Raw genomic sequence first — 270,536 nt, 5'->3', positions numbered from 1 at the left:
TTCCCTTGTAACAAACATCAATTTTTTTTTCTCTAGGTTTAAGATGAACGCATCCAATTCTCTAAACCAAGGTTGACCCAAAATTATGTCAACCTCCATGTCATACATTTTTACAACACTAAATTGGGATGTTTACTCATAATGATCTACTGTTATTTGTAAATTATTAATTTCATATTTCTTTCTAAAAAGATCTGTTGTGTCACGTATATTGGCATCTGAAATCGGCAGTTGATTCGACAGATTAATATTTATGTTGTTTTTGTCGTTGCTTATACTAATAGTGATATTGACTTTTTTCCCTTGGATAGTCTCTCTTAATGTAATTAACTTGCGATGCGTAATAAAATATCCTTATAGGAAAATCCTCTTTCTTTCATCATTTTAGAAATAGGCTCCATTCGCTTTTTCCTTCAAAAATGGACTTCTTTAAAATAAGTGTCTTTTTATTTGATAAACTTGAACACCTTTATAAATTCCTTTAACTTTTATTTTCCTCAATTATATATCTTTTCCCACTTTAAAATAAGTTAATATAGCTTCACTATTTAAATAAACTGTACCTTATATTTATTTTAATGCTTTTAAAAAGTACTCTTCCTTTGTTATAACTTGTTATCCTTGTGTTTTTTTATATTTCTAGATTTAACTCTTTATATACTTTAATATATGGATCTTTTCAAGTAACCTTCTATAATAATACCCGTTTTGTGCTTATATATATTTTCAATAATTTTATGACTTGAAATTTTCTTTAAAATACCCTTTTATAATATAAAACTTCTCTTTACATAGCCCCAAGGGTTAGCTCAGTTGGTCAAAATCAGTGCCTCGCCGATCGGGAGGTCACAGGGTCCATTCTCCCCGAAGTCCTTGGGGTTAGGCCTAGCTTGTGGGATGCGGGCTAGATTCCCTTCGGGGTTGATCAACCTAGATTTTTCCGTGGACGTAGCCACCACCCGTTGACCAGGGTGTCTGTGAACCACAACCAAAAAAAAAAAAACTTTTCTTCACATATCTTTTATTTATAATATTTTCTTTTTATTTTTGAAAAGTCACAACCCTAGTGAAACATGGCTATTCACCTCTTTGAGGTATAATATAAAATGTATGTCCACTTATGTGCCTTTGACTTGGTTAATTTTCTTTACGTAAAAAGTAAAACTTACCATTCACATAAAGAGTTTTTGTATTCCTTTTGTTTTTCTTTTACCTTTAAAATACCATGAGCAATTACCATGGGTTGCTAAAACCAAGAGCTTGTAAACCACTTAATGAAGAATCAAGATAATATTATCTACTCTTTCTTCTCTTACGTATAGTTTTAAATATACTTGGAAAGATTCCCTCTTAACTTTATCATGCACTTTTTATCAATAATGTAGAACCTTTTTATATATATGAATGTTTTCCTTCAAAATTTACATCGGACTATATATATATATATATATATATATATATTATTTGTTAAAATTGGCAACCAGGGCAAAACTTCATGTGGGTCATCTTATTCATGGCTAATAATATTTTTATTAGATTCCTCTCGTCGAGAAGTGTAGGATTGATATAAAGATCATCCGATTCCATAAGTATTCCTGGATATATGAATTTATTTTGATTATGAAATTATTATCAAGCCAACCTACAACTCATGTAGGCTTAGAAGCCCAACAGTCGCATCTATTCACCCACCAATGCTGTGTGTAAATATAAGAGGACTTTTCCTCATTTAGACTCACTCATCTCATCACATCTCTCTCTCTCTCTACTGTGCAGATATGAGTCTCTTCTCTACTGTGCTGAAATGGGTCTCTCTCTCTCACACATGTGAAGCCGGAAGCTGTTGAATTTGAAGCTGCAACTGCAGAAGTAAAGATTGACTTGCGTGACCTAGAAGATCTCCTCATCTGAACTGCGCTATAGGTTCATCTAAACCTCCTCTGAAAGCCGCAACTTTTGGTGGTGGAATGAAGTCAATCCGATGAACGGTTTGCAAGATATCGACTGCCCTAGTTTGAAGTCGGAAACTGCTGAAACTGAAGCTGCAACTGCAGAAGTAAAGATTGACTTGCGTGGCCTAGAAGATCTCCTTATCTGAACTGCGCTGTAGGTTCATCTGAACCTCCTCTGGAAGCCGAAACTTTTGGTGGTGGAATGAAGTCAATCCGATAGTCGGTTTGTGAGATATGGTCTGCCCTAGTTTGATAATGAAGCATGTTGCTGATCTAGGGTTTGCTACTGCTGATATGAATCAGATTTATTGTACTATTTCTCTCTGCTGAATTATTGAAGATAAAAGAAGATTTGATCAAAGGGTTTCCCCACACATTGTGGGGTTTGTCCCTGGCTAGCCGCCACATCTTGTGTCTCTTGTCTTGGCTTGTTTTCTGTCGATCGTTTAATGTTCTATCTGCACTTTACTTTATGTACATGTGATTGCTAATCGATGGAATATAATAAGAAAAAGAAGTAAACTGTTATAAGCATAGAACATACCATAACTTAACATGGTATCGGAGCTGAGGGAAGACAAAGCCCGAGCAAGAGCAAGAGCAATCATTGAAGAGAAGATTGGCAAGGCTATCCTAAAAGAACTATGGGGTCCTCAACACTCTTTCCTGCCGAAGACAAGCTCCGTGAGAAAGCTGACTATCACGGATGGAAGATGTCTATCGATCTAACCCTTGAAGATCAACGAGTGCTGGACCATGTAAGAGGCAATATTGTTGAGCCTTCATCAAATGCATTTGCTGCTGCCTGCCAAATGGAAAAAATGGAAAAGGAGAATCAAAACAAAGAAGATCATCCGGGACTCTATCGACAAGCGCTTGGTGGCCTACATCTCTGATCTAGACACCTCCAAGGAAATCTACGACAGACTGGTGAGTTTATTTAAAGTTAATGATGCAAATCAAGTTTTGTTTCTTAGAAATAAGTTGAGGGAAATGAAGAAGGGTAAAGATGAAAGTATGCAAGCATACTTCTTAAGAATCACCGAGATCAAGAACGATCTCCTATCTATTGGGGAAACCATTACTGACAGAGAAATGGCACTCACAACTCTCGGAGGATTACCATCTGAATGGTATGTGTTCAGGACTACTCTTCTGAACAATAATGTAATTCCTAGTTTCGAGGAATTAATGGCTAGATGCATTCAAGAACAAACAAGGGTAGAAGAGCAGGAAATGCCCTTGCCTAAAGGTCCTCCTGCTGCTTTTTCTTCTCATGCTAAGAAAAGAAATAATTCTGGGTCTAAATCGAAAAGAAAGGCTGGATTTAAGGGTGGAAGAAAAGGACGATGTTTCATTTGCAATAAAGCAGGTCACTATGCAAGGGAGTGCCCTGATAGAAAGGACTCACACCGGGACAATGATCAAAATCCCTCTGATGGCAAATCAAAGGAATGACAAATTCAACAGCAAAGGTAAGAGGAGAGCTGGGGATCGAGGAAGAGGACAACCATTCAAGAAGGCTAGAAAGTCCAGGATGTATTAAATGCACCTGACCTCAAAAAGAACCTAGTGTCCATCTCGGCAATGGAAGACAAAGGCTACAAGGTAACCTTAAGCAATGGCAAGGTATATATATGGAATTGCCTTTACTCTTGGGTTTAGTGTTGATTCATCATATCAGGTCGATGGAAGTCCGCTAGGTGTCATGTCTTGTGACACAACTCTTCAGTCCGAACTTTGGCATCAGAGGTTTGCCCACCTTCATTACAAAGCTCTATTTGGTGTAAAACAAATGGTGACAAGGATGCCCGAATTCCAAGTAGAGAAAGAAGGTGTATGTCCGGGATGTGTCGAAGGAAAGCTCAAAAGGGGACCGTTCCCCTCAAGCCAAAGCAAGACCTCCGATGTATTACAGTTGGTTCACTCAGGCATATCTGAGGCTGGCATTAAGAGGGAGACTACTACACCACATACTCTTGAGCAGAATGGTGTGGCAGGAAGGAAGAACCGCACAATTATGGAAGCTGTCCGGGCCATGCTACATGATCAAAGTCTTCCTAAGTTTCTATGGGCTGAAGCTACAAACACCGTCGTATATGTACAAAATTGATGCCCTCATCAAGCATTGGGTTCCTAAACTCCTGAAGAAATGTTCACCACCGGTCAAAGGGAAGTCGTGATTAGTCATGATGTCACCTTTGACAAAGATATGGCTCTCAGCAAGGTGGACAATCTGCTGACTTTGAGTAGCTCTCAAGAAGCCGACACCAGGGAACCGAAAGAAAAGGATGATGAATCAATGCCTGATGTAGAAGAACCCATGGATCCGATTGATCCTCATTCACATGAGCCTTCCTCTTCTAGGAAGAGGCCTTCATGGCTTAGGGGGATACTTGATGATGCTGAAGGACATGCTGCACCCTGAGGAACCTTCCATCAAAGTACGAAACTTAATAGGTATCAGGGATACCTGACCATCATGAGCACGATCATAAAAATGAACCTTCATCTTTCTCAGATGTCATCAAGCATTAACTATGGAAGGATGCTATGACCGAAGAATATGAGTCTATCATAAAGAATGATGTTTGGGAAGTAGTTCCCAGACCCCAGGACAAGACTGTTGTTACTTCCAAATGGCTTTACAAGATAAAGCATGCAGCAAATGGAAGTATGGAAAAGTATAAGGTTCATTTTGTTGCTCATGGTTTATCCCAGAAGGGAGGTATAGACTATGATATTTGCACCTATTGCCAGATATACGACCATCCGCTTGATCATAGCCCTTGTGGCTTCACAAGGATGGAACCTACATCAGATGGATGTTAAGATCGCGTTCTTGCATGGTTCTATCAAAGAAGAGGTCTATGTGGAGCAACCTGAAGGATTTGAGATTCATGATTGAAAATCTCATGTATGCAGGTTGAAGAAGGCTCGTTATGGGCTGAAGCAAGCACCCCAAGCATGGTATGAGAGGATCGATAGCTACTTGATGAAGCTGGGATTCACTAGGAGTGAAGCTGATCCTAACCTTTACTTTAAGATTGAAGATGACAAGCCTCTCATACTGGTGTTGTATGTGGATGACCTCTTTCTAACAGGTGCAAACCCTCTCATTCACAAATGTAAGAGGGAGATGGCTTCTGAATTTGAAATGAAGGACCAAGGACTTGAAGTGTGGCAGAAGCCAAGGGAAATTTTCCTATCTCAAGGAAAATATGTGGTAAATATATTGGAAAGATTCGGTATGATGGACTGCAAGCCTGTGACTACCTTGAGGATCTTAACTTTTAGAAGTTATATGGTAGTGATGTCGGACCAGACTTGGGAAATGCCTTTGAGTTTCAAAAACTCATTCGTATTGATGTTCTTGGTGAACCTCCGTCCGAACATATGTTTTGCAGTTAGCATTGTGAGCTCATATTTGGTTGAGCCTCACTGGATTGATGCCGAGAATCTTCTGAGATGTCTTTAGGACACAATCTCTCATGGATTAAGATACACTGTCGGAGATGTGAGACTACTTGGATATAATGATGTTGATTGGGCAGGCAGTGTGGTGGACCGTAAGAGCACTTCCGGATACTGTTTCACCTTGGGATCTTCTTCGATATCCTGGATGAGCAGGAAGCAGAAGTCGGTAGCTTTGAGCATCGCCGAAGCAGGATATATTGTTGCTAGCATAACCTCGTGTGAGGCAGTCTGGTTGCGAAGGCTCTTCAGTGAGCTGTTTGGATTTACATTGGATACCACTGTGATTCTCTGTAACAACCAGAGGTGGGATTCGATTATTGAGGAATCCCGTATTCGTCAATTGCTCCAGCAGATAGACATCATCTGGGATATGGTAAGTCGATGAGCAAGGAAGCTCCATCACATTAAGATGATGTACAGGTTGATACACCTTGTCAAAGCCCCGAGGAAAGATCTAATCTGTGATTTTCCCAAACGACTTGGAGTCGGCAAGAAACCCTTGTACAAGGGTCTTGCATGTTGCATACATTGAGCTCTGGGAGCTCTGAGGGCTTGCGGTTCCTACTGGAGCAACATATGACCACAGGGTGACTCACCCTCCCCTGGTGGTGTACACTGGAACAAGATGATTCGCTCTCTTGTGGGACAAGATGATTCGCTCTCTTGTGGAACAGGATGATTCGCTCTCCTGTGTAGCAGGATGATTAGTTCTCCTGTGAGGCCTGGATTGATGTGTTCTCCATGGCAACCTGGATTGATGTGTTCTCCACGGCGATTATAGCAGGATTGATGTGTTCTCTTGTGAGGCCTGGATTGATGTGTTCTCCATGGCAATTGTAGCAGGATTGATGTGTTCTCCTGTGAGGCCTGGATTGATGTGTTCTCCATGGCAATTGTAGCAGGATTGATGTGTTCTCCTGTGAGGACAGTATTGATTAGTTTTCCTGTTGAGGCATCCTACCCATGCAGTCTGGGACTCATGGGAAGTACCTCTCATTTGATCAATGAGCAGGGAAATGAAGTTAGGGACCATAGTAGTACCGATGGACGCATCGTTGTAACTAACGTACTTCCTATGCTAGGATGACCTCCACTGATATGGGATCAATGATACTGGTCTGGGACCAGTGGTAGGAGTTGTACCATACTATGACGCTGACTTCGGGTCGGTTGAGATTGGTCTGGGATCAGTGGTACATAATCTGAGACTGACTTTGAGTCAGTGGAGGATGATATTGGTCTGGGACCATTGGAGTTGTACTCACTATGACGCTGACTTTGGGTTGGTTGAGACTGGTCTGGGACCAATACTCTGAGACTAACTTTGAGTCAGTATGATACATCCTCGATCATTTCTTCTTCTTCATAATTCGGACAAAAGCAGAGTAGAACAGAACAATGCAAGAGCAGAGCAAAACAGAACAAAACAGTACAGATCAGTGCAGGGCAGAACAAGACAAAGCAGAACAGGCAAAATAGAGCAGAGCAGGGCAAGGGTCAGGCTGTACAAGGCAGTGCATTTGATGGATGAATAGTAACGACCGATAGACAGATTGCAGATGAAGTTCTCCATGGTTGAGAGGGAGTGTTAAAATTGGCAACCAGGGCAAAACTTCATGTGGGTCATCTTATTCATGGCTAATAATATTTTTATTAGATTCCTCTCGTCGAGAGGTGTAGGATTGATATAAAGATCATCCGATTCCGATAAGTATTCATGGAGATATGAATTTATTTTGATTATGGAATTATTATCAAGCCGACTTATAACTCATGTAGGCTCAGAAGCCCAACAGTCGCATCTATTCACCCACCAACGTTGTGTATAAATATAAGAGGACTTTTCCTCATTTAGACTCACTCATCTCATCACATCTCTCTCTCTACTGCGCAGATATGAGTCTCTTCTCTACTACGCTGAAATGGGTCTCTCTCTCTCACACATGTGAAGCCGAAGCTGTTGAATTTGAAGCTGCAACTGCAGAAGTAAAGATTGACTTGCGTGGCCTAGAAGATCTCCTCATCTGAACTGCGCTATAGGTTCATCTGAAACTCCTCTGAAAGCCACAACTTTTGGTGGTGGAATGAAGTCAATCCGATGAACGGTTTGCAAGATATCGACTGCCCTAGTTTGAAGCCGGAAACTGCTGAAACTGAAGCTGCAACTGCAGAAGTAAAGATTGACTTGCGTGGCCTAGAAGATCTCCTCATCTGAACTGCGCTGTAGGTTCATCTGAACCTCCTCTAGAAGCCGAAACTTTTGGTGGTGGAATGAAGTCAATCCGACGGTTGGTTTGTGAGATATGGTCTGCCCTAGTTTGATAATGAAGCATGTTGCTGATCTAGGGTTTGCTACTGCTGATATGAATCAGATTTATTGTACTATTTCTCTCTGCTGAATTATTAAAGATAAAAGAAGATTGATCAAAGGGTTTCCCCACACATTGTGGGGTTTGTCCTTGGCTAGCCACCACATCTTGTGTCTCTTGTCTTGGCTTGTTTTCTGTCGATCGTTTAATGTTCTATCTGCACTTTACTTTATGTACATGTGATTGCTAATCGGTGGAATATAATAAGAAAAAGAAGTAAACTGTTATAAGCATAGAACATACCATAACTTAACAATATATTTTTTTTAAATCTTTTTTTTTTCTAATCTTTATATGTACTTCTTTTATTTTCTTTTTTTCTTTGACTATCTTTTTTTTTCTTGGTTTTTTTGTTTGTTTAATGGCCAAAGCCTTGAATGATGAAATTGGCGAAACAGAGAAACTCCAACTTTGTGTAGCAAAACGCTTCAGTTGTGACGAAAACAAAGTTGATGAAGGATTAATGGCCAAAGGCTGGATCAGACTAGTTCTCTTCAGCAGTTGAGCGTCCAGAGGATCGAACAACTCTGATACCAATGTAATGACCAAAAGTCATATACGCAACGAAAATATTTAAAATACTTCGTAGATAATGACATCCATTGTAGGACAGTAATTGTAAATTGTATATTGTATAGGAATTGATATATGATGAGTACAAATGAGAATGAGGATCCTGTATATATAGCCAGTTAAGTTCTCTTTCACGAACAAGCATGTCTCTAAGATATGCCTTTTCATTATTTTTTTTTTGACAAAAACGGTTATATTTTATTTGAAAATCGGCAAAACAGCTGTCGAGGGCTTAAACATTGATACTCTGTAGATCCTTGTTACAGTCGGCAGGGACAAAAGAATTGGTTTTTGAAAAGCCCGCTAAAAGATTTACACTTTAAATGCAGAAAAGAGGATTGAAGAAGGAGTTACAGCAAAATTCCTCCTTAATCCTGCCTTTTGGGCTTCTAAAAACCAAAGACCAAAGGTAAATCCTAACAAACTTCAGTAATGAATAACAACATTTACAAAGCATTTCAATCTATATTACTGTGGCTGCGTTTTTCTTTTCTGCTGTTCCTTTTGTGCTGTTCTGTTTTTTCTGCTGTTCCTTTTTTGCTGCTGTTCCTTTTTTGTTGTTCCTTTTCCGCTGTTCCTTTTCTGCTGTTCCTTTTCTGTTGTTCCGTTTTTTCTGTTGTTCCTTGGATTTCCATTGCTTTTGCTTGGTTTGCAGATAGGAGACCCACCGCGCCAGAATGCTAGATCAACCCGTGAATCACTGCATTTTCTTTTTGAAATTGTGATCCAGAATACCAAGTTTAGTAAACAGGCCTTGAGGTGGCCCTCTTGATCTCCCCAGCACCTACTCACCGCGCCACTTAACAGCAAGCAACTCAAAAGTTTCGAACTCGAAGCTTTGGAGAAGCTGAACCAGTGAAGTACAGCGGGCTAAACATCTCCAAACTTAAGGAATGCTGTAGTCCGATTCAACCTCATTGACTAACAGGGATCTCCTGCTCCGGATAGAGGCTAGGTTGGCTGCCTCATTTGCCTGTGAGTTTAACTTTCTCAGCACATGATAGAAGGAGATTTTGTGAAACTTGGGCAGCACTAGTCTAATTTTTTTGAGGATGGGGGCTAACTGCACCTGAGTTGGGATCTTTTGGGAGTTCACAGCTTGAATAATTAGTCTGGAGTCTCCAAAGACTGAGATGGAGAGGAGATTCCTCTTTAAAGCCAGATTTAGACCTTGCCACAGAGCTAGAGCCTCCACTCTGTTGTTTGTTTCATGCCCCAGACCCCAAGCAAAGCGCAACTTAGTTGAGCCACCTGGGCTTAAGATAACTCCACCGCCACCCGCCTTTCCTGGGTTGCCTTTAGAGGCCCCATCGAAGAAAAGGCAGTGGTCATCCAAAGCAGATCTCCATTTGATGAATTCCTGTTCTTCCAGACGAATTTCCCAGTGAGAAGAGGCTTTAGCAGGAGGAATGGGTCTATTCTGATGATTAGGAACAAGCTCTTTTAACCATTGATCTTCCTCGCTGTCCAGAGTCGTGCCATTTCTTATGGTGGGTTTGGTTTCTAAAGTCTCCCCCAACAGGGCTTTGATCTTAGTGATAATTCTGATCGGGTTGCAACTCTCCTCCCTAAAAATTCTGTTGTTCCTCTCCAGCCACAGTTTCCAGCATGTGAATTTGGGAATCCACATCCAGCTAGTCTTGAGAAGGTTTTTTTTGGAGAGGCAGAAGGGGGATAACTTGGCCCAGTTTCGAAGAAGGTCCTGAATATTTCCTGGAAGCTCCATATTGTCAGGTCCTAACATCAGGACACCCCTCCAAACTTCTTGAGCAAAGGGGCACAATAAGAACAAGTGGTTAGCCGTTTCTTCATCCGAAACACAGAGAGGGCATCTGGAGGGACCTGCCATTCCACGCTTCCTCAAGTTGTCTCCAGTGAGGATACTTTTATGCGCCATAGTCCAGCAAAAGAAGTCAATTTTGGGGAGAGCAGGAAAAGACCAGATAAATTTCCATTGAGTTGGCTCTGGGGGGACGCTAGGGACAACCATCAAACTTTTGTAACCTTCTGCTACTGAGTAAGAGCCTGAAAGAGAACCCCACCCTCTTTTGTCCTTAGAAGAGGCCTTTAAGGGAGATTTTCCTTGGAGCAGATCCATCAATAACTTGGCTTCACCATCCAGCCAATGAGGGACCTCCCCCAAATTCCAACCATCCCATAGACTTTCTACATCATTTGTCCAATTGGAGATGTCCCAAAGAGTTTCCAGATCGCTGGCCTGAAGCCAAACTCTGATATTTTCCAAATCTGCCATCTGATTCAGGGGCTGCTCTCCAAGAATCGAGTCTTCCCATATTTTTATTTTTTTCCCATTACCTGGGATCCAATACAGCTTTTGACTGAAATGTTTCATAGCTGTGAGATAGAGTTTGAAAACTGGGGATCCTTTGGATATTCTAGGAGGCTGGTCCAAACACCTCAAACGCTGCCCATGAAAGTATTTTTTCCACAGATTTCTCTTGCTCCAACTAGGATTCCCAGAGACAATGTTCCAAAGGAGCTTGGAGCCCAGAGCAAGATTTTGGTCGGCCAGATCCCGCATTTGAAGACCTCCTTCCAAGAATGGCTTCTTAATTGTGTCCCAATTTACTAAATGGAGCTTTCTTTCATTATTTTTCCCTCCCTCCCACAAAAATATTCTAAGGAGACCGTCCACTTTACTGATAAAGGTTTTTGGAGCTAGAAGAATGGAATTCTGATAAACCAGTAGACTTATGAGTACAGATTTCATTAAGATTACCTTCCTAGCATTATTCAACCATGAGGCTCCCCAAGCTTGTATTCTGAGTTTTAGCTTGTCTAGCAGGGGCATCCAGTGAGCTACCTTAGGATTTGATTTGAAGATTGGGATCCCAAGATACTTAAATGACTCCCAGGTCAAGGTTCTTTCCATTTCTAAAAGCCTTGCTATGTCTGTCAAATCCTTGGTCGAGCAGTTCCAGCCATAGATCGTGCTTTTTAGATAGTTAATCTTGCTGCCCGAAACCTCCCTATAAATGTCCAGCTCTTTCTTGAAGGTTCTAGCAGAATTTATGCTAGCTCCTCCTAGTAACAAAGTATCATCAGCAAACTGGGCATGATTTATGTCTTTAACATTTTGAGCCATTCTCAGGCCTGGTAGAGTTTGGATCTGTTGACAGTAGTCTAGCTGGAAGCTGAGCAACGAAGCTTGAATGGCGTAAAGAAGTGGGGACAAAGGCAACCTTGTCTTAGCCCCCTCGAGGCCTGGAAGAATTCCATTGAACGACCATTAACCAGAGGCACTATCCAAGGGGAGGCAATGCAGGCTTTCACCCAAGTTATGAGAGCTTTTGAGAAGCCAAATTTCCCCATCACAGAGAACAGGAAATCATGTCTCACCCTGTCAAAGGCATTTGTCAAATCTAGCTTAATCACCATGCCTTTCTCTTTTCGGTGACAGCTTGAATGAATTGCTTCTTGCACCAGCACAATATTGTCAAGAATCTTTCTCCCTTTTATGAATCCTCCTTGGTTTTCAGGGATGATGACCGACAGAATTTTCTTAAGACGGTTGGCTATTATTTTTGTAATCAGCTTATAACTTGTATTACACAGAGAGATGGGCCTGAATCTGCTGAAATCGGTGGCGCCTTTGTCTTTTGGAATCAATGCAAGGAAGGCCGAGTTGGTGCTGCCTCCAATCTTGGTACAGGTCTGAGATTTACAGATCATTCTCAGAAGGTCTTTTTTAATTGTAGGCCAACAAGTCAGATAGAACCTTGCTGTAAACCCGTCAGGGCCCGGGGCTTTATCCGGATCCATGCAATCCAGAGCATTTTTAATCTCATTCATACTGATCGGAGCAGTCAACATGATATTGTCGGAATCTTGGACACAGTGAGGAATAAGATCAATCAGATAGGCTTGAGAATCAATAGGAGGGTCTTCCGGGGCAGAATAAAGATCTTTGAAGAAGGAGTGGGCTGCTCGCTTTATGCCATCAGAATCTTTAACCACAGTGTTTTGATAGTGAATTTCATTTACTATTTTGAAGTGCTTGCGTGCTTCAACTTGCTTATGGAAGTAGCTTGTATTTTTGTCTCCAGCCTGTAACCAAAGATTTCTGGACTTCTGTCTCCAGAACTCTTCTTCATCCCTACTTGCTCTATGGAGATCTTTTTGCAGCTCTACTTCTTTTTGAAGAAGGATTTGCGTTACATCGGAGTTCTCCATTTTTAATTGGTGGCCTGCTAAGCTGTCATGCATCTCCTTTCTTTTGGCGGTGGGCGTTTTCAACCTTTTAGCCCACTCCTTGAGCTCCCTTTTAAGTCTCCTCATTTTTTCTTCCCACACAATGAAAGGGGATCCTTGAACTTGCCGGTTCTAGGCCTCGGTGACCACCTCTTGGAGTCCATCTTGATGAATCCAAAGAGAACTGAATCTAAAGGGAATGGGGCCAAGATTTCCATCCAAGAAGAGCTCAAGTAGAATGGGTTTATGGTCAGAGGTGTAGTTTGGCAGAATTTTAGAGGTGGCCATTAGACCACAAGTCAAGAAGGAGGATTGGACAAGAAATCTGTCCAGACGAGCAGCAATGTGGCCTGGGCCTAACCTTTTGTTTGACCAAGTGAATTTCCCAGATGTGGGCTTGATATCCTCCAAATCCCAATCTAGAATGAGGTCTTCAACCCATTCTCTAGCTGGGTCCCTGACCAGCGAGCCCCCCTTTTTCTCTTCTGCAGCGAGCGTAACATTCAGATCACCTGCAATAATAATATTTTCTGGATTGTGCAAGAAAAGATAGGACTGGAGTGAGTCCCAACAAATTTTTTTCTCAGCGGGTAAAACCGGAGCATAAAGATTGAACATGCTTACTTGGTGGCTAGATTCTTTATGGAGGAGCTTAGTGAGTAGCCAATGGGGGCAACGTTCTTCGTGAATCAAATCATATTTGGAGTTGTCCCAAAAGGAGGCAATCCCTCCAGAGGCGCCTCTGGCATTGACTGTTGGCATTATGGCACATGTTTGGAGCTATGGCACAGGTGTTGTCCTTGATGGCAACTCTCTTTGGTAACAGATCTCAGTTCAGGCTTTCAGAATGAAGGAAAAGACATATATGCAGGTTCATCTAAGCGAAGTCGCATATACACGCGGGTTAGACGTTTCAAAGGCGCCTGTGCGTATACACGCACTTTCATGCAAGGAAAAGCGCGTATATGTTGGAGAACTTACCCTTGGTCCGTGGTAGTTAGTCCTTGGTACTTGAACCTATGATTTTGGACCATGATACCTCGTCAGACGTGTTGATCCCAGCTATTGGGTCCTTGGTATTGGCTTATTATGGTTTTGGACCGTGGTATTGTGGAAGGCCTAAAACTATAAAAGGGAAAGGAGATCATGTGGCAAAGGATCATCTGATTTATTGAATATATGATATTGTGCTAGATCTGGAACACTGGTGATTGGGTTATGGTGCAGATCTAGATCTGAATGAAGGAGGAACCTGAGCGCAAGAAGGATAAGGTCTATTGATGGATCAAAATCTCAAGGCTTGAACATTGATATTTCTGTATGATTTTGATCTATTATATGTGGTGCACTCTTGATCTATAAATCTGATAATCTGGGTTAACTAATGACTGAATGTTTAAAAGAATGAATTATCCTTTATAGATCTGTACGCAGGTTCAGTGAAGTGCAGGTGCATATACATGCTTTTTCTGTGAATGAAAGAAGCGTATACGCAGGTTGGTTGTGGTACAGAAGCGTATACACGCAGGTTGCTGAATAGTGAAGTAGCGTACATATCTTGATTTATGTTCTAGCTGCTTCTGTTTTATTGCTGCAGTGTTCTGGGTTCAGAATTGGTGTTTGATTACAGTTACTGTGTTTTGGGTACAACAGTCAGAGAAGTGTTTATTTGATTCAGTTTTTGATTGGTGAAAAGGAGTTTGGTTGATGCAGAAATTCTTGATGTTTGATTGATGCTATCTGTGGATCCAGTCTGAAAATTAATGAAACGAGGTCCCTGAAAGCAAAGAGAAGGTTGCAGCCTTCTGCAGGTAGAAGCCTGCGTACTAGTATCTCAAGCCTGTACAAGAACTAAGGGGGTTGGAGCTCCCTCCCAGGAAAGCTGGAGAACGAGAGAGAGTTGTAGTTCTCTGCAGGTTGCAACCTGCGTACTAGTAAAGATTGCACCAGTACAAAACATTGTAAAGAGAAGTTTTTAATTAAAAAGAAGATATAGACGAATTGCAGCAGGGGGTTTTCACCCACATTGGGTTTCCTCCTTATATCTTGTGTTCTTATGTGTGACTGTCTTCTTCTCTGTTTCTGGTACTGTTTATTTACTTCTGATTCACAGATTAATAACTGACATTTGAAAGATAAATCTAATTATAAGTCTGCTCTATATACGCAGGTTTCTTTATCTGTAGCTGCGTATATACGTGGTTTTTATTAACTGAAGTAGCGTATATTATCTGGAGTTGAAAAAGGAAATATTTGACTTGATAATACTCATTCACCCCCCCTCTCAGTATTATTTCCAACAATTGGTATCAGAGCAGGTCCTTCAGAAGAAGCTTGATCGCTTGAAGGAAGATTGTTCATCATGAGCAACTATGAGAGGGAAGCATCAATCAGGCCACCAATTTTTGATGGGACCAACTTCTTTTATTGGAAGGTAAGAGTTACTGCCTATCTTCAGTCTCTTGGTACAGAAGTATGGGATATCATAGATACAGGGTATACTTTTCCATCAGCAACTCCTACAGATCCGGTTGAGAAGAAGAAATATGAAACAAATGCAAAGGCGGTTAATACTCTATTAGGATGCCTATCTTAATCAGAATTTGTCAAGGTAATGCAGTTTAAATCCACAAAAGAGATATGGGACAAGATTGTTCTGAGCTATGAAGAAGATGATCAGGGAAGACGAGCAAAACTTCAAACCCTCAGGATTTAGTATGAAAATCTCAGGATGTATAATGATGAAAGTGTGGCTAACTATTTTCTTCGTGTAGATGAGATTGTTAATTGTATGAAAAATTTGGGTGAAGAAATAAAAGAGGCTGTTGTGGTTGAAAAAGTTCTAAGATCTTTGTCCCCTAGGTTTGAATCTAAAGTTTCTGCAATAGAAGAAAAAGAGAATCTACAAAGCCTTAAAATGTCACAGCTGCACGGAATTCTAACTGCTTATGAAATGAGGAAAGGAGGTCCATCAGACAGGAGAGAAGCTGCCTTCAAGGCTTCAGGCAAAGGCGAGTACTACGAGTCAGGACACGTGTCAGAAGAAGAAGAAGAATCAAATTTTGTCAGAAATCTTCAACGGGGTACTGGACGGTTCCGAGGTAAGTTACCTTTCAAATGCTTTGCTTGTGGAAGAGTCGGTCACTATGCTGCCAAATGTCCTCACAAGGATAAGATTGACAAAGGGAAGGAACCTGTTAGATGGAACAAGAAACAGAATGCAAATAAGAAAAGCTATTACACTCATGAAGATAGTGATGGACTTTCAAATAGTGACGAAGATGAACGAGGTAATGAGTATAAACTTTTAATGGCTTTTGAAGATGATGACTACATGGATGCTATAGATGTAGAAGGTTTTTATGAAGAGATGTCTAATCTCAAAATTTGCTTAGAAGAGAAAAATGCGATTATTGATTCTTTGCAATGTCAACTGGCTGAAAGGGAAAAACATCTTGAAAAATTGGAATGTGAAATTGTTGGTCTTAGAAAGGAGATTGAGAAAACGAAAGCTATTAATCTTAAATTTGTTAAAGGATCTGAAACTCTGGATGAGATTATCAATGTGCAGCGTTCTCCACTAATCAAGACAGGTCTGGGATATAATGGAGAAACATCTCAAGCATCCACCTCCAAAAGTTATCTTGATGCAGCAAGGAGGAGCGAGCTAAGGCCTAATAGAATTCATCAGGTAAATTAGGGACAGTTTACCTCAAGAACGAACAAATACTATCAAGAAAATCGGGGGCAAGCTACCTTAAGTACAAATAGAAGCTACAATCAGCCACAGGTAAAATCTTCCCAATTTGCCTCAAGAATGGATGTCAGTAGAAACTACAATCTGTTGGATGATAGATTTGATAATTGCAGGAGTTTCTTCAATGGCCAATGCTTCTCTTGCCATAACTTTGGTCACAAAGCAGCCCAATGTGTTGCCTATAAGACAATCATGACTAGAGAAGCTCAAAAACAAAGGAATATGACTGGGATCACGAAAAGGACTTAAAACAACTTTTTAGCCCTTGAAAATGAAGTTGAATGTTCTATTTGTAATAACTTTGGTCATGAAGATTCTGAATGCAGGAGTAGGTTTTGGAAGACAACTAAGAAGGAACAAACCTCAAGTGCCAGAACATGGAGAATGAAGGAACCACAACCAGAAAGATGTGGGATAGCCTTTTATGCAGAAGGACAGGAAAATCTATGGTATATCGACAGCGGATGTTCGAAGCATATGACAGGTGATAAAGAAAAACTTGAATCATATACTGCATTAGAAAAGGGAAAGAAGGTTTCTTTTGGAAACGATACCCCTGCAGCCATAAAAGGAAAAGGCACTGCTCAGTTGAAAGAAAAGGTCAAGGCTGGAAATGTTTTGTATGTTGATGGCTTGAAGCATAATCTACTGAGTGTTAGTCAGATGTGCGATCAAGGAACCGAGGTAATATTTCGATCAAATGGATGTAGTGTTCGTGATCTTGATACAGGAAAAACAGTGATCAAAGGCAGAAGAACTCCAAATAATCTATACATATTTGAAGAAGGACAACAACAATGCTATTTGAGCAAGGATGATGAACACTGGTTATGGCACCGAAGGTTGTGGCATCTAAGCTTTTCACAAATAAGGAAAGCATGCAAATACCAGGCAGTTCGTGGTCTTCCAGATATCAAAATTCTAGACAACACCATATGCAAATCATGTCAGTTTGGTAAGCAAACCAGAACTAACTTTCCTGAGAAGGAAGGATCAGCTAGCAGGCCTCTTGAGCTAGTCCATACCATTGTTTTACAAACGGCCGAATCAACTCCGACTCGGCCGAGTCGAACCGAGTCAAAGGCCTGGGAGTGACTCGGCCAGCTACCCGGTTCGGTTGACCGAGTCACATATGACTCGGCCGAGTCATCCAATGACTCGGCCGAGTCATATGTGACTCGGTCAACCCGGCCGGGTAGCTGGCCGAGTCACTGTTCGGACGGCTGGGCAGTGTAAAATTTAAATGATAAAAAAATTCATGCATGCAGATCCCTTTGCTATTATTAGTTGCTGGATTTAGGGCTAGGATTGAATTATTCGAAATAATGTCTGGAGCTTCCAAAAATCATTTCCAATACTATCATAATGTAAATAAAAGACTAACAATCATAAGGGCTGTTCTCTTCCCTTCAGCATATAGATATGAAATACATATGAAAATGAAAACTGAAGGCCTACTACATTATAAGCTCTAAGTTTATACTTGTAAAAGAAAACAAGAAACAGAGTTCATACAGCTTGTGATGTAAGGAACAAACAAAGTCAACAGTAATGAGTGAATATCAACAATGAAGCTAGGCAACTATTGTAACAAGAATACCAGGTGAAATGCAGAAAATAAACAGTTTTACAGTGCGTGCCGCAGGAATAATGTGAAGTCAATAGTAATACTAATGTGCAGATATTAACAATAAAGCAAATCTACGAAGCCACTATCAATACATGAATACCAGTTGTGAATAGATGATATGACAACATAACTTGAAATTCATAGTCAGTGCATGAATAACTGTGGATACCCCTCCACACTATGGCAGGATAGAAGCATTTTTTTATATTCCAGGTACTACCCTTCGGAAACATAGAAGAACAAAAAAAATTAAAACATAAGATCATATAATGTTTCACAAATCAAACAACATAAAAGCATTTGTGACAAATAATAGGACCAAGAAAATTACACCTTGATTAGCAAAATCAAACCAACACTCACAAAAAAATTCAATTCATAACCACACAAATATAATGGAATGCCAACTTGTGAAACTGAACTTAGATACTTTACCCTCACAAGTGGAGAAAACCAGTCCAATAGGTCACCTTCTTTCATTTGGGATCCAATTCGGCATAGTGAATCCACAGCTTTATCTCTCACACTCGTTTCTTCTACAGTACAAAGAGTTTCTAAAGGAGGCAGCAAAACATGCGCCACTGTAAATCAACAGGGATAGTCACAAATGACAAATTCTCAATGTAAACTCACACCAATCCCTCAAAAATTCATCTCTAGGCCTGTAAATAAAATATCAATATATATGATTAACAACAATAAATCTATTAAACCCCCAGCGTCAAGGGTAAATGTCCCCTTTAAAGCTTGTAATAGTGTTTGATACCCTCGGTGCCTGCAGCTAGGTTTCTTTTGCCAAATGGGGGCCAGATGGATACAAAGTTGTCTTCCAAGTTCCATCTATATTATAATGCTGTGTGTTTGGAAACATGAATGAAAATCTTTAAAATTATGTCTTTTAATTAAAAAAAAAAATATTTAATGTATTTTTTACAACGACCGAGTCATTGAAATCGAGCCGACCGAGTCATTACCGAGTCGGAGTCCGAGTCGGAGTTGATCCTCGGCCGAGTCCGAGTCCGAGTCCGAGTTGTAAAACATTGGTCCATACAGATGTATGTGGTCCATTTAGGACAATGTCACCTCGAGGAGAAGAATACCTTATATTATTCATTGATGACTTCTCCAGGTTTGTTTGGTTAGGACTTATGAAGCACAAAGACGAAGCATTCGAAAAATTCAAATCCTTCAAAGCCTTGGCTGAAAATGAATCAGATTACAAAATTAAGTGCCTTAGGTCCGACAGAGGTGGGGAGTTTACTTCAAATGAATTTTTCGATTTCTGTGAAGAACATGGAATAAGAAGGGAATTCTCTACAGCTAGGACTCCTCAGTAAAATGGAGTGGTGGAAAGGATGAACACAACAGTGCAACAAATGGCTCCTGCTATGCTTGATGAGTCTGGAACTCCCGCAACCTTCTGGGGTGAAGCTGCATATGCTGCGGTTGTTATTCTCAACAAAACAAATGTCCGAGTGAACAGCACTCAAACTCCTCATGAGCTCCGGTATGGTCAGACTCCTTCGGTAAAGCATTTCAAAATTTTTGGGAGCAAATGCTATATTAAGAATACTGACGAGCAGCTTGGCAAACTTGAACCTAGAGCAGATGAAGGCATTCTCCTTGGTTATTCTCCCCACAGCAAAGCATATAAGTGTTACAATAAAAGATTTGGAAGAATTGTTGACAGCATTGATGTAGTGGTTGATGAAAAAGGATACATCCCTAGGCAAGTAAATCATGAAAATATCGATGAGGATGAAGACTACTCTCCAAATCAGACAGATGATGAAGAAGAACCGCAAGAGGCACCAGAGGGACAAACAAGGATAGAAGAGAAGACTCCATCCAGGTACGTTCAGAAGAATCATCTAGAATCTCAGATTTTGGGGCAGAAAGAAGCAGGTGTACAAACTAGAAGAAAAATTGCAGAAGCCTCAAGCCATTTGGCATTGCTCTCCTCCACTGAACCATAAAATGTAAAATAGGCGTGCAAAGATGAATGCTGGGTCAAGGCAATGGATGAAGAACTTGAGCAGATCGAAAAGAACGACACTTGGGAGTTGGTTCCTAGACCAAAAGATAAGAATGTCATAGGAACAAAATGGATCTTCAAGAACAAGTTAAATGAAAATGGGGAAGTTATTAGAAACAAGGCCATGCTTGTTTGTAAAGGGTATGCTCAATAAGAAGGAATAGATTTTGAAGAAACTTTTGCTCCCGTTGCTAGACTTGAAGCCATCCGAATGTTCCTTGCTTTCTCAAGCTTTCAGAAGTTCAAAGTATTTCAAATGGACGTGAAGTCAGCCTTTCTGAATGGAGACTTAGAAGAAGAAGTATACATCGAGCAACCGGATGGTTTCATCCTTGGGAATGATCCAAATCTTGTATGCAGACTTAAAAAGGCTCTTTATGGGCTTAAACAAGCTCCAAGGGCTTGGTACTATCGTTTGGATAAATACCTTCATCAACAAGGTTTTTCAAAAGGATCAGCAGATAGCAATCTCTATATAAAAATTGAAAATAACAAACTGCTAATACTTGTTGTGTATGTAGATGATATTATCTTTGGAAGCAATGAAGAAGCTATGAGTCAAAGTTTTGCCTTGGTGATGCAGAAAGAATTCGAAATGTCTTTGCTTGGAGAACTGACATATTTTCTTGGATTGCAAATCCAACAAAATGAAGGCGGAATCTTCTTGTCTCAAACCAAGTACCTCAAGCAGATTCTGAAGAAGTATGGCATGGAAGATTCGAAACCAGTATGTACCCCCATGGTTACAGGATGCAGCCTCAATGCAAATGATGAATCAGCAGCAGTGCATCAACCAACCTATAGATCTATGATTGGAAGTCTACTTTATTTGACAGGTACCCGACCAGACATCATGCATGCAGTGGGAATAGTTGGAAGATTTCAGGCAAATCCAAAGGAAACTCATCTTCAGGCAGTCAAGAGAATCTTCAAGTACCTTCAAGGAACTCAAAACAATGGCTTATGGTATCCTAGAGATACAGATCTCACACTTCATGCTTACACAGATGTAGATTGGGCCGGAAGCGTGGATGACAGGAAGAGCACAAGTGGTGGTGCATTCTTTATGGGTTCCAGATTAGTATCTTGGTTCAGCAAGAAATATAGTTCGATTGCTTTATCTACAGCTGAAGCGGAATATGTGGCTGCTGCATCTTGTTGCACTCAACTTCTTTGGATGATGCAAACCTTGCAGGATTTTCAAATCACTTGTACTCCACCTATCTCTATCCTATGTGATAATACGAGTGCAATAAGCATTTCAAAGAATCCTGTCATGCATTCAAAGACCAAGCACATACCTATCAAATATCACTTTCTTCGGGAACAAGTGCTTGAGCAAAAAGTCAAGTTGGAGTATGTTCCTTCTAAGGAACAAGTTGCTGATATACTCACCAAACCACTGCCCAGCGAAACTTTTGAATATCTCAGACAGAAGCTGGGAGTAGTTGATGCTTCATCTTGCTGTTGAAGCTTGTCTGTTTCAGAGAAAAGATGGTGTACGCGAGTTGGATGAGGGGCATCCACGTACATACGCCGATTTATGCAGGTGCAGTCGCGTATATGGAGTTTTGAAGAAAATCAGCAAGGACAGACTTTGGTTGAAGAGATTCTGATATGGGTCTGACAGAGACCATCTGGCACAGGTTCAGGGGGAGCAGATAATCTTCTAATAATTCATTGTTGGCATTACCTTAGAAGATCTTGGTTCAAGTACTCAAGCTGTTGTTGGTTTTAGGTGGAACAGAGGCAGCGGGTGAACAGAAGGAAATCTTGGTTGCTGATCTGAATAGTGATGGACAGATGTTGCTGCCTGTGGCTTTCATAAGTCTTGTTCTAGATAATTCGTCTCTATGTCATGTATCTCTTTTTGTGGTATCTCCTTTATGGTGTCAAGGTCATGTAACGACCTATTTTGGTTTCCCCACTATGCTTGGGATGAACATGTAATGAACTTGGTTGTCATATGTAAATTTCTGATGTATCCCCACTTGGTTGGGTGGATGATCCCCACTTGGTTGGGTGATGGATGTATGTATTGAGTCTTTTGGTGATAGAAAGGTCTTTCATAATGTATATGTCTTGGTTCTTCTCGAAGAACATCTTTTGTAGATCTTGCCTACAGTCAGGGGGAGCATGGTCAGCACAGTAGGGCAGAATGTTCAGCATGTACTCAGGGGGAGCACAACCCTTTGCCCTTGATGACAAAGGGGGAGATTGACTTTGAGGATGTTGGGTTGCCATCAAGTCCAAAGGGGGAGATTGTTGGCATTATGGCACAGGTTTGGAGCTATGGCACAGGTGTTGTCCTTGATGGCAACTCTCTTTGGTAACAGATCTCAGTTCAGGCTTTCAGAATGAAGGAAAAGACATATACGCAGGTTCATCTAGGCGAAGTCGCGTATACACGCGGGTTAGACGTTTCAAAGGCGCGTGTGCGTATACACGCACTTTCATGCAAGGAAAAGCGCGTATATGTTGGAGAACTTACCTTTGGTCTGTGGTAGTTAGTCCTTGGTACTTGAACCTATGATTTTGGACCATGATACCTCGTCAGACGTGTTGATCCCAGGTATTGGGTCCTTGGTATTGGCTTATTATGGTTTTGGACCGTGGTATTGTGGAAGGCCTAAAACTATAAAAGGGGAAGGAGATCATGTGGCAAAGGATCATCTGATTTATTGAATATCTGATATTGTGCTAGATCTGGAATACTGGTGATTGGGTTATGGTGCAGATCTAGATCTGAATGAAGGAGGAACCTGAGCGCAAGAAGGATAAGGTCTATTGATGGATCAAAATTTCAAGGCTTGAACATTGATATTTCTGTATGATTTTGATCTGTTATATGTGGCGCACTCTTGATCTATAAATCTGGTAATCTGGGTTAACTAATGACTGAATGTTTAAAAGAATGAATTATCCTGTATAGATCTGTACGCAGGTTCAATGAAGTGCAGGTGCGTATACACGCTTTTTCTGTGAATGAAAGAAGCGTATACGCAGGTTGGTTGTGGTACAAGAGCGTATACACACAGTTTGCTGAATAGTGAAGTAGCGGACATATCTTGATTTATGTTTTAGCTGCTTCTGTTTTATTACTGCAGTGTTCTGGGTTCAGAATTGGTGTTTGATTACAGTTACTGTGTTCTGGGTACAGCGGTCAGAGAAGTGTTTATTTGATTCAGTTTTTGATTGGTGAAAAGGAGTTTGGTTGATGCAGAAATTCTTGATGTTTGATTGATGCTATCTGTGGATCCAGTCTGAAAATTAATGAAACGAGGTCCCTGAAAGCAAAGAGAAGGTTGCAGCCTTCTGCAGGTAGAAGCCTATGTACTAGTATCTCAAGCTAGTACAAGAACTAAGGAGGTTGGAGCTCCTTCCCAGGAAAGCTGGAGAATGAGGGAGAGTTGTAGCTCTCTGCAGGTTGCAGCTTGCGTACTGGTAAAGACTGCACCAGTACAAAACATTGTAAAGAGAAGTTTCTAATTAAAAGGAAGATAGAGACGAATTGCAACAAGGGGTTTTCACCCACATTGGGTTTCCTCCTTATATCTTGTGTTCTTATGTGTGACTGTCTTCTGCTCTCTTTCTGGTACTGTTTATTTACTTCTGATTCATAGATTAATAACTGACATCTGAAAGATAAATCTAATTATAAGTCTGCTCTATATACGCGGGTTTCTTTATCTGTAGTTGCGTATATATGCGGTTTTTATTAACTGAAGTAGCGTATATTATCTGGAGTTGAAAAAGGAAATATTTGATTTGATAATACTGATTCACCCCCCCCCTCTCAGTATTATTTCCAACATTGACTGCTCTCCCTTGGCCTTTATGCCAGAAATATTTGCTTGCTTGGAGGAGTAGAAGGTCCTCCAGTTTTGTCTCCTGGATGAGAAGGATTTCAGGCGAGTACATCCTCACAATGTCTTTCAGAGCTTCTTCTTTCAATTTGCTGCCTAATCCTCTGCAATTCCAGGAGATGTATTTCATTATTTACTAGCTTGGGAGGTTGTGGCTCCTTTTGGAGCCTTACCATGCTTGCGCCTAGATCTGGTATTCATCATTCCTTTGAGTGTTTTATGAGAACCTTGGAGAACATCCAGATAAGTTTTCTCCTCTCTTTGTTTCTTCTTGGACTTTCGACCCCTGGCTGACTTGATAGGAGTGACTTGCGAGTTGTCTGAATCTGAGACTCCATCTTTTGAATCTCCCTCAGAATCGAAGCCCAGATTGATGTGCTCCTCGTTTTCTTCTTTTTCCCCTTGTTCATCCTCTGATGGAGGAAGAGATGACTTTGCTTCAGCTTCTTTCACTTTCTTCGACGGGTCTTCTGGTTCCTCTTGGATCCCAATGGCATCTGTCTTCTCCCCAGAGGAAGAACCCTCTTTAGGAACTTCTTTGGCTTTTGGTTTGGGCTGGGGCTTCACCAATGGCCCTGAATTTTTCTTCTCAGTTAGTTTTGGGACTGCTTTGCCCTTTTTGATTTCTTTCCATCCTTCTTCGTCAACTTTGTCCCCGGTTGGAGCTTTTGGGCAATTTCTTTGGAAGTGTCCATGTTCGTGATAGGTTCTGCATTTGAACGACAATTGCTCGTAATCCAGTTTTTGATAGTGATGCCATTCTCCGACTGTAAGTTTTACTGCTTCGGGTAGTCCAGCTTCCAGGTCGACTTCCACACAGATTCTTGTGCAGGTATATTGGCCCTTGTTATCTGCTTTGTCAATGAAACGATCGAGACCATTTCCAATCTTCTGCAAGGTGTGACAACTCCAGCAATGAATCAGAAGATTGGGTATCCGGACCCAGACTGGGACCTCTTTAGGGGAATCGATTGAGGGATCGAAGTCGGGGGTCCACTTATTAAGATACAGACCCTGATTTCCCATAAAATACGGACCGTTTCTGAAAACCAAATCTCGATCTTCTTTGGAGGTGAACTCGAAAATGAAATACCCTCTTCCGACAGCATAGCAGATCACATTGTTTTCCAGTTGGGGCCTCCAGTTGCGTTGGATCCAGTCATCTGTTGTTTTTGTTGATGGCCAGCGTCCCATAAATTGTCCTACCAACCCTCTGTCAGCCAGGGCTAGGGCAATTTTTATCGGTTGGTCTTCTGGTAGGGTGATCTCAGGAATTTCCTCCAGTTTTTTGATGAATTTCGCGACTTCTGGAGTCAAGTGTTTCTTCCCTTTCTGCGAAAGCAATCTTCCGAAAGCTTCTTCTGAAGAGATAGGCGGGGTAGGAGAGGCTCCCAACCCCCTGGCGCACTCATGGCGGCGACTACGCTCCTCAGCTATAACAAAACGCTATCGCTGTGCCAGCAGCAGCACAGGCCGAAGAAGGGGAGCAGAGCCCGATTGCGGGGATGCCGGGAGGGGAGGTTGAGAGCCCAGCAATAGGGGCTGCCAGGCAGGAGACCTGCGGAGGGCCGCTGGGGCCGAGGAAGCAGGGGCGCGGGAGCTTCAGATCAGAGCGCGCGCGAAAAAAACCATCCCTTTTCATTATTAACTAACTAACCATTAGTTAATTAATTTATTATTTATTATTATATTTATATTATTATGGTTATGGTTATTATTTATTATCTATTTTTACATAATTTATGTTCATAACAAATAACTAGGTATATAGTCAACGACAAAGATAGCCGATTTCGCAGTGCCTTTTAGCAAGAATTTTTTAGATTGGCAGGAAATTAACCCCGAGCATTAGTTATCAGCCACAGATAGATGGCCAAAATGAAATTGTAAAACGATGGTTGGAAAGTTGTCTATGGAATTATGTGATAGGGAAACAAAACATTTGGATCTGGTGGCTGCATTTGGGAGAATAGTGCTACAATACTACTTATCATATGTCTATTGGTATGACACCATTTTGAGCACTATATGTATGATGTTCCTTCCTTTGTTGAGATGGATTTTGGGGATAGCTGGGATCCAAAAGTGAGGTATTGGTTGTAGGAGAACCAGGTTATCCTCAAATTCCTTTAGGAGAACTTACATGTTGCATAGTATCAGTAGAAGATGTATGCGGATCACGATAGGATCAAGAGTAGGTTCCAGAAGGGAGATTTAGTTTTTTTATGTTTACAACCATATAGACAGTCTGCCTAAAGAGGAACATAGCAGAAAAGTTGAAACCTCGATTTTATGGACCCCACAGAGCTGTACGAAGGGTTGGAGAAGTAGCTTATGAGCTAGAGCTACTTGAGAAGAGCAAGATTCACAATGTATTCCACTTGTCATGCCTCAAGGAGGTGCTAGGGAAGTAGATCACAACTTCAACCAATTTACCTCCATTGGACAAGGAAGGGCAATTGATCCTAATCACCAAAGAAATTTTGGATACTAGGGAGAGGAGATTGAGGAGCCTAATCATCAGGAAGTATCTAGTTTGATGAAGGCCTACCAATAGAAGATGCCAAATGGGAACTAGAACAAGTGTTGCAACGTCCTAGCTTGCAGTTGCTTGAGGATAAACAATTTCGTGATGGGAGAACTGTAATGTCGCTTTCCAAACCATAATAGCAGAGGGGATCGACTTAGTAGCCTACCCAGATTCTCATAGTCTATATCAAGAAAATGGGATCAAATGGTTTAATTGTGCAATGAAAGACAACATTTTAATAATTAAATAGAAGTGGTAAGTTAGTTAATAAAAATAAAGTAGACAACATTTTAATAATTAAATAGAAGTGGTATGTCAGTTAATAAAAATAAAGTGACCCATGGTATTTCCAGCCACCCATGGTATTTTGAGAGGAAAAAATAATTGTAAAAAGAGATGGGAGATATGTGTGGATAATTTGAGAATTGAATTTGGAGCTCTAATAGCTTATTGTGTGAGGGGAAACCCTTGTGGAGATCCCAGTTTTGATGGTGAAACTATCCACCCTAGCTGGTGGTGATTAATATTGGTGGTGAAACATCCATCATAGCTAGTCAAGAGGAAGAACCACTTTAGCTTCTTCATTGGCATTTGTAAGAACCCAATCTCAAGCTAATTTTAAAATAGTAGAACATGAAATTTTACATACATAATTTAAATAATTAATCTAATGAATACCAACCTGTCTGCTTTGCTGACAATCTGTCTACTCTGCTGCAATTCTTGTCTGGCTGCGTTACTAAAACGACCAAAACCTCCCTGCCGAACTGAGTACAACCTAGGTACTCAGTCTCAGAAAGCTTTCAATTGAAGCAATTTGATTCCCTCGTGCCCAAAAACATCAGTATAATCAAGACTCAAGTTTCCTTCATAGCTGTACTACAGTATCCAAAATTGTTCTCAACTCTGCTGCTCCCCTCAAAATGGTTTTTCCCTTCTCCTTTTATTTCCTCATCCACCGCCTTCTTTTCTTCTTCGTGTCAATATTTTGGTTACGTGTAACTTTTATGAAATCGAATCTCATTTGATTTCGTTGATTTTTATTTGAATACGTAGTTTGATTTAATAAGTTTTTTTTTAATGAATTAATTAAATTTATAATTTTAATTAATTTATATTATTATTTTATTAATTTTAAATTGTAAATTTTAATCTGTACTTTTAAAATTAATATTTTCTGTTGTTTTTAAGGACTTATCATATATATGATACTCTGGTAAGGTATTAATTTATTACCTTAATTTATATCTCCTCATGTAGTAACTAGTTTACATATAGTGCGATACATGCGGGTCCATGCATACGTAGCTATCGTATGGAGGTCTCGTATGTATGCTAATACTTGTATTTTATTTATAGGGGGGTCATTACAACATTCATTAGAAAAGAATGCTTGAAGATTGAAGTCTGGAAGATTAGTCCAGTTGCAGTAGTGCGCATTTCTCAAAGGAGGTCGAATTAGCAGCAAATTGCACCAATTGAAGGAGGGACGAATTACTTGGCCAAGAATAGGGCTGAATTGTGGATGCCTAGAAAGGCTGAATTGTGAAGGCTGAATTATCCTAGAGCTGTGGAATATAAGTTTAGAGGGCTGAGTTTCTTCTCCAAGGGTGCAGTCACTCACAAAGACATAAATTTGGAGGAGTGAGACTGAGATGCCTTGCACTGGGTCGATTTATAGTGGGGGAAAGGAGAATGATTTGCCAGAGGTTGACATGCATTCAGGGAGAGTGAGAATCAGGCACAAAGGGTCATTTCCGAAGAAGGCCAAGTTGTTCCAGCCATATCTTAATTTTTGAAGAAGTCAAATTGGAGCCAGCCAAATTTTTCAGAGGATTTGTAGCTAGGGATTGAGCCAAAGAATTCCGAGACAGAGGCCAAATTGTCTCCAGTGGTCAGTTTGCCAGGTTTTTCCAAAAATAAATTGACGTAAATCTTCCTCAGTATTTAATAAAATTGGCTGGGTTTTGTTGTGGCATTTTTCATAATTTTTTGTTGTAATTACTGGTTGTCCAAATTTGTTAGTTTATTAAATTTTTCGGCAAAGTTATTTCTGGAAATTTTCTGAAGAAGTTTGATAAAAAAATTATAAATTAAATTAAAAGGGATATTTCAGCGTTGATGCGATCTCTTTGCGGCTGCAAATGTATAATAACTAAAAGGGCTGTATGACATACTTTGCGGTTAATTTGAGCCTTCAATTTCAGCAGCCAGCTTGGCGTTATTTTTCCTGCTTCTCTAAATGGAATTAACTCAAAGCTATTCAACTGCAGGCATCTCAAAAGTTGCTTTGGATAGATCTGAACATCTCTCACAAAAACTAGGAAAAAGTTGAAACCCTTTGCTTCCTTGGGTTTTCTCTAATCATGCTCTAGAGCCTATTGTGTCCATTGACATATCATCATCAGAGTTATGTATTTTCCATGTTAGAGTTTGCATTTTGCAAGTAATTTATTGATTGTTTAGTCCTCTTCTCAAGCATTGGATCAACATGTTAATATAGCTTAAGATAAATTGCGTTGCAATGTTCATTAATAGCCATAAATATCATCCGTGATGAGCATCTGTTGGCTTTGATCATTTTAGAAGTTTCTTAAGTTTGTTTATTTGTAATTATACTAATTCAAGATAACTTTATCTAATTAGCCTCAGTCAAAGATTTCTCAATTTTTTAATGCTTCTTGTTAATTGACATTTCGTTTTAAACATTGTGAAGGTATCATTCAGGTTATTATTTTTTTTAGAAGTATTTTTTATCTCCTAGATTTAAACATTGCAATATGCATTTCAAGGAATGTAAAATGTTTAAGAATACCATGTGATAAGGTTTTTAAAGGAGATTGACTTCCTCCTTTTGTTTGGTATCTTGTTTGAAATCTTTTCTTATGTAGGAGAATTGGCCTGCTGTCGTCTTGGCCATGGTTGGCGGATTTTCTCTATGCTTGGGAAACATTTTGATGCAATACTCTCTTGCCTTCTGTGGTATTTCATTAACAGAGGTGGTATCTGCAAGTTTGGCGGTGGTTGGTGGTGAGTAATACATTTCCTCTTTTACATATTTTCTTTTTGTATTCCACCTTCCCCCACCCTCTATTTTTTATGGGTACATGAAAATGCATGCCCTTATATTAACCTCAGCCAGCAAGCTATAACAACGAATATTTTATTTCTATACATTTTGCAATTCATATATTGTGTGTGTTTTAAACTGATGTGAAATTCTTACATTTGTTTTTCATTATTTGATTTTTGTTTGAAGACAATGCTTACTTCACAATAGGGTGAATTGTTCCCGTCAACAATGTACTTGAGTTTTGTTTATATCTATCCTTCAAAATATTCTTATAGAAATATGTTTGACATATGGATGCAAAACTTAGTAGCACATTTGATTATATTTTACCATGTTTATTGTTGTAAGATCTGGAGCTTTTCTTTGGTTGCAATATTTACCCATATATGTTTGTATTGATCTATTCTACCTACCTTTGATTTATGTGCCTACAAGCTTTCTACAATTGGTAAATTTGATATACATCTTGGATCCCAAATCATGTCATGTTGAAAATCAAAAGATATTACCTTTTAAAGAACTGTGAAAAGGTGAGATAATTCTTAGTTAGATGATTGCAAAGAAGAAATTAAGCAAGCAATAATATAATATGCAATTCTGACTTTCAGACAACATTATCTTTTGCGTTGTCTCTTTTGTCAAGCGAAAGCAACACGAAAGTGTTTTAATGCCAGGATATGATGAGTGATCATGATTTTTAGAAAGTTTAGGATGCTTTAAGCATTTAACTTTGGCTTGTTGGTCTAAATATCTTGACCTCCAACATGGATATAATCACCGCCATTGTTGGTGGACATGTGAACATCCTACCACTTCATATGTAGTAAATATGAATACTTTTGAGTGCACTTGTGTGCACTTTTCCTTTCATATTGAATTCCTCATGATGCAACCATTGTAAGATTATTATTTTAATAAATTTTAAGCCTTTGATCCCCAGGGTTAAGTCAAAGTCAAAATTTTAGGGAAATTAATTCAAAAATTTAATTTTTGAATTAATTAAAATGCATTTAATTGAAAAATTCGAATTTCCCCAAATAATTAAAAATTTCGACGGACGAGATTAAAAGAAATTTTAATCCTCATCAACAGTCGAGATTGCTTTGACGAAGATCACTCAAATTATTCTTTGGAGGATTTATCTTTAAATAGGAAGTCATTCGTCAGTCAATTCATCCGACCTTTGAGTCGTGTGCTTAACAAGAAGCTCTTGTGTAATCTTTTCGGATAATAAAGAAAGACTTTGGGGTTAATTTTGCCGTTGTTACTCTTCATGGAAATATTGTAAGATGTGTCGTTTTCATGCGTAATTTTTTTTTAGCCATTGATGATAGCTTCTGAAGAGTGATTTGAGTACAGGTATCTTGCTCAGTCGCTGGGGCTTGAATAATAATCTAAATTCTGTACGTGATAACAGGTATTTCTATTTGTCTGAGTTTTATTATTGTTTCTTCTCTCTATTTTGATGGCTGAATTTAGTTTTGCAGGAAAGTCTTGATTCTTTAGATCCTCGGGCATTAGGAGAAGTTTTCAGTTGGACCAGCCAACTCCCGATCTGTGTTTTCTGAGGAGCCTAGCGTAATTTGATCCCGGGCTTATCATAAGATTTTTATTGGTGATGCATGAAGGGTTTTGAGTTAAGCACCTTCTTTAAAATTTAAAAATTAAAATTTTCTTATGTGGGAAATTAATAGATATTTCTTTTGAGAGCCTTAGATCATCAGATTTGGGTGCAGAGTTGGACTCATACTCCTAAGATTTGATAGATATACTATTCTTATACATAGTTCTGTAAATTATTTTTGGTTTTCTGACTTGGGTTTTTCTGGGTTTTAGTTTTATTATTAAATATATCGTTTAGGTGTTTCTTGTTGTCTTGCAGCTATAGATCTGAGGAAGAAATCTGTGTAGAGTCAAGATCTAGGCCCTCGAGGTTAAGATTTGGTTCTCTGGGGTTCATCAACATAATTTTCCAGGGATATTATTCAGACATTTTGCAGTCCAAGGATTTAAATTTTTTTATTTTATTTTTAGATCTGGAAATTTAGTAAGGGTTTCAGGGTTAGATCTGAAGCAAGTGGATTCAACATTTTAATTAAGATTTCCAGAAAATTTTCAAAGGTTTTCTGGGCTGCTGATTGGTTTGCTCGGTTTTTTGGTCCACTGTGCAATTTCGAATTAAAAAAAAAACTTCGCTGCCATCTCTCTTAAACCTGCAAGGGTCCCTCATCTCATTAATCGGCAGCTCTCTTCTCCATCCATTTGCTGCCATCCAACGCTGCAACCCTCCTCTCTGCTGCCCGAGTTTGCATCCTCCTTTGCATGCTTGCAAACTTTCACTGCCTCTTCAAAATCGAAACCCTCCTCTCCATCTATCAGCGTCTATCCCTCACGTGTTTTGCAGTTCTCCCCCTCTGTCTGCAACCCTCCATACCCTGCGGCCCCCCTTATTTCTCCTATTCCCTGGGTCCTTCATCCCCATCTTGTTCTGTCCGTAGCTCCAACTTGCAGCACCTCACCCTCCTCATCGCCATACCTGTGTGTTGCCATCGCTCAATCAACCTGCGAATAATCACTGCACCTCCTCACCCTCTGCGACTCTCCTTCCTCACTACCATTCTCTCCTTTCCGCTGTTGGACCTACATATGCACACAACAAACACTCTCATTCGACTTTCTGTTTTATTTTTTTATTTCGGTTGCATGGTACATGGTTAGGGTTAGCGTATATACATTTTTTTTAGTTTCATTTGAATTTCGACTTAGGTTTGATTTTTTTGGTTTGGTTAATTTCATTCACGATTTTTGTTTGTTGGTTTGGGCTTTTGTTTTTTGATTTATTAATGATTTGATTTTGTTCTTTTTTTTTTACTTTCGATTTTTGATTTTGATTTTATTTATAAAACATTTAAAAACTCTAAAAAATCCTAAAAATTAAAAATCTAAAACATTTAAATTTTTTTAAAACATTTAAAAAGCTAAAAAATTCTAAAAATTTTAAAAAAATCTGCTGTTGGACCTACATATGCACACAACAAACACTCTCATTCGACTTTCTGTTTTATTTTTTTATTTCGGTTGCATGGTACATGGTTAGGGTTAGCGTATATACATTTTTTTTAGTTTCATTTGAATTTCGACTTAGGTTTGATTTTTTTGGTTTGGTTAATTTCATTCACGATTTTTGTTTGTTGGTTTGGGCTTTTGTTTTTTGATTTATTAATGATTTGATTTTGTTCTTTTTTTTTTACTTTCGATTTTTTATTTTGATTTTATTTATAAAACATTTAAAAACTCTAAAAAATCCTAAAAATTAAAAATCTAAAACATTTAAATTTTTTTAAAACATTTAAAAAGCTAAAAAATTCTAAAAATTTTAAAAAAATCTAAAACATTTATAAAACATTTAAAAATCTAAAATTTTTCAAATTCTGGTGACTAAGGAATTAAATTAAAAAAGGATTTGCGCTTTCACATTAAATTTTTTAATGTGGCCTATGGTAAATTAAAATTTCAATTTATTAACTCTTTTGATTTACTTTGTCATATTAAAAGATTTTGATTTCTTCATTTACCATATTTAATTAATCTCCTAAGGAACAATTGAATTGATTACATAAATTTCCTTGGTGTCATTTTGTGGTAATATTTCTCTATTGTCAAGTGCGATTTATGTTTCAAAAAATTATATTGGCGATAGGAGGAAGTTAATTAATTCTAGATTTGTGTCATTAATGAAAATCATTTTAAATCTAGAATGTATTACATGATAGAATCTTAGGCATTCATATTTAATCGTTCATGATTGTCACTATTCGTCGCATTTGTAGATTTCTTTGGTTAACTTGTTTTTACTTAATCTATCGTTAATCGAATACTAAGGCATTGGTCTATAATCATTTCTATCATGTGGATGTGTCTTGTGTTTAATCTAGTAATCTCAGTTAACCATGATTTGTCTTAAATTCATCAGGTTTTCCATCTTCAGGTCTCCTAGAGCCTGTGTTCCACAAGGTTTTCTCATTGATTCACCTTAGGGACTACCCCCTTTGACTTGTCTAGTAGAGAGTCTAAACGGAGTGAGTAAGGATTAGAGTGACATCCCTTACTCTGAGCGTTGTCGTGGTGCCTAGACACTTTGTGCGACGACATTTTTTGGCCTCGTTGCTGGGGACCAATTTATTGGGCCTTGGCTCTATGACATTCATCTTTCATCTTTCTATCATTCATTTTAGCCGACATCGACAACATTTTTTGGTGCCGTTGTCGAGGTTAGAGTTTTTTTGTCCTTGGTCCTCACGACATTTTTCTAATCATCTAATCTTTCATCATTTCTTATTCCATCAACACAACACTTCTTGTTGTCATTTGATCTTTTCATCACCTTATCTTCCGTCATCTCATTAATCGTTTCATTTGCACTTTTAGCACCTGGACATTTCGGTTCGTTTCTTGTTTGGTTGGTGACTCCACTTATTCATCCATTATTTCTCAGACAAGAAGCCTTCCCTTATATCCAACTATTTTTTCCTTTTGGATCTTAGAGCTAGATTCATGGTCATTTGCGACTCCACTTCTTTCATTTCTTACAAGAATTTCTACTAGAAGCTTCTTGTGGATCTCTTGATTTTCTTGAACAAGGGTCTTTGTCTAGCATCCATTTGGTCCCTCCTTATCCCTTTAAGCAAGTCATCATGGATGACTTGTTTGCCCCGTGTCATTTTACTAACTTTCTCCATGATATGCTGGAAGAGGCCATTCATAAATTACCTTTGTTCTCGGGTGGTGATTCAGCCACTGCTAGAAAGCATCTATCCAGGGTTACTCATATAATAATCAAATATTGTCGTTCTTCCCAATATAAACATGAAGATGTCAAGATGTGTCTATTTGCCTTTTCTTTAGAGGGTGATGCTTTGAATTGGTTTCATAATTGTCTTGAAGATTCTTTCGCTTCTTTACAAGACATCATCAATGCTTTTAAAGATAGATATGGAGATCAAGGTGGCTCACCTTGTGCCCCTAGTACTATGCAACAGGATGAAAATAATCTTGTAAAGGATCCAACTGTCAATGAAATATTTCAAGACAATTCTCCATATCAAAATGTGCCATCCACTTGTACCGTTGCAAGACGAATCCATGATAGTGGAAAAACAAGAACAAGTTGTCAAATCAATGTTGACAATGAAAGGAAAATGATAAGCATCTTATAGATGAACTAAAGCAGTTGGTTAAAAACATGCAGTTTAGTCAAACGCAACTGGTAAAAAATATGGAGCTTAATCAAGAAAAAATTATAGTTGATTACGCCAAGGATATGAGAACTTTGTACACTCAACCGGAAAAATGTGATGAGAAGATGGAAATCGTGAAAATTAAACACTTGAATACGTAGCTATCGTAGTAGAAAAGTGTGCTCAAAATATGAAGGCTATGAGGACCGACATGCAGAGTTATCATGAGAAAGAAATGAGTACTATTCAAGTAAATCATAACAATGATGGAGGCCATGGAAGCAGGTCATGACAAAGAAAGGACTACCATGCAAAATTATTTACTTGTCATTAGAGATAAACATCCTAAGGAAATGGAAGCCATGAAATCTAATCATGACAGAGAAATGAGCTCTATGCAAAATTGCTTGATGACCATAAAAGCATATAATGACAAAGTAATAAAAGATATGGAAGATGATCAGATATGTCTTCAGAATAAGTTATTGACCATGGAGGAAAACCATGCGAAGGGAGTCAGTGCTATGAAGGTTGAACACTCTAACCAGATGGATGCCATAACATTACAGATACAAAAATTTTAGCATCGGTCAGAGGATGAAAGAAACAAGGAAACGTCAACAGATCATAAGCCTCCATATTTGCTGCAGCAAGCTCCATCTTATTATGAGACCCAAATAAAATGGAAATTAATAAGAATCAAGTTGATGCTCACATGGTAAATCCACCAGTCATAAAAGATCAAGTTATCACTCATGACACCTGTGAGACTGATCCACCATTCTTGACAGAGCAGATGTAGAATGAGGAAAGACATGTCATGCATATCTTACATACTTCATTTGAGAGTTTTAATGTAGAATGTTCCACATCATCCGTGATACAACCTGCCATAAAGAAAAAGCGCAAGAGAAAGATAATGAGAAAGCAGTTTGATGCATCTGATGGCCCCGAGCAGATTGATTTTCGAATAGGGAAAAATCCTACCGTGTGCAAGATTGGACATGGCACATCTAAGAAACAGCCAACAAATTTCCTTGAAAGCAGGAAAATGCTCAGTAGGCACTACATTGAACACATTTGATTCCATGGGGATGGACGCTACTTATGTTATATTGTGTGTTGTGTGGATGCAGATTCTGGATTCTCACATTCCTCCGATGCAACAATATGTCCCCATGTAGAGCCAGATGTTGACCAGTATGTGTCAACATCCCATAGCAGTACACCCCTTTTTTTCACAAAAGGGATAGCGCCTGATTGATGTGTCCGTGCTGTCCAGCTATCATCATCATCCTGATCATCATGTTATAATGTAAACCCATTTTGCATGTGTATAATGTAAATAATCTCAGCAGATAGGTGTCGTGTATGTAATTGTCTAGGTAAACCTACTTTTCTGGTGATGATTTACATTTCGGGAGGTTTTTTGTCTCACCAATCCATACCGATCCGTTCTCGAATGATTGACAGAGTTTTCCTTCAGTCTTACCCCAAAGCTGAAATGAGTTTCGTCATTGGGATCTTAGGCGAGTTCTAGTGTTCTAGATCCAGTCTATGTAAAAGTGATTTGGGAATAATCCTAACTATTTGGTTAGGTTATTTATTACAAATTGTTTGGTCTGTTGGATTATATTTGTGTTGCAAAAATGGGTAGTCTGTGAGGGTCTTTTACAAATGGGATTTCCTCCTTTAGATGTAAAAAATATGAAAATCATGATGTAAAGTGTCTTGAGAGTTGAAAAAATAATTTATCCCCTCATAGGTTAATTAATTAGATTTTTTGGCCAAAAATTAATTAAAATCCTAAGCCAGAAATTTAATTAATTCTATGTCCTAGGTAATTTTAAATTCTCTAAAGGCAAAATTCGTCGGTCCTTAAAAATTAAATTTTAAGAGGTCTAGGGACTAAGGTAAATTAATTATTTTGATAAATTTTAAGCCTTTGATCCTTGGGGTTAAGTCGAAGTCAAAATTTTGGGGAAATTAATTCAAAAATTTTATTTTTGAATTAATTAAAATGCATTTAATTGAAAAATTCGAATTTCCCCAAATAATTAAAAATTTCGACGGATGAGATTAAAAGATTTTTGTTTGTTTGTTTGTTTGTTTTATTTTATAAATAAGATAAAATATATTACTTGGTAAACTGACAAATTACAAAATTTGGGTTGTGTGGGAAAGAGAACCCAACATAAGACCCAACCGAAATACTAGTGCTAATCATAGGAAAAGCGGGTCTAAATACAAAAGTGGGAATTGCGGAGCCCGCTTTACAACAGTTTCAAAATTGAGAGTATATAAGCCGAGAAAGGAGAAGGAAGCATTATCGTGGCCGACCACATAGATTTTGATTTCCTTTGCAACAGAAAGCCTTTTGCGGAGGAGGAAAAACATACACAAAGGAAGAAGAACAGGGAAGGAACCTGACGACATCACTCCTGGTTGGTGGTGACACGCTCCTCATCCAGTTGAATGGGAGTCTCCTAAGAGCTTCCCTCTTGCTGCGCTCTGGTGATCTGACGACTCGTGGAGGCCCCAACGTCCTCTTTCTTGATGCTCGGGGATCCTTCAGCAGTTGAATGGACCTTTGCTGTCAACTTTTTCTTGATGACAGTATAATTCGTAGCTTGATGAATCTGCAGTGGTGGATGGCTTCTACATACATTACAAACTTCTCAGTGAGTTGGTCAATCTTTGTTTCCAGAACCTTGGTGCGCTCCTCTTGTTCCTGCATAGCAAGCCCCATTATGGTCTTCATTAGCCACCATGTTTTAATAGGACGTGCGTAGAGGTTTTCATGCGCTTGGCTGAAAGCAGGGTCCGGAATCCAGGAAAATTCTGCGTCGACCTCCTCAGTGGTGACCTCTCTACGGAGAACATTTGCTTGGGCTTCTAAATCTGAAATTTGTTGCTGAGTTTCTGGATTAACAACCACCGCGTAGCATAGAGCTGCGCGCCTAGCAGATGTCTCCACACGAGTGGTAGGGATCGGGCCCAGGGAATGTGAGCGGGAGGTTGCGCGACTGCACGCACCTCCCTAACTTGGACCAGGGGTGGAGCGATTCCTCGGGGCCACAATAGAAGAAGAAGGACAAGGAGTAGGGGAACCAGAGAGCAAGGGACCAACTGAGAGGGGAAAAGGCATAGAGATGAATGAGGGGGAGAAGGGGTAGGGGTGAATTTATAGAAGCCAGGAGAAGGAGGGAGGCTTGAATGGGGGAGAGGGGGTGGGAAGGGGAAGCATGCGAAGATCTGATGAGGGGCGGTGGAGGAATGACAAAGCAGAGAGGATGTGACTGAGGCAGCGGTCACACAAGGGATAGAAGAGGTGGCATTGCGGGCTCTAGAATCAGGTGAGCCAAGGATGAGTCTGTACTCAAGTGCCGTCCACCTATCCTTCCAACTGAGCAGAGAATCGTCCTTGAAATGATGAAAGGTACACAAATAGTTATTGTTCGATAGAGTAGTTGTCTTTGTAATTGATTGTTGTGCATTGCTAATAGAGTTCCCCTTCCTCCAAATTCTTCCACGCTCGGGACTTCATGCGTAGGGTACTAGCCGTACCCTCATTCGCCAGTCTGTCCGAGAGTTTATTTCCCTTCCTTCTGATTACTTGAAAGTGGAGGCCTGCCATGCTGTCAATTCCCTGCTTGATCCGATGTATTATTTTGTTTAGGCACCAGTTTTCCGAGATTTTATCCATGTCAATTCCCTGTTGAAGTTTTCTGCCGATTTGGGTGGCTAGCGTGGAGTCTCCTTCAACTATCAAAGGATTGAGGTTTAGGTCACGCGCTGTGGTGATGCCATGTTCCAGGGCATGAAGTTCTGCGACATTGTTTGTGGCTGAACCTATATTGCCCTCATATATCTAGATTATCTCTCCTTTAGAGTTTCTGAAGACTCCACAAAAACCGGTCAAGCCCAGATTCCCTTTGGCTACGCCATCGTAGTTGAGCTTGAAGGTCCCCTGCTGGCGGCTGCCAAGTGTTATTTTTATTTTCATGCTTGGGGAGGGGAGTGACATCGTGGACCTTGAGTTGAAGGAGATCTAGCATTGAGAGAATGCTCACTTCGAGGAAGGTGGAGGGGTTTTGACATTCTGAGTGGGTAGAGAGATCATAGTTTCCCGGAGCACGCTTTTGATCTTCGAGATAATGAATTCCTCCTGGGTGGAGAAGCCACAAAAGATTCTTTCCACAGAGCCTAGCAGATCAAACCAGGAATTAGATTCAATGCACGGTTAACTAGAGGATGTGGGGAAAGCCCGTTCTCCAGTTCGCGATGGTGCTTTGAATAGAAGAGGGGTCCTGATCAAAGCCTTTGAAGACCAAAGAAATCCAATTCCATAAATTGGAAGCGAAAGGGCAGACATTTAATAGATGATTGGGGGTTTCTTCTTCTTGTTGGCAGAGGGGGCATCTCGAAGGGCCAATAAAGCCTTTCCTTCTTAGATTGTCCCACGTTAAAACTTTTCTGTGCATGACTAACCAAAGAAAGATAGAAATTTTCGGCCAGTGCTTCCTGTCCCAGATTGCATTCCACTTCGGATCTGGTTGGAGTTGATCATGCTTTGCAATGTATCTGTAGGCTTCTCTTAATATGAAGTGTCCTGTTGATTTTTTCCCCATCTGAGTTTATCCTCAACAAAGTCAAGGAGGATTTGTCTTTTTTGTAATTCTGAAGAAAGGTCTGACCAGGTTTGGGGGTTCATATGGGGAGTCCATTCCTCTTGTTTCATCCAATTTCTCCATCTATCATTTTCTTCACTTTTTCCCCAGTACTGGTTGACTTTGATCTTCCCTCTGTTTTGCATTTCAGCCTTGATTTGGTGATAGTGATATTGATCAAGTTCAGGCCTTTGCTGCCAGGCATCCTCCTAGAAAAGAGCCTTGTTCCCACTGCCTATTTCCCAGAAGCTATGTCTTTGAATGATGTCCCTATTCTCCCAAGCTTGATTCCAGATGACTGAACCTTTGATGTTTCCATTGAGCCTAATGATTTTCTTTTGCATTAAGGAGTTGCTGTACTTTTCTTTCCAAAGGATTCCCCAAGGGGATTTGGGCTTTGAAAACCATCTCCATAAGTTTTTGGCTCCCAAGGTCTTTCCCAAGAGGTCTATGTCTCTAAGACCAAGGCGACTATCTTTTTTGGGCTTGCAGATTTTTTCCCATGCAACCAGAGCCCATTTCTGTTTGACCTCTGCACCTCTCCATAAGAAGTTCCTTTGAAGGTTTCTGATTTTGTTTGAAATCACTTTTGGGGTTGCCAAAGCCGAGTACAAGTAAAGTGAGATGGCCTGAAGGACAAATTTAACCATGTTAAGACAACCAACCAAATTGAGAGATCTGAAGGTCCAGTTGGCAATTCTTTTTCTCTATTTTGTTAATCAGGTTCTCCCAAGTGGCTCAAGAGAGAGGACTATCTGTTAAGGGAACCCCAAGGTAAGTGGAGGGTTGTGTACTAATGGGAATAGTTAGGTGTCTAGCGATGTACCTACAAATGGGGAGCAGAGTGTTAAAGAAGAACAACTTGGATTTCAGGGGATTGATGGAGGTACCAGAAGCAGCTGAGAAGTCTGTCAGGGTGGACGTGAAAGAGGCAACCTCTTTAATAGTTGGAAGGCCCATGAGAAAGGTATCATCCACAAATTGCCGGTGAGTTGTGGGGCGGGGGGTTGAGGCATGGGGCCAGAGACTAGAGAGCTTATTTTCATGTAGGGTAGCAGAGATAAAGTGACCTAGCCCTTCCGCCATTATAACAAAGAGGAAGGGAGAGATTGGACCCCCTTGCCTGATACCCCTTGAAGGATTGAAGGGTTGCGAAGGTGATCCATTCACGAGGATGGAGAAGAAAGCTCCCGACACCATAGCCATGATCCACTTGATGCTTTCTTTATGGAACCCAAACGCATCCAGGACCTGTCTCATATAGTTCTAGCTAATTTTGTCAAAGGCTTTGGACATGTCTAGCTAAATCATCATACTTTTTTTTTGTGATTTGAGAGAATGAATAAGCTCATGAGAGAGGATGATACTATCCATGATTTGTCTTCCTTCCACATAGCTAGACTGTTGGTGGGAGATGAGGAGAGGGAGGATAACTTTGATTCGATTGGCCAGAACTTTGGAGATTATTTTGTATATGACATTGCAGAGGGCTATGGGCCTAAATTTGTCCAGGGAATCTGCAAAGATTCCCTTGGGTATCAGAGTCAGAAAAGTAGCGTTGAGGGCTTTAAGGACAAACTTCTGAATACGAGATTCCTCAACCAAGTAATGAACTTCCAATTTTATGATAGGCCAACAAGCTTTGTAGAAATCAATGGTGAATCCATCCGGACCTGGAGCTTTGCCATTGGGCATTCCCATGACCACATCTTCCACTTCCTGGAGGAAGACTTTCCTTAGGAGCATTTTGTTATGGTCCTCCGTGAGTGTTTTGGGGATATTCTTGGTGATCTTTTTGATGTCCTGCTCCTGATCATTCCTTGGCGCTTTGAGAAGAGAGTTGAAATAGTGATTGAGCTCTGTTTCCAACTCCTCATGAGAGTGAATGAGATGACCCTCTTGATTCTTCAGAGCCAAAATTCTATTGTTTCTCCTGTGTTGTATAATTGTTTTTTGGAAAAAGGTCGCGTTTCTTTCCCCACATTTCAACCAATTTATTCTAGATTTTTGTTGCCACAACTTTTCTTCCTAAATGGCTCTTTTGTCCCAACTTTGTTGTAGTTGTTGTTCTTCTTGCTTACTATTCTCCGTTAGCCCTGCTTTAATTACATTTTGTTGGAGAAATTTCTGTTTGTGTTCCAAGTTTTTTTTTTATCCGTGATGTTGCCAAATGTATCTCTGTTCCATTTTTTGATTTTCTCTTTGATGTGTTCTACCTTTTGTTGGAAAGTAAACATTTTGTTTCCAGTTTTGATAGGAGAGTAAGTTCATCACTATTTCATTTTTGCCATGAAATCCCGGTGATCCAACCAAAAGGCCTCGAATTTAAAAGGCTTATTTTTCGGACCATTGGAAATTTGAAACTTGAGAGAGATAGGCCATGTGAAAATTCTATCACTGCAGCATCTGATTTACTTTTTCTACTTATTTCATCATAATTTATTCATGAAATTACTTCAACAAACATTAAAATAAATACTATTGTAGATTGCACACCGTAATACATAAAAAACATACGCACACATTGACACAGTTATTTTGGACTAATGTCCCCGGAAAAACCCAATGTGGGAAAACCGGTGCAGCAAGGGAGGATTTTATTATTTAGCAATTTTCTTGTACAACAGGGTTCCAAACTGGGTTAACCACAGATAGACAAACTTCCAACACTTTTCTAAACCCAACGTAGGCCCTATTGACCTCTGCTATAGCTTGAAACCCTTTGCGTCAGCCTACTGAGGCTCTTTGCAACGTCTCTAGGCTTTTGCGTCACTCCTGCAACCTCTGCGTGGATGACGCAGGCCCTTCTGGCTCTGCGCAGTCTCGGCTGCCTCTGCGTGGCTTCCTCTGGCTCTGCGTCTGCCTCTTCTGTGCTGATCTCCCGTCTCTCTGTTCCGTACTTGTTGCCTCTTGACTGCTCTCCGGACCACTGGTTCAATTTCTCAGCAAACCCCTCTCTAGAAATTGAACTGACTGGTCTCCCTTTGTATGTTCTCCAAATGCCCTTCAAGCCTCCTCTTATACTTTTTTTGTTGACATCTCAACGGCCGAGATTAAGTCCCTAATCAACGACTAAGATTAGATCTGGTTTGATCCATGTCTTTTGGAACATTCTAACACAGATTCATATTAATACACATTAGTATTTTATTTTCCCTAAGTTTAGACTTAAGGACTCCATTAAAAATATTAAATATTTTAATATCTCCGAATTTTTTTAGAATCTGCGCAAACCCTTTCTGGGTATTGGAGATCTTATGTGTGCCAACCTCTCCACCAAATTTCATGGCTAGAGCACATTCGATGCTACCCCATATCAACACTCCCTCTTAGCGAGGACTGTGCTCTAGCAATACTCCTCATTGAGTATTACTCTGATCATTCGGCATCGGTACCTGTGTTGATGCTAGGCCTTCCTGCCCAACATCCTCTGCACTGCTGCCTCCTGTACTGCTGCCCATGACTCTGCTACTGCCACTGTTGCATCTGTACGACAACTCCCTCTGCATCCATGCTGCTGTTGGTCCTTTCTCCCAACACTGCATCCGCACTGCAACTTCCTCTGCATCTGTGCTGCTGTTGGTCCTTTCTCCCAACACTGCATCTGCACTGCAACTCCCTCTGCATCTGTGTTGCTGTTGGTCCTTTCTCCCAACACTGCATCTGCACTGCAACTCCCTCTTCATTCGTGCTGCTAACACACTACTTCTGAAAGGGGTTATTTACCATCCCCATCTTTTCCCTGAACTAGTCAAATTTTGACTTTCCAAGGGCCTTGGTGAGGATATCTGCCACTTGTTACCCTGTAGGAGTGTAGCTCAACTGTACAGCTCCTCGTTGGACACAATCTCGGACAAAGTGACACCGGATATCAATATGCTTTGACCTATCATGAAATACTGGATTCTCAGAGAAATTGATGCAACTCTGATTATCACACATGATCTTGGTCGCTTCCATATTTCTTCTGAATAGGTTTACCAGTAGTTTTCTAAGACATATGGCCTCACACGAAGCTGTCCTTGTTGCCATATATTCTTCCTTCGACGAACTCAGAGCCACGGACTTCTGCTTCCTACTACACCAGGAGGTCATTCCTGACCCAATGTTGAAACAATACCCAGAGGTACTTTTCCGATCCATTGAACTTCCTGCCCAATCTGCATCAGTAAATCCACTAAATCTGATATCCTTCCCCTTGTTGTACAGGAGCCCATAATCAACTATTCCCTGTAAATACCTTAGAACGTGCTTGGCTGCTACCTAGTGAGCCCTCTTTGGTTCCACCATGAATTGATTAAGGGTGTTGACAACGTAGCAAATATCTAGCTTGGTATTGACTAAATACATCAGGGACCCTATGAGCTGTCGGTATAGGGTGGGATCGACATCCTTGTCTTCTGATGCATCAATCTTCTTCCAGTTGGTGATCATTGGCGTAGCCATAGGTCTACAATCTCCCATCCCGAACCTTTTCAGGATTTCTGTAGCATACCTTCCTTGCCCAAGGAAGATTTCTCCTTTCTGCTGCCAAACTTCCAACCCTAGGAAATAATGCATTCATCCTAGATCCTTCATATGAAACTTTGTGGCTAGATTCTTCTTGCAGTCTTCAATGAGTTTGGATGATCTTGTCAGGAAGAGATCATCCACATAATGCTAGGATAAGTGGCTCGCTCTCTACAACCAGACAGTAGAGATTTGGATCTACGTCACTCTTGACAAACGCCATCTTCTTCAAGTAGCTATCTATTCGACCATACCACGCTCTTGGTGCCTGCTTCAGCCCATACAAGGCTTTCTTCAGTCTGGATACATGAGACTTCTTCTCATGAGTTCCAAAGTCCTCTAGTTGTTCAATGTACACTCCTTCTATTACCCCGTTCAGAAATGTCGTCTTGACATCCATCTGATGGATCTCCCATCCCATCTGGGCTGCAAGAGATATCACGATCCTAATTGATGTATACCTGGCTACCGGGGCGAAGGTTTCCTCATAGTCAATCCATTCCTTTGAGCATACCCCTTAGCCACAAACCTGGCCTTGTATTTTTCAATACTGTCGTCCGCAGCATATTTGATCTTGTAGATCCATCTTGAACCTACCACAGATCTGTCTTGAGGCCTTGACACCACCTCCCAGACATCGTTTACCATTATGGAGTTATACTCCTCCATCACATCTAGCCAGACCTGATGTTGAGCTGCCTCTTTGAAGATGGCAGGCTCTCCATCCTGAGCTACTAACACCTGATACCTGTCTCGCTGTTTTCGCTCCCTTTTATTGTTCCTTGGCTCTCCGATGAAGTTCTCTGCATCACGCAGAATTTGACGAAGTTCCCTACTGGTTCTTCCTCTGCCAATAGGTGCTTCTGTTCGCTCCTCTTCCTCATCCTGAGAATCTTCCTAATCTGAGGAAGGATTCTTTACTTCTGTTGGTTGAAGAGGCATGACCAACAGATCCTCTTTCGATTGCTCCTTGGAAGGCATTTCGCGAGATCTTCTGAAAGCTCTATCCTCCATGAACTTTACATCTCATCATATTACTACCTTCCTGCTCCCTAGAAGATAGATCCTGTATGCCTTAGCGTTCTCGCTATATCCTGCCAGATACCCCTTTTTTGCAGTCTGATCCAGCTTCTTCCTCTCTTCTTCGGGTATGCAACAATATGCCAAAATCCCAAATATCTTGAAATGACTGACTTCAGGTGTCTTCCCAGTGAAGACTTTTTCTGGAGTAATCTTACCTAATGGCCAATGAGGAGTCCTGTTCTGAATGTAGACAACTGTGTTGCATGCTTCTGCCCACAGGAATTTTGGCATATCCTAATCATACAACATGGCCCTAGCTGCTTCTACAATAGTCCTGCTTTTCCTTTCTGCCACCCCATTGTGCTCCAGATTGTAGGGAGTTGTCCACTCTCTTCTGATGCCCTCCTTAGTGCAATAATCAGTAAAGTCCTTATTGACATATTCTCCACCATTTCCTGAGTGCAAGACTTTTATTTTCTTACCTGTCAGATTCTCCACTAGAGCCTTAAACTCCTTGAATCGACAGAAAACCTCATCCTTGGTTTTCAAAAAATAGATCCAAGTTTTCCTCGAGTGGTCATCAATGAAGATAAGGAAATACTTGGCACCGCTGAGAGCTTTGACTGACATAGTTTCGCAGATATCTGAGTGTATCAATCCTAGTACACTCTTGGCCCTGTGGTTGCTCCTAGGAAATGCCGCCTTGGCATACTTTCCTAGAGCGCATCCCCTACATACATCATCTCGTTCCATACTTAGATCCGGAACTGGAGTACACTTTGCCTTGTTCCCCATGGTGATCTGAAAGTTCATCTTCTTTTCTCGATATTTTGAGAAACACTCCCTGATTCCCGTCATATGCCACGAGGCTCCACTGTCTATATACCATACTTCTGACGATGCAACACTAGTCATGCATGCCACTTCTTCTTCAAACCTAGAAGCCAACATAGAGAACTCGAAATCTCTCTTTCTCTCGTGCAATCTTCTGAAAATCTGCGTGAGTCTCCTGAGGTGGATGCCTCTGCATCGTGGTCTCGACCCATAACTGATTTTCCCTTTCTGTCTCTGATTACTCGCTCTAATACCATGTGAAAATTCTATCATTGCAGCAACTGATTTACTTTTCCTACTTATTTCATCATAAGTTATTCATGAAATTACTTCAACAAACATTAAAATAAATACTGTTGCAGATATCACACCGTAATACAGAAACAAACATATGTACACATTGACACAATTATTTTGGAATAATGTCCCTGAAAAAAACCCAATCTGGGAAAACCGGTGCAGCAAGGGAGGATTTTATTATTCAACAATATTCTTGTACAACAGGGTTCCAAACTGGCTTACCCACAGATAGACAGCCTTTCGGCACTTTTCTAAACCTAGCATAGGCCCTACTGACCTTTGCGTCAGCGTAAAACCCTCTGCGTCAGCATATTGAGGCTCTGCGCAACCTCTCTAGGCTTCTGCGTCACTCCTGCAGCCTCTGCGTGGATGATGCAGGCCCTTCTGGCTCTGCGCAGTCTCAGCTTCCTCTGGCTCTGCGTCTACCTCTTTTGCGTTGATCTTCCCTCTCTCTGTTCTGTACTTGCTGCCTCCTTGCTGCTCTCCAGACCACTGGTTCAATTTCTCAGCTAACCCCGCTCCAGAAATTGAACTGACTGGTCTACCTCAGTATGTTCTCCAAGTGCCCCTCAAGCCTCCTCTTATATTTTTTTTGTTGACATCTCAATTGCCGAGATTAAGCCCCTAATCAACGGTTAAGATTAGATTTGGCTTGATCCATGTTTTTTGGACCATTCTAACTGTTAAAATTGGCAACTAGGGCAAAACTTCATGTAGGTCATCTTATTCATGGCTAATAATATTTTTATTAGATTCCTCTCGTCGAGAGGTGTAGGATTGATATAAATATCATCCAATTCCGATAAGTATTCATGGAGATATGAATTTATTTTGATTATGGAATTATTATCTAGCCGACCTACAACTCATGTAGGCTCAGAAGCCCAACAGTTGCATCTATTCATCCACCAACGTTGTGTATAAATATAAGAGGACTTTTCTTCATTTAGACTCACTCATCTCATCACATCTCTCTCTCTCTACTACGCAGATATGAGTCTCTTCTCTACTGCGCTGAAATGGGTCTTTCTCTGTCACACATGTGAAGCCGGAAGCTGTTGAATTTGAAGCTGCAACTGCAGAAGTAAAGATTGACTTGCGTGGCCTAGAAGATCTCCTCTTTGGAACTGCGCTGTAGGTTCATCTGAACCTCCTCTGGAAGCCGCAACTTTTGGTGGTGGAATGAAGTCAATCCGACGAACGGTTTGCAAGATATCGACTACCCTAGTTTGAAGCCGGAAACTGCTGACACTGAAGCTGCAACTGCAGAAGGAAAGATTGACTTGCGTGGCCTAGAAGATCTCCTCATCTGAACTGCGCTGTAGGTTCATCTGAACCCTCCTCTGGAAGCCGAAACTTTTGGTGGTGGAATGAAGTCAATCCAAAGGTCGGTTTGTGAGATATGGTCTGCCTAGTTTGATAATGAAGCCGCTAATGCTGATGCTGCTGATCTAGGGTTTGCTACTGCTGATATGAATCAGATTTATTGTACTATTTCTCTCTGCTGAATTATTGAAGATAAAAGAAGATTTGATCAAAGGGTTTCCCCACACATTGTGGGGTTTGTCCCTGGCTAGCCGCCACATCTTGTGTCTTTTGTCTTGGCTTGTTTTCTGTCGATCGTTTAATGTTCTATCTGCACTTTACTTTATGTACATGTGATTGCTAATCGGTGGAATATAATAAGAAAAAGAAGTAAACTGTTATAAGCATAGAACATACCATAACTTAACATGGTATCAGAGGTGAGGTGAAGACAAAGCCCGAGCAAGAGCTAGAGCAATGATTGAAGAGAAGATTGGCAAGGCTATCCTAAAAGAACTATGGGGTCCTCAACACTCTTTCCAGCCAAAGACAAGCTCCGTGAGAAAACTGACTATCACGGATGAAAGATGTCTATCGATCTAACCTTTGAAGATCAAGGAGTGCTAGACCATGTAAGAGGCAATATTGTTGAGGCTTCATCAAATGCATCTGCTGCTGCCTGGAACAAATGGAAAAATGGAGAAGTCAAAACAAAGAAGATCATCCGGGACTCTATTGACAAGCGCTTGGTGGCCTACATCTCTGATCTAGACACCTCCAAGGAAATCTACGACAGACTGGTGAGTTTATTTAAAGTTAATGATGCAAATCAAGTTTTGTTTCTTAGAAATAAGCTGAGGGAAATCAAGAAGGGTAAAGATGAAAGTATGCAAGCATACTTCTTAAGAATCACTGAGATCAAGAACGATCTCCTATCTATTGGGGAAACTATTACTGACAGAGAAATGGCACTCACAACTCTTGAAGGATTACCATTTGAATGGTATGTGTTCAGGACTACTCTTCTGAACTATAATGTAATTCCTGGTTTCAAGGAATTAATGGCTAGATGCATTCAAGAAGAAACAAGGGAAGAAGAGCAAGAAATGCCCATGCCTAAAGGTCCTCCTGCTGCTTTTTCTTCTCATGCTAAGAGAAGAAATAATTCTGGGTCTAAATCAAAAGGAAAGGATGGATCTAAGGGTGGAAGAAAAGGACGATGTTTCATCTGCGATTAAGCAAGTCACTATGCAAGGAAGTGCCCTGATAGAAAGTACTCACACTGGGATGATGATCAAAATCCCTCTGATGGCAATCAAAGGAATGAAAAATTCAATAGCAAAGGTAAGAGGAGAGCTGGGAATCAAGGAAGAGGACAACCATTCAAGAAGGCTAGAAATTCCAGGATGTATTAAATGCACCTGACCTCAAAAAGAACCTAGTGTCCATCTCGGGAACGGAAGACAAAGGCTACAAGGTAACCTTCAGCGATGGCAAGGTATGTATATGGAAAAATAATGTTAAAGATGCCTTTACTCTTGGGTTTAGTGTTGATTCATTATATCAGGTCGATGGAAGTCTGCTAGGTGTCATGTCTTATGACACATCTCTTCAGTCCGAACTTTGGCATTAGAGGTTTTCCCCCCTTCATTATAAAGCTATACTCGGTGTAAGACAAATGGTGACAGGGATGCCTGAATTCTGAGTAGAGAAAGGTGTATGTCCAGGATGTGCCGAAGGAAAGCTCAAAAGGGGACCATTCCCCTCAAGCCAAAGCAAGACCTCCGATATATTACAATTGGTTCACTCAGGCATACCTGAGGTTGGCATTAAGAGGGAGACTACTACACCACATACTCCTGAGCAGAATGGTGTGGTGGGAAGGAAGAACTGCACGATGATGGAAGCTGTCTGGGCCATGCTATATGATCAAAGACTTCTGATGTTTCTATGGGCTGAAACTACAATCACCGTCGTATATGTACAAAATTGATGCCCTCATCAAGCATTGGGTTCCAAGACTCCTAAAGAAAAGTTCACCGCAAGGTGAACAATCTTCCGACTTTGAGGAGCTCTCAAGAAGCCAACACCAGGGAATTGAAAGAAAAGGATGATGAATCAATGCTTGATGTAGAAAACCCATGGATCTGATAGATTCTCATCCACATGAGCCTTCCTCTTCTAGGAAGAGGCCTTCATGGCTTAGGGGGATACTTGATGATGCTAAAGGACATGCTGCACCCCGAGGAACCTTCCGTCAAAGTAAGAAACTTAATAGGTATCAAGGATACCCGACCATCATGAGCACAATCATACAAAATGAGCCTTCATCATTCTCAGATGCCGTCAAGCATCAAGTATGGAAGGATGCTATGACCGTAGAATATGAGTCTATTATGGAGAATGATGTCTGGGAAGTAGTTCCCAGACCCTGGACAAGACAATTGTTACTTCAAAATGGCTTTACAAGATAAAGCATGCTGCAGATGGAAGCTCGGAAAAGTATAAGGCTTGTTTTGCTGCTCGAGGTTTCTCCCAAAAGGAAGGTATAGACTATGATGAGATATTTGCACCTATTGCCAGATATACGACCATCCGCTCGATCATAACCCTTGCCGCTTCACAAGGATGGAACCTACATCAGATGGATGTCAAGACTCAAGACTGCGTTCTTGCATGGCTCGATCAAAGAAGAGGTCTACGTGGAGCAACCCGAAAGATTTGAGATTTATGATCGAAAATCTCATGTATGCAGGTTGAAGAAAGCTCTCTATGGGCTGAAGCAAGCACCCCGAGCATGCTATGAGAGGATCGATAGCTACTTGATGAAGCTGGGATTCATTAGGAGTGAAGCCGATTCTAACCTTTACTTTAAGGTTGAAGATGACAAGCCTCTCATACTGGTGTTGTATGTGGATGACCTCTTTCTAACAGGTGCAGACCCTCTCATTCACAAATGTAAGAGGGAGCTGGTCTCTGAATTTGAAATGAAAGACCTAGGACTGATGCACTACTTCCTAGGACTTGAAGTATGGCAGAAGCCAAGGGAAATTTTCCTATCTCAAGGGAAATATGTGGTAAATATATTGGAAAGATTTGGTATGATGGAATGCAAGCCTGTGACTACCTCGAGGATCTTAACTTTTAGAAGTTATATGGTAGTGATGTCGGACCAGATTTGGGAAATGCCTCTGAGTTTCATAAACTCATTCGCATTGATGTTCTTGGTGAACCTCCGTCCGAACATATTTTTTGCAGTTAGCATTGTGAGCTCATATTTGGTTGAGCCTCACTGGATTGATGCCAGGAATCTTCTGAGATGTCTTCAGGACACAATCTCTCATGGATTAAGATACACTGCCGGAGATGTCAGACTACTTGGATATACTGATGTTGATTGGGCAGGCAGTGTGGTGGACCGTAAGAGCACTTTCGGGTGCTGTTTCACCTTGGGATCTGCTTCGATATCCTGGATGAGCAGGAAGCAGAAGTCGGTGGCTTTGAGCACCACCGAAGCAGGATATATTGTTGCTAGCATAACCTCGTGTGAGGTAGTCTGGTTGTGAAAACTCTTCAGTGAGCTGTTTGGATTTACATTGGATACCACTGTGATTCTCTATAACAACCAGAGGTGGGATTCGATTATTGAGGAATCCCGTATTCGTCGATTGCTCCAACAGATAGACATCATCTTGGATATGGTAAGTTGATGAGGAAGGAGGCTCCATCGCATTAAGATGATGTACAGGTTGATACACCTTGTCAAAGCCCCGAGGAAAGATCTAATCTGTGATTTTCCCAAACGACTTGGAGTCGGTAAGAAACCCTTGTACAAGGGTCCTGCATGTTGCATACATTGAGCTTTGGGAGCTTTGAGGGCTTGCGGTTATTACTGGAGCAACATACGACCATAGGGTGACTCACCCTCCCTTGGTGGTGCACACTGGAACAAGATGATTCGCTCTCTTGTGGGACAAGATGATTCGCTCTCTTGTGGAACAGGATGATTCGCTCTCCTATGTAGCAGGATGATTAGTTCTCTTGTGAGGCCTGGATTGATGTGTTCTCCATGGCGATTGTAGCAGGATTGATGTGTTCTCCTGTGAGGCCTGGATTGATGTGTTCTCCATGGCGGCTTGGATTGATGTGTTATCCATGGCAATTGTAGCAGGATTGATGTGTTCTCCTGTGAGGCCTGGATTGATGTGTTCTCCATGGCAATTGTAGCAGGATTGATGTGTTCTGTGAGGACAGGATTGATTAGTTCTCCTGTCGAGGCATCCTACCCATGCAGTCTGGGACTCATGGGAAGTACCTCTCATCTGATCAATGAGCAGGGAAATGAAGTTAGGGACCATAGTAGTACCGATGGACGCATCGTTGTAACTACCGTACTCCCTACGCTAGGATGACCTCCATTGATCTGGGATCAATGATACTGGTCTGGGACCAGTGGTAGGAGTTGTACCATACTATGACGCTGACTGCGGGTCGGTTGAGACTGGTCTGGGATCAGTGGTACATACTCTGAGACTGACTTTGAGTCAGTGGAGGATGATATTGGTCTGGGACCATTGGAGTTGTACTCACTATGACGCTGACTTTGGGTTGGTTGAGACTGGTCTGGGACCAGTGGTACATACTCTGAGACTGACTTTGAGTCAGTATGATACATCCTCGATCATTTCTTCTTCTTCATAATTCAGACAAAAGCAGAGTAGAACATAACAATGCAAGAGCAGAGCAGAACAGAACAAAACAGTACAGCTCAGTGCAGGGCAGAACAAGACAAAGCAGAACAGGCAAAATAGAGCATAGCAGGGCAAGGGTCAGGCTGTACAAGGCAGTGCATTTTATGGATGAATAGTAACGACCGATAGACAGATTGCAGATGAAGTTCTCCATGGTTGAGAGGGAGTGTTAAAATTGCAACCAGGGCAAAACTTCATGTGGGTCATCTTATTCATGGCTAATAATATTTTTATTAGATTCCTCACGTCGAGAGGTGTAGGATTGATATAAATATCATCCAATTCCGATAAGTATTCATGGAGATATGAATTTATTTTGATTATGGAATTATTATCAAGCCGACCTACAACTCATGTAGGCTCAAAAGCCCAACAGTCGCATCTATTCACCCACCAACGTTGTGTATAAATATAAGAGGACTTTTCCTCATTTAGACTCACTCATCTCATCACATCTCTCTCTCTCTCTACTATGCAGATATGGGTCTCTTCTCTACTGCGCTGAAATGGGTCTCTCTCTCTCACACATGTGAAGCCGGAAGCTGTTGAATTTGAAGCTGCAACTGCAGAAGTAAAGATTGACTTGCGTGGCCTAGAAGATCTCCTCTTTGGAACTGCGCTGTAGGTTCATCTGAACCTCCTCTAGAAGCCGCAACTTTTGGTGGTGGAATGAAGTCAATCCGACGAACGGTTTGCAAGATATCGACTACCCTAGTTTGAAGCCGGAAACTGCTGAAACTGAAGCTGCAACTGTAGAAGTAAAGATTAACTTGCGTGGCCTAGAAGATCTCCTCATTTGAACTGCGCTGTAGGTTCATCTGAACCTCCTCTGGAAGCCGAAACTTTTGGTGGTGGAATGAAGTCAATCCGAAGGTCGGTTTGTGAGATATGGTCTGCCCTAGTTTGATAATGAAGCCGCTAATGCTGATGCTGCTGATCTAGGGTTTGCTACTGCTGATATGAATCAGATTTATTGTACTATTTCTCTCTGCTGAATTATTGAAGATAAAAGAAGATTTGATCAAAGGGTTTCCCCACACATTGTGGGGTTTGTCCCTGGCTAGCCGCCACATCTTGTGTCTCTTGTCTTGGCTTGTTTTCTGTCGATTGTTTAATGTTCTATCTGCACTTTACTTTATGCACATGTAATTGCTAATCGGTGGAATATAATAAGAAAAAGAAGTAAACTGTTATAAGCATAGAACATACCATAACTTAACACTAACACAAATGCATATTAATACACATTAATATTTTATCTAAACTTAGGGACTCTATTAAAAATATTAATTATTTTAATATCTCCTGATCTGTTTAGAATATGCCCAAACCCTTTCTGGGTATTGGAGATCTTATGTGCCGCAACCTCTCCACCAAATTTTGTGGCTAGAGCACATCCAATGCTACCCCAAATCAACAGGCCAGTGATCAGAGCCTGCTTGTGGAAAGATTCTCGCCTCCGTTTCCTAGGAGGTAAGATAAGTAGCCTCAGATAGAAGGAAGCGGTCTAAATGGGAGGCTATTTGACCGTCTCCTCCTCTTCTGTTATTCTAGGTGAATAAGCCATTGCTAGTGGGAATGTCAATGAGGTTGAGGTTTTCAATAGTGGCGAGGAAAGGCTCAAAGTCTTTATCTAACTTCCAGATTCATCATTTCCTTTTAGATTAGTTATCATATTAAATCACCAGCTATGATTTTGAGGGTGTGGTGCAGAGGGTCAAGGAGATTGGATAAGGTTTGGAGCATTTTGATACGGTTTGTCACCTTGTGCACGACATAAATATTGGTTATGCAAATGGTCTCGTTGGTGGCTATGATTCTCAGGATTACAGTTATGGAATGGTGAGTGGCTAGAGAGGACATAAGGTCGAATTTAGAGTTTTTCCAAAAAGTCATTATGCCCCCTGCCGTACCTGAAGCCGTATTAATGAAGGAGATGTAAGGCTTGAAGCACGAGTTGAGGAGGGGAGGGTGTGTCGAGCCAAGTTTAGTTTCTTGAATTAGAAGGATTTCGAGGTGATCAGACAGGATTCTGGTTTTTAAGATGCGTTTCTTCCCAGGACTGTTAAGTTCCCTAATATTCCAAGAAATGCAATTCATTGACATGGAGATGGGTATAGAGCAAGAGCCTTTATCTTTCCTTCATTGATTAGCTTGGCACCCAGTTCTTGAAGGAGTTGACTGGTGGTCTTTCGTCCTTGCTTTCTGCTTGAGCCTTTGAGGTTGAGTTCTTCTACTGGAATATTGGCTAATATGCCTTTTGAAGCCGTGCTTTCTTGTACTGGATAGTGAGTTTTGAGTTTTAATTCTTCCTGGAGGAGATAAGCTCCTTTGATTTTTTGTAATTGTTGTTCTGATATGATATTTATTCCTTTTTGTTTCCATTCCTCTGCAATTGTTGCAAGGTCTACCCCTTGCAGAGCTTCCTGTATTGTGTTTTCCTCTAGAGTTTCCTCTGTTTCTACTTGCTACATTTCTGTATCCTCTTGTTTCTGCTCCTCCTTTCTATTGGTGTTACCTGTATCCCTTTCATCGTGTTCGTTGTCTACTAGGTTCATTTCTTCCTCTCTTGCTTCATTTGGTATCAATTCGTTAGGATCCATTTGCTCTTGGGTACTGTTCAGTACATTGAACTGATTCTGGCTTGCTTCTTTAGATAGTTTTTTCTTGGGGATAACTTTTTTCCTGTTATTCTTGTTCCTGGAGATGACTTTGGTAAAACCTTCATTGTCTTTTTGTTTGTTTGCTTGCTTTGGCGTTTGAGGGGTTTTATTCATGGGACAGTCTTGGAAAAGATACCCATGCTCATGACACTTTCTGCATTTAAAGGGTATATGTTCATAGTCTATACTTTGTAGCTAGACTTCATCCCTGAAGATGAATTTGGTTGCTTCTGGCAGAGGACTAGAGATGTCTATGTACATTGTATACGCAGATTCAAGCATAGGAAACATAGTGACCCGTTCTGGTGCCTTCAGACATTTTGATGTACTCCCCAATTGGTCTCCTATTCCTTTTAAGACCGAAGGAGCTCAATAATCAGTTGGTAAGGAGTAGAGGCGTACCCAGATTGGAACCCTAGTGAAATCCTCTTTTTTCGGTGTGAAGTTCTCTCTCCAGAATCTCATGTATAAACCAGCTGAGTTGTAGAAATAGGGTCCTTCAAAAATTTTGTCTCTATCTTCGAGGAGGTCAAAGATGACTGAAAAATCCTTTGGAGCCCAACTGAAGTCTGATCTCTCCTTTGAGTGTCCATTTGCTCTGAATCCACCGGTTCAGGGATTTTTTAGCTGGCCATATTCCAATGGACTTGCTATATCTGCGTGTTCTTGCCTGTATTCTCTATATTCAGCTACCTCAGGGTCCTGGATTTCCAGTTTTGGTATTTTCTTGGCTTTGGGGTTATAGTTATTCTTAGTCTTTTAAGCTTGATCCTGCAGCTGCTCCTGAGATTTTGAAGGATTGACATTAGAGGGAAGGGCGTGTTTGCGGCTTTGCTCTTGTCTGCCCGAGTATCCTTGATTGACCTTTTCTCTATGTCTTCATTCCTTTTTGGCAGCTCGTTTTGCTGTGGATGAGTACTTTCTTCTTTGTCAGAGCTTCCTCCTGGTGGCGTGCAGAAGGCAAAGCTGGAGGAAAACTTTCTGAAGAATGAAGCCCGATCTGGCGGCTGACCGGAGACCATATACTTGAAGGAACAGGCGCCAGGATGCTGTTGCGGATCCACCATGGCTAGCAAGGTCCCGAAGGCCTGAACCGGAGGCACCGAGAGGAGGTCACGGAGTTTGCACAAACCTTAGTCGTGCAGTTTTTCAACAACAATGAAACTGATAATTATTGTTGTAGTTTCGTAGCCTTTACTTTTGCTATTTTTTTTCAAATTAAAAGAAATTTTAATCCTCATCAACGTCGAGATTGCTTTGACGAGGATCTCTTGAACTAGCTTTTGGAGGATTTATATTTAAATAGAAAGTCATTCGTCAGTCAATTCATCTGACCTTTGAGTTATGTGCTTAACAAGAAGCTCTTTTGTAATCTTTTCAGATAATAAAGAAAGACTTTGGGGTCAATTTTCGCCAGTGTTACTTTTCATGGAAATACTGTAAGATGTGTCGTTTTTCATGCGTAATTTTTTTTTAGCCATTGATGATAGCTTCTGAAGAGTGATTTGAGTACAGGTATCTTGCTCAGTCGCTGGGGTTTGAATAATTATCTAAATTCTGAACATAATAGCAGGGATCTCTATTTGTCTGAGTTTTATTATTGTTTTCTCGCTCTATTTTGATGGTTGAATTGAGTTTTGCAGGAAAGTCTTTATTCTTTAAATCTTTGGGCGTTAGGGGAAGTTTTCAGTTGGACTAGCCAACTCCTGATCCATATTTTCTGAAGAGCCCAACTTAATTTGATCTCGGGCTTATCATAAGATTTTTATTGGTGATGCATGAAGGGTTTTGAGCTAAGCACCTTTAAAATTTAAAAAATTATTTTTCTTTATGTGGGAAATTGATAGATCTAGCTTTTGAGAGCTTTAGATCATTAGATTTGGGAGCAGAGTTGGACTTATTCTCCTCATACTTGATAGATCTACTATTCTTGTACATAGATCTGTAAATTATTTTTGGTTTTCTGACTTGGGTTTTTCTGGGTTTTAGTTTTATCATTGTATATATCATTTGGGTGTTTCTTGTTGTCTTGTAGCTACAGATCTGAGGAAGAAATCTGTGTAGAGTCCAGATCTAGGCCCTAGAGGGTAAGATCTGGATCTCTGGGGTTCATCAACATAATTTTCCAAGGATATTATTCAGACATTTTGCAGTCCAAGGGTTTAAATTTAAATTTTTTATTTTTAGATCTGGAAATTTCGTGAAAGTTTCAGGGTTAGATCTGAAGCAAGTGGATTCAACATTCTAATTAAGATTTTCGGAAAATTTTCAAAGTGTTTATGGGCTACCATTTTTGCTGATTGGTTTGCTGCCTGGGTTTTTGGGTCCACTGTGCAATTTCGAATTTAAAAAAAAAACTTCGCTGCCATCTCTCTTAAACCTACAAGGGTCCCTCATCTCATTAATCCGCAACTCTCTTCTCCATCCATTTGTTGCCATCCAATGCTGCAACCCTCCTCTTTGCTGCCTGAGTTTGCATCCTCCTCTGCGTGCTTGCAAAATTTCGCCGCCTCTTCAAAATCGAAACCCTCCTCTCCATCTTTCAGCATCCATCCCTCTCATGCGTTCTGTAGTTCTCCCTCCTGTCTATAGCCCTCCATACTCTGCGGCCCCCCTTATTTCTCCTATTCTCCACGTCCTTCATCCTTATCTCGTTTTGTCCACAGCTCCAACCTGCAGCGCCTGGCCCTCCTCATAGCCATACCTACATGCTGCCATCGCTCAATCAACCTGCAAATAATCACTGCACCTGGTAACCCTCCGCGACTCTCCTTCCTCGCTGCCATTCTCTCCTTTCCGCCCCCAGACCTACAAATGCACACAACAAAGACTCTCATTCCAATTTCTGTTTTATTTTTTATTTCGCTTGCATGGTATATGGTTAGGGTTAGCGTATATACATTTTTTTTAGTTTCATTTGAATTTCAACTTAGGTTTGATTTTTTTGGTTTGGTTAATTTCATTCGATGATTCCATTTTTGTTGGTTTGTTTGGGCTTTTGTTTTTCAATTTTTTTTTTATTTTTTTTTATTTTTTATTTTTTATTTTTTATTTTTTTTTATTAGTGATTTGATTTTGTTCTTTTTTTTTAAACTTTTGATTTTGTTCTTTTTTTTTTAACTTTTGATTTTGGTTTTATTTATAAAACATTTAAAAAATCCTAAAAATTAAAAGTCTAAAATATATATATTTTTTAAATATTTAAAAATCTAAAAAATTCTAAAAATTAAAAAAAAAAATCTAAAATATTTATAAAACATTTAAAAATCTAAAAAATTTAAATTCTGGTGACTAAGGAATTAAAATAAAAAAGGATTTGCGCTTTCATATTAAATTTTTTAATGTGACCTATGGACCATTATAATTTCAATTTATTAACCCTTTTGATTTACTTTGTCATATTAAAAGATTTTGATTTCTTCATTTACCACATTTAATTAATTTCCTAAGGAACAATTGAATTGATTACATAAATTTCCTTGGTGTCTTTTTGTGGTAATATTTCTCTATTGTCAAGTGCGATTTATGTTTAAAAAAATTATATTGGCGATAGGAGGAAGTTAATTAATTTTAGATCCGTGTCATTAATGAAAATCATTTTAAATCTAGAATCTCTTGCATGATAGAATCTTAGGTGTTCATATTTAATCGTTCATGATTGTCACTCTTCGTCGCATTTGTAGATTGCTCTGGATAACTTATTTTTACTTAATCTATGGTTAATCAAATACTAAGGCACTGGTCTATAATCATTTCCATCATGTGGCCTATGTGTCTTGTGTTTAATCTATTCATCTCAGTTAACCAAGATTTGTCCTAAATCATCAAGTTTTCCATCTTCAAGTCTACTAGAGCCTGTGTTCCATAGGATTTTCTCATTCATTCACCTTAGGGACTACCCCCCTTGACTTGTCTAGGAGAGAGTCTAAATGGAGTGAGTAAGGATTAGAATGACAACCCTTACTCTGAGCATTGTCACGGTGCCTAGATACTTTGTGCGGCAACGGTTCCCCAACATGAAGATATAAGGAGCTAAAGGTCATTTGGAAAACACACCAAGTAGATACTCAGTTGCCCAAGAAAATCGATTTTCTCACTGGTCGAAGTTCGACAAGAGAAAATTGATTCAGAGTTAGAGTTGCAGGTGGAGGAGAGACAGAGAGGGTTCAACATTAGTCACGAAGACAAGGACGAAGACAAAGAACAATGGAAGGTACAACGTTGGGCAGATTGACGCTGAGAGAGGCAGCGCTGGCCTGAGTGATGCAGGCCAGTCCAGAGGCCAGAGAAAGTGATGTTGGGCAAGCGAGAGAGACGCAGAGGGTGGAGGAACCTCTCTCTCGGGTCAGATACTTGTTCAGGAATGTCTGTAAATATTTCTCAGAAAGCCTTGTTCTATACTGCTGGGTGTAATTTGTACATGTTGATTTTTGTTGAAGAATAATAAAAACCTCATTTGCTGCATCGATTTTCCCGCATTGGGTTTTTCCATGGACAATTGTCCGAAAATAACTGTGTGATTGTGTGTGTATATGTGCCAGCATTTTACTTACATTTTCTTTCTGCAATGTTTTAATTATGAAGGCTGTAGTATAATATGTTTCGATATTTGCCGTAAGAATACAGTAGATAACTTATTTCTGAAGTAATAAGTAGAAGAAATCATATTAATCACTGCAATAGGATTTCTATTTTAGAATTTTTCACACCTTTAGTGTTGCACTTGTCGTAAAGTCATCACAAAGTTGTCGCATCGAGGGAAATATGTTGTTAACGTGTTTCAGATGATCTATGTTGTTGTGATGATCTATGTTGTTGTGTCATCAAAGTGTTTCAAGTGTGTGATCACAGTCAAGTCATATCATTGTTCACATCAGTCTCTTTTGTCCTACACTTGGCCAATTTTCAAAATTCACAGCAACCTAGCCTCATCCTACATTTCTCAACTGCGCACTACGCAGTTCCAACACTCAAGCTGTATCTTTGTCCCTTGACACTGCGCAATGCGTAGTTCCTACTTCCCAACACTGTGCACTGCATAGTTCTAGTGCTCAAGCCTGGCCTCTGGCTCCTAGAATTGCGCAATCTAGCCCTCCAGCCTGGGCCCAACTGTGCTCTGTGCAATCTCTAAGCTCAAGCTGAAACCCTGAGCTCTTGAACTGCGCCGCTGTGCAATCACCAGGCTGCTTTGCCTCCCATAACTGCGCAGTTGGCTAGAACAATGCAAAATCCCTTCAACCTGGCTCACTGAATCCCAAAACTGCACAATTTCTCTCTCTTGCCCAATTAGTACTACACATTGCAAAGTCTCAAGGCTCAAGTGTCAACCCTGAGCTCTTGAACTACGCAATTGCGCAATCACCTAGCTCCTCTGTCCTTCAGAACTGTGAAATAGGCTGATCCAATGCACATCCCCTTAGCCTCTCACACTAAGCTCCCAGATTGCGCAGTTTTCTTCCTCAGTCCAACCTGAACAGCGCATTGCGCAGTCCCAAGGCTCAAACTTCACCCCTGACTACCTGAGTTGTGCAATTGCGTAGTTACTAAGCCTTCTTCCTAGCCTGTCACCCGGTTCCGGCTCAATCAGTGGATTAATATGTACCATCTTAGACTAGTGGTTTATAGGACTAATGTTGTCTTCTCATGAGTGGATTGCAGATGCAGGTATTCTATCATGGTATGGCAAGATGATGAAGAAGGAGATGGAGAAGAAGGACCCCTTGGTTGACAGATTTCTAGCATTGTCAACAGGTCCATTAGTGATATGCAATCCATCCCTTATAACAAACATCATTTGGGCTCTGGAACCAGCAATGCCCCTCAAATAATGTCAAGGCCAACTTTTGGGGGCATGCTTGGTCCACTTGGGCACATCATTAATAAAGCCAATACCAAGCCATATTGGTTCAATGTTTAGCATATGGGGGTACTCTAGAGTGTCAAATACCATGTGGAACCATCTCATTGTCCAACATTCTGCGCTAGAGGGGGAAATTGCATCAAAAGGTCATATTTGCTCTCTGGACTAAATAAAGTTGCATCTGAAATGTTGTTGCATGGGATGGGAATCATATCCTATGAGGCCTTTGTTGCTGCGAGAACACCACCTGACAAAACCTTCTCAAGGTCAACTGTAATGAACAATCATTATGTACAATAACCATATGTGCATCATAGTGGACCATACCTAATGTAAGAGGCAAAAAAATACTTCACACAAAGCTTACCTGCAAATGCCTAACAATATCAAGTCCTGTAAACAAGTTACCTCCTTATATTAGGGATGGCTAAATCAATAACCCTATTAGGTGTTTCCAACCCTTAAGAGGAAGAGTCATGTCCCAACATACCCTATCAATCCATAGGTGTGTGTGAAAGATGGTGGCTGTGGAGTGGGAATGATTTCATGGAGGTCTATCATCTTGAGTGTATAGATGTAAGGAGGGAGCAATCGTAGAGGCATGAGTTACCTCTTTCTTCGGCCTTCTTTTGCCACCACTTTGGTCTACCTTTTACTTCTTTATGATTTTCTTTGATTTGGGTGCATAGCTCAGGGGCCCAAACTTACTTTTGAGATTTTTAATTACCCATTAAGGATGAGTTAGTTTATCACTCATCAGGGTTGGGACAATACAAGAGTTTTTTTTTTATGGATGAAGCATCATGTGCTTGAAGAACTTGGTGATGGCTAAGAGGTGGATAGAGCACATGATAGGTTTTTTCCCACTCTCTAAATAAATGTCTCAACTATATTTTGCATTTTATCTTTTTCTTCCATTGTGGCTTTCTTATGCTTTTATATTTCTTTTAGTTGCATCAACCTCCATGGCTAAGTATTTTGAGCTCAAACTCAAGGATGAGGATGAAAGGTGCCAATCCCAAGACCAGTGACCACCAGCCCAAATAATGGGCAAAGATGGAAAGTGGTAAGTATGGAATATCTTGGACATGCTACTTTGATCAATGCCTCCCTAGTAGTGCACTTCCTAAAACCCTAAGGCCTCAGAGGAGGTCCCCATTGGATTAGTGTCAAAGACTAACCTCCCACTTGAAGTGAGGGAACAAGAATACAGTAAAGATTGGTCAATTTTCCAATTTTCCCCTTGATCCATATCAGCATGCCTATAACATTAAGTGAAAGTACATGATTGCAAGATGGTTAAAGTACTTTCCAATGGGTGACCCACCTTCCTTCGAGAAGGAAGGAATACTGGATGGGAGAGAGAAATCTGACCAGAGCAAGAAGTGGAGGATATTGGCAATATGTTATGTGCTGATCATATAGGGCTGCTGGCTGGCTGTCTGTTCAAAGAGGAGAAAAGTCCCATGGGTTACCCACTTTTTGTTGAGTAACAAGAACCATGGATGGAATTTGTGTGTTGTGTTTTCCCGAATGTTGCAAATATTGTTACAAGAATAGATTACTGAGGATTCAGAAATAAACATATCAGGAATAACAGTGAAAATATTGGAAAGCATAGACTTATACCTGAAAAACTCAGAAAATGGTAAACTGGAAAAATTATAAAAATTGGGAGAAATCAGAGATTTTTTGCAATTGGTTTTTCCAACGATGAAATTTGTCTCATTGAAAGTTATGGAACCACATAATTATAGCATAATTAATAACGTGTTGGTTTGGTGTTGAGGGTTGACTGACGAACTTTAGTACATTCTTATCTTTGTTTAATAATTTAATTTAGATTTCCCCCAGAACCGTAACATGCAATATATGTGTTGTGTTCTCTTTTCTGTTCAGTTTGTTGAATCCTTATCATGGGTTTACCATTTCATGTGTTTTATCATTTCAGAATCTTTTGTCGAGTCTTCCATTTAAAGTGTATCTGTTTCTTCAAAAGCTTCTAATTGAAATGTGTGTGTGAGAGAGATTAAAGATGTGGCTGTTTTTTGTGCAGGGACAAGTATAAATTATTTCTTAGATGATGGCCTGAACAAAGCACGCATACTTTTTCCTGGCGTTGGTTGTTTCTTGGTTGCGGTCATTTTGGGATCACTTTGCCATGCCTCTAATGTTGCAGATATTGATGCCCAGATGGATATTTATAATGGAAAAATGTAAGTCAGTTAGCTGTTCTATATATAAATGCTATGGGGTTTAGTAATGTATGATATCTCTTCATGTGTATGAAGACTTGTTTTCTCATATTTTGAAATTTATTGTGCAGTAACAGTTTCTATTAATCTTTGGAACCGTGGCTTTTGCTTGATTAACATTTTATTTGACAAGAATTTTCTTTGCAATTCATAAATGCTCATTTTTATTGTCGTCTTTTCTGTGTAAATCTGTTTAGCATAGTTTGGGTTATAGTATCTAAGAACTATTTCATATGAGTCCTGCCAAGGAGTCTAAGGGAATGGCCTTTTATTGGTTCTGCATAATAAGGGATGATAAGATATTCATGAACTTTTACATCTGCAGCTAGTGTTGCATTTTACTTTGTTAGTACTTAAAACAAAACATAGGGATCTAAAAATATTGAACTGATGTTAAGACTTACTGGTTAGTATTACACACATGATTCCATTTAAGATCATGGTCACCCAAGTGAAGGAACCTGACTTTTGTCCAAAATGTTAATGAGTTTATTGTAAGACTTAATCCCTAGTTTCTAGTGGACCTAGTCTGAACATGTAACATATTTATTTGTTTATTTTATTTGTGTACTTTATGTTTTGTAGACCACCTACTCTATTGTAAATATTTCCTAGGTGATTTATCCTATTGTAAATATTTCCTTGGTGACAAGGTTGAAGATGATCATTTGCCCAAAGATGCATTTTATAATTGTAACCTTAGGAGACATGGTCAAAGATGACTTTTCTCTCTATTACCAGCCAAATTGTACATGTATGAGAAAATGCCAAATCCACAATGCACAATTTGACAAGAATCTCTTAGAAAAGTCATCCATTATCACCTCAATAATAAGTCCTCTCACTTTAGGTTAGATCTCCTTCGACTTAGGGAGGGCTTCACTACTAGGATCACATACACTTAAACAAATGAGCACAATGTGATGTCAATGGTAGCGTTAATAAAAAATAATTTTGGAGTTTTTTTTAAGGTTCTTTGACATAGTGATGGAGGGATATGAAGATCAGTGCCAATATACCACTAACTTACTAAGGCTATGGAGTCAAAGAGAATTCACGTTGCAAGATGAGAATCATGTATTTTATGATAGATCCAAGCACATTGAAATCATATATCATTTCATTTGAGACATGGTACAGAGAGGAGCGGTGAGACTCCGCCATATTCAGACTTATGAGAAGATTGCTGGTACACTTACCAAAGCACTGCTGAAGAAGAAATTTCTAGTCTTCAAAGATATGCTTGGATTAAGGGATGTGCCTCTTCTGGGTTTAGGGCCCGACTAATCAAGAACACTAAGATGTGTGCTCTTCCCTCTGATTGAGCTCCCAGGGATGAAGAATTGAGCTAGTGGCTCCTGGGGATGAGGGACCTACGATCAAGAGTATGCCCAGCCATGCATCTTGTTTCCCACCTGTTATCGCACAAAGTGTCTAGGCACCACGACAATGCTCATAGTAAGGGTTGTCACTCTAATCCTTACTCTGTTTAGACTTTCTCCTAGATAAGTCAAGGGGGTTAGTCCCTAAGGTGAATGGATGAGGGTATCCTGTGGAACACGGGTTCTAGGAGATTTTAAGGATGAACAACTTGATGAATTTAGAATAAGTCTCGGTCAATTGAGATAGATAGACACAATCACAAGATAAAAATGACTACAGACTAGTGCCTTTAATTTGAATTAACCAAAGACTAAATAAATGACAAGTCACCTAGAGCAATTTATAATGTGGCAAAGCGATGATCATGAACAATTAAACTTGAAATGCTCAAAACTTTAACATGCAGGATAATCTAGCAAAATTATCTTTCTCCAACAGTCAATATGATTTAAAACATTTATCGCACCTTGACCATATAAAAATCATGAGAACTGCATTTAATCACCAAATAACACCAAGGATGTTTAAATTAGAATTTTAATTATTTCTCAGGAAACTAGATGAATGAAGAAATCAAAATCTTTTAATATGACAAAGTAAATCAAAAGGGTTAATAAATTGAAATTTTAATGGGCCATAGGCCACATTAAAATTTTTAATGTGAAAGCACAAATCCTCTTTCAATTTATTTTATTCTCAATCTCAAAGTCACAAAAAATTTCAATTTTTTTTTAGATTTTTTAATTTTTAAAATTTTTAAAATTTTTAGAATTTTTGAACTTTTATATTTTTGAATCAAAATCAAAATCATAAAAAAAATGAAATGAAATCGAATCAAAATAAAAGTCAAAACAAAATCGAATTTTTTAAAATTTTAGTAAATCCAACTAAAGTTTTGTTTAAATGAAATCGAAAATTTAAAAAGAAAGAACTAAACCTAAACCCTAATGCATATACAAATAACATAAAAGAAATGAGAAACTAACCCAATGTATGTGGAACGTAAATGAAAAATAAAAAAATTCGAATGCGTTAAAGTCTAGACTAACCCTAACCCCTCAGTTAGAACATAAGACAAACCAAACCAAAAAAAAAAATGAAAGCCAATGTGAATGTTTGTGTTTGCGTCTGTGGGACGGATGCTCGACGGGAAGCGTGGAGAGCTAGGTGGAGATGCAGCGGAAAGGAGGAGCCGAGCCAGTCGGAGCAACGAGGGGAGTACGACGCAGGTTGCAAGGGTTGCGGAACAAGGCGATATGGGTATGGAGGGTGCGGACAGGAGTTCAAAAAAAGAAGACGCAAATCAACGATGGGCAACGTATGGAAGAGGTACAACTGTGGGTTTTGGAGGATTTTGAAAGGGTTTACAGATCGAAAGAAGGGCTATGTGGAGGAAAGAGGTGCAGAGAGCGTGGGAATACAGCGAGGGCTTGTAGGATTTAGGCAGTGAGAAGAAATGAGGGTTGAGGGTCGAAGAGATGGAGAGGATGAGGATTTGAGGATAGACAGAGGTAAAAATGCAGGCAGGTAAAAATCACAAGCAGACAAGGGTAAAAGGAAACCCAGAATTTTCAAGATTTAAATTTTCTTTTAAACCCTTAAGCAGACAATAATTATTTTTTTCGAAATTTTCTAGAAAACCCCAAGATGAAGACAGTAAAAACAAATTCGAAATTTTCTGTTTAGAAAACCCCAGGCAACAAAGAAACTGTAGCCCAAAACTTAAGATAAACCCAAAAAAACGAATTTCACACCAATGTATTTTTATGCTTTAGATTTATCAATGAAAACCCTCGTTAAATCGTTTCTAGATTTAAAAAATTTAAAACCCTTGGACTGCAAAAGACTAGATAATATTCCTGCAAAATGATGTTGATGAACCCCAGAGATCCAGATCTTACCCTCTAGGGCCTAGATCTGGACTCTACACAATTTTCTTCTTCAGATCTGTAGTTGCAAGACAACAAGAAACACCCAAACGATATATACAATGATAAAACTAAAACCTAGAAAAACCCAAGTCTAGAAAACCAAAAATAATTTACAGATCTATGTACAAAAATGGTAGATCTATTAGATATGAGGAGTATGAGTCCAACTCCGCTCCCAGATCTTATAATCTAAGGCTCTCAACATCGAGATTCATCAATTTTGCACATATAAAATTAAATTTTAAAATTTTAAAGGAGGTGCTTATAGCTCAAAACCCTTAATGCATCACCAATAAAAAAAATCTTATGATAAGCCCGAGATCAAATAAATATGGGCTCTTCAGAAAACACAGATCGGGAGTTGGCTGGTTCAACTGAAAACTTCCCCGAATGCCCAATGATCTAAAAAATCAAGATTTTCCTGCAAAACTCAATCTAGCCATCAAAATAGAGCGAGAAAATGATAATAAAATTCAGATAAATAGAGATACATGCTATTACATTCAAAATCTAAATTATCACTTAAACCCCAACGACTAAGCAAGATACCTGTACTCAAATCACTCTTCAAAAGCTATCATCAATGGAAAAAAAATTACACATGAAAAACGACACATTTTATAGTATTTCCATGAAGAGTAACACCAACGAATATTAACCCCAAAGTCTTTCTTTATTATTCAAGAAAAAAAGATTACGCAAGAGCTTTTTGCTTAGCATACGACTCAAAGGTCAAATCGATCAACTGACAAATGACTTCCTATTTAAAGATAAATCCTCCAACGGCTAGTTCAAGTGATCCTCGTCAAAGCAATCTCGACCGTTGATGAGGATTAAAATTTCTTTTAATCTCATCCGTCGAAATATTAAATTCTTGAGGAAATTCAAATTTTTCAATTAAATGCATTTTAATTAACTCAAAAATATTTTTTTGAGTTAATTTCAATTTGACTTTGACTTAACCCCAGGGATCAAAAGCTTAAAATTTGTCAAAATAATTAATTTACCTTAGTTCCGGTACCTTTTAAATTTTGATTTTTAAGGACCAACGAATTTTGTCTTTGGAGAATTTAAATTTACCTAGGACCTAGAATTAATTAAATTTTTGGCTTAGGATTTTAATTAATTTTTGGCCAGAAAATTTAATTAATTAACCTATGAGGGGATAAATTATTTTTCCAACCCTCAAGACACTTTACATCATGATTTTCATATTTTTTATATCTCAGGGGGAAAACCCATTTGTAAAAGGTCCTCACAGACTACCCATTTCTACGACACAAATATAATCCAGCAAACCAAGCAATTTGTAATAAAATAACTTAACCAAATAGTTAGGATTATTCCCAAATCACTTTTACATAGACTCGATCTAGAACACTAGGACTCGCCTAAGATCCCAATGACAAAATCCATTCCGGCTTTGAGGTAAGACTGAAGGAAAACTCTGTCGACCATCCGAGAATGGATCGGTGAGACAAAAAAATTCCCGGAATGTAGATCGTCACCAGAAAAGTAGGTTTACCTAGGCAATTACATACACGACACAAATCTGCTGAGATTATTTACATTATACACATGCAGAAAGGGTTTACATAATATCTTGGAAGTGAAACTGATGATGATAGTTGTACGACACGAACACATCGATCAAGCACTATCCCTTTTGCGAAAAAAGGGGTGTACTGCTATGGGTCGTTGACACGTAGTGGTCAACACCACCCATCTAGCCAATGGGTGTTGGCTACTTGAGATCGAATGGTGATCCTTACCAATCATGGTAAGTTGTATCTCGCTCAAGTTCGAAGAAGCTGGTGTACTTGAACATCATAGATGTGGTGTTCTTAAACAACATGGATTTTTAGCCTTTGAGTTGAGCTATTGTGGATTCTTACCCTTTGAGATGAGCTATTGTGGATTCTTAGCTTATTTGCTGAGCTATTATGGTTTCATAGTCTTATTAATTGAGTGGTATTCATTCCGCGTGGTAGCATGAGTCTCCCCGATGGTATTTGTTCCAAGTTGTAGCATGTGACTCCCTGATGCTGGGTGGAAGCATTTGGCTACTTGAGATTGAATGGTGATCCTTACCAATCATGGTAAGTTGTATCTCGCTCAAGTTCGAAGAAGCTGGTGTACTTGAACATCATAGATGTGGTGTTCTTAAACAACATGGATTTTTAGCCTTTGAGTTGAGCTATTGTGGATTCTTACCCTTTGAGATGAGCTATTGTGGATTCTTAGCTTATTTGCTGAGCTATTATGGTTTCATAGTCTTATTAATTGAGTGGTATTCATTCCGCATGGTAGCATGAGTCTCCCCGATGGTATTTGTTCCAAGTTGTAGCATGTGACTCCCTGATGCCCGGTGGAAGCATTTGGATCCCTTATGATTATTTGGACTAGGTTGAAGCTTGAGACTCCCTGGTGAAGGTTTCTTAGCCTTTATTTCGCTGAGCTTGGATTTAAGGTGGTAGCAGTAACTCCCATTCCATGAGTATTCTTCTTTAGATTTGAGAATGTTCAACATAATTCAAGATGATTTGACAGGTACAACAATTTTGGATTTCTGTATTCAAGCTTCTGTGATCCATAATGAAAGACTTTGTTTAGTTTTGGTTTTATTGATGGAAATTCCTCCCTAGTTAAGAGGGAGTGTTGAATTGTTGAGAACTAGGGAGAAATTTCCCGAGAAATCACTTTATGTGGTTAACCCCTTTCACCCTTGAGGCCAATTATTTCTCAAGAGAAAATTATTTTTCATAAGAGAAAAAGTTATTTCAAAAATATTTAATAAAGCACTTAGACATGTGCAAAATAAAATCACTTAAGTTATTTAATTCAAATGGATCACTCTAGGAACTTCCAAAACACTTAATTCAAGGAAGGGATTTTGCCTCAAAGATTTCTATATATTGAAGAGAAGCCTTCATTTGCAACACATCAAGTTCTCTCTCTCTCTCGCATTGGTGATCTAGCTCTCGCATTGGTGATCAAACCCTCACATTGGTAATTTATCTCTGTTATTATCAATAGAAGATGTGTTGCATATTTGTAGATCTCTTATCATCATTGGCAGATCTCTTATTATCAGTAGCATATCTCGTATTATCAATAGTAGATCTATTGCAGATTTGCAGATCTCTTTTCATCATTTGAATCTCTCTTATCATCATTTAAAGCTCACTTATTTTCAGTAGAAAATCTCTTATTATCAGTAGAAGATCTATTGCGGATTTGCAAATATCTTATCATCATTGGCAAATCTCTTATTATTAGTAGCAAATCTCTTATTATTAGTAGAAGATCTATCGCAATTTGCAGATCTCTTATCATCATTGGAAGATCTATTTAGTATTATCTGGCAGACCTATTGTTTGGCAGATCTATTGACAGATCTTAGAACTCTCGTTGAGCTCTTGCACCAGTGGTTTCTTCTCTTGTTATTTGTTGCTGTTAGTGCTCCCAATCTAGAAAAGTATTATTGTAGTTGGTTTTTCTCTCACACCAGAAGTATTTAACTCTTGTATTGATCTCGCCCTAAAGATATTGCTATCGCACTAGAGTTTGATTGCTAGTATATTGCCCTTGCTTCAGTAACATTCTGATCTTGCATTTGGAGAATATTGCTCTGAGTGTTTAGCTCTCGTACTTGTGCACATTGTTCATGCACTTGTGTTTATTGCTCTTGTTTTGGAAGCCTTTGGGGGCTTGTGGTGGTTTTTTGAAGCTGTCATATTAAAAAGGGTTGTTACTACTATTATTTGTAAAAGTGGTTTTGTACTTTGATTATGTATCTCTGTTGAACATTTGAAGAAGATCTAATAAAAGAGCATTTTAAAAAGGGTTTTCCCCCATAATGGGATTTTTCCCTGGTCTTGGACCAAATCCCGTGTCTTGTTGTTCATTGATTGTCTTCTATGGTTTATGATCTCATAAATTAAATTTTAAACCTACAAAATTTAACACTTGGCACTCGCACAACCTGCTAGAAATTCGCATTGCAATGTCGAGAAATTCACATAGCCTTTGGGATCACTTCCTTGCAAGTGGTTTTGTCCCCCTCCTCGTCCTAAAGCTATTCGCACCTCCTTCGACAATTCTTCTGACAACTGGAAGTGGAAAAACTACTCCCGCTGCATGCATTGGGTAACTAGCTATGTGCACTAGCTGAATACGATCTCCCTGCAGATAAATATGGCCCCCCTTTCCTGTCACTTGAACATTGGCAAAAATGTCAAAATCCTCTCCGGAATGCTTCTAAATCTCTGTTGCCTTAGCTTTATAATGATACCGTGGGTTCAAAAAATATCCAGCTGCATGTATAGGGCGATGGAGTTGATTGTTCCATCTTTCATCAATGATTGCCCAATTGGGTCCATACTTAGCCACTTTATCCTTGTATGCCATCTTTATTTGCTCCTTTGCTTGATCCATAGCCTCATAAATGAAGCCCATAGCCAATCTTTCCCCATCCACCAACCACAACACCTTAGCCAGTGGCTCAGCAAGCTTCACAATCTTTGCTATCTTTCTCGAAAATATTTCTTCATTAACTTTCCTTTTCAATTCTTTGCCTTCCAGTTTGTGAGACCATTGGCTTAGATTCCATTCTTCATTGGAAAAAATCTTTTGCAAGTTTCTATGTTGTGAAAGCATAGATTGCAATGTCAAAAAATGAGTAGCAAATCTAGTGATGGCAGGCCTAATAATATCCCTGCCGCTTGTGTGTTTCCTCATCAGGCTCAAAATCCATGAATTATTGTGGATAAATTTTGTTATGATTTTGTCATGATCTACAGTGTTTTTGGCCCAATCTAATTTTCCAATATCCTCAAGCATGAGGTCTATGCAATGTGCAACACATGGGGTCCAAAAGATGGTTCTGTGTTTTTCCTCTAACAGTTTACCAGGAAGAACATGGTTAGAGTGTTAAAATTGGCAACTAGGGCCAAACTCCATGTGGGTCATCTTGTTAATGGCAGCTGATATTTTTCTTGGATCCCTCGCATCGAGAGGTGTAGGATTGATCTAAAGATCATCCGATTCCAATAAATATTCATAGAGATATGAATTTATTTGTGCTATGGGACAATTCATCAAGGTCGACCAACAACCAAATAAACCTCACTTGTGCTCAATGTTTTAGTATAAATAAAGGAGGACTTCAAGTCATTTAGACGCTCATCCTCTTGGTGATCTCTTCCTCTTCGCTTGTCTTTGGGTTTTGGTGGGAGGAGAGACCTAAAGAGGATACACTGCCCTAGAGGATGCCTTATCCTATACGTTGTCATGAAGGAGACCTCTACGCTACCCTAATGAAGATCAAGCTTTAGCCATGGAGAGATCTATATGCTGGACATCTAGACGCAGGCCCTATAGATGCAATCAAGGAGGATCCTTATACACTGTATAAAGGAGGCCTTAAGAAGTACTAGCCGCAGTCACAAAAGAGGCATAGTCGCAGTTGGAAGGAGCCCTACCGCGGGTCCTATTACGCAACAAAAGAAGGTCTAAATACAACCCTATATCCGCAGTTGAAGGAGGATTCTATACGTTGCATAAAGGAGGACTAAACATTGTCAAAAGAGACCTAATCTATCCGCTGTTGAGGAGCCCTAATCCACAATCCTGAAGAGACTTATACGCAGTTAAGGGAGGACCTATATGCTGCCTGAAGAAGCTCCTCCTAAACGCTGTCAAGGAAAGGTCTTAGACATAATTTAGGATGATGCCCTAACCACTGTTATGTGCAACCCTTATTCCGCAGCAAGAAGACCTTATATTCAGCTCTAAGAGACCTGTTACAGTCATCTAAGCAACTGTCATAATGCCACATTGCTATAGGTGACAACGTGGCCTATTTAAGGATTGTTTGAGCAAGTTAATATTATTCTTGAGGGGCAGTAGAATCCGCAATAAAGAGGAACTAGAGGTTTCTGTTTTAGGGTTGTTTGGATCCCTAAGCTACAACCAAGAAGTGCCCTAACCAGTCATCATGACAGCATGAAAGTCTGTGTCATAGAAGTGTGGTGACAGTGTAGTGATGAGGCTGTTCATGAGGACAGTTTATAAGGTTGTCATTACAATGAAGAAAATTGTCCTTGTGTATATTTAGATTGAGTCAATCTTGTTGGACTCAATAATCATAGGCTTAACTTGCTGCTGGGCTAGGCCGTAGGCCATAGCCAGTAGCACAGTTTGATCTAAGGATTGCTCAAGTGGTAGAGCCTCACCTTGAAGACTTGCATTGTTGACTGTAAGAAGGAAGAGCAATAAATGTTGATGACCTATCTCATAAAGCAGTGACATCTAGTGTAGCAACATGATGTGTGCAGCATGATGATTAAGAGTAGCAAGTGTGTACAGCATGATGAGGTACAATTCATCAGTGGAGCAGCATGGTGCAGCTTAGGAACATGGTATGATGTTGTAGCATGGTGCAACACGGTGAGGTGCAACACATGGATGAGATGCAGCACAATGATAGGTGAAGGAGTCAACTTGGAGAATCAGTTGAGGCAACATGTCTTCAACTGATCTCATGTAGAGATGATCGATTCTCTTATCTAGAAAGTCGAAGTGTTGACTTCTGTTGTAAATGTACTATATCTATCTTTCTCTTTCTTTCTCTATTGAACTACTGAAGAATATATAAGATGAATTGTTCAAGGGTTTCCCCACATTGGGGTTTTTCCCTGGCTAGCGCCACATCTTGTGTCCTCTTGTCTTGGCATGTCTTCTGCGATTTATGTTTATGTTCTATCTGCAGTTTACTTTAATGTTGGTGTGATTGCTAATTTGGAAAAGATATTGAGCTAACTATGAAAATTGAAATAAGTTGCTCTAAGCATAGAACATACCTAAACTTAACATGGTATCAGAGTTGAGGTGAAGACAATGCCCAAGCGAGAGTGAAAGAGCAATCACTAAAGACAGTTAAGAAAGGACAAAAGGATCAATGGGTTTCTCATCCCTCTTCAAATTCACCGAGGGTGAAATCGAAGCAGAGAATATTATCAGTATGGTGCAGCAGAATATGGCCTACCTAAAGATCACTTCATTGAGAACACCGGATCTCAGGGTGGAAGGAAAGGCAGATAACTAGTTCGGCCATTATGCGAAGGAGTGTCCAAATGGCAAGGACACATCACTTGATGATGATAACAATCATTCTAGGGACATCTTCAATGGTTAGAGGAATGACAGGTAATGCAGGTCATCAAGGAAATGACCGACTCTTTAGAGAAAGCAAGGAACCCCAGGTATGAAGAATTAAATGTTGTTTCTGATAAGATAAAGAAGCACTATATTGTATTGGCCCTCTCCTTCAGATTCCTTAGGAATTTGACTTATTAATTGTAGTGCCCCAAAGCACTTCAACGGATAGAAGGGTGCTCTCACCAATTTGGTAGATATGGAAACAATCGTGGGATTATACTTGGAGCTGATGCCACCTATCCCGAAAAGGGTGTAGGAAATGTTACCCCTCAATTGAATGAGGGAAACTCGATTCATTTACAGAATCTCTTTTGTGTACCAAGATCGCAAGAAGAACCTGGTGTCCATTTCAGCAATGGAAGTCAAAGGTTATAGGGTGGCATTCATTGATGAAAAGGTACGTGTTTGAAAATGAAATTTTCAAAGATGCTTTTACTCATGGGTTCAGGGTTGGAAATTTGTATCAAGTTGCAGAATGGTCCATTGGGGACCATGTCAGTTGACACATCTCATTTGTAGCACCGGAGGTCTACTTATTATGGGGCCCTACCCGATGTGAGTCAGATGGTGATTGGGATGTCTGAATTCAAGAAGAGCATGAAGGTACATGTCTGAGATGTACCAAAGGAAAATCTTACAAGGTGACCATTCCCCTCATGTAGTAGGTCCACAGGTTTGGAACAACCTGGGGGGTTTGAGATTCATGATCAGGAATCTCATGTATGCAGGTGGAAGAAAGCCCTCTATGGCTTGAAGTAAAACACCCCGGACCTAATATGAGAGGATTGATAGCAGTCTGATGAAGCTGAGATTCACTAAAAGTGAAGCCAATCCAAACCATCGTTTGAAGGTTGTGGATGATTGTTAGGATATTTCGACACATAGGAAATAGTTAAGTATAACTTGGTCTAGTATAGAGTTAGGTAAAGTGTGTTTCTTTACTATGTACATTTTGTAACTTACAATCCGACGGGTCATTCTCTCCTCGGTATTACCGACACTTGATCCGTGGCTTAACACCCGATTGGTCCATGATCTCTATTTAAAGAGAATGGAGGGTCATTTGTAGTGTAACCGTCCATGAGAGAAGCTTATGTAAATTTTCATTATTTTATTAATAAATTGCCTGAAGTGGCCGTGTTGGCTCAGGCCGTGGACTGTTTCCCTCTTTGAGGGTTTTAACCACGTCAAAAATACTGGTGTATTGATCTGTGATCTGTTTGTGAGCGGTGTCCTTTGGTGTTCTGTCTGAGGAACTTACCCTGTAAATTCCTACATGGTATCAGAGCTATTTGAGGGCCGCGTCTGTTGGTGATCCAAATCTGAAGCCGGTAGAACTGCATCCGACTGTCGTTTCCTAGATCTACTGTTTCTGACTACTTTCGGGCCGAGAGGACTACTCTATTGTGTTAGGAGCATCTGTTCCAGTGAGGAACCCCTTTCGTTTCACGCGAAAAGGTTTCTGGTAGCCCTAGCTACGTCATTTTTAAGATGTGGAGGTATACAGTGTTTATTTGCAGTTTACAGTTATTTTCTCTCTGTTTATTTCGGTTTATTTAGCTTTTTTTAATTACCGGATCTATACCTTTCATTTCTGCGTATGCTCTTTGCCCCGCGACTCTGTGCGATCTGGGCAAATCAGAAACAGAAAGGAAGCATTTTTCTCATGCGTATGCTCTTTTCCGCTGTGCCTTGTTGTGATCTCGGAAAATCAGAAACATTGAGGAAAATATTTAGTTTCCGGCTAAAGCTAACTTCGAGCCATAAGGTTCGTTTTTTTTGTATGTCTGTGTTGGGTTTTGTGTTTTTTGTTTTGTAGGGAAAAAGAGCTTTTTCAAAGTAAGCATGCAGCCTAAAGCTTCAGCGACTAAAAAAAAAAAAAGAAAAAAACCCCTTCCTCTTTTCCAAAAATTACTAAACTTTTAGTTTAGCTCACTTGGTCCAAAGCTACTTTATGACAGTAGAGATCTTGAGTTCAAGTCTTCTTTCTGTTGAGCTAATTAGATTAAGTTTGGAAAGGGGGCTGATTTTTTTTATAACATTATCATTCATTTCCGCACATTCTCGCATTTCGTCGGCATCTTCATCAAATTTTCTTCAAAAAGCCATAACTTCTTCATCCGGAAGCCGTTTTCAGAGCTATTTTTTTTTAACCAGCCTAATTTTTCGAGATCTTTCCATTGGAACACTTAGTTTCAGCATCTATAACTTCAGTTTCTATTAAAATGGAAAGTCCATGCCAAGTTATTCTTGACAGCACCAACTACTTCCAATGGTGGTCCTACATTGTGGATTTACTTAGAAGTAAAGGTCTCTACAGAATAGCCTCAGGCCAAGAAACCAAACCGAAAGATGAAGATAAGGCAGCTAAATGGGAAAATAGGCAAGATCAAGCACGAGGGTTGATAGGGATGTCTATTTCTCCAGATCTTAGATTCCATATTGCAGAACTTGATACTCCTGAGGAAGCAATGAAACAGGTCACTAAAGTTTTTGGAATTAAAAATGAACTTAAAGCCCATCAACTCGAAAATGAGTTGCTTACATTGGACCCCAATAATTTTTCTTGCATTGAAGATTTTTTTGTCCAAGTTCAAGACCCTTAGACTTCTCTTGGAAGGTGTTAAGGTTAAGAAAGAAGATAGTAACCTTATCTATTCCATTCTTACTAAGTTGGAACCAGCCTATTCTGTGTTTGTTTCCACCTTCCATTCTACAAAAGAAGCCTTCATTTCTCAAGGACAAGCCTACAAGTCCCCTTCCTTTGATTCCTTTTGTGATTTTTAATAAGAGAACAAGAAAAACTCTTACACCTTGGTCTTCTTAAGCTTGGAAACTCTTCTAAGAAAGCGTTAGCCGCCCAGCAACAACCAAATTCAAAGAATCCTAAGAAGTTGTATCCTAAAAGGGATGGTCCTAAACCAAACAAGGGTCCTAATCAATTTTAGCCTCAAAATGAAAAATCATTTCAACAAAATGATAAGACAAATAAAAACAAAGGGAAGAAAACTGATAGACATTGCAACTTTTGTAATTGAGATGGCCACTTAGAATCCAAATGCTTTAAGAAGATGGAAGCCTTGGAAGCAACAATGAAGAAGCATAACATCCATTTGGAGCACTCTTCAACTTCAACTTCATCTTCAGGAATAGCACTTTCTGCATGTGGTTGTCAAGCATCTCGGTCTGGCTATGCACTAAATGTATCTTCTTCTTCTCATTCTCATGAGTGGCTCATTGATTTTGGAGCTTCTTATCAAATGGCCAAAAACAAAGCCATATTTTCTTCCTTAAATGATTGCAACACCAAAAATATATATGTTGGTGATGATAGATCTCTTAGTGTTGTAGGGACTGAAACTGTTCATATAGACAATGGTCAATTTAATGATGTATTATGTGTTCCAACCTTATCCTGCAACCTTCTATCTGTATATCAGATAACTCATTCAGGTGAAGGTAAAATCGTTGAATTTTCACCTCACGATGTTGTAATTAAGGACCTAAGAGATCCTAGACAGATTTTAGCTACTGGCATTGCTGATGATTCTACAAGGTTGTATAAGTTTCACAAATTTGGGTCATCAAATCTTCCCTCGGTATTTGTTGCTCATAACAATGAAGTGAGCAAACTTTGGCATGAGTGATTTGGTCACTTAAACTATCGCTCCCTTCAGAATCTATGTAAAGAAAATATGGTGACAGGTCTTCCAATGGTATCTTGCAGAGATGGTGTTTGTTCCAGATGTGTACTCGGAAAACATCATCGGGATAGTTTTGAAAAAAGTGCCTCTTGGCACGCCTCATCCCCTTTACAGCTTGTGCATAGTGATTTATGTGGTCCGCTTCCAGTTGTTTCATTCTCTGGCTACAAGTATTTCTTAACTTTCATTGATGATTTCTCCAGACGCACTTGGGTATACTTCTTAAAACTCAAGAGTGAAGTATTTAACATGTTCTTGGCCTTTAAGGCCTTTGTTGAAAAACAATCTGGACATCAAATTCTTAAGCTAAGATCTGATAATGGCGGAGAATATGTGAACAACAAATTCATCAACTTTTGCACTGAGAATGGAATTCAAATGCAACATACTGTTCCATATACTCCACAACAAAATGGTGTAGCTGAAAGGAAGAATCACACCTTAAAGGAAATGGCTAATTGTATGCTTCAATCTAAAGGATTTGGTCTTAATTTTTGGGCAGAAGCAATTGACTGTGCAAATTACATAATAAATCGGACTCCTACTAAGGTTTTAAAGAATATCACTCCAGAAGAAGCATGGAGCTCAATTAAACCAGATGTAAGTCACTTTCGTGTTTTTGGAAGTGAAGCATGGGCCTATATTCCAGATGAGAAACATAAAGCTTTAGAACCTAAGAGTGAAAAATGTATTTTTGTTGGATATTCTGAAGATGTCAAAGGATATAGACTTATTCCACTTAAGTCCAAAAATGTTATCATTAGAAGAGATGTAAAGTTTGCTGAAAATATATCGGCCTACGAGCCTAGTTCGGCAGATGTGCCACCTCTCCCTATCTCTTCTACTTTTGAAAACATTTCTTCTTCAGATGATGAAAGCGAGGATGACAATCCTCCCCCACCTTCTCAGGATCCTCCTTCAGCTCCTCAGCTTCCAAAATGGGTCCGTGCTACTCGGGATGCAGTAGGTGATCTTGCCGATGATCCTACAGATCAACAACGTACACGTTCTCAGTTCGATAGAGCCTCTTCTTTACTGGCTCAAGCTTCAGCAATTATGATCCTGACACCTTTGCAGAAGCTTTAGGCCATCCAGATTGGGACGCAACTATGAATGAAGAATATCGTTCATTATTGGCAAATGATTCATGGGATCTTGTCCCTCTACCAAAGAGACGAAAACTTGTTAGATGCAAATGGGTTTACAGAACCAAGTATGGACCAGATGGGAACGTTGATAAACATAAAGCTCGTCTTGTTGCTAAGGGTTTTTCACAAGTTGAAGGCATTGACTATACCGAAACCTTCTCCCCTGTTGCCAAAATGAACTCTGTCCGCCTTGTTCTTTCCCTTGCTGCGTCTTTCAAATGGGAAGTCCATCAGATGGATGTTAAATCTGCCTTCTTGCATGGGGACTTGCATGAAAAAATCTATATGGAACAACCTATTGGCTTTATACAAACAGACTCCAGCCTTGTATGTCGGCTTAAGAAATCCCTTTATGGTCTCAAGCAAGCTCCTCGGGCTTGGTATGCCAAAATGGATAGCTTTCTTTTAGAATTTGGCTTTTCTAGGTGTCATTCTGACAATACTGTCTACACCAAGAAAGTGGGCAAGTCTCTTATCATTCTTGTTCATTATGTTGATGATCTTATCCTCATTGGTAGTGATCCCAACCTTATAAACCATGTGAAGTCCAGCCTTAAAAAGAAGTTTGAAATGACAGACTTAGGACACTTGCATTATTTTCTTGGTCTTCAAGTCTTGCAATCCAAGGAAGGTATTTCCCTTTCCCAGTCCAAGTATGCCTGTGATCTTCTACGCCTTTTTCACATGGAAGACTGTAAGCCAGCCCCTTCTCCCTTTCAGTCTGGAGTCAAACTTTCAGTCACTTGCACTTCCTCTAAAGTTGATGCTACCTTATACCGTCAACTTGTAGGAAAACTTTTGTTTCTAACCCATATTCGTCCTGACCTTTCCTTTGTCGTTGACCTTGTTGCTTGGTTTATGCAAAACCCACATGAAAGTCATTGGAAAGCAGCTAAAAGAATACTTCGTTATGTTCGAGGTACAGTTCAGTTTGGGATTCATTACAGTGCCGAAGCATCTCCTCTATTGGTTGGTTTCACTGATTCCGATTGGGCTAGTGACCCTGATGATCGGAAGTCTACTGCAGGTTATGTGTTCACTCTTGGTTCAGGACCTATTACATGGGCTTGCAAGAAACAAGATGCCATTTCTCTTTCTTCAGCAGAAGCAGAGTATCGTGGTGCTGTAGAAGCTAGTAAGGAAGCCTTGTGTCTTCGTCAGATCCTGTCAGAGTTTGGCTTTCAACAGCAACATTCGACTACACTTTGGTGTGATAATCAAAGTGCCATTCAACTGTGCAAAGATCCAGTCCAACATCAGCGCAGCAAACACATTGAACTACACATGCACTTCATCAGAAAGCTCATTCACGACCATGTTCTTGAAGTACAATATTGTTCAACAGATGATCAAGTTGCAGACATCTTTACAAAGGCTCTCACAGAGGCGAAGTTTATGGTTGGAGTTCAGGAAGTTGTCACTAAGGGGGGATAGGCTCTAGTGCCTCATTCCTTCTCCTATTGTGTCATATTTGTAAATCCTTCAATCCTATCCCAAGTTGTTCTTAAGGGGGGATGTTAGGATATTCTGACACATAGGAAATAGTTAAGTATAACTTGGTCTAGTATAGAGTTAGGTAAAGTGTGTTTTTTTACTATGTACATTTTGTAACTTACAATTCGACGGTCACGATATGTAGTGATCCGACGGTTCATTCTCTCCTCGGTATTACCGACACTTGATCTGTGTCTTAACACCCGATTGGTCCATGATCTCGATTTAAAGAGCATGGAGGGTCATTTGTAGTGTAACCGTCCATGAGAGAAGCTTATGTAAATTTTCATTCTTTTGTTAATAAATTGACTGAAGTGGCCGCGTTGGCTCAGGCCGTGGACTGTTTCCCTCTTTGAGGGTTTTAACCACGTCAAAAATACTGGTGTATTGATCTGTGATCTGTTTGTGAGCGGTGTCCTTTGGTGTTCTGTCTGAGGAACTTACCCTGTAAATTCCTACAATGATAGACCTCTCATACCGACACCTTCTGAGGATGACCTATTTCTAACAGGTGCAGACCCTCTCATTTGCAAAAGTAAGAGGGAGTTGGATTTCAGATGTGGAAAGGTAAAGCTGCAAGCTCGTGACTACCTCGCGGATCTTAACTTTCAGAAGTTATATGGAAGTGATGCTGGACCAGACTTGGGAAATGCCTCTGAGTTTCATAAATTCATTTGCATTGATGTTCTTGGTGAACTTCCATTCGGATATATGTTTTGCAGTTAGCATGGTGAGCTCATATTTCATTGAGCCTCACTAGATTGGTGCCAGGAATCTTCTGAGATGTTTTCGGGGCACAATCTCTCATGGATTGAGATACATTGCCGGAAATATGAAGCTGCATGATTGTTTGAATGGCTGATTAGGCAGGCAGTGTAGAGGATCTCAAGAGCACTTTTGTGTGTTGATTCTCTTTGGGTTTTGCTTCGATATCATGGATGAGCAGGAAGCAAAAGTCGGTTGCTATAAGCACCACCGAGACCAAATACATAGCTACGAGTATGATCTCGTATGAAGCTACCTGGTTGTGGAAGCTCTTTAGTGAGCTGTTTGTACACATGATGAAAACCACCGTGATCCTCTGTGACAACCAGGGGGGATTCGATTATTGAGGAATCCCATATTTGATTATTGATCCAACATATAGACATCAGATACTACCTTATCTGGGATATGATAGGTCAATGAGCGAGGAGGCTCCATCGCATTGAGACTGATGTATAGGTCGCAGACACTTTGTCAAAGCCCCGGGGAAAGGTCAAATTTGTGATTTTCCCGAACGACTTGGAGTCGTTGAGAGACCTTCGTATAAGGGTCCCGCATGTTGCATGCATTGAGCTTTGGGAGCTCTGGGGGGCTTGGGGTACTTATTGGAGCGACATACGACCATAGGGCGACTCACCCTCCCCTGGTGGTGCACTATTACAGGATGACAGGTTCAACCTTTCCCTGTGATACCTCGTGGCGATTATAGAACAGGATGATTAGTTCTCCTGTCGGCCGTGATGATTAGTTCTCCTGTGGGCTGGGATGATTAGTTCTCCTGTGGCTACTGTGGTACAGGATGATTCGTTCTCCTATGGATAGGATGATTAGTTCTCCTGTCAAGGAATCCTACCCATGCAGTATGGGACTCATGGGAAGTACCTCTCATCTGATCAATGAGCAGGGAAATGGGGTTAGGGACCATAGTAGTACTATCGATGGACGCGTTGTTGTATCTACTGTACTCCCTATGCTAGGATGACCTCCATTGATCTGGGATCAGTATGAGTGATTTGAGTCACTCTCTTGTGATATTAATCTGGGATCAATAAAACTGACTTCTGGTCAGTAAGATGAAACTGACTTTGAGTTAGTAGAGAATGGTATGAAACATTCTTGATCAATTTTTCTTCTTCATGGTTCAGCAGAGTAGAGCAGAAGTGAGTAGAGCTCAACAGAGCAGAGCAAAACTGAGAAGAGCTGAGTGGCAGAGATAGTATAGTCGAACATATGGATCAACGGATGGAGTTCCCTAGTTGAGAGGGAGTGTTAAAATTGGAAACTAGGGACAAACTCCATGTGGGTCATCTTATTAATGGCAGCGAATATTTTTCTTGGATCCCTCTCATCGAGAGGTGTAGGATTGATCTAAAGATCATTCGATTTCGATAAGTATTCATGGAGATATGAATTTATTTGTATTATGGGACAATTCATCAAGGTCGGCCATCAACCAAATAAACCCCACTTGTGCTCAACGTTTTAGTATAAATAAAGGAGGACTTCAAGTCATTTAGACACTCATCCTCTTGGTGATCTCTTCCTCTCCACTTGTCTTTGGGTTTTGGTGGGAGGAGAGACCTAAAGAGGATACGCTGCCCTAGAGGATGCCCTATCCTATACGTTGTCATGAAGGAGATCTCTACGCTACCCTAATGAAGATCAAGCTTCAACCATGGAGAGATCTATACGCTGGACATCTAGATGCAGGCCCTATAGATGCATTCAAGGAGGATCCTTATACACTTTATAAAGGAGGCCTTAATAAACCCTAGCTGCAATCACAAAAGAGGCATAGCTGCAGTTGGAAGGAGCCCTACCGCGGGTCCTATTATGCAGCGAAAGAAGGTCTAAATACAACCCTATATCTACAGTTGAAGGAGGATTCTATACGCTGCACAAAGGAAGACTAAATGTTGTCAAAAGAGACCTAATCTATCTGCTGTTGAGGAGCCCTATTCCGCAATCTTGAAGGAGACTTATATGCAGTCAAGGGAGGACCTATATGTTGCCTAAAGAAGCTCCTCCTAAACGTTGTCAAGGAAAGGTCTTAGACACAATTTAGGATGATGCCCTAGCCACTATTATGTGCAACCCTTATTCCACAGCAAGAAGACTTTATACACAGCTCAAGATAGAACGAGATCTCTGCTCAAGAAAATCAATAGATGAAAGGAGTGGAGTCGCCACTTGAACAATGAATCTGATTCTAAGATCCAGAAAAACAACCAACAAGCAGATATGAGGAAGACTTCTTGTCTGGGAAAAATAAGAAAATGGAGTCGCCACCCAAACAAGAAACAAAACGAAGAGAAGTTGCTGATATGACGAAAGATAAGATCCAAATGATGCCAAAAAAAATGTTGAATCTGCCAGCTCAAATGAGAGATGAGAAAGATGAAAGATGATGATAAATGTCGAATAAACCAAGGACAGAAAAAACTCTATCCCCGGCAACGGCGCCAAAAAATGTTGGCGTTGCCGGGCCAGATGAAAAGATAAGAAATGAGAAGGATGATTGTCGTTGAAACGCCGAGAATAAAATGTCCCCGGCAACGACGCCAAAAAATGTTGTCGCGCAGATTGACACGACAACGCTCAGATCGGGGGCTGTCACTCTGATCCCCGATCCCTCCGTTTAAGCCTGTCTCCCGCGTCTAAGGGGGGTAGACCCTATGAGAAGATGAAGACCAACTGCCAAACAGTTGCGCTGGGAGACACGAAACACGATATGATAAGCACTAGAAGGATTTGATTAATTTAGCAGACCAGTGCCTTAAGAGATTGTTGTTAAAACGATTACCTTTTAGATGATATAGAAACATAAACCATGAACAACGATCATTTGTCATCACAAGATATCAGTTAAACTCACAATGCTCTTAGAATGACCAAAACGATATCCAACAACTGAGAAATTTGAAGAGATGAATGCTTTAACCACCACGAGAATCATAAATCATTAACCAGATACAGCTAATCTTTAAGATGATCATTCATGTGCAGACCTGTCTAAAATAAGCATTTATTCTAAATTTTGAATCTCAGCGTGATATTTCCCGAGAACAACTGGATCTGGCAAACAAGGAAATTTTCCACAAATTTTTTATGCTTTTTCAAATATTATTTTATTATTATTATTATTATTATTATTTTAAAAGTTAAAACAATAAAACTAAAATAAATAAAATTTTAAATTTATTAAGCTAATCTAAATTAGAAAATTAAATCTTTAAACTAAAGTACAAAAATTAAATCGAAAATTTAAAATCTAAAAACCTAAGTCTAAAATATGAACATTTTTTTTTTTATTTTTATGAAATCTAACTTTATATATATATATAAAAAAAAAATAAAAAAAAACTTTAAACGAAATAAAATCTAGAAAATTAACCTACGTCCGTATCCTTAAGCAAAAGAACAAAGAAGAAGAACTAATTAAAGAGGCGTTAAACGTTAAAACTTACCTGATCGCATACGCATAAACTAACCTGAAACCCTACGCGGAACAGAAAGAGGATATGCCAGCAGATTTTGGACGATTCGATAGCAGTCGGCGCGGCGAACGTATGGGAAACAAGGAGCCACAGTTTTTCTTTCCCAGCCGACACTGAAACGCAGAAATTTTATTACCTGTTACCGTGCGTGCGTGAGGATTGGAACTGACAGTTAACACGCTAGCATTTCGAATATCAAATTAGCCTGTCGGCTCCACCCGTGACCTGGTCCGAGGGTGAAGATAGCGGACGGATGATGGAAAGAGTCGTTTGAAAACCGGTTCTCTCACCTGAATAGTTTCACGCCTGAAATTCCTCAAGCTGCTCGATGGTGGATGAAGATTTGCTTAAGAGCCCTACGTTATTGATTGAGGCGTGCAGCTTTCAGCGACCAAGTGATGATTAACTGAATGCTTGAAAATTTTTTTAGTCTTGAAACAATCGCTTGCTATCCAAATTGAATTTGTCTGTATGATGAGATCGACTGGCTTGCATAACAACCAAATTGATGGCGGCAGACGGCAGGATGGCGTGATCTCTTACGCAGATGCAATTCAAGGTTTTATTTCCCAGATCAGTTAAACAAAATTGCAGATTTTGGCCCCTTAACAGCCAGATTCAGCAATAAGCACAGAAATATTTTAAAGAATAAAAACTTCAGGTTTTCACTGTGAAGAACTTCGGAAAATCTCTCATGCAAATTAGAAAAATAAACTGAATGATAGATCCAGGATCAAATCCAACTGGGCTCAGCAAAAAATGCTTGCGAGAGTTGGCTGGTTCAGCCGAGAACTTCCCCTAACGCCCGGCAATCTTCTTCAGTAATAGTTTTCCTGCACAGCTCACTTCAACCATCAGTAAAGAGGGCAAAAATGCTGCTAGATCTCAAAAAGTAATGGAGATACCTGCCATTACTTCAGAAACCGTAACACCACTCAAACCCTAGCAAGTGAACAAGATACCTGTGCTCACAATACTCTACAATAAGCTATTATTAATGGCTGAAAAATAAAATATGCAGAAAATTAAACAATCTCACAGCATTTCTAGAGAGTAACACCAGCTAGATTTAGACCCCAAAGTCTTCTTTTATTAACCAGAAACAATTTACAAGAGAGCTTCTTCAGTACAAGACTCACAGATCCAATGATTTGAAATGACCCCTAGCACCCTATTTAAAGGAAATGATCCCAACGGCTAGTTCGAGTGATCCATGTCGAAATGATCTCGACCGTCGATGAGGATCAAGACATCTTTTAATCTCATTCGTCGAAATTGCTAACTTATTATTAAAAATAATATTTTGCATGCATTCACTCAAAATATTATTATTTTATTATTTAGGGCTTTTGCTTTATTTTATAATTTTTTATTATTTTTTATTTATTTCATTTTTTAATTTTTTAATTATTTAATTATTTTATTTATTTTCTTAAATGGATCATCGAACTAAGCCTTTGGAAACATCACCTAGGACCTAGGACTTAGGACTCATGAGGGGATTTAAAACATTTTCCAACCCTCAAGACACATTACATCATGACTTTTACAATTTACATCTTAAGGGGGAAAACCCCTTTATCATAGACCCTCATAAATCACCCAGTTCTGCGACACAACTATAATCTAGCAGATTAACACACTAGGATTCTCCTAAAATTCGAATGACAAAATCCATCCCGGCTTTGGGGTCAGGCTGAAGGAAAACTCTGCCGATCATGGATCGGTGAGACGAAAAACCTTCCAGGACGTAAATTACCATTAGAAAGTTAGGTCCACCTAGGCAATTTACATACACGACTCATATATGCTAAGATTATTTACAATTCATACATGCAGACTGGGTTTAGAATTAAAAAGATCAAGTTGCTGATGACTGCAGGATGGCACGGACACGCCGATCAGGTGCTACCCCTTTTTGCAAAGAAAAGGGGGGGGGGGGGTACTTGACCGGTAGTGGTCAACACTGAGTAGCAGAGGAGTAGCACTTTACCAAGCTCCATCAGAGAGTGCGTAAGATAGCCCAAGAGCTATGAAGTAGGGAGAAAGAGGGAGTTTTTCAATAGTTTTTGGAAAAGATGGCAACCAGTGGCTTGAGAGATCAGAACAGGTTGAACGGGGCTTCCAACTATTCCATCTGGAAGGCTAGGATGAACTTCCTGCTAGATGAGCATGCCCTTAAGATGTACGATGATAATGTGGTGGCTGAACCTGTAGATGCAGATCTGCTGAAAAAGTACAAAGCTGAGATGGCTAAGGCAAAGACGATGATTCTTGATGGGGTCAAGGATCACGTGGTATGCCACGTTGCCAACAAAGGGACCGCTAAGGAAATGTGGGATGCCTTGGCCACATTATATCAGGGAATTTTTGTGCAGTGGAAGATGTACTTAGAGTAGACGCTGAGATCTGCTCAGATGCAAAAGGGGGAGCGAGTGGATCTGTTCCTTACGAAATTGAAGGAGACCCATGATGAGCTGTCAGCTGCGAGACATACTCCTCAGGACTCGGAGTTAGTGAGACCAAATCTGAATTCCATCTCAGATGATTGGCATATCTTTGTCCAAAGTATCTTGGGTAGTGCAGCATTGCCAAATTGGGATGAGATGTGGGCAACTCTGAAACAAGAAGAGCTGAGGAGAGACCTGCTCCAGGTCAAGCTTGATGGTAGCAGCAGCAGCAGTGGGTCGAAGCCCAAGTTAGAGGAGGAGGATAACGCAACTCTTGCATCGAAGGGACAACTAGGGCAACGAAGACATAAAAAGGATGTCTCCAAGGTGAAGTGCTTCAGATGTGGCGAGATGGGCCACTATGCATCACAGTGTCCTTTGAAGAAAAAGGACAAGGATGAGAAGCATGATCCGAAGGTTGCAGCTGCGAATATCGACAAGGAGGGGTTTGCCATGGGAGTCTAGATACCTCCAAGAGGGAGGTGCGCTGATACAGTGCTATAGTCAGGAGGACTGCAGATGGGTAGGATCCTTGAGGAGATCACCTCTTGGATTGTCACCTTGCTATAGGAGCCCATGATTAGTAGTAGCAAGATGGTGGAGTTTCAGTTGGTGCCATGGAGTGTTTGATTCGACAGATGCATTGGATAGGAGAGCTAGAGACTGAACAACGCGGAGCAGTGAGGCAGCAGTGCGAGAAGGCATAGTGCAGAGCTTCAGCAGCGCAGTAGTTCAGAGGTAGTATGGGACTAGCAACAATCAAGATTTCAACATCGAGGAGTATCCACTAGATACTTATCCAGTTTTGGGTGTTTTCAGTTGCTTCTCTCAGCAGCTGAGTTGCAGTATGAATGCAGTGTTAGCAGCATAGAAGAAGCAACGTTTGAGAGGGAGCTGCAGTACAAATGTAGCATTGGCAGTGGTAGTGTCAAAGGCAGCAATACAATAGCAGCAACAACGCAGTGGTTGGTGGACAGTAGGTCAGACATCAGTACACATAGACGATGCTTCAGAGTCAGAGCAGTATGCAGAGAGGCAACATTGCTAGAGCACATTCCTCGCTAAGAGGGAGTGTTGATTTGGGGTAGCATCGAATGTGCTCTAAGCCTCAAATTCTGCAGGGAGGCTTGGGCACGGGTATTCCAAAGAACCCAGAAAGCGTTTTGGGAAATTCCACCTAGATGTGATTTTATTAAAATAATTAATATTTTTAATGGGGTTCCTAAGTCTAAACTTAGGAAAATTAAAATATTGATGGGTATTAATTTAATCAGGGGTGAAACTTCTAGAAAAGGTCACGGATCAAGCCAAAACAATATGAGCCTTTGGTTATGTTTTAATCTAGGCCATTGGTTGTCCAACAGGAAGATATAAGAAGGGGCTTGAGGGTCATTTGGAAAACACGCAGAGAGACAGAGAAAATTGATTTTTGAAGTGAGAAGTTCTCAGGAGGAAAAATCGATTGAGGAAATCTCTTACAGTTGAGGGGTAGGGATAGCAGAGTCCGGAGAGAGAGATTCTCAGCCGGAGATACATCAGTAGAGAGAGGTAGCAAGTGATCCAGAAGCTTCCACACGGAGGTTGACGCAGGGCCAGAAGGGCCACACGGAACCAATGTAGAGGGGGAGAGAGAAGTCTAAATTCTGTAGAGGAATTCGATTTTCAGAAGTCGGGAGCCGGGGTGTGAGACCGAGAGGCAGAAATCGAATTTCCTGGGTAGCAGATCGATCATCCATAGGAGTGGCACAACACCTAGAGAGCTTGATGCTGGGCTAACGTAGGCACTGTGCAGAGACGGCACAGAGGAAGCCAGAAAAGCCAGGAGGCAGTCAGTTTGGGGCTGGATCAACTAGGATTTCTCAGTGATTGTGTGAGGTAAACCTCACAAATCTTCTGCCAGTATCTCTCTGGAACTGAATAACCCTATGAGGTATTCAATGATGTATTCAAATTTTGCTACTCCTTAATAATATAAAATCCTCAGAGTTGCTGCACTGGTTTTCCCGCATTGGATTTTTCTGGGGACTATTTGTCCAAAAATAACTGTCTTATGTGTTGTATTTTCTTTCTTGCTCAGTATTTTGTTTTCGCATATATATAAATTAAGTGAAGGTCACAAATGTATTTACTTCGAAATTTACTGTAGAAGATAGTAAATAACTTGTATGACTTAATCAAGTAGGAGAAGTAACATCAGTTTGTTGCAGTAGGGATTCCAGTGTAGGAATTTTCACACAACGTACAACAACAAACTTTGACCTTCCAACATCAACTTCAACCCCAACAGCTTCTCCAGCAACTTCGACCCCAATAGTTTCTTTTGCAATTACGATTACTGCGAAAACCCTAGCTTTTGCACATGTGGTGATTTCTTCTTCCTCCTTCGCTTGGGGATCTTCTTCTTCCTTAGTAATTTTGCTTGCAAAGAGACCTAATTTCGACCTTTCGATATGACTATGAATTTCGGTCTAGGTGCAACAAGATGATGCCCTAGATCTCTCACGTGTGAAGAGAAATAGCATAGAAACAGATCCAAAACTTCGTTTTTCTTCTATCTTCTTTTCCTCTATTTCTGTCTTCTTTTGGTCTTCTTCTTTGCATTGATCAGACTTCTTGAGAGCTGGATGGATGTTCTTCAAGTGAGGTCGATGACTTCTTATATATAGGCTTCATAAGGTGGTTGAATAGCCCTTCCTGAGGCTGACTTGCTCTTCCATGTAGGCCGACTTGTTGCAGCTCGTTGACAAGGTCTTGAAGGGTCTTTTATGACTAACAATTTTCTTTTACATAATATAAGATGCCCAAAGGGGTCTTACATGTATGACAATGACTCTTTTGACTTCAAAGGGTGCTTAACCTATAAATAACTTTCTCTTGAGCATGAAACCGATGCCTCAAGAATAAATTTCTTTTCTTTTTAATATCAAATACAATACAATCATGATTACAATAGACATTATGAAGACCAAACCTAGTTACATATTTCAACACCATAAACCCTTGCTGCAAATTTTTGTGCCAAAATGTGATAGATTTGCTCTGCAAAATCACTAATATACTCCTCGAGATCCTCTCTCCGACAAATCTATTGCTTTTTGCTACAAATCTGAGTCAATTCACACTTTTCCACCAACTTGGATTTGGAAATCGAACTCTGCCTCTCTATTATCGCACTGTCTGGTTGATCTACGCAGACATGAAGAAAGTGCTTTAGATCTCGCTCTGAAACTGCACGATCTCTTCTTCTTTCACTTTTGAGCTTCAAATTTGATCAACACCACTCTGGTACCATGTGAAAAATCCACAATTTCAATAAACTGGAAACTGTTTCTAAATGTTGCAATTTATTTCTCTTTTATTATTTAATTCATTACAAATAACGAATAGCTCACTACTGCGATATTCACAATTAAAATAAATGTTGTGGAAATAAATTAGGAACTGAGAAATAATGCGCACACATAAAAGGACACTACAGTTTTGACTATCATCCCCAGAAAAACCTATAAGGGAAAATCGGTGCAGGAGATGAGGGTTGATATTTTATTATCTTCAGCGAATTAGAGAGTACATAGATTTGCTTGTCAAGACACTAGCAAATATTCGAAAAAATTACTCCACCACTCCAACTGCCAGATCGACCTAGAAACTGTCTGTTTCCCTTACAAAATCAAACTCATCCTCCTCCAGTAATTGCACACAAAAAACACTGCTGCAGGAAATACGCACTTGCTGGAAACTGAGATCTGCTGTTCTTGCACTTGCACTAGGAAAATCGCTCTATCCTCCGTATTTGATCCCGACAACTTGAAAAGTGTTAATTTTAGGTATGTTCTATGCTTAGAGCAATAAACTTCAATTTTTCCATATTAGCTCAATATCAATTCCAGATTAGCAATCACATCAGCATGATAGTAAAGTGCAGATAAAACATAAACATAAACATCAAAAGACAAGCCAACACAAGAGGACACAAGATGTGGCACCGGCTAGGGACAAACCCCAATGTGGTAAACCCTTGATCAATTCTTCTTATATTCTTCAATAGTTCAGCAGAGAGAGAGATAGTACAAATACATTTGAAGTCAATACTTGACTTGCCAAAAAAGAATATCAGACATCAGAGAGCTTCACCATGAAGATGACAAATGCAGCAGATGATATGCCTAGAACAGCTCAAGCAATTACTCAACATACTGAAGCTTTCCTTCGATAAGACTCTCCTTCCTTTGCTGCTTCACTGATCATGACAAGGCTGCCCATCTGGCAGTTTGTGCATGCTGAAAGGACTGAAGCATATCTTGGCAAACCTGATCTCTGGTTAGGGCACAAGATCTGAGAGCTACTGCATCCTAAACATACTCCACAGTCCACCTATTTGCTGCGGATAGCCTTCATACTGATCTCCAATGATATGCTGCCTTATAGGGTCTGAACGCAGCACTTAAAGAGGCCTCCAACTGCTGGCTATGGCCTGCGGCCTAGCCCAGCAGTTGACTGTAACTTTTGTCCCTTCACACAGTGACCCAATCAACCTTTAAACAACAGTGTCAAGCACCTCCTTATTGCGGATTCTCCTTCCCTTTAAATCAAGCTTAGGAACAATACTATCATGCCCAAACAACCTTGCTATCACCTACAACAATGTGACAATATCACAGATCCTCCACGCTGTAATATAATTACCCTTGTTGCGGTTTAGATTCACTTTCCTTGCTGCGTCTAAGGGTCCTTTCATACTGTGATAAGGGCTCCTTTAACAACGACTTTCCTCCTCCATTTTACTGCACCCAAGATGACATTCTTTAGGACTGTGACTACGGCAGCATTTGCCCTACTTTGACAGCGGATTATGGCACACCTGAACTGCAACTTAAACTCCTTGTTTGGACTGTGGTTAGGTGTCTTCTTCCTTTAGGACAATGTTTAGGGCACTTTAGGACAGCGGTATAGGGTCTCTTCTAGACTTGCGTTTAGGGCACTTTGACAGCTCTCCTTGCTGCGTTATAAAAGCCTCTTTTAGAACAATTAAGGAGCCTCTCTTCACTGTGATAAGATTCCTCCATGACTGCGGCTAGGGCATGCTTCATTGACAGCGTTTTAGACTTCTCTTTGACAGCATCTAGGGCTTCTTTTGACAGTGTTGAAGTTCCCTTTAGATATCATATAGAAACCCTCTCCTTGCTGCTAGAAGAGCCTCCTCTTGACTGCACAGAGGCTTCTCCTTTTGACTGCGTCTAGGGCTAGGGCATCTCCTCTAGGGCAGCGTATAGATCTTCTCCCAAGGACAATGTATATGCCTTCTCTTCTAGGCCTCTCTTTCCACTAAAACCCAAACGAGTGAAGAGAGAGATCACAAGAGATGAGTGACCAAATGACTTGAAGGCCACCTCTATTTATAGTGCTATGTTGGGTTAAGTTAGGGGTAATTTGATTGCTGGTCGACCTTGACAAATTGTCACATAACACAAATAAATTCATATCTCCATGAATACATGTTGGAATCAGATGATCTTTAGATCAATCCTACACCTCTTGACAAGAGGAATCCAAGAAAAATATCAGCTGCCATAAATAAGTAGACCCACATGTAGTTTGGCCATAGTTTCCAATTTTAACAAAAAGTGATCTGCTACCCAAATCTATGCATTGGAGAAACTCGCACAACCTTCCTGCTGGTGGACTCGACCTTTGCAAATTTCAGTGGATACCTGCCTTAGAAACCTTCCCACCAATCTCTACTGATCCTATCAATGATACTCTGCTGGCTTGAACTCTTCCCTTGCTGAATGTTGTGCATTGGGAAATTCACATTGCCCTGCTCTCTTGCTCCTTTGATGTGTCTTCTCCAAGCCCCATCTACTTGCTCTTATAATTCTCTATCTAGAGCACCAACGACCAAGACCTAATTGTGATCAATGGTTAAGATCACCTTAGACTCCATCAAATTAATTTTGAGAAGTATTTAGAGAAAAAGTTGATTTCCTTAATTAATGCACTTTAATTAACTAATTTTCGTAAGTTAGACTTAATAAATTTCAATTAACCGGTCAATTAATTTAATTAAGGTGTTTGATAGCCATATCTCGTGAAACCATTTCTGGGTATTGGAGATCTCATTTCCTTAGTGTCACTGCTAAAATTGGCAACCAGGGCAAAACTTCATGTGGGTCATCTTATTCATGGCTGATAATATTTTTATTAGATTGCTCTCGTCGAGAGGTGTAGGATTGATATAAAGATCATCCGATTCCGATAAGTATTCATGGAGATATGAATTTATTTTGATTATGGAATTATTATCAAGCCGACCTACAACTCATGTAGGCTCAGAAGCCCAACAATCGCATCTATTCACCCACCAACGTTGTGTATAAATATAAGAGGACTTTTCCTCATTTAGACTCACTCATCTCATCACATCTCTCTCTCTACTGCGCAGATATGAGTTTCTTCTCTACTGCGCTGAAATGGGTCTCTCTCTCTCAAACGGAAGTTGTTGAATTTGAAGCTGCAACTGCAGCAGTAAAGATTGACTTGCATGGCCTAGAAGATCTCCTCTTTGGAACTGCGTTGTAGGTTCATTTGAACCTCCTTTGAAAGCCGCAACTTTTGGTGGTGGAATGAAGTCAATCCGACGAACGGTTTGCAAGATATCGTCTGCCCTAGTTTGATAATGAAGCCGCTAATGCTGATGCTATTGATCTAGGGTTTGCTTCTGTTGATATGAATCAGATTTATTGTACTATTTCTCTCTGCTGAATTATTGAAGATAAAAGAAGATTTGATCAAAGGGTTTCCCCACACATTGTGGGATTTGTCCCTGGCTAGCTGCCACATCTTGTGTCTCTTGTCTTGGCTTGTTTTCTGTCGATCGTTTAATGTTCTATCTGCACTTTACTTTATGTACATGTGATTGCTAATCGGTGGAATATAATAAGAAAAAGAAGTAAACTGTTATAAGCATAGAACATACCATAACTTAACAGTCATAGACACCTTAAAGACTAGAACACGCACTAGCTGAATACGACCTCCTTGCAGTAAATTCGGCCTCTCTTTCCTGTCACTCCAACACTGGAAAATATTTGGAAATCCTCTATAGAATCCTTCTCAGAAATCTTTGTTGAAACCCCGCTGCTCGGTGTCTCCCTTTGTTTCAACTACACCCTTGCTTAATCACTACAACTAGGTAAGTTGAACTGCTCAAATGTCTTACATGTCTTCTGCAAACCCCATCAACTTGCTCTTATAATCTTTTGTTGGGCACCCCATGGCCATGATCTAATCACAATCGATGGCTAAGATCATCTTGACCCCATCAAGTGACTTTTACGAAAGTCCCTAGAGAAAAATCGATTTCCCTCCATTACTCTGATTTAATTAACCAATTTTTCTAAGTTAGAGTTAGGAAATATTTAATTATTGGTTAATTAATCTAATTGAGGCGTTTCTAAGGCATTACTTGCAAACCTTTTATGGGTTTTGAAGATCTTGTGTTCCTTAGCCTCTTAGACACCATAGAGACTAGAACACTTATCTGCTACTACCAAAAACTAACAAAATAAAGGTAAAAACATAAGATGGAAACAATGAAAGAAAAAGAAAAGTTAAAATGAAAAAGATGGCAAGGACATTGATTAGCACGTGGGCAAAACCTAGCATAAGCTTTATGCTCTTCCTTAATCATCACCTAGTTCCGAAGCACTAGATGCTCCATCACATCATAAAGAAACCTTTGCATGTCCTAACCATTATGAGCAAGAAGTTGAGTCGTGATTAAGGGGTAAATCAATGCTACATCATTAAAAGCAAGCTTGGACACCTGAGCTATTCTCTTTACCAAAGCATTGTAAAAAATAAGTCGAAGGCACCCTAAAGGAGTGGAAAAAGTAGGCCGAGGAAAGGGGTAACTCATGCCTGCACTATTGCTCTCTCCATACACCTATACACTCAGGGGATGGACTTCCATTAGCTGGTCCCATGACCATGGAACCCAACCATGAAGCCTTTCTCCTCCATTGCCACCACTATCACAAACACCTATGAATTGAAGGGTTGACTTTGGACATGTCACCTCCCCTTAGGCACTGGAAGCACCTAATAGGGTTGACCATCTGGCCATGTCTAACAAGTTAGGGAACACTTACGAGGCTTGGTCTAGTTAGATATTGAAGAGTGATCCCAGTTTGAAGTTTTATATGTCCTTAACATCTAAGTATAGTCCACTATGATGCATGTATGGTCATTCTCTTTGATGAATGGTAACTTTCACTTGAGTTTGAGATGGTTTTTCCAGGTGGTCCTTCACAGATCAGTACTGGCTTTGAGAGGACACATTCCATGCCTTTATTCAATAATAAATATTTGGATGACTATGTATTTTATGGATGGTATTTAGCATGAAGTTATTGTCATTAATTATGATTCTTAATTCAAATTAATGTAAGTAAGATGCATAATAAAATAGTTGAGCGGACAAATTAATCTCAATTTTTTTTAGAAACTTAACACTCATTTTCTGAAATCAATCTATAAAATTATTGTTAAAACTGGCAATTAGGGCCAAATTCCACCTTGGGACAACTCATATGATAGAGATGATTATTGCATTGGATTCCTCTTTTCAAGAGGTCCAAGATTGATATAAAGATCATCTCATTCGGACAAGCAAAAGTGTGATTTTGAATTTATTCTCTCACATGTACAAATTGATGAGGTCGGCCTCAACTTAATGTAGGTTTAAAAAGCCAAATAGATGTGTCTCTTCACCCACAACAAAGTGTATAAATAGAAGAGACCTCACACCTCATTTGGACATCATTCACTCACATCGTTCTTCTCTCTCTTCATCAGATTGGTTCATACAGTTTGGGCATCTTCTCTCTCTCTCACATGTGCGGCTAGGAGGATTGTTTTTCTGGGCTAAAACAAAACCAAAATTTCAGACTGTTGACCATCGTTGACCACTATTGGTTTGACCGAATTTGAATGCGTTTTTGGAAGCAAAATTTCACTCTCTTGAGGCCACATTTATTGGCACGAAAATCGAGGTGTTTGGGGTCGTTTGACCTGTGTTGACTGCAAGGTTGTTGCACTGTTTTGGGTTGACTTTGACCTTTGATGGAGGCTGAATTGGACTGCCTTTGATCGAGCTTCAAAGGAGGTGTTTTGCTGCTGATTTGAAGAATGTTGACTTTTCGGTTAGGGCTAGAATTTCACTGCAGAATTTGACAGGGCTGATTCGACTTTGTATTGGGCTAGTCTATTTGACTTTTGTATTCTCTCTCTCTGTTGAACTATTGAATAATAATAAGAAGATTTGATCAAAGGGTTTTCCCCACATTGGGTTTTTCCCTGGCATTTGCCACATCTGGTGTCCTCTTGTCTTGGCTTGTCTTCTGCATTTGTTTTTATGTTCTATCTGCAATTATTGTCAATGTCATTGCTACTAGAAATTGTTATTGGGTTGCTAAAGAACATTGAAGTAAATTGTGCTAAGCAAAGAAACATACCATTGTTATCTAAAATTAACAATTATTAAATTATTCAGTATTAAAAATATAATCTCTTTCTCTTCTAAAAATTATCAATTAAAAAAAATACGAAGTTTTCGAAACTAATATATCAACATTTAAAAATCGAAAAAAGAATATATATATATATATATATATATATATATATATATAATTCACAGGCTCTTAACCACAATGAGGTATCACATAGTTTATGGGAAACAAAAAACTTTTATTAAGATTGGAATTGGGATATAGATAATATAGAAAGATGGTTTTTGATCTTCAAGGTCCTCTAAAGAGGCAAGAAGAGTGCTGACACCAATACGATTTTATAGATACTAATCAAGTGGACTACTTAGTATCTTAGTAGCTTTTGATCACCAAAATCCTTGATAGTCCATCTGATATCGTGTTTGTGTTGAATGGTGTTGTTATTGATGTCAACATCTGTTAATGAATGATTTTCATATTTGTTTGGATTTCATTAGTTGGAAGCTCTAATGGAAGGATGGTTTGAAACCCTATTGGCCCTACAATTGTTGAAGTTTTTGAAGATGAATATTAGTGACATTGATCTTAGGACCATCACCATTAGATGCTCCTCGTCGCGCCGATTTGAGTGGTATGCTGAGCGCCACGAGAGGCCTCACGGTTTGAGAAATATCCTAGTTTGAATTTGGAGCCCCTAACATATGGTCAAAAGCCCTAAACAATAGATGATGTGGCAGCGCTTCTTGGTCTAGTCAAATAGTCAAATGATTTGGCCTCTTCTTCAATCATTAAAAAATGGCAAAGGTTATATTTTAAAGGGATTTCACAATTATTTTTTAAGAATCAAAATTCAAAGGGATCTTGGCCACACAACCTAACTCCGAAAACGCTATGGGCTTCATTTTAAATAAAATTCAAATAGATTATAACTCCTTGAACTCCTCCAATGACTCACCTATTAGAGCTCCTTCTATCCAAGAGAAAAGCTATAAAGTGGCATTGTCCTTACATCCCAAAGCATGCACGTGAACAAATTTCTTTGAAGCTTTGAAATTGCTCTATTCAGCCCTGTGAAGATTTGATCAGATCAAACAAGAGGGTTTATTTGAATCTTGGTTTTAGAATTTTTTGGTTTCGTTGTGTTTTATTGCAGAAAGAAAATCTCTGTCCTCACTAGGGCATCATGCTCTGAACGAAAATAATGATAAAGGAGGGTAACTGTTGGGCACAAAACTCCTAGGCCACTCAACCTTCCTCCTAAAGGAAATTCATTAAAGACTAGAAGAAGCATACTAAAGTTTTTTATAGCGACTCTCTTGAATTAGGTCTGTTCGGTCTACATCCCTACCCACTTCTGAAGCATGGTGATGTTTTGAGGCTCTCAAAATGCCAACGAAGGATAATATGCAAGTTATTTCATGTTGAAAATGTGTAACCAAGTTCAATCTTCATAAATATGAAATGTACTTTTGATCAGTGTCGAAAAAGTCTGCAAAAAATCCCGATTTAATCCTAAAAACGCGGTTTTTTGAACTAAATGATTTAATCCCCCGACTTTTTGGCGATTTTTTCACAAAGGAAAAAATCGCAATTTTTTCCTTAAATCGGGAGTCGACCCAAAAAGTCTTCGTCCCTTCCCAGGCCGCGGATAAAGAGGCCGCAAAGGTGAAAAAACTGTAAATTGAAGCTTCCATCCATGCATTTTCAAGTTATTACATTGTATTGTTTGTCATACTTCTTGCGAGCATAGCAGTCTCATTTGTAATCTGTTAGTTTTGAGGTTAAGATATGTTTTTGTTTTCCAAGGAAAAACAAATCTTTATACTTCATATTTCTAGTTAGAAAACAAAGTATACATTGGCTAAGCCTCCAGGCTTTCAGTGATCCAGACTCTAACAGCCATTGCCCCTTCAAAAGATTACAAAAGTACCAAAAGGATAGGCATACAACAGTCTTCCGTAGAAAGAACCCCACACCATCAAAAACATTGTTATAGTTGTTGAATGCTTCCAGGAGAAACAACAAAGAGGAGGCCATGAAGATCAAATAGCAACAACCTGTCCAGAAAAAACAAAACCAGTGCCTCAAAAAAGAACCCATTTTTCAGACAGGAACAAAGTACCTATGAAATCTTGTGATAGCAAAGATCCTTCCTGCAATGAGAGCACGTTTTGAAAGGGAATCTTCTTTAGTGGTGAATTCCTTGTAAATGTGGGGAAAGGTTATGTATCAGAAGTGGATTTTACCTCCAAGAGTTTTTGAATAATAGATGCCAAGGCTAGGTTAATAATCTGACATCTACTGTTTTCTCAGAAAATAAGCAGCTTGGATTCACCAAGCGTTAATTTTCACATCTACTGTGATACTCACTGTTAATTTTCATTAGACCTACCACCTGACACCTTATTACCCAAGCAGATTAAAATCTACTGAATAAATGCATGACTTATTTCTTAATACAATTAGCGGAAACAAAAATTAAAAGGGGAAGAGGATCTCAGTGACTGATTACTTGATGACTCATGATATACATTTATTATATTTTTTGTTGATATTTTGACTCTTGAGAGTTGAGACTTGGATAGGACTCAAAATTCAGGAGTTGATTTACTATTTTGATATGTGATGTAGCATTAGACTTCATATACATATTATATATTAGCTTTCTTTACATGTTTATGTGGAAATGCATTTATTTGATGTTGTGGATACTCTAGATGTCAAATGAATAATTTTGTGTTTTTTTTAATTTTGCCGACTTTTTCAAAAAACTCCAGACTTTGACGAGTTTTTCAACTTTTGGACCCTTGCCGAATTAATCCCGACTTCGACTTTTTCCACATTGCTTTTGATTCTTGTATATTGTAAAATGAAAGAAAATTATTATTATTATTTTTGGCAGTGTTGAAAATATCAGTATCGGCGAGGGTCTAGAAAACATCTTATCGTCAATATTAGCAAAAATATTGGGAAATATCGACAAACATAAAAAATGCATAATATATTCATTTTTTAAAATCAGATTTTTAATCATATAAAGCAATAACAACATGAAATAACCACATTAGCACATAAATATGAAGAAATCATTGATATATATGATATAGTGGATGTAAAATAAAAATGATACATCAAAGGTGATACCAAATCCTACCGATCCTTGATAATTGTCCAATCAAGGACTCAAAAGTGGAAAACCAATACAAAATAACATCACATATATAAAAGTATCTCATCATCATGAGTTATATGTAGCAAAACAAATAAAACTAGCTGCTATCTATCTAAGTTCAGTGCCCTCTCCCTAGCAACTATCTCTCTGTCTTTTTCATCAATTGCATCAAGAAATTTTTGTATAAGCTCTGCACTAGAAACCATATAAAGCCCAACATCATGTCCAGGGAGTCTAGCCAGATGGTATTTCAATTGCGTAACCCCTCCTGCCATATTGGTCCCACATAATTTGCATGATAGATATGCCTGATTTGCCCCACCATCAAGTTCCCCATATTGCCAAAATGGGTCCAAGGCTTTTGGCATATTTGTAGTGAACTAATTTAAACCCAGGGCACCAAAAAAACAAAAAATTGGCATTAAACACACACACACAAAAAAAAAAAGTAATAACCACCTCATTTAAAAAAATATTTTGTTCACTACATTATTTGCAATGTGAATGAAAAATGGCAATAAGAAGGTGCATAAGAAAGTTAAAAAAAATGAAGCTAGTTGTCCAAATATGGAGAAAACCCTTGCATTGACTCATGGGCATGAAAATCATAGCAAATGGAATAAAAGCAAAAAAACAAAATGTTGGTAGGCAAAGAGGGAAGCAAGCATAACCCTAAATCTATGAAAAAAATCATTAACATAGAGGTTTTTAAGAACATACTTGTTAATGGAAGAAATGAAGTTTGTCTTACTGATCTTCAATCTTTGATCCACAAAATTTTCTTAGTTGGTGGTGATAATGGTTGTTTGATCTTCAATCCTTCCTTGAAAACCATCACAAAGCTCTTCCCCTTCTTTCTCCAAGACTAAGAAACCAAAATGCGCAAATAAAACTACCAAAATCGCTTTGCTAGCCGCGACCCAGCATGCCCGACGATATCTGAGGTCATAGCGCGATATTTTGCCGAAATATCGACGGTATTTCAGAAATATTGCGATATATTCAAGCAAGAAAATATCATGATATTTCTCGGCGATATTTCGGCTTGCTGAAAGTATCGGGATATTTCCAATATTGCTGATATTTCGGTGATATTGTCAACACTGATTTTTGGAGCATGGGTTTCATGCTCAAGGTATTTTATTTTATAGGAATGGGTGCTTCTAGCGTTTTTCCTAGGTCAAGAAGTCAAAAGAGTCATTGTCATAAGTTGAAGACCCCATTGGGCACATTGTAACTTGTAAAGAAAATTATTTTTGTCATTAAAAGTGTCAAAATATCCTTCAAGACCAAGTCGGCCTGGCAGTTGGGAAGCTGGCCTATTTTGATGAGCAACGTCCACCTTTAGAAACCTATATAAAGGGGGGGAACTCGACCTCCTTGGAAGACATTCATCACTCACTCATCCAAGTGAAGAAGAAGAGCAAGAAGGTAGCGAAGAAGGAAGAGGACAAAGAAGACTTGTTTCTGGGCTATTTCTCTCTCACACGTGCGAAAGAAGGTTAGGGTTTCTGCTACTGGATTAGGTTTTTTCTTCTGCTAGTTCGATCTTGATGAAAGAAGAGAAAGAAGGTCAGTGAAAGTCACATTAGGTCATCCTCAAGCACCAGAAGAAGGAGAAAGTCAAGAAAAGGTCTGAATGAGCCTTGGGAGGCCAGAATAAGCTCACACGTGTGGCAACCACTGCTGTTGGGAGGGACGAAAATTTCAGACCTGCAGTAGAGACCAAAATTATGAAGCTGGGGTTTGAAGTTGTGCTGCTAGAAGAGATTTGACTAGATTTGACTTGGACAAAGGGAGCACATCATCCGGAAGGGTTGGACTTGGTCTTGGTCTAGAGGTCTTGGAATTCATCAATTGAATAATCTATAAGAAGGGAAGAGATTTGCAGATTTTCCTCTCAAGTGGAGAGGTTATGGCCCTGGTTTGCAGCCTACATTATGTGTTACTGTCTACTATTATTCTTCTTGTTTTGGAAGTTGTTTGATGATACACAAACATAATAATAAGTGAAGAAGCTAACAAGTAAGAAAAAGTAAAAAGACATCACAAGAAGTTATCAAAGAAAAGAAAAATCATCCTAACTATTTCCCTATAGATTTCTCAACATTTTGGTCCTTCTCATTGATGTTGATCATGAATTAATTCTGGAACAATGAAGATAGCACACTTTTGTGATTGTAGAGGCTCAAGGTCAGTGAAGGAGTTACTAATTGGTTTTTGTTTGGCTCAACCTTCATTAGTGCATCCAAATACTATGAAGGAAATCTCATTATCTATGTGGCTTGGTTACCTGAGATCATTTGCAGACCCTTGAAGTATGATCTATTTAGACCAAAATTAAATTCTGCATCCCTAATCTTTGCCTCATTTATCTCTTACTAAGGTTTATTTTCTAAAGTGTTTGCTTATAAGATTACATATGCAGCTTGGTTATAGTTCAACTAAAGAAGCAACATTGAAGTTAGTTTGAACAATCGAGGTCTAATTGCCAAATCTCTCCAACTATCGTGATACAAATATGAAGTAGCTTAAAAGTCTTTTGATACAAAAAACTTCGGCCAATTCTGAGAAATTGTAGTAGCATTTCCTATGGAATGGATCTATTGAACGCAAAACCGACCTCAATAAATTAAAGTGTATGGCCAATAGTCTGCAAACTTGAGGTAGCGATTGATGTCAGAACTTAAAGGAACATATTCACGCATTTATTGGAAGCCCTAATCATTCAGAATTCTGAGCATACATATTCACACATTTATTGGAAGCCCTAATCACTCAAAATTCTGAGCATACATATCGTGCTTCTTGAACATTTTCTTATGGTCTCGGTTTGTCACAACTTTCAAATTATTTGATTCAGTTCAAGACTAAAATGTCCAATTACAACTGCATTCTAGAAATAGCGTGAATTGTTTTGACTGTGGCCATGAAGGACAAATTTCGTATGACATTCTTTGGTTCGATGCTACTTGCGTTGGATACTTCTATGAGGCTCTTGGTGATTGAGAACTCGATGGTCTCTACGCATATGAACTTGGTGATCTTAGCGACATATAACCTTCAACGATAACATAATACCTTCGTATTAGGTTTACGTATATATAATTTAGTTTCATTCAAGTGGCTTGAACAAATAACACCGTAAATCTCCCAACTGTGCATATTAAAATAAATTGTGGCCATGGTTTGGCTAGCCATGTCGTTGAAGGTAGATATTATATGATGAATGTACCTAGTATTTTGCTACAACCTTAACAAAGACCAAGGTATTTCCAAAATAATTTATTTTGGTTCATATGGACATTTTGTCGAATTGTTAAGAAATCAATGATGCATCTTTTGTAGAAGGTTTGTCAGGAAAGGACTATTTTGTAGAACCAATTCTAAAAGGACCATTACGTAGAATAGATAATTTATTTTTGGTTTTGGGGACTCCATATGAGCCCAAAATTGAAATTTGAAAGGCATCACAATTAGAACATTGTAGTGAACAATCATAGAAGCATGAGTCTTGATGTTATACTTGATGATAAGAATTTGAGCAGGTTGATGTGAGAACTTGATGTGTTGTTAGGGTTTGGCATCTTCATGTATATGTTGATTTGTGAGCAAAGGTTTACATTGTAGACAAAATGCTAGGATTGATGTATATATATATATCAAGCACGACTAGATTAACCATGAGCAAAGTCTTTGATAATGCACTTTTATGACAGGCTTGGACGTTTGATACACATTAACAATATTATTGATAATTGTTGAGTGAGGCTTTGACAAAAATCATTGAGCAGTTCTATTGGCATATGTGGACAGTTGATGAATGCTAGGGTTTTCAGTGTTGGCTTTATTTGACCGATGTTTGGTGACATGTTGATGTGCTAATGATGAACAAAAGCGGATTTGATGTGCAGATTGGGCAAAGGAAAAATTGTCTATGACAGTTGATGTTGGCAGCTAGGGTTGGATACGCAGGTTGAGCAGAGGCATACTTGATTATACAACATTTTGTTGATTTCCAGTTTCCTATTCATATTGAGCAAAGGTGGATCTAGTCTGAAAATTGTGAAACATGGTCTGTCGACTGATCAGGGTGGCATGGTGGTGCAAGGTAGGAGAGTGGAGTCTCCTTCAAGTTGTAGCTTGAGAACACTTCAGCGGGGGGGCGCTAGGTGTTGATTTGGGGTAGCATTAGATGTGCTCTAGCCATAAAAATTGGTGGAGAGGCTAAAGCACATGAGATTTCCAAGATCCATAATTGGTTTGGGGAAATTCCACTCGGTTAGAGAGATATTAAAATAATTAATATTTTTAATAGAGTTCCTAAGTCTAAATTTAGGAAAATTAAAATATCAATGGGTATTAATATAAAACTGGGTGAGAATGTTCTAAATAACATGGATCAAGCCAAATCATTAGAGATTTAATCTCGGCCGTGGAAGACTCAACAGGAAAAGTATAAGAGGAGGCTAACGATGAACAAAAGCGGATTTGATACGTAGATTGAGCAGAGGCATAATTGATTGTACAACAGTTTCTTGATTTCCAGTTTCCTATCGATATTGAGCAAAGGTGGATCCAGTCTGAAAATTGTGAAACATGGTCTGTCGACTGATCAGGGTGGCATGGTGGTGCAAGGCAGGAGAGTGGAGTCTCCTTCAAGTTGTAGCCTAAGAACACTTCAGGGTGGCAGGGGGGCGCTAGGTGTTGATTTTGGGTAGCATCGGATGTGCTCTAGCCATGAAAATTGGTGGAGAGGCTAAAGCACATGAGATCTCCAAGACCCATAAATAGTTTGGGCAAATTCCACCTGGTTAGAGAGATATTAAAATAATTAATATTTTTAATGAAGTTCCTAAGTCTAAACTTAGGAAAATTAAAATATTAATGGGTATTAATATAAAACTGGGTGATAATGTTCTAAATGACATGGATCAAACCAAATCATTAGAGATTTAATCTCGGTCTTTGAAGACTCAACAGGAAAAGTATAAGAGGAGGCTTGAGGGTCAGTTAGAGATACACCAAGATTGATCAGTTAGATCAATTTTCTGGAGTGGGGTTTGCTGAGAGAAATCAAACTAGTGATCAAAGTTGCAATGAGGGGAAGTGAGTGCATAGAAGAGAGGCAGAGATAGTGTCGAAGGATCAACATTGAGGTAGAGAAGGCTACATAGAGGGCTAGAGGGATTGCGCAGAGGCTACTAGGGCATGCGTGAATGACGAAGAGGTCCAGAGAGCCTACGCAAAGCATCAAAAGGCTGACACAGAGGGTTCCAGGCTGACGCAGAAGCCAGGAGGGCTGACACAGAGCCTCAGAAAGGCGTTGGAGAGTTTTTCGTGGGGGCAGACTTGCCAAATATCTGCTTTTGAAGAGGGGTGTTAATGCCAGATTGATTTCTCTGTCGGGTGAGCTATTTTGGCACCCAGTTGTACTCAATAAAGCTGCTTAATAATAAAACCCTTAGAACTGCTGCACTGGTTTTCCCAAGCTGGGTTTTTCTGGGGACGATTGTCCAAAAATAATGGTGTCCCTTGTGTGTTTGTCTATTTCCTTCAGTTGATGATTTGTAGATGGTTGAGACTGTACTTGTGTTTATTTCAGTATTTATATGGTTAAATAACTTGTTAAGTAATTAAACAAGTAGGTGAAATAACCAGATAGTGCAGGAAGAATTTCTAACGAGTTAGACTTAGAAATTTCAACATGGTATTAGAGGATTGCAGATCACAAGAGAGTTGAAAGAACTAGCTAAATCATAAAATTTGCAGTAGAAACAACTGTCTTGAGTGACAAAAGTTGTTCCTAAGCAGAAAGTAGCAGAGAAGGAGTGACACAGAGGGCCTGTGTCATCAGTTCGGGCCAAAGAAAGGGCCAGCGCAGAAGCAGTGAGAGGCAGAAGAGGTTCATGAAGAGCCACGTCATCCTGCTCAACTAGGTAGGAGTGACGCAGTTGGCTAGAGGAGTGATTTGGCCTTACCGAGATTGCGCAGAGCTAAAAGGCTCAATTTCTTCAGCTATTGGGGCCTAGGGAGTTGTGGGCAGATTGTGGGTTGTGAAGCTGGTGGGGTGTTGTTGCTGTCGAAGCAGAACAATACCTAATGGGACAGAACCAAGGTAGTGGGAGTCGCTACCTAGGCAGTTTTCTAGCCAAGAAATCCAGATCAGTGTTGTACGAGAAAAGAGGATTGGAGAGGAGCGATTCGACTGTTGGCAGAAGGATTTCCAGGAAGGAAATCGAGACTCAAAGGTAGTCTAGAAGAGAACTTCCAGGAAGGAAGAAGAGACTCAGAGGGTGTCGTAGATAAGAGCAGAGATGGAAATGAACGGACTGAGGGATTAGAACATGTTGGACGAAGCATCCAACTTTGTCATCTAGAAGGCCAGGATCCTGTCAGTTCTGAATAGACATCGCATCAAGGCCTTCGCCTTGAGAACTGTGGCTATCCTAGTCGACCTAGCTGATAACGAAAGGTATGAGGATGCAATGGCTAAGGCAAAGTGCATAATCCTTGATGGGGTTAAGGATCATGTAGTCAACATATTGCCGAGAAGAATACGATAAAGGAGATATGGGATACCTTGGTGACATTGTATTAAGGCACTTCCGTGCAGAGGAAGATGCTACTGGAGAATCAACTGCGGTCGTATCAGATGCAGAAGGGGCAGCAGATAGATCTATTCCTCAGCAGGTTGCAATAGATTCAAGACCAACTTACTTCCATAGGGGCCACGTCGGATCAAGAGCTAATGGTGAGGATCGCCCTGAACGCAGTCTCCGAGGAGTGGGAGACATTCGTCCAAAGCATTTTGGGCAGAGTAACTCTTCCAGGATGGGAAGAATTGTGGGCAACTCTTCGCCAAGAAGAGATCAGACGACTGACAAAGGAGGGAAGTAGCAGCAAAGGAGGTTGAATCAAGAAAGAGGATGCAGCTTTGGCATCTGCGGGATAACAAGGGAAGAGGAAGAAGAAGGCCATCTCGAAGATAAAGTGCTTCCATTGTGGGGAGCTGGGCCATTATGAAACTCAGTGTCCAAGGAAAAAGAATAAATGAGAGGCTTCTGACTCGAAGGCAGCGCCGGGTAAGCTGGAGAAGGAAGTATATACTGATGACAACTGTGCCATGAGTGCTCATGCACCTGTTGAAGTTTTTAAGTCTACCATTTAGAAACCCTCCATGCACTTTACCGATTTATTCCTACCTACTTGTTTCGTTACTTAACAAGTTATTTACAATGTAAATACTGAAAATAAACCTGGTGCATTCTCAACATATTACATATCATCAACTGAAGGAAGCAGAAACAAGCACACAAAATGACAACGTTATTTTTGGACCAATGTTCCCGGAAAAACCTAATGCGGGAAAACCAGTGCAGCTATCTGAGGGTTTTCTTATTAAGCAATTTCAGAGTACAATCTGGGTGCCAAATCCGGCTTACCCAACAGAGAATGCCCTTGGTAGTAGTACCTCTGTTAAAATTGGCAACTAGGGCCAAACTCCATGTGGGTCATCTTATTTATGGCAGCTGATATTTTAATTGGACCCCTCTCAGCGAGAGGTGTAGGATTGATCTAAAGATCATCCAATTCCGATAAGTATTTATGAAGTTATGAATTTATTTGTGTTATAAAACAAATTGTCAAGTCGGCCAGCATCTTATGTAGGCTCAGAAGCCCAATAGTCATGTCTATTCATCATTTATGTTTTAGTATAAATAGGAGAGCACTTGAAGTCATTTGAAATACATACTTCCTGTGATCTCCTCTCCACGTCTTGTGTTTTTGGTGAAGGAGAGACACTAATGAAGAATGCCCTAGCTGCAGATGAAGTCCTAGTTACAATCAACATGATGCCCTAATTTGTAATATCCCTTATCACGGGTATCTCTCAAACACAAGCAAACTCCAACCAGAGATGGACTGGGAGGGCGTTTACTAGATATGTCGCCTCTGAAAAGAGGACGAGATCTGGAGGCTACCTGGCCCTTTCCAAACTCTGTCTAAGAGTATAGGAGAAAAACACACAAGTGGTATAGTAGCCGGGGAGCTCAAAGAGATAAAAATAACAGTAGTGCAACATGCAATAATGTATACATGGAATATAAGCAGATACTCAAGAAATGCAGAGAGAAATGCTAAGCCATTTTATTATACTGAGTAATGGAAAGAGTACAAGAGGTGATCAGAATGATAGCACCTCGACTTGCACAAGGCAAGTGAAGAAATACACTCAAAATGGTAAGGAAATGGCCTCTCTTTGAACTGCGTCCAAACTGTCGGAGAACTGCTATGCTGCTGCTACTGCTGGAATCAAGTGATGATATGGGGTTGTTCCCCTAAGAAAATGCTGAAACTTACAGTCTAGGAATATTACAGTCTCCCCCGACAAAATTTTGCTTGTCCTCAACCAACTGAAGTGATGGATGCTGCAAAATTTTCTCACTCTCCCAAGTGGCATCCTCATCCGGTAAATTCTTCCACCTCACCAAGAATTCCGGACCGTCCTGTTCTGCAGCTGCCTCTCCCTGGTATCAATAATAGCCTCTGGCTGCAACACCAAATGCCCCTCATCATCCGTGGGTGGTAGCTCATCTGTCACTGTCACCTGCTGCCCCAATGCCTTCTTCAGGCATGATAGATGAAAAACGTTATGAATCTTGCTGCCTTGGGGCAACTCCAAGTCATACGCAACCTGTCCAATCCTGCGTATCACCCTGTATGGCCCATAAAAGCGGGGCTTGAGCTCTTAGCGCCCTTCTGCTTTAGTGATGACTGTCGATATGGCTGTAATCGTAGGTAGACCAAGTCCCCTACCTCAAACTGTCTCTCCACCCGACCCCTGTCAGCGTACAACTTCTGCTGGTTCTGTGCTTTAGCCATATTATCCTTGAGAGCTCGGAGGATATCTTGACTCTCTTGGATCCAAATCTTGGCTCTCGGAGCCTTGCTAGCACCAAACATCACGTCAGCAAAAGATAAAGGACGATATCCATACAAAGCATAGAATGGTGACATACCAATGGACATGTGATGTGTAGTGTTGTAGCAGTACTCCCCCAGATGCAGCCACTTCAACCATGCTCGCTACTGCCCACTGACATAGTTACGCAAATAACCCTCCAGCCACTTGTTAACGATCTCTGTCTGCCCATCCGTCTGTGGGTGATAACTGGTACTCGGTGTCAACTCCGTCCCCACCAACCAGAAAAGCTCCTACCAAAACCCGCCCATGAAATGGCTGTCCCTGTCATTGATGATGGTCTTAGGAAGATCATGTAGCCTGAAGACCTCTCTGAAGAACAGCTCGGCCACCTGCGCTGTTGTGTAGTGTGCGGATATGGCAAAAAAGTGTGCATACTTTGTTAGTCGATCAACGACGACAAAGATACAATCCTTGCCCTATACCATGGGAAACCCTGTGATGAAGTCCATCGAAATACACTCCCATTTCCCCTCCGGAATGGGAAGAGGCTACAATAATCCTGCGGGATGGCTCATCTCCCCCTTGTTCCTCTGGCAAATATCACACTCCCAGATATGCTGGAGTACATCCTCCTTGAGGCCCTTCCATGAGAACCTCTCTCTAATGGCCCTGTAGGTTTTGGTAAACCCCTGATGGTCGGCCAATGGTGAATCATGTGATGCCTGAAGTATCTTCTTCTTGAGCTGAGATCCCTTAGTCAAGAAGATCCAGTCCCTATAGTAGATGATCTCATTGACTACCCTGTACCTGTCATCCGCCACTTGCCCATCCAGAACCTCACATGCAAATCTGTCCTTGGAGTACTCTACTAAGAGTCGAGCCCTCCAGTCTGTGTCCAAGCTCATAAGAGACAACGTGGCTGGTCTACGTGAAAGGGCATCTGCTACCACGTTGTTCTTACCCTTGACATACTCAATGTCAAAGTCATATGCTTGGATCTTACTGATCCACTTCTGCTGCCTCTCCTGTAGCTGTTTTTGCTTCAAAAAGAACATGAGGCTGTTGTGATCAGTGCTCACCCTGAACCTGTTACCCACTAAATACTACCGGAATTTGGCCAATGCATGCATAATGGCCAGCATCTCCTTGTCGTATATAGAATACAACCTCTGATGCAGAAGGAGCTTCTGGCTCTCAAAGGCTATAGGGTGACCTCCCTGCATCAACACTGCGCCAATCCCCTCTCCTGATGCATCACGCTCCAAAACAAATGGTTGCGAAAAGTCCGGCAATACAAGCACTGGGCAGCTGCTCATAGCCTCCTTGAGCTTGTCAAAGGCTCGTTGCGCTGTATCCGACCAACTGAATGCCCCCTTCCTCGTCAGATTTGTCAGGGGTGTAGCAAGCTGAGAAACTCTTGATGAACTTCCGGTAGTAAGTACAAATGCCAATGAATCCTCGAAGTTCTGTCACGTTTCTTGGCTCGGACCAATCTCTGATGGCCCTGATCTTCTCCTCGTGGACTCTCACTCCGTCCACCCCTATGATGTGTCCCAAGTACAACATTTCTGTCAACCCAAACTCACACTTGGAGAGCTTGGCATAGAACTGCTGCTCCTCCAAAATGCGCAACACTATCTCAATGTGCTGGAGATGCTCCTCCCAAGTCCTACTGTAAATGAGAATATTATCAAAGAACACCAACACAAACTTCCTTAAGTGACTGCGGAAGATGTGATTCATGCAGGACTGGAATGTAGCTGGGGCGTTGGTTAGCCTGAAGGGCATCACCAAAAACTCGAAGTGCCCATAGTGACACCTGAAGGTGGTTTTGGGAATGTCCTGCTCCCTCATGCGAATCTGATGGTACCCAGATCTCAAATCAATCTTTAAAAAGAACCGTGCTCCTCTCAACTCATCCATCAACTCATCGATCCTGGGTATGGGGTACCTGTTCTTTAGGGTCTTCTTGTTTTGGGCCCTGTAGTCAATGCACATCTTCAATGTGTTGTCTTTCTTCTTCACCAACACCACGGAAGAAGCAAAAGGACTCGTGCTCAACCGAATGTGCCCAAGATCCAGCAACTCCTGAATGGCCCGCTCAATCTCATCCCGATAGGCCTTGGGATGCCTATAGGGGGTAGTAATCACTGCCTGTATGCCCTGCTCAAGCTCAATGGTGTGCTCAAACCCTTGGTCCAGTAGCTGTCCTGGTGGAATCTCCCCAAACACTGTGGCATACTGGTCAAGGATGGACTGTATCTCTGGGTGCACCGTCTGCCCTGTAGTCCCTGGCTCTGATGCACGCAGCTCCACTGCCCACTCTACGTCTCCCTTCTGGAAGACTGCCTCGATCAGATGAGCCGAAATAGTCTGAGGCGGATATTTGTGCTGTCCCCGTATCTTCTGATGCCTCCCTGTCTTCTCATCATCCCACTCCATCTCTAGGGCCTTCCAATCGGTCGTGACCTTCCCTAGAGTGATAAGCCACTGAACACCCAGTATCAGGTTGGTGTCCGGAATATTGACCACGAAAAAGTGGCCAGTCAGTGTGTAGGTGCCCATCATCACTGATAACTCTGGGACATAACGAGCACACACCATGGTCTGATCTCCTGGGACCAAAACTGAAAAGCCATTAAATCTCTCTGTCTGTATACCTCTTCGCTCAACCATCTGTGCATCAATGAAGTTGTGGGTTGCCCCACTGTCAACCAAAACTGATACTCGTTGGACACATATTGTCCCCCGTACGCGCAGCGTCAAATACTTGGGAACTTCTCGCAATGCTGCAAGGGCCCCTCCGGTAGGTGCAAAAGTTGCACCACTTGTTGCTGGTGGTGGAGGTGGCAAAGGATCCTGCGCGGCATGACTATCTCTTGTCTCCACATCATCCTCCTCATCCTCTTCCCCGCTACTCTCGGAGAAGACCTTAATAAAATGTGCTTTGCTAGCAGCACATCTATGTCCCAGTGCCCACGGCTCCTGACAGGTAAAGCACAAACGCTTCTTCTTCAGCTCCCTCCTGGCATCATCATCAATCTGTGCTCATCCTGGATTCCCCTTTGGAGGTGGAATCCTCACATCCTTCCCCTTAGGCTGGAAAGCCTGTCTCTGGGGGTAAGGTGTTCGGGTCCTAGGTAAGGCATCCTGTAAGTCCCGGGTCCTGCTAATAGCATCCTGGAGTGTGGCTGGTCTAGTGGATCTGACTAGACCCCGAAGTGGCTCTGCTAACTCCTCAACAAACATGTAGATCCTCCGTGCCGTGGATAGTTTTGGCACCATCACTGAAACCCTCAAGAAGTCTGCAATTTTGGTCTTTGGGTTCCCGGTCTGTTTGAGCCTCGTCAGCTCAACAAAGTGCTGTTCCGGATCCCTCCGGTCAAACCTCTCTATCAGTCTCCTGGTGAACTCGGCATATGTCGTCACTGTGGAGTGTCCGAGTGTAACCAACCCATGGAACCACCAGTCCTGGGCCTCACCATCCAAATGTAATGTCGCCACCTTGATGGCCTCTGTCTCCGACATTTGGTTAAGCTGGAAATAGATGTCTAGCTTCTCCACCCAAGACTTTGCCAAACTGTTTGATGAGCCATCAAACGTAGGCAAGTGGAATCTATTAGCTGTGCGGTGGGTGTCTCCATCATGATAATGCCGGTACCCTCTGTGATGGTCACGGGGTCTACTATCCCGCTGGAGCTGAACAAAGTCTCTGAATGAGAGAGCATCCCTAAACTCCTGCCCATAGGCCTAGTACTCTACAAAATAATCTCCCATATGACCGAGCTCTGCCTCCTGTTGGGCTCCGGCCCCCTTGTCTGCTCCTAGGAAAGTGGGCATGGTAAAGCGTGTAGGGGCATGTGAGGCCATCTGCTGAGTAGTATCACGCTGGGTGGCACCTTGCTCTGGCAAATGGTGGGATGTACCTGATCCCTCACCAACCTGAAAAACCCATGGGTTCTCACGCTGTCTAGCCTCCACCGATGTGAATCTCTGCCCCATCACCTTGATCTGTTTCGACAGATCCTGCACTGATTTGAGGAGCATGTCCGCAAATCTCTTCCCGTCGTCATCTGCCATCGAATCCTCCTACTCTGCGTCCACCACAGGCTCCTCCTGTTCTGTGTTCACCACAAGCTCCTCCTATTCAGTGTCCACCACCCGAACACAGTCTCCCTCTCTGTAGGTGTTCTCCAACCTACGCTCAATATCTTTGTATTTCCTACCTTTGTAACAGATGTAGGGCTTCTCCCTCGGTGTCATAGACTGCTAGCTCCACAGGCTGAGCCAAATCTATGCTCTAATACCACTGTAATATCCCTTATCAGGGGTATCCCTCAAACACAAGCAAACTCCAACCAAAGATGGATTGGGAGGGCATTTACCAGATATGTTGCCTTTGAAAAGAGGACAAGATCTGGAGGCTACCTGGCCCTTTCCAGACTCTGTCTAAGAGTATAGGAGAAAAACACACAAGTGGTATAGTAGCCGGGGAGCTCAAAGAGATAAAAATAACAGTAGTGCAACATGTAATAATGTATACAATGAATTAAGCAGATACTCAAGAAATGCAGAGAGAAATGCTAAGCCATTTTATTATACTGAGTAATGGAAAGAGTACAAAAGGTGATCAGAAAGATAGCTCCTCGACTTGCACAAGGCAAGTGAAGAAATACACTCAAAATGGTAAGGAAATGGCCTCTCTTTAAACTGCGGCCAAACTGCTGGAGAACTGCTGTACTGTTGCTATTGCTGGAATCAAGTGATGATTTGGGGTTGTTCCCCTCTTCAGAAAATGTTGAAACTATGGAATCAGCCTCTGCTCAAGAAACCCAGAAAAGCCTAGAAAGCTTTTCTAAAATAGCTGACCCCCGAAAATCACCCCCTTGAGGATCTACGCTATCCCTCAAGGCTCTGCATTTCCCCTGAAGAGAATCCTCCAAAACTCTACCCGAGACTGTGCCAAAATCCTCCAATATGCAAGGGCTGATCCCTTGCTCAGTCTCCAAGCTCAAATCCTCCACATAAACCCAATCTGGAGCTCCTACCAAAAGAGACTGCGTCCTTCCCTCTCAAGACTAAAGAGACTGCGTCCTTCCCTCTCAAGACTGCGCAGTCATCAAAATGCTCAGACCCTCTTCAACTCTAGAGATCGCTCCTACTGCAATATACTAATGAAACTACCTTGCCCGAGCAGGCACTCGAAGTACCCGGGGGCTAAGGGTGAGATCTCCGAACGGAGACACTCAATGCACTAAATAGTGTTGTAGACAGGCTAAATAGCCAGCGTGCTCTAAGTCGAAGTGACTAGCTCAAATGCAACATAATCTAATATCCAAAATGCGGAGGCTCCTCTCTCCTTTATAGCGTTGGCCTCTCTCAAAACCCAAAGGCCCACCTCCTTCAACGTAACCTCTCTCTTGTCACGTGCTCCTTTCCATCTGCGCAGTCCCTCCAAGTGTCTACGTGGGCCCCCTTCTCTACGTGGTCCTTTGGCCCCCCTTGGCTCCCCTTTTAAGTTACAACGTTGTGCTACTAGGGAGTGACTTTATTCAAAAGTGAGTTTTGTCCTCCTTTCCTCACTTTTTTATTTATAAATAACTATAGAAGGCAAAATTGAGCAAAATTGAATATTCCAATTAGCCATGGCTAATTAGGAATATTACATAATTCGTGTCTATGGAGACATCTATACGCAGACATTAAAGACCTTATACGCAGGAGACATATATACACGCAGGCAATGAAGATACATATATATATATATACACACAGGCAGTGGAAATATATATATATATATGCTGATAATGGAGATACATATACGCAATAATGGCAATATGTATACACAACAATAGAGATATTTACACGTTGTAATAGGACAGTTACATGCTGTAATGAAGTCACCTTCTACGCAGTCATGGAGACAAGTCTTATACACAGGCAAAGGAGACACTTCGCACGCAAAGGAGACGTATTAGGTGTAGTCATATTCAGTAGGATAAGGACGCAACTATGATCTATGAATTGGGTCAATACATGAAGGCTTAGTTGCAACTTGCAGCAAAGGCATGAAACAGCAGTCAAGCAAAGTCACAATCAAATGGAGTCACAATCAAGGTCATGGAACCGTAGTAAGTTATATTGCTGTCTTGCTATGACTCTATGATGAGATAAGGATTCGATGAGGAAAACCTTGGCACATGTATCATCAACGTATTCTTGTGGCAAGAGGATCTATGAAATACTACAACAACATTAAAATGAGATCATGGGCAACATGATGGTAAACGAGATCATGAGCAACATAATGATGCATGGTGATATGAGCATGGGCAGCATGATGATAAACGAGATCATGAGCAACATAATGATGCATGATGATATGAGCATGGGCAACATGATGATAAATGAAATCATAGGCAGCATAATGATGAAGCAGATCACGAGCATGGGTAGCTTGATGATGAATAAAACCATGGAAGATGCAACATGATGAGCAGCATGAAGATGAGAGCAGCTCATTCATCAAGGTTCAACACATGTGACAGTACAACAAGGTGTCACACGGTAATGTGCAACAAATGAATGAGAGGCAGCACTATGATAGGTGAAGGAGTCACTTTAGAGAATCAGTTGAAGCAATATGTCTTCAAGTGATCTCTGCAGATATCAAAAGTCAAAGTGTTGACTTCTATTGTAAATGTACTATCTCTCTCACTTTCTCTGCTGAACTTTAAAGAACATAAAAGAAGAATTGATCAAGGATTTCCCCACATTGTGGGGTTTGTCCCTGGCTTGCGCCACATCTTGTGTCCTCTTGTCTTGGCTTATCTTCTGCGATTTATGTTTATGTTCTATCTGCAGTTTACTTTAATGCTGATGTGATTGTTAATCTGGAAAATATATTCAGCTAAATATGAAAATTGAAATAAAATGCTCTAAGCATAGAACATACCAAAAACTCAACATGGTATCAAAGCTTAGGTGAAGACAATTCCCAAGAAAGAGTGAAAGAGCAATCACCGAAGACAGTTGGGATAGGACAAAAGGATCAATGGGATCATCATCTGGGTGAAGTCAAAGCATAAATATTATCAGAATGACGAAGCGGAAGTTTCTGATGGCCTACCTAAAGATCAAAGGAATGACAAGTAACGCGGGTCATCAAGGACACGGTCGACTCTTTAGAGAAAGCAAGGAACCCAAGGTATGAAGAATCAAATGTTGTTTCTGATAAGATAAAGAAGTGTTATCTTATATTGGCCCTCTCCTTCAAATTCTTTGGGAATTTGGCTTATTGATTGTAGTGCTTCAAGGCACTTCATCGGATAGATGGGTACACTCTCTAATTTGGTAGAGATGGAAACAATCATGGGATTATACTTGGAGCCGATGCCACCTTTCCCAGAAAGGATGTTGGGAATGTTATCCCTCAACTGAATGGTCATAACTCAATTCATTTACAAAATCTCTTTTATGTATCTGATCGCAAGAAGAACTTGGTGTCCATTTTAGTGATGGAAGTCTAAGGTTACGAGGTGGCACTCATCGATGAAAAGCAGGTCCACAGGCTTGGAACAACCCAAGGAGTTTGAGATTGATGATTAGGAATCTCACGTATGCAGGTGGAAGAAAGCCCTCTATGGCTTGAAGCAAAACACCCCAGGCGTAGTATGAGAGGATTGATAGTTGTCGGATGAAGCTAAGATTCACTAGGAGTGAAACCGATCCAAACCATTACCCGAAGGTTGTGGATGATAGACCTCTCATTCGGCACCTATGTCTGACAGGTGTAGACCCTCTCATTTGTAGAAGACAGAGGGAGTTGGATTCCGAATGTGGAAAGATAAATTGCAAGCCTGTGACTACCTCGAGGATCTTAACTTTCAGAAGTTATATGGTAGTAATGTCGGACCAGATTTGGGAAATGCCTCTGAGTTTCATAAACTCATTTGCGTTGATGTTCTTGGTGAACCTCCCTCCGGACATATGTTTTGCATGATGAGCTCATATTTGGTTGAGCTTCACTGGATTGGTACCTAGAATCTTCTGAGATATCTTCAGGGCACAATCTCTCATGGATTGAGATACATTGCCAGAAATATGAAACCACATGATTATTCGAATGCTGAGTGGGCAGGCAGTGTGGAGGATCACTAGAGCACTTCTCAGTGTTGGTTCTCCTTGGGATCTGCTTTGATATCCTGGATGAGCAGGAAGCAGAAGTCGGTGGCTTGGAGCACCGTCGAGGCAGAGTATATTGCTGCTAGCATGGCCACCTGTGAGGGAGTCTGGTTACGAAAGCTCTTCAGTGAGTTGTTTGGATACCACTATGATCCTGTGTGATAACTAGAGTGGGATTTGTTTATCAGAGAGTCCCGTATTTCATGATCACTCCAAGCATATTGATATCAAGTACCACTATATTCGAGATATGGTGCAGTGGGGAGCTATAAGGCTCCAACATATCAGTACAGATGAACAGGTCACCGACATTTTGACAAAGCCCCTAGGAAAGGTCAAATTCCTGACTTTCCGAGAACGACTTGGTGTCATTCAGAGACCCTCTAACAAGGGTCAAGTATGATGTACTGAGCTCTGGGAGCTCCGGGGGGGCGCAGGGTACTTCTTGGAGCGACATATGACCATAGGGTGACTCACCATCCCCTGGTGGTGTACGTGTATAGGGTAAAAGAATCAAAACTTTCCTTGTGACACCCTATGCGACTATGTAGCAAGATGATTAGTTCTCCTGTGAGGTCTGGATGATGTGTTCTCCATGACGACTATGTAGCAGGATGATTAGTTCTCCTGTGAGGTCTGGATGATGTGTTCTCCATGACGACTATGTAGCAGGATGATTAGTTCTCCTGTGAGGCCTAGATGATGTGTTCTCCATGGCAATTGCGGAACAGGATGATTCACTCTCCCGTGGGCTAGAATGATTAGTTCTTCGTGGCATCCACTGGACAGGATGATTCGATCTCCTGTGGACAGGATGATTAGTTCTCCTGTTAAGGCATCCTACCCATGCAGTCTGGGACTCATGGGAAGTACCTCTCATCTAATCAATGAGCAGGGAAATGAGGATAGGGACCGTAGTAGTATCGATGGACGCATCGCTGTATCTACCGTACTCCCTATGCTAGGATGACCTTCGTTAATCTGGGATCAATGATATTGGTCTAGGACCAGTTGTAGGAGTTGTACCCACTATGACGCTGACTTCGGGTCGGTTGATACTGGTCTGGGACCAGTGGTACATACTCTAAGATTGACTTCAGGTCAGTGGAGGACTGGTCTGGGACCAGTAAGAGTGGTACATACTATGACGCTGACTTCGGGTCGGTTGAGACTGATCTGGGACCAGTGGTACACACTCTGAGACTGATGATACTGGTCTGGGACCAGTGGTAAGAGTGGTACCCACTATGACGCTGACTTTGGGTTGGTTGAAATTTGTCTGGGACTAGTGGTACGCACTTTGAGACTGACTCCAGGTCAGTGGAGAATGGTATGAGACATTCTCGATCAATTCTTCTTCTTCATGGCTCAGTAGAGTAGAGCAGAGCTGAGCTAAGCAGAGCAGAGCTGAGTAGAGCTCAACAGAGTAGAGCTGAGTAGAGCTCAGCAGAGTAGAGCTGAGCAGAGCGGAGCTGAGCTGAGCAGAGTGGAGCTGAGCAGAGCTGAGCTGAGCCGAGCTGAGTTGAGCAAAGCTGAGCAAAGCAGAGCAGTGCAGGGCACTGATGGCAAAGATAGTACAATCAGATATATGGTTCAACGGATGGAGTTTTCCCTAGTTGAGAGGGAGTGTTAAAATTGGCAACTAGGTCCAAACTCCATGTGGGTCATCTTATTTATGGCATCTGATATTTTTATTGGATCCCTCTCATCGAGAGGTGTAGGATTGATCTAAAGATCATCCAATTCCGATAAGTATTTACGAAGTTATGAATTTATTTATGTTATAAAACAAATTGTCAAGTCGACCAACATCTTATGTAGGCTCGGAAGCCCAATAGTCATGTCTATTCATCATCTACGTTTTAGTATAAATAGGAGAGGACTTGAAGTCATTTGAAATACATACTTCATGTGATCTCCTCTCCACGTCTTGGGTTTTTGGTGAAGGAGAGACACTAATGAAGAATGCCCTAGCTGCAGATGAAGCCCTAGTTACAGTCAACATGATGCCCTAATTCGTGTCTATGGAGACATCTATACGCAGACATAAAAGACCTTATACGCGGGATATATATATATATATATATATATATATATATATATATACACGCAGGCAATGGAAATATATATGCTGGTAATGGAGATACATATACGCAGTAATGGCAATATGTATACACAGCAATAGAGACATTTACACGCTGTAATATAGATACTTAGCAGCAGTAAGAGAAGATATTTACACGTTGTAATAGGACATTTACACGCTGTAATGAAGTCACCTTCTACGCAGTCATGGAGACAAGTCTTATACACAGGCAAAGGAGACGTATTAGGTGCTGTCATATTCAGTAGGATAAGGACGCAACTATGATCTATGAATTGGGTCAATACATGAAGGCTTAGCCGCAACAAAGGCAAGAAACAACAATCACGCAAAGTCACAATCAAATGGAGTCACAGACAAGGTCATGGAACCATAGTAAGTTATATCACTGTCTTGCTATGACTCTATGATGAGATAATGATTCGATGAGGAAAACCTTAGCACATGTATCATCAACATATTCCTATGGCAAGAGGATCTATGAAATACTGCAGCAGCATTAAAATGAGATCATGGGCAGCATGATGATAAACGAGATCATGAGCAGCACAATGATGCATGATGATATGATCATGGGCAGCATGATGATAAACGAGATCATGAGCAGTATAATGATGCATGATGATATGAGCATGGGCAACATGATGATAAATGAGATCATAGGCAGCATAATGATGAATGAGATCATGGGCATGGGCAACTTGATGATGAATAAAACCATGGAAGATGTAGCATGATGAGCAGCATGAAGATGAGAGCAACTCAGTGATCAAGGTTCAACACATGTGACAGTACAGCAAGGTGTCACACGGTAATGTGCAGCAAATGAACGAGAGGCAACATTATGATAGGTGAAGGAGTCACCTTAGAGAATCAGTTGAAGCAATATGTCTTCAACTGATCTCTGCAGATATCAAAAGTCAAAGTGTTGACTTCTATTGTAAATGTACTATCTCTCTCACTTTCTCTACTGAACTTGAAGAACATAAAAGAAGAATTGATCAAGGGTTTCCCCACATTGTGGGGGTTGTCCTTCACTTGCGCCACATCTTGTGTCCTCTTGTCTTGGCTTGTCTTCTGCGATTTATGTTTATGTTCTATCTACAATTTAATTTAATGCTGATGTGATTGTTAATCTAGAAAAGATATGGAGCTAAATATGAACATTGAAATAAAATGCTCTAAGCATAGAACATACCAAAAACTCAACAACCTCTTAGTATGAGACATATGTCTTGGCTGAAACCTTGGATAAACCTTCCGGGAGCTCCTCAGCTCCAATCAGCCCCAAAAACCCCAGTGTCAGCCTCTCTCTGCTCAGTGATAACCCTGCGTCACCCTGAATAGGCCTGCGTTAGCCTCAGGAGGCCTTGCGTTAGCCTTCTGGCCCTCTGTGTCATCTACATTGGCCTCTCTGAAGCACTGCGCAACTCCTCGCTGCCTCTGCCTGGCCCTGCGTGAGCCCTGGCTGCTACGACGTCACTCTCTCAGGATTCTGCGCTGATCTCCCGGCACTATCTCTACCTCTCTGTCTCTCTGTACTCACTGCCCCTCAACTGCAACTCTGATCACTGATTCTATTTCTCTTAGCAAACTTTGCTCTAGAGAATAGAATGACTGATTATCTGGTTTGTCCTCCAAGTGACCCTCAAGCCTCCTCTTATACTTTTCTCATTGACATATCAACGACCGAGATTAAATCCCTAATCGAGGGCTAAGATTAGATCAGGATTGATCCATGTCTTTTGGACCATTCTAACATAATTTTATATTAATCCACATTAATATTTTAATTTCCCTAAGTTTAGACTTAGGGACTTCATTAAAAATATTAATTATTTTAATATCTTCTAAATTGTTTAAAATCTGCCCAATCCTTTTCTGGGTATTGGAGATCTCATGTGCCCCAATCTCTCGACCAAATTTTGTGGCTAGAGCACATCCGATGCTACCACAAATCAACACTCCCTCTTAGCGAGGATTGTGCTCTAGCAATACTCCTCACTGAGTATTGCTTTGATCATCCGGCATTGGTCCCCGTGCTGATGCTAGGCCTGTTTCCTTCCATCCTCTGCATTGTTGTATCCTGTACTGTTGCCCATGGTTCTACCATGACCACTGCTGCATCTATACGACAACTACCTCTGCATCTATGTTGTTGCCCATGGCTCTGCCACTACCGCTGTTGCATCTGCACTGCATCTCCTCTCATCATGCTACACTGCAACTCAGTTACTGAGAATTAAGTAACTGATCTCCCAACTCTGACCTCTCTGTTGGGCTAGAGACCCTCTTGATGCTGAAGCTCCCTCTGCCGCTGACAAGTACTCCCTCTCTGACCTCTGCGCTGCTGCAACAACTCCCTGCATCTTGCACTGTCGCACACCTCTCTGTGCCATCTTGCACTTGTACAACACTCCTGTGCCTCTCGCACTGCTGTAGCCTGCTAGCCTCACGCTGTCTCGGGACTTCTGTGTTGTTGCTCTCTCTGCTGCTCCATCCGCATCCATCTCTACCCACATCAGCCAATCCTGCTACTCCTCTTCGGGCCTCCCGTAGCATGGTCTAATCTAAGAGGTTGGGTACCTCGAGGATCCTGCCCCTCGTTGCTTTTAGTCCATATGACTACAGCTCGATGTCTCCCCACTTCCGCTCAAGTGGTGCATGTGCATTCATGACACATAGAATGAACAGGATCCTGGCCTTCCAGATGACAAACTTGGATGCTTCATCCAACCTGTCCTGACCCCTCAGCCCATTCATGGCCATCACTCTGCTCTTCTTGTTGACTCCTCCGAGTCTCTCTACTTCCCGCCTGGAAGTTCTCTGTTCGACTCCTGCTTAGTCTACTTCGCACTTGGAAGTTCTCTGTTCGACTCCTGCTGAGCATACTTCCCGTCTGGAAGTTCTCTGTTCGACTCTCGCTGAGTCTTTCTACTTCCATCAGGAATTTCTCGTTTCGACTCCTGATAAGTCTCTGTAATTCCCGTCTGGAAGTTCTCGATGTCTTTTCGTCTCGATTTCCCTCCTGATAATCCTTCTGCCGATGTTGAGATGCCCCCTACTCTGATCAACTGTGCAACTGCAGCACTGATTCAGATTTCTTGGCTAGAAACTTGCGGTAGCAACTCCCTCCTCCTTAGCCTTGCCCTATCAGGTATTGTTTTGACTACAATACCCCTCCAGCTCCACTCTGCAACTTTCCCACAGCTTACTAAACCCCAGCAACCTGAAGGTGAGAGCTCCTAGGCTCTATGTAATCCTCGCACCAGCAACCTGAAGGTGAGAGCTCCTAGGCTCTATGTAATCCTGGCACCAGCAACTTAGCCTCCTTAGCCAACTACGCCACAGCCCTCTGGCCCTTTGCGTGGCTCTGCGTGAGCCTCCCTTTTCCTCCCTTGGCCTCTACGTTGCCTCTTCCTGGCTCACCCTTGATGATGCAGGCACTGCGTCACCCATCCCTTGTTGCTGCTCTGCTAGGAAAACCTTCTATCACTTGGGACAACTGTTTTTTGCTACTATTGCTCCGCTCAGTTGATGTTCTCAGTTCTCCTGTGATCTGCTACCATGCTCTGATACCATGTTGAAGTTTCTAAGTCTACCAATTTTAAATTGGCAACTAGGGCCAAACTCCATGTGAGTCAGCTTATTTATGGCAGCTGATAATTTTATTGGATCCCTCTCGTCGAGAGGTGTAGGATTGATCCAAAGAACATCCGATTCCGATAAGTATTTATGGAGATATGAATTTATTTTGTTTATGTAATTATTATCAAGCCGACGAGCAACGGCTTAGAAGCCCAAAAGACATGGCTATTCATCACCTACGTTTTAGCATAAATTGAAGAGGACTTGAGGTCATTTGGGGTATGCACATTCTTCATGTGCTCTCCTCTCCACGTCTTGGGTTTTTGGAGAAGGAGAGACACTAATGAAGGATGCCCTAATGAAGAACGTTGCCATAACAACGCAGGATTTGGCAGCGTGGTTTAAGGATCTATATGCAGTCGTGAAGGAATAAAATACATTGCTCATCAAAGACCTAGCCGCAGTCAATAACCATATCACGCAGGCCCTAGATCTGGCAGCGTAGTTTAAGAGATACGTGGATATATATATACGCAGTCATTCTGGCAGCGCAGTGGAGACATATATGTACGCATAAACAGAAGTCATAATCCCGCAGACATTGAAGACATCCACGCAGTTCCTATACGTTGAGCAGGCAATCTATACGCTAGAATGAAGGACCTTATCCACGCAGTCCATACGCTGTAATGAAGGCTATGGTAACCTTATCCACGCAGTCCATACGCTGTAATGAAGGCTATATATATGCATAGTATGGTAACCTTATCCACGCAGATTATACGCTGGAATGAAGGACCTTATCCACGCAGTCCATACGTTGTCATAAAGGCAATATATACGCGCAGCATGATAACATTATACACTGTCCATGGAAACCTTTATACAAAGTTAATGAAGCCGCAGTAAAAACCTATGTGCAGTCACGGAGACAGTCATACGAACTCGGATACTTCTGATGTTTTGAAGAGTAGTTACAAGATAAATGTCGAAACTCTGTCCACTATAATAATCATACCGTTAAGGGAATGAAGTAGCATTGGAGCCGCAGTCAAGGTTGTCAAAGCCGCAGTCATGTTAATGAAGCCGCAATAAGGGTAACGATGAAGCTGCAGTCATAGAAATGAAGCCGCAGTAAGGACAATGAAGCTGCAGTCAAAGGAAATGAATCCACATTTCTATATGGGATAAATCTAGGGTTATGTTGTGTCCTCGAATATAAGGAGCAGAAAAATCTAGGTCAGCCTCCTCTCGGCATACCTATAATAAAAATGATGCCCTCAGATGGATATAAAAGATAAGTCAGTGTGTGATCTACTACTGCCTTCACTATGACTGTGTGATCTACTACTGCCTTCACTATGACATACCTGTAGCAGCCTCAACAAGATGTATTGCAGAGCCATGGAAGAAGTTTCCATCATAACAAAGATTCTTGACATACACAAAGAAAGAGACTATACCATCACAACATGAAGCAGTCTCATCATACTTCAAGGAACAATGATAATGATCATAGTCTAGATCATGACTGAAATTGATCATACATAGATGTGATCTCATAGTCTCAGAAGAACTCAGTGCAGCATGATGCGTGGGCAGCGTGAAGCATAATGATGTGTGAGCAGCATGAAGCAACATGGACATGGTTAGCATGAGATCATGGAAATGAAGGGCAGCATGATGATGGATAAGATCATGGACATGAGCAACGTAATATGGTGCAGTATGAGTGGTACAACAAGAGGACCAGATGCAGCACGATGATAGGTATCAGTTGAAGCAGAATGTCTTCAACTGATCTCATTGTTATAGAAGATGATCTATGCTTAGATCTAGACAAGTCAAAGTGTTGACTTCTGTTGTAATTGTACTCTCTCTCTCTCTCTCTTTCTCTGCTGAACTTTGAAGATAAAGGAAGATTTGATCAAAGGGTTTCCCCACACATTGTGGGGTTTGTCCCTGGCTTGTGCCATATCTTGTGTCCTCTTGTCTTGGCTTGTCTTCTGCATATTATATTTATGTTCTATCTGCAGTTTATCGTAATGCTGATGTGATTGCTAACTGTGAAAATTTAAATAAATTGCTCTAGCATAGAACATACCAAAAAATAACAACCATTTAGAAACCCTTCATGCACTTTATTGATTTATTCCTACCTACTTGTTTTGTTATTTAACAAGTTGTTTACAATGTAAATACTGAAAATAAACACTACTGCATGCTCAACATATTACAAATCGTCAACTGAAGGAAGCAGAAATAAACACACAAAATGACATCATTATTTTTGGACCAATGTCCCCGGAAAAACCTAATGCAGGAAAACCGGTGCAACTATTTGAGGGTTTTCTTATTAAGCAATTTCAGAGTACAATATGGGTGCCAAATCCGGCTTACCCAACAGAGAATACCCTTGGCAATAGTACCTCTCAGTCTGAGACAAATGTCTCGGCTAAAACCCCAGATAAACCTTCTGGCAGCTCCTTAGCTCTAATTTGCCCCAGAAACCCCAGCGTCAACCTCTCTGGACTACGTCAGCCTCTCTGCCCAGCGCTGGCCCTGCGTCACCCTGAATAGGCCTACGTTAGCCTCAGGAGGCCCTGCGTCAGCCTTTTGGCCCTTTGCGTCAGCGACGCTGGCCTCTCTGAAGCACTGCGCAGCTCCTGGCTGCCTTTGCGTGGCCCGATGTGAGCCCTGGCTGCTACTACGTCACTCTCTCTGGATTCTGCGCTGATCTCCCGGCACTATCTCTACCTCTCTGTCTCATTGTACTCACTACCCCTCAGCTGCAACTTCGATCACTGATTCTATCTCTCTTAGCAAACCATTCTCTAGAGAATAGAATGACTGATTATCTAGTTTGTCCTCCAAGTGACCCTCAAGCCTCCTCTTATACTTTTCTCATTGACATATCAACGACCGAAATTAAATCCCTAATCGATGGCTAAGATTAGATCAGGCTTGATCCATGTCTTTTGGACCATTCTAACACAATTTTATATTAATCTACATTAATATTTTAATTCCCCTAAGTTTAGACTTAGAGACTCCATTAAAAATATTAATTATTTTAATATCTCCTTAACTGTTTAGAATCTGCCCAAACCCTTTCTGGGTATTGGAGATCTCATGTGCCCCAACCTCTCCACCAAATTTCGTGGCTAGAGCACATCCGATGCTACCACAAATCAACAGCACCTCTAGAGAAGAGGTGGGGTGACATTGAGCTATAGTCAGGAGGACTACAGGAGATGAGGGGTAGGATCCTTGAGGTAACCAAACTCTTGGATCATATCTGGCTATGGGGGCCCCAAGAAAGACAATAGTAGGATGACGGATGTCAATAGAGACAAGATGTGGATGGAGCGGTAAAACAGTGCTAGAGTGTAGGGATCTGTAGTAGCGCAGTGAGGGTTGCAACAATGCGAGAGGCACAGGGGAGTTTGCATCCGTGAAGGAAGGCACAAAGGTGGTTGCAACAATGCGAGAGGCACAAACTTGTTGCAGCAATGTAGAGGTGGCAGAGAGAGCACAGGATAGTAGCAGAGAGAGGTTCAGCATCAGGAGGGCTTCTAGCCTAACAAGGATGTTAGTAGTTGGGTAGATCAGTTACCAACGTCTCAGTAACTGAGTTGCAGTGCATCAGTAGCAGTGGTAGTGCTATGGGCAGCACAATGCAACATGATGAGAGAGGGCTACAGTGCAGATGAAGTGTTGGGAGAAAGGACTAGCAACAACACAAATGCAGAGGGAGCTGCAGTACAGATGTAGCAGTGGCAGTGGCAGAGCCATGGGCAGCAGTACAGGAGGCAGCAGTGCAGAGGATGTTGGGCAGCAGGCCAAGCATCAACATAGGTACCAGTGCCGAATGATCAGAGTGATGTTCAGTGGTGGAGCATTACTAGAGCACATTCCTCGCTAAGAGGGAGTGTTGATTTGGGGTATCATCGGATGTGCTCTAGCCATGAAAATTGGTGAAGAGGCTAAAGCACATGAGATCTCCAAGACCCAGAAATGGTTTGGGGGAATTCCACTCGATTAGAGAGATATTAAAATAATTAGTATTTTTAATAGAGCTCATATATCTAAACTTAAGAAAATTAAAATATTAATGGGTATTAATATAAAACTGGGTGAGAATGTTCTAAATGACATAGATCAAACCAAATCATTAGAGATTTAATCTCAGCCGTTGAAGACTCAACAGGAAAAGTATAAGAGGTGGCTTGAGGGTCAGTTGGAGATACACCAAGTTTGATCAATCAGTTCAATTTTATGGAGTGGGGTTTTCTAAGAGAAATCGAACCAATGATTAGAGTTGCAGCAAGGGGCAGTGAGTGCATAGCAGAGAGGCAAAGATAGTGCTGAAGGATCAGGGCTGAGGCAAAGAAGGCCATGCAGAGCCAGCAGGAGCTATGCAGAGGGCCACAGGGATTGCGCAGAGGCTACTAGGGCTTGCGTGAGTAACACAAAGGGCCAAAGAGCCTGTGCAAAGCATCAGAAGGCTGACGCAGAGGGCTCTAGGCTGATGTAAAGGCCAGGAGGGCTGATGCAGAGCCTCAGAAAGGCGTTGGAGAGTTTTTCGTGGAGCAGACTTGCCGAATATTTGCTTCCAAAGAGTGGTATTACTGCCAGATTGATTTCTCTGTCGGGTGAGCTAGTTTGTCACCCAGTTGTACTCAAGAAAGTTGCTTAATAATAAAACCCTCAGAAATGCTGCACCGATTTTCCCAAGTTGGGTTTTTCTGGGGATGATTGTTCAAAAATAAGGGTGTCCCTTGTGTGTTTGTCTATTTCTTTCAGTTGATGATCTGTAGATGGTTGAGACTGTACTTGTGTTTATTTTAGTATTTATGTAGTTAAATAATTTGTTATGTAATTAAAAAAGTAGGTGAAATAAACCAGATAGTGTAGGAAGAATTTCTAAAATTTGAATGCTAGGGCAGGTTGTAGCTTGTACAAGGTGTTGGAGCGTCCGTCCATTAGTAGTTGGTAAACAAGGTGTTGGAGCATATGTTACGTTGGAACCAGAAGAATAGGGCATTGTAGCCAATGTTATCAGAACTGAGTTGGTGATCGAACCGAAACACCTTGTGGACCAGGAACTAGTTGGAACCGGACTAGAACCGGTAAAAAATCGGGGAAAATGTTGAAATTTGGTACCAGAGGACAGGTGGTTCCCTAAGGCTTTGATCTTTGGCCTAGGGAAAAGTGTCCAAAAGAATTTAATTTTTCTCCTAAAGTGACTATAATTTTTATAAAGTCAAATCTAATTTAAAAGTGATTTTAAGTGATAAAGTTACTAAAGTCTAATTTTAAAGTGACTTTAATATAGTCAATGTAAAATTAGAAAGAAAAAGTGACTTTGGAAATAAATGACTAAGTGGGTCTTTATTAAAGTGGGGTGAATTAAAAAATAGAAAGTGAGATTTAAATGAGCATTTAATCTCAGCCCTAGATTTCAATCTATTTCAGCCATTGGATTTAGGGATTACCCAAAAGTCACTTAGGGTTAGATAAGGGAGGAAAAGGAGGAAAATGTCATTCATTCTTTCATGAGCAGATTGAGAGAGAGAGAGCAAGAGAGCAAGGGAGATTTCTGGACAGGGAGGAGAAGGAGGCAGCAGCTTGGCACATATTCCAAGGCAACATTTTGGCAAATCCGTACAATTGAGTGAGCACACAGTGAAGGGCAGATATTGGGCACGATTTTCTAGAAATCCGTACAGAAAGTGCACAGAAATCGAGGAGCAGAAATCCGTACAGCAAGTGGCTGTACCTTAGCATGCAAATCGAAGAAATCCGTACAGTTGGATTGTTGGTTTTTTCTGCACGCAAATCGAGGAAATCCGTACAACGTATTTAATGGCAGCTTGCATGCTTTTCTAGGAGGTCGTACAACATTTATTGCTGTTGGCAAGTTTTCTAGTTGGCTGTGAGGCACGGAAAATGAGATAAGTTGTAAAATTTTCTTGTTGATTTTTGCTGAATATTTTCTCTCACTGTAAAAGGCATTTTCCAGAAATAAGAAGAAGCTTTCAAACTGGTTTTCCCCAAGAGTTGTAGGGGTTTTTTCCAGGGTCACATTGACCAAAAATCACTGTGTTTAAATGTGTTGAATGGTTGTTTGTATGTGCTGATTTTTATTTCTGCATTTTCTAGCATTCTGTAATTTTTCTAGAATTTGTGTTTTCAGCAAAATTTATTTTTCAGTTGTTGAATATATGGATATGGAAAAGGGCATTTAACTACTTTGGAGAAATAAGGTGAAACTGAAAACCGGGGTGGGAAATGAGAAATTTTTACATGGTATCAGAGCTTGGGTGTTGAAGTGCAGTTTGGGACAACAAGGGGGAAAATTACAGCCTGCTGATTTTTCACTCAGAAAATTCCAGCAAGCTGATTTTTCACAAACAATAGTTTTATCTTTACTATAGTAGTGCTATTTTTCAGTTTTAGGACAGCAAGATGTCATTGGGATTGAGGGTGGAGGATAGGTTGGATGGGCATAGCAATTACAACGTTTGGAAGGAGAGAATGCAGAGTATCTTTGAGGAGGCAGAAGTCTGGGACATCATGGTGCATACCAGACAGAACCCTGTTGTTGTGCCTATTGATGCTACTCAGTTGGTTGCTTATAATAGAAAGAACAACAAGGGTAAGACACTGATTCTAGACGGAGTCAAAGACCATTGCATTCCTCATGTGAGAGGAAAGAGAAATGCCCATGAGATGTGGACAACATTGTCCAATCTCTACCAGAGTACCAATGAGAACCAGAAAATGGTCTTGAAGGAGAAGCTGAAGACCATTAAGATGGGGAATGATAGTGCAGTTGGATATCTCACAAAGATTACTAATGTGAGAGATGAGTTGGTAGCAGTTGGAGAGGTCATTCCACCCACTGAGTTGGTGCGGATTGCAGTGAATGGCCTCCCCCGTTCATGGATGAACTTTGCTGATGGGGTTTGTGCACGTGAGACCCTTCCCACATGGGAGAGGTTTTGGGATGATTGCATTCAGACAGAGATCAGGAAAGGTCAGCTTGGGGCAGCCAAGCCAGTTGAGTAGGATGAGGATGTAGCACTGTTGGCAGGAGGCAAGAAAGGCAAAGGGAAGAAGCAGGCTTCCACAAGCAATGGTGGGGGCAAAGGCAAAGGTAAAGGTAAACAGGATAACGCACAGAAGGACTATTCCAAGGTGAAGTGTTGGAATTGTCAAAAGATGGGACACTATGCAGTTGTGTGTCCGGAGAAGAAGAAGAAGGGGAAGAACCAGAGCATGGCAGCTTCAGCAGAGGTTGAGGACTTTGCAGATCGTTTTGACCGGGAGTTTGCGTTCATTGCGTGTAAGTCCTCTAGTGCAAGATCACCTGCCACACAGGTTCAGAGGGAGCATGCTTTTCCCTTGATTAGCGGAGCATCTTCGTGTATCTAGTATGTGGACAGTGGGGCTTCACGTCACCTGACAAGAGTCTGTGAGTACTTCTCAGAGCTTTCAGAGAGTGGCATTGATATAGAGGTAGTACTCGGTGATGACAGAGTTGTTAGAGCAGTCGGGGTGGGGACACTGACATTTCAGAGGGAGTCCAAACCTCCCTAAAGGTGACAGATGTTCTTTATGTGCCAGGGATGAGGAAGAACCTCATATCCGTCTCAGCTTTGGAGAACAGAGGATATGAGGTACTGTTCAGGGGAGGACAGGTGTTGATGTATCCCAGGGGCACTCCAGCTGATTCAGCTAGAGTGATAGGTGTACACCATGCAAAGGTGTATAAGTTTGCATTCCAACCCCTTTTGGCATTGAGCAATAGTACCGACAGCAGAGCTAGCAGTTCTGAGCTGTGTGAGATTTGGCACCGCAGGATGGGGCATATGTATCATGGAGCCTTGAGGACCTTACGGGAGATCACTACGAGTGTGCCAGATTTCAGCGCTGATCACTTTGATACTTGCAGAGGATGTGCGATGGGCAAGTTTGCCAAATCCCCTTTTCCCAGCAGTGACAACAGAGCGACTGGGATACTTGATTTGATTCATTCCGATGTGAGCGGTCGGATGTCTCATGTTTCCTTGAGTGGATATGAGTACTATGTTTTATTCATTGATGATCACTCCAGGAGAACCTGGATTTATTTCTTGAAGACCAAGAGTGAGGTCTTCAAGCAGTTTCAGGAGTTTAGAGCTCTTGTGGAGACACAGACAGGTTGGAAGATCAAGTCCCTGAGGTCGGACAATGGGGGAGAGTACACCCTTGGAGAGTTTGTTGACTATTGTGCGGAAGCAGGCATTAGGAGGGAGTTCACTGTTCCTTACAACCCCCAGCAGAACAGGGTTGCGGAGAGGAAGAACAGATCCATCGTAGGGGCTACCAAAGCCATGTTACATGATCAGGGGTTGCCATTGTTCTTGTGGGCAGAGGCCTGCAACACAATTGTTTATTTGCAGAACAGGAGTCTGCATTGTGCCTTGGGGAACACGACTCTGGAGGAGGCTTTTTCTAGGAAGAAGCCTAATATTGGTCATTTTCATATCTTTGGATGCATTACATACTCCTACATACCCAAGGAGAAGAGGACCAAACTAGAGCCCACCATAGAGAAGGGTATCTTTGTGGGCTACAGTGAGACCTCAAAGGCCTTTCGATTTACATTCCTGCACAGAGGAAAGTTGTTGTCAGGCGGGATGTGAAATTCAAAGACATGGCCTTTAGGAGATCACGGGAGTTAGAGTATCTGGATCAGCTAGACCCTCAGCAGCAGTTGAGTCAGTCGCAGGGATCCAGTGGGCAGGGATTAGGAGGATCTGGAGGTACATCTATGAGGATGTCAGGTCTGTCAGTGAGCAGTGGCTCGCCGAGCCAGAGGGGTGGTGCTCCGGGCAGCATGAAGAGCAGTTCACTAGGGAGTCCACTGATGGACAGTTCACACGGTACCTCAGCTTTCCTGGTTCAGGTGCAAGCAGGAGGACAACAGACAGAGAGTCAGGAGTTCAGGCTCCTGATGATGATGAGGAGGAGGAGTTTCATTCTCCAACGGGAGAAGTATGCTCAGGGAAGAGGAAGCCCAAGTGGCTTCAGGACACCTTGAGAGATGCCACATTTGTTGCTGAGCCTAAGAGGCCGATCAGAGAGAGTAGACCACCTGAGAGGTTTTGTAGCTATATGGCAATGGCTACCAGCATCCTTGACTCTGAGCCTTCTAGCTATGAGGAGGCAGCTAGCCAGTAGGTCTGGAGAGAGGCCATGCAGGAGTATTCTTCTATCATGAAGAATGATGTTTGGGAGGTGGTGCCGAGGCCTGAGGGAGAATCCGTGGTTACTTCCAGATGGCTTTACAAGGTAAAGCATGCTGCAGATGGTAGCATTGAGAAATTCAAAGTGAGGTTTGTGGCTAGAGGGTTCTCCCAGGTAGAGGGAGTTGATTATGAGTAGACCTTCGCTCCCGTGGCTCGATATACTTCGATCCGCTCCATTATATCGATAGCAGCAGAGATGGGTTGGAAGATCCACCAGATGGATGTGAAGATTGCATTTCTCAATGACTTCATACAGGAGGAGGTGTACATTGAGCAGCCACAGGGCTTTGAGGTTTATGGGAAGGAGTCCCATGTGTACAGACTGAAGAAGGCCCTTTATGGCCTGAAGCAAGCTTCTAGAGCTTGGTACTCCAGGATAGATACATACTTGCAGGGGATGGGTTTCACAAAGAGTGAGGCATATCTGAACCTTTACTATATTGTGATAGGTGAGGAGCCTCTCATTCTGGTGTTGTATGTGGATGACTTGGTCATTATAGGTGCAGAGAGACTCATAAAGCACTGCAAGAGAGATCTTGCGGCGGAGTTTGAGATGAAGGACATCGGCTTGATGCATTACTTTTTGGGTTTGGAGGTGTGGCAAGAGGAGGGGCATTTCTTCCTGGGGCAGGGGAAGTATATTGTAGACATCCTTGGCAGATTCCACATGGAGGATTGTAAACCCATGTCGACACCGATGATCACCAACTAGAAGAAGCTTCATGCTTCAGATTCCGAGTTGGTGGATCCCACATTGTACAGGCAGCTGATTGGTTCCTTGATGTATTTGGTCAACATTAGACCTGATATTTGTTTTGTAGTCAACACGATGAATTAGTTTATGTGTGAGCCTAGGAAGGTTCACTGGGTGGCTGCAAAACACATTTTGCGGTACTTGCAGGGGACAGTGGATTATGGTCTGGACTACAGGCAGGGGACAGTGGATTATGGTCTGGACTACAGGCAGGGGGATGGAGTGAGATTGGCAGGTTATACTGATACTGATTGGGCGGGTTGTGCTTCTGATAGGAAGAGCACTTCAGGGTGCTGTTTTGGGTTGGGTTCGGCAATAGTGTCATGGTTCAGCCGGAAGCAGCAGTCAGTAGCATTGAGTTCAGCGGAAGCAGAGTATATGGCAGCCAGTCTAGCTAGTTGTGAGGCCATCTGGCTTCGCAAGATGTTGTTTGGCTTATTTGGTCAGCCGTTGAGACCTTCAGTGATTTACTGTGATAATCAGAGTTGCATTAAACTCACGGAGAATCCAGTATTTCATGACAGGTCAAAGCATATCGGGATCAAATATCATTTCATCAGAGACTGTGTTCAGAAGGGCGTTGTGAAGCTTGAGTATATTCCCACTGATGAGCAGGTTGCAGATATTCTTACCAAAGCCTTACCACGGGGCAAGCATGACTACTTCAGAGACAATATGGGTGTGGTGAGGAACACCTTCCTCGGTAAGAGGGAGTTGAAATTTGGTACCGGAGGACAGGTGGTTCCATAAGGCTTTGATCTTTGGCCTAGGGAAAAGTGTCCAAAAGAATTTAATTTTTCTCCTAAAGTGACTTTATAATTTTTATAAAGTCAAATCTAATTTAAAAGTGACTTTAAGTGATAAAGTTACTAAAGTCTAATTTTAAAGTGACTTTAATAAATGCAATGTAAAATTAGAAAGAAAAAGTGACTTTGGAAATAAATGACTAAGTGGGTCTTTATTAAAGTCGGGTGAATTAAAAAATAGATAGTGAAATTTAAATGAGCATTTAATCTCAGCCTTAGATCTCAATCTATTTCAGCCATTGGATTTAGGGATTACCCAAAAGTCACTTAGGGTTAGATTAAGGGAGGAAAAGGAGGAAAAGGTCATTCATTCTTTCATGAGTAGATTGAGAGAGAGAGAGAAAGAGAGCAATGGAGATTTCTGGACAGGGAGGAGAAGGAGGCAGCAACTTGGCACATATTCCAAGGCAGCATTTTAGCAAATTCGTACAGCTGAGTAAGCACACAGTGAAGGGCAGATATTGGGCACGATTTTCTAGAAATCCGTACAGCAAGTGCACAAAAATCGAGGAGCAGAAATCCGTACAGCAAGTGGCTGTACCTTGGCACGCAAATTGAGGAAATCTGTACAGCTGGATTACTGGTTTTTTCTACACGCAAATCGAGGAAATCCATATAGCGTATTTAATGGCAGCTTGCACGCTTTTCTAGGAGACCGTACATCATTTATTGTTGTTGGCAAGTTTTCCAGTTCGCTGTGAGGCACGGAAAACGAGATAAGTTGTAAAATTTGCTCGCTGATTTTTGCTGAATATTTTCTCTCACTGTAAAAGGCATTTTCTAGAAATAAGAAGAAGCTTTCGAACTGGTTTTCCCCAAGAGTTGTAGGGGGTTTTTCCGGGGTCACCTTGACCAAAAATCACTGTGTTTAAATGTGTTGAATGGCTGTTTGTATGTGCTGATTTTTATTTCTGCATTTTCCAGCATTCTGTAATTTTTCCAGAATTTGTGTTTTCAGCAAAATTTATTTTTTAGTTGTTGAATGTATGGATATGGGAAAGGGCATTTAACTACTTTGGAGAAATAAGGTGAAACTGAAAACCGGGGTGGGAAATGAGAAATTTTTACAGAAAAAAAAAAACCACGGTTTATCAAAAACACCTAAAATATTCTTGTTTTAAAGAAAAACATTTATAGTCATGTACATCCATATAAATCCAAACCATTTATACACAAATATGCAAAAGTTCTCATTTACATAGCATGTAAGGGTGCACATAACCAAAATAGCATCGAGTGCAATCCATCTCTGAACCGAAAATACATCAACAAATAGGCTCTAGATGACCTCTAGCGTCCAAAAAAAATCATGCTACAACAAACACCTACATATCATCAAAATAATTGCCTATATTGGGGTCTTCGTCATCAATATAACCATTTAGACATTAAAATAAGATAGAAAAAACATAGCATATCATGTTAAGATTTTGTTTGAGTGATGGGTACATTTTTAGTAGTCATGATAGAGGAGTTCGACAACCAATGCCATTAACATCAAAGTACATAGAGGGCTTGGTACTCTTTATTAAATATTTGTTTCATACCTTCGTTCATGACAAAATCTAATGGAAACATTGCAACCCCCCAATCCTGAAATCCTGAAGAACTTTTAAGTCTACTGGATTGAGTGAAACATAATATTCTACTCTCTCCATATGAAATCCAATGAGGTTGGAACCACTCTCAAACATCCTAGTCATTTCATGGTAATGTTAAAAATTTAAGTAAAAGGATGAAAATGAAAGATAAAGGAGAATTTTCATTTACATCCTTTTACTTTCAGAATTTAACATTACCATGAATTGCATAACAATACTAGGGCCATAGGCTTGAATTTTAGTCTAGCCTAGGGGAGAATTAGAAGTGGGCCCCAACTAGAAAAATAAAATAAAGGCATTTTTTTTATGCTGGCCTACATAGGTACAAACTACACGGCGCTGGTCATGAACCGGAAATAAAAAAAAGGCATTTTTTTACACTAACCTCCATAGGTACAAACTACACGGAACTAGTCTTGAACTGGCTGATACGTTAACAAAACTGGCCACCTCAGTACTGAATCAGGGAGGTCCAATTCGGACCGGTTTTGGGCCAAAAACGGTCGGATCCACTGGTTCCAACGGTTCAGTCCGGTTCTGATAACACTGGTTGGAGCGTCCCTCCGGTTGTAACTAGTAAATAGGACATATGATGTTGATTTTTAATGTACTTTGGGCAAGTGGTTTCCCATGGGTTAGTCTACCTAGGGAAAAGTGTCCAAAATAATTATTTTTCTAAGTGTGACTTTATAAAGTGAAAGTGACTTTATAAGTGGTAAAGTCAATGTTAAATTATAAAGTGAAAAGTGTCTTTAGACATAAAGTACAATGTGGGTACTTTATTTAATGGGTGAGTAAAAAAATAGAAAGTGAGAATTAAATGCACATTTATTCGCATCACTTGATCTAAATGAATCTGAGCCATTAGATCTTAGGGTTGCCCAAAAGTCATTTAGGGAAACAAAAGGGGGAAAAAAAGAGAGACTGCATTCATTCTTCATGAGCAGATTGGAGAAAGGAGGCTGAGAGTTGGAGAAAAGTTTTGAAGGAGAAATTTGTTGCAGCAAACTGAAGGAGTGATTTCTGGGCAAAGCTGGGCATGGAAATTAAGGCATAGAAGACAACAAAAGGTACAGTACGAACAACATTGAATGTTGTGAGCTGCACGTTGTTCAAGAGAAGTTTTTGAAAAAAAATTGAAAAAAGTTGTACAGTGCGTATAGCAGTACGGAAATCCCTATAGTTTGTATGGAGTCCATACAGTACAGTCTGTATAGTCGTATTTGTACAGTACATATTTTCAGTGTCAGGGGGCACAAAAATTGAGGCAAAGTGGGCATGGTTTTCAAGGAGTTTTGGGCTGAAAATGTATTTTTCTTGAACTTGAAAGATAAATAAATTTTAAGAGCTCTCTAGCAAATTTTCCCTAGTCAAAATTCAAGGGGTTTGCTTAGGTCGAAGTTGACAAAAAATCTGTGAATTTTTATGTGTGTTGCTGGTTTGGTTATGTCCATATTTATTTTTAGCATGTGTTGATAGTCCCATGTGTTTTAATCTGAAAATTTCATTTCCAGAATTCTATATGTTGAATGTATGCTTATGGGAAAGGGCATTTAACTGAATGAGAGTGATAAGGTGAAATTCTAACCGGGTTGGGATTGCAGGAAACTTTTTTTATTCATAAAATTTCAACATGGTATCAAAGCTACAAGCTGAAAATTACAGTTTTGAACAACAGACAGTAGTTTGGGACAACAAACAGTGGTTTGGACAGCAAACTGAATTTTTGGACAATGCACTCAGTTTGGACAACAAATTGATATTTTGGGACAGCAAGGTGAAATTTCACACAGACTGAATTTTTGGGATAGCAAGGTGTGCTGGAAAGTTCATTTCTCCATTTTCTTGGTTTTGTAAATTTTGGACAGCAGTCATGGCCATGTTCTTAAGGATAGAGGACAGACTGGATGGGATATCCAACTATGCCATTTGGAAGGATAGAATTCAGACAACGTTTGGGGAGGCAATAGTTTGGGACATAGTGCGGCAAGTGGTTGTACCTCCTACTGCTACAGATGAACTCGTTGAATTCACAAAAAATAATGCAAAGACAAAAAGGATTTTGATGTCTGAAGGATCATGTGGTTCCTTAGGTGAGAGACCTGAGGAACCACATATGCATATCAGATGTGGACAACTCTAACCACTTTCTATCAGAGTACTAATGAGAGCAGGAAGATGGTACTCAAGGAACAATTGAAGAATATTAGGATGACAAAGTCTGAAAGTGTAGTTCATTATCTTGGCAGGGTCAAATAGGTAAGTGATGATTTGACTGTTATTGGTGAGGCAGTTGCACCCACAACGTTAGTCAGGATAGTTGTAGCGGGACTTCCTAAGTCTTGGGAGGTCTTTGGACATGCTGTTACCTCGAGGGAGAATCTTCCCAATTGGGACAGATTCTAGGATGATTGTGTGCAACATGAGATACGAAAGACTGGTAGTGGTGGGGTGAAGATAGCAGATGAGGAGGATGTAGCCTTGACAGCTAGGGGGAAGAACAAAGGGAAGTCCAAGAAAGGGGCCTCATCAGATGGGGCTAAGGGAAAGGAGAAGAAGAAGAAGAAAGATACGGATATATCCAAAGTCAAATGTTGGGCATGTCAGAAGATGGGACACTATGCCGCTACATGTCCTGAGAGGAAGAACAAGGGGAAGGAGGGTACTGCAGCTTCAACAAAGGTGGAGCAATTTGCTTCACAGTTTGACCAGGACTTTGCATTGATTACTTCCACATTTAGTAGGAGTACATCATCCGATGTGTGGTACATAGACAACGGGGCTTCCTGCCATATGACAGGTGCACTGGAGTTCTTTTCAGAGCTTGCAAAGAGGGCACTTGATATTGATATTGTACTAGGAGATGACCACACTGTGAGAGCTGTTGGAGAGGGGGTCTTTGCCTCCTTTGAAGGTCATGGATGTTTTGTATGTTCTAGGGATGACGAACAATTTGATTTCAGTGTTTGCTATGGAGGAGAAGGGGTTTGATGCCACTTTCTCAGGAGGGAAGATATTGATGCATCCCAGGGGAGCTTCCATCACTTCGGCCAAAGTGATTGGAGTTCGCTCTTGGAAACTATACATGTTCAATTTTTAGTTGGTGGGAGCATTGGTGGGTAGCACTCACACTAGTACCACCAGCAGTAGAGACTTGTCCGAGTTATGGCATTGGAGGATGGCACATATGCATCATGGAGCTTTGAGAGTACTGAGGGAGATCACTACTGGAGTTCCTGATTTCAGTGTCGAGAATTATGAGGTCTGCAGAGGGTGTGCTTTGGGAAAGTACACCAAGTTCCCATTCCCAACAAGCGATAACAGATCTACAGGTATACTAGACTTGATTCATACTGATGTTAGTGGCCATATGTCTCGTGTCTTTGGGTGGTCACTGGTTATGGGTATTATGTTAATATTCATTGATGACTACTCTAGGAGGACTTGGATATATTTCCTGAAGACCAAGGGTGAGGTCTTCAGTCGCTTTAAAGATTTCAAAGCTCTTGTGGAAAAAGTAGATAGGTAGAAGATTCAGGTCTTGAGGTTAGAAAATGGTGGTGAGTACACTGATGGTGGGTTTTCTGACTTCTATTCATATGAGGGCATTAGGAGAGAGTTCACGGTTCCTTACAACCCCCAACAGAATGGGGTGTCTGAAAGGAAGAACAGAGCTATTGTTGGGGCTGTTAGAGAGATGATTCATGATTAGGGGTTGCCTTTGTTTTTGTGGGATGAGGCATGCAATAATGTTGTTTATCTTCAGAACAGGAGTCCTCACAGAGTATTGGGGAATATGACTTCGGAGGAGGATTTCACTGGAGAGAAGCCTCATGTGGCACATCTTCATATCTTTGGATGTCTCACATATTCTTATATCCCCAAGGAGCAGAGGATGAAGATGGAAACCATGGCAAAGAAGGGTATCTTTATGGGTTACAACGAGACTTCAAAGGCCTATCGAATCTTCATTCCTTCTAAACGGAGAGCGGTGATTAGGAGGGATGTGAAGTTCGAGGAGGAGAGGGCCTATCGGAGATCACGGGAGTATGATGAGAGAGAGTTAGAGACTTCTCCTCAGTTAGGAGGTCAGGTACAGGGAGTAGGACCTCAGGGTTTTAGATCGACTGGTACAGGAGGTACTTTAGTGCCAGTGACATTTGGGGCACCAATGGCGAGTTCATCAAGCACTTCTTTAGGGAGTCCACTGGTATAGAGTTCACATGGCACTTTAGCTGACACAGGCACAGGTGCCAATACAGGTTCTTCGAGGAAAGTGCTGGTATAGGCACATCAGGGTCAGTTGGCAGACCTTCAGGTTCACCAGACTGGGGGGCAGAGGATGAGGTTCCCTCTGGGGAAGCTTCTTCAGGGAAGAGGAGGCCCAAGTGGCTTTAAGACACCTTCAAGGAAGCGAAGTCCGTTGGTCCTCCGAAGAGGGTGAACAGGGAGAGTGTGCCACCTAAGCGGTTTTGTAGTTATGTAGCCAAGGCTACCAACATTGTTGACTGTGAGGCTACTTTCTATGAGAAGGCTGCCAGCGAGGAGGTATGGAGAGAGGCTATGGTGGAGGAGTATGCCTCTATGATTAAGAACAATGTCTGGGAAGTGGTGCCTAGGCCTGAGGGCAAGTCAGTTGTGACTTCCAGGGGGCTCTACAAGATCAATTATGCTGTGGATGGCAGCATTGAGAAGTTCAAAGCGAGGTTTGTGGCTAGAGGGTTCTCACAGATAGAGGGAGTTGGCTATGATGAGACCTTCACTCCCGTAGCTCCATACACTTCTATCTGGTCCCTTATTTTTTTGCTGTAGAAATGGGTTGGCAGATCCATTAGATGGATGTGAAGACCCCATTTCTGAACGGAGTTATAGAGGAGGAGGTGTATGTTGAGTTGCCACAGGGCTTTGAGGTACTTGGGCGGGAGACCCATGTATGCCGATTGAGGCGAGCACTCTATGGACTTAAGCAAGCTCCGAGAGCTTGGCATTCGAGGATTGATACTTGCAGCAGATGGGTTTCATGAAGAGTGATGCAGATCCAAACCTATACTACATTGTTGTAGGGGATGATCTGCTCATTCTTGTGTTGTATGTTGATGACTTGTTTATTACTGAGGCAGAGAGACTGATTAGTGGTTGCAAGGAGGATTTTGCTATGGAGTTCGAGATGAAGGACATTGGGCTGAAGCATTACTTTTTGGGGCTTGAGGTGTGGCAGGAGGAGGGGCATATCTTTTTGGGGCAGGGGCAGTATGTTGTGGATGTGTTGAGCGGATTTCACATGGCAGACTGTAGACCCATGTCTACATCTATGATCACCAACTAGAAGAAGCTTCATGCTTCATATTCTAGTTTGGTGGATCCCACATTTTATAGGCAGCTTATTGGGTCCTTGATGTATCTGGTCAACACTAGGCTAGATATATGCTTTGTAGTGAACACACTTAGCCAATCCATGGTTGAGCCCAGGAAGGTGCACTAGGTAGCTGCAAAGCACATTCTTCGCTACGTGCAGGGTACTGTTGATTATGGTCTGGACTATAGGCAGGGAGATGGAGTGAGGTTGGCAGGTTACACAGATTCAGGTTGGGCAAGTTGTGCTTCTGACAGAAAAATCACTTCAGGGTGTTGGTTCAGATTGGGTTCGACAGTTGTGTCGTGGTTTAGTCGAAAGAAAAAGTCAGTTGCTTTGATCTCTTCTAAGGCTGAGTATATGGTTGCTAGCCAGGCTAGTTGTGAGGCCATTTAGCTTCACAAGTTGTTGTATGGCCTATTTGATCAGGAGTTGAGACCAACGGTTATTCACTGTGATAATCAAAGTTGCATTAAACTCACGGAGAATCCAGTGTTTCATGACAGGTCAAAACACATTGACATCAGATATCATTTCATCAGGGACTATGTTCAGAAGGGGGCAGTGAAGTTGGAGTATATATCAACAGATGAGTAGGTGGCCGATGTTCTCATGAAGTCCTTGCCAAGAGGCAAGTATGTCCATTTCAGGGACAAATGGGTGTGGTGAGAAACACTTTCCTGTAAGAGGGAGTGTTGATTTTTAATGTACCTTGGACAAGTGGTTTCCAATGGGTTAGTCTCTACCTAGGGAAAAGTGTCCAAAATAATTCTTTTCCCAAGTGTGACTTTATAAAGTGAAAGTGACTTGATAAGTGGTAAAGTCAATGTTAAATTATAAAGTGAAAAGTGGCTTTAGACATAAAGTACGATGTGGGTAATTTATTTAATGGGTTAGTTAAAAAATAGAAAGTGAGAATTAAATGCACATTTATTCTCATCCCTTGATCTAAATGAATCTGAGCCATTAGATATTGGGGTTACCCAAAAGTCATTTAGGGAAACAAAAGGGGGAAAAGAAAAGAGAGATTACATTCATTCTTCACGAGCAGATTGGAGAAAGGAGGCTGAGTGCTGGAGAAAAGTTTTGAAGGAGAAATTTGTTGCAGCAAGCTAAAGGAGTGATTTCTGGGCAAAGCTGAGCATGGAAATCAAAGCATAGAAAACAACAGAAGGTACTGTACGAACAACATTGAATGTTGTGAGCTGCATGTTGTTCGAGAGAATTTTTTGAAAGAAAAGTGAAAAAAATTCGTACAACAGTACGGAAATTTGTACAGTCCATACATTTGTATCCGTACAGTACATATTTTCAGCTTCAAGTGGGCAGGGAAATTGAGGCAAAGTGGGCATAGTTTTCAAGGAGTTTTGGGCTGAAGAGATAAGTTGTATTTTGATGTTTTGTTTTGTCTACAAATGTATTTTTCCTGAACTTGTAAGATAAATAAATTTGAAGAGCTGTCTAACAGGTTTTCCCCAGGGAAGATTGAAGGGGTTTTGCCTGAGTCTAAGTTGACCAAAGTGGGCATAGTTTTCAAGGAGTTTTGGGCTGAAGAGATAAGTTGTATTTTGATGTTTTGTTTTGTCTACAAATGTATTTTTCCTGAACTTGAAAGATAAATAAATTTGAAGAGCTCTCTAACAAGTTTTCCCCAGGGAAGATTGAAGGGGTTTTGCCTGAGTCTAAGTTGACCAAAAATCTGTGTATTTTTATGTGTGTCGCTGGTCTGGTTATGTCCATATTTATTTTCAGCATGTGTTGACAGTCCCATGTGTTTTAATCTGAAAAAATTCATTTCCAGAATTCTATATGGTGAATGTATGTTTATGGGAAAGGGCATTTAACTCAATGGGAGTAATAAGGTGAAATTAAAACCGGTTTGGGATTGCAGGAAACTTTTTTTTAGTCATCAAATTTCAACATAGAAGCATCCTACAAGTTGGACCTTGTAAATCATGGGGTTGGAGCCTCCTTCAGTTGGAGCTGAAAACTTGATATAAATCTTTTAAAGACAAATATTAAGAAGCGTTCGGTGGTTTTTGTCCCAGAGGGGTTTCCACCTAAAATCTTGGTGTCTACTATCTCTATTGTTATGCATTATTGAATAGTGTTGATGAATGTTTATGTTTATCTAATGCTAATAACAATTAATGCTCCGTGAAAGATAAAAATATACTAATTGATAAGAAACACTAATTCACCCTCCTGTCAGTATTTCCAACAATTTGTTATTTCAAAAGTAAATAAGATAGAAATCCAGTAACGTAGTTCTCAATTAGTCTAAACCCATTCTCAGATTGTATAAATAGACCTTTGAGGCTCTCATTTAGGGAATGGCATCTGGGAAAGTTTAGAGAGGGTCATAAGAATCCTTAAAGTATTGAGTCTGTAATTCTTAGAAAGCATATGGTCTTACCTTGCCTGTCAAGGATCTTGGTGATCAAAAGTTGATGAGATACTAAATAGTCCACTTGATCAACATCTATAAAATCAGATTGGTGTGTGCTCATCACAAGCTTAAAGCCTTAACGTAATTCCCAGATGAAATTCATGACCGAAAGAAGCTTCATAAGTTTATAGGAAGCTTGAATTATATAAGAAAGTTTTATGAAAATGAAGCTAAAGATGTCCATTGTTTGCAACAAAGATTAAAGAAGAATGTTAAATGGACTGATGCTACCTGTTGACTTTTCAAGACTTTTTAATCTGATAATTACTTTACCATGATTCTATATCAATTCTTCTTATAGCACATTCATCATTAAGTGATTACACAAGAAAATCTTCACAGTAAACAATAATGACAACAGGATCATGAAGAGACATCTAAAAACGAGACACAAATTTTTACCCTAGGAAACCCTCTTCTAGGGAAAAACACAACAACCTTTCTTAGAGAAATTACTCAATTCAACAAGAGATACAATCTGATCTTTCTAGTCAATATAAAATCAAACAGACCAACAGCAAAACCCAGGTCAAACCTAGTCAAACTACGAAATTTTGACCTCCTTAAATTTCGACCTCCTGAACTTTCAGCCTCTTGAGATTTCGACCTCCTAAACATTCCTTAGAAAGTTTGGTCTACTGCCCAACAAAATGCCTAGAAAGACTGCGACCGCTTTCCACACATGTGAGGTCAAAGAGAGTCAAAACTGCGATAAGATTGCTTGGTCAATGCTTGAGTTGTGTGGTCAAACTTTGCACTGTTCTTCTTCTCCTTCCTTTGCATAGATGGACAAAAGACATTATATGTGTGATCCAAATTGGTGCTCAATGGAGGAAGACGAGTGGTGTATATAGTAGACTAAAGTGCCCCGATGGGCACATCCCTTGGGCTGGGTCGACTTAAGCAATTGGAGCCGAATTGAATTTTTTGAGGCAATTTAAATTCAAAATTATTCTTTTATATTTCTTTTATGGGCCGACTTGGAGTAGTTGGGAATACCGACCGCAACTATCCCAAAAGTCAAAACTCCCTCTTAGCTAGGGAGGCACTCTCTTTGACTTCAAATGATCTCTTCTTAAAATATTTCTCTATTCCAAGAAAATGTTGAATGAACTAGCTATGGTGTTGAATCCATCCAGCGCATGTTCTATACCAGAACCACGTGGAAAGCATCCCACATCAACATCATGCAAAGGAATCTAGTGACCCACTAGACATTTACCCTTGGCAAAGGATCTAGTCACTCACCCACTAGACATTTCCCCTTTGCAAAGGATCTAGTCACTCACAAGCCAATTACCCATTGGTTGGTTAGGCACCCCTTGACATAAGACTAGTTCTTGTTTCACTAATCCACCAAGTTGTCACTTGGAATTGGGCACTCCATGACACATGGTGAAACCTTGGGCCCATATACCATTCCCACATGTTGTCACATACTATTTGAATGGAAAATCGATTTCCCGATGCTATAGGAACTCACTCAACCCACTAGCAAAATAACCATTAGCAATATTGTTAGGTAACCTTGATCGGGAGAGCACTCTAGGTCTTAATGCTCATTGGGCCAATCTCCCTAGCCACATTACACGGCCCCCTGTCATTACCCATGACTTGTCATATTTTAACCTAGGGAGAATCTCCACTCCTTGATGCTACAACATCAACACTCCCTTTAACCAAGTGAAGCATCCTCAACCACCCAAGCTTGTCCCTGAAGTATACAAACTTCATCCCCGGATAGAGGTTTTGTGAGAATGTTAACAATCTTGTTTGTTTGTAGAAATGCATTGGAGCTTCACTGCTCCCATCTGTACCATATCCCAATATTTGATCTCATTGTGCTTTGACTTGCAATCATGGTCGTCTCCAACATTTGACCAAGCAATCATGTGAATACTTTATGAAGCCACATTGCTTAACAACTTGCCAAATTAGCTGCAATAGCCTCTGCAGTCCTAAGTGCGACAAATGTCCTCTTCTTTCCCAAGCAGAATCCAAACTGAATCATCACCCTAATGTGCTCTTCTTGCCTTAAAACACTCTTTGTGCAATTTGAATTAGTATATCCATGCAGCTATACTTCATCATTTTAGACATGTACCATGTTGGTACCTCAACATATGTTATCACTCGAGTCAAACATAAAGTAACTGGTTTTATGGATCCATCAACACCACTACTGAAGTAGATCCTGCTACAACAATCCTGGTTACTTCCTTTGCCACTTAGCTTCTTCATATTAGTTACCATGGGAGTGGCCATAGACTCGCTGTCCATCATCCCAAATCTATGAAGGATCATGATAATAGGCTTCCTTTGACCAAGGAAGATCTCATCCGACTCCTGCCACCCTTCTAGTTCCAATAAGTAATGTACCCAATCAAGATCCTTCATCTCGAACTCAGAGGTCAACTCCCTTGAACACTAAAGCATGGTTTTCTGTGGTAATCCTTGTTGAGAAATATAGGGGGGCAATAAGTGTAGGTTGTGAAAATTTCGAAACCTGGAATCCTACTGTAGCAACTGATAATATTTCTTCAATTTGTTAAATTAATTAATCAGACTATTTGCAGTTTCCTACGACAAATATTGAAATATATACGTTGCAACCTTCACAAAAAAATACTATGGAAATTAAATGTTGGAAATTAGAGAAATTCTAGCACACATAAAAATATTGACATAGTTATTTTTGGACAATTGTCCTCGGAAAAACCCAACTTGGGAAAACGGTGCAGCACACGAGGGTTTCTTTATTAATTCTTCAACAGAAATTCAAGTACAAGAATTTGAACATCAGAACAGTGGAAAAATACTGAGAGAAATTTAGTGACAATTTTCTCACTCTCCACAGTAACTCCCTGACCCCGAGATGAACCCTTTGTCCATACGTTGGGTTTCTACGTCACCCTCTGTGCAGCAAATGTGCAGAGCTCTAGTGGACTGCGTCGCTCCTCCTATCTCTTTCAGAACTCGTCCTACACTTCCTAGATCACTGCTGATACCCTCTCTCTCTCTCCCCTGCAACTCACTCTTTGGCTCTATCTCCTCTGCTAAACTTCAACCACTGAGAAAATTGATCTGCCTGGGCAACTGAGTAGCTGCTAGTGTGTGTTTTCCAAGCCCCATCGAGTTTCTTCTTATAATCTTTCGTTGAGACATCAACGACCAAGATTAAAACATAATTGATGGCTAAGATTAACTAGAACTTGATCCATGTCTTCTTCTAGAAGATGCGCAGCTCCCTCCCCGCCCACCTCCATGGCCCAACAGGCCCGTGGTGGCAAGGGGTCGATTCCTGCTACGCTTGCCCTTTTTTTTTTGTAATTTTAATTTTTTTAAATGGTTTGTATTATAATGTTTTATTTTAATTTAATTTATTTTTTGTACATATTTTTTTTAAATGGTTTTTCTTTTAATGTTTAATTTTTTTTGTTATTTTATTTTATTTATTTATTTTTTAATGCTTTATTTTAATTTTGTTTATTTTTTTTAATTTTTTAAAATTTATTTTGTTTTTATTTTATTTTATTTTTTAACTAAAAAAATTGTTTGTTTGTTTGTTTGTTTTCGTTAAGTTTTATTTTTTTTCTTAAATTATGTGTATTTTTGAAATATTTTCTCATTTTTTAATATTTTTTGTTTAAATTTTAAAAGTTAATTTTGTCTTTTCTTTTACATTTTATAATTTTTTTGTCTTTTTTTTATTATATATTTTATATATTTGATTTTTCTTGTAATGTTTTTTATTTTTATTTTTATGTGTTATTATTTAAAAAAAATTGTGTTTTTTTATTGTTTTTATTTTTTCAATATTTGCATTTTTTTTCTTTCTTCTTCTTCTTCTTTCTTTCTTTTTTTTTGTTTTTTGTTTTTATCTTTTTTCTGTCGGGTCCATGTCGATGCTCGTTTAGCTTTCCGATCCCCATTATGTGCAATTTGGTAGTTGATTTTAAAATTTTCGTTGTAATAAATCAAGTCTGTATCCACAATGTGTCAATTTCATAGTTGGTCTCTAAGTTTTCATTACAATGGGTCCAATTCACCTATAGTGCATGTTAATTTGATGGTTGATTTTAAAATTTTTGTTGCAATGTATCAAGTTGTTTTAGGCTAAGATTTTAAAATTGTGATAAATTTAACATTTAAAAAATAAATTACTCTTGGTATAATAACTCTTTCATTTAGGTGTTCATTTTTAAAGGTTTTTTAGTCATAAAATTTTTCCATAATGTCATGTTTGAAATATTTTGAAAACTTAAAATTTTTTTGTAGTCATAATCTTTGGTTTTAATTCCATGGTTGAAAAATTGTCAAGATTTTAATGTTTTTCTAAGTCATGATATTTTATCTTTAATGCTATGGTTGAAAACAGTTATAAGTATTTTTTCTTTAGCACCATGCCTGAAAATTGTTGGAATTTTAAGGTTTTTCAAAGACGTGATATTTTAAATTTTATGTCATGCCTAAAAATCTTGGAATTTTAAGGCTTTTCAAAGACGTGATATTTTATCTTTAATGTCATGCTTGAAAATCGTTGGAAATTTAAAGATTTTCAGAGTCATGATATTTTATTTTTAACGTAATTATTAAAAAATGTTGAAAATTAACCCTGAAGAAAACAAACGTTATTCCAACATCAACACTTTTCTTTTTCAAAGTGTTTTTTGCACACAAAAATTTGGTTTTTACTGCCATTTTTAAAAAATGTTAAAAATGTACCTCGAAAAAATAAATGTTATTCCAACATCCACACTTTTCGTTTTCAACCTATTTTTTCATGTTTTTTGGGGTTTTTGGGCTACCCCTTTTGAGGTAATAGTTCTCGTTTGATTGGTAACTATGTTTTCTTTCCTCTGAAGACCCCTTTTGGCGTTTTCTTTCCCATGCTTTATAAAGTGTTCTGTTTTGAATGTACGCCACTGTGTTGCATGCCTTTTCCCATAAAAGTCTAGACAAATCTTGGTCATACATCATAGCCTTTTGTAGCCCCAATTATTGTTCTGTTCCTTCGCTCCGCTACTCCATTCTGCTGAGGATTGTATGGAGTTGTCCATTCTCTTTTAATGCCTTCCTTTGCACAGAAGTCTGTGAAGTCTTTATCTGTGTATTCTACACTATATCTGAATGTAGCACCTTGATATTTTTCCCTGTCGCTTTCTCTACGAGAGCCTTAAACTCTTTGAATAGATCAGAGACCTCATTCTGGTCTTTAAGAAATAGATCTAGGTCTTCCTGGAATAATCATCAATAAAGGTGACGAAATATTCACCACTGCTAAGAGCTCTAGTGGACATAGGACCACAAATATCTCAGTGTGTCAATCCCAGCACGTCATTTTCTCTGTTGTCACTTCTAGGAAATGATGCCTTTGCGTACTTCCCAAGTACACATCCTCTACACACATCATCGTGCTCTTTGTTGAGAATTGGAAATCCTATTACAGTTTCTCTGAGCATCGTAAGTGCTCCATGGTGTAAATGTTCCATCCTCCTGCACCATAGTTCGTTCAGCTCCTTTCCACTGCTATTATCACCGCCTATCAGTGCCATTGGAGAATCGAGCTGCACCCTGTATAATCTGTTGCTCCGAACTCCAATCTGTGTCACATTCTTCCAGCTAGAGTGTTTGACATACACTTTCTTCCCCATGAAGTGTACATTGTACCCCTTGTCCTGCAACTGGGACACTGAAATTAGATTCATACCCAATCCTGGCACATGCAGTATATTAGTAGCATTGGTGCTAGTTCCAGTTTTCGTCTGAAATTCTAGGTTCCTCTTGCTACCTAAGTACATTTAGTTCTATTATCCATAGTGATTTGGAAGTCCATATGCTCCTCCTGATAGCTAGAAAATGTTAAGTTATGGTATGTTCTATGCTTATAACCAGTGTTGATAATATCGGTATCGGGAAAATATCGGCGAGGGTCCGGAAAATATCTTATCGGAAATATCGGCGAAAATATCGGCAAAATATCGGCAAATATCGGCAAGCATAAAAAATGCATAATATATTCATTTTTTTTCAGATTTCTAAACATATAAAGCAATAACAACATGAACTAAACACATTGGCACATAAATATGAAGAAAACACTGATATATATGATGTCAAATAGAAATGATACATCAAACTTCAAAGGCGATACCAAATCCTGCTGATCCCTGATAGTGATAAATTGATAATTGTCCAATCAAGGACTCAAACAAAAATTAAAATAGCATCACACATCCTGTTGATCCCTGATAGTGATAATTGTCCAATCAAGGACTCAAACAAAACAACATCACATATATAAAACTTTAAAAGTATTTCATCATCATGAGTTATAAACTTATATGTAGCAAAAGTTGCAAAACAAATAAAACTAGCAGCTATCTATCTGAGACCATTGGCCTCTCCCTAGCAGCTTTCTTTCTGTCTTGTTCAGCAATTGCTTCACGAGCTTTTTGTATAACCTCTGCACTAGAAACCATACAAGGCATGACATCTGCATCATATGCAGAGAGTTTAGCCAGATGGTATTTCAATCGTGTAATCCCTCCTGACATCTTGGTCCCACACAAGTTGCATGATATATATGCTTGATTTGCCCCACCAACAGCCTCCCCATACTCCCAAAATGGGTCCAAAGCTTTTGGCATATTTGACATTTGTAGACTTGTAGTGAACTAATTCAAACCTAGGGCACAAAAAAAACAAAAAATTGGCATTAAATGAGTATAACTATACAGTGCCCAGCAAACACTCAAGAAACTATTTTAATTTTTAAAGCAACATCTTCATGTTCAGAATTTAAACAACAAAAGCAAGCATAAAAAATGCATAATATATTCATTTTTTTCAGATTTTTAAACATATAAAGCAATAACAACATGAAATAAACACATTGGCACATAAATATGAAGAAAACACTGATATATATGATGTCAAATAGAAATGATATATCAAAGGCGATACCAAATCGTGCTAATCCCTGATAATTGTCCATTCAAGGACTCAAATGTGGAGAACCAATACAAAATAACATCACATATAATAATAAAAGTATCTCATCATCATGAGTTACATGTAGCATAACAAATAAAACTAGAAGCTATCTATCTACTGAGTACTGCCCTCTCCCCCTTTTACGGGAAAACATGATGGGTTGTTTGTCAGGCCTGCCCCTAGTAGTAGAAGGCCCTGACACTGCCTCTGCACCTAATGTCAAATAATGAGTGATAGGCATGGAGCTATGCTCTCCTATATCTATAGCAGATGGTGTTGATGCTGATGCTCCCGCAGTGTCCTCCTCCAGCTCCTCCTCTAAGTGCTGCTGCTCCTCTGACTCCGAGTCCTCCTCTTGCTGCCCCTGCTCTAATGGATCATCTGCCACTGGCTCCTCCGGTTCCAACCATGAAGGTGACTCCTCCAATATGGGCTCCTGAGACTCCACCCTCCACGGAGACAATACATCAATATTGTCTAAGGAAATGGCATCTGGATCCACTGGTGATTCTATTTGCCTCACTCGAAGTCGGATGTTGTAATGCACATACACCAAATCGTTGAGGCGTGCGAACTCCAACCTGTAAGAGTGTCAAAAAAAGTAATGAGTCTTGACTCTTGACTCTTGACACTTGAAGGTCATAAATTAAAAATTAAAAATTACAATAAGTGTAATTGCTCGACTGAAGGCTTGAGTTCAAAGTTATACCTGTTGCGCTTTTTGGCGTGTATTTTCTCAAATACACTCCAATTGCGCTCACACCCTGAAGAGCTACATGTTTGACTCAAGATTCGTATAGCCAAATTTTGCAAATTTGGTACCCTTGCACCATAGCTTCGCCACCAAAGATCTACAACAAAATAATGAAATAAAAAATTCAAAAACTTAAAAGTTAAAAGTTAAAACATAATTAAATTCAAATTTCTAATTTCTAATGAGTGATGACTTGTCACTTACGTGGCATGAAGAGGGCCCTTCCCTTAATGGCATCATCAAAGCCAAATAGGCCAACACAATCCTGATAACTATGTATCTCGCGCATGATTTTGCAACGAAGCTCAGAATCAGGTACCATCCTCTCAATACAGGAATGGAGCCCTTCCATCACCTCGCCATCAAAACGAAAATTGCATTTGTATGCAAATGCAGGGTTGAGGAAGAGTGCTGCTGCATGAATGGGTCGATGAAGCATCCCTGTCCACCGATTATCGATCACATCCCATAACATCATCTGCCTATTAAGGCCAGCAGAACCCTTGTCTGCATAATAGGAACGAATGGCCTCCTTGGCCCTATCCATGCCCTCATACAAATAAGGCATTGCAGGCTTCTCTCCATCCACCAATCTAAGAACCTTTACTATAGGTTCGCTAACTGCACATGCTTCTTGTACTCCACGCCAAAATGTCTCAGAGTACACCATTTTTTCAATGGCTCTCCCATCAGGTCTCCTGCTGTATCTACAACCACGCCAATCATCAGACACAAACATTTGCTTCAACTCGAACTGACATCGAAGCAAAGACTGGAGAGTAATAAAGGTTGTGGCAAAACGTGTGATGGCAGGACGCCGCAACTCCTTGTTTTTAGTGTACCTCCTCATAAGGCTAAGAACAAAAGCATGGTTATAAATAAACTTGGGGATGCTCCTAGCCATATCAAGTGCCTCCTTGATGAAGGAGAGTTTCCCCATATCCTCAAGCAACAAATCAAGACAATGCGCTGCACATGGAGTCCAGAACAATGTGGGATGCCTCTCCATAAGCATTCTGCCGGCAGACACATAATTAGCTGCATTGTCTGTTACGACTTGCACCACATTCTGCACACCAATCTCCTGAATGAACCCATCTAACAACTCACATATCGTTGCTGCATCTTTGATATGTTCTGATGCATCCAACGATTTAATAAACATGCTACCTTTAGGACAATGTACCAAGAAATTTAGAAGGGTCCTACCCTTCCTATCTGTCCAACCATCAGACATCACTGTGCATCCAGTGACTTCCCATGTCCGTTTCAACTCCGCCAATCTAGAGTTGATGTTCTCTTTTTCTGCTTGAAGAATTGGCCCCCGCAACTCCTCATATGTGGCACTTTTGTACCCTGGGCCCACAACAGCAATAGCATCACACATTGGTTGCCAAAATGGATTGGTTTTTGTGATGCTGAGAGGTAAGTCGCTCCAATAAATACACCTCCCCATGACTCTATCTGCTTCTTCCTTCTCCTTTTTTTTATAAAGCGATTTTATGCCAGGTTGTGCTCCAGCTCCTGTTCGTGGAACAAAAAATGATGACCTCGCATTCACACTAGCAGTAGCGCTAGCATGTGATGGTGTGCCAGTTGTGGAGCCCCTCCCACTAGGGCCAGTAGGGCCACTACCCTGAACATCAAAATCAGGAGAAGATATCCCAAAAGATCTACCTGCACGTTCAGCTTTGTTTCTTTCCGCCTCTTCCTTCTTTCTGTCCTTTTCTTCAATTGCCTCAAGAGCTTTTCGTATAAGCTCCGGACTAGAAACTTTACAAATGCCAACATCATGTCCAGGGAGTCTAGCAAGATGGTATTTCAGTCGTGTAACCCCACCTGTCATCTTGTCCCCACACAATTTGCATGAAAGATATGCACGATTTGTCCCACCATCAGGGATCCCATACTCCCAAAATGGGTCCAAGTTTTTTGGCATATTTGTATTTTTGTATTGCTGTTAGCCGCTAACTCAAAAGGAAACCTACAGCACCAAAAAAAATTTGGAATTAGTAACTTAATAACTTATTAAGTAATATATAACCCTTGTTTTTTTAATATATAAATTTATAAAATTCTGAAGAAAAGCTCTGACAGCAATCAAAAAGCTCTAGGTTCAAATCCCTCCTCCATAAATCCAGGGTTAAGACAATCTGTGCCAGCACATACAAACACAAACACACACGTATGGGCTCTACCCAAAGCTCACTGGATAACATTGGCTTCCTCTAGTACTTATAAAGTTATAAGTTATGACCCCAGGAGGTCATGCTGTCACTGGAGGTCTGGTTAGCTGGCTGCTGTATTGTAATTTGTCAACCAGTCAAATTGATGTACTCCTTTTACCTCTATAACGGAAGGTGGAAGATGATGCAAACTTCAAAGCAAACCATGAATGCATTGCTGCAAATACATTATCAGTTGCCAGAAGTTAATACAGTCAGGATCATTTGAATTTTGAACAACAATAGAAATTTGATCTCTCTGTACTCATGAACAATAAACGAAGAGCTGCATATAAATTTACTGATAGGCTGCTACAGTGACCACCACTAGGCTACAGTCTCTATGTGAAACTCTGTTGCTTGGAGGAATCTGATTTGAATTACATCTTGAATTTGCACTATAATTGGTTCAAGGAAGGATTCGGGCTTGATGATGACATAGATAGGCTTCCACTCTTTAAGTCATGACGGTGGTCTGTGGCTGCTTGAGAATAGACTGACTCACTGAGTGACTTGGGCTGCGTCAATTTCAGAGATTTGTGCCTTTTCGATACTTCATTACAGTGATATTATTTACAGAATGCATGCAGGTATATTCCGAAGTGTTTTGGAGTGGTCTTCAATACAGCTGTAACAATTTGGGAATGTCTTTTAATGTAATCATCGCTAACAATAAATATGAGGGAGAAAAGTTCATGTCTCAAAGACCCTTTATGGACCTCATAGCAAATAGAAAGTAGTTTCACTGCATTTTCCTAAAGCTAAACTGCATTTTGCTCATGTCTAGAGGCCAATAATGCAATGTCACTCAGCTTTTTCAAAAGACTGTGCATAAACTGTGATAATTTTTGCCTTAAAAATGATGCATATTACGGTAAAAAACTGGTGTCACTTCACTCTGCATTATACTGTGGCATTTCTTATAATTTGTTTATCAACACAAGCAATGAACTTCATATATCAAAAGCTATTCATGCTATATATCTATAAGCTGTTCACATTCATTTATACACAAACATATGAATATGGAACCATGCTATACACAGTCCATATAACGCACAACACTACCACGCAATCCATACAAATTTACAATGCATTATGTATATATGTTGGGCATTGTGTATATAGTTATACGCTGGGCATTCATATAATAATAATATACCACGCAGTCATACACAATGATGAGATCATACGTGGTATGGAACACAGTGTTGAAATTATGGTCAAATATTAAACCCTCCGCAGCCAAAGTATTAAGTTTTAACGGTTGGGGAATACGTATTACGCTGCACGCATACCTGGAATTTGGAAAGTTGTAAAGTTTAAACACATAAACTGGAACCCTCCGCAGCCAAAACCCTCCGCAGCCACCGTTCGAACTTCGCAGCGTCTCCAGGCTCCAGCTCTAACGAAAACTCGAAACAGAAATGGTTCATTTACGGCCAAACCCCAATTTATAAATGCTGCCGGCGATTTTTAGGGTCGTCGCGCGATATTTGTAAAAAAATCGCCGAGATTTCGGATATATCGCGAGAAATTCAAAACTAGAAAAAATCGCGAGAAATTACAGCCGAAATTTCGTTTTGGTAAAAATCTCGCGATATTTACGATTTTCGCCGAAATATCGGCGATATTTTCAACACTGCTTATAACAGTTTACTTCTTTTTCTTATTATATTCCACAAATTATCAATCACATGTATATAAAGTAAAGTGCAGATAGAACATTAAACGATTGACAGAAAACAAGCCAAGACAAGAGACACAAGATGTGGCGGCTAGCCAGGGACAAACCCCACAATGTGTGGGGAAACCCTTCGATCAAATCTTCTTTTATCTGCAATAATTCAGCAGAGAGAAATAGTACAATAAATCTGATTTATATCAGCAGTAGCAAACCCTAGATCAACAACATTAGCATTAGTGGCTTCATCATCAAACTAGGGCAGACGATATCTCACAAACCGACTGTCGGATTGACTTCATTCCACCACCAAAAGTTGTGGCTTCCAGAGAAGGTTCAGATGAACCTACAACGCAGTTCAGATGAGGAGATCTTCTAGGCCATGTAGGTCAATCTTTACTTCTGCAGTTGTAGCTTCAGTGTCAGCAGTTTCCGGCTTCAAACTAGGGCAGTCGATATCTTGCAAACCGTTCATCGAATTGACTTCATTCCACCACCAAAAGTTGCAGCTTTCAAAGGAGGTTCAGATGAACCTACAGCGCAGTTCCAAAGAGGAGATCTTCTAGGCCACGCAGGTCAATCTTTACTTATGCAGTTGCAGCTTCAGTTTCAGCAGTTTCCGGCTTCAAACTAAGACAGTCGATATCTTGCAAAACAGAGAGAGATTTTTCGGCGAAAATCACATGGAAAATCATTTGTCGACGCGTTTCGAACCAACAAGTGTGGTTCATCATCAGGACAAGTTGATTTTCCTGACGATGAACCACACTTGTTGGTTCGAAACGCGTCGACAAATGATTTTCCATGTGATTTTCGCCGAAAAATCTCTCTCTAATTTGATATGGATCACAGAAGCCTGAACTCTATTATTTTGCAAACCGTTCGTCGGATTGACTTCATTCCACCACCAAAAGTTGCGGCTTTCAGAGGAGGTTCAGATGAACCTACAACGCAGTTCCAAAGAGGATATCTTCTAGGCCACGCAGGTCAATCTTTACTTCTGCAGTTGCAGCTTCAAGTTCAACAGCGTCCGGCTTCACATGTGTGAGAGAGAGACCCATGTCAGCGCAGTAGAGAAGAGACTCATTTCTGCGCAGTAGAGAGAGAGAGATGTGATGAGAAGTGTGAGTTCAAATGAGGAAAAGTCCTCTTATATTTATACACAACGTTGGTGGGTGAATAGATGCGACTGTTGGGCTTCTGAGCCTACATGAGTTGTAGGTCGGCTTGATAATAATTCCATAATCAAAATAAATTCATATCTCCATGAATACTTATCGGAATCAGATGATCTTTATATCAATCCTACACCTCTCGACGAGAGGAATCTAATAAAAATATTATCAGCCATGAATAAGATGACCCACATGAAGTTTTGCCCTGGTTGCCAATTTTAATAGAGAAATATTCTCTAACTCCTATTATATGCGCTGAAGCTCCACTATAAATATCCCCGATAGCAGATGATGCTAAACGTGATAAGCACGTGAACTCATCCTCCAACCTGGAAGATAATTCTGAGGCTTCTTGACAGTTGATTATGACCATGATTTCCTATGTTGTTTCTCCTCTCTTTCCTGATGTCATTTTGTACCAGCAAACTACTGCAAAATAACTGCGTCCTAGCTGAAGATATGCTCAGCAAGGAAAATACTGCTGCTCCCTCTGCCTCTAGTAATCTTTGATTTGGAAATTTTATTCTCTGTTGACTCTCTCAAAGAAATAAACTTTGCTAAAAAAAATTGACCCTCCTGGCCAAGGGACTGCACTGCCTCTGAGGGTTTTGAACTGTTGCCTACGCAGAGTTTTGGAATTCCTCTTCCTTCTGCAGCTAAGCTCTCTGGCTTTTATCTGTGCTCTGATACCATGTGAAAATTTCGAAACCTAGAACCCTATTGCAGCGACTAATAATATTTCTTCTATTTGTTAAATTAATTAATCAAACTATTTGCAGTTTCCTACAACAAATATTGAAATATATACGATGCAGCCTTCACAAAACAATACTGTGGAAAATAAATGTTGGAAAATTAGAGAAATTTTAGCACACATAAAAAATTGACAGTTATTTTTGGACAATTGTCCCTGGAAAAACCCAACTTGGGAAAACTGGTGCAACAGATAAGGGTTTCTTTATTAATTCTTCAACATAAATTCAAGTACAAGAATTTAGACATTAGAACAGAGGAAAAATACTGAGAGAAATTTAGTGACAAATTTCTCACTCTCCACAACGACTCCTTGACCCTGAGATGAACCCTCTGTCCATACGCTGGGTTTCTGCGTCACCCTATGTGCAACAACTACGCAAAGCTCTAGTGGACTATGTCTCTCCTCCTTCTTTCTCTTCCAGAACTCGTTCTGCACTTCCTGGATCACTGCTGATACCCTCTCTCTCTCCCCTGCATCTCACCCTCTAGCTCTATCTCCTCTGCTGAACTTCAACCATTAAGAAAATCACCTGCCTGGGCAACTGAGTCGCTGCTAGTGTATGTTCTCCCAAGCCCCATCGAGTTTCTTCTTATAATCTCTCGTTGAGGCATCAACAACCAAGATTAAAACATAATCGATGACAAAGATTAACTAGAACTCGATCCATGTCTTCTTCTAGAAGATTTTCACCATGATTTAGTTAGTACCCTTTAATTAATCAGATTTTCTAAATTTAGACTTCCGAACCATTAAAAAATATTAATTATTTTAATTAAGTCGTCTCTAGGTGGAATTTCTAGAAATGATTTATGGGTTTTGGAAAATACATGTATTCTAGACTCTCCACCAAATTTCGTGGTTAGAACACATCCGATGCCACAAAAATTAACATAGGTGAATTCTCTTACTTTGATCACTGCTTGTGATGTATTTTTACTTTACTTTATTAACTTCTTCCTTCCTTTATTATTGTTAGTGTTCTATATCATCAAACAACTACCAAATCATAAAGAACAATGAGGCAATAGGACATAAGATATAGGCGACCAACTAGGGCCAAAACCTCTCCAACTGAGAGGAAAACCCACCAGAATCCTTCTCTTCTTTATAGAACTTCAATTGACAAATTCCAAGACCTATGACACTTGACCAAGACCCTCCAAAACCAAGTCATCCATCCTTCTTGATTAGCTTTCTGTACACAACTTCCAGCAATAAACTTCGACCTTCTAGTTGTTGATTTTTGGTAGCATTAGATGTGCTCTTAGATTCAAAATTTGTAGGAAGGCTAGGACACATGTATTCCACAATACCCATAAATTGTTTTGGGAAATTCCACCCGGAGATAGTTTTATTAAAATAATTAATTATTTCTAATGAATGCCTAAGTCTAAACTTAGGAAATTAAAATAGGTAAAGGGTATTAATCAAATTGAGGGTGAAAGGTCGTTGATTACTCAACTGGAGGATTATAAGGACTTCAATGGGCATTTGGAAGACACACTAGGTGGACACTCAGTTACCCAAGTAAGAATGATTTTCTCACTGGTCGAAGTTTGACAAGAGGAAATCGAATCAGAGGGAGAGTTGCAGGTGAGGAGGAGAGAGGGAATCAACATCAGTCGAGAGTGCAGGAGCAAAAAGAAGACGTAGAGCAGACGAGGGACAGTGCAGAGGCAGTGACGTTGGTACCAGTGTGGAAAAAGTCGAGAAAAAATCAGTTGGTTGGCCGATTAAATCAGCCGATTTTTTGCCGATTTTTTCCGAGTTGAAAAAGTCGGGATTAAATCGAAAAAGTCAGGATTAAATCAGGACTTTTTCCAAAAAATCGTGAATGAGGTAGTTTCTTTAACGATTTTTTATTTTTATTTTTTAAAAAAATCGGGATTTTATTGAAAAAGTCGGGATTTTTTTAAAAATGAATATTTTTGTATTTTTTAATTTTGCCGACTTTTTCAAAAAAACTCCCGACTTTAACGAATTTTTCAACTTCTGGACCCTTGCCGATTTAATCTCGACTTCGACATTTTCAACATTGGTTGGTATTGCATAGTCCTTATGCAGAAGCTGACGCAGTGAGACATAGAGAGGGCAGCAGGTCCTCTCCAGAGTCAGAATCTCATTGAGAAGCATGAGAATATTGTTTGTAAAATTTCTCACAGAAATTCCTCTTCTATTCTGCTGGTTGTATCTTTTACATGAGATTTTTGTTGAAGATCAATAAAGAAACCCTCATCTGTTGCACCGGTTTTCCCGCATTGGGTTTTTCCGGGGGAAAATTGTCCAAAAGCAACCGTGTCATTGTGATTATACTTGTGCTAGTATTTTTCTTTGCATTTACTTTCCAAAGTATTTTAATTGTGAAGGTTGCAGTAGAATTTATTTCGATACGTGTTGTAGAAACACTGTGAATAACTTATTTCTAAATTAATAAGTAGAAGAAATAATTATAGTCATTGTTGTTGGATTTCTATTCAGAAATTTTCACACCAGCAACTTCTCCATGAACTTCGACTCTAGCAACAATTTTTGCAACTTCGACCTAGCAGCTTCAACAATCTTCGACCTAGCAGCTTCACAGCTTTGATCTAGAGGAAACTTTATAGCTTCGACCTTGCAGCTTCACATCTTCAACCTTGCAGCTTCATAGCTTCAATGTAGCTTCTGAATTTCGTCTAGTCGAGAAACTGCAGAAACCCTATTGAAAGAGAGAGAGAGAGAGAGAGAGACCCAAAAACTTCGATCTTGATTTTTTTCTTCTTCTTCTTCGTCCTTTTCCAACTTCTATCTTGAGGAGATTGAACTTGCTTGAGTGAGTGTATAAATGAGGTTGAATTCCTTCTTATTTATAGGCTTGAGAGGGGTACAAATTGCTATCTTGAGGCCAACTTGTCCCTTCATGTAGGTCAACTTGATCTTTGTGCCATGACGAGATCTTGGAGGGTCTTTTGACTCTATTTTGACTCAATAAATTTTTCTTTACAATATCTAACATGCCCATATGGTGTTTCAATACTTGATAATGACTCAATTGACTTTATGACAAACCTAAAAGCACTCAATGGGTGCTTGACCTAAAAATAAATTTTCCTTGAGCATGAAACCCATGCCTCAAGAACACAAATAGTAAATTTTTCATTAAATACATAAAATTATGATTACATATGCCATTATGAGGACCGAACCTAGTTACATATTTCAACACTCCCTCTTAACTAGGGAGGTATTCATAATCCATACAAGGTACTTGGACGTTCTCAATCTGAAGAATTCTCATAAGAAGGGTCGGATTAGTAACCCATTTGTATAACATCATGTCATCCAACATTGTCACATAGCAAGGCCTTGACTAATAGCTCTATCTCTCCACAAGATTAGATCACAATGCTAGTGAGACCAATGATTTATAAACACCCTCATCATTGTCTCTCTCAGAACATACCCCACCTGGGTTCTCTCTGAGTGTGTTCCACGAAGACTATTCTTATCTTGGATTCCTAGTCCTCGATGAATATCGGTCTTTTACGATTACTCTTATCTTGGATGCCCTACCACATCCTCAAAGAGTATCGAATGCCAGATGCTTACCCAATCCTCCATTCTTTCTTCCCAAGTGAAGACAAGAATGATGTGTCTACCTCTCCCTCTCAACTAGGGAGGATATACCCATTCCAATGAAGGAATGCACCCATTCCTATAAAAGGAATGTACCCAAGCTCCCTCTTAACCAGGGACTTGACCAAGCCTCCCCTTAACCAGGGACTTGCTTCCAACAACTTTCTAGGTGGAGATCATGGGACAACTAGTTGCTTGTAGGACTCCCTCTTTCGATGTCATGAATTTCTTCTTTGTTATGGAGCCTACATCTTTTGGGACTTCTTCGTAGGGCATTGACCATCCATCACTTTCATTCATGAATCATGTCAGTCATGTCATCCTTTCTTTCATCGGAAAGTTATTCATATCTGGCTTTCCTTCATACAACTACCTTATCCACATCATGTTTTCTTCAGGATATTATCATCCCACCACATGAGTATCAGTTGTAGATTACATCTACAACTCTTCCTTTGGTAGCCCTGCATTAGCCCATCCAGATATTGTTCAAAAATAAAAAATGAACATCAAATTACCTTTGTGATGATCTTGCATCATGACATTTTCTTGTTGTATCATCATCTTGTATTTATATTGGCACATCTCCAAAAAGATATTAAATGTCAAGGGTCATCTTCCTTAACAGACTTATTTGGAGTCTACATACCTGTTCCATGGAGATGTCACAGTCAATTCTTCTAGTTATCTAATGTTGATTTCCTTTCTTCACATATTGCTTCTCAGGAACTTCCATTCATAGTTCCTTCATTTTTATCAACCACCTCATATTCCATGTGAGGACTTATTATGTTGATTTCATCTAGTCAATATGTGAACCATGCCTTTATGCATCCTTCCAAAGGAGGAGATCCCTTTCTCTTGATCATGCTCATGAGGTGGAGCATTTATCCATGCTATCTGCAACTATATGACATGACTCAATTTTATCAAATACAAGCATACATACCTCATCTCTTCCTTTTGGTCATCTAGACTTCCTTCAACAACTTTCTTGATTGAAAGAACTTCAATCACCTTGACTCGCTTCACTTCTTTTGAGATCATACTATCATTCCATGAATCCCATACAAGGTGGAATTCTCAGCGAGACACTTGCTTCTTCCAGTAGGTGAACCTTCCGATGAAGATTCCAACGAAGGATCTTGATCATCCTCATCCTGCAAATGCTCCTTTTTGAATGATGTATGATGAGCTCTATACTAGATGACTTTCTTTTTCCCATAAGTACTACTTATGCTTCTAATGAGGTTACCAAGAGCTACATCCTTCTATAGGTGACAACCATAGACTTCTATTTCAACTATCTTTCATGCTTCTTTATGATGATGTCACGAGCTCTTGCTTTCAATTGTATGCTTCTATGATGCCATCTCCTAACATGATGCATCTTATAGTGATTCCTACCATGATAGTTATACTTTACAACATAAAACTTGAAACAAAAACTTGAAAAGAACTAGGTGAGGAAGACTATCTCAATCATAGTAGAGATCTTTTACTTCCTCCTTGGATTTCTTCTTTTCAGCTTCTTCCACTTCTTCAATGATATGGGCTTCTTCCCTTCCTCTTTTGTTGTTGTCCTTCTTGAGCTTTGGACAATCTCTCTTGTAGTACCCATATTCATGACAATCATAGCATTGAACCTTCGACATGTTCTTCTTCTTTTTCTAAGGACCAAACTTCCCTTTTCTTCTAGACATGGCAGCAAATGCTTGAGCTTGCTTATTTGATCCTACATTGATTTTTGCCTTCATCCTGGTTTCTTTGGTTTTGCACAATGACCATAGTTCATTGAATGGAGTAGCTTCATTTTCCCCATATATGCTTGATGTGAAGTTGCCCCATTCCTATGGTAGTGCATTGAGTACTATGGTACTCATTTCCTTGTCAGACATTATTTCTCCCAACTCTTGGAGTTGGTCTCTTATTTCTGACACCCTCATAAAGTATGAGGTTATTCCTTCTTCTTTTGATATCTTCATCTTGTAGAGCTTGAGCTTCTTCTTTTGGCGGTTCAACAATTAAACCCTTAACATGACCAATGACTTCATTTTCTATGAGGATCAAATCTATCCTCTTCTTCCATGCAAGAAAGTTTGACAACCCAACCAATTTGTTGCTCTCCTTGCAATATGAAGTCATTTTGACATATTCAAATATAGATATAAAAATACTTACTTGTCAAGTGAAGATACTCCTAGATGATGAAATCTTCAACTTGATGCCTTCTTGATTTTGATGATGATGTAGATAATAGAAGATGTATTCTTGGTGAAGATGTCTTTCTTCAAAGGGAGACCACATTGATTCCTTGATGATGATGACAACACTTTTCCTGCTTTTCTTCCTCCAAGACAACGTTAGTTAAACTTGTTTCATAACCTCAAATTTCAACACTTCCTCAAAATTTCGGCTTGTTGTAGTAGTTCTACAATTTCGACCTTTTCTGCAATAACCCTAGTTCACACGTGTGGCTAGAAGATGGACAAATTTTCCTCCTTTCTACTTTGCTTGACTTGACTTCTTTTTCTTGTTATTTCAGCTTGCAAAGGAGACCTTTCTTGGCATAGAACTTGATCCTTGATGGTGGCTGCAATTCGATACTTGTTGCTGCAAAAGGATGTCTTAATACTTCACACATGTGGAGAATATAGCCCAGAAAAACAAACCCAAAAGTGCTTCGCTCTTCCTTCCTCGTGATAATGATTGTAGAATGTGTGAGTTTCCCAAGAACACTTCAAGTGTGGAACCCTTCTTTGGATGAGCTAGGGTTTTGAGGTCTTCTTTGATGCTCCTAATTATTCCTTTTCAATATGATGAGAGGGTCAATCCTTTTTGATGATTGATTCTCTTGTTGTTTCCAAGATGATCTCTTTATACTTCGGCCCTAGAGTATCCTTCTTCATGTTGCCCTTCCTTGATGTAGTCACCTTAGCTCTAATACCATGTTGAGAAATCTAGGGGGCAACAAGTGTAGGTGATTTCTCTTACTTTGATAAATGCTTGTGATGTATTTTTACTTTACTTGATTAACTTCTTCTTTCCTTTATTATTATTAGTGTTCTATGTCGTCAAACAAAGACCGATTCATAAAGAACAATGAGACAATAGGACACAAGATATAGGTGATCAATCAAGGCCAAAACCTCTCCAAATGAGAGGAAAACCCACCAGAATCCTTCTCTTCTTTATAGAAATCCAATTGACGAATTCCAAGACCTATAAACCTTCACCAAGACCCTCCAAGACCAAGTCATCCTTCCTTCTTGATGATCTTTTCTTACATAGCTTCCAACAACAAACTTTGACCCTATCAACAATTTTTGCAACTTCTACCTAGCAGCTTCAACAATCTTCGACCTAGCAGCTTCACAGCTTCGATCTCGAGGCAGCTTCACAACGTCGACCTCACAGCTTCACAACTTTGACCTTGCAGCTTCAAAATTCTGTCTATCCCAGAAACTGTAGAAACCCTAATGAAAGAGAGAGAGAGAGACCCAAAAACTTTGATCTTGATCTTCTTCTTCTTCTTCTTCGTCCTTTTCCAACTTCTATCTTGAGGAGATCAAACTTGCTTGAGTGAGTGTATAAATGAGGTCGAATTCCTTCTTATGTATAGGCTTGAGAGGGGTATGAATTGCTATCTTGAGGCCGACTTGATCTTTGTGCCATGATGAGGTCTTGGAGGGTCTTTTGACTCTATTTTGACTCAATAAATTTTTCTTTACAATATGTAACATGCCCAATTGGGTCTTCAATACATGAAAATGACTCAATTGACTTTATTACAAATCTAGAAGCACTCAATGGGTGCTTGACCTAAAAATAAGTTTCCCTTGAGCATCAAACCCATGCCTCAAGAACACAAATAATAAATTTATTTTTCTCTTTTCATTAAATGCGTAAAGTCACGATTACATATGGAATTATGAACACTGAACCTAGTTACATATTTCAACAATCTCGACAACTCCCTTTATCATGAAAGCAAATTCTTCTACCATTTTTGCTTCCTCTGCCATGTGATTCCTTCTCCCGTTAGAAAGAAGTCATATAATAACAAGATCAACCAAGACTCGTCAAATATCCATCCATTCGAGAATACCACGCTTGAGGTCTATACAAGCCTCAATAGAAGCAACAAAAATAATAGTTCTAGCAAAAGTGTACCTGATAACTGGAGCAAATGTCTCTTCATAGTCCTCTCCTCTTCCTGGGGGAATCCTCGTTTTGTACTTTTCTATGTTGCCATCTACTGCATACTTCATCTTGTAGATCCTCTTGGAAGTCACTGCCAACTTCTCTCTAACACAATTTTATCCATCATGGCATCTGTCGAACTTGTTGGCCTACCTGCTCCCTCCAAACTAGGAGCTCTTCTGGACATCAGGCATGAGGTCAATAAAATTTCTCCCTCTGAAACACAAATTACCGATCTTGGGGGAATCCTCTTGCCACAAACCTTGCTTTGTTCTTCCAATGCTTCCATATGCTACCAGAGCCTTAGCAGCCTTCACAATGTACATGCAACCCTCATTAGGAGGTCTTGAAAGAAATGTTTACAACCCAACAAAAGAAACAAAGACGAGGTTAACTAATAGTAAAATAATAATAATTAAGGAAAAGAGATATAATGTACTTATCTCTTGAGGATTGTAGGGATTTGTCAACTCCCTCTTGATCCTATCTTTCTTGCAAAAATGAAATTCATCAACAAACTCATCATCCTCATCCTCATAATCAGCATGCTGCTTTCCTTTCCTTCCTTGCATGAACTAGGGTTTCTTCTTTCAATGGAAACATTGATCTAGGTCTAGATCTAGGGTTTTATCCATAAACCCTAGGGCTTTCTCATCCAAGCCTTCAAATCCTATGACTTTCCAATACAAAATTTGTCATGTGCTCATTGGAATTTGTTGCCTTATATGTGAAGAACCCTTTGTCCTTTGATTCAATTTGTAACATCAAGGACCAAGCAATGGAACCCTAGCACCAACAACATAACTTAGCCAATACAATTAAATGACAGAGCCACAACAGTGCATTACAAGGCATCTTCTGCATGCTTGAAAAGAACCCTTACTCAGTCATACAAGATATTTCCATAGTAGTACAAGGTGTATGGCATCAATATTCTAAAGGCTTAGATCTCAACAACTTCAAAAACAACATTTTTCTTTTGAACACATATCTTGCAATATAGTGCAACCAAAAGGAAATATCCCTACACAAGTTCATATCACACTTCAAGATGCCAAACGTTCTTGGCACAAGTGTATGGAACACACTTGGTCTATCCCCCTTAGCAAACCTTATCTTGCCTTTACGCCTTATCAAAATTTGAACTATAATCCAAATTCAAACTATGATGATGCTATAGATCAATTGGTGTACATCGGTCAGTGTGGAAAAAGTCTGCAAAAAATCGGGATTAAATCCTAAAATTGCGATTTTTTCAACAAAACGATTTAATCCTCCAATTTTTTGTAGACTTTTTCATAAACGAAAAAATCACAATTTATTCATTATATGCCCGATTTTATCAGGAGTCGACTAAAAAAGTTGGCCATCTCTGCTGAATGTGGGATATGACAGTGGTGTTTAAGGGCTATCATATAGTGATTTGATAAGCAAAATTACTATGAGTTGCCACTACTGTTAGAGCTGTTATACAATGAATTTGACGAGACAAATTTGCTGTGAGGAGGCTGAACAATAAGGGTTTTGGACAACTAGTATTCAGTGTCTTGGAAGGGCCAAACCATTGTGAGTTGATGATATATTTTGATGCTGATTGTATAGTGATTTGGTGGTCAAATCCACTTGAGAAGTAGATCTGGTTAGGGTTGAGTATATTGTGTATTTTGGAGTAGCAAATACTCAATGAGCAATTGATGGCAAATGAGGCAAAGGACCTGCCAGGTGTCAAGGACAAAAAATGCAGAATGGGTTGATCTAGATGGGCTACTTCAACAAGTAAGCTATATGTTTGTTCTTTTCTATTTTTCATTGGTTAGATTGCAGATCTGATGTTGCAGACTACAATACCTAATGGATTATGGATACTCTAGATATTAAAAAAAATTGAATATTTTTGTGTTTTTTTAATTTTGCCGACTTTTTCAAAAAACTCTCGACTTTAACGAGTTTTTCAACTTTTGGGCCCTTGTCAATTTGATCCCGACTTCGACTTTTTCCACATTGGTACATCCATTGGTTGTGAGGCAGTGACCTCACAACATCTTCCTACAGTGCACAAGCACCTGAACAACAATATGCAAAAGACTGATATTCAAGGCATACCTTTTAGGTCTTTTAGGGTTTACAAACCTTGAGATACTCTGTGTAAATTCGACAAAATTTGTCATGTGCAAATTGTCTTGCTAGAGTCATGGAATGAAGGATTTGATATGGAATGTCATCATATCATCTTGAGTCTTTAACCACTTATGAAAACTCATTACTAGAAACCTTCCTTAACCCCCTTTGGCCTTGAGTATCTTTCAATCTCTATAAGGTATGAGCAACACTTTGATTTTGTTTCTTGCCAAACAAACTTCATCTCCAATCAAGCCTAAATCAAGGATGTTCCATCTCTTGCAAATTTTTAGTTCTTGTCTTGTCGGCCTTCCTTAGTGCCGAGGTATCTCAGACTTGTTTCTAAGCTTTTGAGAAAAGGGTTCATACTTTAGCTTATCCTCACATTATCCTTCAACTTTCTCACAACTTGGTTTAAGTCTTTTGACAAACACTGCTTCCTGCTTCAAGTCTTCAATAAAATATTGCTTCAGAGCATTTAGACAAGTCCAAAAGGTTTGGTTCAAAAATAAGCATCAAAGTTTGCTCTGAAGATGTGCACCATAATGTTTGTTTCAGGCTTCTTGTATCCTAGTTTTTGAAGTTGTAATAAACTCATCCTTAAACTCGTCTTAAGTCATCCGAAATATAAGGTTTGTCTGACCCCTTGAGACATGGGAGGGCTAACACCATCCTCACAACCCTCAACGTTGGATCAAAATTAGGCCATTCTATCACCAGGAGATCCATGAGACCCATTTTGTGCCCCAAACACAAAATTGGGTTCCATAGGATGATTTGCATGGAGATTTAGGGGTGAACTCCTAGATCATGATTTTTGGATCCCTCTATACTCACTTTGGCACTAGAGGAGCCCAACACATGCCCTAGAAGGGCCTAGGCATGCATGACGTCCACATTTCGGCCTCTTTGTGGGTTAATTGTTATATTTTTACATTGGCTATGAGGTTGGCTTGTAGCCTCACCTAGTATTTGCCCATTATTTTATTACTTGAGTGCATTTTAGGCTAAAATAGGCTTTAGTTATTCACATATATATTTGATATCACTCATTTGTGATCAATCATCGTCAAATTTTTGAATTTCAGACTCTTAAAGAATTCACACTTGCTTCTTGTGGGTGATTTTGGAGATACTTGGATGCATTTTGATGTATGGAAGCTGATTTTGACATTCTTTGGAGCTATTTCTTAGTCTAATGGATGGATATACTACATGTTATCTTGTAAGTGCCTATTGTTGAAGATTATTATTTTGAATTGTCTAATGTATGGAATTATTGCTTCTAGATTATGCTTGTTTGTGCCCTAATTTGTTGAAAATAAATTCTAAAGGCTATCTAGTTGAGTATTGCATATGTTACTCATTGTATAACATGTAATGAATGTTCCTAGTGGAGTACTTCTTGTTATTCTCCATAAAAATCCATTATTCCATTAAGTGGGTAATTGTTGAAATTTTGATAGCTAGGGCATCAAATTTCGACCTCCTTGGAAGGGAATTAGGCTTATCTTGCACATCCTTGACTCCATATCCCCATAGGACAAGGCACTGGTCAACCTTAAATTTTCTCCATAATTTTCTCTTCTCAAATTTGGTCCTTTTAAGGCTAGGGCAAAAATCTAGGGCTTGGAGCAAAATTTTAGGAAAGAGGCTTTTTGGTGATTTGAGAGCCTAAACATCAAGAGATAGGTTTAGGCTACCTAAACTATCCATTTGGTGGGCATCAACTCAAATTTCATCCATAAAATCTCTTGCCCTAGGTGTTGCTCTAAGAGGGAAACCCTACTTTCTTCTTACTCAATTTGGGGACTTCTTTAAGGGTTTCATGAGCCTTGAATAGTTGATTATCATCACAAGAAACCCTTTCCCTTGGGCCTTGACCTTGTGAATATCTATTACCTTTGAAAAACCTCAAAACCCTAGGTCTTGAGCCTTACTTTTCTATTTCTTTTCTTTGAGAACGGTTTGCTTCCTTGAAGCCTTAAACCATTAGTGAGCGGCGAGCCTTTCTCTTGAATGAGTTCTTGCTTGAACACATTGCGCTTTATACCTAGCATACCTATTTTAAGTGATCTCCCTCCTATCCCCATTAGTGAAATTCTGTAAAGATCAGGGGGTTTTGGTTGAGGTGACATTGGGCCTCTATGCCATTGTTAACACTTTGTCTAGCTTTTCCCTCTCCAAGGCTCACTAGATTTTGTGGTAACATGCACAACTTTGTGCTTGAAGGATTCATGTAACCAGAGTTGGTGACTAATAAAGAAGATCATTGATATTGGATTTTTCCTCTACACATAATGGGATTTTACCACTATATATCCTAGTGCTCTTGTCTATTTTGTTCTATGATTCTATCTCTGGATTTTCTTTACGGTGCATGATCACAAGAAACACGATGATTATTGATAACTGTATTTTTTTTTCTAACAAATATTAAACATTATATGTTCTAGTTGAGCAAGCTATTTTGTTGTGTTAGGTCAACGGGCAAGGATGCAGAAATAGGAAGCAATGATGGCTCTTTTGATGATTCTTCAGTGACTTTCAAGTTGATTGCACACAATTGTGAGTAAACTAATCCTTATCTAGTAGATTTGGCACACGTTTTGTGATATTTCTTTTGTAAGAAAGGCTTAGTTTTCTTAGCTTCTAAAAGTCTATAGAACCTTTTCATATTTTGTTTTGTTTAAGACTATATTCCAAACACACAAGGAAAAGAGATGTCACAATTAAAAATTTCATAGCAGAAATAGATTAAAGAGAGTTTATATATGTTGAAGGTTTTCAAACTGAATTGTCTCATTTCTTTATGGCATTGCAAATATTTATTATACAAAAACCTGACAAATTTAGCGACTGAAGTCAAAAATAGATGTTCATCCTTTTATAAATGTATCTGAAAATAAATCAATTTATCCAAAATAATTTTTCCTTACATAAGGAACACTAAAATAATCTAGTTCCAAAAGGTTATTAAAAATTGAGAAAGTAAACTTTTAGTTATCATTTGTAGGACCTTGTCCCAAGTGTTGAGTTTTCAAGTGCAATAGAGACAAGCACTAGTTTATGAAATATTAATAATTACTTCAAATGATATAGATCTTTTAACAATTTTTGTTTATCATTAAGCAATTTTAGGCAACACCTAGGGCAAGAGATTTTATGGATGAAATTTGAGTGGATGCCCACCAAATTGATAGGTAGGTAGCCTAGACCTATCTCTTGATGTTTAGGCTCTCAAATCACCAAAAAAACTTCTCTATAAAATTTTGCTCCAAACCCTAGTTTCTCTCCCTAGCCTTAAAAGGACCAAATTTAAGGAGAAATGTATGGAGGAAATTTTGAAATGATCACCAAAGACTTGGACTATTGTTTGTCCTTTGGGCATGTTGTCGCCCAAATTGTACAAGAAAAGATGTGACAATGCTCAAGGCGGACATTGTCACTCTGATCCTTGCCCTCCCGGTTCTCGCTGTCTCCCTACAACAAGCTATGGGGGGTAGTCCCTATGAAATGTGAAGATGTAAGATTCGTCGACAACCAACAAATCTGGGAGACACAACTGCATGGTGTAGCAACTTGGTTGAATTAGCAAGTTGAATGATTTGATTAGATTTATTATGAAGATCAATGCCTTAAATGGAGTCAACTATTTGCTTAAGATAGATTTTTACCAAGTTACCGGATGAACGGTTGTTGCTTAAGGATGCTATACTATTCTAAATGAGATGCAAATCCTACAATCTATGTGCGATGCAAAATATTGGATTATTTTAAGTTATATGTCTGTTACTGTTCAAACTAGCAGGGGTCCTAGGAGGGGATCCTATGGAGCAACTATTAGGTCAAGGGGAAAGAATGGAGCAATAGCTCACTGTCACCTCAGCTAAAGCTCCATGCTCTTTATAGACTTTAACTGATGGGAGGAGACCCGGTATAAGGGGAATCACAGTGATGAATAGATAAATGATTGGATAAAGAGTGATTCCTAAAGCCTATTCACAAGAGAGGCTCAAATAAATGGCTTACTTGCTTGAGAAGGTGATGGGCTCTTTAGGAAGGGCTAAGAGGACTCTTGGGCCTAGGTTTGGAGGATATCTCTTGATAATAAGTTTCCTAGACCTAAGAATCCTTGTGGAGGAGTGGCTTCTATGTGATTCTTGTGAATTTTGAGTTATAAAGTTGTGGGATTGCAAAGAGCCCAAGTGGACCTAAGCTAGGTCAAGGGTATGGAGTTGATCAACAATTGAGGGGCTTGACCTGACTAGGGAGGAGAATAGGATAAAAAGACTATTTTTCTTTGAAACACAAATGCAATGACCCAAGTGAGGACACTAACCCAAACTCAGCCCAGGGAAAGAAATGGTCTCACTGTTAGAGCTTTCTATATCTAGGGATTTCATTGTCGGATTTGCCTCAAATTTGGAAGACATCTTGAGAAAACCCCAACGCAGTAGTGGACCGAAATTCAAGGTGTTTGGATGGATACAACAAATTTCACTTGATGCCCTAGGTGACCCTCTAGGGTTAGGCCTAGAATTTGGAAAAGTGAAGTAAAGAGGGGTACATTTGACCACCAAAGGGATACAAGGATCAATGCCTTATTGCTTTGGCTTAATGGAGTCAAGATGCACATAGATCGAGAATTTTCATGAGCTAAGGAGCCCTCAATGATCTTTGCTAGCCTCTCCAAGGGCAACAATTAGGTCAATACGGATTTACACTTCAAATTTGCGAAGAAGACAGTTTCGAGGTTTTCAGCCTAAGAGTTGCCTCTAGGAACATTCACCAAATCCCTCAAAGATCAATGCATGTATATAATCACTTATTCAAGGTCTCAAAAGAATTTCGCATTACATTAACCCATACAAGAACAATGATAACAAACTACATGCATTTGACAACTAAGGTAACAAGAATAACATCAAAATTTTGACTTACATGAGAGAGAAATTTTATCCATTTATCAATTTTGCATCAGAATGAAGCTCCAAAGACAATAATGAAAATCCATACATCATAGTGCATCAAGAAAGCTCCAAAAATTTAGTCTCAGCAAAAAGTGTGAAAATCTCTCAAGAGATACTAATCTAATCCAAGTGATGATGAGAGAAATGAATCACCTCTCATCTAATTATACAAGTCCAAAGGACATTCGATTTTCCTAAGTAGCCTAATAATGCCCCTAATAATAAAATAATGTAAAATAATGATATGACTTGGTGACAAGCCCACCAAGATAGCTCAATATTACAATGAAAAGCCTCTCAAGTGGGCAAAATAATGAACATGATGAGTCGTTAAGCCATTGAAGAGACCTAATGGAGTCCAAATGTGTCAAACTTAGAGAACAGGCTCCAAAACATAGTGGACAAGGAGTTGGCCCCTTGTTTTCCAAGTATGTCACCTATGGTGCTCCCAAGTTGGTGTGGGGGCACAATGATATCGCCATCGGTCCCCAAGTGGATCGATAATGCATGTAAATCATATGTAAGCATTGGGATGATGACATGAGCCCTCCCTTTGTCTCCTGTAGTGAGACACATCCTCATCTGGACCTTGGAACATCTGCCAAGTATGTGGTGCAAGTGTGGAGGCAGCTGGGCATGGTGAACCAGGTGTATCATCCTCATCCAAAAGGTGGAACACAAGCAATCACTAAATGGTGTTGGGGATCCATGAAGTGCTATCTGCTATGGCTCTCTACGCTCACCCTAGAAGTGCCAATGTGGCAGTGGAGTAATCTTCAAAAGACTTGGAAGATGTAAACATCCATCGTAGGACAAGTAGTAATTGTATATAAGAATTGTTGAATGTATAAAAGATGTGTGAAATGATTACAATGAGGGCCCACTTATATACCTAGGCGAGTGCCCTTTCATAAATGCTCATGTCTCTAAGACATGCTTCTTCATTACTAACTAACTAACTATTAGTTAATTTATTATTATTATTATTATTATATTTTATATTTACATTTATTATTTTTATATGAATTATATTCATAACATTTCCCCTTTCTTCAAAAATCGTTGTTCTCAAAGCTTACTGATGAAAGGGACGAATCTCTTTTCTCGTTTCAAATATCTTCTTGTCTCAAAACTTCCATCTTCGTTGATACAAGACGATATGATCCTTTGAGTTACAAACAAAATTGTCGGACCGAGAATGGATCTGACCATCCTAAATTAATATTTTGTGGAACTTTCCGATGACCGGAAATTTGTAGTGAATTGTTATCATAAGATTGGATTCTGCAAACTTCAGTATTCCTAGGAACATAAATTTGTTGTTTATGTTTTGAGTGATATAGATTTGCAGATTGATTGAGGTGTCTATTCTTGTGATTCAGATGTAGATAAGGAGTAATTCTTGTTTGACCTTCCTTTAACATGTGTGTGGCAATTTCCATATTTACTTTAGGTACTGATGTAATTGAGTTGGTTATAGAATCTTCACTTGAAATTTATGGTGTTTGAACTGCAACTTCTGAGTACATCTTCACTTCAGTAGGTTTATCCGCTTCTTGAGTTATGATATTGACTGGATCGATATTTATTCCTTTATCTTCAACTTGGGCTATTACATTTGACGACTTCGACACTTCCTTCGTGAGAAATTCTTCTAATTTGTTTTTTAATGATTTCTTATCATCCCTAAGATTTAATTTGAGTGAGTATACTTTGATTATGATTTTTGAGATGTATTAGTCTCGATTTTCTGGTTCATCGATTTTATGTTTAAGTTTCTCATCCCTTAAATCTTTGATTTGTTCTAATAACCTTTGATTAAGGGTTTTTAAGTGCAATTTTCTTCTTCCTTCTTCGATATATTCTCATTGAATTTCTTCTTAGAATTTTCATTTTCTTGCTTTAATTTTTGCTTTTTAACCTTGGACTTCTTGATATGTTCAAGTAATTTTTTATCATGGTCCCTTAAGCGCAAAATTTCCTCGTCTTTTTCTTTTGACTTATGGTAAAATATGTCTTCGAGATCTTTATATTTCTTTTCCGAAGCATTGTTTCTCTGTTCAAGCTCTGCGAATTCTTCCTCTAATCTTTATTTGTGTCTGAGCATTGTTTTGATGCTCTTCAATACTAAATAATCTTCCATCTTGGACAATGTAAATTGCACTTTTTTTTTAATATATGTAATATGTATATCCAATTTTGTTTAGACAAAATGGACATTTAGTCCAAAATAACAATTGCTGTGTGGAACTCGTCTTCCCTTCTTTCTTTGCTTGATATTTTTATGTTAATGATAGCTAGTCCTTTGAATATCTATTTTTTTTCTCTCTCTCTCTCTCTCTCTCTCTATATATATATATATATACATATATATATATTTTGCCCGTAGATCGTCTTTCCTCCTTTTTTTTAATTATTATTATTATTTTTATAGACCTCTCTCTTTAATTCAAATTGGCCTTTTATAAGGTTTCTTTTAATTTTTTTTGACATATAATAATAATGCTTTTATTTTTAGTTTAATATATGTATAATAATAATTTTTCTTGGTTGTCACGATAAACTTTATTTCCTTGATGAGTAAGCCCACTTAATACAATAGTCACACGTTTTCATATAGTAAAGTCACGACCAAGGTTACCTAAGAGCAGGAGCGGGAGTGACATTTTCAGAAGCTCCTAGTTTGAAAGCAATTCCAGGAGCGTTTTATATATATATATATATATATATTTCTATTTTTTTATATTTTGATTCATATATGTCAACAAAAACATGTAGAATGATGAATTAGATATAAAAAAGCATAAAAAAACATAGATTGAACCATATAACAACAATCATCTAGAAGTTATAATCTTCATCAACCACGTCCACAAGTTAGTAACATACAACATATTCAGTCTCATGGTTCATCAATCTTAAAGTTTCAAGCTTTCAAAATTTAATATATAACATTTATCATCATTGATCACCAAAGTTGTACTTGTAAGCTAAGTGTAACAATTACAACAAATAATATCTAACATGAAATGAAATGAAACAACTTTCAACTTTCATGAAGCATCATATTCATAACTCATTACTAATGAATTATAATTGCCAACTTCAAACTTCAAACTTAAATTGTCATATATTGTTTACAAAAAATATCATAATAAATATGAAAGAGTCAATAGTTATAAAAACTACTAGAAACTAGAAAAGACAAGTAAATCTATTATTTATTGCTAATGCTTGGGCTTCTTGCCGCCACAAGAAATGTCTAATTTTTTATTCTTGTTGGAAAATCAGGATCTTTGTCATTAATATCACCCTTTAAGCATTAATATCCATAGGTATCTTTGTCACTACCTCTAGATTTGTATAGGGATCTTTGTCATTAATATCACCCTCTAAGCATTAACATAAGATGGAAAAAGCATAGCATGTCGAGTCAAGATTTTGTTTGAGTGATGTGTACATTTTTAGGAGGGTCCTGATAGAGGAGTTCGACAACCAATGTCACTAACATCAAGGTACATAGAGGGATTGATGTTCTTGATTAAATATGAGTTCCATACCCTAATACATGACAAAATCCAATGGAAACATTGCAATCCCCCCAATCCTGAAATCTTGAAAAACTGATAAGTTTGCTGGATTTTGAATGAAATCTAAAATTCTACTTTCTCCATATGAAATCCAATGAGGTCGGAACCACCATCAAACATCCAGAGTCATTTCATGGTAATGTTAAAAATTTAAGTAAAAGGATGAAAATGAAGATTAAGGAGAATGTCACTTTTACTTTAAGAATTTAACATTACCATGAATCGCATATCAATACTAGGGCCATAAGCTTGATCATTAGGCTGCCCCACTCAAAACTTATTTGTTTCTTTGAAAAAAAATTGCATTTGGAATATTATTGCAATTTTTTTTGTTGCAAAAAAGACTAAACGCTCCCGAAAAACCAAGGAGCGTTTTTTTTTTTGCCGGGAGCGTGCTCCCGAAATCACTCCCTCTTCGGGAGCGCGAATTGGGAGCGAGGGCGTGAGGGGGGGGGAGGGCTCCCCCAACCCTGGTCACGACGATTGTCTTACTGTTTGATTTCAAAAGTCGTCCAATTTTTGTGGTGACAACAAGGGATATGTGTTGGAAAACATATGTGGTTGGTCGATTGCGGGCATTGGTAGCGGATTAGGCAGCTGGAGAGGTAATTCGTCATTGTGGTCACCAAAAAGGGATAGATAGGGACCAAATGTGTACAAATGATGGTGTGGTTTTCGAAGTGTGGTGACTAAGCAATGAATAGAACATTTTGATGTCGCGATGCTCCACCGAGTGGCTCGGTTGATAGTGGAGACAAAGGCACAATTGGTAAGCAGTTGAATTGGTAGAAGTCGATCACTGTAGATGGTGGCGAGACTCTTACGACGGTGGCAGCTGTGGCCGCGTACGACTATGGTTGCATATGGCTGCGGTCGCTTATGGCTATCGGTTGATGGCAGTGCCTCGATGCTGGATTACAACGGCGTGGTCAAGCTATGGGCGACAGATGTACTGCTGTAGTGGCAATAGAATGTCGTTGTCAGGTAAACACTTTTTTTTTGTTATATGGTTTTATTTTTATTTATTTAATTTTATTCTTTTTAATACATTTTTTTATAATATTTTGTTTTTTTTAAACCTCTTTTTCCCTTTTTTAATAATTTCTTCTTTTTTCCATTTTTTTTGAATTTTTTTATAATTTTTTTATTTTGTTTTTAAATGTATTTGTTTTTTTTCTTATATTTATTTATTTATTATTACTATTTTTTAATTATTTTTCCTTTTATGGCCAAGGGCCAATGGCGAAAATGGAGAAACTCCAACTTGTGTAGCGAAACGCTTGATCACAACGACAATTACGTTGATGAAGATTTTAATGGCCAATGTCCGAGATCGTAGAACATGGCTCCGATACCAATGTAACGAACAAAGTTCGTATATGCAACGGAGTAATCTTCAAATGACTTGGAAGATGTAAACATCCATTGTAGGACAAGTAGTAATTGTATATAAGAATTGTTGAATGTATAAAAAATGTGTGAAATGATTACAATGAGGGCTCGCTTATATACCTAGGCAGGTGCCCTTTCATAAATGGTCATGTCTCCAAGACATGTCTCTTCATTACTAACTAACTATTAGTTAATTAACTATTAATTATTATTATTATATTTTATATTTACATGTATTATGTTTATATGAACTATATTCATAACAGAGGGCTTGGACCCCATATAGGGAGACCAAACCTCAAATGGAGACCTACTAGCAATCCTCCATAAGATCCAATGCGTCCAATTGCACTCCAATACAAGAAATCATTAGAACAATCAAATAAAAGAGCTTACATAATACAAATCATGGAATCAACAGGGCGCTTATATACCTAGGCAGGTGCCCTTTCATAAATGGTCATGTCTCCAAGACATGTCTCTTCATTACTAACTAACTATTAGTTAATTAACTATTAATTATTATTATTATATTTTATATTTACATGTATTATGTTTATATGAACTATATTCATAACAGAGGGCTTGGACCCCATATAGGGAGACCAAACCTCAAATGGAGACCTACTAGCAATCCTCCATAAGATCCAATGCGTCCAATTGCACTCCAATACAAGAAATCATTAGAATAATCAAATAAAAGAGCTTACATAATACAAATCATGGAATCAACAGGGCACTTTATGGTGGCATGGCCTTCCATAGTGGGCTTTGGCATGTACAAGTGTCTCCAAGCTTAATAAGGGGGTTAACCAAGGATGCTATTAGGTGGTTTTAGCCTTTAAAGGGGGTGACATATCCATGGTATATCCATCAGGTGGTAGGTGGTAGGTGGCAAGTGTTATAGTGATGGAACAAAGTGGGGATCAGGGGAATGCACCCTGCCACATGTCATGGTACAAGGGTAGCTATGATGAGGGAAGTCCACACTTGGGTATATGAGTGTAGGAAGGAGAAAATCGTGGTACATGAGTTACCCCGACCTTTGTTTTTCTACCCTTTTTCATATGCCTTTTTCCTTTGATTGATTCTTCTTCATAACTACTTGGGTCTCCAGGGGATGAGAGCATGATGTGTGGAATATAGCAGTAGGTACCCCCTTTTTATGTGGAGCAGCTCATTGCCTACCAGGGGTTGGGACAATCACGGATTCTTTAATGTGGAGGGGGCTCATCTAGGGCCCATAGGAACTAGGGTGATGGCCATGAATAAGGGGTAGAGCTCATGTTTGACTTTTGCCCACGTGCTAAATTTGTATGTCCCGACCATCTTTTGCCATCTTTTGCATTTTGTAGTACATTTCCTATTGAGAGTGGCCAAATTATGCTTTTTCTTTTCTTTTTAGCTGCATCAACATGCAGGGCATCGTCCAATCCCGACCCAAGGTGTGGACAAAGGGAGGGGGAGGCTAACCCTCTATGGACTGTGGACCCAACAGACACATCTGGACTTGGATGGAAAGAATTACGAATCGGGTTAAAATGAGCGGAAGAGAGTGATGTATATGGTGTAAGGAAGTGGGACCATGCAACCCAAATCAAGATTTCCCATATAGTGCCAACCCTAAAGGAGATCCCATGGGATTAGGATACAAGGGTAATCACCAAATCGAGTGGAGTTAACAAGAGTATAGACGTAGCCCACTCTTTCCACTGAATTCCCCCACCAATCCATGCCCAAAAGTGTCCATGAAAATTAAGGAAAATTACTCAACTATACTAATGAAAAGTCGTACCTTCAATGTCAGGAGGCCTACCTTCAAACATACAATCATAATAGATGGGTGAGGGACCATATGGCTGGCTCAGGTGGCAGAGATAATAGCATATCGAGCTATCTAGTGGTTGCAAGGGGCTGCTGGCTGAGGACCATCTAGGAGAATTTTTTTCTCCTATGCATATTACCCACAAGTGGTGGGTAACAACGCTTATGCTAAGTGTATCCTCCCTCTTAATTGTTTTGAAGCTAGTCTTTAGAGTAGGTTGTGAGAGAGAAGCCAAGGGGAAGCAGGCAAAGGCTTGGTCAACAATACCTCCCCGTAGGTTCTAACTACCTGATGCCTCTAGCACTGCAGAGAATGTGGCTATGACGATTGCAGAGTCACCGTGTTAAACACTAAAGAGGTGCTAGGCTCCTCAAGCTAGGTGAGAAAGGTGGACCTATGTCTCTATCAACCAAGCTTATGCTTGGAGGTTAATTAATTAGTGCAAGAGACTACTCCTACGATGCAAATGCAAGATATGAGTGTTCTTAAGGTGAGATTATCAAAGTTCCTTAAGTACTTAGTTATGATGGTCTTCAATTATGAAAAATAGGGTACTCAAAAAAAGTAAGTGCTCTCAACTTAATGATGCCAGAAAATGTTGCCAATAGACAATTGCTTAAGTGTTAAACAATACAAGATCAAATCCTCGATAAACCACCAACAAGACAATTAAATACACAAGAGAGAAAATTAGATGTCTTAATTATGATTAAGATAACACCCACAAGAGATATCCAATTTAACAATAAGAAATGAATCCATTTATCCAATGGCAATGAGAAAATGAGAGGATTAATCCACAATGTCAATTAGCTTGCTAAACACTTATCAACTTGATTAGAACACTTATGTGTGTGAATGCAAGAGTGCAAATAGATGATGATTATGCAAAAATGCAGTATGGATCAACCAATAATCATATGGTTCCAATGATAATAAAATCACCCAATTATCCAATCAAACACTTAATCCAAGTTTCACAAGGTATGAGAAACAAAAACTAAGTGAGATTCGATGACTTTTAACCACTTTTATCACCACTGCAAAATTTATATCAGATCTTTATGCAGTAAATATCAGAACTTAAATTATTATGACAACCTTAAAAAATTGATCAAATATGTATAGAGATATAAGCCCAATGATTGTAAGTGACAATATAATGACAAAATATGATTTCAAATGAATTATTATGGTACTATTGTGAAGTTTAATCACTGTTGTAGGTATTTTTATGTGGCTGTAGCAAACATATCAGATCTGAAGATTACCCAACAATCCACAAAAACCCACTTCTATGCACTCAAATTCAACTTTAGATTAATTATAAATGCCTTAGGTGATCAATTAGTAAATTTAGGCTTATTTAGAGTATGTTTAGGCCTTTGAATATGCTGCTGTCATAAAATACTTCAGAATTCAATTTTAGGGCAGTGATGAAACAAGAGGGTTAGAGAGCAAACCAAGAGGCCTTGTAGATGGCTAATGGAGTTCCCAATGGACTTGGCTACCTGCAATCACCAAGTTAGCTCTAATATCGCTGCAAAATCACAATGATAGATAAAAAAATCAAACAAATGACTGAATAATGACTAGGGCAAGGAATAGAAGGATAGAAATCCCTAGAACTAGGGCTAGAAGAGGCACAAGACAAGGGCAGAGGCCAAAGAAAGGCTGAGTTGAGGGGAAAAAGGGAAAATAAGGCCATGACTAGGGAAAATAAGCCCTCTCAGGCTGACATCAAGCCCAATAGGGTTGATAAAGGGCAAGAGAAGCCCCCTTAAGGGTTGCAGCTAGGGTTTCAAGGGAGTCTGAGAGCTCCTAAGGGGAGGTTAGGCCCATGACTAGGCAGGAAAGAGGGGGTAGAGGCCTCTAAAAGGCTAGACGACAACCCTAAAGGGAGGTTGAGGCACCAAGAAGCTTGCGGCTAGGGTTTACAAGGCCAGAATGGCCCGTGACTCACCCAAATGAGGAGAAAAGGTTGACGCAGAGAGAAAAGAAGGCACGACTAGGCTAGAGAAGGCCTCAAAAAAATTCTGAGCCCTGCAAATGCCAAAATCCATCTCAAATCACTGCAAAAATGCTCGACGTTGGACTTGGAGGATGAACGGAGGCTAGATCTTTCCCTCCTAGGCCTATAGATATGTCTCAAAACCCCAACAAAAGTCTCTTGATCAGCTTGAAGTTCACCTGCACAAATGAATTAAAAATGCCAAAACCCCAAATATATATACAAAATTTCAAAACCCCAAAAGTATAAAACCACAAGTGATACAAAACAAATGGGTTAGAAATAATTTACAAATATACAATATTCAAAAATTTGAAATTTTTTGGAGAAATAATTTTTTTTTGATAAATAACAATGGATGAGTATATTTTTGAAAAATATATATTGGCCAAACCCTCCTAAAAAAGTAAATATCATGGAGAAATATTAGAGCCCAAACAGATTCAACTCTTCCCCACAGTCTCTGAACTTGGAGTCCAAGGGCTAGCATACCTATAAATCTCTATTATATTCTCAAGAAAATTGTTAGATCATATAGTGCATCAGATCACCTAAGAGTCCTAGTGTTATATCGAGTCTTTCTAAAAGTGCATCAGATCACCCGATTCCCTACTGCAGTAACTGATTAAATTTCTCCTACTTGTTAATTTCTGAATAAGTTCTTTAGAGTACAGTAAACATCGAAATAAAATCTACTACAACCTTCACAACATAAAATACTGCAGAAACAAAATACTATGCACGAAAGAGATAAACACACACAGATACACTGTTGCTTTTGGACAAATGTCCCTAGAAAAACCCAACTTAGGAAAACCGGTGCAATAGTTGACGGTTTTAATTATTATGCAGAAGTTTTTGAGTACAAATCTTCAAATTCCCAAATTGGTCATCTGATACAGAGAATAAATTGGCAAAGACGTAGTGAGAAATATTCTCACACTGTCACTAGCGATCCGAATTTTATTTGGGCTCTGGATGGATAGCCCCACGCTGCCTCTGCGCAGTCTTTGCATCACAGCGTCTAGGCACTACATCACCCTTCTCCTCTAACCTTCTGCTGACTGGAAATCGATCCTCTGACCCTCCAGATTCACACCCCGACTTCTGCTTTGGAATTCGACTTTCCCAGCTGAATTATGGGCTCCCTTTGAAGCATTGTGCTGCCTTTGCATGGCATTGCATTGCCTTCTCTACCTTGCACTCTCCGGAACTGAAAAAATCGCCTCCGGTCTACTATCCCTGCCCCTCACTGCAAGAAAATCACTCGATCTCTCTCCAGTAACTCAGCGTTGCTACTCTTGAGAAATTCGATCTCTCGATCTCACTCTCTCGGTGTGTTGTCCAAGTGCTCATCACTCTCCTTATAATCTCTCGTTGGAGCACCAACGGCCAAGATTAAAACATAATCAACGACTAAGATTAAGTGGGAGTTGATCTTCATCTTTATCTAGAAGATCCACACCAGATTTAATTAATACCCTTTAATTAATCACATTTCCTAAGTTTAGACTTAGGAATACATTAAAACTGATTAATTATTTTAATTAAACCATCTCTAGGTGGATTTTTCCCAAACGATTTCTAGGTCTTGGAGAATGCATGTGTCTAAGTCTCTCTACAAAATTTTGAGGCTTCAGCACATCTGATGCTATAAGAAATAAACACTACCTCTTAGTGAGGAATGTGCTTTAATGCTGCAACCCACTGAAGCATCACTCTGTCTCTGCAACACCTCCTGTTGCGCTGTTGATGTATGGCCCCACTGCCCACCAACTATTGCACAACTTTGAATGCTGCATTCGTGCTGCTGCTGGCCTTGCTGAACTGCCACCAACACTGCATCTGCACTGCAACCCTCTCCAATTGTCATTGCTGCAACTGCAACCAGTGCAACGGAAAAGCATCCAAAATACTAAACCAACTGTGGTCAATATGATGCATCTGTCGTCCGACTTCTGGTTGCTGCTAGCCTCTGCGCTGTCACTAAAGTGTTGATCTCTGGTAGCATCAGATGTGCTCAAAGTCTCAAAATTTGCAGGGAGGCTTAGACACATGCATTCTCCAATACTTAGAAATTGTTTTGGGAAATTCCAACATGAGACAGTTTTATTAAAGTAATTAATTATTTTTAATGGGTGCCTAAGTTTAAACTTAAGAAATTAAAATAATTAAAGAGTATTAATCTAACTGTGGGTGAAACTTCTAGAAGAAGACGAAGTGATTTGAGCCATTGATTAGAATCTAATCTAGGTCGTTGGTTCTCAATTGGAGAATTATAAGAATGACATCGATGGGCACTTGGAGAGCACATCGAGTAGAGATCAGAGGATCAAATTTTTGAAGCAGAGCAGGTATTGAAGAAACTTCTGATCTTTTGCAGTGAGGGTGTTGACCACTACGTGTCAACTACCCATAGCAGTACACCCCTTTTTCGCAAAAGGGATAGCGCTTGAGCGACGTGTCCGTGCCATTCGACTGTCATCATCAGCCCGATCATGTTATGTTGTAAACCCAGTCTGCATGTGTAAATTGTAAATAATCTTAGCAGATCTGAGTCATGTATGTAAATTGCCTAGGCAAACCTAATTTTCTAGTGATAATCTATGTTTCAGAAGGTTTTTTGTCTCACCGATCCATGATGATCCATGATCGGCAGAGTTTTCCTTTAGCCTAACCCCAAAGCCAAAATGGATTTTGTCATTAGAATCTTAGGGGAATCCTAGTGTGCTTCGAGTCTATGTAAAATTATTTTGGAAATAATTCTAACTATTTGGTTAGGTTATTACAAATTGTTTGATCTGCTAGATTATATTTGTGTCGCAGAACTGGGTGGTCTGTGAGGGTCTATGTCAAATCCCAACCTTTCTCCCTCCACGCAAACTTCTCCCAACATTTTTCCTCTCTGCTCTTGCGTACCCATCACGCAGCTCCTGTTCGCTGCCCAAATCTGCTCGATCCCTTCCCCATTTCGCTGCTACCACCACCTGAATCTTCCTCTCCCAACGCTGCGTCCTTCTCCAAGCTGCCACTTTCAACTGCATCCTCACATCTTCCTTCCATTCCACGCCAAAAACTTGCAACAAACTCTGCCATCGAACTCATTTTCCATTTCCAATCCTCTCATGTCCCTCAGCCACTTGCGTTCCCTTCTCCCAAACCTCACACGTTGTCCACAATTCCTCACATCTGCAAACAAAAACATAGAACCCATTACTCCTACGTTTATGTCATTCTAGCGTTAAACTCTCCTCGAATCTTGTTGTCAACCCTGCGTGCTGCTATCCCTTCTGCCGTCGAACTCACTAGGCCCGCACACGTTGAAACACAACAACAAAAATTCGATTTTTTTTGGTAAGTTGTATGATCTGAGGTTAGTGTATTAGCGTTCCATAGGTTTAGCGTAGGTATTTTGGTTATGATATATGCATATGTTATTTTAGTTTTAGGCTAGATTAAATATTTTGTTTAATTTAGATTTCAGTCTATAAAAAACATTAAAAATAATAATAATAATAAAAAGAAATTCGATTTTTTGTATATTCGATGCTATTAGGTGTTAGTTCTTTTCAGCTTAGCTTTTTAGTTTTAAGTTTTGTTTAGTTTTATATTTCTTTAAATTTAGATTTAATTTTTAAAGTTTGATTTTAAAATAATATCAAAAAATCATAAAAAATAAAAATTGAAAAAGGCATAAAGATTTTTTTTTTAGTTTTCTTTTATTTAGTTTTAGAATTAAATTTTAGATTTAGATTAGTTTAATATTTGATTTTTTAAAGTTAGTTTTTAGTTTTAGTTTATTTTCTTTTTCATTTAGTTTAGTTTAGTGTTAATAATTTTAGGTTTCATTTACTTTAATTTTTGCTTAGTTTAGTTTTGTTTTATTTAAAAATATATATATTTGAAAAAGACTAATTGAAAATTCATTTTTGGTGTCTTTCGTGGTTCCACTTTTCTATAGTTAAATGCACTTAAATGTTTATTTACAAGTTAGCAATATGAAAGTGGTAATTGATTAGCATTTAAATTGCATGGTTGTTTAAAGCATTCAATCTTTAGAAATTTAATTGTTGGATCATTATTAAGGCGTTGTGCGTTTATTGAATAGCTTATATCGCTTGGGATATTCGATGATAAATGATTGTTTTACAAGGTTCATATTTCTGCAACATTTAATAAATAATCATTTAATCATTAACTCCATAAGGCACGGGTACATTAATTCATAAAATCAATCAAGTACTGGTATTGCCTTGTTGTGTCTTCCAACCCAACTGGTCCACAGTTGTTCTTCCTTTATCCCATAGGGTCTATCCCCCTTAGCCTCGGGAGACGGCTTAAACGGAGGGATCGGGGATCAAGGTGACAGCCCTCGGTTGAGCGTTGTCACGCTGCCCAGACAATCTGTGTTGCCTCACCACAATGTGAGCTGCCTCTCCACAGTTTGATCCACCTGTGTATTCTTCTTCCTGCGCAGTCATATCCCTTACCCTGCCCGCATCCAGACTCCTTGCTCCTTTATGCCGCCGGATTCCCTTACGGCTGCACACGTTGAAATCACAACAACAAAAATAAAAACAAAATTCGATTTTTTTTGGTAAGTCGTATGAGTAGAGGTTTAGCGTAGGTGGTATTTTAGGTTTTAGTTTTAGTTTTAGTTTCATGTTTTTGTTTATTTTGATATAATAAAGAAACGAAAAGTAAAGTTTAGTTTGTTTTTTTTATTAGATTTTCATTTTGTTATATATTTAGATTTTGATTTTGGTCCTAGATTAGCTTAGGGTTTGATTTTAGAATTAGACATTTTTTAGTTTAGTTTTGTTTTATAAAAATATATAAAAAATTAAAATTTTTGAAAAAGACTAATTAAAAATTGACAATTCATTTTAATGTCTTTTTCTTTTTGTTGTGGGATTAATATTTGTCAATTTCTATAGTTAAATGCACTTAAATGTTCATCTAGAGATTAATTGTTCGAAACTGGTTAGCATTTAAATTGTATGGTTGTTTAAAACATTCAATCTTTATAAATTTAATTGCTGGAACATTGTTAAGGCATTGTGCATTTATTGATTATCTCGCATTTGGCAAAATTAATCTTTGCTTGGGTTATTTGATGATAAATGATTGTTTTACAAGGTTCATATTTCTGCAATAATCATTTAATCATTAACTCCATAAGGCACTGGTACATTAATTTCCAAAATCAATCAGGTGCTAAATTGCCTTGTTGTGTCTCCCAACCCAACTTGTCCACAGTTGGTCTTCCTTTATCCAATAGGGTCTACCCCCCTTAGCCTCGGGAGACAGCTTAAACGAAGAGATCGGGGATCAGGGTGACAGCCCCTGGTCTGAGCGTTGTTGCGTTGCCCAAACAATCTGTGCGACAACAGAGGGCAAGTATAGTTCCGGTTGGAGATTACTCCTGATCCGGGAATACTCAACAGAAAAGGCCTCTAGAAATCTATCAAGTCCCGACGTACGGGATCACGAAAAAGCAAGTGGATATCGGGGAGGGCTTCCTCTTCGAGAAAGATTAAATTCTTACTAGAATGTAATTTGTTTAACCGAGCTCTTAAATCCTTCTTAGGATCAGGAGCAGGGTTAACCAAGCTACCAAGATTTCTTCTAGTATAAGCTCTTGTGAATGGATGAATAAGTGGATTCGCCACCCAAATAGGAAACTAACCTAAATGTCCAGGTTCTAAGGTGCAGACAGAAAAGGTGAACAAGGTGATAAGAATATTAGTGAAGGAATGAAGAATGAGAGGATGAGAAGATGAAAAGATGATGATAAAGTGTTGTAACACCAAGGACCAAGATATTGCTCCCAAGAAACGACACCAAAAAATGTTGTCGCCCAAATTGTACAAGCAAGATGTGACAATGATCAGGATAGGGGGTTGTCACTCTGATCCCCGCCATCTTCATTCTAGTTGTTTTCCTACAGCAAGCTATGGGGGCAGTCCCTATGAAATGTGAAGATGGAAGATTTGTTAGCAACCTACAAATTCCGGAGACACAACTAATTGACCTAGCAACTTGGTTGTATTAGCAAGTTGAATGATTTGATTAGATTTATTATGAAGATCAATGCCTTAAATGGAGTTAACTCCTTGCTTAAGATAGATTTTTACCAAGTTATCGGATGAACAATTGTTTCTTAAGGATGCTTTACTATCCTAAATGAGATGCAAATCCTACAATCTAGGTGAGATGCAAAATCTTGGTTTATTTTAAGTTATTGCCTATTCTAAGTGTATCCTCCCTCTTAATTGTTTTGAAGCTAGTCTCTAGAGTAGGTTGTGAGAGAGAAGCCAAAGAGAAACAAGAAAAGGCTTGGTTAACGATACCTCCTCTTAGGTTCTATTGTTGCTGCCTTACACACATATCTAAGTTAGTGAGAAAATTATTTAATCCCACAAGGTGTGGTTGGTGGCAAATTTAAGAGATGAGGTTGTCGCCTATTTCCAACTCTCTACATTTAAGCTCTCCCTTAGGCAAGCTAAGGAGGGTGGTCCCTAAGTGGTAAGCTAAGCTAAAAGTGATGTGAGGTTTTTAGGAGATGTCAAGGTTAATTTGGATTACTTGAGATTATGAGCAAATATAATGAGTAATATGAAATGAAATATACTTCAATAACCATCAACACATAAGTAAATAATGAGCATATAAAACCAGTGCCTTCAATATTACTTCAAAATAAATAACACTTGCTCAAAAATGAAATGAAACATGAGTAATCCTATCAATCAAAATAGATAGATGTTAGAAAAAGATAATATCACTTGCAAGATTAAAATTGCTCAAAGAAATGTTTTCAAAGTATAATCATTCACAATTCTAAAGCATGTAAAGAAGCAATATAAAATAACTTGCAAAATGAAAATAAGCTAAAACTTCACTTGCAAAATGAAAGAGATGGTACTTTCCCAAATGAGATATTACATAACAACCAATTCAAAACATTTTTATCATGACAAATATATATAAATAGATTGCAAGTAAAATAACTTTAAAAGTAAATTGTATTAACATGAATTCCTTAACTAAGGTTAGATGCAATTATCTTGGTTAATTTTATGTTAATGCTTACTCTAGGTGAGAGATCTTCCTCTTGAACTCTTTCCAAAGGGTGAAATTTGGGGTGACTGTAAGAAAAGTGGGGTTGAAGGCACGATGGTGTCGTTAACAATACCCTTCCCTTGAGTCTTACTAGCCAACATGTGCTTTCATTCCTACAAGGGGACAAACCACCTTCATAACTGCAGGGTCACACACTCTTTACCTTACTACGTATCAATTGGAAGAATTTTCCAAGAAAGTCTTTCCCTATTATGTCTATCAACCAAACTTATGCTTGGAGGTTAATTGAATTAAAATGAAAACTATGTTAACTATGCTAACATGCCTAAATGTAATGCAAGTAAATTTTCCCAAGAGATATTTGCAATGTTTCAAAATAATGGAAATGGGATGATACTCAAAGTAAATTGCAAATGTAATTGTGGTAACTGTTATTGTATGCAAATTCGACTAAGGATTAGTGATTTTCCCAGTGTGGTTGTTGATTTGTAACGTACATCCTCAACATATCTTCTAGTACTTGATTTACCCTTTCTGGTTGCCATTAGTCTCAGGATGATAAGTTGTACTTAAATTTAGTTGAGTTCCTAAGGTTGATTGCGTACAAGTCTAGAATCTTGAAGTGAATCGCGAGTCTCTATCTGATATGATCTTCTTAGGTATTCCATGAAATCTGATAATTTCATTTATGAATACTCGAGCTAATTTCATTTATGAATATCTCTTATGGGAATGAAATGGGCATTTTTCGTTAATTTATCCACTACCACTAGAATAGCATTGTGTTTTTGTGAAGTAAGAGGTAGCTTGGTGATAAAATCCATAGAAATGATCTCCCATTTGGTCATAGGAATGTCATGAGGTTGCAGGAGACTAGCTAGGTGACAATGATCAACTTTCACTTGTTGACATTCAAGAAATTTTGTAATGAATTGAACGATATCGCGTTTCATGCCTGTCCAGAAGAAGAGTTTTTTGGTATTAGTATACATTTTCTTTAACTCGAGATGTGCACAATACACTTCTTTGTGGGCTTCCTTAAGGATGGTATCTCGGAGATCCCCATTATCAGGAATATACATCCTTCCATGAAATCACAAGATTTCATCATCTTCTAGTTCATATCCCTCAAACATAGGTTCTTTTGACTTTTTACTATCAAGACTAGATCTTACCATTAAATACCATCTATCTCTTATGAGATTTTCTAGTACTCGTTGCCTTAAGTCTACTTTGATAGGTATGAGGGAAAATATTCGAGCTCTTCTGCTTAAAGCATCTGCCACTATGTTCTCTTTTCCTCTAATGTATGATATTCCAAAGTCATACTCACTTAAGAATTCACTCCATCGTCTTTGTCTAGCATTTAGGTCTCTTTGAGTAAACAAATACTGTAGACTTTGATGGTCACTTTTGAGCATAAAGCTTCGCCCAACTAGATAGTGTCTCCATATCTTTAAAGCTAGTACTACAAGGCTAACTCTAAATCGTGAGTGGCGTAGAGTTCTTCATGAGGCTTTAACTTTCTTGAGGAATACGCTATTACTCCTCTATCCTACATTAATACTGCACTTAATCCTTGCTTGGATGCATCAGGTACATATAGTAAAATCTTTGTCCATATCAGGGACTCACAAGAATGGTGCACTGGTCAACAGTCTTTTAAGTTCAGAGAATGCTTTATTACATTCCTCAGCCCATTCATACCTAACTCCTTTACGTTGGAGGGTTGTAATTGGCTTTGCAATTTTGGAGAATCCTTCCACAAATCTTCGGTAGTAACCGACTAAACCCATACAGCTTCACACTTTATGTGTATTTTTCGGTATTGTCCATTCCATGATTGCCTTTACCTTCTCAGGATCTATTGGAATTCCTTCACCAGATATGATATGACCCAAGTAATGAATATTTTTCTGAAAGAAAGAACATTTGGATAACTTTCCATATAACTGGTGTTTTCTGAGGAAAGATAATACTATTCGTAAATGGTCTTCATGCTCTTTCTCATTCTTGGAATAGATGAGAATATCATCTAAGAAAAATTGTACAAATTGATTAAGATATTTGCGGAAAACATTGTTCATAAGGTTCATGAATATTGTTGGTGCATTGGTCAACCCAAATGGTACTATAGTGAATTCATAATGCCCAAAGCGTGTTTGGAATGCAGTCTTAGAAATATCATTTTCCTTCATCCTTAGTTGATGATAGTCTGATCGTAGATCGATTTTTGAAAAGACAACAACTCCTTTGATTTGGTCGAAGAGGTCATGAATTCGAAGCATTGCATACTGATTCTTTACTGTAGCTCGATTAAAGTCTTGGTAGTCTATGCATAACCATAAGGAACCATATTTCTTCTTGAAAAAAATTACAGGAGCACCCCAAGGTGAAATACTATGTCGAATGTGTCCTATATCCAATAGTTCCTTCAATTGAATTTGCAGTTCTTGATGTTTGGTGCTGTCATTCTGTAAGGTGTTTTAGATATTGGTTCTGTACCAGGTTTCAATTCTATTGTGATATCTAGCTCTCTTTCGGGGGGTAATCTTGGTAGTTCCTTTGGAAATACATCCAGAAATTCGGCGAACACCGGATATTGTTCTAAGGATGGTCCTTTTTCCTTGCTTACTTATTGAACTGCATATGCCTGACAAACTTTCCTTAAGAAACGCTTCATTTGCATTGCTAATATGAAGCGTAAAGATACTTTTCTCTTGATACCTTGGATTTGGATCGTCTCTTCTTCATCATTTATATAGAGAATTCTTTTCCCATAACAGTCTACCTGAGCTTGATGAGCTTCTAACTAATCCATACCTATGACGAGGTCATAAGTTCCTAGGGCTGTGACATAAACTTTTAACTTAGTCGAATAGATCCCTAGATCAATTTTGCATTCCTCCACACTTAAGTCTACGGATTGGAGTTCTCCTGAGGCCATTTCTACCTGTCTGAAATCATTTTTCTTGCGAGTTTCCAACCCACATTTATTTAATGCGTATGACAAAATGAAACTATCTGTGGCACTAGTATCAAATAAGATTTTGAGTTTTATACTATTAATAATACATGAGGACTCCACTATAGTGGATTGATGTGCTTCCTCATTGTTGTTTACTACTACATGGATTATATGATTTCCTTGGGTATTTGATGCTTGTTCTTTTCTTGCTCTATGCATTATACTTGACGAAGCTTCTGGACAATCACGCTGAAAATGCGGCCCTCCACATCCCCAACAATTAACGTGGGTCGGTCCTCTTAAATCATATTGTGAGTTTCTAGATAAAGAACTTCGTCCTCTTATGCCACTTCCGTCACGTTTCTTCCTCTATTAGCAGTTCCACGAGATTTCCATGGACTTGTGTTTGATGATTCAACAACTATAGTATTAACTTCCATGGGAGCTCTTGCTCCTACTCCTCTTGGGGTAAATCTATTATCATAAGGAGGTGGTCTTGAGCTACTTCCCCTGAAGAAGTTTCGGGGAGTCTTTCCTGGAAACCCTGGTTGTAGAGGTTTTGTTGGCCTGGCATCCCTTTTTATTCCTAGATGCTCTTCTGCATAACGGCCACATTCTACTGCCTCGGCTACTGATGATGGCTTCCACATCCTAACCATGGCCCTGATGCGAGGATTTAAACCATATATGAAGCGCTCAACTTGACAACCCGATATATGAAGCGCTTAGCTTGACATTCATCAGAATCTAAATAATGAATATATTTCACAAGCTCCATAAACCTTATTTCATATTCTTCCATTGTTTTGTTACCTTGGACTAATGTATGAAAGGCCCCTGCTTGTTGTTCTTGAAAATATGGAGGTAAATACTTAGCGCAGAATCTTTCCTCAAACAATTCCCAAGGAACATTATCTGTTGTGAGGTGTATTTGTTTTTCCATATTTCCCACCAAATCAAGGCGCTTTCCTTTAATTGAAATACGACAATTTTTGTTTTGAAAGTAGAAGAGTACTCTCTTAGTGCAAAGCATCTGTTCGTTCCTTCTAACCATGCTTCAGCACGTTCTCCAGCTCGTCCTCCTCTGATACTAGAATGTAAGGTTCCCTAATTTACTCATACATGAATGTAAAGCTCTAATTTATTCAACAAGAATGTAAGGTTATGAGTACTTACCTTGCTTACTGTGGTTGAAGATGCCTCAGAATTTTCTCCTATTCCCTGTTGAAGTTTCTAAGTTTAGTTAGTTAGAAACCCTTCATGCAATTTATATGATTTATTCCTACCTACTTGTTATTTTCCTTAACAAGTTATTTACAATGTAAATACTGAAAATAAACCCTAGTGCATGCTCAACATATTACAGATCAGCAACTAAAAGAAACAAAAACAAACACACCATATGACACCACTATTTTTGGACTAATGTCCCCGGAAAAACCCAATGTGGGAAAACTGGTGCAGCTATCTGAGGGTTTTCTTATTAAGCAATATCAGAGTACAATCTGGGTGTCGAAACTGGCCTACCAAATAGAGAATTTCCTTGGCAGTAATACCTCTCAGTTTCTGACAAATCTACTGGCTGAAACCACGGATAATGCTTTCGGTAGCTACTCAACACCAATCTGCCCTAGAAACCCCGGCGTTTGCCCAATCTAGACTGTGTCAACCTCTCCTAGCCCAGCGCTGGTCCTGCGTCAGCCCCAGGAGGCCCTGCGTCAACTCTCTGAGCCTCTATGTCAGCTACGTTGTCCCCTCTGGTGCTCTGCGCAACACTTGGCTGCCTCTGCGTGGCCTTGCGTGAGCACTGGCTGCTCCTGCGTCTCTCTCTTTGGTTGCTTTGCTACTCTCTCGACACTATCTCTGCCTCTCTGTCTCTCTGTATGCAATGCCCCTCAGCTTCTCTCCGATCACTGATTCTATTTCTCTTAGCAAACCCCGTTCTAGAGAATAGAATGACTGATCACTCTGGTGTATTCTCCAAGTTACCCTCAAGCCTCCTCTTACACTTTTCCTATTGACATATCAACGGCCTAGATTAAGTCCCTAATCAGCGTCTAAGATTAGATCTGGATTGATCCATGTCTTTTGGACCACTCTAACACAGATTCATATTAATACACATTAATATTTTATTTTCCCTAAGTTTAGACTTAGGGATTCCATTAAAAATATTAATTGTTTTAATATCCCTTGATTTGTTTAGAATCTGCCCAAACCTTTTCTGGGTATTGGAGATCTCATGTGCCCCAACATCTCCACCAAAGTTCGTGGCTAGAGCACATTCGATGCTAACCCAAATCAACATTCCCTTTCCCACTCCCGTTACCAAAAGACCAAACCCACCCAGCCAAACTGGGTACAAACTAGGTACTCAATCCAAAAGTGCAGCTTAATTAATGCAATGTGGTCCTCCGTGCCCAAAAACTTAAGAACGATTGAACTCTTCCTCTCAATAAGTAAGGTTCTCAGAAATTTCCCTTTCTCAACCTCCTCCCCTTCCTCAAGATTTTCTTCCTCCTTTTATTTCTCTGCCCATCGCCTTCTTCCCATCTCGTGACATTATTTTTGTTACGTGTAACTTTTTATAAAAATCAAATGTCAATTGATTTTATGGATTTTATTTTGAATGTGTAGGATTTGATTTAATTAAAGTTTATTATTATTTTAATAAATTAATTTGATTTATTTAGTTTATAATTTTAATTAATTAATTTTTTTATTTAACTAATTTTAATTTTAAATATAATTTGTAAATTAAAATTAACATTTTCTTTTAGTTTATATATATATATATATGTTGTTATACGTATTACCTACCTAATTTGATATATATGATATGATATTCTAGTGAGGTATTAATTCATTACTTTAATTTATATCTCTTCCTGTAGTAACTAACCTATATATAGTGCGATACATGCAGGTCCATGCATACGTAGCTATCATATGGAGGTCTCGTATGTATGCTAATATTCGTACTTTATTTATAGTTGTAGGTGGGTCATTACAACTATCCCACGAATCCGGAGGAGATGAGCTAGTAAGAGCGGAAATAAGAATATATTCAAATTGATTCGCAACATTACTTTCATACCTGGAAAATTTTGACTTCTTTTGTGTATGACGATCTTCTTCATGGTCACTTGGAGCATCTTTTCTTCTTCTATCATTTCTTCCATTGCAGTCATTCCTTCGGTCATCTCTCCTTTGATAATTGAACCTGTTGTTGTTGCTTCTAGTATTATAACGTGGTCCATTGTTCTTCTCAGGGAAATCTCGAGCATAGTGCCCTTTCTTATGACAATTGTAGCATTCAATGTTCACATATTCCTTTCTTCCACAAGAATGGAGGCAGCTTTCTTGAAGGACCTCCTTTCCCTTTCTTCTTCTTCTTGTCATGAGCGATGTATGCAGCGATGTCTTCTTCTTCGTGCTTTTGAATCCTTCCTCTTCCTATCATCCTTGACTCTTCTTGAGTGAGCTTTCCAACAATTTCATCAAATGAAGGGAGGACATTTGTGTTGCTTATAGTAGTGATGAATGTTTCCCAAATAGGAGGGAGACCTCTTAGAGTCACGACCACCAGTTCCCTGTCAGGCACAACTTCTCCAACTCTTAGCAATTGATCTCTAATACGAGAGATCCTCATTATGTAGGATTGTATGGACTCTCCTTTGTTCATCTTGGTGTCTTTGAGTTGATCTTTCAAGGTGAGGATTTCATTCAAATTGTTGACCTCATACATGCCAGCTACCTTATCATACATGTCTTTAGACCTTCTCAAGTTCCCAACATATGCAAGTAGATTATCTTGTAAACCATCAACTATAATTTGTTTTGCTTTCAACTCACCTTTCTTGTGCTTGTTCTTGATAGCAACAGATGCATTCTCCGGAGGCTCAGGTACCTTTCCTTGAATGTAGTCCAAAACATCATTGTTATTAGCTATGATCTCCAACCTAACTTTCCATGCAACAAAATTAGATGAGTCACCCAACTTCTCATCACTCTTGAAGTAGGAAGTCATCTTGACTTTGACTAGATCAATTCTTTCAACTTTCCAAAGATGAGTGCTTCAAGGCTTGTCTTCTTTTGTGCTTGTCCTTCACCTTAGCTCTGATACCATGTTATTTTTTTCAAATTGTTCTATGCTATATCAATTACTCTAGCCCAATTTCAAATTACAATTAGTCTTTCCATTCATCAACAGTAATTGAAGATAGAACAATATATGCAATGACAAAGAAGACAATGAGCACATCAACAAGAGACACCAGATTTGGTGAAAGACCAGGGAAAAACCCCACTAAGGGGAAAACCCTTTCAAATTCTTCTTTTATTAGATTGTCATAAAATGTTCAACAAAGAGTACAATGAGCCCAATACAATATGATCAACAATACAACCCAACAACTTCAGAAACCAGTTTACAATGGCAGAATATATCAAAGACAACTTGATTCAGACTTAAGATAGCTTCAGAAAACTTCGGATGATGGTCAATTGTAGTCAAACCCTTGGATGCTCCCTTTAGGTTAGCATGCGTGCATCTGTAGCTTCTTGGACGTTATCTTGACCATAGCATGTGTACGTCCAGGGAAGAAATTTCCCAGTTATGTGCCAACTTCCAAAACAAAAACCCTAATTTTGTGCGAGCTTCAGATCTGAGACTTTGGACCTCCATACGACCTTTTCCTTCTAGGTCACTTGTATTTATAGGCTTCTAAGGGTGTTGAACAATGTCCATTTGATGTTGAGGCAGACCTGTCCAAGTGTGCATGAGAGTGAAGCCAACCTGATCCAATATCCATGACTGGGTGCACAAAATCAAAAACTAACTTTTGCTTGTCTAAACAAGGTGATCTTTAGGTCGATTTTGGTCTTCAGGAAAAGAGAAACTCAATGCCATAATCATCTTCATCAAATGAGTAGTCCAAAGTGGAATTTGACCGCAGTTGCATATTTTTAACACAAGCGCCATAGTTTTGGCCCTCCTAAAGGTTTCTTACCAAGTGAACAAGTTTTGAAGCAATTCAAAGTTGACACGCAAAAGCATGAGAGAGAGGTCACGGTATTTCTAATTTTCTTCCATGGAGCACAGACATCTTAAGAAGTATCTGACCATTAAAGTTTCTAGAGTGACACAAGTGTACTTCTACAAATATAGAAAAGTACATCAAAATATTTTGGTGTGGGATTCATTTTTTTAAATTTCCTACAGAGTAGCATTTATTTACCTATTGTAATTTATGTAATGATTTATTTACTCAATGTAATAGATATGATCAATAGAATGTAAAAGACCTCACTTAAAATTTAAGTTGATAAACGATTTGCATGAGCCACTTTTATATCTTCTAAATTTGTGAACCAAATCCTTAAAAAGGGTTTTTGGCTCCTAGGGGATGGTGAAGTTTGTAGCTATGAGTTATTTCTAGGTTAATTCATGAGATTTTCTTGAATTAAGAGATGTTTTTGTTGGAGATTCATTGTGGATTGTCTTAATTAGTAGATTATTCTATTATTAATTGCTTGCTCATCATGTCTAGTAAGGAATTTTTTTTTATCGTACTCAAGTTATATTGTGTGGCCATTCACAACACTTACTTTCAAATCTAAGCAAATCTTTAAAATAATAGTTAGGTTTTAATTTTTATTTCTTGTTTTGTAATATGTGTGTGTTATTCACTTCATTAATTGTGTTATTCACTTCAATAATTTTCTATAGAACTATTTTGATGGTTAGTTATAATTGAAACGTCATTTTTCTTTGTTACTTTCTTGTAAGTTTATTGTTTGTAGCCATTTTTGGAAATATTCCCATAGAGATAAACTTTCTTGTAGAATTACTTCTTAGGAGACCAAAATCATATACCTATTTCCATCTACTCTTTTTGAGAGCTACCTCTCAGAAATAGTGTTTTCTAAAAGTTAGATTTCCTTTCTTTCAATCACCGCTTAAAAGAAAAGATATAAAAAACAGAAATACTACATAACAAAACCTTTCATTGAAAGCCCATAAAACAGTTCCCAGACCATAACTTAGAGTATTATTCTATTCAATAGGAAATAGTCTAATTGGGAATTTTCCTTAGGTTTAACCCCTTCTCTTGATATTTGGAAATCCAGCCCCCTCAACAATGGGAATGGGGTAGATGAGACTCCTTACTTTGAAGGAATAAACAAAATATTCCAATCTTAATGTCAGTACTAAATAGTATTATATAATTTATATCCATGTTAATGATGTAATATTAAAAGAAGGAAAGTTTAGACTTTAAAATTCTCCATTGTTTTTCCCACCACCACCCTCCATTGTCAAAATGTAACAAATACTAAGTGTTAAATTTTCATAACCATATTAGCATACTATATATGTGAGTTGGTACAAGTGTATTAGTAGCCAACCTCATCCTAACCCTATGGTAGGAATTTATTATTCACTCTATCTTTAATGTTCAGTATGATGTATATATGTGTTGTTATATGTGGTACTAAATGTAATGGTCTTGTCATTTGACCAATCAAATTGCGAAAGTATATGGGCAACCAACCTCATAGCTTTTTAATGTAACTGTTGTAGAACTAACCATATAAGGTATTTATTATTCTCTTCACTGTCAAGTGTACATTTATATGCTAAGGCAATTGGCAACTAGGGAATCATCAGCCAAAAGTATATGGGAAACCTAGTTAATGATAACATGTGCAATTGTTAGATATGTAAATGTGGTATTTAATTGCTGGGCATTTATATCCCCGAGTGTTCATTATGTTGTGCAAATATCAAATAATATATGGTCTCAGATCTAAGGATATTTTGGGGAGCATGGTCCATAGATAAATGATATGGGAAAAACATCTCTGATTAAATGATTTTCTAAGGTTGATGGTCATGTAGCATGAGGCAGTTGTTGGGTGTTGCAGTGTGCTCAAACAAGATGCCTTTTTCAGTGTTTATGCAAGATGCTTCTTGCCTTTCACTACAAACCTTGGAGGTGCTATATATACACTTCCTCTTCCTAAATATTATTCAAGGAACAACCAATGTTTTAAATGTCAAACCCGGACCAATGGTTAGAATGGACTTGGATAAGAATCGGCTGACAATTTGATTTATAAACAATTTTACTTAAAAATATATTATTTATTAACATTTTAATAAGAATCGAGAATCTCAACTGGTCAAACCATGTGGATATCCATTGATTGTCCCTCAATTTGGACACCCATTTCGTGAATGTCCCATCTAAATTAGGCTTCATGTGGATCACATTTATCTAATTGGACTCATTTAAACTTCAAAGTTAACACATTTTTTTTCAAAGCTTTTAGCTACTAACCTTACATTATATTTGTTGCTGAACCCATGCACCTTTAGTTTATCTTGTAAATCCATTTGCAACCTATAGTATTTTCTTCTTAATTAATTCTAGAAGCTCGGTAATCTTGTTTCTTTGCATTACACTTAGTCTGTCTGTAATGCTGTTCTCTTCGATGCTTCCCATGTGCTTCTTCAAATGAAATAGGTCCATTTAAATTCAAAATTATGGTCGTCAATGCAACATTTACCTTGTGCAAAGTTGATTATAACAGCCTTCCTTCTTCAGTAGTATAAAGCAACTCCTGTGGCTTTGAATCCCTTGTTTGTCAAATTTTGCTAAGATACCTAATATGCTCCCCTCTATGTGGCATAAATCCGACGAATCTGACTTGCCAACTCGCCCTTAATGTGTGTCAGAAACACACAAGATACGTGTCCAGCATGTGTCCAAATCGTTAGATGGACTACTCCGAACATGCTAGAGCCCAAAAATGAAATAAAGAGGTGCTTCGTGCTATTTCACACAAGTTTTCAGAAATCTAGTAGAGAATGGAAACATGTTACAACAATTAATTGGGCTGTTTATCTTCATAAAAGACATTTTTGCTGATATCTGTTTTGGTATTTTTTTCCCCTTTTTATATCAATTGGATTGAGGAAATGGAATCATATTCACAAAATATAAAGTCAAAATCTACAATCACTTGTTGACGTTAAATAAGATTTGAAAAATGGGCAAGATTAACACTCTTAATCCGAATTGCTGAGTCTATCCTATTATGTGCATGCTTTGGACTCTTCATTATACCCTACATGCCCCCACCCCACGTAATAACCAAAGAGATTATGCGCATGCTTTGGACTCTTCATATACCCTACATGCCCCCACCCCAAGTAGTAACCAAAGAGATTAGTCTAAAGAGGCCACAATTTTGCCTTGAAAATAGTGAAATTTCGGTAAGATTTTGACCAAAATCTGACAGAAATTTTGGGAAATCTGGGGTACAGCTGTCAAGTTTCAAGATTTTGGGTGCCCCAGGGGTTTTTGATGGTCCTGAATCCATTACCACCATCAAAAAAACGATTTAAACACTCTTATGGTTGGATTTTTTGAGAAAAAAATGACTAGATTCCGGCGAAAAATGCTTTCTGGGCAAAATTGTGGCCTCAGTAGACAACGCCACAACCAAAGATTCTGAAATGATTTACCTTGCATTTTCATAGCAGGCCACCTCTTCATTTGTGCTGTATCTGACAGCCATAGTGGAGCATCTACTGAATAGCTACATTACTTTATCCAAGAAGTTGTTTGAAAGATGTTTTCCTCGAGCATGGTCCTGGCCATCTTCACACTGATCCCATTTTTCCAGTTCACGTTGCTCTTTTGTTGTGAACTATACCGAATGTAAGCTACTTGCATTGAAATATTTTTATAAGTCATTATTAGATTGTATTGCACCCATTGTTCATCTTATCTTTTGTGATAAGGAATAATTGCGTTGAAAGATTCTTAAAACATAGGGTTGTGATTCAAATGCACAGTTATCCTAAAAATGAGGTCTTTGCTCTTTTGTTGTGAACTATACCGAATGTAAGCTACTTGCATTGAAATATTTTTATAAGTCATTATTAGATTGTATTGCACCCATTGTTCATCTTATCTTTTGTGATAAGGAATAATTGCGTGATAAGATTCTTAAAACATAGGGTTGTGCTTCAAATGCACAGTTATCCTAAAAATGAGGTCTTTGCATATGAGTGGTTATCATCTATAAGAGGATTATAGGAAAAATATTAGTAGCAAAAAAAGTGGAAGAAAGTGAGAGATCATCTAAAATTTGTAATTTGAAAACCTATCCGCAATTTTATGACATAATCACTGGTTTGTCAAATATTGTAGCAAAATAAAATGCTTATTGACAGAACAACGAATTGTTTGGAGAATGGCCTAGTGTTACAAGGGTGGTTTACTTTCCTCTGATGTCATCCTTACCCATTCTTATATGCCACTGATCTCATCTTTTAAAATAAAATGTTCTTCCCCAAAATTGTGTAATCTCACATGTAAAAGGAAATAAGGGGAAATCGATGCCATTCCCAAGGGTGCCTTATTTCACTTTCATGAAATCTATCCTCACCACTCTTCATGCATTAGATGTTAGCTGGTATATGGACTCGCATTATATTAGTTGTTTCTTACGCTTTCAATTCATTATCTCCATCTCCCTGTATAGTTGTCACATTTCATTTATTTTCTGGTGTTATGAGATTTCTAACATTGTCTATCTAGTTTTGCTGTTAATGTTCGGAAAAAAAAAAAAAAAAAAAGAATGGGCACTGGCTAAGAATATAATGAAATATTCCAATGGCTTGGGTAGTGTGAAAAATAAATAAAAAATATAAGAAAATAAAGGTAAAAAATAAAATTGACACTTGAATTAGTCTGAGCTTATTAAGAACCCTCGGAGAAGAAATCAAGGACAATGATGCGAATATAGCAAATCTAATTAGACCAATACGCCTTCTTATGAATATGTTCACTTCCCTTTTCGTCTACCTCTTTTATCTCCCCCCATCATCTGTGCACCATCTCCTTTCTATGTGCGCCCGACATCTATGCACCATATGCCCTCACACTTTACGCCCAAAACTCCGCCGACAAATTCTGCAAAGACCTTTCGACATAACGTGATAAAGGTTATTAACCCCTCCAACAGGAGATTGCTGAGATTCTTCAGGTTGGAGGCTGCCAAAGAAAAACTGCATTCGATTCACCACGACTGCAATTCGTATGAGGAGCTGCTGCGAGTTTGCATACATCATGAATCTCTGTCCACTCTTGGTCATTCTTCTGGCACTCCGGACTTTGCACTGGCAATGAGATGTTTTCTTGATTCGTAAAGTTTCCCTGTTGGGATGAAATGTAACTGGAGATCTAAATTTTCCTTCTTTAATCAGTGTCAGCAAAGAGTCTTTCCTTTGTCCATTATATCTGTAGGAAGATGAGTTGTTGCTGTGAAGAAGAGACCGCCATTTTAGAAGACTCCCCGAGATTCTGTATGACCCCGGAATGGTACCAGTAAGGCGATTTTTTTGCCATATTAGGCTGTATCAAGTGTGGGAGTTTGCCAAAACTGTCCGGTATGATTAAATGGGAATCAGCTCCTGCAACACAAACAGTGTTCATTGAGGTGCCGGACATACTTGATGGCAGCTATATACAAACGTTTGAAATCTTCTCAGAATTGAAGGAAGCAATAGATGTTACTATGGAAAAATCAGATGAGTCCAAATTAAGATTACAGGGATCTTTTGATGAGCTAATAGTTATACTTATACCTGAGCTAACCTTAACTGATGACACATTCAAGTCATTACCAACTCCCGTGTTTTATGATGCTAAAGAAGACCTTGGAGCCTTATCTGTTACAAAAATGCTTCTCCGTCAACAAAAGGAACATTCTACATGTGCAAGTGATTGGCTTTATTTGGATTGGCATCACTGACAAGGAGGGGCCTGCAACAATCGTAGTTGTTTTCCTCTTCAGAAAAATATACAAGATGAAGAGAATTGCAGATTGATTAATTTTACAGTTCCTTCTTTGAAAGTGACTTCAAATATTTTAAATATAATGGAGTATTTTGATAAGCACCAGGATAATCAACCTGAAAATAATGGTCCAGAGCTCTCTAAAAGTGTTGGTATATCAGATATTCCAGGGTTTAAGTCTGAGACTGTTCTGGATGGGGTACCTAACAGCATTGACATGAAAACACAACACAGGATAATCTGCAAAATGCACTTCAGTCATGTACTAAGAAGGTCTCTTTATTGTTCAACTCTATGTCTGTATCCAGTGATCTGTCATTTTACTTGAATGAGAAAAGTTCTGTAAGATGTGGAGATCCTTCAGCAAAAGAATCAAGTGGCATGCAAAATTCTTTGCATACCGATCTCAATGAATTCTCAAATACTATTTCATCCGATCTTGATTGTCAAAAGAACAGGATACAACTTCATCATATTGAGATATCCAAATCTGTCGTAGACATTATTGATTGCATTCAAACGAAATATGAAATCGTTTATGAGTTAGATAATGAGCTAAAAAGAATAGTAGATACATTTCCAAACCTGAAAACGCTTTGTATTCTACATGCTGATCAGGTAGATTTAATGAGCCTGATCAAGGACAGGGTTTCCCAAATAGGTTCCTTAAAATATGATATAACTTTGAGAGGACTAGGCACTATGCATATATTACAGAAGACAGCGTGGTGTTCAGGTAGCATACCTGTATTTGACAGAGTTGGTTCAAGGCATAGAGTTTTTGGAAGATTCTATAAAACTGCCCTATTCTTTGCTTAAAGATGCCTACCATAAATCTGAAAAAATCTGAAAATGGGTTGGCTGAAGAGCATCCTATGTTATCATCACTTGAAAGAATACTTAAATCAGATTTGTTGTCTCAGAGTGATCACAAGGTCTTGGTTGTGTCCAGGAAAAAATGCATTTTTGCCTCTACGCAAGAAAATATCTTTAATGGGTTTGAAGCTTCACGAGCTTGATTGGGATCAGGGAGAAAATTTGGACAAGTTTAATCAGGCAATTTTGGACACATAATCACATTGAGACTGCCTGATGGTATCACACAAGTGAGTCAAATATGCCTATACTTGACAATATGATATGTATTATGAATACTTGAAAGTTGAGAGTGATCAGTATTTTGAATGATATGTTTTAATTTATCTTAATTGTTTTATTATCTGAATGTTAAACTTCAAATTTTACAATTTGTGTTATTCATTCTTAACTTGGAGCGGATACAAGTTGCAACACACTTAAAATCATATCTCTTATTTATTAGACCAATCAATTGAATGTCCTAGGAGATCATTCGTTGTGCCTGAGATAAAGTTTGGCGCAAATATCTAGAGCCACTCGAATTGCACATAGAGAAGCAATGCCAAGAAACAATCTTGAAAATTGGATTAGGAGTCCTATGAAAGGCAGGATATGTTTATTGCAAAATAACAGGTCAAGTAATAACTTTAAGGCATATCATTGAAAAAAGTTTGGGAGAACAAAGAAGAAGTATTTTGTTGCTTTGTTGATTTCAAGAAAGCGTTTGACTTAGTTCCTAGGGATAAGCTTTGGCACAGAATGGAGGAACTTGGGGTTCTTAAACATTTGAGAGTGGTTGTGCATAGGCTGTATGAAGAAGTGAAAGTCAAAATTAGAACTTCAACAGGGATTTTTGAAAGCTTTAGAAGCGATATTGGGGTCAAGCAAGGTTGCCTACTGTCTCCTAGCCTTTTTGGTTTATATATCGACAAGCTTGAGGAGTGGTTATATTCACAAGGGGGTGATGGTATCTATTTGGGCAAGTTTGTTATAAGGCTTGTTTTGTATGCAGATGACCTTATTCTGATTGCTAAATTGGCTCTTGGTTTGCAAGAACACTTACTATCCCTTGAGAATTTTTGTAGAAGTGTGGGGATGCAAGTCAATATCAGAAAAACGAAAGTAGTGGTCTTCTCTAAGAAAATAAAACATAACCAGCATAATTTCTACTTTGAAGGCAACATTCTGGAAGAAGTTGCGGATTACAAATACCTCAAAATTGACTTCAACAAAAATCTAAGCTGGAATGGTTGTAGAAAGAAAAGAATTTTGGGGGGTTGGAAAACATTTTATGCTTTTCAAAATAGGTGTAGAGAGGCAGATTTATGGGACTAGAAAACCACTCAAACTCTTTTTGGGCTTCTAGATTCCGGTGATTCTCTATGGTTGTGAACTATGGGCCAGCAGTACATCCTACATGCAGTGGAGACAAATTGAGAAAATTTAGAAGCATTTGATTACAAACAAATTTAAGATTAAAAGTGCAGTTCCTTATGATATCTTGTTAAGTGAAACAGGGACTGCTCCTATTAAAGCAACTGCTATGGTGCGAGTCATAAGGTATTTAAAAAGAGTTGAGCAAATGGAAGAGGGTAGATGGCCTAAGGTTGTCTTTAATGGTGGATGGTGCAAGAGAAAAAAAACTTGGATGCAACAAAATAACAAATGGTTTAGTAAATGGAGTATTTACTTGAACGTGTGTCTCATAAACAACAAAGAGATCAAAACTTTCGTTATGAAAAAGTTCCACAAGTGTACTTGGGATAAGGAGCTAGGAAGAAAGAAAAAGTACTATATTGAAGTGTTTAATCCCACTCATAGTCATCAACCAAAAGCATACATAGAGGCCAATATCTCTTAGAGAGCCAAAATTCTTATTGCTCAATTAAGGACTAATTCTCATCAACTCCGTTGTGAAATAGGGCACTGGAAAAGGCCAAAGGAAGTTTGGGAGGAAAGAGTATGCATTTGTTGTTCTTCCGGAAAAGTGGAAACAAAAAACACTTCATTTTAGAATGTGAGGCCTTCAAAGACAACAAGGAAAGTTATGCAAATATGTTGGCAGTTAGCTCTTGGGATAATCTATTTAGCGAGGGGTTTGTCGAGAAGCTAGGAACATTTATTTTGAAGCTTCATAGAAAAGGGCCGAACGGCGAATACATCAAGCAGATGAAGAAGCAATCTGTCCCATAGGCTATCTTTAGCCTCGTGGACGTTAAAATAATTTATTTCTTTTTTCCTCCTTACCTACGCTTGTTTACAATTACAATATAACAACTATAGAAAGCCCATGGAAAGTAAAATATATTTTAGAAAAATTCATCTCATTTTAAAAACGCACTGAAATTATAATTAATTTTAAAGCCTAAAATGAGTTTTTATGATTTTTTAAAAGCTATTAATAATATCATACATCACAAATAAATTAATTACCCATTTAAATTACAAACACCTCAAATACCGTTAGATTTTATATTTTTTTTAAATACTAATATTACAATAAGATATAAATAAATAAAATATAATTTTATAAATTAAATATTATTATTATTTTTACAAATAAATTAATTACCCATTTAAATTACAAACCCTTCAAATACCGTTAGATTTTATATTTTTAAAAAACACTAATATTACAATAATATATAAATAAATAAAATATAATTTTATGGATTAAATATTATTATTATTTTTAAAACTAGATATTAAAATATAAATAATTAAAATACAATTTTTTAAAATTAAATATAATTGTTATTTTTTTAAATAAAAACAAGTAAAATATAATCCAATAAATGGATTAAATATTATTATTATTTTTAAAACTAGATATTAAAATATAAATAATTAAAATACAATTTTTTAAAATTAAATATAATTGTTATTTTTTTAAATAAAAACAAGTAAAATATAATCCAATAAATATATTATTATTAGTTTTTTCAGTTTTCTAAAGAGATCAAAATTTTTAACCTAAGCATTAGAATAAAATTTAATCAATTTTTTTTAAGCTTAAACTTTATGGAGTGAAAATTTGTATTTTGTTATCTTAAGTTTAAAAGAAGTGACATCATATGGCTCATAATAAGAAGGAAGGGACTTTTTTTAATTATGTAATTTTTATATTATTTCATGCAAAAATTTTATAACATAAAATTATTTTATTTTCATATTTTTGAATTTAAGTTTTTTGGATTTATATTAAATTAAGAAGAGTTTTTTTAGTAGAAATTATATAGAAAAAGAGGACAATGTAAAGATCAATAAATCATATACCTCGCAAAATTTTCCTTTGTGTGATTTTTACCTAAATTTTTATTTTTATTTTTATATTATTTATACTCAAAATTATTTTATAATATAAAATTTTGGAAAAGAAAAATCTATTGTTATAAACACATTTTTTTAATTTATTTTATAAATTTCATATTTATAATTATAAATAATTTTTATATTCATAAAAATATATTTATATGATTAATTTTTATTTATTAATTTTTTTTATATATTGATTATGGAATTTAAAATACATATTTTTCATTTAAAAATACTATTGGCCTCTTTCTGCACTTTTTAGGGCAATTGCTAGTTAATTGGCTTTTGCGCTTTGTGGGAAAATGGCTGTAGTTACAATTGAAAAAATACTGCGACTGATTCAGGTCCGGCAGGCCAATTCACCACGGTTGATTTTACTGATAGTGAAACGATCCTAGCTTATAAATCTATGTATTGGTATCCTTATATTTACTTCTCTGTTTTAGTGTCTAAAAGTGAACAATTCACCAGACAGTCACACTTCTAAACTTTTTCATGCTGAAGAAGTTCCCATCGTATCTACACAATTCTGGGAATGATTCAAGATATGAAATTTTCCTTTCTACTATGAACATGTAGAATTGTTCGTAGATTTTATGCAAGGGGCATTGCTGGTAAAACTGATTGTTTCTCTGTTAACGTGCCCCCATGTCCTATAGCTCTGTTCTGAGCGAATCAGATGGATTTTATGAAGCTATGTTTGCACTAATTGATTGTTTTACAAACTCATAATATAATGGTTCACCTTCTGTGATTTTTTGGTGAAGGCAATGACAACGGCAATGAATCTGTACTACAAGGAAAGGAACGGTCTAAAGCAGGAAGCAAACAATATCTGGAGCTTCTTGAGCATGAAAGAGCTATAAAGGTTTAATCTCTGAGTGCCTGAATATGTATTAAGAAGTTCAAGATTTTATTCAGACTTTGCATATGATAATCACATATTGAGATTATGTATTAAGAAGTTCAAGATTTTATTCAGACTTTGCATATGATAATCACATATTGAGATATGATACAGAAGTGTGGCAGATTTCTCTGCCTAACCTAAGTCTCTTTCTTGCAGGTTAAGGGTTCCAGTGTGTTTCTAGGACTGGTACTTGCATTCATGACAGGAATTTCATATGCTATGTTCTCTCCCCTGTTTAATCTTGCAACAAACGATCAGTTCCATCTATTAAAACCTGAAATGCCTCATTTATCTGTTTACGTCTCCTTCTTTTATTTCTCTATAGCTTTCTTCATCCTTGCCATATCAGTGAATATATGGCTCCTATACTTCCCAATTCTTGGTTTGCCAAAATCGTCTATATCAAGTTACCTCTCAGACGTTGAAGGTCGTCACTATGCAATTATGGCGGGTATCCTGTGTGCGGTGGGAAACGGATTTCAGTTCATGGGTGGCCAAGCTGCAGGGTATGCAGCAGCTGATGCTGTGCAGGTATTGCCTTTATTCTGAGGACTATCATTATAATTGTAACGTTGTTTAAGTGCAAACTGGTTAAGATTGCAATTATCCATACATATCTAAACATGGAAAGTTGAAACATGATAAATAGCGATTATCATCATCCTAGGAAGTCACTTATGTTGCAACATGGAAACTTGACAAGATGGCATAGAAATGGAGATAAAAACCATTCATGACACTGATGCAATATGTGTTGTTCCTTTCTCTAAGGTTGAGAACCAGTGATGGGACTTAAACCTAGGATTATTTGAATTCTACTAATTTTATGTTGCAGTCTAGACTCTGTAATTTATAATGTATGTACTACTCCATTGCAGGCATTGCCCTTGGTTGGCACCTTCTGGGGCATTGTTTTATTTGGAGAATATCGGAATTCTTCATGGAGAACTTACGCGCTACTTACAGGCATGCTAACAATGTTTGCAGTTGCTGTTTCATTGCTTGTAGCTTCAGCACGACAAAGAGTAGCTTGACATAAGCTAAGGTTAAGCTATCGATTCTATTTATTGGATCATGTATGATAGCCTTCGTCTGAAATAGGCATTCAAGCATCGCCTCCTATCTCGGTGTGTGAACTTAGAACTACCATTTGCAATGACCAGTTGCATGGCCTTACCATCTGACACGTTGTTATAGCTTGCAGCCTTTGTAACACCAGTCAGAAAATTATTTATGTTGCTTTGCCGATCTGAAAGGACTTAGTGCATTGTTGTGTTTATACTAAAGCCAATTTATTCGGTTTCCTTTCAACCTAAACTGACCTGTTACTGTCTTGGTAACAGGTGTCTTATTGTGAAAGTGTTTGACAATGTCTGGTTGTCATGGTTTTCACATATTTTTAAAGCAAGGGCAATTGTCCATGTTTTGGCGGCTCTTTAAGTGATCATTCTTTTGCAGTTGGGGGTAGTGCTGCATGTTCATGTCTCTAGAATATTCTAGAGTGATTTCTATGGTGTATAATTCTATTCCATCGCACAATGAAGTTTATAAATTCCGAAGTAAAGCTTTCACGGTGAGCATGATTGGTTATATTTTTGTCACTTTATAACATGAGTTATAGATCTTTTTCTTTCTCTGCTTTCCAAAGTAAAGCTTTCATGGTGAGCATGATTGGTTCTATTTTTGTCACTTTATAACCTGAGTTATTGATCTTTTTCTTTCTATGCTTTCCATTGATCATATTTCACTGTGGCTGCGATGGAAATTTAATTTTAAGACATGACAGTTAAAAAATTTCCATTTACCTTAATTTGCAATGTTAAGCTGGGGCATATGCTGCTTCGTCTTTCTCATTCGATGTTAAGTTTTCACATATTTTTTTTGGTTTTACGGCCATAAGAAGGTTTACACAATTCCTTTTAATAATAAATTTTTAAAGAAATTATTTCTATTATATTTTAGCAAACATATCGATTTTTAAAATTTTGCTGATGTCTTAAATATTTGAGATATGTATATAAAATCAAATTTCAAATATTTAAGAATAATAAAATTATTTTACATTTTATTATTATCAATTTTCGAGGTGTACAATATTTTACAAATGATTTTTTAAGGAATGTATTAGTATTTATTGGTTTCTGCAACTTTCTAAACAATTAAGCTCAGTTACAATAATCATTCACACAAATTAATAAGGAGTTAGATCAAGAGAACCTTAATCATAACAAACTCCTAAATACTTACAGAATCTTCTTTAATAAGGTTTTATTACCATTTATTCATAATCATAATATAGTTAGCTTAGTCCACATTACATTGAATGGCCTCCATTATTCTACTAGTATTCCCCTTGGGACCTTCCCCATGCACCCCATATTGCCCTCATATGTACACTACATACCACCCCTCTTAGATAAGTGTGGTTGTCAATACTTGTTGTGAAGAACTACAATTAACATATACCAAGGTCCCATGGATAAGTGTCGACCACAAATGTTGAAGTCAAATAATCAAAGTGTCATGTAGTAGTGCGAGCTACGATGTTGAAGTAGTCCAAGCGCCATCTTAAACATGGGTCCCATATCCAAGTTTTCATGTTGAGTCCCCTTGATATGTTGGTTCAAATGGTGTTCCAGTTGCCTACCTTGGTGATGCGGATTTAAATATATATATCCATCCATCTCAAATAAATCATCCACAAAGGACACTACAACTGGGGAATAAACAAACTTAAAACTTGTATCCCTAACTAATTACTAATGTCTCTCCATAATATTCTCTACCTAAGGCAAAGTGGAGTCGTCAAATAGAAGAGAAAAGTAGTTGCCATCCCAAAAATGAAAACTATCTAGATACTAGGCAATATAAGCATCCTCAAGATCATATCAAACATATTGTTCTTCAATATATTCTTCTCTAATGTCATTGTATATGGGTCCAAGAAGACAAGTGTCTTGTTAAAGTCTATCAACCCAATCGTAGAGAAAAAAAATTAAAAACCTTAGCAACTCCATGTCCATGAAGGTTACAGTGTGAAACTTGCAATGGTTGTAGTGTACTTGATATTGATTGAAAATATAACATATCATACATCAAATTTGTTGGACACCTAATCTGCTAAGGGTTATGGTGTGGAAGTTGAACATTCATTGGAGTTCAAGAGACCTTGGAAGATGAATTTGACGATCATGTAAAATGTATAAATGTACATCATTGTGAATAATAAATGCAATGAACAATTATTCTTTCATATCTTGTCTCCATTTATGTTTGTGTTTAACATGGTATCAGAGCGGGAAAATTTTGGCCCTACTCCAATTTTAGCCACTAGTTTTGTGGCCAGTTCTACCGTCAGCCCTACCTCCTTGGACCATTCACCTGAGCGCTTTGTCATCCCTCTGTCGCGAGCAAACATTGACAAATTATGTGAGCAGCGAATAAAGTTTTTCTCACCAAGTTTGTCATATTCTCCTTCAATTTGCATTATTTTCCAACTTGCATTGGTTAGTCTGTTTGTTGGTGTGTATTAGTGGTTGCTAGCTTGACATGCATTTCATATTTTTCTAAAGGTGTTTCTTCATATTTATTTATCAAGGCTCTCAACCTATTGTGATGGTTTTTCCTGTGCCCATTTCATCTAAGCGACATTATAAGAGGAGATCTACACGTTTGTCGTGTTCCACTCTGCTCGTGTGCTTATTTCTTCACTTTGGGACAAGAAATCAATCAAAATAATCTCTATAAATTGCACCATCAGTCCTTAGTTTCATAGTCATTGCCAACACTGGAATATGTTAATTCATTCTCTGCATTGAGTGCTAGGTTTTGGTAAAATCATTGGTCAGTTGGTTAGAAGGTTGTCTCCATGCGTGATTTTTGTGCGTTTGAACGACATGGATCATTCTCTGTGTTTGACAGTGCATTTGTGCATTGTGTAAAAGTGGTCGCTCTTGATATGTGCTTTGGTTATACCTAAAGATGTCATTCTTTGCATTGATTAAAGTGTACAATGCATTTGGTGTGTATTCTAGTGTGGTTGTTGGGATCCGAGCATGGAGTATTGACTAATCATTCTTCTCCGATGGTGGATGTGGAGTGCTGACTAGAGCGTTGAACTCTCCTACCACTATTCCTACGCACCGTTCGAAAGCAAGGAATATTTTACGAGCTAATATTCCTAGGTGGGCTAGTATTCCATGCTTTTTCCAAAAAAAAGATTTGCCAGTTTTCATTTTTCTAAAAATGAATTTTTCCAAATTTTATAGTATAAAATTATTTTACCTTAAAAGTTCACAATATTATATATTGTCTAATATAAAATAATTAAAATGATAATCAAACATTTTAAAATTTGGATATTTGGGACTAGTAAGATTCACCAAGGTTGCTAAACTCTAAGATAAACTTTCATCCTTAAAATTTTCCCTGTTCAAAAGGAATACAAAACATTTTCCCTGTGAATGCCTTCAATCCCTATTATATGTATGTTGAGTGACATTTGCAGTGAAGATATTACATTGGTTCAAATGCTATGAAAGAAGCATCTATCTTCTGCGTTGATTGGAGTCCTAAGTTGGATCCTTGCATTGAATGAAGTGAGGAGTGAGATGGGTATGTTGAATTGGTGTTGTGGTAAGGTGAGTGTGGAATGATGTGTGCTTTGAGCTAAACTATGTCATATGCGCGTGAACCTAAAGCTAGCGTTCCATAGGAGAGTGGTGCCATTGTTTTCGCATGGACAAGGCATTTTCATTTGCCGTAAGAAATTCATTAATGTTAATTGAAAGACTTCACATCTTGATTGTATCGAATGCAGACCGTGTTGCTAAATAAAACAAATATGAATTGGTAGTTGTTCTAGTCATGAAAAGAATAGTTCTTTATGTGTGCTTCAACAATTTATCTGTTTAGAACTAATTATATAGATTGAAATAGAGGGTTGCAAAGGAATATGGATGGTGTATCACAGGGGTTCACGTAGCCATGCCTCTGAATTTACAAAACTAGTGCCTCATGAGGATGAATATCATGCTTTAATTAAAAACTGTAGGTCATTTATGTAGGTGTGGCATGCTTACCTGGACATGTTGATCTTTGTAGATTAGTCCCAAAGAGTTTTTTTATTCGTGGGAGCTATTTGCAATCTTAACATTTAAATTCCCAATTTTGGGCCTTTAAATTGCATTAAAACAAAATCTTTCTATATAAATATATTTTTATGTCTCAGGTAGTGATCTCTAGTGAATTTCGGCTCTTCTTTTTTCGAGTGTGAGGGGATTTGAATATATTGAAGTTGTGATAGGTAAAAAAAACAACAACAACAAAACAAAAACAAATCATAAGAAAAGGTTATTGTGCTTCCCTATTGTTTACTTGATCTTTATAGCAAACAATTTTGGACTATTTCACATTCAAGTTCAAAAAGTTGGCAAATTAACTTTCTAAGAGCATCATTGTTTCTACAACACAACTTTTTTCATTTGCTCAATAATGGAGAAAATTCATGGATTATTAGAGTTATTAAGAACTTTAATCATATCTACTATTGAAGACACAGTTAAAGTTAGCAAGGACACTCTATCTAATATTAAGGTCTATCTACAAAATGCACAAGAAAACATTGAATTTTTGCAGTTCAAGTCTCAACTTCAGCAAGATGAGTTACAACAGAAAAGACATAATTTTGAAATTGTTCTTGTTTAGAACAATCCCCTTTTTGAGTCTGAAGTTGGCTACCATCCGCTGTCAGCGAGTGATAGAATTAGTGACATTGAGGTTGAATCCCATCATGTACCCACTTCAAGAGCAAATTTTCATGCAGGTGTGGAAATTCAGCCTACACTTCCCAAGTCAATCTTCAGACCTTGGGAAGAGCTTGTCAGCAACAAGCAGAAAACAAGTGTTGGATATGATAAGGAGGTGCCCTTTCATACTCCAGACAACTCAAATCCCATCAAATTTCAAAGTTCTGGATTTCTTCAAGATAGTTCTTCACTTGTTTTTTCTCCTCCACATTCAAAGCAGATTGTGAAATTCCAACATTGTGACCGAGTTGGACATATGAAATATCATTGTTTTGATTTTCACCTGTGTAAGCATTGTGGTTTGCACACACATTCTTCAAACAAATGCTCCAAAAACAAGCCTCCTGCAAGAACCAAGATTCACCTTGGATGGATCGCTTCTTGACAATGGGCTTCAACAACCAATAAGATATTTCGTTCATATCATAGAATTTGTTCTAGAGTATTGAAAAGTCTTGCAGTTGAGTTCTCTTCATCTTCTCACCTTGTATCTAACAAGGGGGGAATCAATGGTCATCTACAAGTTTCAAAGATAAATCAAACAAGCCTGAGCCACTACCTGAACCTGTTGTTCGAGCCTATAGCCAAAGACAACCATACCCAGATTCAGAGTTGTAGCTAGAGACACATAATCCCCTAAGCATGCCTTTGTCTGGTGGCCTTAAACCATTGCAGGTTGTATACCTCCCTTTATCCAAGTTGAAGGTCTCCCTCTTCAAAGCATTAGGGACACTTCCTCTAGCAGAAGATTTCAACTTCTTGCCAGATTTGGAAGAGTTTCGGGAATATCACTAAGCGTTCCAAGTTGAGACCCAAATGGTCTCCCTTTCCAAGACAATAAGGAGCACTCCCTCTAGCAGAAGACTCTAGCTTCTTTCCAAATTTGGAAGATTTTCGAGAACTACACTAAGCATTCCAGTGTTGGTGGTCATGCTTAAACCACTATCAGTTGAGACCTTGAATTCTCCCACCTTATTCCATATTTCAAAGAGCACATATAGCTTATTGTTTCCATGAATTTTTGCACATTTTATATTACAACTCTCTTCTTGGAATCGTATATACCCTTACGGATTAGGGGGGGGGGAATGTTGGACACCTAGTGCACTAAGGGTTATGGCGTCTAAGTTGAACGAGTCCAAGAGACCTTGGAAGATGAATCCAACAATCATCTAAAATGTATAAATGTACATCATTGTGAATAATAAATGCAATAAACGATTATTATTTCATATCTTGTCTCCATTTATGTTTCTGTTTAATAAAATTGAATAGTTGACAGTCATATTTTCAATGGTAATGATTTGATGGAAATCAATGATCCTTGTCAAAAGTATGAGCTTTACGGTCCACATGGTCGTCACAAAAAAAGCCTTGGAAATAATTGATTTTAAATCAATGATATCTTGCCCCTTCCAACTCTAAATTGCACGATTTATTTTTTTATTCTTATTTCGGTGATTTCCCACGGGGAATTTGGATCTACAACTTTTTTTTACAAATTCAGCCTAGAAAGATAAACAAAATTATTTAAATGTCGTGGTCCACATTTTTCTCCAAAGAATCCACAAAAACAAAAAAAAATCCACACTTTGGTTGAAAGGGCTCTTATATCAATTGTGAAATACCCAAGATATGAATATAAAATCAAATATTGAATATTCAAAAATATAATAAAAATACTCCACACTTTGTTATTATCAAAACCTTAAAGTAAGCAACACTTTAAAATTGATCCTTTTACAAAATGAATCCATCCCCTATTTTTCACTCGATACCAATTGTTAAATACCCAAGATATGGATATAGAAACGAATGTCAAATATGATAAAAATACTCCACATTTTATTATCATTGAACCCTTAAGGTAAACAACATCTTACAATTGATCTTTTTACATAAGGAATATGCTTCTTTGCACTTGCCTCTTAGAGGGGGAAACCTTTTAATAAGCTAAGCTCAACTACAATAATCATCCACACATATCCATTAGTAGTTGTTATGAATATAATTCATAACAAAATAAATAAATGTAAATAATATAAATACTAAGTAATCAATTAGTGATTATGTTAAGAAGTCATTAGTTAAGTGAAAAGGCATGTCTAAGAGACATGGTTGGTCACGAAAGGACACCTGCTTAGGTATATTTATGCAGGTCCTCATTGTAACAATCATCACTTATACATTTTTATATATTAATAAATTATTATTATTAAGTACCTCATGTATTTTTCCATTCAAGTCTACAAGCTATCAGTTTTTATGCTTCAGTGGTATCAGAGCCATGGCACACAATATAATCATGTGGGTCTTTGAACGTTGTTCACTACACAATGTGCCATTACGTTCACGTCCTGAGTGCGATGAGCAGTTTAGTGAAATTCAAGAAGCATTTCAGCGATTAGAAAAATCATGTGCAGAAGTTATAGCATGCCTAAAGAAAAGTTATGTAGAGGAAGATGATAGCGACGGTGATGAAATGAAACAAGGTGAAGCATTAGATGATTATAATGATGAAAATGAAGAGGTTGTAGAAAATTATGAAGATGACATGTTTGAAAAAGAAAAAGTGGATTATGGGAAAGAGAAGGAAGAAAATAGGGAACTACTCAAACTCAGATCTGAACAAATTCACATTTGGAAGTATAAGGGGAAGACAAGACGCAATCTTTTGGTATACCATGAAGATCAAACTCTTGAGGAAGCTGAAATAGAGATGGGTCAAGAAATTCTGCTGGAATTTGATGGAATGCCTTCTTATAATAGAAAATGTTGCAGGTCATATGCATCTGTAGTGCGAGAAAATGACCTTGCCATATTTCCAACAACACCTCAAAGGTAACCCATATATGCACACAAGGAGGATTCAATTTGTTTACCAGTGACATCTCAAAGGGCACACACATATGCACGCCTAGTTAAATCAAGTTGTTCACCCATGGAATTAGGTAATTTTGTGGGATTAAAAGGACTTCAGAACCTTGGTTATATTTGTTATATGAACAGTGCTCTTCAATGTGTGCTCCACATACTCGAGCTAGTCAAGTTTTTTCTGGGGGATTATCAAGAACATATAAATCATGATAATCCTCTTGGATATAAGGGCGAGTTAGCAACAACAATTGGTGAGTTAGTGAGGAAAGCATGGAGTCCTGGATTAAACTTTGCACCAAATACATTTAAACAGACAGTTGGTGTTTTAAAACCCAATTTTGAAGGTTATCGTCAAGAGGATACACAAGAGTTCCTAATTGTATTGTTGGATGGACTCCATGAAGATCTAAATTGCGTGAAAACAAGCTTTATATAGACATTGTTGACAATGAATGCTCAGATGAGACATTAGCAGAGACATATTGTGCATAGCAGTGATGGCATTGAAAGGCCTGCACAACATACAATACACTGTGACACTAAGATTATGATGGTGTTACTACATTTGTACTCCATGCAGAAGGACAAGGATCTCGCAGTGTTTCTTGCTGGTTTTTGTTCCGATTGGCAGGGAACAAATACGACCTAGTTTGTTGTTCCAATTGCAGGCTACAAATACAACCTCGTTTTTTTATCAAAACATGTGCCTAGAACCACAGAGTTGTAGGAGGAAGTGGTGAGAGATATGACCTCCACCTTCAGGCAACCACAGAATTGCTTCATTTCTAGCGACCACCGCATCACCGTATAAATGGTCGATTTTTGCACGACAATTACTGTTGCGTGCATTATTGGTGTTGCGGGAGCCACGAGAGAGCCACGATCAACAAACACAAGTCTGTTAACATATTCCTTGTTGTCAACATTTTTTTTTTTTTTTCTTCTTCTGTTGGGCCACAGTCATAGATGTCACCGCTTTCCCTAATCGACAGACGATGGAGTGGGCAGCTGTAGTCAACCTGGAGGTAATTCGTTGATTCGATATGGTAGTCAATGGGCTACATAACCGAATGCTAGATCAAAGCGATAAGTCGTAACAGTCAGTTAATGCATCACTAGACTATACGTAAAAATAGTTATACATATTTTATATAAATTATAATTACATAATAGATATAATTTATAATTACAAAGTATATATATATATATATAGGAAAAAAGCATGATAAGGATGGAGGTGTAGGGATGAGGCGCGCTCGTGAAGGCCTAGGTTAACCTAGGGTTTCTACTTGACCTCTACAGAATATTGTCAGGGTCTCTTCAAGGCGCACTATACAGTGTAGCAGTCTACACCTGTCGCTTTCGGCATTTCGACCTGTGGACAGGATGGACGATACTATGGATATGGACGCGGTTGATTACATTGAGGAGCCTTTCCCGGACAGAGTCATCTTTGACAACCCTAGATTCACTCCTGCCCCTCCGATTGTATCGTCTTCGCCGTTTGCTGGCCCGGAATCATCTCACCGACCTCCCGTTGTTTCCCTTCCGCGGCACAGCTCTGTCCCTCCCCTCATCGGGTCTCACCCTATCGACTCCCCTAATTTCGAAGTCCCTCCACTCTCCCCAAGCACCCTTCATATTCTATCCTCACATACCCCTCCCTCGCCCTCATTTGACCCGCTTTCCTCTTCCTTCTTTACTGCTCCTTCTGTCAACCCTCTGGTCTCTGCCGCGGCGCCTACCTCCTGTGTTGGTACCCGACCATCTGGGTGTTTCGAAACCCCTGCAGTCAAGGTTAAACCTGCAAAACCTTTTCCTCAGGAAGGTGTACCAAACCCCCTGGTGGACCATCCGTCTGCACCCCGTACCAACAAAAGGAAGTCGAAGTGCATTAAGGCTACCTCTAAGGATATCACCATAAGGTTCGGCGAGACCTCAGCTATAGGCGAGTTTGCTATTATGGCAAACACTGTGTTGGTAGGGCATGTCAGGGGCAAAGCATATTCGACAAAAAGGCTGACTCAATGGGTGAAGGAGATTTGGGGAGGTTTGCTTATTGATCTGCCGGAAGTCCATATATTACCAAGAGGTTGGTTCTCTTTACATTTTTCAAAGGAGAGTTACACGGACCTGGTACTGGCCAGGTACTGGCACATTGAAATGGCCTCGGTACACCTCAAGAGGTGGAGTCCTCTATTTGACCCAGAACGCGAACAAATTGGAGTTGGACCGATTTGGGTGCGCCTGCTGGGGCTTCCACTACAGTTCTGGGGTGAAGAAGTTTTCATCAGGATTGGTAATGCACTGGGTACATATCTTGATCATGACCACACGTTTGTGGAATCTAGGAGCAGGACCCTTGCGCATATATTGGTTCACTTAGACACTCGCGAAGGGCTGGAGGAAAAGATCACTCTTCAATGGGGGAGATACATCAGAGTTTAGATACTAGATTATGAGGGGGTCCCGTTCTGATGCAGGCGATGCCACAAGGTCGAGCATCTCTACAAAGATTGCCCACTCAATCGAAAAGATGAAGACTCCCCAAAGATCACTCCTGCACCTTCCAGGGCTGCCTCACCGGTCTCCTCGCGCCCCATTCCTACTAGGCGGTCTCCGGTGGCATCCACACGAGCGGTCGACCCTGGACTCAGGCACTCCTCGCCGCCGATGACCAGGGCTTGCTCGGCAACTGAAGCTATAACAGCCTCAGGTACTCCTCTGAACCCTCCTCTCTCTATTATTGATCATATTTTTAAGGATTCAGGTGCTTCTTTCCAGACATCAATGGCTCATTGTTCAATGTCATCCCCCCCCCCCATTGCCACCACTAGTCCCTCCTTGCTCTCACCCTCCTCATCTTCCTCCCCCCATCCATCCTCCGAGGTCTCCCCCCCTCATCCATACTTTCTTCGGTCCAGATCTCATTCCAAAGATTTGTCGGCCCGCCAGTCTGGTCTTGGCATCTCTGTGCCGAGTGCCGACCCCCTGCCTACCAGAGGCAGGAAAACTGATCTCTCAAAGGCTATTAAGAAAGCAGGGGCGGAGGTTGTCTTTGGTCGTCAATCCACCATTGACGGGGTCCTTAGAGCAGGATATACCCCTTGCAGTGTTCCCCCATGAAGTGTTTATCTTATAATTGTAGGGGGCTGGCTAGTGCCTCCAAGAAACTAGCCATGAAGCATCTCATAGAGACTGAACCTATTGATATCATTCTGCTCCAAGAAACTCTTTGCTCGGCCGAACAAATGATCCGGATTTAAGCAGGAACGCAATAGATTACAGAGATAACCATAAATACAGAGATGCGATAACCATAAAAACAGAGAAGCAGCGGAAATAATACTTCATTTCATTAATGGAGAATATTGAAATATGCTTACAAACAGAAATGGAAAGAAACCAGCTAGGGCGATGGTAGCTTATCTCTGAGAAGAGATGTGGCGGCTACATGCCTCTGAATTGTTCCGAACTCTGTTACAATGAGGCTCGAAGGCCTATTTATTGTTGAGAAACAATGGAAAACCCTTCACATCCCGAAACCTAACCCTAGAAGATGAAACGCCAAATTGTGGGCCCCGTTTGGGTAAATTGGTACATCAATTTCTCGGGGTCGTAACTTTGGCATACGATCTCCGTTTGACGCGTACGATAGCTCGTTAGAAAGATCTATTCGAGTACTACCACTTTGGGAGGCAACATCGGTCCATGGACCCATATTGCCCCAGATTCCCAAAAAACGTCGTTTAGGGCCTCAAAACGGCTCCGGAAGTTCAGGACCCGAAAAACTGCTACAAATAGTAAACTGTGCTACAATTTAGAAAACTGAAAAAGCTGAAAGAGACAATTGTGGGGGTCCAAATGGGATAGGTGGGTAGCCACCAACATCCACCTGGAGCATTCCTCCCCCCTTAGGAAGCAATGGTCCCCATTGCGTTGAGTTCCTCCCTGAGATGAGGAAGCTTCGGCTGAGCTGGGTCTCTGGTGAGCTGTTCTGCAATCTCTGTTGTGACCAAAAATGGTGGGAAGCATGGTTGGCGATGGTCCACATTGAACACTCGGTTCAAGTGAAGGAATGGAGGAATGCTGTGCTTCAAAACATTGTTTCCCGTAGCCTTGGTACTGGTGTAAGGACCATGTCGGAGTGGTCGGAGCTTCTGATAGGCTCTTGTAAGGCGTTCTTTCTGCAGATGTAACCAAACTTTGTTGCCCACCTGAAACTTATGTGGTACCCCTGTGGGTGAGGAGAAGTTGTTCCTGTGTTCTATCATGACCGTATCCCTTTGTTGTTGCTGCTGCGTGGAGGAACCCTTTGCAGGGGTCATGGATGTAGCAACGATCTTCCCCTTATTTTGGGAGTGAACCAGACAGATGAATTTCCTGGTCTGTGATATGAGCTTGTTGCCTTTCTTGGTAGTGATCAAGGATGTGGCAGTAGGTGGGGCTACCTCTGGTATCCTGTATAATGAATTATTCAAAGAAATAATGACAGCACGAGGCCTTGACTCATACACAGCATGTCGCCTCCACAAGTATGGCTGGCCTAATAGTACATCACAAACATCCAGAGGTGTAACATCACACAATACCTCGTCTGTGAAGGGTTTGATGCTGTAGGGAAGGCGGCACTGCTGGCGAACTTTCAGATCTCGTCCTTCGTGAAGCCACCCGATACTGTACGGCTGCGGGTGCGGTGTAGTCGGTAGGCCCAACCGCTTCACAACCTCTGCTGAAATGAGGTTCTTTTGGCTGCCACTGTCGATAATGAATTGTAGCGGCGAACCCTTCACCCACATCTGTGAGTGGAAAAGGCGCTCCCCTTCCTCTGGATTTTCGGGCTCATCTTTCTGGATCTTGGCGGTGGCAACAGTGGCGCTGGGATCTGCATCAATGATCTGCTTCCCTTTGCCATTCCCCTTGTCGGGTTCTAGCTCAGGGTCGGAACATGCATCTGATTCAGAAGCCTTCAACTCAGCCACCAGCGACTGCTTGGTCGGACACTCACTTGTGTTATGAGTGGGACTCTTGTGGAACTCACACCACTTCCCTGTGTCCTTCTTCGGCTTCATGGTGTTGTTCTTTTCTTGCGGCTTCGACGGGTTGTCTTGGGTCACCCCGCCTTGGCTTTGTCCTTTGGGCTTCGGATTTGCAGATCCAAAGTCTCGCTTCTTCTGTTTGAACTTTTGCTCGATTTTGACAGCGTATCGGTATGTTGTGCCGAGTGAGGGGATGTTCAAGAACCCCATCTCTTCCTGGATGTATTTGTGTAGGCAGCCGCGATATTTGAGTACCAGATGCAGCTCAGAATCTTTGATACCCAATTGTGTGCGAAGGGTATGAAAAATGTTTGTGAACTCTGGCACATCTTGGTCTCGTCCCTACCGCAGTGTGGTCCATTTGATGTATTTGTCCTCATAGCTTCCCACAGGGTAGCACTGCTCCTTGATGGCATCCTGGAAGTCATTCCAAGTGGGTGCGGCTGAAAATAGTGAGCCTGTACTTTCATCCTTCAGCTCGCAGTAGGTTTCCCACCAGTCCTTGACGTGGGGGGCTGCTTTGAGAAGAGCGAAAACAATCTTTTCCCGACTTGAAAATTCATGAACGGAAAAATACCCATCTAGCAGATTTAACCATTTATCTACGACATCTGCATCTATTTGACCCTCGAAGATGGGGATTTCGAAATTAACTTGTACCTTGAAGGGTGTGGCATTTCCAGAGTCGCTGTTGGAAGCCGATGCGTCGCCTCTGGGTAGCCGCTGAAGGATCTGCGCAAAGCTATCCATCATTGCGTTCCTTTGCCGCTCGAGCGCTTCTTCGAGCAAGATTTTGATAGGATCTCCTGCCCCCTCGTCTTTCTTCTCATCCGCCATGGGAGGCCGTCGAGAATTGCGAGGCTGGTCTTGCAAAGGTTCGACCAGTTCAAGCCCTAACTCCTTATATCCCGACCTCGTTGGGGACATGCAAAGAAAAACAGAGAAAAAGCAGACCGCTCTGATACCACTGATCCGGATTTAAGCAGGAACGCAATAGATTACAGAGATAACCATAAATACAGAGATGCGATAACCATAAAAACAGAGAAGCAGCGGAAATAATACTTCATTTCATTAATGGAGAATATTGAAATATGCTTACAAACAGAAATGGAAAGAAACCAGCTAGGGCGATGGTAGCTTATCTCTGAGAAGAGATGTGGCGGCTACATGCCTCTGAACTGTTCCGAACTCTGTTACAATGAGGCTCGAAGGCCTATTTATTGTTGAGAAACAATGGAAAACCCTTCACATCCCGAAACCTAACCCTAGAAGATGAAACGCCAAATTGTGGGCCCCGTTTGGGTAAATTGGTACATCAATTTCCCGGGGTCGTAACTTTGGCATACGATCTTCGTTTGACGCGTACGATAGCTCGTTAGAAAGATCTATCCGAGTACTACCACTTTGGGAGGCAACATGGGTCATGTTGCCCCAGATTCCCAAAAAAAACGTCGTTTAGGGCCTCAAAACGGCTCCGGAAGTTCAGGACCCGAAAAACTGCTACAAATAGTAAACTATGCTACAATTTAGGAAACTGAAAAAGCTGAAAGAGACAATTGTGGGGGTCCAAATGGGATAGGTGGGTGGCCACCAACATCCACCTGGATCAACAAATCTCCCAATCCTTTCAATCCTTGACCCCGGGTTGGTCCTTTGCAGCCCTCGATGTTGCTGGTCGATCCGGTGGTCTGGCCATTGGAGTTAACCCTCGCTCTATTAAGGTTGAAGCTACTTGGGGGGGGCTCGGTTATTTGGGTCTGGATTTTTTCACCGCTGATCTAGGCATGCATCTCATATTAGTGAATGTATACGCCCCGTGTAATCAAAGAGAACAATTTTGGCAGCGTCTCCTACATCTCTCCCTCATGGATGCAGGGCAGATCATAATCGGAGGAGATCTCAACTTTTCATTAGGATTCAGGGAATCATGGGGATCGGCCGCACAAATCGACTCTATCACAGATTATATGACTAATCTTTTAGAGCAGACAAATTTTGTGGATATCCCCATGCATAAACTCCTTCCTACCTGGAGGAACAGGAGGGTGGGCGATGCAGCATTGGCTCGCAGACTTGACAGATTCATCATGAAATATTCGCTCCTTCAACAATTGCATCATTACAAGCAATGGGTGGGCTCGGGAGCCATATCGGATCACGCGCCTATATATCTGGAAATCCAGGGGCCATTTAAGAAACCAAAAGCCCCTTTCAAATTCAATCACATCTGGCTGAGGGACCCGTCATATATTAAGATGATCTCTGAATATTGGAATACACATCCCATTGATGGAACAAAATCACTTGCAAAAGGATTCTGCAAAAACCTCTCTGAGATCAAGCACCTCTCCATTAAATGGACCAAGGATAAGCATGCTCGGGAACCTCTCAACTCTCTCATATCGAAACAGAGTTGAGCGCACTACTGGATGAATGGGGTCTGGGTTTCATCACAGCTGAGGACAAGGTCAACTGATAGAATTGGAAAACCCGAAGGCCAAAATCCTAAAAAAGCGCGAAGAATCCCAGCGATTGAGGAGTAGAGCTATTTGGATACAAGCAGGGGACGATAATTCGAAGTTTTTTCACAGTTATGCCAAAGGTAGAAAGGTGTCCAACACCATTTAGAAACTCCCCACTCCTGAGGGAGACATGGCTGACTCCTTTAATAAGCTTGCCCACCTCGGCATTACTCATTTCAGAAATCTCTACAAATGCCCTCATGAAACAAACCTCCCTGATATTATCAATATAGCGAGACATTTTCCGATATTTGTTGATGAGGATGATGCTGATGAGCTTAATGCTACAATTACTTCTGGGGAGCTAGAAGGTATTTTAAAATGGTTCAAAAAAGATAAAAGTCCAGGCCCAGATGGTTGGACCATTGAATTCTATCTGGCATTTTACGAAATCCTGGGGCAGGATCTTCTGAATGTCGTAGAGGAGAGCAGAACTACAGGATCCATCTACAACGCCATCAACTCGACCTTCATAGCTCTCATCCCAAAATCTGACTCTCCTTCTTCATTTGATGATTATAGACCTATCTCTTTATACAACTGTCTATACAAGATCATTTCCAAGGCCATTGCCAACCGTCTCAGACCGATTCTCTCCAGACATATTGCCCCTCAACAATTTGCTTTCCTCGAATCCAGACAGATTCATGAAGCCATTGGTTCGGCGCAAGAAGCCATCCATTCTATCTGGTCCAAGCATCTCAAGAGCATCATTCTCAAGATTGACTTATCCAAAGCTTTCGATCGTGTCAGTTGGCTCTATATCAAAATGCTTCTTATTCATCTGGGTTTCCCTCACATATACATCACTTGGATTATGGCCTGCATTACATCCCCTTCCTTCAGTATTCTCATCAATGGCTCGGCCTCACCCTTCTTTCACTCTGAAAGGGGACTGAGGCAAGGATGCCCTATGTCTCCTCTTCTCTTCCTGATAGTCATGGAAGGTCTTAGTCGGCTCATAGCCTCTGCAAAAAGGAATGGCGATATCGGTGGTCTCCAGATCTCAGATGATTACTCTCTCACTCATCTTCTATTTGTGGACAATGTACTCATTCTGTTGGATGGAAGCATTCGGGATACCGGAACTTTTTCCAAGATTCTTCTTCTCTTTTCCTTCGCTACATGTATGCTCGCAAATCATACTAAATCCACTATCACTTTCACTCGTACATCTGTACAGGAATCACATTTTGCTCAGCAGGCTTTTCCCTACAGCATTCACCCCCTGGATAGGGGCCTAAAATATCTAGGGTACTGGCTAAAACCAACTTGCCAAAGAATTGTTGATTGGGTTTGGCTGGTTACAAAGTTGGAGAAGAGACTCACTATATGGAGCTTCAGATACTTATCAAGGGCAAGCAGACTGGTGCTTATTAAATCTGTCTTGGAGGCCACTCCGGTCTTCTAGATGGCACTTGCATGGATTCCGCAGAACATCCTAGGGTGGTTAAAACAACTCTGTAACAGATACCTCTGGAATGGCAATCAGGACAAAAGGTTATTTGCCTGGATAAGTTGGCAAAAGATAGCCCTACCAAGGAAATGGGGCGGATGGGGGCTCAAGGACCTTCCCCTCTTCGCCCAATCACTTGCTGCAAAAATGGGCTGGTCACTGATGACAAGTCAGAATCTTTGGGCACAAATATCATACCAAAAATACATTTGGCCTCAAAGCTTATTGGACTGGATCAAACTACCATCATGGCAGGTTTGGGGATGCTCTTCGGTATGGAAGGCACTGCTCCATTCCCTTCCCCTCATACGAGACAATTTGGTTTGGAGAATCAATGATGGAATGATGGGAAGGATTGGACAAGATCCGTGGATAGGAAGTGGAGGAAGACACCTACTTAGTAGAGATCTTATCAGGCACCTACATGCATGAGGGATCAAGGTTTTTGCACACATCGCCAATCAACAGAACACAGATATCTTCTCACAGGCATGGAAGTCGGCCCTACAACTTGATCTCCCCCCCAATGGCATCAGGAGTGGCTAGAATATACCTCAGCATTGACTGAATCGCATATCCGCATCAAACAGGGGCCTGATGAACTAATATGGTGTTTGGCAGATAATGGTACATAACGCCAAAGCCTGGATATTGTTCCCTCATACAGCATAAAAAATCGGACTTGACATTGCACTGGTGGCGAGATATTTGGAAGCTTACTGCTCCCCCACGTACTAGACTTTTTTTCTGGTGTGTTCTTAAGGATATTGTCCCCACGGGAGAGCATCTAACCCATAGAGCGATTTATGGACCCATCTTGGTGTATTCTGTGCAAAGAGGCATCGGAATCAACTGTACACCTCTTCCTACATTGCACAGCAACCCGCACTCTCTGGCAAAACATTTCCACATCTATTGGTTTTTCTGGGTCTTGGACCAGTGATGATATACAAAGTGCATGGGAAGATTAGAATCGTAGACATCCGGGATCAAAATTACTGAACCTTCCCGTAGTGGTCTTTTGGCATATTTGGAAGGCCCGGAACAGATATATCTTTGATAACTTGGCTGTGTGTTGGCCTCGAACGGAAGCCGGCATTATCTCTGCATACCTTGAACTGCCCGACCTTAATACCCCTAGGGAGAGGCGCATACAACCACCCCCCATCATAGACAAATCAGTACCTTGGGCTTTCTTCGATGGGGCCGCGAATCAAAATGGCTGTGGGGGTGGTTTCGTTCTCCATATCAATGAACACCACAGTTACAAAGTAAAACTGGGGCTTGGTGTGGGCTCTAACAATTTTGCGGAACTCATGACCCTACGACACTTATTACATTTCTCTCTGGGACATCAGTGTTTAAATCTTAACATATTTGGGGATTCAAAGATTGTTGTAAACTGGTTCAATCATTCTACAATATGTCACATACACACACTCAGCAACATATTGTATGAAACACATACTTTCAAGGCAGCGTTTAACCATATATCTTGTATCCACATATACAGGGAATATAACTGCAACGCTGATCAATTATCCAAGGAGGCCGCGCTACTTCCCAGAGGAGAATGGTTATTATTGGAGGAGCGAGGGACTGAGGAGTACTGCTATTACCACAAGCCGTATATAGATGAGCGATATCAGAGGGACAATAGTCCTGATCATAACAAACGATTAAATGTTCAAGATCTGGAAATTTTTATAAATATTTTTTATATATATAAATCTTATTGTAAATCTTTTTGATAATGGACCCTGCGTGGTCATGTACAGGCGACTACAACTAGACCGTTAAACTGACAATACAAACAGCTTTATTGTTTAAATAGCCAGATCACCCTGCATGGTGGATTTTGATTGACGGCACTGATACCGCATATGCTATAAATATATATATATATATATATATATATATAATAAAAATAATCAATATATACAAAAATAATAATAATAATAAAATTAGAACTATGAAAAAAAATAAAATAAAATAAATCGATAACCTTGGACTCAAATCAAAATTACCAACAAATCATAGAAAATTAGCTACCAATTATGTAGTAGCTACCAATGACGCAATCAAAGGAAGAAAGTATTAGCGGTCAAGTGTAAAGAAGACATTCGTGGCAAATAAAAGATCAAGTCTTTTTCATCAACAAGCTTTGAGGACAAAACTTCTGAGGAATTATATTCATAACAAAATAAATAAATATAAATAGTATAAATACCAAGTAATCAATTAGTTATTATGTTAAGAAGTCATTAGTTAAGTGAAAAGGCATGTCTAAAATATAGGCCTGGTCATGAAAGGACACCTGCTTAGGTATATTTATGTGGGTCCTCATTGTAAAAATCATCACTTATACATTTTTATATATAATAAATTATTATTATTAAATGTCTCGTGTATTTTTACATTCAAGTCTACAAGCTATCAATTTTTATGCTTCATGCTTCAGTAGTTCTCCATCCTTATTTATAATTGTCAAGAGAACTATAATCATAACAAATTGTCAACTATCTAGTGCTTTAATAAGATCCCATTACATTTATTCATTACCAAATATTAATGACCCTTATTTAATAATATAGTGGACCTAATCCACCTTAAATACTATTATTCCCCTTGGGTACCTCCATAGGTACCCCATATTAGTTGCCATATAACGTGACATGAAAATAACTAAATATCTTTTCAGACCCTTAAAATTTAATTCCATACATTAATTCTATTATCAATGAATCACACATCAATTTTTATTGGTAAGAAAAAGTGCCCTCTTTCATAAGTTATCTTGGTCTAAATTTGGGAAAAATGTAAAAATAAAGATATCTTTTTCAATAAGATGACCTCACAACCAATTTATTTTGACAAAGATCCATTTATCTTGACTTCAGTTAAACCACATGGAGGGCTCATGTATTAGGATAATTTTGGAACAAGGTGACTTCAATTTGTCGAGTCGTCTTCAATTCAATCAGAACCACATAAATAATTAATAAAGGATGCATGCGTTTGGCCAATTATGGATCGTGGTGACCCTTTTTGGTGCGAGTCAAATATTTCATTTGTAGTTATTGAGTGGCTTATTTCTTAAATATATTTCAACCACTTAACTACATGGCCTTTTTTAGCAAACAACTTGTCTTTCCCATTTTATTTTCTCATCTGCTTGTTGTGTAGTCCTTAACTCTCCTTGCTGGAGGTCATGTAGTCATTGATTCGTATGTGTAGTCATTGATGTCTTATTTGTATTTTTGAAAGAAAAATATGAGAGGAAGGAAAATTCATTTTTTAATTTATTTTTTATAAATTTTATTAAAATTTTAAATGTAAAAATTAGTATTTAATAAAGGTGTAGTCTTTAGTGTGATTTTTTGCAAGCTTTTCTGGTGGGATTTTCAGGTCAAATTTCTCTAAAATCCGGCAGCAATTTATTGAAATCTCAAGTTTGATAGGTAATTTCTACACAATCAAAGCGCCCTAGGGGTTTTTCAGAGTGCTGAATCCAAATATGCAGTTAAATAACCATTTTAAATAATACAAATCAAGATTTAACCTCAAATTTTTTAAACTCTACTTCGAATGAATACTCACTTTGCATAGTGAGCACTATATATATAAGCAAAATTAAACTCAGCTTCGAACTAATACACACCTTGCACAGTGAACAATGTAGAATTTAGTTTTACATAACTTATACTTGTAACTTAAATAGGAAAGTCTTGCTTTATAGGATGGAGTATGTTCTCATACTTGTGAACTCTAAATCGAAACTGTAGTCTTGATACCTGTACGTTACACTTCTATATTTTCATTCTTGCAAAGGCTGCACGACCTACATGCTAATTTACTGTCTTCATGTGAATTGTTGGATTTAGTTTAAAGTAGCCTGAAAATGCTTGAGATTGAAAGAAAGATCCGAGTTTTGGCTTGGGTTGAGCTTCTGATTTTCCTGAAACAGACTGGAAGTGGGTGTTGTCAGAAGTGGTCCGAGAATACATGAGCCTTGAGGGGCACTGAAGATTTGGTTTAGAATTATCTTCCTATGGTATTTTCTGAGCTCGAATAATTTTGGATTTAGTATGAATTGCTATGCGATTTCATAGAAATTTGGAGCTTAATCATTGTGCTGGAATTCTTGTAGTTTTTCGAAGGGAGTGAGTTTGGTAATGAATGATATGAGATCGCACAAAGTTTGAATGAGATTGAAGATTTGAGTATTTGCATTTGTGTGTGATGCATTTCTGATAAAGTCATAAATCAAGTGACTTTTCTGTGATTATGTGCCATATTGAGGAATAGAGAGATCCAAACATGGGGTTTAATTATCAGTAGGCCACTCTGACAAGCTCCCAGACTCACTTCTGCTGCTTGTATTCAACAAATTTGGTGATATTAAAGTCTTGGGACAATGCTGTGCAGTATCAAAGTTCTCTAGTACAGTCCTGCAAGTGCAGAACAGGCCCACGGGGTAATTAAGGTGGACCAATTTTTTTTTTCTTCTGAGTTTGTACCTTGTATCTTTGGTAATGCATTGGCTTGTGCAGTGTCTCTCTTGGTATTCTTTACCCCACATATATAGAGACTCATCCATGGAACAGAGATGATGGAGATGTTCATACGGAACGATCGTTTTCAAATTAAAAAATATATATGCATTCGTACTTTCGTTAAATTGGGGCTTTCGGGCTGATTTGGATAGAATTATCCAAAAGAGAAAACATATGCTCAGAAACTTCGCAGAGTAGGAAGTCCCCGGAAAATAATTCACACCAGTATGTCAATTTTACAAGGACAGATCCATAGCTTAGGGCTCCTAAATCTTTTTTGAGATAATTGTTGGTTCCGTCGTAGTTATACCAACATTTATATAAACGTAGGAATGATTCCTAGAATCTTTCTGGGTATTGTAGGGAAACCATCTATAGGGTCTTTCAGTGTTGTAGGGCAACCAAAAATAGCTGGCATCAGATTATATTCTCCTTTTAAGTGGTAAGAAATTGATGCTTCCATGTACATTATTGTTGTGCAAACTTCATATTTTCCATATTTGAATTTATCATCTTCCTCGTTTGTGTCTATATATATATATTTTGGTGGAGTGAAACTAATGGAAAAAAACAAAAACAAAAACAAAACTTGTGCTGCGCTAGCCTCTGGCAAACAAATTCAAAAGTTCTTACAACTGCATGGCAATCCCTCTGTGCACCTGCATCTAAGAATCTTTAGAATTATGCTCTCTAATTTTCCAGGGAGAGGAGTTTCTCAATTTCAGTATTTAGCCATCTATACTACTACAAATTTTTGCCTCAATAACCTGGTATTTTAGTAGACTTTATTGTGGATTGAATCTTTATCATTAACCTGGAAACGGATACAAACTCCAAAGTCTTCAAACTTTTCTATTTTCGAACTTGGCTTTCTAAAGCACAAGTCAGAAATTTGCAAGAAAAGTTTCAATTGTATATCTAACTGGGGTCCGAGGTCGCAGTTTCAAGCATTGGGATAGCAACAGTTGGTTTGCTATTTTCCGGTGCATTCCACGGGAATACCTTTATGGAACAGATTGACTGACAATGTGAAGTTTTCTTGTTACTTCTGGCACAGTTGTATGTAACATCAAATGCACTGGTTTAGTGGTCAAAGTATGACACATTTCACGTCTAATTTTGTTTCTCCCTTAATGAATACTAACGATAGAATTTTTATATCTAAAAGTAATGGCAAAACTAACTGCATTTTTCATGAAAACGTTGTTTTACTTGCTGTTGAGCTGAAGGTCGTTATGCTTGCTGTTTATCATTTACTTATATAACATAAGAAGATGCATAGTTTAGCCTCTATTAAAATTATGAAAGTTAGTAATTATTTTGATAGTACAGGATACAGAAATGCACTTTCTAAGCTATTTTAAGCATTGTTCTCGTCAATATTTGTAAATATTTTGGTGCCACTGTACTGTTCTCCATTAGATCTGCTTGTCTGATCTTTGTAGGCTGGCACCAATGCAGCAGAGATTTGTTTGAAATTTATAGTGATCCTGACATTCAACCTGAGGGAAAACAGTGAAGTTTGAAGATTAATCCACCATGGTCGTCTTACGATTCAATTGGTCATTAGTTGACTTTGTTTGGGAGGGTAACTTCAAATTTCAAACGGACGCCTTTCAAATTTGAGGTGTAATATCTGACTGTTCACTTGTAGACTAGTTAATTTTGATAATTAAAATGTCTTTCAAATTCGAAATGAGTGACATAATCCCAACAGGTTGAGAAAACATATTCACATAGCTAACAAAATAATAACTACAACTGTCGAGTTCAAACTAACAAAACCATACGTATACTGTCAACATTTCTCGGCAAATTCACATATAAACATTACAAGAAAAAGTGCACTGCGCTGCAAAGATGCTGTGCTTTAATTTCATTTACAGATTTCAGCCTCACCCTTCAAAATAGCCCATGTATCTGAGCTTTATCCTAAGGGTCGTAACATATACTGTTTTTACTACTCTCAAATCCCCTCATCAACTCTTTACAAGCTCCGAAGGCCGATCAGAGGAACATCTTCCACTAAATGACATAAATGCACTATATTACAAGTATTGCAACTGTACAATACCACCAGATATTACAAGTTTTGCAACAGTTAGGTTAAGAATGGTTACCAATCAATGGACAAAATTTAGACTACAGATGGCTGTCATTCCCTACCTATACTTCCAGTTGAACTGTACGATGGAAGATAAAATAATACGCTCCTGGATGATTGCTACAGGCTTCTTTGAGCAATATATCCTTCACAGAAGTGAGGAAAATGACAACCTTCTGAGTTTAATATACAACTATATGCTAATGGAGCAAGATTGTTAAAGGCTTCTTGAACAAGATTTCATTTGCCAGAGTTTATGAAAACACAACTCTGTGCAGTTGTTTGCAAGGGATGACGAACTTGGTGATGAATGCTTACACTTGGTACAAAATTACAAATCATTCAACTGATTCTCGGATGGATATCAAGAAGGGTTTAGGCGAGAGCTGGCAAATTACAATGTGACTCTTGGTTTTTCGAAGCAAAACCTTCCACCCGCACCAAAGGCTTTGCTCCATACGAAGCTCCACAAGAAGTATTCTGCGACAAATTGACAGGTGACACTGGAACACCTTTCCTTATGAATTGTGTGTCTCGAACAAGAGGATTGTCGGAGCGAGTAGGGGGTGACCCATAAAAGTATGGATGAGAATTTTTTACATTTGTTTGATCTCCATGCTGACTCTGCACGGTGGAAAAAATTGCAACATCATGTATGAGAAGTAACTAAAGCACACCCAAAAGAAGAGAGATAACCAGAGTAAAGAACATCTACCCAAAATACCAATAAATAAAGTTTCAGAGAGCCAGGCTTCAAAAACTCGTGCATTCACTTCATTCGATGGGAGTTCTCTTCTCCAAGCATGTTGGAGGCTATAGCATCTGTTTGACATGATGATCAGACGAGTTCTTAAAGCCTGGCCATGTGACATAAACCTGGATAGAGCTAAAGATTACATGCAATGTCCAAACACAGCTAAAACCAAAGATGACTCCCGAAAATGATAGAAACTATTAAAACTACGTTCTTAGAAGTAATGCCAACACCCACCAGTAAGACCATAAAGATTATGGGCAATATTACAAGAAGCATGAAGAATATCAAGGTTCCATTCAACATGCATATGCCAACAACATATGCAATTCTTTTTATCTGGTAGACATCTAATTAAAAAACTTCATAAAAAGTACTTGTAACAACATTTCTGTTATTTCTTAGCTACCATGTTCCTAGGGGTGTAGGGTACAGGCTAGGAGCATCCTCAGAATCTGTGGGGTTTTTTTATGTAACTTATCTTGTTTAGAGGTTCAGACTGCAATGAGAACAGAAGAACTATTGATTAAAAGGATAAGTTGCATCAAATCCAAGTCTAGACACAAGACAACAAATTAACATCAAATGCATGTTTTCCTGGTCAACATGATATCTGCCTAAAAAGGAATTATTCCGCAGAGCTCTTAAATGTCCTGAATAGCAATGCATAGTGAACATAGTCTTCACCATTACAGGGAAAAAACTAAATAAAGCTCTCTCAATACGAGTTTAAGGAAAAGCTTACCTTGCTCAATAATATCTCTAAAATCTCATAACTCGGTTCCCCTTCATTTCCAGACATTGCATAGCTGCAAGCAATACGTCAAAGGTCAGGTAATCAATGGAAAACATTGAAGAAGAAAGCTGCAGTACAACAGGAAGAAATTATGGAAGAAAGACAAATTACAATAACCAGATAATCAGTACTTGAAATAAGGGTCATCGGGAATTATTATCAACATACTTGTAGGTGCTATTGATTTCGTCGACCCATAAGAGCTATTGTACAAAGTGAGATTAAAAAATAAAACCAAGTGCACATTTAATTATGGCCTCCTCAAACCATAAAGTCAGGAGGAAGGGAAAATCAATTTATATTAGGAAACAGGGAAGAGTTCTCAGATTTGGAAGGACATAACAAAAAGTTATGTAAAATCTGATGAGGTTTTGTGAGAGGATTTTTCTTATAGCCATGGGCTATAGGTCATCTTGAGGTAGTTTTTGAAAGTGTTTGAACATGTGGTTGTACCTTGATGGAGAATTTTTCCCTAATTTTTTTGTAGAAAAGGAGTGGGAAATGACAAGCAGCGATTATCTTTACACCACAACCAATCAACCATTATGTTAAGAAGCATTATTACTCTCTTATGACCAATATTTGGTACTTGGCCTTGGAATAGACCAATGATCCACTCAAACTCGGATAGGAATTGGACCAGTTTGAATTTTATGACTCAGTTTACTAAAAATACATAAAATTTTAAAATTTTAATGAAAAAATATATTTTAAAGATTCCAAGCCACTAGAGACAAAATATGCAAAATCTACGCATGTAAAAAAGTAAATATCAGTGGCTTATCAATCATCACACTTATCACCACGGTTGGAAATGGGAACCTTGGCATGAGCAACAGAACCATCCTCTGGCTCAGACTCATCAGACTCCTCAAGGATATCTATAGCTAAGCACAGTTGGTGCCTGCCATGCTTGGTGCTACTCTTACTAATGGATCTAGATCCAAACCAATCCACCCCAACTCATCAATATGAAGATCAAACTCTGTCAAGTGAATGTTCTCTACCCATTGAAGCTATATTTATATCATCCAACACAATGGGACCTGTATCAGGTCTATCGTTCAGTAATTGGAGCAGCTATTTTCATATTCTAGAACTCCTACTTTTTAGGAGCATGAACTGTCGTTTTTGGCATACCTATTTTTAGCAAGTATATATTTTCCATGGAGCATAACTTATAAGTGCAGACTGACATTTGACATTTGGCATCTTTTTGATGGTTTAGTGGACTTGTCTTTGGGTTCGATGCAATTAAGATAATCGGAATTCTGAAAACTGCAAAGATCTGCTGAATTTTGGATCTGATGTGAAATAAAAACTGCAAAGGTCTGCTTAACTTTGGATGTGATGTGAAATTCTATTTTATTATATGAGATTCGATGAGGTGGGAACTCCTCTTAAACATCCTGACATAAAAAATTCAGGATATTTGGCTGAATTGGTACCAAATTGGTCCCTGATCTGATTTGAAGGCCAAGTCAACACCCTCGAGGGTCAACTCAACCAAGTCACAAGATCAACTCAACAAAGTTTTGAAAACAGTACCTGTGGTTGCTTCATTGGCATTGCAGGTTATTGTTTACCACATCTCTCTCAACCAACGTGGGACACTAATTTTGTAGAGTGGTATTTATGTCGTAGTAACAATTCCAAGACGCATAGGGCATATCCAACTTAGTAATGGGCATTTTTTAGGAAGGCATGTGAAAGGATAATTGTGGACTACTGTTAGTCTTTAGAGAGATTATGTCGAAATGAAACAGCTATTAAACCTTAAAGCTATCAAATCAGGGGAACAAGTAAATCCATTTATAAGAGGAAATAAGTAAATCCATTTATAAGAGGAAATAGGTAAGAATTCTCAAATATGGAACATTTTGATGAGGGCTATTTTTGGAGTCATGCGTCACCTTGAGGTAGTGGTCAAACTTGTAGCTGCACCCAAAGAGATTATATCAAAAAATGATCTTGTGATTCATGCATGCATACTGGATCCATGCCCACTCTCATATCCAATTTTTAAGGTCAATCGGGTCTAGCATGGGTGGTTAATATGAGAAGTTGTTATTCTCCCCGTTGAGGTTCAAATCCCACTTATGACATATTTGTGCCTTGAGGGCCAATTGAGGTTCACAAGGTATCAACAATGTTACGCTTACTTAACTACTTGAGGGTGGTATGAGATGTTTACCCAAAAGATTTAGCCCAAGGGGTTAGTTCAACTGGCTGTGCCAATGTTGTTAGAAATTTGACTAGTTCCTTGCCAATTAGTAATAGGTGCTCAATTTGAATCCTCTCTAGATAATTTTGATTTTCTAAATTAAAATAGATTATTTGTAATAATTTCTAAAATAAATTTTCTCATTTTTAAAAGAAATTTCATAATAAAATAATATTTTTAATTTGAAATATCTTCATGAAAAACCATAATATGTACTTATTTTCGAGCAATTATCAAAAAGCATTTACAATGTTGTCCTCTACCAGGAAGATTGTTGGTAATAAGCCAAACTAGGAATTTGCACCATACTATATGCTCTCGAAAAGTTTCGCAAATTATTATAACGCAAACTAAGGCATGATAGCAACCAGTCCCTTAAGGATATGTTAAATTAAGGATGAATCACATTGGCCGGTTTAGCAAAACTAGGAATTTGCACCATATTATATGCTCTCAAAATGAGGAAGTTTCGCAAATTATTATAACGCAAACTGAAGGCAGATACTTAAGGATAGGTTAAATTTATATTGGCTGGTTTGAAATGTGTTAATAAATAAATTTTTATGTGATTTTCATCGAATTTTTTTTCCAGAAATAAAATATAAAAATGTAAATTCGATTAAACTATATATTTATATATTTTTGAATTTCATTCATGGATGGACAACCCAATATAGTGAACCCAAGACACCAAATAACAAGCTCTTGGTTCTGTGGAATAGGTTTTTATTTTTTCCCGGCAAAGCTAATGGTTCAAACATACCTTAAGCAAAGACATATTAGAATTTTTTAAACTTCACAAACATAAATACCAAATCACCAGTGAACAACCCAATATACGAGTGAACCCAAAACATCAAATAACAAGCTTTTGGTTATGTAGGGTAGGGTTAATCATCAATGAACAACCCAATATGCAAGTGAACCCAAAACATCAAATAACAAGCTCCTGGTTATGTGGGGTAGGGTTAATCATCAATGAACAACCCAATATACAAGTGAACCCAAAACATCAAATAACAAGCTCTTGGTTATGTGGGATAGGGTTGACTTTTGTCTCGGAAAAACTAATGGCTTCAACCTAACTTATCCTTATTAGACACCTCTTCTCACCCTGGCCAAGAAATATCTACCAAGAACTTATTATTTTTTATCACCATCATGTAGCTACTTCATATTTCGTTTAAAGTAATCCAGGTAACACAAGTCACTCTATAAATCATCTACTATGAAAGGATCCAACAAACTGCTCAAAGAGGGAGGATGAATGAGTTGAAGTCTATCAGTCCACCTCTACACCATAACAGTATTATATATATATATATATAAAAGAACCTAAAACACCAAATAACAAGCTCTTGATTCTATGTGATAGGTCTTTATTTCGTCCCAGCAAAGCTCGTGGCTCAAACATAACCTATCCTTGTTAAAAACCAGTTCTCACCATGGCTAAGAAATCTACACTAAGAGCTTCCAATATTTTATCACCGCTATGTAGCTACTTCAGATTTCGCTTATGGTAATCCAGTGACACAGGTCACTCTATAAAATCATAGAAATCATCTTCTATGAAAAGATCCAACAAACAACTCAAAGAGGGAAGATGAATGGTTGAAGTCTATCAGTCCACCTCTGCATCATACCAGAGTTATTATATACAAATAAAATACACTGAAGAACCCCAAACATCTACAGCTACCTTTGGGTATATATTGGGTATATATATAAAAGAGAAAACCCAAAACACCAAATAACAAGTTCTGGTTTCTATTGAATAGGTATTTATTATATGCACCATACCAGTGCTGTTATATACAAATAAAATACACTGAGGAACCCCAAAACATCTGCATATATATATATATATATATATATATACCAATAAAATACACGGAAGAACCCTAAAACATCTACAACTACCTTTGGGTATATATACATATATACATAAAATACGCTGAAGAACTCTAAAACATCTAGAACCACCTTTGGGTATATATATATATATGAGAACCCAAAACACCAAATAACAAGTTCTGATTTCTATGGGGTAGGTTTTTATTATATACACCATGCCAGTGCTGTTAAATACCAATAAAATACACTGAAGAACCAACTACCTTTGAGGGTATATATATATATAAGAGAGAAACCAAAACACCAAATAACAAGTTCTGGTTTCTATGGGGTAGGTTTTTATTATACGCAAATTAAATACACTGATGCACCCCAAAACATCTATAGCTACCTTTGGGTGGGTAGGTTTTTATTATATGCAAATTAAATACACTGATGCACCCCAAAACATCATTTTTTTTAGGGAGATAGATACACAGGGTTATTTCGGGTGGTTTAAATTTTTACTAATATGATAAGTTTTGATGATTATTGTTGTAATGGTTTCATGTTTGAGAAAAGCACTCTTGAAAAGTATAACTGTACTAACTTAATACCAGCAATTTCACTGTTACCTTTGGGCTGAGGAAAAAAACCAATTTATTTCCTTAAAATATATAGATACTACTCAATAAACTGATCATTTCAAATGGATGTTTGGGGTTAAGGGAATCAGCGCCAGATGGATCACGTCTGAACGAACTATTGCAAAGTATATCAGTCCCCGAATGGTAAGTTATCTGTCTTCGGTGCCATGGGTATCATTTTGTTGGTCCGAGAATACAAAAATTTGAACAAAATCTATCATACCCGAGAAGCAACATGAAAAACAATCCAAAAAGCAGAGTAGCGAGCCATTACCTGTGATTCTTGACATAGGATTTATGTATTGGTCTCGCTGTACAAGGACCAGAGGGCATCACCCTGCGAGGCATGGGGCAGATCGGCTGGTCTTTCCGCAAACTTCCATTCATGTTACTTAATGCATACATTCTGCTTTATTTTATGGTATTGAATCTCACAGATCTCAAGCCCAACCACAACAGATCCTATTTCAAAAATTATAAATGTAGAACAGAGGCGAACCCTTATCTGACTAAGGATACTAATCTGACTATCAATACTAATAGAGAAGCATTTATACATACAAGGCCACTGCCTTGATAAGGTAACGGTTATGAAAAATATCTGAAATTGCGATATGGAAGGAGTCCAGAAAGGATTTGGGCTAAGAACCGAGGTGGGCGGAATCGAATAAAGGGTACACATATGGCTTCAAGTTATTGGTTGGACGGTGGAACGGTTGGGGACCCAAAAAGGAATGGCAGCGATTGGTGCTGGGGAACAGTAATAAATATATTATATTGTCTTGGACTGTGTTTGGATTGTAAAGGGGCTTTTGACTCGGAAAGAGTTTTAAAATGGAATTTGATTGAGTCCACTGTAAAAAAAATTCAATGAGATTGGGTAAGAGTTTGAATGGAATTTTGATTTCGAGTTGGCAGCACTCTAGTGGGTTGGGGGTTGTATATTGTTTGGTTTCATGTTCTCATCGAAGGTCGCTATCATAATAATGCAGTGGTAATTGAAAACGAACTTGGTGAGGTGATAATGGACGACCAGGTAGAATTGCATTCACATGACGGACCACACTTTTTATTAAAGTGGTGGTGTAAAGTAGTTTGTATTGGAATAGGATAAATAGTTAATGATTTGATGTTTTGGTTTGATTATTTTTAATGGTCTGATGTTTTGGTTTAGTTTAAAATTTGGTTAAAATGGTTAGTAACACAAAAATTAAGTTGTTAAATTTATATATATTAAATATCTTATAAGTTTTTTTTAGGGTTGTGAATGTGTTTATGTATTTAATAAAAATGTATTTGAAATGATGAAAAATAAGGATTTCACAAAAAAATTGTATTGTCAAATTTTATTTAAAAAACTAAAGAAGGGTTAGAATTTACTTATCTAAATTGTTCAAATTGTATATTAATTTTTTTAATCATGATGAAAATTTATGGAGAGTCCTAATTTTGAAACACTAGCTATCAAGATTACACTAGGTACAACTAATCTATTTAGTTGGAGAAACAAATTGTTCACCAAACCACTAGAGGTAAGATCCTTTGACATTGAGATTGTATATTCTTAAGATTATAGGTTTTGTGAAATTATTGAATTAATTTGTACAATCAAACTTGGTAATTTGCATTGAAATTATGGGTAGTTTAAGTAGAATTTGAGTCATCAAATCTTAATAAAATTAACTGTAAAAAGACCAACTTCTTAACTAATTATCAACCTTTCTTTATATGCATAATAATTTTAATAGAGTAACTTCTTAACTAACTATCAACCTCTCTTTATATGAATAGTAATTTTAATAGAGTAATTTTGAAGGTGAAACTAAATCTTATCATAAGGATATTTTGTTTTATTAGTTATTTTATTTTTAATTTACTAGTGAGGAGTTAGAAATTCTAACTTTGACACAGTACAAACACACTTTAATATGAAGTAGGATACAAATACAACTAAATGGAAATGTTTCTATACATTCTTGACACTATTCCAACTCAAACATAATCATGAATTCAATGTGGAAATTTTCCCTATTCACAAAATTTTGATTTTCTTAAAGGGGTTCGGTTCTCTAAAAACACCTTTGATGTAAAAATTTAATCACCACAAATTGATGGGAAGTACAAAGAATTATTCTATTGAATTTTGAGTTCTTGGAAAAGGACCATTTTGTTGTAAGTTTAGTCCTATTTTTTTGGTATGAGAAATAGATAATTGAATCTTGCAACTTTTCCAAGCAAGAATGATTATTTTACCAAATCTTTGTGAGGCATCCTCAATCTCATCATACAAACATACCAACATAGTAATAACTTGTAATATATCACATAGACAACAACTACAAGGCGACTCACCAATGTATGGAATTAATATAATTAGCAATAGACAACAACTACAAGGTGACTCACCAATGTGTGGAATTAATATAATTAGCAATTTGAATACTAGAGTAGAGAAGATGTTATCACATCAATTTGAAGGATTATATCCTCAATCTAATTTCTAAATTAGGAAAGCTTTTGGAACAGATAATACTTAATTATAAAAAATAAAATTAAAAATCTCTTGTTTGGTTTTGTAAGCTTTTAGTACAAATAATACTTAATTATAAAAAATAAAAATAAAAATATGTTGTTTGGTTTTGTAAGCTTTTAGTACAAATAATATTTAATTATAAAAAATAAAAATAAAAATCCCTTGTTTGGTTTTGTAATCACTCCCTCATCCTGTAAAGTGAGATAATGTTTTTTCAACCATTGTTTGAGGTAGCTTTTACCCAAGGATAAGTATGCTATAGAGATTCAACTAGAGAATTGAATGCACATAAAAAAATGTTTGAAAGGGATCTTAATGCACATTTAAAAATGCCCTTCTCAAGATACAATCTAGAAGTCCCTCTAGTATATAGTTAGCAAAATTCTAATAATAGTATTTACTTAGATTATTAAGAATACCACAATATAAGGAGGATAAGTAGAGAAGTAGATTGTATTGGACAACAAAAATTATGTTCTACTGTAAGCCTTTGGGTTAATGCAATAACATCATTTTTCACTTTAATTTTGGTGTCATGTTTTATGGGTCTTTATTGGTTTGTAGTTGTCATCTATGTGATTACAAACTATCTTGATACAAAAGTAGATCTCTACATTGAGATTCCATTCCTCATTTAAACTTTTACATGCATCTACCACTCCAAATAATAATACAATTAGACACACAAAACAATATTACATGTCTTTTGAGGATGTGATTAGAAAGGGATTGAGACAAGTCCGCTATTATAAGATCTTAGTTGTGATAACTCTATTTTGATCCTGAATTGCTATGTGCTCATAAAACACATATATTCATTTAATTTAAATGGAAAATCAATGGTACCTTATGATATAAATAGTTATGCATTTACAAAAATGAGTTGGATGATCTTTGAGCCAAGAGGCTCATTCTACAGGGTAGTATGATGTGTAACCATGTTCGTCCATCATCAAAGTTGAAATTTTGCTTATATTGGCCAAAATAATTTTTTTTAAGCCTGAATATAACAAAAAATAATAATAACTATACAAAACATTTAAATAATATCTACTAAAAAAATATGCAAATGAAAAAATTGAATCTCTATCGACTCATGTTAGATCCATATTTAAAATAGATCTATACTGATATTAGTCTCAAAAAATAATTATAATAATTATAAAACATATGTGAGATTTCTCTTTCAAAATAAATAAAATCATGATTTAACCAGTTGAATCCTTTCAAAATTAGGTTTTATGATCCGGCTAATGACTTATCTCATTCACCATCTATATATTTATAAACCATGAAGAATTGCGCAAAAACAATTTCACAAAATATTTGAAAAAAAAACAAGTCTGATAACTTTATATATAAAAAGTCCTGCCATAGCGGTAATTATGAACCACATAAAGATAATTTTAATAAGTGTACTTCATGATGTTTTCGTAGGTGCGAAGTCAAAGCTACTTTATGTTGTGAATTTTAAGTATATGTTGCAGATTGTGCGACCCTGTGAATCTATGTTTAGGAGCTAAAAAGAGAAATGCCTTACTAACTAAATCATTAGTTGCTTAGATTTATTTGTTTCTTCTTTGTTAAGGCCTTTTATATATATATATATATATCAAAGTTACATGATCTAACTTAAGATAGTATTAATGTAAAATTAATATATGAAACATTACATGGGAAAAAAAGAGTAAATGGACAGGTTTTGACAACTAACCATGAGGTTACATGGAACAAAAGATGATGGGCCATAAGGCACAATTAACAATGAAAATTGGATAAGGGGAATAGGGGGCCATGTTGCCCATCTAGTTAACAAACTTCCCTCATTATTTGCTAAACGACTTGACCCTATGTTGCCTTGAGAGAGCTCATTTTCATGCACAATTACAATGATTTCTTAGGTTCATCTTCATGAGCTTTTGGAAGTTTCTCATTATGCTTTTAATCATTATATATTATTTTAATGATTTCTTATGTTCATCTGAGCTTTTCAAAGTTTTTCTCTATGCTTGCTTTTTTTAATATGTTTTTTATTATACTATTTTTATCTTTTAATCGAGATTACTTCCATGTTGGTTGAGGCTTGGATTAGCATGTTTCCATGAGCCATGAAGATAATATATTTTATAATTACTTAATATGAAGATAATAAATTTATAATTAGGTGAGAGGATAATCATCTTTTTTAAAATAGAGGATTTAAAATAGAAAGATAAATGATTTGAAATAGAATAAGGATAATAGTTGCAATGCAATATAGTCCCTGTGTTTACCACTATTATTAATTAATTGATTAAAACTTCTATGGAGTGCGGAGAAAACTTCTCACATTGAAAGAAAAAATATCTTTGCACAGAGCTCTCTACACAAGCTTTGACACGCGTACTCATAGGTTAATAATATGTTTGTCTTGATAGCATAGGTTAATAGGTTCATAGGTAATAGTAATTGTTATTCATATGCGTGTACTTTGACTCATTGTGTGGGAGTGAGAAGCTCTACACAATGAACTTGACCTATAAATTCAACATATTAACTAAGTTATGTATTTTGATCATCCATGGGCTTCAATTTTTTCCTCACTCTATTCGATTAATGATAGAGCGTGTTGCATTTATCAATGCTATATAAGTTGGATATTCAATTATCTTCGTTAATTTACATATTGTATTTATGTGTAGATTTTAGATTTTTGTCACTTTATTTTATTTATGGGAAAACGTAATGATGGGTAAAAATGTGTTGTGTTTCTCAAGGCCATAAAGTCAATATTCAACCATATTTCGTTAATTTATTTTGTTTTGAAGTCAATGTGTCATTGTGTTCCTATTTACTATTTGAAACCTCTACATTGCCATTATGCGAAAGTTCATTGTGCAGAAGATTATTGTACAGAAGTTTAACTCATTATGTGGAAGATTATTAGACAGAAGTCCAGCTGATTATGCGAAGGTCTGCACAATGAGTTGAACCTTCTCACAATAATCTTTCGTGCAATCAATATAAATTCAATACATTAATTAACTTACGTATTTTGATCATCCATGGGCTTCAAATTTCCTCTCACTCTATTTGATTTTTGACTAATGGTAGAACGTGTATGGCTCTACCGAATTATGACTTTCTAACCTCAAAGAAACCTCAAGGTTGGTTTGTTGGTTAAAGTAGCAGTAATAATTGGTGTTTCGATGGGTTGATGGATGTGTACAGTACTTTGGCAAGGCATTTAGTAATTAATAAAGTACAACTTGGAATAAGTAAGGTCACTCCCACCAAAAGACTTGCGTGCATAAGACGTAAAGTCAAAATCTAAGGTAAAACTATGAGAGCGTTATGATACGTTAAGATTCTGTCAACGAATTAAGTGACTTTTTAGGATTAATGGAGATGAATGTTTAGGGAATGATGGTTTTACATGTTCGACGACGAGGACACATAACATTATATATGTTGCTATCGACCAATGCTAATAAATCTCGACATGAATAATTGTATTACGTGGTCATTAATCTTTCAAGAAGTCTTCAGGCATGCCAAATAGTAACCCAGCCAAATAATTGAACATATGTGAAGGGACAATTATTAGCATATAAATAATTAATAAATAAATAATATTGCTTAATGAGGCATGGAATGTTATTAATATAAATAATTTGAAATCTAATTAGCGTCATCCTCCACACAAGGTGTGAAATTGTAGCAAGAAAAGGCTTCATTTGACTAGTTCCTTAATCAAATGGAGAAAATTCGAATTTCCACATCAGCAGGATGACTTGAGTTGCAGTTAGCAGGAGTGACATGGCCAAGTCACTTAGTCAAATCAATCAATTCGATTTTGTGGGCTAGAAGTAGAGTTTTGCATGAGTTGATTACTAAGATCTAGCAATCTAGTGGAGTTATAGTTAGTGAAACTCAGTTATCTGAGCTCTAGTCATGAATAGAGTCAGTATGAGTTTAGTTGAGTAGTTGTAATTGTTGTTAACTCACTGATCTCTTAGTTAACTAGTCAATTTACTAAAAATATCTCTAGTCATTCATGCAATTCAAATTGCCTAGTTGAGTGGGGGAGAAGGCATAATTGTATTTATAATTGTATAATGTTTGGTGTATAGTGCTTTTGCACCGAGAAGGTGATCAATTCCCCTTAGATTTGTGCAAGGAAATAGGGAATTTCCCAATTATTTAGGAGCTTAGTTATTCGAGGATTGCGCAAGGAAATAGGAGGCTGACTGAGGCTTGAATTGGCTAAGTCTTGGCCAAAAGCAGGAGAACAATTTTATAGTGCAAGGTGTGCTTCAGAGTTGAAGCAAGACATTGCAATTGTTTCTCTTTTTCATATGAATTGATGCAAAGCAGCGGAGGGATTTTCCCTCGTAAAATCATTGTGTTCCTTGAGTTTTGATGGCTACATGTTATTGCTTGTGTTTCTATCGTGTGTTTTCCTTTCCACTGAATATTTGAAGAAATTTTTGTCTCTTGATTTCAGTTCAATTTCATTAGCAGTAGCAAATTTCATGTAATTTCTACATGGTATCAGAGCTATGGAAGGCTACATATAAACCTTGTTCCAAATCTTCTCTCAGAGAAATTTCGATTTGCAGAGTTTTTTGGTGCAGATTCTCTTCAATGCAAGAAAAATGTCTTTCAACAAATTGAGGTTGGAGTATGCATTGGAGGGCACCTCGAATTTTTGTGCTTGTAAAGACATGATGTAAGCTGTTATGGATGATAATGGAGTATGGGTATATTCACAAACCGATGTTCCAAAACTGGGAGCATCATATGCACAAGCACTTGCTCAATGGAAGAAAGACACAACAAGAGCTAGAAGGATTATTCTGGAGGGTGCCAAAAATCACGTGGTTTCGAACTTGCATGGAAAGGATATACCTTTTGCAATGTGGAAAACTCTTAGAAATCTCTTCTAGAGCAGTAGTGATGCCAAAAAATTGGCTTTGAGAGATAAAGTCAAGAGCATTCGAATGCAAAAAAAATGAAACCATTCCACAATATCTATCCAGATTCACTTAGGTTTGAGATGAACTTGGAGTAGGAGAAATTGTGCCATCATCTGAACTTGTGAGCTTGGCACTCCTTGGCCTTCCGCAATCCTAGCACAACTATCAGGATTCAGTTAATAGAAGAGAAAAGCTACTAGATTGGAAGAGACTTTGGTTTGATTTGGTGCAAGAGGAGATCAGAAGGAACACTAGAGATGGTGTCACATCCATTGCAAATGAGGAAGAAAATTGTGCAACAATTGGGAAAGGAAAGAAGGCCAAAGGCATGAAGGCCCAAGGCAAGGCAGAATCCAACCAGAACAATGGCAAGAAGAAGGATCTCAATAAAAGTAAATGCTTTCACTGCCATGAGTATGGACATTATGCAACTAAGTTCCCACATAGGAAATCCAGCAAGGAACCTGCAGCAAGAGCAAGAAGATATGCTCTGACATCTCAATTCGAGTTAGATTTCCCCCTCCTTGCTTGCATGTAAAGCACAGTAAGAGGGAGTGAGTGGTACCTATATTATGGTGCCTCATATCATATGATAGGAAACAAGGAATTCTTTAGTAGCCTAGAGGAGAAGGATCTCAAATTGCACATAGAATTTGGAGATGATGGGAGGTATAGTACCAAAGGAATTGGTACTGTCACCTTTAAGAGGGAGTTAGGATCCCATCTTCACTTGAAAAATGTAATGTATGTGCTTGGGATGAAGGAAAAAATTGATTTTTGTAGCTATATTGGAGGACAGAGGTTATGATGTTGTGTTCAGTAAGGGAAAATATTTTCTAAAGCATGTTGCTACTGGACAAGTGAAACAAATTGGAGTTAGAGTGAAAAATATCTACAAGTTAGAGGTAGATTTCACCATGCATGCAACTATACCTCCAGGAGTGAGGTAGAGCGATGTAGAGCCTTAGTCCCATAGTTGTAAAGATTTGGGTAGGGTCCATAGGAGAGCAATAATAGTTGCAATACTCTTCTCATGGATCATTACCCTTGCTATAGGGGGCCACAATATTCAGTAGCAGAAGAATTAGTGTCAATTGTTGCAACCACATCTTAAGCGACAAATGCAGACTAGTTGCAATTAGATGTTGAGGAGCACATAACAGTATTGATAGCAGTGCAGGAAGCACAATGCAGAATCAACAACATTGTAATTTTTGTAGTAGATAGTGAAGATACTAGTAGCAGTCAGATGCTCAAGAGACAATTGCAGCTCAAAGACACAGTTGATTCAGTAATTCAGATACTTATCAATTGAATTTTTTGTAGTAGAAACAACAACAACAACGAGAGGGAGTCTTGTTACAGTACATTCCTATAAGAGCGAGATTGGGGTTGTGCAAAACCATTTTCTTGCTAAGAAGGAGCGTTGAAATTGTAGTAAGAAAATGCTTCATTTGACTAGTGCCTTAGTCAAATAGAGAAAATTCGAATTTCCACATTAGCAGGATGACTTAAGTTGCAGTTAGCAAGAATGATATGGCCAAATGACTTAGTTAAATCAGTCAATTCGAGTTTGCAAGCTAGAAATAGAGTTGTGCATGAGTTGATTCCTAAGATATAACAATCTAGTGGAGTTATAGTTAGTGAAACTCAGTTATCTGAGCTATAATCATGAATAGAGTCAATATGATTTCAGTTGAGTAGTTGTGATTGTTGTTAACTCAATGATCTCTCAATTAACTAGTCAATTTACTAAAAATAGCCCTAGTCATGCATGCAATTCGAATTACCTAGTTGAATGGAGGGGAAATGGCATAATTGTATTTATAATTGTATATTGTTGAGTGCACAATGATTTTTCACTCAGAAGGTGATCGATTCCCCTTAATTTGCGCAAGGAAATAGGGAATTTCCCTATTATTTAGGAGCTTAATTCCTCCAGGATTGCACAAGGAAATAGGAGGTTGGTTGAGGCTTGAATTGGCTAAGTGTTGGCCAGAGCAAGTTAGGAAGCAGGAGAACAATTTTACAGTGTAGGGTGTGCTTTAGAGTTGAAGCAAGACATTATAATTGTTTCTCTTTCTCATCTGAATTAATGCAAAGCAACGAAGGGGTTTTTCCCAGTTGGGTTCCCCTATAAAATCATTGTGTTCCTTGTGTTTTGATGGTTGCATGTTATTGCATGTGTTTCTATCATGTGTTTTCCTTTCTGCAAAATAGTAGAAGAAATTTGTGTCTCTTGATTTTAGTTTGATTTCATTAGCAGTAGCAAATTTCTTGAAAATTCTACATAAGGGTCCTTATGTGGAAACCACACAATGACCTTTGCACACAAGCGAAAACCACACAATGACTTCCACATACAAGTGAAAACCAAGTGATGCATGTCGATATTTGGACAACTTGTGCACTTTGCAGAAGCACTATAGTATATTTTATTTAACAAGAGGTTGGAGATAAAGCACAAGTATATATTTAAATTGGACGGAAGTAGATGGAATTTTTATATACGCTTTCGATATCTATGAATAATGATGTACATCATCATTGTAAAGATTTGGATGCCGGAAATTGGAACCAAACGCTACCTAGGGTAGGGAGGCCAGTAGTTGCATGGCCTCCCTATGTGGACCAAAAATGACACCTCAACTTCTAACTCATCAATACGACGCATGTCGCCCATGTGCCTTGACATGTCCCCTTCGCGAAGTGGACCCCACCTTCGTGTTTTGGCATCGTTTAGGGTTCCTACTGCCTCGATTACTCGACCTTGTTTCACTCCCTATTCATTTTTTTTTAGGCTCAAAACTTGCTCGTTCTGCTCTGTCAGTAGTTGTGTGTGAGATCTTTGTTTATGGTGAGGTGAACCTCCATTTATTGCTTGTTATGGCATCTTGTTTGCTTGTTGCTTTGCGTTGTTCAACTGTTGTGGTGTGTTGTTTGGCTACAGAGGTTGGGTGTGGATGCAGTAAAGGGTTTCATATCTTTGGTGGCATCGCATTGCTTCAGGGTTGTATGTTGTCAATGTTTGTTCAGAATTGGATGGACTTTTGTTCGAGTTATCTCGCTTGCACGACCCTATTTGACCCAACACTAGACACCATGGTCGACTCGCTGCAGCAGGCATTTGGAGTTTGGCGTCGTCATTCCTTGGTAGGATTCTTCTTCCTGCCAACCATACCTGCAACTGTGTTTGACAACACCTCTATTTGCTAGGTATTCACACCATTCATCTTCTTTGTGTTAATCTCTAGCTTTTTGTGCCTTTTGTGGAGTATTTGTGGCTTCAATCCGTTGCTTTTGTGGCTTAGGTTGAAAAACAATTTGGGGTTTTCGGACTAGTTGGGTTTTTCAGTTGCTTGTTTGCCTTCTGTGAATGTTTGGAGTATTTGTGGCTTATGTGGCTTAATTATTGGCTTTTGTGGCTTAGGTTGAAAAAAAATGGGGTTTTTGCACTGGTTGGGTTTTCGGTGGCTTGTTTGCCTTCTGTGAATGTATGGAGTATATGTGGCTTCAATTCATGGCTTATGTGGCTTAACTAGTGGCTTCAATGGCTTAGGTTGAAAAAAAAGTTTGGGGTTTATGCATTGGTTGAGTTTTTTGGTGGCTTGTTTGCCTTCTGCGAATGTATGGAGTATCTGTGGCTTCAACTCGTGGCTTCTGCAGCTCAGGTTGAAAAAAATTTGGGTTTTTTGTACTGGTTTGGTTTTTCGGTGGCTTGTTTGCCTTCTGTGAATGTATGGAGTATATGTGGCTTCAATTTGTGGCTTTTGTGGCTTAATTGGTGGATTTTGTGTCTTAGGTTGAAAAAAAATGGGGTTTATGCGCTGGTTGGTTTTTCGGTGGCTTGTTTGCCTTCTGTGAATGTATGGAGTATTCGTGGCTTCAATTTATGACTTTTGTGGCTTAGGTTGAAATAAATAAATAAATTGGGGTTTTTGCACTGGTTGGGTTTTTTGGTGGCTTGTTTGCCTTTTGTGAGCGTATGGAGTATCTGTGGCTTAATTGGTGGCTTTTGGGGCTTAGGTTGAAAAAACATTTGGGGTTTATGCACTGGTTGGGTTTTTCGATGGTTTGTTTGCCTTCTATGAATGTATTGAGTATTTGTGGTTAATTGGTGGCTTTTGTGGCTTAGGTTGAAAAAAAATGGGGTTTTTGCACTGGTTGGGTTTTCTAGTGGCTTGCTTGCCTTCTATGAATGTATGGAGTATCTGTGACTTCAATTCACAGCTTTTGTGGCTTAGGTTGAAAAAAAAAATAGGTTTTTGCACTGGTTGGATTTTTCGGTGGCTTGTTTTCCTTCTATGAATGTATGGAGTATATGTGGCTTATGTGGCTTAATTGGTAGCTTCAGTGGATAAGGTTAAAAAAAAATGGGGTTTATGCACTGGTTGGGTTTTTTGGTGGCTTGTTTGCCTTCTGTGAATGTATGGAGTATTTGTGACTTCAATTTGTGGCTTCTGGTGGCTTATGTATCTTAGGTTGAAAAAAAAATCGAGGTTTTAGTACTATAATAATTAGTTTGTATAACAGCCTCTGCATATTCCACAGAGTTTCTTGAGTCAGTCTCTGCATAAAAAATTGTCTATATAACAGTCTCCTAAGATTCAAACAAATTATTATGACTGAAGTCTCCTGAGATTTGTTGGTATAACTGATTATTATTACAAACAATTTGCAAATTATTATAATTGTATGTTGCAACTGATTATTATAATTGAAGTCTCTTGAGGTTTGTTTGTATAACTGATGGGGTTTAATTGTTATGCTTAACTAGGAGACATACAAGATTGTGATGTGAGAGGGTTCCTCGTGGTTGGGAAATAATATGCAAAAGTGAGGTCTTGTTCTATAGCTTACTACAGTGGAAAAATAATCAATTAATTGTTCTTTCATGTTGTAGGTGGTTAAATAACTGAAGATTATATAGTTAGGTGGTTTTAGTACCATAATAATTAGTATGTATAATAGTCTCTGCATATTCCACAAAGATTCTCCAGCTAGTCTCTGCTTAAAAATTTGTTTGTATAATAGTCTCCTAAGATTCAAACAAATTATTATCATTGAAGTCTTCTGAGATTTGTTTGTATAGCTGATTATTATTGCAAACAATTTGCAAATTATTATAATTGTTTGTTGCAATTGATTATTATAACTGAAGTCTCCTGAGGTTTATTTGTATAACTGATGGGCTTTAATTGTTATGCTTAACTAGGAGACACACAAGATTGTGATGTCAGAGGGTTCCTCGTGGTTGGGAAATAATTTGCAAAAGTGAGGTCTTTTTCTATAGCTTACTACAGTGGAAAAATAGTCAATTAATTGGTCTTTCATGTTGTAGGTGGTTAAATAAATGAAGATTATATAATTATGCAACCTTGTGGTGGCCTTCATAAGTAATGTATTTGTCAGAAGTGGTGTCTTTGTTGGGGAAGGTTTCATAAGAGGAAGCATAGACTCTGTCATTCTTTTAGTACCATAATAATTTGTTTGTCATCACAGTCTTTGCATATTCCACTTAGTTGCTCGAGCCAGTATAAAAATTGACTCCTGCATTATTTACCTGCATCTAAGTCTCATTCATTCACTGCACAAGATGATAACAAAAATAACCCTAAATTTCCGTTTTAGTTAAATTTGATTGAATTCTCAAGCAGATTAACTTGCAGCAATGAAATTCTTGAAGAAATTTTCAAGGCCATGAAATCTAGTTGGAGTGCTTATGTTATGTAACAACTAAATTATGGGTAAACTTAATAACTATGTTATGTAACAGTTGGAGTGCTTATGTAACAGTGGCAATAATTATGTTATGTAACAATTAGTGAGTTAGTTAAGTTTGGTTACATGCTAGTTAGTTAGTTTTTGTAACATTATAAATTATGCAGGGTTTTTATAATCAATTAGTTTTTGTAACATTGGAATTTAATTAGTCAATTAGTTAGTTCTTGTTGGGTTGTGTTATATTCTTTCCACGACTAGCCCACGTAGTTAACCGGGGGGTTAGAGGGGGGGCAAAGTCCCCCTTTTGTTACGCCGATTGCGTAGCAGGGGGGTCACAGGGGGTTTGAGGGGTGCAGGTAACCCCACTCTATGGGGTTTTGGACCCTATGTTAGGTTGGGTGGACCCACCTATGGCTTTGTGCATGATTTTCGCACATGGTTTTGGACGCGATGGTTTTTGGTACATGGTATTGGATGCTCCAGCATGTATAAATATGTATTGTAACATTGAAAGGAACATAATGAAAAATCAAGCTGGTAGTCCTAGTTTTGGGATCCAGGGAAAATCTTTGTGTATATGTGTTTTATGTGTTATTATCTCACATTGTTTATTTTCCGTGTTTTAGAATTCATATGCAGGTAATTTCTGTATGGGGTTGAAACCTACATTTGGTATTAGAGTTGTTTTGGCTTCAAGGGGATGCCTTTGTTGGTGATGGGTTTCGCTCGGGCCTGTGGTAGACCCTGTTCAGTGGGAGATCTACGAGATCGATTCTGGTGGTGAAAGAAGATGGCAAGCAGTGGAAAGATAGAGATCGAGAAATTTAATGGTCAAAGTTTTGAGTTGTGGAAACTTAAGATGGAGGATATGTTGGTGCATAAAGATCAGTGGATCGTAGTAGATCGGGGTACTAAACCAATGGGAGTGTCTGATGAAGAATGGAAGAAGTTGGATCGGAAGGCAAAGAGCACAATACGATTGTGTGTCTCAGATTCAGTGTTGCTGAATGTATCAAGGGAAGCTACGACGAAGGCTTTGTGGAACAAGTTAGGGACTTTGTACCAATATAAGTCTCTGGTGAATAAACTGTTCCTGCAGAAAAAGCTGTATAACCTGAGGATGAAAGATGGAGACTCGGTGACAGAGTATCTGAATGCATTTAATACTGTGTTAAGTCAATTATCATATGTTGATATCAAAATTTCAAATGAAGATAAGTGCATTAGTTTGTTGTGTTCTCTACTATATTCATGGGATAGTCTAGTTATTGCAATAGGTAGCAATGCAATTGCCTTGTAGTTTGATGAAATAGTTTCATCCTTGCTGACGGAGGAGATGAGATGGAAAAAAATGGAGAGCCAGAATGGTGATGCCTTATCTGTATGAGGATGGTCCCATAACAAAAACAAAAATAAGTCATCGAGTGGGAGATCTAAATCTAGAGGGAGATCTAAATCTCCAGGAAAACTTGTAAAGGTGGTGTACTGGAAATGCGGAAAGGAAGGGCACCACAAAAGGGACTGTAAATCTAAAGCTCCTAATAAAGGAAAGGGATCTGATGATGCTCCTTCTGTAGAAGCGAAAACCACCTCAAATGAAGGTGGGGATATGTACTTGGCTTCTTCAAGTACACATGTAGATCACGAGGCATGGTTGATTGACTCAGGTGCATCATTTCACTTCACTCCCCATAGAGAGTGGTTCTGCGAGTATGAGAAATATGATGGTAGTGATGTCTTCTTGGGGGATGACAAGAAGGCTAGAATCATTGGTTGCGGAAAAGTAAAGTTGAAGTTGCAAGGTGTAAGGTTTAGAACACTGCCGGGTGTTCTGCATATTCCTGCATTAACCAGAAATCTGATTTATGTAAGCAAGTTGGATGATGCAGTTGTAAAAACAATGTTTGAGAAGGATACTTGCAAGATGGTTCGGGAGCATTGGTATTGATGCGGGGAGTTCGGATTGGAACTCTGTACAAGCTGCAAGGTAGCATTGTTGTTGATGGGTGCAACAGTTATGTGGTTCCTGAAAGTGGAGCAGAAAATATAGTGGTCTTTGGAGAGAAGACCATGATGTGGCATCAAAGACTTTGACATATTAGAGAGAAGGACCTTCGAATACTTCATGGTAAAGGTATGGTAGAAAGTATGAGTAAGAGCTCTCTGGATTTTGATTTGTGTGAAAATTGTGTGTATGGGAAGCAGAATCGGGTGAGTATCCCCTCTGGTGGTAAGAGGGTGAAACAGATATTAAAGCTTGTGCACAGTGATGTGTTTGGACCTGTGAAGGTTCCATCACTGGGTAAGTCTGTGTATTATGTATCATTTATAGATGACTTTTCAAGGAATACATGGATATATTTCCTTAAGAATAAATCTGAAGTATTTGACAAGTTTAAAGAATTTAAGGCTTTGGTGGAAAACCAGACACAAAAGAAGATAAAGGTGCTGAGGATAGATAACGGTGGAGAGTTTTGCAGTAAGGAATTTGAAGAATTTTGTAAAAAGTGTGGTATAGCATGATAGAAGACTACTCCATATACACCTTAGCAAAATGGAGTTGCAGAAAGAATGAACAAGATGTTGATGGAAAGGGAGAGAAGCATGCTCAGTGGTGTCGGGTTAGGACAGGAATTCTGGGCAGAGGCGATGGAGACTGCATGTTACCTGGTCAACAGATCACCTTCATCAGCGTCGGAGGATAAGACTCCACAAGAGGTATGGACTGGTAAGAAACCCTCTCTTTCATAATTGAGGGTATTTGGATGTGATGCATATGTACATGTTCCAAAGGAGAAAAGAACCAATTTGGATAGTAAATCTGAAAAGTGCATCTTTATTGGGTATAAGGATGGCTTAAAGGGTTATAAGCTTTGGAACCCACTAACAAGGAAGGTTGTGTACAACTGAGATGTGGTGTTCAGAGAGGTGAAAGATGTTATTAAACATGAAGTCCAACCAAAGGAACCTGAGAAGATAGAGTTTGAGCTAAAGGAAGAAGAATCAGACTCTACAGAAGAGGAGGAATCAGAAGATGAAGAGCCACAAACTCCAAGTGTGAGAAGATCAGTTCGGGAAAGAAGGCAGCCAGAAAGGTATAGTCCATCTACTTTTTGTTCAAATTTTGATCTATCTATTATTGATGATGATCCCAAAACTGTGAAGGAAGCAATAGATTCAGAGGATGGAAAACTCTGGAAAGAGACCATGGTTGATGAAATGGCATCTTTGCACAAAAATGAGGCTTGGGATCTGGTGTAGTTTCTGGCTGGAAGGAAACCCATTGGCAGCAAAAGGGTGTTCAAGAAGAAGACAAATACAAAGGAAAGGTGGAGAAATACAAAGTTCGGTTGGTAGCAAAAGGTTATTCCCAAGTGTCGGGAATTGATTTTGGTGATATTTTTTCTCTTGTTGCCAAGGTAGCTTCTATTATATTACTTTTATTTGTTGCTGTTGCTTTTGATTTTGAAGTAGAACAGATGGATGTGAAGACAACATTTCTTCACGGGGATCTAGAAGAGGAGATCTACATGAAGCAACCTGAAGGCATTGCGGTGAAGGGTAAGAAAGAACTGGTATGCAAGTTAAAAAAGTCTTTGTATCGGTTAAAATAGTCACCAAGGATGTGGTATCAGAAATTTGATACATTTATACGGGGACTTAGCTTCACTAGAAGCAAAGCAGATCACTGTGTGTATTTTAAATTAATTGGTGACCATGTTATTTATCTGCTCTTGTATGTGGATGATATGTTGCTGGTTGGAAATGACAAAGAAATTATTCAGGATTTGAAGACCCAATTGTCCTCCAAATTCGACATGAAATATCTTGGTGTTGCAAACTATATTTTGGGCATGGAAATTAGAAGAGACCGGGAAAAGAGGAAGCTCTGGTTAAACCAAAGGAAGTATGTCGAGACAATACTGCAGAGGTTTAATATGCAAGATAGTAAATCGGTGAAGGTTCCTATTCTTGTAGGTGTAAAGTTATCTGCTGAACAGTGTCCCAAGACACAAGAAGAGGAAGAGGACATGTCCCTGTGTTCCATATGCAAGTGCAGTCAGTAGCCTGATGTATGCAATGGTCTGTACTAGACCAAACATTGCACATGCAGTGGGAGTATTGAGCAGGTTTATGTCAAAACCAGGAAAGGAGCATTGGACAACAGTGAAGTGGGTTTTCAGGTATTTGCGTGGCACTAGTGATTATGGTTTGTGCTACCAAGAAAGACCAGGATTGGACAGAGTGTTGGATATTTTGGATTTGTTGATGCAGACTGGGTTGGAGATCTAGACTAGAGAAGATCTACAAGTGGGTATGTGTTTAACCTATTTGGAGGTGCAGTCAGTTGGATGAGTAAGAAACAATCTGTAGTGGCACTATCAACTACAGAGGCAGAATACATGGAAGCCACTCATGCAAGCAAGGAAGCAGTTTGGTTGTAGAGCTTGTGTTCAAGTATGGGGTTAGTAAAGGGAGCTATAAGGATAGACTGTGACAGCCAAAGTGCAATTTTCTTCGCAAATAACACTGCATATCATTCAAAGACAAAGCACATTGATGTTCAGTATCACTTTGTGAGGGATATGATAGAAGAAAAAAAGGTGTTGCTGGTAAAGGTGGACACTTTGAAGAATACTGCAGATGCATTGACAAAATCTATGAGCTCTGAGAAGTTCTCTTGGTGTAGAGAAACAATGGGCATTGTAGGGCTAGATAAATGACTAAGCTCTCTTGCGACCCCTTGTGGAAAGAAAACAACAAGTGGGAGAATGTTGGGTTGTGTTATATTCTTTCCACGACTAGCCCATGTAGTTAATTGGGGGGTTAGAGGGGGGCAAAACCCCTTCTTTGTTGTGCTGATTTCTGTAGCGAGGGGGTCACAGGGGTTTGAGTGGTGTAGGTAACCCCACAGTATGGGGTCCGGGGCAGCGTTACGGAAAATTTTGGTTTTGGACCCTATGTTAGGTTGGGCGGACCCACCTATGGTTCTGTGCATGATTTTCGCACATGGTTTTGGACGCGATGGTTTTCGGTCCATGGTATTGGATGCTCTGGCATGTATAAATATCTATTATAACATTGAAAGGAACATAATGAAAAATCAAGCTGATAGTCTCGATTTTGGGATCCACGGGAAAATCTCTGTGAATTAGTGTTTTATGTGTTTATTTTCCGTGTTTTAGAATTCGTATGCAGGTAATTTATATATGGGGTTAAAACCTACAGTTCTTGTAACATGCCAGTTAGTTATTTTTGTAACATTATAAATTATAAACCATACTTGAAACATATTGTATATTTAATTAGTATATTGAACTGTATGTTTGTCTTTTGAATTGTATCCAAATACACATTGGAACTTACATTGCAACAGACCAAAAAGGGATGGTAACTTCACCCACATTGAAATATGGTTAAAAACAAAAAAGTCATCCCACCCCTATGCTTGATGGCCTCCATTTTTTGAATTGACCAAACTTGTTGAAGTGCTTACATGAGCCAAGTTTCTTCCATATGCTTGAGTCTAGTTTACTCATTGTAACCATGGAGGGATTGAATAGCCGAATTGTCCACTTGTGCTACTAATCCCAACACTAACTGGAGGTGGCCTATAATACATAGGATTTACCCCTGCACTAGTAGGTGTATAGGGGTGGGCATAACCCCTCCCTGATAGTGGGGGACTTGCATGTTAATCAAGTCCTGGTACAATGGTGTATGATCTGCAATGTGGTCCAAAGTGTTGGACATCATCATGTTTGCCTCCAACTAACTTGCACCATACTCTTCCCTGTCTGTCACCCCTTATTTTTCCAGCACTTGTTGAGCCTTTCTTGCCTCCCTCTCTTGCCTTTCCAACTATTTTTGATGTTCCTTCTCTTCCCTTGTTTTTTGTCTTTCAAGCCTTTCCTTTGCCCGAGTTGTTGCTGCTACAATCCTTGAATCTCTCTTTTCCTTGGCTAACTCCTTCTTTCTCTGTTTAGATTCTTGAATTTCAATTTTTTACACTCAGACTTTAACATTAGGTTCATATATTATTAAGAGGTAAGTAATTGTTAACTCCTCTCTAACCGAAAATAATATGTTGTTGAATGCGTTGATGAGACCTTCACTCTCTCTACTGGTAGCTTTAGGAACCTACCAAGTATTGTTTGGTTCATTGTCACATGCTCCTGATGGCTTGACACTTGTCTTTCAACCTCACGAGAACCCAATTGAACCCCATTGTTGTCCTCATTTGGTACTTCATTCTGAATATACTCTTCTTCCAGTGATCCATTGTCCACAAAATAATGAACAAGTTCAGTACTTAACTTTGTTGGTTGAGAAGGAATTGCCTTGCTTTCATCATTGGTGGATGACACATTATGTTTATTGTTATTCATCATGGCCTCTGCCAACCATGATGGTGGGGTTACTTGGGTTGGCATGCTCAATTGGTCATTGTTGATTCTTGTTACATTCTCATTTGAAACCACATTTGCATTGTCATTTTCATGATCAACTGCCTCATTTGGAATATCACATGCAGAATTAGTAGGTTCTTCAATGGGTGTGGAAACCTCCATGTTATTGACAATTGGTTCATAACTGAATTGTGTCTCACATACATGTTCATCATCATAGAAGTTCCCTTGAGAAATGGATATCATACCTTTAGCAGCAATAACATCTTCCTACCAATCCACATCTTCTTGGGCATCAACCTAGTCATGTAAGTCCTCTGCTTCCTGACCTTCCACAACAAATGTGTGGCTAGAACTAGTATCATTAATAAGAGCATCAACATTCAGTGGCCAAATTCCATTCCTCCTAAATCCAACCTTGATATTAGAAGGTGTTAGAGCCATTTTAAATGCTTTACTTGCAATCTCAGCTAGCTCAAATATTTTTACCTCCACCCTAGATTCTTTGCCATCCATGAAGCTCGCTCTGCCCTGAAATAGTTCTTGAAAGGCCCAAACATGCTAACATCAAGGGGTTTCAATCTGTGAGTGGTATGAGCTGGCAATGTTAATAGGTCAATGCCCAAATGGTTGGCCTCCTCGATTGTCTGCACAACCATGTGGCTTCCATGGCCATCTAAAATTAGTAGGTGTCTATTTTCAGGCGAGACACCACCTGACACAGATGCAACGAAGTGAAAAATCCAATTCAGGAAGAGTTCCTTTGTCATCCATGCATGGGGATGTGCAACCATGCATGCACCTGGTTCACAATTATGTATATAGTTTTTAAGTTGAGTTTTTCCTTTGAATAAATAAAAACCTGGGATTGAAGAACCAGTTGCATTGACACAACAAAGTATAGTGATCCACTCCCTGCTCCTAGGAAAAAATTTTGGCACATTTATGCTCCCTCTCTTGGAAATTACCTGCATGCCACAATTCCTTCCAGCATTTAAGCCTGTTTTGTCATAGTTCTAGATATGTTTTGGGGCATAAGAGTGTTTCTAATATGCACGAGAAAGGGTGTCATGGAACTTAGACCCTCCATTGTTCGTAAGACAAGGTCTGGATGCCTTTTCTTAAATCCACTCCACCAAGATTTGCCAGAAAACCCATATTTGAAGGGGTTTGGCCTCCCCTGACAGATTTTAACTACTATCGATTTGAGTTGTATCAACTCTAACCCATGTACCATTTGGGCCATCTCCTTACACCACAAACCAACTCGGCCTCCTCCTCTTCAGTTATAACAATAACATGGCCTCTACGCTTTGTATTAGTGAGCCCATTAATCCAATAATGTATGCTTGGGGCTGTAATTCCATGTTTTTTTTATAGATGCACGTATTGAATATCCCTTAAATCTACGTCATAAATTGCACCTAGCATGTCTTCCTTTGTCCACCCTCTTATGGCACTGAACTTCTTAGTTGAGCTTACACCTTGTATTGTGGTTGAGGGTGGCTCTGTGGTAATGGTTGGACAATACGACCCGCGACCACATGGGCATTATCAACATCATTGCATGGAGCATTAGCAGCGTTGACATCATCGACTGCTTCCTCTTTCAATGAAGTGCATCACAATTTGACACCCTTGGTCCCTCACCTCCTCCCATTCCTTATACGATCTGCAATTGAAACCCGTGGCATGGCTGCAACAACATGCATATTGTTAAAACTTATTTCTGTCAGTGGAAGTTGTTTCAGCAATAGAAATTCAGCCTTATCTGAATAAGAAATTTAAATATGAAAAGGGTAATCAATAATTCCAACTTGCATAATAGAAACTTAGTTTTATTTAGTTCTTGAAATTTAAATATGAACGAGTTAATTAATACTTGCAACCTGCTTATATTTGAATAAGAAATTTATGTGTTTGCATTGACTTAAACCTCCATCCACATATATCAAGACTTAATTTTAGAAATATCAGGCCTATGTGTTTGATAGAAATATCAGGCCTAAATTTAGCTTGAACATAATCATGTATCGTGAGCAGGGCATCAAATCCATAATATCCTAATTAACCTCAGAAAAAAGGGAAGGGTATTGAAAACTGTCTCCTTACAAATGCTAGGAATAGGTGTTGGTTAATTGAAATAAGTTTTAACTTCATTTGTTGTGTTGGTCTCTGAAAAAAGTGACTAAAAGCTGCAGTGTTTGACCATATCTTAAAACACTCCAGTTCTCTACACTGTTAGCTACAATTGCTTCCAATTCTGCAATTGTGCCACGAGTTTAGCTGCTAGAATTTTGACTCTCTCTTTGGATAGATTGTAATGGAAGTATCCTTTGATTTGATTCAGAATGATTACTCTTCTGAGATGTAGAAGTTTTAGAGAGAATTACCCATAACAATTTCCACCATGCCTCCTTTAAAATTATAACTAAAGCCTTGACATCTTGCAATGGAAGAGGTTTATGTTGCTCATACAAAACCGGATTCCTTAGCAGCTGTGAAGATATCTACTCCATTGTAACTACCTTGTGTTCATTTTACATTTGTGTCTCAACTCACTGAAAACTAACATACTACAGTTTCCTTTTAAAATAGACCAGAAACTTCCAAGTGATTTTGAAACAATTTTATTCATTTTTTCTTAGAGACATGATAGTTATTGCATACAAGCTGCGAAATTGTTGTGATTAAGGAATGATCAAGGCTATGTGTTTTGACTCAGTTGTTGTCATTAAGGAATGATCAGGCCTATGTGTTTTAACTCAGATGCTTTGATATTTTTGTTTATGTTGTCTTTGTTGGGCATGATTAATTTTTTGTATCTATTGACTCAGATGCTAAGATTTTTCTCTGCAATTTTACACACAGAAGCTGAATTTTGTTTACAATTTCTAATTTATGGTATTCTCTAGTTTATGGTTGTTATGATGCAGCCTTCAAATTCCTAAATAAAAATACCAGGAAAAAAATAAAAACTCTAAACATAGTTTAAAAAAACAAAAAAAACACAGAGAGTGAAACAAGCCTAAAAACAGTACCTATAAACCCTAAAACCCTAACAGGAGAAAAAATGAAAAGATGAGCATGTAGAGGTGCTTCTTGGGCTGGAGAAGATGTTGTAACAATCACTGATATGAAACCATAGTTGCTTGTTGCACTGTGAAACAATAAACCTTGGCAATATGTCAATGTTATGATGCCATAAATATCCTTATCTCAGATTGTGGCTTGCAGTGGTAGTTATCGTGGGAGAGAAAAATGCATGGAGTGGAGAGAATGAGTGAATTTGGCACCTTTGGTGGGTCACAGAGACAAACTTATGAATTTGACTCTGTTGATGAAAAACATCTTTCAGAAATGATATAATCCATACTCACAGTTCAGCAAGTATGGAACACAAGACCTGTTTCATTATCTTATACAATAGACTTTCATATTATGGTAACACTGCCTTATACATTAGACTTCCGCATTATGGCAAGACTCGACTTCAACATTATTTTGACAAAAATATCAAGCCTATGTGTTTGATAGAAATATCAAGCCTATGTGTTTTGACTCAGATGCTCTAGTATTTTTGTCTCTGTTGTCTTTGTTGGGCATGATTAATTTTTTGTCTCAGTTGACTCAGATGTTATGGTTTTTTCTTTGCAATTGCACACACATTTTTTTTCATATGGTAAATTAATTGAAGATTTGGAAGATTAAAAATAACATAAAAAAATAAAAGAAGAAAATTGAAGTTTATACTATAAATTAATGGAAGATTTAAAAAAATAGAAAGAAAATACTTGAATTATTCAAACCTGATTACAATCTGCACAATATCTGATGGAGTGAATCCAACTGCAGATGAGTAGAATAAAAGTTTATGAAGCAATTGTGAGGTGGTTTTATAGATTTTGGTTGTTGAATTTGATCTGATAGAGTGAATCTAACTGCAGAATAGTAGAATAAAAGTTTATGAAGCAATTGTGAGGTGGTTTTATAGATTTTGGTTGTTGAATTTGATCTGATAGAGTGAATCTAACTGCAGAATAGTAGAATAAAAGTTTATGAAGCAATTGTGAGGTGGTTTTATAGATTTTGGTTGTTGAATTTGATGGGAAGGGAGGACTGATGTGGATTTCTTTTTTCCAAATTCAAATGTGTGTTGTGGATTGATTTGGAGGTCATCCAATGGCTGATAAACTCTTATGGTTGATCTTTGTGCTTTCCTTTGTGTTTAATTCCTGAATCTTGTGTGTTGGTCTCATTTATTGCTTTAAGGAGGTTACATTGATGAACATATATGCAGTTATGGTTGAGACATACATTCTCTATTTTTGTGCAGGTAGTAATGAACTTTGGCCATAGTTGTACCAGTTTATATTTATTGGGGTTGGTCTGATGTGATATGTGTCATGTTGGGTAGTATGGGATGTAAGTTTTGGTTGTTATTTTTGTCTTGTTTTCTAAATCAGATTTGGAGGTACTTGGGATAAGACGTCTTATCAAATTGTGATAGTAAAGGCTAGTATTAGATAGTGGTAATCCCAATCAATATATGGGCCTATTTTGGATATAATAGAATAACTTATATAAGTTAATATTATCTATTTATGTTTTAATTGTGAATGTTTTTTAATTATGTTTTAATCACTATGTGGGACCAGTACTATAAAAACTACTGCTATTTGAGAAAGCTCTTAATGTCTTCTTTGTTGGAGACACGATTGCCGTTACACCAAAACCCGCAGGTGTTAGAAAACAGACACATCGCTAGATTTAAGCACATGCCACTAAACACACGGGAGTGTTGGATCGACACTGCCATTAACGGGGAGCACAACAATCTCCCCCCTCAACGCGACCCAGGTGTGTTTCGAACTCGAGACCTTTGGCTCTGATACCACTTGTTGGAGACACGATTGCCGTTACACCAAAACCCGCAGGTGTCAGAGAACAAACACATCGCTAGATTTAAGCACATGCCACTAAACACACGGGAGCGTTGGATCAACACTGCCATTAACGGGGAGCACAACATTCTTTTTATACAAAATGTTATAAATTCATCGTACATTGGTCCTCTTGGCTTTCACTCGCCTGGTATTAACATCAATTGTTGAAGATGGAAGATTGTTCTTGGTGAGAGGAGTTGCCAGAGGTTATACAAGAGAAAGTGGGGTGGGTTTTGTGTAGTCTCTAAAAACTAGAATGCCCTCCTTTCATCCACCAGATTTAGAACAACTCGGTGGGACCAAACTCCTCCCAACAAAAATCCATAGCTCGTTGTCATTTAGCGAGATGGCGTTAAATTCTATGAGTCTTACAGCTTCATCACAAAGACTTAGGAGAAAAATTAAACAGAAATACAACACAAAGACACACAAAACTTCATTAATTTCTTTACTCAATTACATCATGCTTATATAGGAATTCCTAACCACTCATAACTAACTCTGTTCAACTGCTTATAACTAATTCTGTTCAACTGCTCCATAACTAAATCTATTTCTGCATTATTTTCACATCCTCCCTTAATGGAGAAATGGATTCTCTACAATACCTAACTGACTTCTAAAAACTTCAAATTTGATTTTACCAAGGGGCTTAGTAAATATATCAGCCACATTATCCTTGGTGTTACAAAATATCAATTCAATTTCTTTTGACCCAATTTTCTCACGTACAAAGTGGTACTGTAACTCAACGTGTTTTGTTCTAGCATGGTAAACTGGATTATGTGCTAATTTGATAGCACTCTGATTATCACAATTGATACATGTTGCACCACTTTGCGCTTCTTCAAGATCAGCAAGAACTCTCCGCAACCAAATAGCTTCACAGGTGGCATTAGTTAAAGCTTTGTACTCTGATTCTGTTGATGATAAAGAAACAGTTGGCTGTTTCTTACTGCTCCAAGATACGACCCCTGATCCAATATGAAATGCATAGCCAGAGGTAGATCGTCTGTCATCTGGATTTCCTGCCCAATCTGAATCAGAAAAACCTGTCAGTGCAACATCAAATTCATCAGTATACAAAATACCAAGATTCACTGTTCCCTTTAAGTATCGGAGAACTTTCTTTGCAGCATTCCAGTGATGTCCTGAAGGCTTAGCCATGAATTGACTAAGGATACTGACTGAGTATGCAATGTCTGGCCTGGTAGTGGTGAGATAGTTCAAACTTCCCACTAACTGACGATATAATGTTCCATCTGCCTCTTTCGAACCATCTTCTTTGTACAACTTTTCATTCTGTTCTAAGGGAGTGGACATAGCTTTGCAATCTGTCATATTGAACTTTTTAAGAATCTCCTTTGTATATTTTCTTTGAGTGATCAAAGTTTTACCAGTTTCTCTCCATACCTCAATGCCTAAACAGTAATGCATTTCACCCAAATCTTTCATTTCAAAAACCTGTGACAACTGAACTTTAATCTCTTCAATTAACTTGTGAGCACTGCCTGTTATAATGAGATCATCCACATATAAAGATATTAAAGCAACATTTCCTTTTTCATCTTTCTTAACATACAAGTTAGGATCATTGTTGCTTTTCACAAACCCATTCTGAAGAAAGAAAGTATCAATCTTTACATACCATGATCTTGGTGCCTGTTTCAAACCATACAATGCCTTTCTTAACCTGCAAACCAGATGCTCCTGTCCCTGTTTGACAAACCCTTCAGGTTGAACCAAATAAACTTCTTCCTGTAAATCACCATTTAGAAAAGCAGATTTGACATCCATTTGATGTATATTCCAATTATGTTTTGTGGCTAAGGCAATCAGTAATCTAATTGTATTCAACTTAGCTACTGGTGCAAAAGTGTCTTCATAATCAATTCCCTCCTGTTGAGCATATCCTTTTGCTACTAATCTTGCCTTAAATTTATCAATTGTACCATCTGCTTTAAATTTTGTTTTGTACAACCATTTGCTTCCAATTGGAACTTTGTTTTCAGGAAGTTCCACTAATTCCCATGTTTGATTTTTCATAATAGAAGCATACTCATCATTCATAGCATTAATCCATGGTTCATGTTGTTTAGCCTGGTCATAATCAAGTGGTTCTGCAACATTCATTATATTAGACATTAAGGCATAGTCTCTATACCTTTCAGGAAGCCGAGTCTGTCGGGACGACCTTCTTGGTGTGGGTGTTCCATCCATGATTCGTTGGCTTTGAGGTGTGTCACCTCCTTGTGATGACTCACTGCTACTAGATGTGCTCATACTGCTACGATCATCCTGCTCCTGTACCTGTACCTGAACCTGTTCCTGTTCCTGCTTAATCAAAGTATCAAGCTTGAGATGTGCATCATTAGAAATATGCCATGTATCATTCTGTGTATTACTTTTATCAGTCTGCTCATGAAACAATACATCACGACTTGCAAATAGTTTATGGGAACTTGGATCAAACAATTTATAGGCTTTCTGATCCGTACAATATCCAATGAAAATACACTTGATGGACTTGGCATCAAGTTTTCTTCTGTTAGCTTCAGGAATATGAGCAAAAGCAGTACATCCAAAGACTTTGAAATGACTCACATCAGGTTTATAACCATAAAGAACCTCAAAAGGAGTTTGAAAAACTAATTTCTTAGTGGGACATCGATTCTTCAGATAAACAGCAGTGTTAATGGCTTCTGCCCAGAAACCATTAGAGATGTTCTTACCTTGCAGCATACTACGAGCAGATTCCACCAAGGTTCTATTCCATCGCTCAGCAACACCATTTTGCTGAGGGGTATGTGGCACTGTGAACTGTTGTTGAATTCCATTAGATTTACAATAGGTGTTAAATGCTTTTGATTTATATTCACCCCCTTGATCAGATCTGAGTATTTTAATGCACTTTCCTGTTTGTTTTTCAACCATATTTCGAAACTCTTTAAAATACTCAAATATATCACTTTTCCTTCTAACGAAATAGACCCAGGTATATCTAGATCTATCATCAATAAAAATAACAAAGTATGAAGCACCACCAAGAGACCTAGTTTGCATAGGTCCACATACATCAGTGTGAATTAATTCAAGTATATCATACTTTCGTTTCTCAGTATGAACAGGAAACTCTTCTCTATGCTGCTTACCAAGTGCACAAGCTTCACATGGTAAATGTTCACACTTCATAACAGGAAGACCTTCAACCATTGATTTACTTTGTAACAACGATAAATCATTGTAATTGAGGTGCCCATACCTGTGATGCCATAATTCTGCTGTCGATGTCTCTTGAGATGTCAATGCAACATGGCGCTTGACTGTCACATCCAATCTGTACAATCCTCCAACCCTGGTACCTGTAGAAACAACCTTGTAGTGGTCCTGAACATCTTTCACTATACACCCCAATTTACCAAATTCTACTTTTAAATGATTATCAGTGATAGCGGAAACATATAGCAAATTCTTTTTAAGAGCAGGTACATACATCACATTATGAATCTGTCGCATTTGTCCATTAGGTAAGTATACATTTATTATGCCATAGCCTTGAACTTTAAGTGACCTATCATCTCCTAGGTAAATGTGTGTACCATCAGATTTCTCATAATATTTATCATACCATTCTTTATTACAAGTCATGTGTGCTGATGCACCAGAATCTATAAACCAAGTATTCTCATCATCAGTTTCAGCAGACAATGCAGCATCAGAAAGAAATAACTTAAGATTTTTAAATCCATCAATCACTGAGATGTCTCTGTTTATGTAGTTTCCATTATGCCTGCTATGTCTTTGATTTGATTCATTATTCTTTCTCCTATAGCAATCTTTTGCTAGATGTCCAGGTTTTCCACAATAATGACAGACAATGTTCCTTTTAACATAAGAATCAGGAGGTGCCATACCTTTCTGCTTTGCTTGAAAACGGCCTCTGTTTCTGTCCCATGGTCTCCCTCGGAATGGTTTTTGGCCTCTTGCAGTCAAAGCCAAATCAGAACCATTTGACTCCAGTTCAAAAGTTTTCATGCGCTCTTCTTCTTGAAGAAGAATTCCAGCCAATTCTTCAAATGTAGGGGGTGTCGGTCTAGCTGAGAGAGCTGAAATAAAGACTTTATAGTCTGGGACTAACCCCTTTAACGTAACAGTTACCAAGTCTGTACTAGAAACCTTTTCACCAATATCACCAAGCTTATCACTAAAGTCTTTAATTCGGGAAACAAAGTTGCTAATGCTTTCATTGGTATCCATTTTGATAGATAGCAGCTTTGTTTTTAAAAATAAAATACGGTTTGCATTAGAAGTCTCATACAAACCTTTGAGAGTGTCCCATGTCGCCTTCGATGTTTCACAGTCCCGAATGTGAGGAATAATATTGTCCTTCACTGACATGCGTAGCAGCACCCTTGCTTTCATTTCACGCTTCTCCCAATCTTGAGTGTTAGTAGGAGGTTGAGGCTTGGTCTCGTCACCTTTGACAATCGCCCAGAGATTGTATGCCTCCAATACCGTTGTGATCTTAAATTTCCAATTGACATAATTTTCGCCATCAAGTCTTGAAGACTCATTTAAATATGAATCTGCAAGAGGATTAGCCATTTCTCCACCAATGACCAAATTCAAACAAAAAACACAAGGCCTCACTGCCTGAGTAATTTAGTAACTAAAACTCTGCGTATACACTTCACACTCAGAAAAAAAATAGTGCAGTATGCGCACACTCTAATGGCAGAGTCTTACTGCCCACGAAGAGGAGAGAGGCGCAGAGCGTGTCACCGTCGCCGTGACTGGTTCGCAGTAATCGCAGTGAAACCAAAACCACCGGCCCTTTAACGTTAACTCGACACCGCAGCACACAGCAGCCACAGGAACCGCAGCACACAGCAGCCTTAACGTTAACTCGGTGACGAAGAGAACAATTACAATATTTGATAAACTCTGTGTGCACAATTTCTACAAGTTATAATAGACAATATTCAACACAATTCAAATTTCAACAAAATTCCAAACTTCCATTGAGGTTTCAGTTCAACCCTCTGTCCGGGCGGCGCCACCAAGAGACCGGAAATTCTTAAATCAACAAGACTGTATAGCCGCAGTTCTTTGAAATATAAACGGTTATCATTCCAAAAAAATATAACAGGCTCGCGGCCTTTCACAATGTGCTAATCTGCAAGCAAGAAATGAAAAACTACGATTGACCACACAGGTAATTAAATAGAAAATTGTCAATCAGATTTCAAACCCCCTCAAGGACTCAGTCCTCACGCGGCAATCGACTCAGTCCTCACGTGGCAATCCTCGTCCTCACGCGGCAATCGTCTGCACACTGCCCACTGCACCGGCCCTCAGGCACGTCTCCAAACTTCAAACCTTCAAACACTGTCAAACAGTATACTGACTGCAACTGCAACTGCAAAGTTGCAAACCCAAAGTCGCAAACTGAAGACGCACAAACAAATGCTCCAGTTTGGCTCTGATACCAAATTAAACAGAAATACAACACAAAGACACACAAAACTTCATTAATTTCTTTACTCAATTACATCAGGCTTATATAAGAATTCCTAACCACTCATAACTAACTCTGTTCAACTGCTTATAACTAATTCTGTTCAACTGCTCCATAACTAAATCTATTTCTGCATTATTTTCACAAGAAACGCTTCTCCTTTTCCTCCCGCAGGAAATGGCAGCTGACTTTAGTATTACTATGGAGTAGGTTACGCAGGGTACCGAGGTGAGTACTAATCCTCTGGCGTCACTGGTGTTCAACTTCGTTGTAGCTCTTGAAGGCCGCTAGGGCCTTAGCATCCATAATTTCCTAAGTCGTCATTTTGGTGACGTTACCCATTTCTGCGGTGAATCCATACATGAATACACCTTTGTGGTCATTGGCAAAAAGAGAACAACAATGGTCGAGCCATGTGCAAAGGAGAAAAGTTGTCTAAGTCAAGTTGAGATCCATTAAGCACTAGAACAAAACATGTAGCAATCAACTTGTGGAAGAGTGAAACAATAGTCGTTAGAGTTGAGGTCTTGCAGAGCGTTGAATGGTTTTTGTCCACTGCAGAAGTAAAACTTGTCGTGGAGCCTTTTGTATTCGATTTGGTAGTTCTACGTAACTTGGTGGAGTCTCTAGAGTTTGTAGAGTTTGCATGTAAAGTGTGTGTAAAAAAACTGTAGAGTTATTTTTTAGTGAAGACATATTTATAAACGCTTCTCCTTCCCGCAGGAAAGGGCAGTTGCCATGGCCTGGCTCACTTCAGTATTATTAGGGAGCAGGCTGCACAGGGTGTAGAGATGAGTATTGATCCTCTCGCGTCGACAGTGTTTAGGCGCTCTGGAATTTGGATGTTTTCTTCCCCGAACAGGCATCCAGATAAGGGTCATGAGAGGGACTCAATGAATATTGATTTCCCTTCGTTGGACAGCCTAATTTCCTGCTAAATCATCGCCATTAATGCGCAGGTCATTCACACTTAAATAAATACCACCCCTCTAATGCAAGTTCTAGCATGAAAATCCAGAATATCACGATAAAAAAGTAACATTCTCTCGCATTTCATTTTTCGCTTCTTTCTAGTTACTTATCGCAAAGGTGTCAAATGGAGTGGGTCCATGATTGAACCAAACGATCCCATAAGCAATGTTTATCACATGTAATTTGATTCATCTAATTTATGGAATTGATAAATCACGTGTTGCTTTGGATTGAATATAATATTGTTGAGAAGACCAAGCTCCCCTGCTAGAAATGTGGCGGACAGCTTGACAGATCAACAACTCTTGACGAGTTATGAGATGGATTCTCATAGATGTTTTTTTTAATGTGTTTCTTAGTTTTAATTTTTTTTTAATGTTCTGTGTATTTTAGTGTGTGGAGTTGTGTTTGTGCTGAGCTTTTCGCGTGCATAAAGTTTCATACATTATATATTTTTATTATGTAAAAAAACAGCGATAGAATTGTAATTATTCAAGAAATGTAATCTAAATTAAGAGACACAATTTTACTCTACTGCTTGTAGAAATTAATCATCAATCACATACACAAGTACATAGATTTATCTAGGGGAAAACAACTGGTTAAAACCCTTTAACCCTACTTGCATTAATTAGATGAATAAAGAATGTAATACAATTGCTTGCTCGCTTTGAACTCAACTTGCAAGTGAATAACCTTTCTCTCTTCTCAATGAGAAGCTCTAACGCAAACTTAGTCAATTTTTGCCTCCACCTAAGCTCATATTTCCTTGCGTAATTAGTGAGGAATTAGGCCCCTATTATTTAGGAATTTTCTTCCAATTGATGTGTAATTCCCAAGGTTGGTCATCCGATTGCCTGCAAGACCTATACACTCAAGACTAGTATATAATTGAAGTTATATTGCTTTGGAATCTCCACCACAGTTGGGGAACTCGAATTGTCTGCATGCACTAATTATTTTGGATTGATTGATCAGTTAACTAGATGATCACTGAGTTAGATTGTTGTTCCACTGCACAACTGACCTTCCGTTAGTTCTATCTACAATTAGAACTAGTTTAAATGAAAACAACTTAAAATAACTAACATTGATTGTTACAAATTAGCAATCACACATGCTTAACTGAACTCCAAGCTCTCTAACTCAAAATTACTGAGCTAAATGAGTGGCACAAGCCATGTCACACAAATTAACTGCATTCAAGTTGTCTTTTGATGTGGAAATTCGAACTTTCTCAATTTGACCAAGGCAAAATCAAATTGAGACTTTTTTTCTACATTTCTCAACACTTCCTCTCAGCAAGGAAAGAGATTATCAACCACCCCTATCTTGCACCTATGGAATTCAAACTTCCCACTTGAAAAGGCCTTTGTCAAAATGTCAGCATCTTGTTCCTCTGTCGGAATGTATTGTAGAAACATTATCCGTCTCTGCACATAGTCCAGTAAATGATGATACCAAATGTATATATGCCTAGATTAATCGTGAAATATCGGATTCTTAGAGAGCTTAATGCAACTATGATTATCACAACCGATCATTATTGGATCCATCATTTGACAAATATTCCCACAAGTATCTTTCTCATCCAGATTGGCTCACATGTTGCTTGACTTGCAACCATGTATTATGCTTATGCTGAGATGAGCACCATAGACCTTTGCTTCCTACTGTACTAGGAAACCGTTGCAGACCCAACACTGAAAATTCCACCTGATGTACTCTTTCGGCCAAATGGACTCCTTTCCCAATCTGCATATATGAAGCCACACAACTTCACTCCCTGGGTAGTGCCTTCAAGGTACCATAAAACATGCTTTGTTGCCTTCCAAAAAAAATTGGTCGGCCTAACCATAGGTTGGCTCAATTGGTTGACTGCATAGCACATATCTAGTCGTGCGTTCACAAGATACATTAGTGAACCCACTAGATGCTAGTAAATGGTCACATCAACCTCTTCTCCTGAAGTGACATTCTCCTTCCTCAAATTGGTCACTAGAGGTGTCTCCATAGGCTTACAACTCTCCATATGGAACCTTTGCAATATCTCATTTGCATACTTTCCTTGAGACAAACAATTCCCCATCACCTTGCCATACTTCTAACCTAAGGAAGTAGTGCATGCGACACGTCTTTCATCTCAAATTCCCTTACAAGAGTTAATCAACTACTCATCACCAATTAATATTAAATCCAACATATAAAACAATGATAAGCAATTTACAAATGTTTGCATCCGCTTCACTTTTGGTGAAGCCCAGACCGGTGAGATAATTGTCGATCATCGTGTACGAAGCATAGGGTGCTTGTTTGAGACCGTACAATGCTCACTTGTGTACATTAGACTCACGATCAAATGTCTTAAAACCTTATGGTTTCTCGATGTACATCTCCTCAATAACCCCATTGAGGAATGTTGTATTTACATTCATCTGGTGGATCTTCCACCTCATCTGTGTAGTCAGTGCAAGAATTGATCTAATAGATGAATACCTTACTACATGAGTGAAGGTTTCTTCGTAGTCAATTCCCTCAACTTGAGAGAATCATTTGGCAATAATTATGTCCTTATACTTCTCCATGCTTTTGTTTGTTGCATGCTTAATTTTGAAAATCCATTTCGAACCCACAACTTATTTATTTGTCGGTCTTGGGACCACTTCCCAAACATTATTCTTCATGATGGATCCATATTCTTCCACCATTGCATAAAACCAAAGTGGTTTCTCAACTGCTTCCTCAAAAGAGGGTGACTCAGTCTCTACAAGCTCAGTCATTAGAGCCATGTAGCCAGTGTACCTCTCAGGTGACTTCCTTTTCCTGTGCAAATTTGAAAGAGCTCCTACATTCTCCCTTGCATCCTTCACTAATCTATTAGCTTTGTTGGTTCTCTTTCTATGTTCTCTAGATGATTATGCTTGAGTGAATGTCTCCACTCTACCTCTTTTCTGCTCCTCCATTTATGGCCGCTCCACAACTTCCTAAGGCTCCTCCTTTGGAGCTAAAAGCTCATCTTCTGGTTGGATTTGAAGCTCCCTTTCAAGAGAGCATCTCATTGCTTTCTCCTCATCAAACTTTATATCCCTTCACACAATTGTCATTCTGAGGGAAGGTAAGCACACCCGGTAATTGTGTGGATTTTCAGTGTAACCTACAAAAGCTCCAAACTATGTTGTCGACTCAAATTTCTTCCTCGAATATTTAGATACATGGTAGTTGTTAGTGTCAGTCTTTGAAACCTTCCACCAGTGATCAAATATGCTCTTACAAAGTGGTTTTAGGATGTTAAAGTCAAATTTT

At 39.0% G+C, this 270,536-nt stretch overlaps 5 protein-coding genes across 5 annotated transcripts; 2 read left to right on the top strand and 3 right to left on the bottom strand.

Annotated features, from left to right (window-relative positions):
- Positions 1–9,257: 9,257 nt before the first annotated feature.
- LOC149242579 (uncharacterized) lies at positions 9,258–10,268 on the bottom strand. The gene has a single exon (XM_089370885.1). It carries the CDS (start codon positions 10,266–10,268, stop codon positions 9,258–9,260), a length of 1,011 nt encoding a protein of 336 aa, XP_089227011.1.
- An 18,006-nt stretch (positions 10,269–28,274) lies between these two features.
- Positions 28,275–207,146, top strand: LOC149242577 (ureide permease 5-like). Its single transcript, XM_089374288.1, has 7 exons — positions 28,275–28,295; positions 29,293–29,431; positions 62,683–62,842; positions 168,232–168,317; positions 205,412–205,512; positions 205,711–206,085; positions 206,433–207,146. The coding sequence occupies exons 2-7, from the start codon at positions 29,320–29,322 to the stop codon at positions 206,586–206,588; spliced, it is 990 nt and encodes a 329-aa protein (XP_089230414.1). The 5' UTR covers positions 28,275–28,295; positions 29,293–29,319; the 3' UTR covers positions 206,589–207,146.
- On the bottom strand, positions 148,299–151,952 carry LOC149242578 (uncharacterized). The gene is made up of 3 exons (XM_089374287.1): positions 150,177–151,952; positions 149,928–150,069; positions 148,299–149,799 (listed from the first exon to the last, which is right to left on the bottom strand). The coding sequence occupies exons 1-3, from the start codon at positions 151,909–151,911 to the stop codon at positions 149,325–149,327; spliced, it is 2,352 nt and encodes a 783-aa protein (XP_089230413.1). The 5' UTR covers positions 151,912–151,952; the 3' UTR covers positions 148,299–149,324.
- Positions 207,147–222,742: 15,596 nt separating the features above from the next.
- LOC149242576 (uncharacterized) lies at positions 222,743–223,213 on the top strand. Its single transcript, XM_089370884.1, has one exon. It carries the CDS (start codon positions 222,743–222,745, stop codon positions 223,211–223,213), a length of 471 nt encoding a protein of 156 aa, XP_089227010.1.
- Positions 223,214–229,566: 6,353 nt separating this feature from the next.
- LOC149242575 (uncharacterized) lies at positions 229,567–236,776 on the bottom strand. Its single transcript, XM_089374286.1, has 3 exons — positions 236,447–236,776; positions 231,418–231,481; positions 229,567–230,542 (listed from the first exon to the last, which is right to left on the bottom strand). The coding sequence occupies exons 1-3, from the start codon at positions 236,575–236,577 to the stop codon at positions 230,294–230,296; spliced, it is 444 nt and encodes a 147-aa protein (XP_089230412.1). The 5' UTR covers positions 236,578–236,776; the 3' UTR covers positions 229,567–230,293.
- Between the last annotated feature and the right edge of the window lie 33,760 nt (positions 236,777–270,536).

Source organism: Pinus tabuliformis, chromosome 8 (genome assembly GCF_031772625.1).
Source record: "Pinus tabuliformis cultivar Carrire ecotype Pingquan chromosome 8, CPIR1, whole genome shotgun sequence".
Classification (NCBI taxonomy): domain Eukaryota; kingdom Viridiplantae; phylum Streptophyta; class Pinopsida; order Pinales; family Pinaceae; genus Pinus; species Pinus tabuliformis.
This window is presented reverse-complemented; position numbering and strand designations above follow the sequence as displayed.

Bases quoted from the DNA above. Each gene is read 5' to 3' on its own strand.
- LOC149242575 (XM_089374286.1), bottom strand. From the start codon at position 236,577: ATGTATGCATTAAGTAACATGAATGGAAGTTTGCGGAAAGACCAGCCG. The intron at 231,482-236,446 runs GTAATGGCTCGC...TATTGCTTGCAG, and splicing joins TCCTATGTCAAGAATCACAG to CTATGCAATGTCTGGAAATG. The intron at 230,543-231,417 runs GTAAGCTTTTCC...TCCACCGTGCAG, and splicing joins TAGAGATATTATTGAGCAAG to AGTCAGCATGGAGATCAAAC.
- LOC149242579 (XM_089370885.1), bottom strand. From the start codon at position 10,268: ATGGCGCATAAAAGTATCCTCACTGGAGACAACTTGAGGAAGCGTGGA.
- LOC149242577 (XM_089374288.1), top strand. From the start codon at position 29,320: ATGGTTGGCGGATTTTCTCTATGCTTGGGAAACATTTTGATGCAATAC. The intron at 29,432-62,682 runs GTGAGTAATACA...TTTTTTGTGCAG, and splicing joins AAGTTTGGCGGTGGTTGGTG to GGACAAGTATAAATTATTTC. The intron at 206,086-206,432 runs GTATTGCCTTTA...ACTCCATTGCAG, and splicing joins CAGCAGCTGATGCTGTGCAG to GCATTGCCCTTGGTTGGCAC.
- LOC149242576 (XM_089370884.1), top strand. From the start codon at position 222,743: ATGGAAGGTCTTAGTCGGCTCATAGCCTCTGCAAAAAGGAATGGCGAT.
- LOC149242578 (XM_089374287.1), bottom strand. From the start codon at position 151,911: ATGCCAAAAAACTTGGACCCATTTTGGGAGTATGGGATCCCTGATGGT. The intron at 150,070-150,176 runs GTAAGTGACAAG...ATTTTGTTGTAG, and splicing joins AAGGGCCCTCTTCATGCCAC to ATCTTTGGTGGCGAAGCTAT. The intron at 149,800-149,927 runs GTATAACTTTGA...ACACTCTTACAG, and splicing joins CACGCCAAAAAGCGCAACAG to GTTGGAGTTCGCACGCCTCA.